Raw genomic sequence first — 211,863 nt, 5'->3', positions numbered from 1 at the left:
CTAGCTTTAAGGGTACTACTACCAGTAAAAAATTATAAGACTTTGTATTTTCATATTGATTATTGTATACATGATGTCATATGTTAATATTTAAAAATAATGCAGTATAATCTGAGCGATTAATTACTTAAGTGGCTTGACCCTGTCCCTGGAAGTCCTGACGTTCATGAGTGACGATAACCACTCACCATCAGGTGGGCCGTATGCTTGTCTGTATCCACGAGCAATAAAAACCAACATGGTAACAAGTAAAGTATTCAAAATAATTATCGACGTAAAATATCTCCACGAATAATGAAACGATTCCAATATACATCGTAGTCACTCGTGAAATTTAGTAGCGTTTCAGCATTTTAAAATGTATTTGAAGGTATGTTAAACAAGCTATTTAAGGCGCAGTGTGTTTGTCGTCTTATCGACTAAGTAGCTCAAGACGCGTTAGCGGGCGCTGGTGCGGGCGCGGGCACGGCTGGGCGGGGCTGCGGACCTGCGGCGCTCCGCTATCGGCACACCGAAACACACATTTTTCCCGCCGCAAACCTCGCGCCGAGGGTTAGCCGCGATCCGCAGGCCTCATTCGGGGGAAACGAGACAGAAGATGTGTTGCGTCTAGCTTGCACGTACATGCGCACAAATTAGACACGGCAGCGCGCCAATTTCAAATGCTTCGTGCTAATTCGAAACAAAATATAAATGAAATAAATTACTTTCTAAAGTAATGTCCTTTAATGTTTTTAAGTAAAACCTAAATAGTTCGTTATATTTTTCTCCTCAATATTTAATTTGGTTTTGTTTTATTTATTGGTTCGATTGTACTATGGAATTGAAAATTAAAAATAACACATTGTTGTTGTCTATGGGAGCTAGTAAACCATTAGTACCGGGTAAATCGTAACTTTGTTGAACCGTCTAAGCAAAACATATACATATATATTTTTTTTATATTGTAATTTGCGTTTGCGTTAGCTTCACAGCTGCGCTTATTAATGAAATACATAATAGGTATATATCTCTAGTGACTAGTAACATTTTTTAATAAAAAGGTACGTGTTATAATCTGTGCTCCTGACGACGTGTAAACACACTTGAATTACTCAATCGTTCATAAGCAGTCAAGACCCGAAAAAGTAATCAACAACCAAATAGAATCCCTTTTGCATTAATAATACCTATTATTAATTTAGTATGGAAAAATCACGATAGATTATTCTAAATATCAAGGTATGCTATGTTTAGTTGCTGGTACAATTATAATAAAAAAATAAAAATAACACATATATTTTTTATTACTTAGATGATTGGACGAGCTCACAGCCCACTTGGTGTTAAGTGGTTACTGGAGCCCATAGACATCTACAACGTAAATGCGCCACCCACCTTAAGATATAAGTTCTAAGGTCTCAGTATAGTGACAACAACTGCCCCACCCTTCAAGCCGAAACGCATTACTGCTTCACGGCAAAAATAGGCGGGGTGGAGGTACCTACCCGTGCGGACTCACAAGAGGTTCTACCACCAGTAATTACGCAAATTATAATTTTGCGGATTTGATTTTTATTACACGATGTTATTCCTTCACCGTGGAAGTCGTCATGAACATTTTCAAGTACGTATTTCATTAGAAAAATCGGTACCCGCCTGCGGGATTAGAACACCGTTGCATCGCTAGATACGAATGCACCGGACGTCTTATCTTTTAGGCCACGACGACTTCTAAACATATAATGAAATTTCTGCTTTTATTTTTCAACAACTCACTAAAATTGTAATGTAAATTAAGCATGTACTCTTTAAATTGTATTTATTATTAATTAGAGTTACAACATAACAAATCAATATCGACAGACTACATTAATTACACCACATTTACACTACTCTTTTATTTATGTTCAAAAAAAGAATGGAAATCATAAACACAAAGTTTTTTTTTATTATTCTCAAAAGATACGACTTTATATGCCCATACATTTTTAATTTAAAAACGACAAATAACACTGTGAATCACTCTAATGATTTGTTTATAAATATGTTTTTTTTTTGTTAATACAACTTGCTAATCATAAAGATTAGACACCTACGTATTCAAAACGATCCGACCACAATCCTCAGCGCTCTCCAGTCGGCAAGGTTGACCACAAACTGCTCGTTACTGTGTCCCGAAACTTACATGGCGTGTGGCCACAGTGCGGGCCATGCGGCGTACCCTCGGCTGCTCGGTTCCTCATATCAAAACAAAACCTTTGGCGATACGGACGAGCTAATCGTGCGGTCTGACAGTTTGCTGGTTTAATGCCAGACCGTACAAGTAACTCCAATCTACATAAACAAAATTACAATTACAATCTACAACAAAGTTAAATAGGAAAAAAATGTGTGGTATCGTAGGACACCGGATAGGAACGAAGTTCCTTATTATAAAAATATTAATTTTAAGTTCTATTCGAGGTATAAAGAAAATAATTATTCGGGTATAAAATATATTTTTTTACTTTTTTATTGATAAAAAAAACTACTTTACAAAGTTATCAACTTTATTTTATTCACAATGATTTATAAAAAATATATAATAATAATATACAAAGCAACAGATATTTATATGAATAATAATAACCGTCATCACCTAGACAATACATTACACACTGTATTGCCATCATACTAAGACTATACATAAATAATAAAAATCTTACGTTACGGACATTTTTTCCCGGTTAGGGTACCCACCCCTTCGCATCGTCCCATAAGGAACTTCGTTCCAAAAATGGTGTGTAGTATTGTGGTTTTCTTCATTTTTCATTCTTAAATTCAATTTCTCTTGTAATAGGGAATGCTTTATATAAGAGAAACGACTTAGCTCGCTTTGTCCTTTCCTTTCTCTCCAATGGTTCGCGAGACGCTCTGTCCATTTTCTCACTCTCGCTCTTCCTACATTTTTCGACTTTTCTCTCCAGCCGTAACAAATCTGTCGGGAGTTAAATTTTACTTTCAACGCGCTTAAAGAAGTTTCACTTCAAACACAACTGGTCATTTCTCGTTCGCGTATGCATAATTATTATGATGTTTACTTAAAAAAAGTCTTACATACAAAATTATTTCCGTATTCCACTACATGTGAAGGTGTGAATCATAAATTTTATAGACCAAGAAACAAAATTGTTTTACCCTTCTCATTGATATGACAAACATACCAATTTTAATGCTTACATTGAGAACGACAAAAAAGCCTTCAATAGACGTCCTTCCTAACGTAAATAATGATAACATGGCAAAATTTAAAGGAGACATTACCAAACAAACGGCGCAATTTAGAAAACTCAAGCACCAAGGCACACATACGGCGAACTCACGAACGACGTCACTGAATAAATAACTTGACACTTGTTCGCAAATAAACAATTTAAAACGTCAAGAATAGGGAAAGGGCACGACCCAACCCTTTTCCTTCGCCGACATTATGTTTTCTGACAACCAATTTTAGAGCTGTTTGCACTGTCGGCAAGTTTGCGTTACGTTTTTGTCCGGGTAATACACGAATCATTTCGATTAATAACGGTAAATCGATTTTAAGTTTTCATCACAAAATGAACTAAAAGATACTATAACACTTCCAAATAGAATTCATACCGAAAATACACAAAACACAAAAACAATTACCGCACTAATATTGCGGTTGCCTTTTTTTTTAACAAAAATATTATTGCTTTCAATTTTTAAAATGAAATGAATACAAACTCATATACGGTTTTCTATTCAGTTAACTTCATATGGTTTAATACGAGTTCTGTAGCGCATTCATAGCAGTTCTACGCTAAGCTAGTTATGATCGAGCTCGGGGGCGTGTTGCAGCTGCGTCTGAGGAACCAGAGAAAATAGTGATGTGACAATATTCGATTACTTGTATCGAGTATCGACAAAACATACCAAAATATTAAAGTAAAAAAAGGGTACAAAAGTAGAAGAAAATGAAACAAATATAAAAGTAGGTATAATGTTAAAAATAATATTAACTTCAGCATATACCTATTTTAGTGTACTACAGTATCACTGGCATTGGCTTACGCCCATTAGAAACGGTATCGATTAACCATCAGCTGGGCCGTATACTCGTTTTTATATCGAGGCAGTAAAATAAATAGAAATCTAAAATAGCATATCTGTTGATGATCTTCTTCTAAGAGCTGCAGAATTTTCTATAGTGATAACATAGTCTTTTGAAATGGGGATAATGCAAATGGTAACATTAAAATCCAACAAACTATGCAATCCATTATAAACGCCCGTAATCTTAATAGTTACCACAAAGTTGCTCAAAGTTTTAGAAAATACTATTTTCGATCTTGGACCATAATACCAAAATATTTCTAAATCCATTTTGACGTATTTGCGTAGTTACTGGTGAATTAATTTTGAGGTTTTTTTATTGCCGTAGACGAGCTCACGACCCATCTGGTGTTAAGTGTCTGCCCATAGACATCTAAAACATAAATGTCGCCACCCACCTTGAGATAATTATGAGTTCTAAGGTCTCAGTATAGTTACAACGGCTGCTCCACCCTTCAAACCGCATCACTGCTTCACGGCAGAAATAGGCAAGGCGATACCTACCCCTGCGGACTCACAAGAGGTCCTACCACCAGTAATTACGCAAATTATAATTTTGCGGGTTTGATTGCGGGCTTACATGGCTTACTAACTACTTACGTAGGTACTTCACTAGCGTGCCTATTATCGATACGAAACAATGAGGCGTTAACATCTCGACCTAATGTCTCATGGTAGGTGTCGGCATTTCTGTTGCAATATCTATTACTGTATTAAAGTAACACCAACTTAACAGTAATTACACTTGAAGTCATTAATAGCTTTTCGACATCGGCTCAGAACAATAAATTGCAAGGTCCACAAATGAATTGAATTTAGGCTGCTACACTAAAAACATCAATGATAATAAACTTTAGCACTGATCGATATTAATTAAAAACACACGGTGTGCATATAACGCCACACGCAAAAAGAAAACATCGATAAAATGAGCACAATCGCAACCCTTTTCCCTCCATATGCCGCGCTCGCAGCTCGCCCTTAAATTACAGAACTTCCCGCTCATAATAGAGAGATATGCCTTTAATATCTGCCGGATACAGACTCTGCCTTGTTTACTTTTTGCTTCTATTCTTATAGAACGTTATTAAGGTTAGCGAACGCGCTATGTAGGTGCGTCCCTATTGCAAATATTCATTAAATTTATTAATGGAAACCTTCAAGTTGAATTGTTTAAGATATATTAAGTCATCGTAAATAGACAAAAGAAAATGCCTTAATATTATCTATTTCTATATTAAACCGATAGCAAACCTACTTTTGATTCAATACAAACATATACCTATACGAAGCCGTCAGCGCAAAAGTGGCCTAACCTACAATTTTTCATAATCATGCTTATAATTATGTACATTGCAATTTATTTTAAGCATAATAAATTTTGATGCAAAACCGGCCTATCGGTTTCACCCATAGATAACAGATGGCTTTATAAACATTATTTTTGCGAGTATTCAAATTTATGAAAACTTAAACCTCAATGCACCATAATAACTATGGTAAACTTAGATTACTTACCACTTTTGCGATGACGGCCTCATATGTACTTGGCACTCAACAAAAAAACCAATATTGATCCTTAGCGGTAAATACTTGATGTACGCATCTATATGTCTAGATTGATGTACATACGTACCTACACAAAATTTGTAACAAAAACTAGATCGATATCGCCAATAAAATCAACCCTCACAATAAGGGTAGGTACGTAATTTCAATCACAATTGCGGCACGGTCCTGAAATACACCTGCTGACTGTGACTGTGAGACACGTGCCCGGCTAAGAGCCGTACTTAGCGTAAGTGACCCTCCCACCGAATCCCAACTGTGTCGTCGGAGACACTCCAATAGCCAGCAATTTCACGAGCCCCGGGCACCATCTGCGACCGACGCGCCAAAAAATAACATTCCCCAAAAATACATTTACGAAAGAAAGGGATATTAGTCTCAACGGAGCAATAATCGAAGCCAATCGGCCCACCGACCAGTCAGACATGACACTTTTTATATTTTATGCCGGCATTCCGGTGCGGTGATATCGTAAAAATACATTTTTATGAACATACGTGGACGCCTTCTGATTTCATAAATGTTTTTGATGATTGATTAGTCAGGGAGTTGAACAAAAACAGCTTGCTCGACTCGACAACTCGACATTGGTGATTAAGTTTTACTTTTTTGTAATTGCTTAGATGGATGGATGAGCTCACAGCCCACCTTGTGTTAAGTGGTAACTGGAGCCCATAGACATCTACAACGTAAATGCGCCACCCACCTTGAGATATAAGTTCTAAGGTCTCAGTATGGTTACAACGGCTGCCCCACCCTTCAAACCGAAACGCTTTACTGCTTCACGGCAGAAATAGACGAGGCGGTGGTACCTACTCGTGCGGACTCACAAGAGTCCCTAACACCAGTAAAATACCAGTTTACTGTTCTTTTTATAATAGTTTTCAATGGTTTCAAGAATTTTATTGGTAAAACTTTACTGAAGAGTAAGTTTGTATATCTTCTTCATTATTTAATTTAACTATACGCGACCATATTTTTATTACTATTCCACACATATGTGCATCACTTACTCGCCTTACCCAAACATATCGTAAGACTAAAAAAATAATAATGCGCACTACATCATTTCTATCGCGTCACGTTATTTAAACAATAATGAAAACTCAGATATATCGGTCGAATTTTGAATTAGTCTTGTAGATTGGATTTCACAAGAGGCGACAAGTCAGCAGGAGTGTCGCGTTTCTGTCACGAACATTTCGCGACACTTTAAACGCTTTACGACAAAATACACTGCGACATATTCTTTTTGCATTCAACTCTTATATATTGCGCAAACTTGGAATTTGTAGCTAGGAATTATAGTAATTAATTTTACGAATATTTAAACAATTAACTTCATTTCTTTGACTATATTATTATTATGAATACTTTTTTAAATAACAATTTAAACTAGTGGCAATACTAAATATACCTCGTGATTACAATTTATCTAAAATAAGGTATTTAGTTTTGTTGTTTATTTAAATGATGAGATGTTGTTTCGAAATAATATTTAAAAAAAAAACATAAGGTAAACATCGTTTTGTTAGTAGAAAAAGGCTGTATGTGCATAGAGCTGGTTCAATCAGATAGCAATGCGGTTACCTCCTTATCGTAGCCGCCACTGATCACAGCTCTAGTCCGATTCACGCAACAGCCAACCACCAGCAAAGCCAGCTAGTGCTATCGAATGCTATTAGTTCTAACGCTAACGGCAACCAAAGCACAAGTCGACGAGTCAGACACTTAACACACAATTGTAGCTCATTAAAGTTCTCGTCTGATCTTCCCCTCAGAGCATTGCAAGCTGCAACTCCGATCACATGCTTTTTAAGCTATTGCATAGCTTCTTTCACGGACCTTGAGCGCTGCAACTAATTCAAGAAATTCCGTAACGAAAATAACCTGACACCCCCACTACGCCTACTATGTAGCTCGCGTTCAACACATTCACACGTTGCGCTGGTGTAGTGTTTGTGAATAAGCGCGCGGCGTGACGTCGCACTGCATGAGTATCATGAAAAGTCTGCCCATCTCTCTCTCACGCGGTCTAGCTTATGAGTGTGAAGGGGACAGTTAATGTTTTGCTTTTGTTAATGTTTATAAATATAGCGTGGTCTTATTTTTATTATTGTTTTAATATTAAATTATTATTGTCTAATTGTAATTAATTGCATAAGTTGATAAAAAATGCTTTGCAATAGCTTTACCGCGGCAGTCCCCGACTGCCACACGTCTTTTTTTTTTATTGCTGAGATGGGTGGACGAGCTCACAGCCCACCTGGTGTTAAGTGGTTACTAGAGCCCATAGACATCTACAACGTAAATGCGACACCCACCTTGAGATATAAGTTCTAAGGTCTCAGTATAGTTACAACGACTGCCCCACCCTTCAAACCGAAACCCATTACTGCTTCACGGCAGAAACAGACGGGGTGGTGGTACCTACCGGTGCGGACTCACAAGAGGTCCTAAAAATTATAGATAGGTGATAGATAGTTCGTTTACAATGTTGGGCATATTAAACACGATTCGCATTTAAATGCAACTAAGTATCAATCCCTGCACAATGCTGCTTATAAAACAACGCGGGTTTATCTATCGTACTCTCAATAGAAAATTTCCTCTGTATTTTTTCAATACGCGTTCGAGATCATTTAACATTTTTATGTGTAATCTTGCTCGGTGGCGATAAGGCGAGGAGATTTTTGCGCGCCTCTCACTTTATTTTATCGGCTACGTTTTACTGCAATATCTAAACAGATTAAATCTAACAGCGGGGCGCCTAGGGGCTGTGTAAGCCGTTTATTGGCTTGTATTTTTGGTTTCGAAAGGATAGATCCGATCTAATCTTGATCTTCTGAACTTCGTATAAAAACCTTTCGTTGTGATGAATTCGAAAATTGAAGCTTGAAGGGTGGGGCAGCCATTATAACTATACTAAGACCTTAGAACTTATATCTCAAGGTGTCGGTGTCGGAACTCCCAAAAGAAAAACTGGAATTGTTTGAGACTGTACAAAAAGTACACAGGCGAACTTTATTCTGCTCGAAAATAACCCTCAACATTTATTAGTAATTCACCGACTAGTTGTACATATTAACAGAGCAGTATGTTATCATATTAAGGTCGCTAGAATATCATATCCGTTTAACAATGTGAAATTGCAAGGAAAAACAGAGCTGGAAAGATTTAGATAATAAAAAAACAAGCGAAACCCACCCCCACTACTTTGTAAAATCACAAAATTCACGACTAATTCTACTTCACGACATTCTAATGTATGTATATAATGGTCGACCCGAGTAATGAATCGTGAAAACACCGAGTTTTATAGCACGAATGAAACATCCATAAAGCTCTTTTTAAATTATGCAACATTTGTATGGAAATAAGAGCAACACCCTAGGCCTGCGCCTCCTTAAAAATACATCCGAAGTTATTTGTCGACTCGGTTTGTAATGTATTTTTGTTTTGATTGCTTTTTCGTTACGCTAACCCATAACTTCAGAATTATTTTCTATTTTTTCACCATGACGCAAATGACGTACTAGTGTTAGGTGCTCATCTGGGTGCGTCATTCGCGAAGCAGCTACTCTTGAGCTGTTAGGTCTCCTTCGGAGGCGCTCGGGTAGCTGTTAGCAAATCCCACCCCTTTTGGCTGAGCCTTTGCTCGCCCACCTGTCCTGGTGAAACTGGAAAGGCCTCCGGGCCACCAGTAATCCTTCAATCATAAAAATAAAAAAATCTGGATGCGTCTGTCCGCGTAAGAATTACCAACATCACGACCGCCATTCCTCGACATCGGTGGCGATATTGATGGTATAACGTCTATGGGATTTGACAACCTTTTAACAGCCGATGGATCATTGGCTCATCAAACCATCTAGTGCTATTGAAAAGTCCCTAAGATATGCACCATCCACCAATCCGAAGTCTCAATTATAAAGTAATGGTATAACTAATACACGTCTTTTACTGGTGATAGGGGATATGAGGGCCCGCACGGGTAGGTATGCACCATCGTCCTGCCTATTTTCTGCCGTGAAGCAATAATGCGTTTCGGTTTGAAGATTGAGACGGTCGTTATACTATTAAAACGGTGACTTAGAACTCGTTATTGAAGATGGGTGATGGCATTTACGTTGATAATGTGGCTATGGGTTCTGGTAACCACTGTGAGCTCGTCCAACAATCTAAGCAATAAATAAAAACAACGTTTAATAGATTATGGAACGGAGTATATTTCTTAGTTGTTGTAGTTGTCGTTTTCCTTAGTTTTCGACACTATATGCCTTCGTAGGGTGATGGAATTCTTCGGACATATTGCTCGTAAAGAGGGTCACAATCTAGAACAGCTGATGGTGACAGGCAAGGTAGATGGCAAACGTCCCAGAGGACGCAGTCCCACGAGATGGTCGGACCAAATACGATCTTCTCTGAACATCACTTCCACAATGCTCTTCATGAAGCTAAGGATCGCAGCGGTCGGAGGGAAATCGTACGGGAGAAACTGATGCAGCGTGGGAGTCACGACCCTCAGTAATAAGGAAAATGACGCGAGGAGGAGGTAGTTGTCGTTTTCGTTCTACATCATTTTCGTAGGTGCTGTGGTTATGTGTATTGTATTGTTATGTATTGTGTTTATGTATTATTATTATGTATTATTTATCAAAACAGTCATATCCCTTTCTTTCACCAAGCAGCCATGAACTTCGGTTTGAAGAGTCTAAGCCGATCGGGTAACTACAGAATACCCATTGGTCCAGGATCTCATTTTCTTATCTACTATAACAGAAACCTTTCAAAAGAGAAAAAACGCGATTCTTTTTATTAAAAATGGGTGTCCCTACATAGCACACGAAAAAAATGAAAACACATGAAAAAAAATTTTTCTAATAAATAGTTTAACTTTAAATACATATTGAGTCACTAGTGCAAGGTACAAATACCTAAATTCTGGGGCGTAAAACGAATCCGTCGCTCCGGTAACACACAACAAACGCAATCACTACTTCAAATATTTACCGATTATTTCGAAGCACTTCACTACTAGTACCTACGCGGAACGTAGATTATATTCGCATTGCACATAAAAAATAATCTATGGATTTTTTTTCATATTAACTGAACACAATATTGTAATCACAACAATTATTATTACGGTTTAATGTTAACATTATATTTCTTCCGACGTTTCGAATAATAAATATAGAATTAAATTGTAAAAAAATAAGATATGCTTAGTTGGCCTTAATTCGATTATGGTCAAAGTTTTCCCATAGACACAACCCACTGAGTATCTAGCTGGATCTTCTCAGTGGCTCGCGATTCCGATCCGTTGATAGATTCGGCGAAGCAATACTCACGCTAGGGCTGGTATTAACAAATTCACTCAGGTTGCGCCCTTGAGCTCACGTACCTCTCCATCCGTAGCTGAATTAGTGCCTTAGGCTACCAGCAAATAGGTAGGGAATAAAAATAAAAATTCCAAACTTGAATAAAAAAAAATCCAGTGTTGTTTTAAAACTTGTCACGGTAAAAGTTATCTGCACGACTTTTATGAAATCCAATAACACCAGTTTCCAACGTTTCAATTCGCCGTCTCCCGCCCAATTTAATAAAGTCAGTATTGAAAATTTACCAACCATTCTTCCAAGAATACAAGGTTAGCCTAGCTTGAATGACGACCTCACATAAACCGGTGCACTGACAAGCGAACGTGCACTCTTTTGCGATAAGCTGACAACTGCATTTGCAATGACTGAAGGAAGCATTGAATTGTTTTTTTTAACGGAACGCCATGCGTATCGATGTAATAAAATGGGGTCTGTTGGATGAGAAATATAATATGAACAACTTGTGTGCTTGTTTCATGAAAATCCTTATTACAGAGTCAAATTTAAATCAATCTAAAAACTAAAAAAATACGCTTTTATAGAAAATCCAACTAAAAAATAGAAAATAAATTTTAATAAAATTGAAAAAATGATTTTATTGTAAAAAAGCGTGAGGTGCTTTTCAGGATATTATCAAAATAACCCTTCTACTCGTATCTTTTTTTATTTATTGCTTAGATAGGTGGACGAGCTCACAGCCCACTTGGTGTTAAGTGGTTACTGGAGCCCATAGACATCTACAACATAAATGCGCCACCCACCTTGAGAAATAAGTTCTAAGTTCTCAAGTATAGTTACAACAGCTGCCTCACCCTTCAAACCGAAACGCATTACTGCTTCACGGCAGAAATAGGCATGGTGGTGGTACCTACCCGCGCGGACTCACAAGTGGTCCTACCGTAATATCTGTTCATAAAATATTTATAACTACTAATACCATGCACCCCACGTTTTAATTGATTTTCTATTTTTATTTGGATTTTCTATAGAAGCGTATTTTGTTAATTTTTTTAAACTATTAAATATTTTTCATTTTTTAATTGAATTTCAATTTTTTCAATTATATTTTTTGTATTGAATTGTCATCGGTCCTGTAATATAAGTATACCAAATTTCGGGTTAATCCGACGTTTTGAAGGGGGTCAAAATCATGTTCAAAGATCCCGTTATAAACATACATACATCTGAAGCTAATAAAAGCGTATTAAATCATACGAGTACACACGCCGCCTCGAAGGAGATGATGCGATAACCATGGATGACCCTGACCGCGATGGTGCGTTGCGGCCGTTGCAGCAGTTTCGCTACCCCCACAGCCAGGGACTGACCCCACAAATCAAAAGGTATAAGCCATATTCTGTCACCGATAAAAATTATAAGGCCGACCACTCATGTTAACCTAAAATCATGAAATTTGATAAGTAAAGGGAAAGTTTGAAAATTAGCTTTGACACAACAGGACTGTAATAGGCCGTCCCCTGAAAGTTATGTTTACGTCCGCGCGCCTAACTGGACTAATAAAATGACCATAGTCTATACAGCCTCATATCCGACCCAGGTATAGGGGCAATGCAAAGCCGCCGTTGCCCAAAACATGTCTTGTGGGATCCCCTGGATCTTTTCCCGCTACTTTTAGGCTCTTCAAGCACCAGTCACCGACCTCGTACTAAGCGAAGAGTTCGTTGTGCGAACTGACCCATAAACACAACCCACTAAGTTTCTCACTAGATCTTCTCAGTGGATCGCGATTCCGATCCGCTAGTAAATACTGCGAAGCACTGCTGCTAGGGCTGGTGTAAGCAAATTCTCTCAGGTTGAGTCCGTAAGCTCACCTACCCGTTCGCGCGTAATTGAAGTACTCCGTAACACTACCAGCGAATGGCTACGAAAAAAATGCATGTATTCTGAGTATGTGAATTCATGTGATGCATATAATAGGTCTTAGGTGGAACTTTACCCCATGATTTTCGAGCGAAGTAAACTGCCCCTTCCCAACCCAACCCGAGCCTGGCCCCAAGCTCAAAAGGAAAAACCTGACGCCGACGCCAAAATGCTACTTCGATACACTTTTTTTATTCCTATGCTGATAGCCTTGAGAGGCTATTTCAGCTTCGCCTTGCCGTGTAGGTGAACTCACGGGACTCAAGCCGGAGTGTTGCTAACACTGGCCCTAGCAAGAGCAGTGCCTCGCAGAATCTATCACCGGATCGGAAACGCGACCCACTGAGAAGATCCGGCGAGAAACTCAGTGGGTTGTGTCTATGGGTTAATTTACTCGTCGAGCCTTTCGTCGCAAGCGACGGGTTCGACGAGGACGGTGACCGATGCTTGAGGTACTCAAAAGCACCGTTAATGGATCGGGAGGATCCGTAATGACGTGCTTAGGGCGACGTCGGTTGTTTACCATTCGGTCCACAGGATCAGGTATGTAATTTCCGGCGGCCACGACAAGAAGGTTTTCGTGTCGTGCCGCCTTCTCAAAGTAGCACAATGATTCCGACTGTAAATACTTACTGATTGAGTCAAGCTCCAGGTCATCATGGAGATAACTTCGAAAGAAGATGTGCTATGAAAAGCGAAAAAAAAATGCGAAAGCCGTATTGTCGTTGCAGCCGCTAACTACTTATTGGACTTGTTTCATTCATGGAGGAGCTAGTTATCGTGGACAACCTAAAAACGTCCCTACGGATCCATCGGACTCACTAACGCTTTTGTTAAACACTTCAAGCTTTAAAGCGATAAACTCTGTTTAACACTTCAAGCCTTGAAGTGTTAAACAGAGTTTATCGCCGGATCTATTCAGTGAGTTGCGATACCGATGCAGTAGTAGATGTAGGTATTCGTGAAGCAGCTGCCATTGAGCTGTTAACATATCCCACCCCTTCTGGCTAAGCCCGAGCTCGCATATCTGACCTAGCGAAACTAGAAAGGCCTTTGGGCCACCAGCTACATTTTTAGGTTACATTGAATTTGGTGTTTTGTCGTCTTTGTGTAGATCACATCTTCAGTGAAGCTAGTAAGTACCTATATAGTAGGTAAAAAAAATGTAGATCGATATAAGTTTTTATTCAAATTCAATTCCTTTATTTCAATATTATTAAAACATACAATGAAATAAAAATAAAAACATGTTATCTCTACCACCGGTTCTAAAATAAAACCAAAACCGAGAAACAAACTCATATCGCTTGTTTTTTTTTACCATTACATAAATAATTATTTATTCGTAAACCATTACTCATTTCATATAAAAGGATTCTTTTAAAAACATATTTTTGAGCATTGCTATCGATAAGTGACATCTATGATTCTTTATTTGAACTGTGAACAACGAACAACGACAACATGAAGTTTTTAGTATAAATAAGAATAAATAGATGGCACTACATTTCTCAATCTCCCATCAGTTTTCTATTTTTTTTAATAAATATTTTTATGTTGGATTAAAATTTCGGTTTTTGTTGGGAAAAAAATCAATACAGTTTACAAGTTCAGGTCGTTCAGCGATAGTAAATCTTGCAAAAATGATTTCATAGATTTTGAGTTTAAGGAAAGTACGCTGTAATTCTAAATTAAATGAATAGCAAATTTTCGTTCGTTTTTCAGAGCAACATTAAAACACGTACAAATTTTTAGTATGCATAGCAAGCTGTTGCAGCAATTAGCATAATTAATTCAGATCCCGACAAATGATAACAATGATTTCCAGCTTACTAATTAAACAGTCTAGTTAACTAGAAGCCGAAAATTAATTAAGAAAACAATTTAACGAAAAAATCATAGAAAAATTCTTAGAGTTATTGCGAAAATGTTAAAGCCAAAGTCAATTTTATAATTTTTGTATTACTACTTACAAAAATAACATTTTATAAATAAAAAATATATTTATAATAAATTAATTTTGGTTTCAAGTCATATAAATAAACACTGAGCTTAATCAAACTTTACTGATAGCGGATTATTTACGGAAATAATATAATTATAAAGAATTTGGCTCTATGCATTGTATTCCTTTTGCCTATACAGGCTATACAAGAAACGTAATCAGCAAAAACACTATGAGGGAATCTAAATTATTGAGGTTAGCTTGTGTATGATGTGTCATTAAATATCCCAAGTTTTATTAGATCTCAAATGTTTTGGATTAAAACAAAGTTTAAAGTAGTAATATAAAATGTCAGTCGTTATAGAAACAACTCTAGGCGATATTACCGTTGACTTGTATCTAGATCAGCGTCCTGTAACATGTTTGAATTTTTTGAAACTATGCAAAATGAAATATTACAATTACAATTTGTTTCATTCGATAAGAAGCAGCTTTATCGCTCAAACTGGTGACCCCACCGGTGAAGGTTCAGGGGGAATGTCTATATTTGGAATTCTTGAAGGTCCAGACAAACGATTGTTTTCTGGTGAGAAAATGCCAAAAATTCGGCACACTGATGCTGGGTTATTGTCAATGGTTTGTACTGGAGACATGATGATTGGTTCACAGTTCTTTTTTACTCTCGCTCCTGACTTGGACTCGTTAGATGGGATACATTGTGTCATAGGAGAAGTCACAGAAGGACATGATGTACTAAGAAAACTCAATGATGTGATATGTGATGAGACTCATCGCCCTTATCGTGATGTCAGAATAACACACACTGTAGTGTTAGAGGATCCTTTTAATGATCCTCCAGGTCTAAGAGCTCCTTCGCGATCTCCTTCTCCTACTGCAGAAAGGTTGAAGGGTGGGAGAATAGCACCTGATGAGGAAATAGATGAAACTCAAGGCAAGAGCACAGCTGAAGTACAAGAGATTATTGAGGAAAAAGAGGCCAAAGCTAGAGCAACTATTCTTGAAATTATTGGTGATATTCCTGATGCTGACATTGCTCCTCCTGAAAATGTACTCTTTGTTTGCAAGCTAAATCCAGTCACAACAGATGACGATCTTGAAATCATATTTAGTCGATTTGGTAAAATAGTAAGTTGTGAAGTGATAAGAGATAAAAAGAGTGGTGATTCTTTGCAATATGCTTTTATTGAGTTTGCTGATAAAAAGTCATGTGAAGATGCCTATTTTAAAATGGATAATGTGCTTATTGATGACCGAAGAATACATGTTGACTTCTCCCAGTCTGTATCGAAAATAAAGTGGCTAGGAAAAGGTAGAGGGGTTAAGCTAATAAATGAATCGGAAGAAGAAGAAGGCTCTAAAAATAAATCTAGATATACTAGTAGAGAAAGAGATCATAGGAATGGTAGAGATTATAATCTTAAAAGGGAAAATTACGAACAAGAAAGAAATGAAAGGGAATGGTCAAAACGAAATAAAAATGAAAAAAATATTGATAAACATGGTCACGTTCAGAATCTGGCTGCAAGAGATCATAGGAAACACACAAGCCACAAAGATACACAAAGAAAAGATTCTGATAGATATGATAAAGATATACCAAAGGAAGATAAAAGACATAAAGAACATAGTGAAAGAAAGGACAATGTTACAGAGAGTAAGAGACTTAAGGAGCATGAAGTGTGTAGTAAGACTGAAAATCATAAAATTAAACATAGAGAAGCTAGTCGTAAACACCAAGATAGACACAACTCTGAGTATGCTGAAAATGATGAGAAAGAGAAAAGAAATAGTATAAAACATAGAGACTACCATACAAAAGAGCGTTCACATGACAATGAAAATTCTAAAAATAACGAAAAAAATTACAATGTAACACAGAAACATAAAGAACATACAAAGCATTCCCAGAAGTATATGGTTGATAAAAGTACAGAAAAAAAATTAAGTAGAAAAGATGATAAATCCAAATTGAAAAGAAAGTATGATAAGTCTCCAAAAAGAGAACACAAGAAACGAGATTCATCTTGTGACTTAGAGCCCAAAACACCATCACCTGTTACAAATAAAAAGAGTAGATCTGAAAAAAGAAAGAAACAAACAAAGAAAAGACAACATAAGAAACGCAAACAATCTACCTCTTCTTCTTCAGAAAGTGATTCCTCAGAAACAAGTTCATCTAGTACAGAGTCTAGTTCGTCCAGTGAAGATAACAGGAAAAGAAAGTCAAAAAAAAGAAAAAGAAGCTCCTCCTCTTCAAGCACTTCCAGTAGTAGTGATAGCAGTTCTTCTAGTAGCTCATCAAGCAGTACTTCCAGTTCAGATTCTGAAGCTGACAGGAAAAAAAGGAGAAAGAAGGCTATAAAAAAGAAGAGCAGATAGCATTGGTATAGTTAATTCTTTACAACTGTGAGATGATGTTTCAATGTTGATTTAGTGTGAATTCTTTGGAATTTTAAATTTAATTTTTTATTTAAATTAAATATTTTTAAGTTCAAAACTGTACAGTACGATTTGTTCACACTTCTTTACACTTAAAAGTAAAAAATAGGTGTATGTAGACAAAGTCCCCAAAGTAAAGGCCAAGTAGGGTACTACATGTTTTAAATCAAATTAATCATTCTAAAAACGCAATAAAGACTTCGTTCATAATTCATGAACTAAGTCTTTATTGCTGACACAATACAAATTGTTAAAATGTTATAGACTTGAATAACTTTATCTTAAATTATTGCATTGAATATTAATGTTATTGTGTAGAAATCACTAAAATTGCCTTGCCTAACTTTAAAAGAAATGTTAACTTTACTGTTTGAAGATTTTAGTTAGTTAAAGATACAGCATTCAATATTTTACTAAATAAATTGGTAGACATGAACAAAAATATATTATTCTAGTAACCGTTGTTTAAATGCCCACCTTTAAAAATGACTCAAAGCTTATTACATAGTACATTAATGTGTTTATGTGACTAAAGAAGTATTAAAATTACATGAAACCTAATACTTTAAGCAACGGCATATAATAGTGATCTAAAATTGTCATTTTAACACTATTCAAAATTAAAAACAAATATGAAAATCTGCTCAAGTAAATATGTATTGACCATAGGATCCTTGATCAAATATTTGACGATTGGCACTCTTTAGGGAATATGCTGGGACAGTACCGGCGACTGCGATTGCTGTGTATGAACTGTTGATAACTGTTGGATGGTTAAATTTGAGGGGATTGGGTTCTGTAGGTGATGAGGGGCTATTTAAAAACACTGCTTCATTATAATTATATTGCAGATAGTTTGACCACTTTTACACCATTATAAAATTATTATCTTTATATTTTTTATAAAACTATTACATGTTTCTCTTGCTGTGTCTAGATGAGAAGTATTGACTTTTTCTTACGAGAATACCATCATCTGTTTTTTAAAACATTTAAAATAATTCTAATATTCGAAATCTGTAATCATGTGTCAAATGTTGCTTGCCATTACATTTATATTTAAACTCCAACAATAAAAAACAAAAAAAAAACCTTTTAATTCTAAACTTTCTATATCTCATCGTGGCCGCCGGTAACTACATTCCCGATTCTGTGGACAGAATGGAAAACAGTCGACGTCGCCCAAAACACGTCATCTCGGATCCTCCCGATCCACTAACGGTGCTTCTAGGTACTTCAAGCATCGGTCCCCGTTCTCGTCGAACACGTCGCTTGCGACGAAGGGTTCGACGAGTAAATTAACTCTCAGACACAGCCCACTGAGTTTCTCGCCGGATCTTCTCAGTGGGTCGCATTTCCGATCCGGTGGTAGATTCTGCGAAGCACGACTCTTGCTAGGGATCGTGTTAGCATCGTCGTCAGGTTTGAGCCCCGTGAGCTCACCTACTAGTTACGGTTACGCTGGAATAGCTGCTCTAGGCTACCAGATTAGGTAGAAAAAAAAAAAACCTCATGCGCGCGAACATTCGTACAATGTACGAATATTTTCGCGCATGTGAGTGGCCGGCATAATGTTCGCAATTTGTACCGGAAAGGTTTTAGCTAAGAAGTCCAAAGAAAATTAACAGATTGTCAATATAAAATATTAAAATACATAGAACTACACCAAATTGCGTTTTGAAAACAAACTGTTTATTCAATGTCATCAACTAAAAAGTTGTAATTTTCGCATTTTCATGCCTCCAATTCTGCTACTGCTAAATTTTCAAATCTATATTGACAAGTTCTGCACTGAGTTCAACATACGTAGACATGTATATAAGAAAGTAATCAAAAACGTCGGCAGAGCCGAGCCCCTGCCTGAATGTAATGTTTTACCACCATCCTCAACCCGCAGAACCCTATGGTTATGGAGATATCCATGGTTAATGTTAGGTTAGAATAGCACTATTTAGTTAAACTCAGAGGGAGCTTCCCTCTCCTCCTCCAGTTTGAATTCGCATTATCTCTGGCGCTGTGGGAAGAGCAGCCCTTGCACCCTTGCGTGCCGAAGCACTGTCACTCATGCTCCGCTCCACAGCTTAGGCTTAAAGGTCCAATGGACTAACCTCAGCCGTTCCATCTCATTCCGCGCCTCTGCTTTTTTTTATACTATACATTATAAGGGTAGGACAGGCAAGACCAAGTAGTACTCTGATTCGGTTTTGGATATTTTTCCAATATTCATACCTATAATGAGAATAAAACACGAGCAAGTTCATTAAAGTTATATTTATTCTAATTTATAACGATATTTTATTACCTACAGTTATGGAGACGCTATAAAAAATACCGTCATTTCACGTTCCGTACTACAGTGGAAACGAAAATTCGTTATTTTTATTGTAAAAAGTCAATTTAAGTGCATAATACAGTAACAATTAGTATGTAGGTACATTAATTACACCGAATGTAATATGTGACTAATATCGAATATAGAAATAATAACGTATATTTGGGTAAACAAATGGATTAAAATGCACCTCTACCGTGAATGGAACGTGAAACCTTGATGTCTACCTTGACGATTTTTCCAATTTGTATGGAAACTTTAAAACATTATACTTATCTCGTAAACCGTAAGTTTCCGCAACTTGAAAATTTGCAAAATGCCTTCCTTATGAACTATATAACTTCCTTATGAACTCCTTATAAACTTATGAGTTAATGTTGAGTTGATGACTTAAAAAAAATTTTCATTCCTATTTTTCCTTACATTTGGTTACATGAGGCCGAGGATTTCAATCCTTCACATCTTTCCAAGCCTATAAGAAACATTCCCAACAGAGCTTTAGAATCCGGCCCGGTTTATGGTAAGCAGTCGCCGTCGCTGAAGTATATCAGTATATAAGGACTTTAATAAATAAATAATAGGTATGATGTTCGAAAATAAACAAATGCAATCCAATAAAGGATAAGAAGACTAGATAAAACACATTTAATACTTTAACTTGCAGTAGAAAATTTCCTTTAGTTCTTAAGCTAAGATATTGCATAGCATTATTTCATAGCATGCTGCTTTCATTTTAATACGATAACTTTTTTATGCTATAAGTTACTATGGTAGTGTTCAAAAATAGATTTGAAAAAATATTAAATACTTTTGATTTGGTTTTAGTGGATAGTTTTATATACATAGCTAAAACTAGACGTTAATATTTATTTATTTCAGTCTAAATTGTATGTATGTACGTCCGTGCAAGTTAATAGCCCAGGAATGATTGGCAAAATGAAAGGAAACCATAAAATATGACCGAGCTGTCCTATACCTAGGTAGCATCTTAGCTCGTTGCGTTGGAACCCCAGAACGTTCCATTAAGTCTTTTGTGTTGGTAAAGTGACTGAACGAGAAGATGGGCCTTGTTAAATGTCCTATTGTGTATTTCCAGTCACGGACGTACAGTCTGACTAACACGTAAAAATAAAATAATATAGATTTGTTAACGAATTTTAAATCTTAAAAGAAGTATACAAGGAGATTAAAATACACCGGATATTAAGAAAGTAATTTTATGATGTAATATACTATTGTGGCTTTTCGCAACCCACGGAGTTTTTTGCCCGATCTTCTCAGGTGTTTGCGATTCCGATCTGGTGGTAGATTCAGCGAAGCACTACACTTGCTAGGGCAGATGTTTGCAAAGTCGCTCAGACTGAGCCCCGCGAACTCGCCTACACATTCGGTGAAGCTAGTATAACCCTTGAGGCTCGTTAGAGTAGGTAGAAAAAAAAGCAGTTCATTTGCGCCTTTGTGAAAGATACAGGGTGAAACGTCACCATTCTAGAAACTACTAAAAGAATAATCTATGCATTAAAACGTAGGGTAAGGATACGCAAATGACTATCATTTAAAAAACAATATTATGTACTACAAAACTAAAGTAAAACACTTCGAGGACATTCGCGAGCTATTAAGCTGTGTAATGTATTAACATTATGTAGGTATGTGATGCATGTTAGATTGCTAGAATGAATAACATCAGTACAACTAAATGTTTCCATAGGTTTTTTTACGTATGGGAGCATCTGTCTTCCTGTTTTGATGCACAGGAATATTTCTAGTTTAATACAACATGATTTTCAAGTTTAATACAATATAATTCTTCAGAACAGGCGTAGTCATAACTCGTACGTCTCGTCCACTATCCCGTGACCATAGGCATCAAAATCAAAGAGGGACGCACTTTTCACAATATTTGAAGCACCGATCTTATCACTTACATTTTTTATTCTTTAATTATTAAATGGAACGAATTCTCGGCTCTTGGTATTTCGTGCGAATCATCGATTAGATACATCAAACAACCGGCAATCTGCGAAGTGTAGTCCAATTGGATTCACAAATACCATAAAACCAACCAACGCCACAATTTTCTAACAGAAATGTCGCTTATCGTGCCGTTGATGATGCTATTTTTAGGTAATCAACGTGGGTGGTTATTGCTAAAACAAATAAATTAAAGGCTTGGAAACAGCCGCTCAATCCGAGAAAGCAGATAGCTGGAAAATGTTTAATGTAATGTAATTAATAAGTACCGACGCCACTCCCGTCTCGACTCATTTTCCACTCAATAAGTCTTATTTTATTAAGGGCTTGTTTCGTTTTCGAGCAACAGACGTCAGCAGTGCAGGAACGAAGCAAGATACATAATGTTTTTTTATTAATTTTTCATAATTAAATTTGAGGTATTAATAAAAACCATATTCAAAATGCTACACGGCCCTCCTGGAGGACATAAGCATTATATGAAAGCCGCTGCTCATTTTGAGTCATGAGGTCGAAAATTAAATTGCATTGTATAACAGCTATACGTAGTAGTAGCTTTAGTAGTAGATAGATATAAAATTGTAACAGAACAACTTATCAAGTAAATAGGCAGTAGCTTGGTAGTGACCACTTGCCGTTGCCGACGTCCTTAAGGGACGGTGACCCCTCGCCATTAGGTACCTACATCTTATGCTCGTATGCCTACAATAGCAAAAGAAAAATACTTAATAGTCGAATTGTTCATACTTTTTAAACGATTTATGCAAATGCGATGAGATCGACCTTTGTATTTCTGAGCAATTTAGATCCCCTCTGGATTTTTTATTGAATAATTGGACCAAACAAATGTCTGCAATAAGACAAGTGCTTTTCTTGAATTTTACTGGCGATAACTAAAACAACATTTTGTGATTGTGAAGGATTTTTTTATTGATCAAACAGTTCATAGTATTTTGATGCAATAGTTTTAACCATATGATATATTTCGACAAGTTCGTCACTGTGTTGTACACTGCGCATGTCGCAAAATTATCGACACAAGCGATGGGTTTTCTCTCCAGCTTGGACTCCGCTAAACATCACTTGCTCCCTGCGTGCGGCCACATCACAAACGCATCCGGTGTTCCTCCTGAGACCACATTTTAAGAGATTTATTCATTTTATTTTACTGTCCATCGACTATTCTGACCGACCGTGACTATGTTATTATTTTCCCTAACCGCTATTACAGCGGTCCTTGCTGTCAGCGCAGTGCCGACGCCTTCGAACAACAAAGGTAAGACCTGTATTTTAATGCACACATTGATTCATTCTTATTTTTTCATTTAATATTAGATTCACTTACATCGAATAGCAGTTGGGATATACTCTTAATATCTACTACGAGCTGAATGTTCTTCATTATGGAAATGGATTTACCAATTTATGTATTTATACTTTGATGTCACTCAGAAGGTAGAATAGCGATATAATTGTGTGTAATTCGTGAAAACAGTGAATTGCAACTTGATTATCGGAAAAATCTATTATTAGTCCTAGTCGTCAAACTTAAACGCAGGTAGGTACCTATCGAAGCAATTTACCGCCTTTAAAAACTTAAAAAAAGCTTTATGTATTGTCGCTGCATATTCGTTTGAAGGCTGTTGCCTGGGGTGTTATGATTGTATTGTTGTGTTGCCGTATCGATCACGGGTGGGGGGTGGGTCGTTCTATATTTAGCAACAGGTGTCCCGAGCCCGGTCTGCGCCGATATGTCGCTGCGTAGTTAGTACTTTTACCGACCATCAACTCTGATATTTTACACAATGACTTATAAATAGATTGGGCAAATGCATTGATTTATTCGGAAAACGTATAACGTCTGTCTTTGGTCTCACCTTGCAATGCCATTGCTAGGGCCTAGCAACAAGGACTCGCCCCACGAATGCAAACCACGCATGCGTATTATAAAATTGAAAGGTGCAATTTAATACAATTCAAACAATACGGTTTGACATGGGTACCTATGACTAGTTTCTAGTCATATTGCAGGCACAAATAACTTGATTCCTACGTGTTGACTAGTACTTTTAGAGGAAATGTCTGTAACTTTTAATTACAATGTAAATTTTAATGGATTTACTAATTTTATTCAGGTTTTTTTTATTGCGTAGACGGGTGGATGAGCTCACCACAGGCAAGATCGTTCTTAAGTGATTACCGAAGTCCATAGACATAATGTGTGTGCCACCAACCTTTCAATCTGTTTGTATGACTGATTTGCAGCAAAAATATGCAGGTTGATGGTACCCGTATAGACTTATAATAGGCCGGACCATCAGTACCTACCTGTTGTTTCACCACCAGTATTTTTTTTCATATTTTGATAAACTAGAAATTCTATTTTTTAATACAACCTTACATTCAGATGGCAGTACCATCAGTGAACTGCCAGAAAATTGGGATCAAACAAAAGATGATAACCGATCTCTCTTCTTGAACAAGAGTGACAAAAACGATTTGGAACCTTACCCGCTTGCCCTCAGCGAAGAAGGTATTGTACAATAAAATTAATTAAAGCGAATATTCGATTAATAAGTTAATTCTATTTGAATCTAACAGATTAAGAAGATTAAACCACAGATTTCAGTGTAATTCAGTGTAATTCGGTAGGCAGCGGCTTGGATCTGCCCCTGGCATTGCTGAAGTCCATGGGCGACGGTAACCACTCATCATCAGGTGGGCCGTATGAGCATACGGCCCACCTGCCTACAAGGGCAATAAAAAAAATGTTTCGGCTATATTGCAGGAAATCAAGATGGCTATGACCAAACGGTTGACCAACGCTTCGACTCACCACAGTCCAATGGAGAACTCGATAATCTTATCATGAGGCCTGAACTTTATGGCGAACCACCGGCAATGGAAGGACTCGCTTCTGCATTCGACTTACAACGACGTAAGAGAGGAAGCGGCACAAAAGTAGGCGGGGCCGGTGCTGCCACTAAAGTCGTTACGAAATCTGGATCGGGCAAGAAAAACCTCAAGTAAGTACCGTTTCTGAGCCAGATGTACGTGTAAAAATGAGTACACAGTGTCCAAAAATAAGTCTAACTCACGTTATATTTTTAGGCCAGAAGATCAAGCCGCTCTGTCACCAATCGATTTAATGACTCAACATGAAGCTCAACGCCGTAAGCGTGGCAGCGGTACTAAGGTGGGCGGAGCTGCTGCTTCTGCCAAGACCGCCACAAAAAATTCCGGTGGAAATAAGAAGAACTTTAGGTCTTAATTAAAAACAAAACATGACTAAGGAGGCATGGTAAAGGAATACAAATAACTAAATTTATCGTTCGTATTTCCACAGGCCGATTTCAGAACGACGCAAACGAGACTCGGGTTTGAGCGCCGCTGACGTGCGAGCTCTGTTGAATCTTTGGGAAGCTCAGGAACGCCGAAAGCAAGAGTATGCAAACCAATTCGCCGCCGATAGATATTATGGTCGTGTAAATCCAGATGAGGAACAACCTGAAGTTGATGAAAATGGCGATTTGTGGTACAACGAGCCCGTCGTTATCGGGCCGCATGATCGCGACTACCCGCATCACTCCTACTTCTCCGAACAAAACCGAATGGCGCTTGCTCGTGGCTATCCTGACCTATATCAAGTCGGACCGAATGAGTTGGCGCAGAGGTACGAGGAAGCCCGTCGCAAGAGGCAATACGCTAACAAGATGAAACGATTCATGGTGGCCAAAAAGCGTTCGGACAACATGATGCACCAGAACAACTACCGCCCGCGCGACGACTTGTACACCCTTGCTGAGCTACTCCGCTCTGCACCACGAGTACAGGAACAAGATATTCCAGTGTACCGGCGACTGATACTTTAAACGGTCTCTCCAGATCTTGCGTTCATACGGAACAGCCTGTGCATACCCTGTCTCAATACTACATAAAGAATATTTCAATATGCCTTTCATTGCATAAAACTAGAACGACAAGGTAATCCACGGGCGTGTAATTTTCGCGTGAACGTGTAGAAGAGCGTTTAGTATGGGAGAGAGATTGTCGTGCATTTAATTCGCAGTCTGTAGCGGATACCTAACCAGTTAGTCATAGTTAAATAGCATATTAAAATATTTACAGTTACTAATATATTGTTTAAATTTACAATAGACAACGTATTTTTAATGGCCTAAATAGAAAAAAAATCGTAGTTAATATCTAAAAAAAAGCCATTCGAGTTACTTTTTATCCTTAATTTAAATGTATTGCGCGCAAAAGAGCTTTTTATGTTACATATTCATCATTTATCAATTATTATTGAAATTTAGATTTCTATATATCTGAATACACATTAATATCACATAACAATAAATTCAAAGTATTTCTTTAATCTTTTCGAATATCTAGTTTTACGACGAAGTGTAACTTCTGATTTTAATATCTTGTTAATGTATGTGTATATTATGGTAAACTTGCTGTATTAAATTTAGTATTATCTGTCTTAATATCTGTAGTTTGCTTTTGAAGTCCCAATTGGAAAAAAATCATCTAAGACTTTCTCCTGGTTTACCACATACTGCTTTCAAATATACGTTCCTCTACCTAAGAATACCTACATACAAATAATTGGAATAGTTTCCCAAAATAGTCATAATTATATACTAGTTACTCAAAATATGTGGAGTATAAGTTTTTTAATTCCTTAGGACATAGATTTATGGCTGGTGGAGATTATAATGCTAAGCATACAAGCTGGGGGTCTCGAACTGTGACAACGAAGGGAAGACAGTTACTTTCTTGCATTGAACGACTAAGATTAAATGTTTGTTCAACTGGCGAGCCAACATATTGGCCGAGTGACAAAAGGAAGGTACCAAACTTGTTAGATTTTTGTATCACAAAAGGCATCAATAATGCATGTATAGAGTGTACATCCAGTTTTGATCTCTCATCTGATCACTCCCCAGTCATAATAACGCTCAGTCGAAATATAGCCAGGAAAATGAAAACATGTAGACTGCATTCTTGCAGGACCGATTGGGATTACTTTCGTGTATTGGTATCTGGCTCTTTGGACATCAATCTACCTCTAAAAACAGAGGATGACATTGCGGATGGTGTTGAACATTTTAACTTTGTTGTACAACATTCTGCTTGGCAGGCGACACCCGCCCCACCAATTGTAAAACCATCGCAATGTTCTCTTTCAATCAAAACGTTGTTATCAGAAAAAAGGCGATTAAGAAAACGATGGCAAACTGCGAGGCATCCTGAACACAAAAAAATATTTAATTATAGTATTACAAAATTGAAAATACATTTGGCTCGTGAGAGAAACGAAAAAACAAATACATATATGCAAGAGCTGGATGCCACATCGAAAACAGACTATTCGCTATGGAAGGCTACCAAATACCTTAAACGTCCTATAAAACACCAACCTCCTCTACGGAAATCTGATGGAACTTGGGCCACTAGCGATCTAGACAAAGCTAAGGCCTTTGCTGAACACCTGGATAATGTATTTACACCAAATGCGATGGATAATTCGGCTATGCCTTCCAATGAATCGGAATTGAATGAGCATGTTATTGAGGTTCCTTTCAAAAAAATTAGTAAATCCGAAACAAGATCTGTCATAAAGAATCTTGACCCTAATAAATCACCAGGATATGATCTAATAACAGCAACTATTTTAAAAGAGTTACCTCAAGAGGGAATTACTTTCTTGACCCAATTATACAATGCTATTTTCAGACTTAAGTTTGTGCCTCACTTATGGAAGGTAGCTCAAATTAAGATGATACCTAAACCTGGAAAAAGTGGCGAGGACGTGAAATCTTATCGTCCTATCAGTTTGCTCCCTGTACCGTCCAAGGTCATGGTGACTCTGTTTCTCGCAAGATTGAATCCTATTATTGAAACGAAAAAACTAATCCCAGATCATCAGTTTGGCTTTAGACGGAAACATAGTACAATCGAACAAATTCACAGACTTGTTGAATATATTAATAGAGCTTTTGAGGGAAAAAAATACTGCACGGCTGCCTTCCTAGATATATCTCAGGCCTTCGATCGAGTTTGGCATGAAGGACTTTTACTCAAAATTAAAAAGAAGATCCCTTCCAACTTCTATTTTTTCATTGAATCTTATTTGAGTAGCCGATATTATTTTGTTAAACACGGCGATGAAATATCGCCTCTCCATTCAATTAATGCCGGTGTTCCCCAAGGCAGTGTCATTGGCCGCACTTTATATCTATTGTATACAGCTGATTTGCCCGAAACTGATGGTACGATAATGGGAACTTTTGCTGATGACACCGCAATAATGACCATGGACGATGATCCAAACGAAGCTTCTTATAAACTACAGAACAGCCTTAATAATATCAACACTTGGCTAAAAAAATGGCGCATCAAAGCGAATGAATCTAAGTCTGTACAAGTTACTTTCACCACTCGAAGACAAACTTGTCCTGCAGTCACCTTGAATAATATAGAGATCCCGCAATCTGAAAATGCAAAGTACTTAGGGATGTACCTGGATAGGAGACTGACTTGGAGAAAACATATATTCACCAAGCGTCTTGCGGTGGGTCAGCAAATACGTAAATTGTATTGGCTTCTTAATAGAAAGTCTCAACTGTCAGTTGAAAACAAGCTTTTACTATACAAATCTGTTATTAAACTCATTTGGTCATATGGCATCCAATTGTGGGGTACTGCGTCAAACTCAAATATTGAAATCCTTCAAAGATTTCAATCAAAAACGCTCAGGATGATAGTGAACGCACCATGGTATGTTACAAATGAAAGAATCCATTATGATCTTGCCATAAGAAAAGTCAAACATGAAGTAATCCATCGAGCTAAAGCATATTGTGTAAGATTGGAAGCCCATCCGAATAACCTTGCTAAGCATTTAATGGACAACCTAATGACTACAAGAAGACTCAGAAGAAGAGTGCCTCAAGATCTACTAGATCTACTGTAGATTAATTGACATGTCAATGGACATTGTGCATGCACCGCCGAAATTATTTTTATCAAAACTACGGTTGAATGTCTTACGACAGCTTACTGTATAGAATAAAAAAAAAAAAAAATTTTGTGGAGCTTCTCTGACCAATCCGTAATTGTCGGCTTAACATATTTTTAATGGTGTTTGGCATTTAAAAATTTTCAAATTAATTTTCCAACATAAAATAATGATTAGATAAATTAACATTGAATCACTTGTATGTAAAATATTGGCCTCTCCAACATATTATTCAGTGAATCTCCAAAAAAATAAGAATCCTCGTCTTACGAGATTCCAACTTTAACATAAACTCTTTATTATCCAACAAGCAACTTTAATTCTCCTACGAAATAATATTCGGCTTACGTACTCACAGACCGAATATGAAAATAGAATTAAAATAGTTAAATTTTAAAGAAATTGTTAAATTTTAGTAAATAGGCAAGGGTGTTTCTAGAAGATTCCCGTATTTTTTTTTCTTTTGTAGGACCTCAGCACTTACTGGTTTTCACGATTAGGAATTTATTAAAAAAAATTAATGAATTTAATGCGTCAGTTTCTGTATATGTCAGAAATGTAACATTGTTTCCTCAATTGATTTGTGCAATTTGGTATTAATTTTACATCTTAAGTTTAAATGTAAGTAATAATATGAATGACAGCCAGAAATTTATAGACAAAGATATTTCGTTGCGAAATAGCTACCTTCTGGAATCCCAGAGCTTGGAAGAAGATACAGACTTAAAGACAAAGTATAAAACATTTCTTTGGTTTCTAAATTACGGTAAAATATTTGTGACTCGCCTAACCAAAGATTTAATTATTTCTTTGGCTAGTTACGTTTACTCTGGTCAATTATTACCAAAACATATCACTGATTTGATGCACACTCAAAAAATATTACAAGCTGAACGTGAATTATTAACAGTCACATATAGCAGGTACAAATTCATAAAAGATATTTTCGTAATACAACAAATGAATATTAATCGCGCTCAATCTCTATAAGAATTTGTATAAATCGGCAATCAATATCTCGGGACAATAAGAGTCCAACAGATGAACGTACGCTGTTCTGATTTATTGAACAAATAATTGCCAATCTCTTGTTTCTAGTGAAAATACATGGGAGATTGATTTTTGTCCTTGGGAAAATATAATCCATAGTCCTAAATTCATTCCAGTGGATTCTAAAAATATGATAATCGATAATAATTATGAAAATTTCGTTGATAAGCTGGAAAAGCTAACCATAGGTATGTAACCAAACAAAGCTATCATCGATCACCCCGCCCAAAAGAAAGCACAATCTAGAGCTGCTGTATTTATAAAAAAGGATCAACTTGCAGAATCGTCGCTAGAAAACGAATTTTCGACCAACGAAATGTTCAATAAAAATGAAATAAAAGAAAACTCTTCTCTCAATGACAATCAAGAAATCTTGATCTTATCAGGTACTGAATTAAGGAAAATATTAAATCTACGGTGTTTTAAAGCATTGCGAAAGTAAATGCTGTAATATTAAAAATTAATGCAGAAACTCGTTTGTGAGAACGAATTAAAAACGAATTAAATTTCGAAAATTATAAAACCAATTGTAAATAAAAAATAAAATGTCAGGTAGTAGTAGTAAGTAGGACATCAAACAGATAATTTCTAAAACAATTAATCCAAAATTTATTATAATAGATTGTGTCGAGTATGTAGCTCTTTTTATTTATGTCATAAAAGTTTATGTTCATTTTTTTAAATTAATAAATACATGTTTTGATGTTCTGTTTATTTCTATGCATACGTACGCTATACTTTATTTTCCACCTTTTGTTGCTTACCTGGTAACTTCTCAGAAATATAATGCAAAAGGGGAGATAACTTTTGTTGGGCCTATTTTTCTCCGAGGGTCATGTTAAAAAACTTCTATCCACTATCTGTACCTTACCATAATTGTGCTATGAATGTATCGTACAAAACAATATTCTTTGTAGCGAAAAAGTAGCAGTTTGCCAAGCAGAGCCTTAGTCTTGTATGAAAACTGGGCTAAAATGAAAAATAACCGATGGAATAGAATGAACCGTTCACTTATTATAAATTGACTTAATATCCATGCATGCTTGCATTCACTTATCAAGAAAAGTTGCTTATCATAATTTAACCACTATGAATTGTTAATAAAATCCATTATGATGCATGATTTATATATATTTATGTATCTACACAGAAGCTTCAATGAGCTTATCTGGTGTTTTTTCATCACCCACCATTTCGCAAGCGTCGCAAAAGTCTCCAACACAAGCAGCAGATTCCTTATTACGCAGTGAATTGGATATGAAATTAAGAATAGCTCTAGAATTCCTACATAGAGATAATGAGTTTTTAATCGCTGCAGAGCTTGGTGATGATATATTACTGGATAAATATATAAAGTACGTACCTACAAACAATGATCTTATCAAGTTTCTGCAATATCGCGTAGTGTTACACAATGTTAAGCATTACTGCAATGAAAAACCATATTATTCATTCTTATATGAGTAGGTACACAGATTGTATTTTATTTAAGGCAAGGCGAAAACATTCAGCAAATGGATCATCTTGGAAGAAATGCGCTTCATTTGGCTGTGTGCTCTGACAACGAACATGCGATTACTTTACTTTTAGACGCTGGCGTAAATCCTAATCATAAGGATAACGTTGGGATGACGCCCCTTTCGCTTAGCCTTATGAAAAGGTAAAACAAATTGAAAGAAAATATTAGCACAAAAAACAATAATATGTAGATGCGATTTCAATTTTAATTTTTTCTAGTCCGTCTTTGAAAATTGCGATGCTGCTGTTTGATCATGGTGCAAAAATACTACCAAGAGTCGAGCCTACAGATACAGGACTTTTTCTTCGTTAGTATTAAAGTTTATTATGTCGACTATAGTTTTATACTTAGCAAAACCAGATGGGAAGTTAAGGTGATAGTGATCTCATACCAATCGGTATCTAGACTGTACAATAAGTGTACAAGTCTGTTTATCCATTCGCCTTTTAATGAAGAATTTTGTGGCTACTTGGGCACTGAAAGCAAGTGTTTTACTGTATTGACAGAGCGTCGTAGAAGAGATGATCGAAGTGCCACTACATGTTATATTCTATTTCCAGAGATAATTTTCTTATCATCGGACTCAGGAATTACTCCTTCCACCTGACTGCTTCCGGCCGCATTGATATACCACTCTTTAGGTTCCAATATGTTCATCCGAAGCGGGCAGAGGCTCTAGTAGGACTGGACTTTGCGGACTTCCATGGAAATCGCGAACCCTTCGTGGACCGTATTCACACATTTTCCCGCCACCGCCACCGCCACCGAAGCAGTTCATCCATACTACCTAGAACCACAGCGCTCATCCACAGTGCATCTCCAGAGATCTTTTATGCCACATATCGTTTATCATTGAAGTGAACTCCCCTCCACGGTATTTTACAAGCCATATGACATATACTTCTTCAAACGAGGCTTGCAGAGAGGTTTGCAGCAGCATACAGCGGTTTCGCTCTGCCCTTGGCATTGCTGACGTCCTTGAGTGACGGACGGCCAAACTCACCATCAGTGGGTGGATGGGTGGTATTCTCGTCTGCTTACATGGGACAAAAAAACGAGTCATGGTGGCTAACAGCTCGTCACTATTACTTTCAGAATTTTTAATGATGTGTGAACCATCAGAAGAAGATGAGAAAATAATAAGATTAATGATTGAAAAAGGCGCCTTGGTGAACGACCCTGAAGCACCAGGCAGACGACAAGCACTTCATTTCGCAGCCATGAGCAATAATTGTAAATTAATAAAGCTATTATTAAATTTAGGAGCAGATTTAAGTTTGACGAACCACAGAGACGAAACTCCCAAAGAAGTGGCAAATACATTTGGATGTAAAGAAGCTTTTCAGTGCTTAAAAGAATTGGACTGTGATTTTGTACGCGAATGTTTAGACACGTTGAACGAAATTGATGAAATTAGCTAACACTGTTTATTTGGTCATTAGACTCTAAGCTATTTAGTCGACGTTTTGTGTTCTTTTAAAAGCAATATAATACTTTAAAAGACTCGTTTTAATTAAAATATGTAAAATTAATCAACAGTGAAAGAGTTACTGTGAACTATAAAATTGTTTATGAACTGATTTATTAAGCTATTACCTAGTAGTAGATGATGCTGTTCTTATAAGTCATAGTCTAAAAGGACGTGGACGCTCCGAACTGCCTGTCTGCAGATGACCTAATTTGAAGATTTCAAACAAAAATGCGTAAAATAACTTACCTATATGCCATACTTACTTTTATATACATATAGGTAATTACAATCTTAACGCAACCATTTATTCATTCACTAAACTATTACGCATGGTACATACGTAAATACTACTTAATACATATGTACTTAAAAACTAGTCGCCCAATATTTTCGCCAACTCTCCCCTTAAATCTTATGCTGATTTTTGTGGTAGAGAGTGCTGTAAGCACGCACGGGTCCTTATCATCATTCTGCCTGTTTCTCTGGCAAAACTGTTTTTATCTATATATCATAGCTAAATCGTAAGTTATTCCAATGCCAATTTTGCAGCATTTACTTATATAGGCAGACTACCAAATGGCGCAAGAGTAATTTTTAAAGTATGGAAGGGTTGCGATTTCTTCAAAGACCCTACTGCATAACGATTTGACCTAGACCGCTGCGTTTTATGAGTGCAAGTACGACCAGAGGAAAATCTTTTTCCTAAGGAAGACCCCCGTTTTAGAAGCCAATTTAGCTTTACTTACTCCCTTAAACCGGCGAAATTAAAATTCGATAATGACTCAATATACTAACTGCATTAATTTTAAATATTGAAATTGAGGTGTCTTGAACCTTAATTTCATCTTTAAGGTGTGAGACCTCCACGGTCTCAAATATTAACTGCTTCGTACTTTAACATCATACCTACATATCAGAGAAACAACTCTAGGTTTTTAGTATTTCTAACCAAGAGATGAATGGATCTAGGAGCTCCCAGATATGGGGAGCGGTACATATGGCGCAGAACCGGACCGAGTGGAGAAGATTGACATACAGTCACGATCCTCAGCATTGAGGGAACGACCAAAAAGAAGGAGCTCCCAGATACAACTGTCTTCGCCTTCAATGTGACTCGCAGACGGTAAAAACTGTAAATAAACTGTAAGCTATAGCCAATCTGGAACAACACAGGCTCGAAATGTAGAAGATTTTATATAATGACTAGCTGACCCGGCAAACATTGTTTTGCCATATATAAGATTTCTAGGGAATTTCTAGGGTAGAAAAAAAAACTAACTTATTGTAAGTGTGTAAGGATGTGGTAAATGAGTGAAAGAGGTATGTAGTGCTGTGAACGATGAGGGAATATATAATAAAATAACAAAACCTCATTCAACCACATAATACCTCATTATAACAAAAAAAAAAGTCCAAATAAAAAATAAAATGTTAGGGGTGGACAACACTAATCACTTAGGGGTATGAAAAATAGATAGTAGCCGATTCTCAGGCTTACTGAATATGCATAAAAAATTTCATGAGAATCGGTCAAGCGGTTTCGGAGGAGTATGGGAACGAACATTGTGACACGAGAATTTTATATATTAGATGAGGATAAAAACAACCATTAAACAGGAAAATATATTTTAAAAAATGGTCATAACTAATATACCTACTAATCCGGGAGAAATAAACATCTCATTCTCAGAAAAAAACTTAAATAATTAATTAATTTGGCATATTATTCTTATTAATTAAATGCTATTTCTGTACTCAAAGTGTAAAAACCACAGTTTTTTTGTAAATCCTACCGATAGATCAATGTCAACAATGAGCTCGGCACATCTCTATCGAAATATGACATTTGTTCTACAGTTTCAAAGATGGCGGCCTTGTCGCAGTTGCTTTTTTCTGCCAAACAATACTGAAGAAATTGAGTTAACCAACTATTTTTACCAATTTATAAAGAAAACTTATTAGTTTGTAACACATAAGGCTTGTATAATCTTTCTAGTCATATTGATAATGTGATAATAAGTGTACCAATGGCTTCCAATAGTTCCAATGTGCAAGACTCGCCAGTTCATCAGCAGACGTTTGTGGAGGAGATTGATTACAGTGAAATACAGGAGCTTTCGGTAAATATTTGGACACAGATACGTTTTGACAAAATCAAAGTTTTTAATAGCATGTTCTGAGATTCTTAAAAATTCGACAGGTCGTAGGGAAAGGGGCCTTCGGTGTTGTCTGGAAGGGTGTATGGCGGAACAGATTTGTAGCGGTAAAGCACATAAATTCAGAGGCGGAGAAACGTGAATTTGCGATCGAGGTACGCCAGTTATCTCGCGTATGTCACCCAAACATTGTGCGATTGTACGGAGCGTGCACGCGGGGTGCTCACGTATGCCTCGTCATGGAGTATGCAGAAGGTGGCTCTCTCTATAATGTACTACACAACCGACCCAAACCCAAATACACAGCAGCACATGCAATGAGCTGGGCCCGCCAGTGCGCTGAGGTAATAATTTACTATTGATCATCAAAATACAAAAGCCAGTGTATTATATTAAGTATTATCTTAAATACAAAATTATTTTTAATTGTGCAATGGATTAAAAATACCATTGTTTTAGGGTGTAGCATACCTTCACTCCATGAAACCAAAACCATTAATACACAGGGATTTAAAACCACCCAATCTATTATTAGTGGGTGGAGGGCAACGCCTGAAGATTTGTGATTTTGGCACAGCAGCTGATAAGGCAACATACATGACGAATAATAAAGGCAGTGCTGCTTGGATGGCTCCTGAGGTTTGTATTCCAAAAACAGTGTAATGCAATAATAGAACTTTACTACTAAACTATATGTATAAACTAAACTTGACTATAAATAATTAAGATCATTATAATGACGATGAAAATGAAATAACTATTATTTTGTGTTTGTTACTTTTTCTGCTTCATTCAGTTTTATAATATTATTACCAGCATCTAATAGTATTTTAAAATTATAAGGACAAACATTATCTTTGAAAAAGAGTACGGAAAATAAAATCAATATTTACTTTTATAACTTTTTTATAAAAATAAAAGCCACAATGAAACTTAATTGCATGGATTATAAAAGGAAAAACTTTAAAGTACTAATAGTTATTGAAACCAAACCAAAATAACTTGAATTTCATTGTGTGTAATAAGATAAGGTGAAATTACAAATTACTCAGCAAATTGTTTAGCGTATAGAAATATTTTAAGCTTAGCTGAATTTAAAATTTAAATCATTATGCTTTTAAATATTATTTAACCACAATGCCTTATATTAGATAGAAGAAATAAATGAATAGGAAGATTATAATTCAAAGCTTTTAAAACATTACTGTTTAATGTTTTTCAGGTATTTGAAGGATCAACATACACAGAAAAATGTGATGTGTTCTCATGGGGGATAATACTGTGGGAGGTATTATCTAGGAGGAAACCATTTGAAGAAGGTGGTTCTGCATATAGAATAATGTGGGCGGTGCATACAGGTTTGATCTGTTATTTAAATTGTTATTTAGTGAAGATACAATAGTTGATCGTTGATTAGATATTATGGTAAAACTTACTAATTTTCATCCAATATGCTTATTATGACAAAAAAATTCGTGCTATTAAATTTTAAGAAATCTATTATGGTTGCGAACAAGTTTCGATTGACTGTGTGTTAAAAATTTCACACTTGCTTGATTATAAAGTGGATCAAACTGAGAATCACATCTCGAAGCGTACTGTCATAATTGGGTCACCTATCATAATTGGTTACTCTTGCTTATGGAAATGAAGAGTTCAGTGCTACTATCCTAACCTGCTACTAAGACCCTGTATTTATGTGTGTGTGTGAAAACAGGATAAACTTTAAGAAAAAAGATCTTAATGGAAAATCTCTACATCACAATAGAAATTGTGGTTAATAACCTAAGTGTAGAAAATAGGGATATGACCAAAAAATTTTTTCAAGACAAAAAAATTACTATTGTTGACTTGTGTGTATTTATCACAATCATTTTAATATTTAGGGTAATTGAATTAATAATATGCTGATGCCTGAATTTCAGTTACATAACTGTGAATTTTCAGGTCAAAGACCAAATCTAATAGAGGGATGCCCGGAGCCAATAGAGCAGCTGATGACACAATGTTGGCACAAAATACCAGCACAAAGACCAAGCATGGCCAAGGTATGTTTCATTTTAACTATTAATTGCTCTCAAGGTGCAACCTTTTGAACTGAGCAGTTTGGCTGTCTTTTAAATTTTACTTCATCAAATATTAAACAGTAAAGAGTCAGAATTCAGCTTTCACATGAAGCTATTTTATAAGTGAGACTATTATTTATAAAATCATGTATTACAGTTACGTTTGGATTGCATTTTACAAACATCTTACAAACAGAATTACCAAAACGAAAATGTAACTGAACTTTGTGCATGTGTCACAAAAAAAATCATGTTATGTGGCTACCAAAACCTATAGACATTACAATGTGAATGCTGCCATGCAGCTTGTGGTGTATATGTCTCAATTGAATGGCAGTTACACAAATTATAATTCTCGTGGGCTTACTTTTAAATGTCTATTTTTTTTTATATTCATCTACTAACATTTTAGGGTATTTATCAAACACTGATATACTTGAAACTTTTTTCAGGTAACGGAAATAATGTCAGCACTATGCGAGTTCTTTCCGGGTGCTGACACGCCGATAAACTACGACGACTGCGAGGTGGACGACTCAGAGTGTTCGGAGGATGAGTGTGGCTCTCGAGACAGCCTCGACACTGACACAGAACACGATATACTGTCTCAAGTACACATCCCCACTCAGTACCCCGACCATAGCACCTCCGACCCCGTACTCAGGAACATCGACACCCCGTTACAGCCGTCCAGACCGCGCAGCTACGTCGAGACGCAAGTGAGTAAGCTACAGAACATAATGGCCGCTGAGGCGCACCCCAAAACGACGGCACTATCGAAGGACGAGTCCGACGCCCATAACAGGGTCGGTGCCATTAGGATTCCTCAACACTTTAAAAAGTCTGAAGATTTTCTGGAAGCCGGAAGATCGCCGATCAGCATCAACAGGACATCGAGCTCGCCCGTGCCTTCAGAGAGGACCTACGTGCCAAGCGAGGGCAGCACACCCCAGGACTCGTTGCGAGTCATCAAAAGTCCTGTCGTCTTCAGCGAGAGTTCATCTCCGCGGAGACTCTCGCCCATCCCCAATTACAACATCGGAAACATTAATCCGCGACATATAGATACGGATCCTTATTGGAAGAGGGAGGTTGATAAACTGTCTCCGACCCGAAGTCCTTCGGTCATGAGTAACTCGAGCTTGCTCAGAAAGGAAGATTGCAACCAGAATTATTATGACAGATTGAGCGCCACCAACAGTCCAATGACACCAGTGAGAGAATACAATGGGAACGTAACGCAGAGACCGATCAATTCGAGCATACAAACGCCATTACATATAGACGTGGATCCTGTAAGTGCACCTGAACTGTTACAAAGTAGTTTTACGTAGCGGGGAGTAGCCGAAGGCCGTTCTGTTTTATTACGTTGTATTCAATATTTGAAAGTTCCATTTAAAATTTGACTTTTGCTCTATTACAGAACACGTGGGAAATCATCAATGCGCCTATACATTTTGATGATTATGTTGAAGTGAGGAATCATCCTGGTTTCGACAAATACTACATCGGCGGTGAGTACGATCAAAATATCCTAGCAACTAAACACAAAAAATTAAAAAAAAAATATTACCGTCTCTGAACTTATTCTGGTTTGTTTGCGTGCTTAAACAGATTTAATAAAAATAAAAATAATTGTAAATTGTATATAAAATTTTGTATTTATATAAATGAAAACGTTACGTATCTTAGACCTTTCTGTGGTGTTTCACAATACATCTGTGCTTAATACAAAAATAATATATCGAAGACAGTGAATCACTAGCACCGCGGTATAAATAGGTATGCACGTACAACGTAATGTGCTCCTCTTAAATGTTCAGATCATGAATACACTCGAATAATGTATGAGCTCTAAAATTATGTTTTGACTAACAAGTCTCATACAAGAGAAAACTTTTTTTTTTTTGCAATGTCATTGACATAACTCTTTTCTTGTAGCAGCCGAGATATACGACCCACGTAACGTGCACATTATATTATTAAATAGACTTTGCGAATTACGGCCGACAACGGTTTGCTTGCGTGCGTGCTGACTTATCAAGTAAAAATAACGAGTCGACACATTAATTTGTTGAAAACGAACATTTTTACTTGACCTAAAAGTTTTTCTAAAGTTCATCTAAAATTTTGAAATGTCATTACTAAACTGAAGGTTTTGAGATTCTCGGTTTCGTAGCCTCGTTTTATTTAATGGAGACTTGTGGTATAAAGATCAGTTGTTAATTAATTGGAATCTTGATACCTTAAATTTTTAGTTCAAGGAATAAAACTAATATTTCTAGCGAGTAACGCATGACGTCACTCGTGGCTAATCTACCACCCGAGCGCGTAAACTTATGATGTTTTTTTAATGTTAAATTTAATATGTTAAATTCAGGACGCTAATAATTAAAAGGCAGCTAAAAATTCTCAGTGTCCTGTTTTGACTGATCTTTACGGTTAACAATTCGTCATAGACAATTTATTTAATATATAGGTCAATTCTTACACAGACAACTTTTCACACGGGCAACGATTAACAAATAAGTTCGATGCGGTTGGTTCTAAAAATCTCATTTATAAACAATCATGCAATAGTCGGCATTAAAAAGTAAATAAATATCGAAAAAAGTCTCCACATAAAAATCATTGCTACTATGAATTTACCCAGAGCATCTCTGTCATTAAAATACAGGTATAAGATAACCAAGGTTAAATAAACAGAAGGTTCATGTATTTCCCTACAAAAACAAGACACGCAGTACTGTTTACTGATCTGATCTGTCGTCTAAACCAGTCAGAATGTATCATTGCATCGCATGAGTAATAGCATCGAAATAGCTTAGTCCTTTCGCCAGGACATTGCATCTGGTCTGAGTCACGTGCGTCATAGTTTATTCATCTTGTACGATCAAACGATAATGTCGTTTTATTAATATTTCAAATTTAAATTAGGAATAGAACGAAATTTGTTCAATTTAAAATCGTTTTCAAATGAGTGAAAACGTATTTCCATTTCTTGTTATATTTATGTATTAGCAAGAATGTTATTAGTGATTTTTTTGTATTTTGATTGTGAAAAAACTATCTGAAATGGAAAATTTATTTTGTGTCAAATTGACATTTAAGTTCAGTGGCTGAATTTTTGTTGAAGTGTTGTTTTGTGTAACATCCAAATACTAGGTCTTTGGTCTGGATAGTAATCACTTAAATATATATGGTTAATTCATGTTTGGTTCTGAAAATACTTGTTTTTTTCTGTGTCTCAATCTCAGTAGCCACAACACGGCACAAAGAATCCGCCTTGGATGAAATGTGTAAAATTATTTATGTATTTCTATCATAATTATTTGTCAGCAAAAATTCCTCAGCAAAACCTCATAATAGCTAAAGTAATTTAAAATATGGATGTGACGAAAATTTTACAGGTAAGTCTCCTGTAGTTAATTCTGACGAAATTAAGGACCGGTTTATACTACATATGAGTCGTCTATTATCAAAGGTGGCAATCTGTGCATTTGGACAAAAGTTTTTTATTGATATGTCAATACAGATTGATTTGAATATAATCGTCTCCTTTAAAGAATACGGTTCAAAACCTGCATTAAATAAAGGTTAATAGTTAACCTGTTATTTATCTAAGATGTCGTTCCGAAGAGTTTTGTGACTGCCAATGGAATACAAAGTCAATAATTCGTTTTTCTGATTTACCAATCATTGTCCAAAAGTCAGATTGCCGGCTTTGATAATAGTCAACTCATATCTACTTTAAATCTTATTTTTAAACAAGTATAATAAACAACATAAATTAGAGGAAAAATATCGTGCAGCATTAAAAAAATCTTTAAATATAAATATGTTTAAGAAACAAAATCAGCTAACTCTATTTCCGATATAAAATTTTATTTCGCTAAAGTAATTTACTGTACATAAGGATTTTGTGGAAGATTTCACGAAATAACTCTATATTCTGGTATCAGTTAAAAATCTCAGACAACAGTGTTTTTTAACAAACCAACCGCTCTGACTCATTTGTACAAAGATCCCAGATTATGGATGGCGAAAAATACTATTGTGTTTGGGTAATTGGTGATAAGAGTTTTTGTTCGCATTCCTTAACATTATCAATATGAAGATGACCTCATAATAAACAAAAAAATAGTAGAAAATTGACCTCGACGTAAAAGCCGAATACAACGTTTTAAAAGCAACAGGTCATTTGAAAACAGATATTAATGTATTTTCTTCCCTAAGTGAATCGCAAGGAAAACAATGTGCGCATCGTAAACATTGTAGAAATGCATAAAATAAATAGCTTGCGTGGGCGGAACATCACAAAATCGAAAACAAATTGTAATCACATCAGGTCGCCTAATTTATTTGAAATGTCACGAGTTTCTAATTACACACTGATAAATGTTTCATTTGTGAATCGGTCAAAGAATCACCGAATTATTTCAGCTCCCATACATATCGACTCTTTTTGTGTAACAAGAAACTTATACCTGCTCGTGAAACCCAGAATACCGGTTATTATCTTAACACATCTACATTATTTACTTTATTTACTCTCGAATGTTTAAATTTATTGCTGCAGTGTTTCCTATCATCAAATTTATTGTATGAATCATGTAGTCTTCCTCGATTGGTTGGTGGGGCCACTTTACGGTGAATTGCGTTTTATTGTCCCGAAAATAACCATTTAATTTTAAGTTCCCATTTTCTTGTACAATTTTGTAGAAAACATTCAAAACGTAATTCGATTATTCCAGTAATTCTACAAAGAGAATTAGTATTTATTTTGCGGAAAGCTGGTGATTTCTTTGAAATTGAACAGGATAAGTTTTAGTGCCTATTTCCTTTGTAGAGCTGTCAAAATGAAATATTATTTCGGTAAACAGTTTAGACGTTCTGTGAATTGAATTCATATATTTTATTCTGTCTTTATTTTTATTGAACGATTTTTTTCGTTAGTTATATACGGGTTAGTAACTGATGTAAATGATGTAATTTTTTTTATATTAACATTATAGGTTCTTGGTTAGTTCGATGGATAATATGGATTACGAATAGAATGGTTAATTCCGAGATGTTCAAATCGTTCTAATTGTGAAAACTTCAGGGTGATCCTTTTTTTTCCCTACCTATGCTGATAGCCTTGAAAGGCTATTTCAGCGTTGCCCTAGCGTGTAGGTGAGCACTCGGGGCTCAAGCCGGAGGTGTTGCTAATACTGGCCCTAATCAGAGCAGTGCTTCGCAGAATATACCGCCGGATCGGAAACGCGACCTACTGAGAAGATCCAGCGAGAAACTCAGTGAGCTGAATGGTTCTTGAAGGTTTTCTTTCGCAATAGAGCTAAGTCGAGATGGATACTGTCACGAATTTCGATTGTAACATTTGGAACATGCGACACGAGGCGATAGGATGGATACGAATCCTAGATATTCAAATAAAACCAAATAATTATAGTAAGGACTTCATACAATGCGATGTTAGCGAAAAATAACAAGCAAATGGACGTACGTAGTGGCCAATTAATCGAGTCTGGACAATCGAGAACAACTCGATTGTTATGTCAGGGAACGAGGTTAAATATTAACTACCGATTACGATAATATATCGATTGTTTTAATAATTTCGAACAAGCCAATCGCTAGTTTAAAGTTAAAACTTAACAAAACAGAATGAACAGCTCTAGTAACACTTGTTGTGGAGCTCTTGAAAAGTTATTGAACAAGTATGATGGAGATTTTATGATGTTTTCCGGATTTTGATGCTGTTCGTATATTGGTGTGCGAGTAACTAACCTACATATAAACGATCGCGGTGTATAGTGCGGTCCAGATCGGTCCAGATGCGGCCCAGGACGGTCCCGGAGTGAGTCACGCTTCTCGGAAGGGGCCGTGACTATTTTAAACTGTGTCCGCTTACCTTCTAGGAAACGGGTGGTGTGGGACCAACGACCGAACACAACGCCAAGCCGAAGTATTGTTAGATCACTAACGGTGTTACTTATTGCTTCATGAAACCATAAACCAGTCTATGATATGTGGTCACGTATGGGACCCTATGATACTTAATAAACCAAAGCCTTAAGAATAATTCCAAAAGCACTTAAATATATATCATATAAGTAGGTGACGTGATATTTTTTTGCTTTTGCGAAATACCCAAAAAAATACCTATGTATATAGAATGATTTAGCGTTTGCTCCAATTTTAATTCCTGGCAGAATTCATCGACTAAACTTGATGTTTGATCGTCTCGATAAATAGGTAGTGATCTTTCAGGAAGTTTATAGCAGCGACACATCTGGAAATAGTCGTAAAAGCGCGGCGTCGTCCAACGTCCGCTGGCGCAAGCAGATAGACTGATTCTATTCGTTTGCCGACCGCTTCCGGGTTTTAAAGAAAGAAAAAAACATCGTTTAAATATATCACGGAAAACAAGAAATGGTTAATTAATGCTCAAACGATTTTACAAGTGCCATTTTCGTTTCTCTTAGGTTGGATTTTAGAGAGTCCTCAGCAGAAGTCAGCGGCTTGGCTATGCCTCTAGCATTGTGATTATCGATTAGCGACAATGATTATTTATCAATATGTAAGCCATATACACGTCTCTGCAATGTCAATCATGAATATATTTAGAGAAAACAATGAGTCTCATAATACTTGCACGCAACCGTTAACAATCTTGCGTCATTTATATGAGTTAAATCAAAACTACATCTCTTATGTTATCCAAAATACTTCCTCGGCCCTGTCATTCTCCGCTGACTTATAATAAATAATTGAAATAAAAAAACTTTATTTCATTATTACGCCAGAAATTTTTCATGTAACACCAACAATACGAAGATTCGATACGATCATCAAAACGCATAGAACATGTTCCCATGAGACCTACATGCATAATAAGGTTAGAGAGACTGCTAAATTATCTTTGAGACAAATCAATTGATTTGCGCCCTGATGAGTCAGCGCAGACGTCAATGCGGTAAGAACAGTATCGCGGTAAAGTAAATAAGTCGTAATAATATTTTCATGGGTGCCGCCGTGGCGGGCTTCCCGCCGTTATGCGTTACTCAAATAAACAAATGTGTTGATTTTTATACAGTAAAGCCAAAGCCGGCTTTTTGAACGCTCGATCGGAACCAACCTCATCGATTCTCGCAACCTGCTATTGAAATATAAACGGGGTACACGTGATAATACACTGAATAGTTCATTAGTGAGTAAGAACGCAAAAAATATACCTATACCTTTACCTCTTCTTTCTAATACGATCTTACTATAACGTTGATTTAATTCGATTTAGATTGTACCGAGCATCCATCATATTAGGTGTTGTAGTTGAAAATCGTATTCAAAAGCATTGAAATAGAAAAGAAATGTCTATCTAAGTTAGTGTGGTCACATTAGGTCGTGCCTACGCGCGCAGAATATCAATATGGGCGGTTATTAAATTACATTAATTTAGTGATAAAAATCGCAATAATTATTTCAAACGCGGACATTACAACACAGCTAAAACCAGTGCCTTTCGAGTTTCGAAAAAAAAAAAATTCATTCACCTCTCATAATCCTCGAAAGCTAATTCGAGCGGGACTCATTTGTCCGTTGTCAACAAAAAGAAGCGCGTCGCGGGGCGTATGAATCAGCGCGGTACAATTAATCTAATTTAAGGTTATCGGGGAGGCATGGTACGGGTCTGACGACGCACAGTCTCGCGCGGCCGCACGCACTGCACTCTCGCCTCGATGCATCCACGCGTCCGCACTCACGCGCCCGTAAATGTCGCCGCACTAACGCGCCCGCAAATGTCGCCACACTAACGCGACTTACCTTGTGATGCACGTGCGTAACTCAAGGACGATTACAAAAATTATGTTAACGTGATTCTGTGAAATTATGCCGCAAACGGACTGTTCCGTTCAAGTTTCGTTTAAAGTGCAACAGGACTTTGATAAATTTCAAGTTTACGTTGACGTTTTCATGAGTGAGTTTCCCTGATAATGTTCTCGATAACTTAGATTTTGTTTGTCGAATGGTTGGTAGTTTTACTAAAATTCGTTTTGTATATCATCGCCAAGTTTGCCATCATGAGATGAATCATAATTATTCATAATCGTTAATTTTAAATTATTTCATCAAAGTAAATTCAAAATAAGATATACATTGAATATATTTAATTTTACCATGCTATGTATTGTAATTATTATTTTTATATATAAAGATAAAAACCATGAGATATGAAAGAATAGAAGTGATCAATTAACAGTTCAAGAATCGATTTAGAAATTGTAACGATAAAAATCAATTTATTAATCCTTCGATGTTACTATCTATTAGTTTGATATATGAAAGACATCATATTATTAAATTTTAAATTTTGAACTTAACAAATTAAATAAAAAATTATAAATTTAAAATTGAAATACAATTAAATTTTTTTTTTAATCATAAAAATATATTAATAAGAAAAAATATATCTTTAAGCTATTATAGTTTGTTAGAGACATGAATGTTAGAATTTTAAAATAATAAAATGAGATTTATCATGATAAAAATTGTAACCAAAAATCTAATTAAATTTGCCGTGAACAGAGTTTTGGGGTCCGACAAGTCCCCAACTCTCTCGTTTTTATGGACTCTTAACTTCATATAATTTAGAGTTATATTGCCCTATTTTCCCGGGACAGTTTTCTCTGAGTATTTTTGAATCAATCGTAACCAGAACACTATATAAACTTATTCAGACATAGAAGACTGGCAAACTTTTTTGTATAGGTTAAGAGAAACAGGCTAAGGATAGTAACAGAAAAAAGATGGTTAAGATATAGTTATAGGTCTTAGCGATGGGCCATGGCTTACCTCTGAAGCAAATAACAAAACTAAGCGAAAAATAAATTCAATAACCTGTATGAGCAGTCGCTCCAGCCCTTTTTCAGACCACCAATTTAAAAACAATTTCGTTAATCAACTCATTTTTTTGCAATAATGATTAAAATTCATGATTGACGCGTCAATGTAGTAGCACTATTGAATAATCTAAATATACAAATTATTATTCAAATCTTAAAGCAAAGATGTACTGTAAGATACTGTTACTACATACATGTATAATGATATAAAAGTTTTCATCTTAAGCTAATTTGTTTTAATTTGGTCTCCTAAAATTTATCATATTGATGAGAAATATTTCTAAGTGTAACTTCACTTTTTTCTAATTCCCTTCCCTTTAATGTAGAGATCTAATAATAAGACCCAATAACAAAAGAAGTTTAACTTCATGTTAAACAGCCTTCTTTGGTAACACCGAACGTCTCTGATATGTAAAAATTATAGTGAATCTAAAATTTTCATCTCAATAACATAGATTACGTGATACCGAATTGGATTACTTAAATTTTATTACTAATGATAAGTGACAGTGAAATAATCGCTGTCAAACAGTACTGCCAAAAGCTGTCGCGTACTCGCGTCGAGTGACGCTTTCGGCGCGGTGGTGAATCACGGCTAATTATTTTATGATCTGCCAGAGGAGACCGGGCTCTGTGAGACGATAGATGTAAACAATCAAATGGAACTATTATTAATACGTTTTATTGTTGATTACATAAATACGCAACGAGAATAGTACAGAATACCGGCACGTGTGCATCGGACCCACGTGGTCCGATACAATGGTTCCGTGCTTAAAATGAAGATGCAATAAAAATAATGAATGCCTATAACATTTTTGGGTGCTTTATGTTAAAATCGTATTGTTATTAGCAGTAGGCAGCGGCTTGGCTCTGCCCCTGGCATTGCTGAAGTCTATGGGCGACGGTAACCACTCACCATCAGGTGGGCCGTATGCTCGTCTGCCTACAAGGGCAATAAAAAAAAATCGCGTGTAAAATAATCATGAGTAAATCTAAAATCTCGGAAGTTTTCATCCGGTGATTGCAAAGTTAAACGTAAAGTAATTGCGCTACCATATACTTTTTCGCGGCTAGAGTGCATCTTTCACAATTTTCTCCGTAAAATAAAACGAAAATAGTATTTGTGTATACCGTGTCCCGCTGCGGCTAACTTCGACTAAAAAGACCTTTCTCACGATGTTCCACATATTGTTGACGTTTACGAGATTTTTTTTATTTTTTTTCGTATGGCAATAATTTCCATATAAAATATTATGTACCTGCAGCAGACAGACTATCCGAAATTATTTATAAAATATTAATATATTGACCTTTACACAGTTTACACAGATCGGTTGTTTTCGCTCATAAATCATGGTATTGTTCCGAAACATTCAAAGGAAATTGTTTTAATTTTATATTTTCTTTGTGCAATTACTAAAAAGGTAATAATAATTTCATGAAATAAAAAATTGGAATAGTTCCGTAAATATATCGTCTATCTCTTTTTTTGTCTTATACACGGAAACGGACAGTTAAATATTGTTTGTATTGTCGGTCGCGTCTGTTTACATATTCCTCTCCTTATCCTATCGGTCGAGTTGTTGCAAGATATAGTTTGGAGTTCTACGATCAGTCGCTTTCCTGACAGTAACGGTCCTTCATTAGCAAATTTCGATATACATTTAGGAATGGTAGTAATAGTAATGATTCGATAATTAAAATTTGAAGATCCTAAACTACTGATAAATAGCCTTGACTGCCTTTATAACGTAACGTATAACTGACACAGATGATGAATATTCTCTGATTATTTACTGAGTGATTAATATTTACCAAAGAACAAGAGGTTCTTTATGTGATTTTAATTAATCTGTGACTGTTACATATTACCTTTTTGTTCCAAAGGGTCTCGAAACCAAATGTAAGCGTCAAAGTAAAGATGCTTTGAAGTGGAAAATAAAGTTGTTTACACTATCTCGACAACAACGAAGTGTTATTGTTACCTGTTCCGTTTTCGTTTATTTCTTTTCTTTCATCCTTTTCCGCATTGGTCAGTACGAGCAGGATGGTCAGGAAAATGTTTTCAGTGACACTTTCTCTTCGACTTTTAACATATATTACGTAAATAAAATTTGCCCACTGAGTTTCTAGCCGGATCTTCTCAGTGGGTCGCGTTAGATTCTGCGAAGCACTGCTCTTGCTAGGGTCAGTGTAAACTCCGGTTTGAGCCCCTTGAGCTCACCTACACACATTAGGTTGAAGCTGAAATAGCCTCTCAAGGCTATCAGCATAGGTAGGAAAAAAAATGTAAATAAAAACTTCTAACCCATATCAATCAATCACTATGAAATGTAAATATATATTACTCGTGCGTCTCTTCAGTTATTTTTAACGATACATTGTCATTGTCATAACAAGGTTGTAACAGAAAAGCGGTTCGATAGTCGCGCCAATCCCTAAATTTCCTGTATTCTCGACATAAAAATACGTACATACATAAGAAAACAGTTTGTAAATAAGGTAGTGGTGAGACGTTTTGCAGACGGCGCCTGTAGTGATTCAGTCTGGAATACGATTGCCTTTATAGCTTCGGTGTGGTGGCTAGCAGCGGCCGGGACGTTGGCATCAGCATCGCTACATGACTAACCGCTCGCTCTAGATACAATCAAAATATGTGACAAGTTTATTTCTATTCGGAACAACACGTTCTGCCCTGCTCGATATATCCCGCTTCAAAGTTGAACATCTGCTTATTTTTTCAACGACATAAGTAGGTCGGGGCTCGTGTCTGCGTCACACAGCGTCCTGGCTAGTTCAGTTTTCAGTTTTACATTTACGCAAAGTCATTACGTTATTTTTTTCTACGATTGCCCTTCCTCAACAAAACTCTGAATTGAGTGCCGTTTAAATAATCCCCAGTTACCGTAATAACAGCAGTGCAACCTTGAATTTAAATTGTGACAACCATACAATGTTACGATGATTTATTTAAGTATTTGGTTTTCGTTTGGCTTTGATGAAACCAGTAGTGCCTACTTGATTAAGTGACTCTTCAAAACAGGCTCATTATAAAATTAGTATATTTAAAATATATTTATGTTCCATGACATTAACAGCAATATTTCCGAACGATTCTGTCTTCTCGCAACACCTCAACCAGATAAAACATAGCCTCAACCACACAGTAGCAACAAACAAAAAATACACCTTAATCGTTAACATTGTTCCGAGAAGCATCACCACGCAAAGATTTAATAATATTCTTAAGATATAAACCAACGTAAGATCACGCGGTCGACACACGTAGTGGATCAGAGGCTGGTGCCGCGCACCCGCGCTTGGCTAAAATACTCGTCTGACTCACTGCTCGCGATTTCACAACGCTAACTTTGCCAATAGCTTTTGTATTACTTCCTTTTGCCGCTGTAAATTTTATACTTATTTGATTATATGACAAACTAGTTGACCCGGCAGACTTCGTAGTGCCTCAATCGAGAAATAAAAGACCTAAACTTTTGTATAAAATAAACTTAAAACAAACAAAAGGAATGCGTCCGACGGAGAACACATCAAAGGGAAAACAAAATTGTTATTTTTAATTTATTCCGAGCATTTTCATATTTATCTAAATCTTTTAAACCTTCTCTGGACTTCCGCAAACAATTCAAGACCAAAATTAGCCAAATCGGTCCAGCCGTTCTCGAGTTTTAGCGAGACTAACGAACAGCAATTCATTTATTATAGATTAACAATGTCATCGCCTTCACTAGAATAAAGATTTTATTAACCAATACTCACCAGAAGTGAACTCACAACAAATAACTTTTCTCTTAAAAAGTATTAATCTTCTGAATGCCAAAATATCATTGACATACATTATAAAATTGATTATGTTAAGATAATCTAAGTACATAATTCATATGACCATAATAATTGAGGGTAATGTTAATTTAGAACATGGTTACGATATTGACATCATTAAACTTACGAAAATCACTTCCGACGTCTCAACACCCACGCTCCGTAGTAAAACTAAACTAAAACCACAAAATTCTTCTACTCTTCAAATGACTTGATGTTACACGTAAATTCTCTAGTGTAATCTATTAAACATATCTATTTATTGTGTAACCGCTTTGAAGTCTTTTCGAATTTCAAGCTGTACTAAATCTTCAAGAGTTCAAGGAGATACCAGAATTATCTCGCATCTGTTGCCGTGCATTTAATTGTTATCCCGCTGCTACCTATAGTCGTAAAGTGTTCACGTCCAGACATATTCTGTCCTATTAGTCATCCTCATTTCGCGTCCATCTTTAGCTAATTCTTTGATGTGATCTGTTTATAATCACCCATTTAGAACATTAATGGTGACTGGCCCAGTTCTAGTTTCTGTGCAGAAGTTGGCACGAAACTGTAAACTGCCCTCTTTACAAAAGGAGCTAAATATCCAAATAGCGCGCTATTATCTTTTTTGCATTCACGCTTTGTTAAGAACATGTTCTTTCATCTATAAATAATGAAAAGATTGATTGTTTGAAATAAAGAGCAGACAACATTTTGTGCAAACAAAATTCCCAGGATCTGAACTGAAACTCCAGTATGCACGAGCAATATTCCTATTAATTTTACTTACAATACCACCAAATAAACAAATAAGATAAATTTTCCAAATATAAACAGCGTATGATTCACTTTTCTTGTCCGCGGGCCGCTTCTGTATTCAAGTATAAAGATTATTATTGTCCTTATTATAGGTACTTTAAAATGATACGCAAGGACACCTATATTCGCTTCTAGTTATTTCCGGATCAAATAAATTCTCTACATTTAAATCTCATGGACATGTCACGTGACAAGTTGTCACTTTGTAGATACCGACATTAAAAATTCGGATATTCTGTGAACTTTTGGCACGAAGATAAATAAACGGTCTTCATTTCAAAACGTTTATATTATTATACTACGCCGTTAAACTACGAAATTATAAACCGACTGAATTTTTACTTATTGAAATTTACGCCGAATTTCTGGCTAGTGGAAACAAGGAAAACTTAGTTATTTAGGCTTCGTAAAAATTCTATTCGTTATGATCATATTTCAAAATTGCTGCCTTTATGTCTATAAATGAGTCGTCTATTATTATCAAAGGCGGCAATCTGTGCATTTGGACAAAAAAAAATTATTGATATGACAATACAGATTGATTTGAATATTATCGTCTCCTTCAAAGAATACGGTTCAAAACCTGCATTAAATAAAGGTTAATAGTTAACCTGTTATTTATCTAAGATGTCGTTCCGAAGGGTTTTGTGATTGCCAATGGAATACAAAGTCAATAATTCGTTTTTCTGATTTACCAATCATTGTCCAAAAGTCAGATTGCCGGCTTTGATAATAGTCGACTCAAATATAGAAGTTTTTTTATCCAATGGAGCTTATGGAGCTCTTGTTTAATAAGCACCGTCCTTTACAGTTGTTTTGTGTGAGATGTTATGAATATATTGACAGCGAGGTTTTGTAGATTTTTCGATTCCCTTTTTTTTTTATTTTGTCAAACTAAAGTTGTTCATTCTCGCATTACCGCTACAAAGTTTCCAGCGGTTGTCGTAACATTTCAACGTCTGAAAGCATTAACCGATTTCTGCCTGACTGTCATATAGCAGATCATAAATCGCTTCACTAATAGAATAAGTGTCGCCACTTGGACAGTTTCTGTGTGGTGTCACAGCTACACTGACGCAATGAAAGCGGTATGCAATACGATTTGAGTTTAGAGAAAATACATAAATACCATCTTAAGTCTAAACTTAAATAAATTTCTTGCTTCTCAACAAATAATCTTACTGGCCTTTGATTCTCGTGCAATTTCTGGCTAGTAATTTGCTTCGGGCAAAATTACTACCTAGTCGTCTGAATAATGATTTAGAAGGACTAAACAGGATCAGAAATTAGGGTGAATACAAAAAATATTCATTAAAAATTTAAAGTATTTTTTATCTTTTCAACGGTGATCCAAATGATAGCAATAGTGTTGCCAAGATCCGCTTCATCACACGTCATTTTTCTGATGTTAATCTAAACGACGTCATGTTTCTCGGTCGACACGTGGCTTGATTATCCAAATGTGACGTTAACTGAATATTGTTGACGCAAGGACTGTTTCTAACGTGTGATTTCTGCATTAATGAATTAATAATAATAATAAATTAGAAAATACTAAAGAATCGTAGTCATGCCTGGCTGACTTTCGCTAAGAACATTACATCCGCCCAAATTGAATTTTTTTGAAACACCCGGCTACAGCTTAAGAGACCTGACTTTGAATATCACTACCACCCGTGGTTGTCGCAAAATGCTTTACCGAAGAAATGGGTCGCAACCCTCTCTACCTATTATACCAGTACATTGCGATCGGTAACCCGTATTTACTATATGCCTCCACGGGTGTGTCTCATCATTTACTTATTTCTGTCACGAAACAGTAATGCGTTCCGTTTTGAAGAACATATGATCGACAATTTATATTTGGCCCAGTTCCTAAACGTAGTTGACGGCATCCATATTGTTCGGGCCACCTTTGGGCTCCAGTACAAACTTCATACCAGATGGCCTGTAAATTCTCTGTCCAAATGAATAATAATTTGGTTATTTTTTGATCGCTTCTTTGGTCTATCGGTCAGATTAGTGTCTCCAACTACAGAACTACGGAATTTCGAAACCAAACGGAATCATTATATTAAATAAACCTTCAACAGTGCAGTAACCGGATTCCGGAGGGACCAATTGTCATTTTAATTGTTTTAATTATTCAATTGATGAAAGGTTAAAATATGCTTATATTCGAGATATTCGTAACTGTGTTTGTAAGTACAAATGTCTGTATAAGTACAAACATGTGTCTCGCATGTGTTTCCGATACCAATAATAGAAAAAAAATCCAAAGTTGAATGTGCAACGTTTGGTTTGATCAATTCTATTAAATGCTTTATCCCAATAAACTTTTTTCAATAATAACATTAGAAATAGAGATAGCGGGTCTAAATACTTAAGATGATATTAACCAAAAGAAGACTTCCATATCAAAAATAAATTTCTACAAATTTACAAAACAGAAGTGCTGCATCGAATCGTACCATCGACTTTCTTTCACCATATTCTCCAATGAAATGCAATCGACTTTTTTCCGGAACCTAAATTTAAATTTTGAAAATTGTTGGCAGATTTACTAAACAACCAAAACTTAGTAAATGTAATTTTATCGAATCTGTAAGAACCATTGCTCCTGGTGACTAGCAATTATATCCTATATAAGAGGAGAGAAAGAACGAGAGATAGGAGAGTGGGAAAAGGCAGGGAGAGATTTTGTTTATGAAAGAAGGTTTACTGGTGGCCTAGGCCTTTCCAGTTTCACCAGGATAGGTGGGCGAGCACGGGCTCAGCCAGAAGGGTGGGGTTTACTGGCAACTAACTGAGCGCCTCCAAACGAAACCTAACAACTCAAGAGCAGCAGCTGCGCGAATGAATTTACTACCGGATCGGAATCGCGACCCGCTGAGAAAATCCGGCGAGAAACTCAGCGGACTGTTGTTTAGGTTAAGTTGCACGTCGAATTATTTGCGCAGTTCGACGAGTATGGTTACCGGGGTCCCTAAGCCTGCTCCTAATTCTAGAACTGAAGGCGCCTAATACAAAAGTTATTGGATCCGATGGATCCGTAAGGACGTGTCTAGGGCGTCGACGGTGACTGTCTCCTGCGTGATCAAGATTTGAGGAGTAGTCAGCGGCGGCAACGATAAGGCGATTATCATGACGCATAGCCTTATCGAAGTACCGTTCCGACGCTAACTTCATGCGTTTGCGGATCAATTCAACGCACAGGTCATGTAGGTCGATGTTCCTCACGAACCACGCAGTTAAGACGGCTAACCTGCAATAACTGAAAGTAGGAGTGTAACAAAGTAATGAAAATGTACTTCACTGAACACATTGCTATAATTTAATATTAATCCAGATACTACATCTCTTTTTAATAAACGCAGCGTCAAACAACTGTAATAAAGTAAAATCTTTCTGAGATTTTCTGTACTACAGGAACTCGTTAGTTTCTGCTAGTGTTGCCGTTTCCAATTTAAATATCGTGCTTCATCAAAATTCAGTCGTAAAATGGCCAGTGCTAGTCACGTTCGAGCAGATTGGATCCATCAACAGATCCACTCGAGCGTTTCCTTTACTACGCCATTTGCTCGTTAATTATCACCCTGACTTGTAATTAGTAGCTTCGTAATTTCTAAATATTGACCACAGAGAACATTTCCTGTAATAATATATATAATTAAAAAATATATGAAGGTACTAAAAATCTTATTGTGTTAGTGTGCTTAGTTGCAAATCCAGTTGTGCATGAACTAAATTAGTTTAATACATTGTTATGTTCATTATTCCAAACAATGTTTTCTCATTTAGAACGTTATACCTAACCTCTTAGGTCCAACTAAAACCAATAAAGGTTTGAACCTGTTTTGTCGAATAGGACTAGGCCAAGATGCTTGCTTAAGCAGTAAATAAATACATAATACATATCGGTCAAGGACATGTACCGATGCTCTTCATGCAATAATAATAACAAGCAAGATCGGAGTGCTTTGTCACCGAAAACCTTGAACTTTTTAAATTATTTATTATTTAATAATGGTTGGACAACAATATGGAATTATGTCATCTGATCGCATTCTGAATCCTTTACTAGTGCTCGTCTGTTCCTATTGAAATTATGGCGGTAGCTGTCATAGAAAACAAGATGTTTGACAGATGCCTGAATCTCGCTTACGACATTTTCAAGATAAGCTTGCATATTATTATATACAAGTTTCAAACAAAAACATTCGGACCGTCGGTCTACGGAGAAATATCATCGGTAGAAGATATTCTCTCTTCCTTGTAAAACCTTCCACAAAATGCCTTAATTGATTCATACTTTTATTTTCATCTCAAGTGAAAAAAATGTTTTACAGTTTATTTCGATTATAAATATAATTACGAATTATGGGCTCTCTTTTGGATCTGCGTAAGCTATACACTGAGTTGGCACGTTATGCCAGCAAAATTGTTTCCTAAGGGCACGTGTTAACACGCCCGATGACATGAAGACGTGTTTACTAATTAGTAGCAAGATTCGATTCATATTCCTGTTTAAAATGATAATGTATTTTTAAAGGGAAACTTGCGTCCAGTATCTTGCGTATGCTGTTTTACCTTTTACCACACTAAATTAAATTTCTTAACAAGGACTATTTTTATCAGATTGTTTTTTTTATACCTAAACGGAATCAAAATTACAAGAATTTTGAGGTAGGTAGCTTAATTTGGCTCCTAGTTTTCCATCATCCTTCTGCCTGGCGCTTGTTAATCATTCTTCTGAAATGATAAGCCTGGAATGAATAAATTAGGACAGTGGGGGGGGGGCGGATTCAAATTATTTCAAATTACAAATAAATTAAGAAAACAAATTTTACACGATTGGCTCCCATCAAACGATTACGCATCAAACTAAATATCACGTAATTTCCCTTATAAATCAATTTTTGTTCAGATAGATCTTTGCTCTGTTAATATCTTCTAAACATATATTATTAACAAAATGATTAATATCTCAACTGAAGTTGCCAACAGACGCAAGTGCATAAATCAACGGCTCTGTTTACGTTATTGTTTTCAATTCATTGTTTACGTCAAAACATTGCTACTGTTTGTTCGTCAATTTTAGCCACATATTTAATTTCAAATGACAAAACATGACAGACTAACCCATATTTTTGTTCAAGATCTGTTTTTTACGAATGTTTTCAGTCAAAAGTTTGTGTAATACGTATGCCGTGAAACATTTGTACATTACTGCAATCGTCTAGCAATGCACTTTACAAAAAAATGAAGCCCTAAGAATAAAATCAAATGAAAATCACTGTAAAACGATTATTTCACGTATAATTTAATTATTGCATTGTCTTTGACCAACCAAAAATTTACAGTTATTTTTACCATAGAAGCTCTCGCCACTCGTATTTCATGCGTTTCCGATCCGGTGGTAGATTCTGCGAAGCACTGCTCTTGCTAAGGCCAGTGTTAGCAACACTCCGGTTTGAGCCCCGTGAGTTCACCTACACGTTAGGGCGAAGCTGACATAGCCTCTCAATGCTATCAGCATAGGTAGGGAAAAAAGTATTTTATCTTCAACAAAAAGAACTACAATCGAAAAGTGTTTCAATAAAAACAATTAGTTTGATAGTCTATGAGTGATATGTGCATGGACGGATATCTGTAATGGCGGTGGCGGGTTCAACCGACGGCGGTGCCGAGTGCAAGAGGCATCGTCGTGGGCGCGGGTCGTCGACCGGCTGCACATAGAGCGGCGCGTGCGCCCTACCATCGAAAATGGCAGAAAACCTCACGAAGGGCGGCAGCACACGGTGTCCGCATTTAGCTCGGGCTGACGTCGCTGAGTCACCGCACCACGAATAGCGTCGGTTTGTTTGTTGCACCGCCCGCTCCCGGCTCTCCCGCCGATTATTTCGAGCGGACGGCGGCGTGCACAGCAGTGCTCGGCGCACTGTCTCAGCGAGAGGACGCGCCATGCCCCCTCTGCCCGCGCCCCCAGCGCGCTTCCGCCGCATCGACGCGTGTGACGCCACCACCGGCATCGTAACCACCATCAGGGACGCAGTCAGCTGTAGTTGGATATTTTATAGTGAGTGCCGTCGCGCAAGTTCAATCCGAGGATATGCAAGAAACTGTTGCCCTTCAACAACTCTTGCGTCAACAGCGTCGGCCGCCCTTCGCTTGTTTATGTTACTTCCTACCACTATCATACGCCATATTCTTAACAAAATATAAAACGAAGAAAATAAAATTTCAACTCAGTGTTTTCACGGGAAACTTACAGGAAACTAATATATTTGTTAAATATTACCTCAATCCATAACGTTTATCAATCAAGAAATTTATTAATAATAAAACATGTATTCAAAAATTGTTCCATAGTTGTTTGTCGGTTGTCGATCGTTAGTACAATAATCGTTTCTTGAAATGCATTGTTTGCAGCTGCCACAACATTATTTCTAGTGTTGCCCAACGTCGCCTTGTTTAGTTCGCTGCTGCCATCTATTCGCAGGGAAAAGAATCGAACGCCGAAATCCGAAATCTAGGTGAAGCGTCTGACATCAGCAAGTCGAGAGTAAATTTAACTCTTGACGTATTTAACCCTGCCGTACAACCGCGACCAATTCCTTTAAAAATCTTAAAACGTTTGAATTGTTTTCGAACTGTGGCTTAAGCGACATTCAAATTTATTTAAATTTGTCACTCGCCTAATTGAATGTATATGTTCTTTTTATTCTTTAAATTAGGCAAAATAAAAAAAAACGCTGTAGCCACCATTTTATCGGTTAAATGTGTTATTTAACTACTTTTTTTTAACAAGCAATTATTAATTCCATTTTTGTATATGTTACTATAAACTCAATTGCCTTGTAGTTTGATGTACGATGATCCATAAGTAATATTGAGTCTAGTCGAATAACGTGTTTGTGCCTTCAGAGAACTACGTAAATTGTTTGTTTGCCTACTTTATACAAATACGTGTGTAGCGTTATTTATAGATATGCACATAACAAATTGTGGCAATCAAAACTTTATATAGCTTTTTTAACATAATTTTGTTATGGTAACAACATTTTCATGATCTATGACAAAAGTTAACTTTTGTGCCTTGACATTGATTGAGAGATTATGAAGATACTTAAATATTATGTGTATTTGTCTTAAAAAGGTAATTTAATAGATTATTTTACAGCATCATGTTTTCTTATAATATTACTTGATAAATCAAATTGCGCATTTTTTTATAATGTATATAATCAATCACACGTGAATTTAATGTAATCTAGTTTACTGAATTACTTAAATGCCGTAATAAAGCTGATGTTTCGTCGATTGTATTTGTATTATCACGTAAATACACGCCATAAGGTTCACCTAGCATTGATAATACTGCGTAAAGTTTCCCTGTGTAGCGTCCAGCGTTTACGATCTATTGCTTGATCTTAGAACACAACATTACTTCCACGCAATCGCAGTATCATTTATAAATTAATATAGTTCAAACTAGAAATGATTTAACGGTATCTTTACTTAATTTTACAGGTAACAGCAGTAGCTCAACAGGTGGCGAGGGCGGCGCCCCGGCCTCCGAGCCAGACCCCGCGCTCGATTCAATGCACATGATGCTCGACCCGCACCTGCGGCCCATCTCGCCCGATCTCTCAAACGAAGAATCAAAGAGGATATTCGAGAAGCACAAACAATTAGCGCAGGAATACCTCAAGGTACAAGCACATTCTTAAAACTCTTAACTTCACTAGAAAATAAAATTCTAAATAGATTAATATTGCACACCATAAGCGAAGAATTTTTATTACTTTGCTATAGGTACGTTATTGGATGGAAGTTGTAAGTCAGTCAATCTATACCACGGAACACAACGACTTGGGTATTCGCTTTTGCCGTCACGTCGCGAGCTAAGCTTGAAGGAGTGGTAAACTCCGATATGATAACCTTTTTGCGAAGGTCAACTGCGTAAATTCCCACAAATTAATCCCTACCATAACGGATAGTTTCTAACAGATAGACTAAACTTTACTATAGTCTCCAACTTCTTCGAAAAAACCGTGCTATAAGAGGGTTCATCCTGGCCGCCGCAAATTACACGTCTGATGATCGAACGATATACTGTCGCCCTAAAGACGTAATTTCGGATTGTCCAGATCCAACATTCGGCACCGTTCTTATCGAACCCGTCGAATGCGACGAAAGGTTCGACAACCCGATCATCCTTACCCACAGACACAACTCATTGAGTTTCGCGCCGAATCTTCTCAGTGGATCGCGATTCCGATCCAGTGGTTGATTCAGCTAAGCACTGTCCTTGCTAGGGCTACCGTTAGCAAGTTCTCTCAAGTTGAGCCTCGTGAGCTCAACTACCAATCTAGGCCTAATTGGAATAGCCCCTTAGATTACCAACGATTAGGTAGGGAAAAAGAAAAAAGTGTCCATAGTACTCATCAACCTCTCAGCTGTAGATTTCTCCTCGGTACATAAATATGTCTAAGCTTTATCGAAAATCAATTCCCAAAACTTTTTCGCACAATTTTAAGAAAAACTAAGCGTGTCAGTTTTGTAAGTTTCTGATTATGTTATTTTATTACCAGACGGTAACTGCAATATCGGTAGCGAAATCTTCTATCAAATCTTCTTTTTTTTCTACCAATGCTGGTAACGTCAGCTTAACCGAGCGAGTGGGCGAGTTCACGGGGCTCTAACCTGACGTCGTTGCTAACACTAGCGCTAGCAAGAGCAGTGCTTCACAGAATCCACCACCCGATCGTAAACGCGATCCACTGAGAAGATCCGGCGAGAAACTCAGTGGGTTGTTTCTATGGGTTAGATCGCAGATCGAACTCCTCGAGTTCGTCGAAGACGATGACCGGTGCTTGAAGAGCCTAAAACCACCGAGAATGGACTATAAATGGGTTGACGCATACCTCTAAGTGGAATGAATGAAATATTTATCAATAATTTTTTGCAATTTCTAAAACTCTTTTAACTTATGACTCAATAAATTTCTTCCAGATCCAAACCGAATTAGCATATCTCAGTAATCACAAAACGGAACTCGAAGAGAAAATGGATGATGACGAATTACGGCAGAAGAGAGAAATGATACAATTAGAAAACGAAAAGGTATTTATTTTGTCTTATGTTACGAATATAATTTCTTTGCCGTAGTTAAATTTTCATGGTTTAAACTATAGAAAACTAAAAGTATGTAAACTAACATGGCAGATACTTCAATAAAACTTCTTTTTTTTTTCGTTCCGACTTCAAAACTGTTGACTCGTAAATGCTTGATTCGATTTAAATAAAACCTAGTATTTTCCATCCAATTATGATCTTCCAAGTAAAGTTTTATATACTCAAATTGTTAGTGAAACAACGAAAAAATCTGGTTTGAATGAAATAGATTATTGAGTTTCGTTAACATAGACAATAGAAAGATCCTTTTTGACTAAATATAGAAAAGTTCATACTATGTGACTATAGTGCCAAATATCTTGCAGAAATGATACTCACGTTAGTTGCTTTCACTTTCATTATTATTGGTCTTAAATAGCCAATAATGACTTTCTAAAAGATAGCAAAAAGTTAGTTCCCATTCGGACCACGCTCCTATATGAAGCAGTCAGCGCAGAAGTGGTCTAAGCTTAGTAATCTAGTTATAAGCTAATTAGCTAGTAAGCTAGTTAGTATAGAGATAATGAGGTTTGAATTTACTTTTACACTGATTCAGAGGAAAAAATAATACGCGCAAAAATAATGTTTACAAAGCCATCTGTTGTCTAGGAGTAAAACTATAGGGACTAAATTAAAATAGTTAGTCCCTATCCATAGGGATAGGGCGGTTTTGCATCAAAATTTATTATATATTTATATAAATAAATTGCAATATATAAGCACGAATATGATAACTTGTGGGTTAGGCCACTTTATATATACTTGTGAAAACAGACGTGGCGTTTTTACCGGTAGTAGGACCTCTTGTGAGTCCGCGCGGGTAGGTACCACCACCCCGCCTATTTCTGCCGTGAAGCAGTAATGCGTTTCGGTTTGAAGGGTGGAGCAGCCGTTGTAACTATACTTGAGACCTTAGAACTTATATCTCAAGGTGGGTGGCGCATTTACGTTGTAGATGTCTATGGGCTCCAGTAACCACTTAAAACCAGGTGGGCTGTGAGCTCGTCCACCTATCTAAGATATAAAAAAAAGTTTCATTAAATTCGCAATTGTCATTAGGAATGTGTTTTATTTACAGGAATCCTTAATAAAACTGTACTGCAGTCTAAACAAGCAGTTAGCGCGAGCGGAAAACGACAGTTGGCTTCATTCAGAAGAGATGCCCCACGAGTGACACGAGGCTCGCGGGGCCGCGCCCTTTGGGACCACGTCGTGACGTCACCGCGCGACCACAACGCACATTATTGCGTCACTATTGTACATAACAGAGGGAACAGTCTTGCCAGGAGTTGTTATTTTCGTTAAGTTCAGTGTTGCCAAAGATCCTTATTTTTGTGTATAACGAATGATCTAGATGCGTAGCTGTAATCTACGCACCGTGCATCCTCAAGTTACACAAAATGTAATAATTAAATCTGTTAATATTCGTTTTCTAAGTTATAGAAATATCTCCCGTGATTAGTATAATATTATTAGAACATAACCATGTTGTAGCGTCTAATGATAGTAATATTGGCAATATGCACTTGACTGAAAAGTTTATTTTTGACAACGGTTATCTTTTTATGTGTATATAAAAAGATTAAGCCAATAAAAAGTGGTAATCCCTAAAACTTACCTTTTTTTCAATCAGTAACTAACTTTTGGCACAGCACTGCACCTTTTAAAATGTTCTGTGCCCTTAGTGCTGTCACTGCCCACTCTAAAAACACAGACACATAATATGATGTTACATTAATAACATACTTTGTGTCAATATTATATTAAATTTTCTTGGAAATATTGGACCGGTGCTAATAAAATAATTGGAATGTTTTAAATTTTATACCAGAGTGGGGTTGTGTCATTGATCTCAACATACCAAACGGGCTATCACGTCTTCTCCTTGACTCAAAACTATTTTGGTTTTAAACCTGCATGTTAAACTTACTTATTTCTTCTATTATGAAAATGTCTTAACGATTTTCTATTGTTTTAAATTCTTACTAATATGACCACCGTATAATGGATTTTTGTATAAATATATACATATATATCGTCTTTACTTATTACGATTATGGAAAGCACGTTTTAGTGCTTTTTAACTTGGGATTGATTACTTTTGTGTGCCCATATTAAGCGAAATTAGTCATTTTGTTTTAATTTTTTTATATATATAGAATGACGTGTATGCATTTGTTTTGAATGTTTTAAGTGTAAGGTAGCTTGATAAGTACAAAGTTAATTGTAATAAATATTTTAAAGGAATTGTTTTTAATTTATAAATCTCGATAAGATCCTTTAAAACTAAAAAGTTCCCTTAAAGCTCGTCATGTAAATGAGCTCTGCTTTCAAGAACCACACAAATATAAAAAGATCCCAGACACAAAAGGAACATTGTAGTTATTAAATAAAAGAAAATCAATTTCAGTCCAAATATTTAATTTGTCAATAGTCAAAATCCTAAACATGTTAATTGGAATGGTGTATTTGTTGTTATAACTCATATATATATATATAAACACAAGTCATCATCAATTTGGCACTTTGACCATGAATTACATAAAAAAATCAAACTGAGATTCTAATCTTAAACAGATAAAATAAATGCTCTCTTTTCACATAACATTTTGTTGTAAATCGGACGAATCTTCGTAATAACAACTTATTTACAAATAGGATTACAAACTACAGACTATAAATAACACTGCTTAAAAGATTATGTAGTTCATTACAGCGATCTTATAGTAAACAAATTCCCATAATTCGGAAGACCTGTTTCCCAATTAATCAATCATAAACTAAGAGTTGTTAAGAATTCAAATAACTTTAAAAATTATATACACCCCTATTTTTTAATTAATACAAAAAATTTAACTGGTCTCTAAGTATCTTTAACTAATCATATTTGTGTAGTTAAAAAATAAAAAACACTAAGTCTCAAAACTGTCCACAAAAATACGTAATAACTGGTAAATGCTAAATAATTATTAAAAAAATCAATCAATGACCGATAGTAGGTACGTGCGGCGGGGTTTGGGTACCTACGGGGCGCTGCTCCATTGATAAATTCCGGGAAACGCAAGTCGAAGCCCACCAACCACCCCTTGTCCCTCTGCGCCCGCGCCGTGCCCCGACGCAACAACGACAAAAAACAGTGCTAAATTGTTATCGGAAGTGTGCGCATGCTTTTTTTCGTTGCAACAGTTGTTTGTTTAAGTTTTCCCTGACGCGATGGCTTATCAGTTCAGATCACGGGAGTATGTAGCTATGCTTCGTGCGTACTTTTTGAGTGGAGAAAACGCGAGTGCAGCTGTACGTATGTACAGGGAAGACACCCAAACGCTCGACAGCCAAATGTGCGAACCGTGGTAAATGCTTACCAGCGTTTACTAGATCACGGTTCATTCCACGCACGGTCACCTACGTACGTCAAGAACGAGGAAGACCGGCGTTGTCACAAAATCTGTACGACGATGTACTAGCGTATTTTGAAGAGGATCCCCGGCGGAGTACAAATGACGCTGATCGACGGCTTAACATCAGCCAGTCCTGTGTCTGGAAGATTATTAATAAGGCTCCATTACATCCATATCACTACAGGAAATCTCAAGAATTAACGCCCATGGACTTCTTTTTGTGGAGTGAAATTAAGAGACGTGTGCACAGAAGCGAGCGAATTAGGCTCGAATGATTAAAACAGCGCATATTGGACGCTATTCACGAAGTGAAAAGACAGAGAAGCGTACTTCTCTCGTTAAAAACAATTTAATGAAACGAGCCCGTCTGTGTATTAACAATAGTGGCGGACATTTCGAAGGACAATTGAAATACTTGTAAGTTTAGTAAATAATACCTATGTAAATAATTATTGTAAATAGCACCTGATTCTAACTTCATAAATATGCCAAAATTTCTCTTTTCTTTTAGTACAGAATACCTTATTTTATTGTTATATTTGTTTATTGTTTTCTAATCACATACGTATTTAATTAATTGTAAAAAGGTAATTTTGCCGGTCCTAAGCCCGGATGAATATGAAGGAGAGGTTAGAATTTAGAAAATTAAATAAAGTAGGTAACTACATCACATGTTCTTTTGTTTCATTTTATTGTCTAAGGCCATCTACGTCACAAGTGCGACAGTACGAATGCGAATGAGTAGGATGGAATACCATCAATGAAGTTCAATGAACTAATGAATGGATTGTAAAGTAATATGTCCATGATTTCAGTGAGATTTTTTACAATAAACAAATGATAATAACTTTGCCATTTAAAGGTATTATGAGATTTTTCCATCACATATATGATAATAATGTCTTCCCTAATATGTCCTTAAAATTTTTGTACTAGTTATAAAATAATGGTGTATATAAAATGAAATGGCAGTGGTCACTTTATTTCGCGTAACAAAACGAATAAGACGTACCCTGGATAACTATGTTTTTGCTGTCAGAACGATTAGCTTCGATGACTAAACAGTGCCTTATTTTAAAAGAATAAAATCCATTGAATAATTTCAACGAGACCATGCTAAATCTTCGAGCTACTCCTCAATGTCCTATGACTAATGTCTTGTGAAAACCGTCTTGAATAAATATTGGTAAACTTTAATAAAACGCAATTGATCAATATATAAACCTTAAATCGCTGGACGACACGTCATTTTACGTCCCAATACCAAAGAAACAATGCAATTGAAAACTTTCTATTAGTCATCATCGTAAAAAGAAATCTGAAAAATATATTTAAATAAAGTTAAATCTTCCTTTAACATACAGAGGGCGTGACGTCTTCATTCAATTATTATACACAATTTAATTTCGTTCGCTCTATGCAATGCTTTTATAGTCTATTAATCTAAAACGTGTCTGTGATGTATTATTGTTCAATTTGCAATAAATAACAATTATATTTAAATCCCTAATAAAAATTTCATTTACAACATTATAATAGTGATATGCTAGAAAATTTTGTTTTAAATAAAAAAAAATTTTATTTTGTTAAGTTATTAATTTATTTTTAGATATCGGGTAAGGAAGAGAAAAAAATTGTTACTGGGAAGCAAAATTCAGTTACAAAAAAAAACGTATCCAATTAATGCTGCGCAAAGAATATTTTTTCCGCATACATATATTAGGATAGTTATTATTAGAATATTCTCATTTCGAGCCCGGTGCAGACTGTTTAATAAAATTACAACAATAATAATTCGGCATCGAGAGGATCATAAGTGGGCCCTAATCGTTACGAAAACGTATAATCTACAGAAGTGAAATGACAAGACCCGTTGTTCGGGTCAATCCTAAGTTTTTGAAATGCAAAGGAATGAATTCGAATGGGACTAATCTAATATAATTCCACTATAAGAAAATTACAGGCAATTCCTTCGAGACCTACACAATAAGTATTTTAAAAATACACTAAAATATTATTAACACATGACTTAAGAATAACGTGAATGATTACAAATAACTAAGGCAACAGATAGGATGACTGTTGATTTATTATAGACGATCTATCAACGATGACAATATTCTTTCTCAACATTATATTATACTACAATGCTACCTGAATGTAAAGTACGCTTTAACTCAATTAAAACTTTAAAAAAAATACAAATCCAAAACTTTATGGAAGGTTCTTACAAAAAAATAATAATTTAGTGAAAGTATGTACAGCTTACACAGTGTGCCAAAAACGAAGACAAATAACGGATCGCAAACATTTTCAAAACCACAAAGAAAAGCGTTCGAAAAAACCTGTTTACTAATTTAATGTTTCTATTTAGAGCGCAAACTTTTTTCGACTACGACCCCTTCTGTGGATGAAAAGATTTAGCGAGGGCGTATTGTGAGCTGCTAAATCAACTGAAAAATTAAACAATAGCGACCTCTAACAACCTTCTGACGATCCCTACATGGTCGCGACCCCTAGCATAGATCATCATCGCAAAATAGAAATCATAACGTGGATATCGCCACATGTCTTAAGACGTTTGCCTACATTAGCCGCTAGGGGCGCTGTTCCAAATGCATATAAATTTAAGTTAACTTTTACGCTATCGATAACGTTAACAAACTCGCTTCTTTGGGTTTCATAATAAATCCAGAATTTCACAAGTTCAGATAATTTTCAAAATAATCCATTAGTAAAGTCAGATATGAAATAATGTTTCAAATTCGTTCAAAAGAGTAACCGTCTAATGAGCCTATTAGAACATCATTTTATATGAAAAATGGCTAGACCAGGGGAAATGTAACTTTTTTTTTTATCGAACGTGACAGACTATATACATATAATTTAAATGATAATTAACGAGAATACATATATACATTTTCATAAGAGTTCATATTGTATAAATATTTTGAATAGAAGCAAACATTCAAATAAAGCAAAATATTTATAAATGTCATCATTATATGTAATGATATGCTATTTCCAGTATTCTGCTGGAAACAATATCTTTCTTTCATTATGTTATCTACCAACATAATGAACAATAGATATTCTGCCAACGGTTTGAATATAATGTGCACTTCTTAACACATATCAAACTTACTTGCCATGGAGTGAAATCAACAAAAATATTTGTCTAGTTCCTAACTCTAATAAATTGTAAATAGAATAAAATTGCGGAGTGCCATATACATCCTTTTTGTAATCATAAATTTAATGACCTATCGTGTAAATACAACGACTCTACAGAATAATTTCAAATGAACATTACCTAAATACAACCTCTAGCTCATAAAAATATAGTTATAATAATAATGAATTATTACACAATTTATAAACATATATTTCTCTTCTTTATTACAATTACATTATTTCCGTGTATTCTATTCAGTTCTGGAAAAAAATAATTAAAATATTTCTAGAATACTACTTCTCTGACAACTAAAAAAATCAGCGAAAGGGGCAAAGATATGTGGGAATTTTATACAATATTATCTAATTATAATATTAAACTCGTTTTATTTCTACTGTGATGGAATAACTATAATTATTAATAGCCTTGATGTTTTAAAACAGGCTACAAACCGATTTTGTATTAATATGTTTTGGCTGATACCCTTCGGAAAGCCATAAAAGCGAACATTGAAAAAAAAAAACATATTGCTAACAAAAATTCAAATAGTAAAATATGAAATTTAATATAGGATTTTAAACTTGAAATATATTTTGTAAGGCCCTTCCTTTGTGTGTGCTATAAATATAATTTTTTATTTCTTTTAAGTAAGTCGCTATAGACACTGAATAGAATACACGAAAACATCAAACAAAACACACAATATCTACTTGAGCAACTTTCATTGTGATTTACAGCATAATAATATGTATTGTCAATGGTTCATAGGACCTCGTGTGTGTTATATTAAAATCTAGTAAATATAAATTTTATTTTAGGAATAAGATCTGATATAAAATAATGAAAGTATAGGAAGACTGGTATGGTCTATCGTTGTCAAACCTGAAATGTAAAAATAACAAAATAAAGACACGGCGCACTATAATATGGTTGTTACAGTATAGTTACAGCATACCTCGCGGGGTAGTCAACAGAGTGATGTTTCTAAGGTAAGTTTCTGATTTTAATAAAATAAATATTGAACGATGTTGACAATAATTAAATTATTACGCGTATCAGGTTACATTTTAATGAATTTAAGAGGCTACACTTCCTTAATAGTTTCTTGTAAAGCAACGCTATCATACGAGTTAATTACTCATCTATACTTGACAAATCAAAAAATTAAAATTTCTTTGTCATAGGTTTTTTTTTGCTGTTTTACAAGATCATAATATAACTATATTCATTTGTAATAGTTTAGTACAAAAGGCACTGCTTATTTAAGAAATCTAATCTAATCTAATTCAATTCTGGAGCACGTCATACAACATCACGATTTGTGCATATTTAATATGTTGCCAAATGTCACAAATAAACCGTTTGCGTAAACATTTATGCTCCAATTAGCATATAATCAGTTTTGATTGTTTATACTATTGTTCTTGGCTTAGGTAAGTAAATGCATTATGCCCAGTTCCGTTTCAGGCAGCGTTCGAAAACACCCTGTATATGACTTTTACTTTATTGTATCGATCGTTTCAACTAAATTACATGGCATCCTGACCTTGCACGGTGCGAGTGGGGACTAGCTGTTCTGGTTCCGCCTGGCCTGCCACTTGAAGTCGACCTGCATCAGCCACTGCTGTCCCCGGGACTTGTCGCAGGCCCGCAGCACCGGCTTCCACACGTCCGACGCGTCCGGCTTGTCGAGACACATGCCCGTGTTCGTGTGCTTTATTGTCCGCGTCTGCAGGCACACAAGTGAGGTCGGTCAGAGCGAGGGTTCTACAAGTTCTACCGTTGAGGGGTATAAAAGCGAATTCTACCGTGATTTTTGTTGTACATGGGTGGACGGCCCACCTGATGTTAAATGGTAACCGGAGCACATAGACGTCTACAACGTAAATGCCGCCACCCACCTCGAGATCTTAGTCAAGATCTGTTTTAACGGTATAACAGCTGCCCCACCGTTCAAACCGAAACGTATTACTGCTTCACGGCAAAAATAGGTGGGATAGTTGTGGTACTGCTGTCTATACTTTTACTTTTCTTTTCCAAAATCTTCTTTACTATAATAATTAAAAATCAACTGACACGCCTTTGCGCCTTGCTCTTTTTATCGTCTTCGCCATCTTCATTTTTCTCTGTCATCCTGTCTGTCATTCTCTTTTCCCTTACTTACCGTTTTCTCTTACTCATACCTTAACGTTCCATTTCACACTCATACGTTCCATTCTTACCAATGCTACATATATTAGTTAAAAACTGATTCAAACAGATCAAATTTACATAAATATATAAGTAGTTGAAGAAGAAACTTAGACTGGTACATTTTAAATTTGGCTTGCGCCTCAAGTTGTCTTTATATCTTTCATATATATTTCATACGACAAATGTCTAAGATATATTATATTATAGTATACCTTGGTGTCGTATATCCACTCCTGGTTGCCCCTCATGCCGTGACACCGGATCAGCTTGATGGGTCCACGCGGATGCGCCGCATCCAAACAGTTGTCGTCCGACATTACTTGCTTGCGTTTCGTGTAAGCAAACACCTATAAAAATAAAGTCTAGTATGAGCAAAGAACGATTTGAGTTTGTTGAGCTATTCATAAAATACATACAAATACGAATTTAAGGCCCAGTTCATTTTAAGGTACTTAAAGTAAGGTAAAAACGTAGTATCCTGACCACACTATTATTTTCTGACATGAAATTTTTTTTTGCAACGCAACTTGTGTGAGTTGTTTTATCTGTTAGTTTAGTTTCTCTTCAGAGTTTAAAAGTAAAAATCGTAATTTATTAAACTTTTAGCCATTGTGAAAATGTCAATGTAAGGAAAATTTAAATAAAATAGTCGGATGTGATCTTTCAGTTAGTTCCATTTCACTGAGAGGTTATCTCGTTTCCTCTCATCCAACGCACACTGCGTTGTTTCAAATCACCTTATTGAATTGAATTCTTTTTAATATCATTCAAATTTTTTACTGTTGGTAGGACCTCTTGTGAGTCCGCACGTGTAGGTACCACCACCCTGCCGATTTTCTGCCGTGAAGCAGTAATGCGTTTCGGTTTGAAGGGTGGGGCAGCCGTTGTAACTATACTGAGACCTTAGAACTTATATCTCAAGGTGGGTGGCGCATTTACGTTGTAGATGTGTATGGGCTCCAGTAACCACTTAACACCAGGTGAGCTGTGAGTTCGTCCACTCATCTAAGCAATAAAAAAAATTTGATTCCGTGATCAGTTTCATTTCACTTTTCATAAAACACACATTGCTTCCGTCTTTGAAACAATACATTTGGCTGTATGGGCTACGTTCCTTTTGCCTACATAAGTAAATACATATATAAATATAAAAAAGTTATAAATATAAAAAATAAATATAAAAAATTATGCAGTACGTTTTTGTGTAAAAATAAAACGTCAAGTGTTATTATATTTAGATGTTAACCTATAATTCAGATATTAAAAAAACTCAAAATGTACTCGATCATATTTACCTGGTTGCCTCCCATTCCGTGACAGTAGCCCATGCCGAGCGGCTGGCCAGCCTTGCCGCCGAGGGTGTCCAAACAGTTCGATGTTTCCGCGTTACGAATCTGAAAAATGATTAAAACACAACTATGTACTTCGAAGACACCCTTTATACTCGTAAGCAGTCAATAATTATTCGAAGCAAATATGTAACTAACACATGTGTTCGCTTTATGATTTTAACAACGGAGAAATAACATTATGGTGGTAACACAGATGGTGGTTTAGTAAGCACGAGTGGGTAGGTACCATCGCCAAGGTTTACGTTTGAATTTGAAAGGTAGGGCAGTACTTCATATATTATATACGATACAGTCTGAAACTTGAACCATTGGATGGCGGCTTCGGTGATCACTTAATTCGGGTGATTCCATTACACGTATGTGTAATTTGAGTTTCTTGGCATACTTTAGTAGAGCCCAATGAGTTTTTTGCCGGATCTTCTCAGTGGGTCGCGTTTCCGATCCGGTGGTAGACTATGCGAAGCACTGCTCTTGTTAAAACTAGTTAGCACATTCCGTCATGTCAAGCCCGTGGGCTCACCTACGCGTCCGGGCGTAGCTAGAATAGCCACTTCGGCTACCAGCGAACAGGTAGGGAACAAAATAGTGGAAATAGCTAAAACCATCCTCGTGACAAATGTTCTAGGAGAGAGCAGTTTGCTAATAAAATAAAACTAGATAATGACGGAGCTTTGCTCGTTTTTTTTTTTTATAAATTGTGTTTTTTAGAAATTATATTTAAATACGAGTTACATATTGATAAAATGATGAAATATGAATAATATTTTTCGATCTTACCGACAGAATAATAATAAAATATGAACTTGTCATTTAAAGAAAAAAATCTAAATTATCGATAAAGTTGATTATTGAAAATACGAATTTTCTGAAACTAAATCGTAGCTAGATCGATTTATCGCCCCTGAAATCCCCTGTATACTAAAATTTATGGAAATCGTTGGAGCCGTTTCCGAGATTCAGATTATATATTTATATACAAGAATTGCTCGTTTAAATATATAAGATAAGATAAGATTAAAGAAAAAACTACAGAATTATTTTACGGGCGAACACAACAATAAAGTTACACACTTCTAATTGAAGGATAGCAAAATATGTTAATATGTCACTGATTCCTCACCTCTCCAAGGTAATAGTACTCGAGAGGCATTTGACTCTCGGGGTAGATGTTCTCGAGGTACCACCTGAAGCTCTTGCACTTGAGACGTTCTCTTAAAGCTTTCCTCTCGCTGACGTCACCGACCGGGACGTTCAACGCACCTGCTCATCGCATCCAACTATTAGTGCGCTCCAATTAAATATTCCTTTTGGTAATTTCTAAGAAAATGCCCTAACCAATACTTTAATATTTAAAATTGTTATACACAATAAAATTATCATATGGTTTTCGGATCCAATTAATTAATTGCAGCAAAATATTTTTTTTATTATTTCAGTTTTAGAGGCTATATGTACCTACGTAATCAAACTCAACATTGCTTATTAATTTACGGTATATATCTTATGAAAATAATTCCAATATTTTATTTATTACAATTACATTATTTATGTTTATTTGTAAAACATATATCTGTTTATCAAAAACAACAAATAATAAAAACGATACAAAACACACTTTTCTACAATTGCATCAATGTTAGTGCGTAAGCAACGAACCCGATGTTATCCAATAACAATGAGAATGCAAATGTTATGTTAGCTCATGGTTGGATAATATTAACAATATTAGCTTTATATTTAACATGCGTTACGCTTTGTCGCAAGTTAAATGAGAATTATTAATATATTAGTTGTTAAATATAATAAATAAAATAGTATTGTTAGTCGCATTGAATTGTTTTTATTTTAAATCGTTTATTGCAAAAATAAATTGCAACGAATGATTAATAGATAAAAGTATATTTGCTAGCTTCTAGGGAGGCATAAAAATATTTTCTATAGGGACTGAGACGGACTGTGATTTCGATCGATTACTGAAATATAGCTAAGTGTTCTTATTGGTTTTTTTTCTTAAATAATTTTTGGTTATTGCAATCGTTTGTATGTATATGTATATCGACGCTTGAAAGGCAAACGCGACTAAGCGACAATGCGTCAACTTTACAGTAGACTAATTTAAAGTTGAAATACCTGAAAAAAAAACTATTTTAACGAATCTAGCTATAGGATGGAAATGATTTTAATAGACCTAGAAATATATATTTTTTTGCGCATCGAATATGGTTATTGCCTCATTATTTATGTATAAAGCAATGATTGTCGCTTAGTCACGTTTGTCTTTCAAGCGTCGATATATATAATAATAGTAACAGATTTTATTCTAATTTTTTATTTCACTTTCCTTTGAAAAAACAATCCGCCGATATTTCAGTAAACCGTTAGCGTTGCGTATGTTAATTAGACCTGGGTTAATATTGTAGTAGAAGTGTTTCCATTCATCGAGCCAGACTTCGGCGAGCCGAGCGTTGTTGTGGTTGACGACGCGGCCGGTCCCCCCGGGGAACGAGTAGGGCGTGGTCTTGCGGAACACGTGCCCCACGTGCGAGCACGGCGCTATCTCCAGCGTGCCCCCGCACATCCACACCTGCCCGGCCCCCCGCTCCCGTTATGCTGGGGCTACATTAGCGGGCCACGGCGAATATTCGTGTTATCGCGATGAGTGTGGCCGAGTAGATCGTTGCAACGCGTAGGATTCTTTTTTTTATTTTTTATTGCTTAAATGGGTAGACGAGCTTACAGCCTACCTGGTGTTAAGTGGTTACTGGAGCCCATAGACATCTACGACGTAAAGGCGCCACCCACCTTGAGATATCAGTTCTAAGGTCTTAGTATAGTTACAACGGCTGCCCCACCCGTCTAACCGAAACGCATTACTGCTACCCGTGCAGACTCACAAAAAGTCCTGCCACCGGTAATTACGCAAATTATAATTTATTTATTATTCGTGCGAAGACGATAGTTAGACTAGACGTAGGTGGGCTCACGGGGCTCAAACCTGATGTTGTTGCTAACACGATCCCTAACAAGAGCCGTGCTTCGCAGAATCTACCACCGGATCGGAAACGCGACCCACTGAGAAGATCCGGCGAGAAACTCAGTGGGCTGTGTCTGTTGTGGGTTAATTTACTCGCCGAACCCTTCGTCGCAAGCGACGGGTTGGACGAGAACGATGACCGAAACTGTCGGTAAACTGGCACGTATTAAAGGGATTTGTCGCGACAATATTCGCTTGGGTGGCTACACCTACGGCACTTCAGTGTCGTCCAGACTTTGATGCGGTATGAACGTGCTTGTTTTCTTGTACACCATGGAGTGAGTTTGTATTTAAATTACGTCTCTATCGCACAGCACACCACAACACAGCCCGGCACGATGTATCACGTCAACGCGACACAAATCTTAGCCCGTCGTAATGTAGACAAGAGCATTACGTATGCCCGCCCGTACACGATGTTTTTAGCGCGCCAACGCGACACGAATCTTCGCCCGCTAATGTAGCCCCAGCATTACACATACAGCCACTGACCGATCATCTCGTACGTGGAAACGCATTATCGAAACGAAATTTTCAACTTACTAAACAGTTTTCTTATTTTGTCACATTCTTATGTAACTGTACACTGAATTTTATGAGTATGGAAGTAAAACGAATTTAAAAAAAAACTTATTGGACATGAGCATAGTAGACCCACATTGTAACATCATGCACTTTTTTTTTTTTTTTTTTAACGCTGGGGAATCCATTTACGGATACCCGGTCGAGAGGGGTAATAGACCGGGTTATGTCGGACTCCGGCGCCTCCAGAGAAGAAGAGGGAGAAGAGGAAGACCAAAGTCCTCCTCTTCTTCCAATTCCTACCGGGAGACTACGCCTTGAGAAAGGCGCGCGAGGCGCTGCGCGGCGTCTACCACGCAGGAGTAACATCATGCACTAATATCTCGAATTGTGAATGTAGTATAATATAAGGCTTGACTCTTTCCGGTATTAAACTAAGGAGTGTTCTTGTATTTTAAACATAAAATTTCATGCGAAAAAATTAAAATTTAATATCATTTCCTTGTTTTTTTTAATTCTTAATTTTGAGCATAGGCTGACGCTAATGATGTCACTAAGATAGAAAAAATCGCGTCGCCTACTCCAATCAATACCAGTTAAATAATTCAATAAAACCGAGAAAATGATCGGCCAGTAACGTATGAGTTCAATTATGTCCATAAAAATAATACATAGCATTCCTCAAACAATTTATGGACACAATGATTTCAAGGAAAAAAGGTCAAAGCTAATGTTTTATTAATTTCAAGCGTATTAGTGAAAATTATAACACGGAAAAAATAATCGATCATTAATTAATTAAAATTAAACACAGATTAAACAGAGTTTGTAAATATCACAAATAAATTAGTATGAAACTAATTGTTAGTTATTAATTTTCTGCTCCGATAAAGAAATTAGTCAATACATTAAAATTCCATTAAGCCATGATAATTTAAACAGAGAGCTATGGCAACACCGTTTTGTGTGTGTGTGGTTGAATAGAAAGTGGCGTCATTTTTTTTTTTACTGTGCAATAAAATGTGATAAATGTTAATACTTGTTAACCAAAATATACAGATTAATATTTAAATTAATAACACTTTATGACTGTGGGTATCCCTCATTTTATTGTTAGACAACAACAAAAAATTAGTGATCATTTAGTATGCCATAGCTCGCCGTCTAAAAGGATTGCTGTGGTTAATATTTAAAAAAAATACACATAATTTGAACTCGCTCAAAACTCATTGCCTCTGCATTAGTGAGAAGCAGAAAAGAAAAGAAAGTATAAGAACGGAAAATTAATGTGAAACGAATAAAAGGAACAAAAACACATATCTTTTTATCAATATTATAGAAACACGTTTATAGAAATCTATATATGTATATGTTGCTGTTCGTTAGTCTCGCTAAACTCTAGAATGGCTGGACAGATTTGGCTAATTTTGGTCTTGAATTATTTGTGGAAGTCCAAAGAAGGTTTAAAAGGTAGATAAATGTGAAAATGCTCGGAATTAAATAAAAATAGGTAGGTCCCCCGTCGGAAGGATTCCTTTTGTTTGTTTTAAGTTTATTTTATACAAAAGTTTAGGTCTTTTATTTATCAATTGGGGCACTACGAAGTCTGCCGCGTCAGCTAGTTGAATAATAAATATATATTGAGCAAATACGAAAATGTGTACTACACACTTTTGAATCATTGCATTCGCTAACATCACTCTCATTGATTCAAAACGGTATACGCCGGTTCGATTCTAAATGGTCATCAATGCTCTTAAGCACCGGCAGTGTCAGGGGCAAAACAGAGCCGCTGCCTACCCCTAAGTAGATAAGAACAATTTGAAAAACAAAATCTTATAATACTAATAATAAAACATTGTTGATTCGGTTCTATGGGTGTTTTTCAGTTTTCCCCAGATAAAAATTCTTAGTGGAATCACAGCAAGATAATTTTGTTATTCAAAGTTTCGGCTTATCTTTTATAAAAGATGTTTATTTATCTTCACGCGGTATATTTTTTACTAATTTGAATAGCTCATTAGTTTTCACCTACATCTAATAATACTCTTGTAACGCTAGCTAACTAACTTGGCAATGATGTGTATATTTAATGACAATACTTGGTACCGTGGATCTGGGATAATGATGAAACAAGAATACGTGTAACGATATCCTTAAATACTAATCGAGCTAACACAACCGTATAGTTTAAGCTCTTTAGATCTGTCTAATCTTCAATAAAAAAAACGTGTTCTTTAGTTTTAAATACAATAAATTTCAATAGTACGCTGTCATTGAATTGTTCTTTTAATTCAATAAAAAAAATACTTTTTAAAGTAGTATGAAAAAACCAAACAAAACTAGAGAAACATAAAAATCATGAAAAGATTTAAGTCAGTAGTAACATAATTATGATGAAATCAAAGAATGAACAAAGAAATAATCGAATAAAAGCAGGCAAACAATAGTACAGACATGCAGACAGGATAAATGCAGCCGCAATGTTAACAAGCTAATCGTTAATGAACTCTCAAAAAACACTTTAAACACATGGTTAGTGTAATTCCCAAGCCACAACAAAACTTTATAAGTGTCTATGTTGCCAGTATTTAAGACAAAAATTAATATTGAATTTTATTCTTTTTTAAACACACACAAAGCTGACCGCGCTAGCTGAGATACGTGGGCGTTAAATGTTTTAATCGATTCTATCGTCAAAAAGCCGGCAACACAGACACGTTCGCATTCCAGTGTCGAACCTGGATTCATGGCGTAATAGAAATCTCCCCACTCGTCCATCCAGACTTCGGCGACGCGGGCCGCGTTGTGCAACACAACGTTCTGAACGCCGCCCGGGAACGAGTACGGGGACTTGTCGCGGAACACGTGGCCCACGTGCGAGCACGGCACGATCTCGAGCCGCCCGCCGCACTGCCACACCTTCGTGCACCCGATACAATTATAACGACCTCTAATAGCCACGACATAAGGTTGAAAAAAATTTACCCAACCCTATTCTCTAGACATAGTCTGGATTTTAACACATTCACTGCCGTGTAGGTCACCGGTGCCCTACGCGGCGCACTGAAGTAATTATGTCGATTTCTGTTACTAAGCGCCTGGTTTTTTTTTTTATTGCTTAGATGGGTGGACGAGCTCACAGCCCACCTGGTGTTAAGTGGTTACTGGAGCCCATAGACATCCACAACGTAAATGCGCCACCCACCTTGAGATACAAGTTCTAAGGTCTCGAGTATAGTTACAACTGGATTGCCTAACTTTGCCTTCTTTTGTTTGATAATGTATGTTTTAGTCTTTTAGGTCTCTTAGAAATAGATTCATTGTCAGTATCTTCGGATTCGTCTTTCCCAGTCTACTAGATACTCCGACGCCTTAGTAAGAAGAACAAAGAGAGAAATCGACATAGTTACTTCAGTGCGCCGCGTATTGCACCGGTGACCTACATGGCAGTCAACGTGTTAACCTTCATTTTGAAAACCCTCCAATCAATTCCAATCTTTATAATCCTGCGCGAAAACTTCACAGGTGGTCAGTCCTTAAACTATGCTACAATGTAGATATACATAATAATATAGAAACGACCCCGACCTAGTGCGATAAGGTCGTAAACAAATGTCTTCTTTGTAACCTTCTCTCGTAATTATAATGACCTTTATTCCCTTGTGATAGAGTTGTGGTGAACACCGCATTCGCACATAGTATTCCTGAACGGTAGTTACGTGCATTGAAATGTAAATTACATTTTTATTTCATTTACAAATTTTCCGCGTAAATATTTAATTAAGTGCCATATAATTTATTACGTTTATTGTGTTAGCTCAAAACACACATTTTACGATATTAAACACGTAGTAAACACAGTTATCAAGCGACAAATTTCGATGCACGTTACTCACTGTAAATAAATAATTTCATTAGATTGACACACAAGACAGTATGTCATTATTATAAACCTGCTTTTATAATTTACCCTAAAGCTCATCTCAAGGTTCTCGCCGCCCCAAATGTCCATGCCTTCGTCGTAAGAACCGATTTTATAGAAGTATTCCTTGTCGATGGCGAAGAGTCCGCCCGCCATGGTCGGGGTACGAAGTGGCGCTGTACGGTCCCCTCCGCGTCGTGACATCTCGCGTTCGGGAACGCGATACCTAGTATATGAGACAAGACATGACAACAATAGGACAAGACGTGGCTTCGGCCTTACGATCAGGAACAATGAAGACGTGGCTTCGGCCTTTAAAGCTATCAAAATTATCCAATTATTACCAAGAACAAGACCTGGCCTTTCCCATTAGAGATAACTTCAGTGCCCTACGCGGAGCACTGAAGTAAGTATGTCGATTTTTGTGACTAAGGCACCTGGATTGCCTAACTTTGCTTTCTTTTGAATTATTTTATGTTTTAGTTTTCTAGGTCTCTTAGAAAAAGATTCATTTTCAGTATCTTCGGATTCGTTTTTCCCAGAGTCTACTAGATATTCGGGAGGCCTTAGTAAGAAAAAATCGACATAATTACTTCAGTGCGCCGCGTAAGGCACCGGTGACCTAGATGGCAGTCAATGTGTTAAGACCATTGTGGTCTTCCTTATCAGAATAGGGACGAGGGGGTCATGACACCTCCTCCCCCCCCCCCTTAATTTGGATACCAAAATTAAAAACTTATGTTGGTATTACAGTTATCTGGTACCATCACTTAACACCAGAAAGGCCAGATGGGCTCTTTAAACCATCTAGTGGTATAAAAAATACTTAGAAGCCGAAGAGGTCGAAAGAATATAACAATTTATTGTTGTTTAAATGTAATTTTAAAGGCCATTAGTTAACGTTATCGGTGGCTGTAAAATAAATGAACACGGTAGTTAAATAGTTTCGCTATTATTGCATTTTAATTTCATTTTTTATTTACACGTCGATGGTCGGTGCATTTACATTAGCAAGCAATTAAAGTTTTAACTGCACTAAAATCCCGCAATATGTCCCCAGATATAGGTAGTATAACATTTGTATTTGTCTCCGCTTAAATTTTAAGTTTTGAATTTATTTCTCTAAATCTGTAAACGAGGACCCGCCTGGTATTAGGCGATTACTTTTTAACCCCGCCTTAATGTTAGACTAAGTTTACACATAACACATTTGTTTCAGGTTATTTAGAAATTAGCGTGATGGTAGGTTATTTGAGCCCATAATAATCACTTCAGGACTAAAGGACCAAGTATCATATAATATAAAAGTCGAATAAGTGCCATTCTACTTTTCAAACCATTTCGTCTCGGAAAAACGTTCAGGAAGATGGTCCCTCACTGGGCTCCTATTACTTCTTAGTATCAATTGTTTTCCTTCCTACAAATAGGTTTTACTTTACTTTACTGGTGATGGGACCTCTTGTGAGTCCGCGCGGGTAGGTACCACCACCCTGCCTATTTCTGCCGTGAAGCAGTAATGCGTTTCGGTTTGAAGGGTGGGGCAGCCGTTGTAACTATACGGAGACCTTAGAACTTATATCTCAAGGTGGGTGGCGCATTTACGTTGTAGATGTCTACGGGCTCCGGTAACTCCTTACACCAGGTGAGCCGTGAGCTCGTCCATCCATCTAAGCAATAAATATTTAAAAAAAAGTTTTAGTTGGCATATACGTTCTTAAATTACATTTATGAACGCATCCGACCAATAATGAATACGAGGAGGAGTTAAAAGGCCATTGTCAAAGAGTACACATTCAATAGTTTGTTATTAGCATTTCCTATGCTATAAATTATAAAAATTTAAAAAGTCATGCCGCCGGAACATACACCTTCATAACACATTATTAATCATTAGCATATAATATATAACAGTTTATTTTCGTCTGTTTATACAAGTAACGCGCCCACCTGAACAAATACTAAAATTACGAATTAACATAATTTCTAAAGAAACAATTATGTATAATATAATACGCGATGAGAAAATATATTTTCAATATTCAATATAATATTATTTTAATACGAATTTCAATATTTTTATGTAACTTTTAACAATATAAGCGCGTAAACGGCTATTGTTCTTATTCTGGAACTAATATTTGATAAATTCACTTTTTTTTTATTATAATGCAACAAATTAATAAATTTCTTGAATTTTTTTTTTTAAAGTTATAGTGTTTTGAATGATAAATAATCACTAGATAATAATCATTTGATAAACAACATACACCTAATACCCAATACCGGCCAACGACACAAAATCGTTTGTTTTTCGAATCCCGCCAAGGGAAGATATTTATATCATAAATATATGTCTTTTCCAGGGTTATTTGGTTGGATGTATATTAAATATATGTATGTGCATAATAAAAAATCTTACATTTATTTCCGTTATCTGGTACCTGTAAAACAAGTTCTTTACGAACTTAGCACGGGACCAATTAACGTGGCGTGATTATTAGTAAATATTTATTTATTTATCATTTATTTTCCAACAGAGTACTTTAATCTTAGGACTTTTAAAAGGTACTCACCATCTAAAGTTAAGTTTCCAGTTGAAGCCGCCCCACGTCATGTCGGAAGCCTGAATGTATTCGAATGTCGTATCCGATATAACGTCTATGATCGGACACACGACCGTCGCTCTGTCTTCCACGATGCGCGCCAGCAGTGGCTCCAACCACCCCTCTGTAATGCGACAACGTTTTAGATTTTTTATTTTTATTGCTTAGATGGGTGGACGAGCTCACAGCCCACCTGGTCAAGTGGTTACTGGAGCACATAGACATCTACAATGTAAATCACCTTGAGATATAAGTTCTAAGGTCTCAGTATAGTTAGATAAAACATTTTATTAAAACGTGTATGACAATGAATAATTATATTACATAAAACATTATCGTAAATGTGGACGCAACGTCGCTATTTGGTTGGCTGTTTTTTTTTATTTTCATACCTATTCAAGTGACCTCGAGGGGTTATTCTAGATACACCGAGCTAGTAGGAGAGCTCACGGGGCTCAAACCGGAGTGTTGCTAACACTAACCTAGCAACCTAACAAGAGCAACGCTTCACAGAATCTACCACCGCATCGGAAACGCGACCCACTGAGAAGATCCGACGAGAAACTCAGTGGGCTGTGTCTGAGGGTTAATTTACTCGTCGAGCTCTTCGTTGCTTGCGACGGGTTCGACGAGGACGGTGACCGGTGCTTGAGGTACCTAAAAGCACCGGTTAATGGATCAGGAGGACCCGTAATGACGTGTTTAGGGCGACGTAGACTGTTTACCATTCGGTCCACCGGATCGGGTATGTTGGTTGGCTGGGAGTAGTTGGAGTTAACTGTTTCTTTAATGTTACGCATGTTAACGGCTGTTTGGGACGGCGCTCGGGGGAACTCATGACTAAGCTTTCCCCAGTTTGACCCCCGCTTCCTACTATGGATACGGGTGACTATTGTCGCACAAAACATTCCGGCTCGAGCAGTCAAAGGACACGGAGCTCTCTGTTTTGGGAATTTATTGGAAAAGTCAGTCTTAATTACAGTCACTATGGAAGGCAATGATAATTATGCAGAGAATTACGTCAGCACCACTGATTATAAATATACAACAGCAGCAGCGCGGACGTCATCATTTTAAAAACACCATGGAACCAGACTCTCCGCCATATATTATTATATTAATTAGTTTGGTTTTCGAACAAATGTTAATTGACAGAACCATATTAAAGTGCGGTATTAAGGCGTATTGTGATTTGTGATCTCGTACAGATAAATACTAGCAATGTAACAATTTATGCCGCTAAGCATTCGTGCTTTCTGGTTTAAAGGGTGGACGAGAATTGATACTTTAATCATGTTTATGGCTTGACATGAACGACGGCATTCATTTTTCTGTCTATAGGCCCCGGTATCGCACACATAGACACAACAGGATGTACGAGAAACCGTTTGCCTATCGAAAAAAAAAAACCTAAGTAACAGCTAAATCCTGCGATCGAATTGTTCATGGCAATTATTATATCACCACATTTGTAAGATGATGGTGTAGTTGTCAATAACAGAGGTCACTATTACAAAGTAAATAAGCATATCGTTAAAAGATATTCGACTTTTTTAGAACTGACGATATTTTCAATGAGGTTTTGTTGGATTTTCATAGAAAGTATATGTATACGTAAATCCCTTTTATAACAAATAGATTAAATGCTAATATCGAGGGGTGGAAGACTATTTGGAGTATTTGGTATAAGCGACATTTTGCAACTTTACAGGAAAGTTTTTTAAACTTTAAATTTTGGACAAAATGCCATGACACAATAACCTCATCAGCTATTCGATTGGAGTATTGGAGTAAGCTTAATTGAAATTAAATTAAAAACATCGAACTGTTGATGTTAATACCAAATAAAACGCACTTTTAATTACAAAGATAAAAGTCGCGTATTAAGTGAAATGTCACTTAAACCAAATAGGCTGTCACCTCTCGTTATGACAGTTTCTGATGATAAGCCTAATGAATTGATATCTTATCTCCGTCTCCTCCCTTCGGATTTTATAAATGAACTAGCTGTACCCGTCCGCTTCGCTGGGCATTTAAAATTAACATTATTATTTCTCACCCCCACAAAGATTCTCATCATTAACGCCCCCGCAACTGGTGTACGGAGTCCAACACTCATATAGATATTAGCCTATACATTAAGTACATATATTTTCTACATGGATACCGAGTTTCAAGTCAATGGGATGCATGGTTCTGTAGGCTCAGTAGTTATAACGAAACATCCGTAAAAACCACTGTAGATTTATATATTAGTATAGATTATAAATCAATGTGTTGTTAGACGAATACTGCAACCATCGTTCACGGGTACCGGGATATTGTTTTGAATTTAGATGTTGTTTGGGACTGAGAAAAGGATAAGGTTTAGGACTCACTCTGTATTTCGTTGATGCACTATTTAATTTTCTCACTGACGAGAGTTCTATGTGCTGATTGATCAAGAAATCACAATTTTATTGTTTTTGCACCGGCACCATGTTTTTGTTTTTTTTTAAACACTTCGCGCCATTTTCATAAGCGCGTAGTTTTTCTTGTAGTGTCAACAGATGGCATGGATAGGGGATTGAGGAAGGAATAAGGAAAAGGAAGTCCCAACAGATATTGCGTCAACTAATCTTCTTCAATGGGACTATGATACTTCAGGATTGACAGAGCGCGGGATGATTCACGGAACATCTTACCTGCCCAGGAGAGAAGGCTATATAATCTCACCTGTACATTCACAATGTGCGTCCAAGAAGGTGATGACGTCACCGAGTACATGTTTGGCTCCGAGCAGACGAGCCCTGATGAGACCGGAACGTTTCTCTGTACGGAAGAGGCGAGTCGAAACGGGCAATGTCTTTATGTAATCTTCCAGCTTCTTTCCCAGGTGTTCTGTTAAAATAAAATATCGGTTAACAGTGTTTATAAGGTGTTTTTTTTTTATCGCTTAGTTGGGTGGACGAGCTCACAGCCCACCTGGTGTTAAGTGGTTACTGGAGCCCATAGACATTTACGAAGTAAATGCGCCACCCACCTTGAGATATAAGTTCTAAGGTCTCAAGTATAGTTACAACGGCTGCCCCACCCTTCAAACCGAAACGCAATACTGCTTCACGGCAGAAATAGGCAGGGTGGTGGTACCTACCCGCGCGGACTCACAAGAGGACCTGCCACCAGTGCCTAAAAATGGCCCCTGAGAATCTGTTTGTGGCGTAAAACAATATTCAGCCTTAGTACAGTATGAATGAATGAATCATTACAAAATTAACATTACCACGATTTCTTGTGACTTAAGTAAATAACTAATAATACCAATATTATTATTATTTTCTAACGATTCACTCATCACTTATTGTTCATCGATTGACCTATTCAATGCATGAAACTCTAAGAAAGCAGAAATAAATCAACGAACAAATGTGTTTAAGTTATAATTTTTTTGTTACTTATGACGACGCTTGCAGCTGAAAGTAAGTATTGTACTTTTTGACGAAGCATGTTGCTGATAACTTTATTTCTGTAATCTGACGAAGCATGTTGCGGATAATAACATGTACTTTTAGGTTAGGAATATTGTGTTCTTTTTTTTTTTAATAAATAAATTAATTATGAAAATTTTTAAATTAATAGATGACAGATGAGTCGACTATTATCAAAGCCGGCAATGTGACTTTTGGACAATTATTGGTAAATCAGAAAAACGAATTATTGACTTTGTATTCCATTGGCAGTCACAAAACTCTTCTGAATGACATCTTAGATAAATAACAGGTTAAGTAATAACCTTTATTTAATGCAGGTTTTGAACCGTATTCTTTGAAGGAGACGATTATATTCAAATCAATCTGTATTGACATATCAATAACATTTTTTTGTCCAAATGCACAGATTGCCACCTTTGATAATAGACGACTCAGATATCATATTCGTCACATAACTTCAATACTGTCTTGTTTAAATTTAAATAATCTTATCGGAATATAAGATACATTAATCATCATTTTATTATAGTTTGAATCGAATTAAAATAAAATAAAAACCAATACGGATAACCTTTATAAACTTTGGATATAACTATGAACATATATAGATATATTATATATGTTATCGATCTATTGAAACAGCTATTTTTATCAAACCAACTGTTAAGGTATTTTCATAAATTATCAATTGTTAACTGTAAACCAAACATTGGTAAAATAAACACAAGATAAAGTTTTCAAGACAATTAAAATTGTACTTAGCATGTTCATAACAAAGCGTGAATTTACGTAATTTGAGTAATTACATTTGGATGATTACATGATTGTACCTAATTTTAAAAACGATAAAAAGAAAATTTCTTGTATTTAAATACAAATTCACGTAAATTAAAGTAAGCTTCCTGTATTCAGTACTGATTTTAGTGTGACCACAAGTTAGCATTAATTAAAAGGTTTGTATTGAATTGGCAGATTTCTTTATCGTTGTGTTTTGTGCTGGTTTTCACAAAGTTTTTACGAATGATTTTTTAAAGGGAATCCACGTGAAAAGTCAGTTAATAAAGATTTAAAAATAAAGGTTTCGTTCCATATAGAATAAACAAAGTAAAAATATCAGTTCCGAGTAAAAACACCTTGAAAAAAAAAAAAACTAACAGTGTGCTTTGTGCGAGTTTCTTAATCTGCTCGATAGCGTTAAAGTTAACTCAAATTTGTATGCAATTGGAACAGCGCCCCTAGCGGTCAAGGTAGGCAAAGGTTCCAACTCCATACGAGTTAACTTTTACGCTATCGAGGACGTTAAAACACTCGCACTAAGCACACTGATAAGTTTTTTTTTCAAGGGGGTTTTTACTCGAAACTTATATTTTTACTTTGTTACTAAGCACAAAGATTCGTTTAATGTAATATAAAATCTCACCTTTTTCACTAGCGTCATCAACGAGAATAATTTCTTTGAGCAGAGCTTTCGGCGACCTGTTTATCGTGCTCCATATAGTTCTGATTAGAGTCGACCAGGCCTCGTTGTGGAACACTATAACTACGCTCGTCGTTGGCATCAACTCTGGATATTGCTTGTCCTTGCATCTGTTAACATTAACTCCATTATTTATTGCATTTGGAAGGCCTCGTATAAAAACCCACAAAATTAAGAATCATTTTGAGGTAAAAGGATTCTTAATTTTATGAGTTTTTATTTTAAATAATCATTATACACACTAATTAATGAATGGATTCTTAAAAATAGTGATAAAAATCCGTTAAATACGAGTATGTAAATAGCCACGAACATTTAAAACAAATAATCACGTTACGTTACACAAACATACATACCGTAGTAAGACAAATATCAGCGTTTACAAGCATTTATTTATTACTAGTGGTCCCGCAGTAGTCGAAATTCGACTATAATTAATTGGAATTGTAACTTTGTACACTAATATGATTGTATTTTATACTTCTATAATCATAAATTTCGCCAAGGCTACTCTATAAAAAAATATTAATAAAGACAAACAATATTTAATCTATTCTCAATTTGACCACAGACGTCAAGAACTAAAGTTTGACAATAAATAGTATGCATGCGTGTGTGCGTCAAATACATGGTATGTAGTGTGTGTAATGTTTTCTTTATTGATTAAATGTATATTTTATGCATTATTTTAAAAAAATATTATCATTGTGCACTTCTTCTCTATATTCTCTATAAGGGTGGAAAATTTCATACTCCTCCGTCCGCCCGATTTTCCTAAAAAGGGATACAAAGTTTTTGCTTCACGTATTAATATATAGATACTTCAAATCACGAGTCTCCGAGCTACACTAACTAATAGAAAACAGTTATAAATTTTTATTGATCCCCCATTTCCTACTAATGTATTGGAACGGAACATTGAGTAGCAGCTACTTTTGCTTATTTTGACCTTTGCCTTCATCAAGTACCAGGCAACAGTGATTCCGTTCACATTATTCCACATAATAAACTGTGTAAATTTTTCGGAAAAATATATTGCATGAAACAAGATTCTATGATATTATAAATAAAAGAAAAGATGATTTTATTGTAAAAAAAGCGTGGGGTGCATGGTATCAGTAGTCATTAAAATTTTGAGTAGAATTATTTTGGATTAAAAAAAGGATTATTTTGATAATATCCTGAAAAGCACCCCACGTTTTGTTACAATAAAATCATTTTTTCTTACACTATTTTTAATTCATATTTATTACAATTGATTTTCTATTTTTTAGTTGGATTTTCTGTAAGAGCGTATTTTGTTAGTTTTTTTTAAACTATTATTTATTGTTCATTTTTTTGTTTAATTTAAAAATTTTCAATTTTATTTTTTTCCATTTTTTTTTATATTAATACGTCATTGGTCCTTAACAAGTATACCAAATTTCGAGTTAATCCGACGTTTTGAAGGGGGTCAAAATCATGTTCAAAGATTCCGTTACAAACATACATACGTCTGAAGCTAATAAAAGCGTATTAAAATAGCAAAAAATTATACATGGACGGCCTGTATCAGACTACACCTAACTACTCAGAATGGTATCTGATATTTTTTCTTCGAAACAACAAAGGACAATGCTCGATTTGTATATACATAGCTGTCTAGATACTGTCGTCCGATAACCACGGTAATTTCCAATTTGTCAATATTCTATAATCGTTTGTTAGTGTTGAAATTCGGATATGCTTTGCTATCACTTTGTCGCTAATTTTAAGGAAACGCACCTCTTTGTTGAAGTCCGATAGGAATATCGTATTAAGATAATATACCGAAGACGTTAACTATATTTATCTATACTAATATTATAAAGAGGAAAGATTTGTTTGTATTGAATAGGCTCCGAAACTACTGAACCGATTTGAAAAATTCTTTCATTGTTTGGAAGCTACACTATTCCCGAGTAATAGTAGTAATAGTATATAATCTTTTTTGAAAAAATGTAAAAAAAAAACCTAAAAATTTTTCTTTACATTGCGTGCCCTGCGAAAACTATTGATGATAGAATAAATTAATGTACTACGACTCTGTAGAACACATTATTATTTACAAAAAGTGTCGCGACAGCTTAAGTCTAACTATTATAGTTATGCCACAATAACTGTTCTTTTATTTAAAAAAAATAAAACAACGTCAAATATCGTTGAATTTTTTGTTAAAAACCCGAGCGGAGCCGGGTCGCTAGTTGTTTATAAACCTCTATCTTTTTTTTGCCCTTGCAGGCAGACGAGCATACGGCCCACCTGATGGTGAGTGGTTACCGTTGCCCATGGACTTCAGCAATGCCAGGGGCAGAGCCAAGCCGCTGCCTACCGCTAAACTAGCTATCTAACAAATAGTAGGTATATAAATAAAATAGTTATTTCACATTATACGTAAACGGTATATATCTATTTATTGTATGTATATATTTTCTATAATAATGTATTGTCAATGGTACACCGCAACATACCTACTATATTTTTATATTTTCCAGAATTTCTCTAAATGAAACGGTTGTCTGGAAAAGATCGCTTTTAGCGAGAAGACCGCCTATTGTACAGATCTATGTGCCTGTTGACTGTTTTTTGAATGTAAATTGTGTTTTGGTGTGCAATAAAGTGTATTCTCTCTAAATTATGAACAATTTTTCAAAGTCGATATCTACCAATTTTTTATTTGATCCGAACATTGGTCTCAAATAAATTATCAAACCGAATACATAAACTTTGTTCTAAAAACTTAAATTGTACTTTATGTAATTTTTATATATTTGTTCTATATATAGGCCAATCTATATTATTAACGTTACAGCTTCAGTGTTGTTTGTTTCTCTTTGCGCCGAGCATAAAGCGGCCCGCGTGTCCAATAACCGTAACATATTTTTATGACGCTTTCTAATGATTTATGCTAAAGACATTTTACATGGACATCATGATTATATATGACCGTTTTATGAGCTATTTTTTACGTGAACCGTTTCCATGTGGAACAAATAGTTTTAAATTTATAAGAATCACTACATAGTATAAAACAAAATCGCTTTCTCTGTCCCTATATCCCATGTATAGCTTAAATCTTTAAAACTACGCAACGGATTTTGATGCAGTTTTATTTAATAGATAGAGTGATTGAAGAGGAAGGTTTATATGTATAATAACATCCATTAAATAGTGAAAAAAACAATAATAATAACAGTTTCCGAAGCGAAGCAAGGCTGGTTGCTAGTAATATTTATAAATTTACCGCGTCAAAATTAAACTTGCATATTATTATCGGGATGTGAAAGGCTATTTGGTTTAAGCGATATTTTTTCACATTACATGAGAGTCATTTAAAGTTTATAATTAGGAAAAAATATCATAACAAAAAAACTTCTTCAGCTAAGATCGAATTGTTGATACTCATTTCGAATAAAACGGACCTTTAATTAATAAAATAAATGTAGCGTATTAAGCGAAGTGTCCTTTAAGCCAAATAAAACTTTCACCAGTAGATATACACTACCAAGTGAAGATGATAACTGAGAAAATAGCATTACAACCAAACGACTGCGACGAATCAGTACCTTAAGCAATGGACGTCTCATACACATAAACCAAACAAGGTTTCCTCCTATTCGCGATGACGAAATATAACTGACTTAAAAAATACAGATCTTCATACGAAAGCTGTTGTCATTTAGTTTTTATCAGCTTTTCTTACAACGATGAGATAGAACCGCTAAACTTTTTATAGCATAGTAAACGAATCAGTGCAGAGATATTTTACAAAGCCCGAACGTTGCAATTTAAAAATTATTTTGACAGGAATGAACGAATGAATTGGATCCAAAACTTTATTATCATGAATGCCAATCATTTAATTGTTGCAGTAACAAGCAGCTTCGCCCTAATGAACTTGTACTAAATTTTTCCAGTTTCTCTGTAAGTTATGCAAGCCGTATTACAATGTATTTGCAGTTAGTTGGCAGTGAACTGTTGGCAATATCTTTTAAATCTTAACTACAGGGTTGACTTGGTTGGTAATTTGCCAGCAGAGAATCATAACGATATTTGAAAATAACAATTTGAATAAGAACATACCAAAGTGGAAAAAACTTCAAATTTTGTTATAGAAAGTAAAGCGCCGTTATCTATTAGCACCATTTAAAATAAGAGAGTGCAAGTTTGTTTGCAAAGCTATTTTATTAACGTATATGGACAGATGACTGTGGTATCGGCCTAGAATAGCATCACCCCCCTTGTAACGTAAAAGGTAATGACCGGAGAATGAGCATCAGCGTTGTTTGGATATCATCATCATTCTCCTGCTCTTCTCCCAGTCACCTGGGGTCGGCGCAACATATTTTTCTCCTTCCATACTCCTCTATCATATACCATTTTTTCGCTCACTCCTCTCTTACACATATCGTCTTTCACACAATCCATCCATTTCTTCTTAGGTCTACCCCTTCCTCTATATCCTTCCACATTCATAGTTAACCCTCTCTTACCAACCTCATTTTCATTTCGTCTCATCACATACAATCCATAGCATCCCAAACGCGCACTTCTCAACTTCTCTCTCTCTCTCGTTCTTTGGATATCATAATAGCGTATTGCGAACGCCAACCGGCATTTACTGGTGCAAGTGCAAAAGTTTTTTTTTATGTAAACACATTTTTCAATTCAATTGCAGGTGTCAATTACTTTGTTATGAATAATGAACTTATAAATCGATTTTATTGTTATAATTTCAAGTAAAACATTGATTAACCTAAACTTGGATTAGCTGAGAATATTAAAACTTTAAAGTAAGAACTTTTTGAAGTCGGAGACTTCGCTTTATTCACGTCTTGTTTGTTTCCTTATATTTCGATGCCTCCAATGAACACTACGCTAACTCCAAATTCGTAGGTTTACAGGAGGAGCGTTTAAACGAAAAAAGTTTGTTAAATTCTTTATTATTGCAGATATATTCATGGTTTTTTTGTGTAATTAGCTGATTTACTCTTGCTTCGAACCCCATCAATAATGATTAATTGTAATACTTTTAACATAGTGAAGCGATTTGCGTGAAAAATGAAAATTTAAATTTTTTGAGTTATAGTGTTCATTGGAGGCATCGATTTATACGTTACTAGGACCCTTGTTACATTTCGCGGTGAATACTACCAATTGACATAACCCATTAAGTTTTTCGCCGAACTTCTTAGCGAAACACTACTCTTGCTAGGGCTAATGTTAGGTTGAACTGAGTATGTTCAGCTACGAGTACTTCGAGGCTACCGGCGATTAGGAAGGGAAAAAAGCTGCGACTACTGATAATCCCTAAGTTTTTGTTGAAGCCACTCCTCATATTATCATATGATGATGATAAAGTGACGACGACCTTACAAAGTTTGTGTCAATGATTGTGGGAATTTGTCTACTCTCAGATACACCAATTTCCATTTTCCTCTGTGAATATTGAGCTTACGATTTTTAGTGCTTTCAAAGCGAACTAGCGTATGGATAACCTTAAGGTAAGGTATATAATAATATCACTGCAAGTTAATAACAATAAAATCGTGATAATTTTTTGCTAATACAAAACAAATTAAAAAAACTTTGAAAATAACAACTAGTGCATTTCACTATAAAAAGATTGGAATAAATTTACATTTAAAAACTATTATCGCATCTTGTATTTTAGTTCTAGACGTTACGATTACCTATTGAGCGCGATTTCACTTTCACCAAATCTTATAACAGATGTCTACGGTTGACATAATGCACGTGAACACTGTTCGAATGTAAAAAAATATTCGAATTTGTTATTTTTATTATTGATTTGTAATAAGAGCTGCAGTTTTATAAATTTTCTTGATGATTGTGAGTTTTTTAGGAGCTGGAATATTAGGGGTGTGTCTAACTGATGTGGATGGAATGTGTTACGGACAGTCCGTGAATAAGTGGAGTTTGCAACTTAAGGAAACTATTACTTGCTTTACTAAGTGCCGCAATCAGAGAGATAATAATGATGATAAGATGTCATTATGCTATACAACAAGCCACTTCAAATTCGTTTAGTGAGGCATGTAACATAAAAATAAGGTGGAAGCTTTATTTCAAACCCTAATGCAACCCAGACCCAGTACAAGGCGTAAATGATATCTCGTAAAGAATTGTGATTCCCTACCTATTCGCTGGTAACTTAAATGGCTATTCCAACTACGTGCGGATGGGCAGATAAGCTCACGGGCTCAACCTGAAATAATTTGCTTACACTAGCCCTAGGAAGAGCAGTGCTACACTGAATTTCTCACCGGATCGGAATCGCGACCCACTGAGAAGATCCGGCGAGAAAATTGGTGGGTTGTGTTTATGGGTTGAGTATTGTGAATCAACGCAACTATTACAAGTAAAAGGAACGAGTTCTGTTCTAATGGCGGGTGAGCGTCCGTGGATCAAATTTCCAAGCGATCTGACAGACGAAAACCATATTCGACATTTGAAAAAAAAGTTCTTATGACGTTAAAAGTAGCTAGAGTCCCGATCCAAATATGACAGTAATACTCTTCACGAGACCAGCGTGCTTAGTGCGAGTTTTTATACTTCTTGATCGCATAAAGGTTAACTTCCCTTCGTTTGCCGCTAGGGGCGCTGTTCCAACTTCACACAAATTTGAGTTAACTTTTACGCGATCGAGAAGTTAAAAAATTGGCACTAAGCACAGAGAACTGTTTTGTAGAATGGCCGATCGCTCGACCCGTTTGTTTTACATACCGAAGAGGCGGTGTGGGGAATCTAGACTTGGAAGAACTCCCGCCTTCCGACAAAAGCTTCCCTATATCATTATGGCGGAGCCTACAGTCGCTTTTTGCCTATCATGAAAGTTTGTCGCACGAGTAAAACCAAACCTGTCGCTGCCAAGTGGGTGCGTAAATAGAGTATTTCAATAATTACATAACATTAAGTATATTATTTGTGCAAAATGCAATTCAATGTAATCACCTTATCAAAGTAGCGTCGATCATCAGTAAATTCAATTATCTCTTAAGTCGATTATAAAATTATTAGTAAAACGATTTGATAACGCAATTAATCCCTTATCATTGTTAATTTTAATAATTATCATTCAGTGCTAATATGATTTAGGTACTGTTTACTGCGTTACTGCCAATATAAAAAAAGTGTCTTGGAGACAATGTTTTTCTCCCAATCGTAAGAGTTATAATTGGCAATTATTGCATCGTAAAATTAAATATTATTGAAAATTAAGGGAGCCCCGAACGCACCATTAAAATTTTTCTAAATATATCGAATACACCATTTTCTTAAAAGTTTTCGTGCGCTACCTTTCACACATTGTTCTATGCGAGCAAGATAGTTTAAATCGCCAACGAGAACTCTATAAAGTTTCAACTCAATCGGATAACGTGTCAACACGTGGAACACAAATAAACAATGGTTATTTTTAGTAAATAAATATAAGTAAATCATCAGGCTTCGTATTGAATGCGGGAGTCATTGAAAAGGCCACGTGTCGTATACCTATTTCATTATTATTTTTATATCACCTACTAATAAGATGCAAAAAAATATATTCAATTACATGTTTTTCTAGAACCCCCCCTCGAAACCACAATTATTCAACATTCTATATATCATATGAACCGAATCAATGTCACTTACTTTTCGAATCTGACGTCGGTCAGTGACCTGTTGAGTGAGATCATATCGCTGGCCAAAAGATTGAATTGGTTCTCTTGGAATTTATCTAACATCAACTTCTCCTGCTCAATCGGAATGTTCACAGCCTTACCTGAAAATGGAAAATACATCAATACAGCTGAAACATTAAATTAGATTTAATATTGTTCCTAATGTAAATTTATTTACTGGTTAAAGCCCATTATCATTTATCAAGATGGTACGGTACAAAAAAAACATGTTTTACCTCACTGGCGTACAAATATTTACATATTCATAAATGTAGCTAAAGGAAAAGGTACGTTTTAAATGGGATTAGGATTTAAGTGCTATATGCTTATCGACAAACACCGCTGGTATGCAATCGCTCCATCAAACAGTTCACGCGGAATTCGATTTTTTTTTAATCAACTTTGACGCGGTAACATCCGCGCACGCACGATGAATGGAAATTCACAAAACAATACACGTAGACTTGCACTATTGTTTTTGCAATCAACGGCGAACATCATTCAATAGTCAATGTTGTGGGAAAGTTTGTGCGTAATCACATCGCTCAAATCTTCTATTGCGAATGCAGAGTCGTTGCTAGTACCGATATTGAACATCAGCAGCTATTACGATATGATATTAAGAGATGCCTTCATTTGAAAGTTTAAATGAAGCTATTACTTGGAGTTAGAGAAAGGCCAACGTACAATTTACATTTTAACACAACGCTGTTAATTATGCACCAGCTCGAGTCGGTAAAAATTGTAATATTTACCTTGATTTGATTCCTTATCTAAGCGTTTCGACGATATTGGTCGTTCTAGGTTTAATTTATTACATTTTTATTATGTCTTTTAATTATTTATTACAATCTGATCGTTGAGGTAGGCAGCGGTTTGACTTTGCCCCTGGCATTGCTGACCTCCATGAGCGACGGTAACCACTCACCACCAGGTGGGCCATTCGTGTAGGCAGACGAGCAATAAAATAAATTGATGTAGGCTTATACAGATATCCCAATTCAAGAAATGTATTTCTTCCGTTTAATCAATCTGAGACATATAGTGAAAAGTAGTCTGCAGTTTCTGTGACTTTCCTTTCATTTTGGTGCAATAATTAAGTTCCGTTAAATTATAACTACAATTATTTCTCTTTACAAATATTGTAGATGAAGTTTTCTATGTACATACGTTATTTAGTATACAATCAAGTAAACTTTGCTCTAGTTTAATTATTGTTGGGAGCTCGCCCCAAAGTTTATTAAACGAAAATTAGGCGTTTGGAAAAATTACGGCCTGCAGGTACATGAAGGAGTAGATCTATGGTCCTCTTCGGGAAGACGGGAAACATAACACAAGCCGTAATAATAAATAACGTATATTAAATAACATACTTTTTGGCGGCATATATATAAACTTCATACGCTGTGATCTTTAAACGGCGCGATTGTATAGTAATTAGCACCCCTGATTGCTGGTTCAACCTCGACGGGGCAACGCAAAGCCGCCGTCGCCGCGTCGCCCGAAATATGTCTTGTCGGATCCCCCGGATTCACTCCCGATGCTTTTAGGCATCTCAAGCCCGGTCACCGTCCTCGTCGAACTCGTCAATAACGACGAAGAGTTCGACCAGCGAACTAACCCAGAGACACAGCCCACTGAGGTTCTCGTCGGATCTTCTCAGTGGGTCACGATTCCGATCCGGTGGTAGATTCTGTAAAGCACTGCTCTTGTTAGGGTTAGTGTTAGCAAATTCTTTCAGGTTGAACCCGTGAGCTCTCCTACCCGTCCGAACGTAGCTGGAATAGCCTTTTTAGCTACCAGCGAATAGGTAGGGAACAAAGCACTTCTATAGTACTCAAGGACGAGATTTAAAATTAAAGCATTTAGAGCTATGAAATATATCAGAATATTTCTAAGCTCAAATGCCAATACCTACTATATATCTGCCTACGTCCGTCTAGTCACTATCTGCGTAATGACGAATTCTAAATTAATAACCTTCGCATCCGTGCAGTTTTTCTCTTTTTTGCTTGCGTAGAAGTCAGACTTGGCTACAATCCACCTGAGAGTAAGTGGAATCACGGTCAACGAGATCGCAAACCTATAAAAGGTTTATCTCGTGCTCTGAAAAAATAATACGCGTGGAACAAAAATCCTTACCAGCACTGGAAAAAAAGGTTTTTCGAGTAGTTTTAGCGACATCTTTTGTATCTTTTACCTAAAAAATCGGCACCCTGGCCATCCAAATGATAATGGTGACTCGGAATCAAAAATATTTCTATTTGAATCCGAGTGAAAGATATTGCGTTTAGAAAGCATTGTTACATAACAGTGAGCGGCAAAAAGTGACACGTCCTTCTTCTAGTCAGGTGAAGGTGAAGACAATCTGGACGGTCTACGTGTCGTAGTGATTCGCGGCGATTCTCAAGACCATCGGTCTTGCAGCTGACACAGGAGCTCAGAAGAATAAATTTCGATTAGTAATTACACAGTGCTGTCGTATCGGAAGCACTATGACAGCGCCTATGGCTGGGGGTGGACGGAAGCAATTTTATTGGATATGGACTCGGTCAATAAATGAATAAGCCATGAAAAAGCAGAAGGGGTGGGATTTGCTAGCAGTGGCCCGAATGCCTCCGAAGGAGACCCAAGAGCTCATGGACAACTGCTTGCAAATGCATCAACTACCGCATAGAAATCGCGTCTCGCTGAGAAGACGCGGCGTAAAAGTCAGTGGGCTGATGAATTAGATGTCACGTCGATCTCTTCAAAGAGTCGAACCCTCTTTGAAGAGTCCGACGCGTACGGTCACCCTATGCCTGCTTCTAGTACTAGAGCTGCAGGCGTCTAACAACAGTGTTAATGGATCGGATGAATCCATATGGATGTGTGTAGGGCGTCAATGATGACTGGCTCCTGAACAAGCTGGAATTAGGGAGTACTAATCCTCTGTACTCAGGAAGTAATCCTCTGTACTGCGGACCACTAACTGCAGATTGGAAACGGTACACCAGTACAATGGTAAGTGACCAGGCCTCAAGTTTGGAGTAGAGTACACCAATACAAAACATTAAAATACACAAAAAGTACAATGGGCGGTCTTATTGCTACTGAACTAGTCAGTAAACTTTTTTATTGATTTAATTTTCAAATTTAATAAGTTCATTTGAAAGATTTTAAAGTTGATAATTTTTTGAGTCAGTTGGTTATGATGCTGAATCTCTATATTATGCAATACACCCAACTCTTGTACACTAATTGAGACTAATTGTTCGCAATAGGTCAAATAGGTGCATATCATAGTTACAGAGTGCTAGAGACACAATATTTTAAGTGGCGTGATAGACGAGTATGTGTGTATCTTGCTTAAATTCAACCTAAAGGTACTACACAATATTTTATGTGGCATAATAGACGAGTATGTGTGTATTTTGCTTAAATTCAACCTAAAGGTACTACACAATATTTTATGTGGCATGATAGACGAGTATGTGTGTATCTTGCTTAAATTCAACCTAAAGGTACTACAGACGACACAATTTGGGTTTCGATAAAGATGGTCACTCCAATACTTCGAAACTATTTGTGAGTGATCAACCGTCGCTCATACTCGACATCAGCAATGCGAATGCTAACGGTAATAACGTTGGGGTGCTTAGGATTCTAGGAAAGTATTTTTTCCTTTAAGTTGTTTAAGATGACCCATTTATGTTATTAAAAGCGCACCAATGGCTACCGGAATAAAGTTCAGAACAGAATGTTTATAATGCAATATTTTTGAGCTAAAAGATAAGATGTTCTGTGTACATGTAAACAAGGGATGGTACTATGACAGAATTAAAATCCTTGAAATTAAAAATGGTGATTAGTCAAATGATAATGATGAACTATTATTTATTAAGGTTAAGGTCAAAAAAATATTTACAACTTTGATGTAAGCCAGTTTAGATAGTCATTACAAGTGGAGGGGAATTAATTAATATTACATTTGTATTAGTTGGTTTGTACCCTAATTTTGGGTCTTACTATTGCATTAAAACTGATACTGATCACCTATTGGTAGTATCAATAGGTGTAGGGATCCTAAGCCAAAAGGAAAAACTAAATGACTTTGATTTAGTCTTGTCCATATTCACAGCATGTTAGACAGAGATTATTGCATATTAAATCTTCTTCTTCTTTCTTTCGTATTACTCTGCTGGGGTGTAGGGTTTGAAATAAATTCTTCTATTTGCATCGATCCACTGTTTGTGAATAAATGCCTATGTCAGATTTTAAAAAGCTTTTGGCCTGAGACAACTACTAACAATAAATTGTGGAGGATCACCAAGCAGACAGCAATAGAGGAAGATCCGTACGCGGAATTACCACTGGATTGGCCACACATTAAGAAAGCACATACCCACCTATCCAAGAGAGCACTGACCAAGAAAGTATCTGGCTAAAGGAACAGAGGCTGTCCCAAACCAACTTGCATATTAAATGGTACAAAAAAATATACCAATAAATGGAATTAAATGGATTAAATGGAAATGGAGTTAATAAAAATATTTTAAAAATATATTTTACAAGACTATATGAGACTCTTTGAGATATAGTATATTTTTATGATATACCAAATGGAATATTTTTCTCATTTAAATACTGCTGAAAAAGCTAAGCAGTCCTGAGCACAACATTATGAATCTAATATTGAAAAAATAATATGATATATCACCTTGAAAACTTACATCACAATAACTTTATTGCTAATTCAGTAACCCAGAAAATTGTCTATTTTTCACATTTTCATTATCTGCATAAGTTTTATAACTTGAAAATTAACATTATTACAAAACAAGTCAATTAAATTTGATAAAAATTACTCAAGCTGAACTACTTACCCATTTCACCAGGTGATTCTCCCTGGGGTATCACAGAAGGTGCTCGCTGCCACCTTTTGAGTCTTGACCTTGGATATGGAGATAATAAAACCCCATCATCCTCAACCTCTTGGCCCAATACATTCTCTTCTAAATTTGTATCATCATCACCTACATCCTGTTGAAGTGCTGCAGCAATTGCTGCTTTTTTCCCTTTGTATGCCTCCTTCTAATAACAATATTCATATTTATTTACAAAGAATAATAATTACATTCAATACATCAATTAAATAAGATCTATGAAGAAACTTTAAAACTAAAGATCAGAAAGTAAACTTCTAGCTATTAGGCAGCTCCTAATTTGTCTTACTCTTTATAGTTTGAAATATCTTGCATAAATATATTTGGTAAGTTTTAGAAGTAGGTACCATACTTTGTTTGTCACTGAATAATTAAGTTTAGAATCAGAAAATGAAGTTAGCCTCTTTCAGTTTCCACACAAGCATATTAATTTGCCTCTGTTAATAATTATTTTAACAGTTAACCGTATTCTACTTCTTAATCTAAAGTTTCATAAATGTTAGGACTACTTTAATTCGATTAATGGAAATTTATTATGAATCAGAACACTTATGTTATTCTCTTAACTGGAGATGATCCTTTGTAAATGTAATTAATAAAAAAATTATTCGTATTTCAATATGCTTTCACCACTTTCTGTGATTTTAGTCAGAAATTCGTAAAGATTCTTACATGCATAATTATGTGCGTTTTATCGATATTTTATTTTTAATTACCCCAATTGAAATTTCACTAGTAACAGTCTTCTGATTACATCCGTCGCCGAAGCAGTCCGAATACATAGCCAGCAGCATAACGTCCACCAGTAACCAAGCCAAGGACGTCAGCAGGATAATACGACACGTGTGAATCCTTATTTTACTTCGGAACATTTTAACGAATACACCACGGGTCACTGGCTTCTGACAATTTCAATCCAACCCAATGATACGATTACGATTGCTCCTGTAATACGCGATTTCGATTATTAATTAACTCAATGTGTAACAAATTTCTGCAGCAGTCCAATGCACTAGCATATTAAGCGATAGATTCTTCAATTAAAACAAAATAAATACATTTTAAAATATATCAACATAATAAGTAGGTTTCCGGATCTTGATGGAGAATTGTGTAGTTTCTTGGAATACTGACCGGGCCACGTACATTAATAATTTACTCACAATTTATCACGATTCACTTAAAAGGCACCTTTACATTAATTAAACATTTACAAATATTTTAAATGAGGCTTTAAAATGCGATAGATAAAACTATTAGCTCGCGGCAACCGCGAACTGCAATTAAATAAATTGCTGAGACAAAGCGACGACATTCAGCCTTCGCATGTCTTTTGTTGTGTATAATCTATGCAATTCTGTATCCATAGATTATACACTTAATATATTTGAGATCTGTATCTGTAATACGGCTCACCGAATTTGGCTCCTCTTTTTTTGATTTTCAGATTTTTTAAAGTCTTGATTATTTGTTCATCGTTTGCTCGTTAATGTTCGAATGTAAAAAATTTTTGTTCGTCTTTTATTGATTTATAATTAATTAAACACATGATCACCCTTAAGTTGGCCTCTCTTACTAGATATCTTTATTTTTATCGCTCAGATTAATTAATTTTGATCAATTATCGTTTGTTCGACAACTATTGGTGATTGTTCGATCATAAAAACAATTAAATTTCCAACTATTAATTATTTTATATCTAGCAAACCATAACCTCATGCCTTCATTGCGCATGCGCCGGTTTTGTCAGTCAGCTGGCAATGGCCGTATGTATTTACCAATGAAGTAGGAAACCTATGGAAATGAAACGTCAACCAAAATTTCGTGCCACTGTGACGTCATCTGGCCACAAAACATGGCGGCTTTAGTGCTGTACAAAAGATTTCAATGTTATCAGGTTTTATCGATAAACGTTCTTGGCTCATTTTATTTTAAATATTGTTGAGTATTATTTATTTGTAGAACTTATACTTTAATGGGAAGTAAATAGGTATATTGTTATGTGCAAATATGATATGATTTAGATGGGTGAAATCTAAGACAAGTTCGTCCTTCGAATTTGCCAAGTAAACGATATGATGATTTTTAAAAGTTGCTACACTGATTTTATAAAGTTGTCGTTTGTCGCAAAACATAAAGATATGGCGTAGTTCAAAGCCATCAGCCCATTTCTAGCATGCTAAATGTTATCGTATTTTGAGTACGTGTTTTTCTTAGACTATAACAATCTATTTTAATTGTTTTGCTGACTCTAAAGTCCGTAACATACTACCGCAGCGCACCCCAAGGAAGGTGCGCCGCACCATTTGAATCACTTTCGCTTGAGAGTGATTCAAATTTTAAACTTATCAAGGGACCGCGTGAAAAAAAAAACACCTACAGAACATTTATTCATTAATTACAAACGTCATTCCTTGTGACTTCCTCTCTAAAATCACTTAATTATTAAATATTTAACAAATTTACAATAGTGTTTTACTCACTGCGGAATAAAACTATTTTATTTAAATAGTTCCGAAGAGATTTTGTCGGTAGCCTTTTTCCCGAAATATCTAAACAGAATGTCTAAATATGTTTTGATGACATATTTTAAAGTGGTATTTATGATTATTGTCATGATCAATAGATTCCGACCGAAAAATGGATTTTTCGGATGAGGGCTCCATAATGAATTTAAATACATATATATTTTAGGGCATCGACTTTCTTGAGATCCTATAAAATACGTTTTAATTATTATTTTTGTATGTTTTAAGCATGATAAATTATGAAATTTTATATAATCAATCATATTAAATCGATATCAAAGTCAATAAATAATGTACAACCCAAAACAGACGGCCGAACTGACGTGACAATGACATTTGGCGCGCTAAACATGGCGGATTTTCGGCCTCATTAGACGGAGACGGAGATATTTACGTATATTCATGTTTCATTTTATGTACGCACGGAAATACTGTTATATTGTTTTCCTGCGAGTTAAAGTGCTGAGTAAGAACGAGATAGATATATGTTTATGTATGTGCCTTCAAAATGGGTGCTATTTATATAAGCAATTGTACGTATAGAACAATATGTCGTGTCCCTACTATATAGGTCTATGGTATTTACTAGCGTTTTGTTAACAAGTGCGTTTATACTGTCTAATTACTTCTTATGTAGATAAAAAAATATTGAAAACTTCAACAAACTTCAACCATACTTGTACAAAATAATGTCAGTGAAGACGGCCAATTAGTCGTTAAAGTACGATTGGCGCGGTTTTAATAAATTCAGCTATTTTTAATGATATTGGAAACCCTTTTCGTACCACCTCTTCACTTTTGCGGAACTTTGCGTCATACCCCTTGACATACCTCTAGCTGATAAGGCAAATCAATCACCACGACTATGGAATATAAACAGGCTGCCTCATTCTGTGCGTGTTAATGGAAAGCTGTCGACGTCGCCCCAAACACGTCATTTCGGATCTTCCCGATCCACTAACGGTGCTTTTAGGCACCTCAAGCACCGGTCATCGTTCTCGTCGAACCCGTCGCTTGCGACGAATTGCTCGACGAGTAAATTAACCCTCAGACACAACCCACGAGTTTCTCGCCGGATCTTCTCAGTGGGTCGCGTTTCCGATCCGGTGGTAGATTCTGCGAAGCACGGCTCTTGCTAGGGTTCGTGTTAGTAACGTCCTCAGGTTTGAGCCCCGTGAGCTCACCTACTAGTTAAGGTTCCGCTGAAATAGCCTCTCAAGGCTATCAGATTAGGAAGGGAAAAAAAAGCGTGATAGTGCTTCTCTGGATGTCTTCACAAGGACATGGAAATATGTATATATATGTATATTTATATGTATATTTACAAGTTATTATATGTTAAGTTTTTCAAGTGTACATAATTCAAAGAATAAACATTTTAAGTTCAGTACTTACGTACATTAATAAAATACCTACTTTTTACTGGTATCTATTGTTATCAAAATTCAATTATAAGTTCTTGACTTGACCACGATTATGTGACCCCCTTCTGGCGCCAAATCTGGATTCAACCAAGGCAAAGGAGACCCAACAACTCAAGAGTAGCTGCTTCCCGAATTAATCTACTTCCGAAAAAGTTGCAATTGCCATTAAATATTTGGCCGTATATAAGTATGCCGTATGTAAGTAATACAATGTTAATGTTTTTTTTATGAATTAGGTTATTTTAACGATAATAGTTTCGTGGTTATCGTTTATTCACCCAGAAGATTTGCGAATTGTGTAACTGTAACTATTACATTTATTTTACTTACTTTGCTAATTGTTTTCAACTATTGGGTATAAAAATAAAGAAATAAAATTGAAGTATTTGAAATATACTACTCTATTAACTCAATTTCTTCAATCAAATCATCAAATCATCTTCAACAATCATGCATGATGCACTATTCTAGAAATATTTTATTAGCCTCTTCGTGGTGAAATTAATTTGTTGAGAGTATCGACAGTATGGCAAAATACAAACAAAAATAAAATACAATAAAGCTTCTACCTATACAAACTAATACATATGATTGTTTCTCTTTACCAATGAAAGCTAAACTTAAACGCATAAAACTTTAAGACCGATGTGTCTGTGTCAGAAGAAGTCAGAACTTAATTTAGAGTACTATCGACTACACAAAAACGAGTAAGTATGGAGTAAGTAGCTTACATACCTACATACTCGTAGTGGTGTTCACTCCTCGCGTTCCCGCCAAAAAGTCCTCATAAATATTTATTTTTTTAAGTGATTTTATGACCTGGTAACTAAGACCTTTAAGTCATGTCTTATTTTAATTTATATTCATAATTTTATGAAAAATGAAAATATGGAGTGAAATGAAATGAAAATAATTAATTTGAGACATTAATCAACTGGGATTAAATTAAATGAAATGAGATGATATGGAATGAAATATAATCTCAGTAAAATGGTGGTCATTTACTGAGACTTTTTCGGTGGACTTTTTGGAAGATCCCGAGAAGTTACGTTCGGTGACTTTGTTTCATTTTCCCACATTTGTGCACTTTCACAGATACTAAACAGTTAATAAACCACCGTTATTACACATTTAAATCTGAAGAAACACTAACTAGACAAAATAAAACAAATAACACAACTTCACTCATCGCGTTCCCGCCAAAAAGTCCCCATTAATAATACACTAAATAAGTACCATAGATTAGATTATACATTTAATAAGTACTGTAGATAGATACCTACCAAACAACCATAGATTATACACATAATTTATTTGAGAATTGAGACAAACAACAAAAATAACGAAAATGTCCTAAATTGATTGATGTTCGGAATAAAATAATTTTGTTTAATTGTGTGGTGTATGCGATTTGTTCTATTAAACAACAGTATTGCTAGCTTACCTAACAAAAACCATCTGAGATGCTAGTAAAGTTTTCGACAGTGTGAAGACATCAGTTTTGCGTGTATAACAATGTATTAAGTGAGCATAAGTGTATATATTCTTTAATACCGTATATTTATTACTCACTTTAGTCTGCGAATCTTTTACATTTGTTTACATATTAACACACTTTTGACATCATGAACAGAAACAAGAATAGTGCCAAAATGTCTGGCAGAGCAGACGAAATGGAATTGACAACTTATAGCAGAATGAATGGAGACAAGCCTCCTGATATTAAGGAGAATGTAAAGGAAAACTCTTGGGTAGCTGGTGTGCAAATGTTTGTTTCATTTTTGCTTGCCGGATTTGGTATGGTGGCAGCCAGCCTTCTTTTAGATGTTGTCCAACACTGGGACGTATTTTCAAAAGTGTCCGAAGTATACATACTCGTACCGGCCTTATTAGGTCTCAAAGGTAATTTAGAAATGACATTAGCTTCAAGACTTTCAACACATGCACATTTAGGTCACTTAGAAACGAGTCTAGGATCCTTAGTTGTTGGTAACCTCTGCTTGATTCAATGTCAGGCAGTTCTAGTAGGGTTTTTAGCTGCAATGGCAGCTGTGGCAATGGGGTGGATACCAGAAGGCGAGTTTGATATTCATCATGCTTTATTGTTGTGTGCCTCCAGTGTCTTAACTGCATCGTCTGCAAGTTTAGTCCTTGGTTTGATTATGATTGGTGTGATAGTCATTTCCAAACGTATAAACATAAATCCAGACAATATTGCTACACCAATAGCTGCCAGTTTGGGAGACCTGACAACTTTAGCACTATTGTCCTTTGTAGCATCTTTGTTGTATAAGTCTATTGGTACGAGTGTAGTATTACCATCGATAATTATAATAATGGGTGCTTCTATTGTACCTGTTTGTGGTTATGTGGCATGGAAAAATAAGTTTACACAGCAAGCTTTAGATGAAGGATGGGTGCCTGTTGTATCAGCTATGGTAATAAGCAGTATTGGTGGTCTTATATTAGATCACACAGTGTCTGTCTATAAAGGAATAGCAGTATATCAATTAGTGATCAATGGAATTGGTGGTAATATGGTAGCTGTACATGCTTCAAGATTATCAACAACACTGCACACTGGACAAAAAGAAGACTCTGTTATAAGCAGCACAACTAAACTTCTTCTTTTGATGGTAGTACCTGGACAATTAATCTTTATTTACACTATAGAGTACCTAAGAGCTGGCCATACCTCAACAACATTAATCTTCATTTTTATTTATATGTCTGCTGCTTTGCTCCAAGTGTTTCTTTTATTGGCTATAAGTCATTACATGGTTGTCTGGATGTGGAAATTGGGTATGGATCCTGATAACTCAGCCATACCATACTTGACAGCACTAGGAGATTTACTTGGTACTGCACTTTTAGGTATCGCTTTTAGTATATTGTATGCTATAGGAGATAAAGATAGTGATTTGGGTGATTAATTTATCTTTAATTAATAGTATCTTATAATAAGACTGTTTTATCTATTGTGAAAAGATATTTCTTGTGACATGTGATTGACATTACTTAAAACATTAATCTTACGAATCTACTTAAGTAAAACTACAATCTATCTACAGGGAAATTCTAGTACATAATATTGGTGCTATAGTTCCATAATGTGGTATACAAAAATAAATTTATTTCATTATCTTAGGATTAATATATTTTTGTAAACTTTCAATAAATATATTGTTAAGTTTGTGTATTTCGTTTAAATTTTCTTCAGTGGCAAAATCATTCCTGAACCTAACTATAATCCAGCTCTGCTTATCTTCATTCTAATTTAACAGAAAGTAACCATTAACTTCTATACATAAAAATTGAAGATTTAAAAATTTACAGCTATGGATGTTCATAAGAATACTTGCAATTGAAACTGCTAGTGGGGATGACATTATTATAGCTAGGTGTGATTTGCTTTTTACAAATAAGGCCATTAGCTAATACAAAGAAATGTAAACTTATGAGAGATGCTGTATATTAAAATCATTTTATTGCCTCAGTGTATTAAAAAAACAATTTGTGCTTAAAGTTTTCATAGAATGTTCTATTTGATGTTGTCGAATTATTTAGTAATGGCATTTTTAAGCTTTCATTCATAGCTATATTCTGGCACTACATGCTAGTGTTATTTTATTGTTATATTTGTTAGTGGTATGTTGGGGTTTAGGCAACTAAAACCCACGACTGAACTTCAGTTGAGACAGAACTCAACAGATTTTTGGTAGACAACAGCTTGGTGTTGCCCCTGGCGTTGCTGACGTCTATGAGCGACGGTAACCACTCACCATCAGGTGGGCACACGTCATTATTACGGATCCTCCTGATCCATTAACGGTGCTTTTAGGCACCACAAGCACCGGTCACCGTCCTCGTCGAACCCGTCGGTTGCGACGAAGGGCTCGACGAGCGAATTAACCCATAGATGCAGCCCACTGAGTTTCTCGCCGGATATTCTCAGTGAGTCGCGTTTCCGATCCGGTGGTAGATTCTGCAAAGCACTGCTCTTGCTAGGGTCAGTGTTAGCATCTCTCCAGTTTGAGCTCCGTGAGCTTACCTACAAACGTTAGGGTGAAGCGGAAATAGCCTCTCAAGGCTACCAGCACAGGTAGGAAAAAAAAAACAGGTGGGCTATATGCTTGTCTGCCTAAAGTGCATAAAAAAAAGCATAGAGGATGTACAGAGAGGAGTGCTCCTCTCAGTGATACTACTCTCTCATTACAATGGTAGAGCATAGTTCATCTCCAAAATTAAACAGTAAATAGTTACAGTTTAGCATCTTTAGTTCCTAAGTGATAATCATGTTCGTTAGGTACCAGCTAGTCAATTTTATTATTGTTATTCTTGTCTATTTCTGTATCAAAATTGTTTATTAGGATTCCAGCAAGAATAATGTTGAATGGTAAAATTATAATAACATGTACTAAATAAACCTGGAGAAATTATCTTACCATTTTTGAAATGATTAGAATTTTTATTACCATTGCAATTCTGATCAATATTGTCATAGAGAATGTCTCGAAATCAGATCAAACAGAACTGCAACACATACTTTCAGCAGATGGGCATTCTTAGACTTTAAAACTAATAGGAGTGGTGACAATGAAAACACTGGAAAATATTTTTTTATGTTTATTATTTAAATTACTTTACTTCACGTAACCTCCTGACAGCAGATCTGCATGATGAGGCAGCAGTAGTGGAGAATACCCAAGCTCCTCCTGCTACAGTCCTCTTGCATCGCTTACAAGACCAGATGCCGACACAAGAACGTTTCATAGCATCCTGGAAAAATAATGCATGACATCAAGACTTATTTCTTTATTTTTGTTTACATTGCATTTATAAGAATGCACTTTATTTTATTTTATATTTACTGTAATTCAGAAATATAATTAACTAAACATAGACCTCAGAATATTTGTTAGCAGTATATTTTTTTTATTATTTCTTGCCCTTGCAGTAGAACGAGCATAGGGCCCACCGGATGGTGAGTGGTTAACGTCGCCCATAGACTTCAGCAATGCCAGGGGTAGAGATAAGCCTGTGCCTGCCGTTAAGAAATCTCCACAAGCCTCGTTTGAAGAAGGATATGTCATAGTGCTCGGGAAACACAGTGGAGAGGAGCTCATTCCAAAGCAAATGCAATTTTGCCTGCCACCCTTGTACAGGGGCCATGCTCTACTCTTCCCTATATTGTTCCAATTTTAGTATATGTACTGCCGAAGCAAGTACATATTATAATACCAATACAATTAGAAGAGAAAGTTATCACTGATGCTACCAATGTCTATTAACTAAAAATGAATGTTATGATGTTTGTCCTATATGCACTTCTAAAGCATTCAATTTAAACTTCATATAATTGATATTGGCACTTTAGGATAATATTTTGTCTTAGTACCAAGAAGATACAACAGGTAGCATTAGAGTTATTTCAAGAAATCCATGTTATACTAATAAAATCAATAGCAGGTAAATTCGTTTTACTAATATTTGTACTGTATATTTTTATGCTCCTCATCAATTAATTCATGTTTATACTTAGTAGTACTGATCTTAGCAGGTTGATGAGAAATGTGCATGAAAAGTATTGTAGCAAATAGGTGTATAAACAATCTTCACAAAATAGCACAACACGGTTGAGATTACTTGCACTTTTCTTCCAACAAAAACAACTGATTTAATTAGCGAGCTCCCTAGCGACTTCTACCACTATCATTGAATTAACCTCAACATTTTATAAATATGGTTCCTTACAAGATTTATTTCTTTTTTTTTATTACTTGGATCTTAAGATTTAAAAGGTAAACATTTAATATAAATTGTTCTTGACCAATCTAAACAGATTCTTGATTACTTAGTGACTAATTAAATTAGTAACTTAGACCAAAAAAACGATACTAACCTTACCACAAAATGAGCAAGTATACTTTGCGTGTTGGGTTACTTCCATCTTTTTGACCATTTTACGTAGAGAGGCACCGTAACGTGTGCCATATTTGCCAGTAATTCCAACCTTTTTGGTACGTTTGGCCTGAAAAGCATTAAAGTTTTAACTTTTCCAAACACCGAACAGCAACCCCGACTACAACAGAACTACGTAAAATAACCATAATTTTAATATTAATTTACCACATACACTTAACTTAAGTATTTTATATACATGAGGACTGAAAGATTACTGAAATATTTTAAAATTTAATTCTCACCATTTTGGTAAACCTCTCCGATACAAAAGTTGACAGAGAAAAGAAAAACAGTTGTGACTTTGACGGCAAATGAATTTGTCAACAATTTATATTTTTGTTTTATTTGTCTTTGAGATAGGCAAAAGAAGCAACGCCCATACTACCAAATTATTAGTTTAAAGGCTAAAATCGATATCGTTAATTAGTGAGAGTTAACTAAAATTTCAACTAAATTATAAGAGCCCGACAAGCTTATTTTATTTTTTTATTGCCTAGGTGGATGGATGAGCTCAGCGAGCTGCCCACCTGATGTTAAGTGGTTACCGGAGCCCATAGACATCTACAATGTAAATGCCGCCGCCATCTTGAGTTAAGTTTTTTAAGTAATTATAGAGTAAAACATCATTTTAGTTATAGTTCGTATAGTTAAAAAAAAAAAATTGTTGTGAAGACATACTTCCTAACCGAGATTTTATCTTAATTTACATTTTTACATTTCATCACATCTCAGAATACAGAAAAAAAAAATATGTATTCTGTGCATCACATATACCACACAGTATAAGTTTCAAAATTACAAAATCGGAGAGAAAGCAGTTTTACAGCGCAAAATAAGATATTCTGTGAAAGGTCTTCCTGTTATTGTTAACCTTTAAAATAGTTATGATTTCTATTCTATAATTTTGCTTTACTCCAATATCTCTATTAGTTTTTTTTTCACCCATTTGTTAAACTCGTTCATTTTAATTTAAAAGAAAAAAATGTCTGACATCCAGATGTCATCAAATGTCAATCAAAACAATTGTCAAGTTTATCAACTCAACGACCTACAGATTGCAGAAGGTCGATCTCACGGTTTCCAAAAAACCGTCCCGCTCATCTGGACGGAATAGTTTTAGTAAAAAATATTGATAATGTTGCGAACAATTGTGTTACGGAATCAAATCTTAAGCGATGGTCTTAAGAAAGCTATACGGTCGAACATTACGAGGTGCATTAGTACAGAACTGGCAAAAAGGAAAGTTACGAATAAGTAAGTTTTTTCGAAATTAAATAATTTGATAGTATATTAATTAGACATTACGTATAATTAGTTATATTTCAAAATTAAGTGTATGTTACAATGTTTTGTAAACTATCCTAAATTGGCGCTGTAATTCGTAGTAGTTGCATAACCCACAACGTCAGTCGCTGCTCTTCACCTTGGCAGTTGTCATGGTTTTGCGATTAGTATGTACCGGCAATCACACGTGTCCGATGGTTGAAACTCAGAATTTGTGATTTAAAAAAATATCATATAAGTCTAATTCAATAATGTTTCAAGCATCAACAATTTGGCGAGCACAATCAATTTATCCATGATTCAGTGACATTCGATACATTTTATTATTTTTATTTGTAACTGATTAAATGTTAGGTGTGATCTGTTGTATCATTTATAATATATATATATATTTTAACAGCAAGTTAATAAAATCTGAAAATAAGTATAAAAACCATATTTGGATCACATTAACTAACCCAAAATTCTGATCTACCCTTAAGATCGTTTACTCTGATTAAAACAAGATAAATTTAAGAAATATACTTTTTTATGATATTTTAAAATTATAAATAAAAATAAAAATCAAAGTAAAGTAATTTCTATTTGCTACATATTGTAGTAAATTTTGACCAAAATAATTAAAATTAATTTAACAGACATAATAGAACATTCATTTATAATCTATGTTGAATATCCTATCTTTCTACTGAGTAGCTGTCTTTAAACTTTGAGGACTATAAAGTTAATATCATAACACCGTTCCAAGATTTTCTATACTTTAATAACATCAGTGATATAAAAATGTTAATTACTAACAAATCACTGCTCAAACACAGTGCTTAAAAGAAGCATGATTACTTATCTTTATGTGAATGGGATCATAGATACTTTACTTTAGTATACAATTTTTACCATTGGATGACTGATAATTCCTTGTCATTAACTTGTACAAAACTAGATTATTTTTTAAGAACATGACCTGATTTTAAGTATCACTGTATCTGATGATTTATTTTTATTTTTTATTGCCATAGCAGGCAATCGAACATACGGCCCACCTGATTGAAAGTGGCTACTGTAGCTCATGGGCATCAACAATGCTAGGGGTAGAGCCAAGCTGCTGCCTACTGCTAAATCTGATCTGTGATTGTCCAAAATATTTAAATGAATTCAATACTTTATTGAATCATAAATTTAGCCTACAGTAGTCAACAGATTTGATGTCAGTCCTTATTAGAAATGATAGTCTGAGGTTTGCTAGTAATCATCTTAGGAATTAATGGCAGTTTGATTGATGCTTACACTATACAACATTTGAGTCTTTAAAAAAAAAAAAACATTAAGTGATATTTAATTCATCTATGCAAACTATACATTTTAAATCTAGTAGTTCGGAATGGAGGTCATTAAAATGTATATTATATTTGTCATGGTTTTCCTTTTGCGGTCTAGACACAATAAAGAACTATTCTAATACATACTAAAATTACATATAAGAGTAACTATCATATTTTTATCATTCTCAGATTGTTAGAACATGCACAGAACCAGACAGTTCTATCTACACCACAATGGACTGTTCAGATGAGGTATTATTCGAGTCTACCATCACATATAAAGGTCAACCTTCCAGCTCTTTCGCCAACCATGGAGAGTGGTTCAATTGTAAGCTGGGAAAAAAAGGAAGGGGACAAACTTAGTGAAGGTATAGCTTGGAAACATGGTTATTAATAGGCTATTTTAGTGAATTTATTTTCTTTGTATAAAAATTAACAGTAAAGAGAATTCGATCTTTAATTTTGTAATTAATAACAAACAGGGCGTGAATAACTATACAAATATACTTGATCTATCTTAATTTTCAGGAAAAGTTCCTTTATACCTATACACAATTACACTAATTGTGTGCTACTGTTTCACTTACATTAAATGTGGTATATTAATATGGAAGTAGTTAAGATGTAATTGCACCAAAATATTCCATTAAAATTTGTTCACAACTTTTTGCATTTTGTTGAAAAGTATGTCAAAATCTATTCCAAAAACAAAGACAGGTGGCAAAACGGCAAGACTTATAATTCCTGATAGAATAAAAAAAATGAAAATGATTTTTATCAATAGCATTTGCGAACTGTCTTTTCTTTTACAATGGGAGAGTACAAATATTGAACTCTAAATGATAAAATGTATGCTTGGTTGGAAAAAGAAGAGAATATGTTGTTCGTGTTTTTCAGTGACCTGTATACAAACAATTACTGTTTTTTTTTATATAAAATTGTGTATTCATTTGGATTAATTTATTTGTTGTTCTACTTTATAGGCGATCTTCTGTGCGAGATTGAAACTGACAAAGCAACTATGGGCTTTGAGACACCTGAAGAAGGTTACCTGGCCAAAATATTGATTCCGGCCGGTACAAAGGGAGTGCCTGTCGGGAAATTATTGTGCATTATTGTTGGAGATCAGAATGATGTTGCGGCATTCAAAGATTTCAAAGATGACTGTGAGTATTGTGCATGACTTTTTAATAAATGCATGCAGCATGATATAGTTTCTGAAGTCACACAAAAATAACTGCATGAAGTTTTAATAAGTTAAAATGATTTTAAAATGCAGTACCAGATTATTATAATAATTATTGCTTTTATAAGCGAGTATGTGGCCTAAGTGATGGTAAGTAATCAGCATCAGTCATGGATATCAGCAATGATAGAAACACAGCCGCTACTAGCTGAATTAATTTGATACTTTTATTGCAATACTGATGAAGATCGGTCACATTGAACTTTGATTATCACTAATTGTAGAAAATCATATCAATATCTTGATACTACTCTCGCTCTTCTGTTGTGAGTTGATTCTATTATATTGTAGCATATTTACTATTCTGATGTGTTAACTATGCTATACTATATAAGCATTCTGAAGTTTTCAAGAAATCTGACAAGTGGTTTTTGTGTGAAAGTATGAACATTTTGCATATTTAATGGTGATAGGATAGTAGCTTGTTATTTTAATTATTAATAATTTGATTTTCTCCTAATGCTTAATTGTTAACAATATGTTAATTTGTCTATGGATATTAATCTACAGCATCACCTGCAACACCTCAAAAACCGGCTAGTCAAGATAAAGGTAATTACTAAAAAATATTTTGCTTACTTTATTTTCCTGTATTTGTCAGGATGATACATGTGTATGTGGTATCGATAATTGTTTCTGACCCGAAAAAATATTATTAATGTTTCTAATGTTCCATGCAAGGTATAAATTAAAAGTACATTTTGGGTTGCTGTAGCTACCATAGAACAGTACTGTAGCTATTCAACAAAAACCTGATCACGCTAACAAAATTCTCGTGATACGTCGATATTAATTATGTTTAATTTTGGTAAACACAATGAAGGATCAGTAAAATTCGGACAATCACTCTAAGGAGTGATAACATTCGTTCGGTGGAAGATCGTCCATTCGTCAGTCCCAATATTATGCTTATTATTGGCTGACAATTATATTAACTTGTTTTTTATTGGTGGTAGGTCCTCTTGTGAGTCCGCACGGGTAGGTACCACTGCCCTGCCTATTTCTGCCGTGAAGCAGTAATGCGTTTCGGTTTGAAGAGTGGGGCAGGCATTGTAACTATACTGAGACCTTAGAACTCATATCTCAAGGTGGCTGGCGGCATTACGTTGTAGATATCTATAGACACCAGTAACCATTTTACATCAGGTTTGCTGTGAGCTCGTCCACCCATCTAAGCAATAAAAAAAAGACAACAATTTGTGCTTAACATAATAATTTAATATTGTACTATGTTTTCTTAAAGCCGTACCCGTATGTGTAGAACACGTTTCACAAAAAAAAAAAAAACAATTTAGTATTAAGGTAGCCAGTAAAATATTATAAGTAACCTGCAAACAGTTTCACACATTTTCAAGTTTGCTTATATCATTTTTATTATATAAAATTATCACATACATATATGTACATACATATTCATTAGTCAAATGTTAATTACTCAGCTTAAAGTGATAAGAACTGATAGAAAATTAAAACTGTCACTTCTATCCCAGAGGCTGGGTTTTCATAAATATGTGATATCAGTTTCTACAGGCATAGAATATTTATGTCACCTACTTTACCGCTGAACTCCCAAATTCTTACACTAATATGTCCTATCTCAAGAACTGGTTGAGCAGGTTGCAAAACCCCACCAGCTATCACTATCCTTTGAAGTTGTGATGTGCTCTGGTTCGTATAACAAAACATTCTATGAGTGCATTTCAGACTTCAATCATGTCTCAAAATGGGTAGCGTTTTAGGCTGTAATGACTACTGGATACAGATACTGCTTAACATCAGCGGTGGGTCGTGAATCTTTATATATATATACTAGCCGTACTTTACATTACAAACTACAACATACATTTAAAATTAACATCATTATTTATTGTCATTATTATTAGGGAGTCCAAAATCATATAAATATTAGCCTATCCATTAAGTACATGGATACCAAGTTTCAAGTCAATCGGGTGCATGGTTCAGTAGTTAAAGACCACTGTAGATTTATATATTTGTATAGATTTCTTCTGTGCGTGTGTTAGTCACTGAACTCCACCTAAACGGGCTGGACCGATTTGAGTGATTTTTTTTTGTATGCGTTTGGGTGGCACCCTGCATGGTTTAGATTCACGAATCAGCCCAGCAGAGGGCGCTTCAGTCGGTATCTAGGTTATTTGTCTTTCCTATAAATGATTTATATAACAAAACAACGTTTGCCGGGTTAGCTAGTTTTTTTATATTAACCAATACAAATACCTTATTTGGAATTTATGATTACAAAATTTTAACGAAGATTTCGATGTTGAGTGATCAATTTATACTTGCGTATTGTGTATCCATTCCAACCCTATCTGTTGCTTGTATAAATATTTTACAGAGATAAACTTTATTTGGCTATAGTTTTAGAAGCATTTAGATAGATATTCATGACCGGAATTTTAAATTAGATCAAGCCTAGATAATTCATGTCCCTCACAACATATTAAGGGCTTATTCTTTTTTATTTAACATTTCAAATTAATTCAAAATTAGTTATCGAATTGGAAATTAATTTCCTCCAAGCAAAACGATAGTGGATAATTATAAATAACGTTTCTTAATAAAACATTCATTAAATAAAAATGAATGGCAGTACACATACCTACTATATATTTAACATGATTTATTTATGCATAATATTTTTTATGGATAACTCGCAGGTGCCAACATGCACTTTTTATTGCATACATAATATTTATTATACTTATTTATTTATTAGATATTACACTTCATGTAAAATTTACATTGGCGGGCTTAATGCCTAAGGCATTCTCTACCAGTCAACCAAAGGTAGTACAGAGTAAATAGTGGTAAATACTTATATGGCTCGTGATTACATATTTTGCTGTGAAATACTAACATACGGAAAACAATTTTTGGTTGGAAGGGCAATTTATCCCTAATTAATCTGTAATACGAATCAATATGATGAACTTACTTCTTTATGGTATAATATAAATATAATAAATATAATATAAATATTTACTAACAATCACCCCACGATAACTGGTCCCGTGATAAGTTCGTAAAGAACTTGTGTTACAGGTACCAGATAACGGAAATAAATGTAATATTTTTATTATACACATACATATATTTAATATACATCCATAACCCTAGAAAAGACATTTATATTTATCATACAAATATCTTCCCTTGGCGGGATTCGAACCCGCGACCCCCTTGTGTAGTGACCATGTCACTTACCACTACACCAGACGGCCGTTATACGGACGGTGTACGTCAATATTATTTTTTTGCTTATATGGGTGGACGATCTCACAGCCCACCTGGTGTTTAAGTGGTTACTGGAGCCTATAGACATCTACAACGCAAATACGCCACCCGCCATGATATATTAGTTCTAAGGTCTCAACTATAGTTACAACGGCTGCCCCATCCTTCAAACCGAAACGCATTACTGCTTCACGGCAGAAATAGCCAGAGCGGTGGTACCTACCCGCGCGGACTCACAAATGGTCCTACCACCAGTAATTACGCAAATTATAATTTTGCGGGTTTGATTTTTATTTACACGATGTTATTCCTTCACCGTGGTAGTCAATCGGTGAACATTTGTTGCGTACGTATTTTAATAGAAAAATTGGTACCCGCCTGTGGGATTCGAACACCGGTGCATCGCTCAACACGAATGCACCGGGCGTCTTATCCATTAGGCCACGACGATTTCTTAATATTTAGTTAGTTTATTTATATACGAGTATACAAATTTCTCATGTTTTTCTGTACCATACAGCGGCTGCCGCACCCGCCCCCGTTGCAGCAGCACCCGCAGCCCCCGTCCCCTCCCCCGCTCCGGCCGCCCCACGTCCCAGCCCTGCGGCTGCCCCCGCCGAACCTGCTTCGTCGGGCAGGGTATACGCCAGCCCTATGGCTAGGAGACTGGCTGAGATCAAAAACATCAGATTAGGAGGTGAGATTTTTTATTTTCCATACGCTTTTATTAGCTTCAGTCGTATGTATGTATGTTTGTAACGGAATCTTTGAACATGATTTTGACCCCCTTCAAAACGACGGATTAACTCGAAATTTGGTATACTTATTAAGGACCGATGACAATACAATATCAAATAAAAACATGGAAAAACAAAATTTTGAAAAAATTGAATTCAACTGAAAAATGAACAATAAATATTCGTTTAAAAAAACTAACAAAATACGCTTTTATAGAAAATCCAACTAAAAAATGCAAAATAAATTTTAATAAATTTGAATTAAAAATAGTGTTATAGGATATTATCAAAATAACCCTACTACTCATATCTGTTCATAAAATATTTATAACTACTTATACCATGCACCCCACGCCTTTTTACAATAAAATCATTTTTTCATACACTATTTTTAATTCAAAAATAATTTTTTTTTCCGTTTTTAGTTGGATTTTCTATAAAAGCTTATTTTGTTAGTTTTTTAAACTATTATTTTTATTGCTTAGATGGGTGGAGGAGCTCACAGCCCACCTGATTGTTAAGTTACCGGAGCCCATAGACATCTACGACGTAAGTGCGCCACCCACCCTGAGATATAAGTTCTAAGGTCTCAAGTATACTTACAACGGATGCCCCGCCCTTCAAACCGAAACGCATTACTGCTTCACGGCAGAAATTAGCAGGACGGTGGTACCTACCCTTGCGGACTCACAAGAGGTCCTACCGCCACTTAATAATTTTAGTCTTCTTACTTAACTGAAAAATGTTATGCATTAGCTTGAAACTATGAGAAAATCCGAACTTTGTAATATACAGTTTATTACAAAGTTGTTCTATTTCCCCAAATTTTTACGATTAATGAAATCCCTTAAAGTCTTTATTTATGAAAAATTGCTCGTACAAATAAGTATTAAAATTTTTGATGGATAAATACTCTAACGCCATCCCTACAAGGTCTAAGACGACCGCTCCTGTGACGAAAACGGCAATGAATGAAATACTTTAATAACTTTTAACCGTTCGAAACCGTTCGTTCGAAATCGACACCAATAAAATAATGTATTATATGGAAAAGTAATACTTATATATTAGGTCAGCACAAGGACCAGTATCCATATCTATTTAACCCCGTTGTTGTTATAGAAAAAGATAAACGGATAAAATTTTCAAGTACATACATACAACGCATTTATTTTCATGGTGATGGATTTTTTAAAGTATTTTATCCTTTCAATTTCGTAATAGTTCTATACCGAGCCCTCTGGATGGTGTATTGTCATTAAACGAAAAGGTATTTCGTTATATTGACAAAGGCACGTAATAAGTTACAATAAATGAAAGAAACTGGGAAAAAGTTTACTTTAATTTGCAAACCAAATATACCATCTTCAGGGCAAGGTACGGGTCTATACGGGTCATTGAAGAGCGGTGACCTGTCAGGAGCGGCAGCGGCAGGACCAGCGGCTCCGGCCTCCGCCCCCTCCGCACCAGCCCCCGCCCCAGCCCCCGGCGCCACCTTTGTGGACCTGCCGCTGTCCGGCATGAGGGAGACCATCGCCAAGAGGCTGACGGCCGCTAAACAAAGCATCCCGCACTACCAGCTCAGTGTCACCGTCAACGTCGAGAAAACCCTCGCCATGAGGAAGCTGGTTAACGAGAGGCTAGCCAGTGAAAAGGCTGATGTTAAGGTAAGCTACTCATCATCATCCTGCTGCCCTTCTCCCAGTCACCTGGGGTCGGCGCAACATGTTTTCTCCTTCCATACTCCACTCCTCTCTTACACATATCATCTTTCATGCAATCCGTCAATTTCTTCTTAGGTCTACCTCTACCTCTATATCCTTCCACATTCATAGTTAACACTCTCTTAACAACCTCATTTTCATTTCGTCTCATCACATGTCCATACCATCCCAAACGCGCACTTTCTCAACTTCTCTGTCACAGGTGCCACTTTCAGACTTCCTCTAACATGTTAGCAGTAATGCGTTTCGGTTTAAAGGGTGGGGCAGCCGTTGTAACTATACTGAGACCCTTAGAACTTATATCTCAAGGTGGGTGGCGCATTTACGTTGTAGATGTCTATGGGCTCCAGTAACCACTTAACACCAAGTGGGCTGTGAGCTCGTCCACCCATCTAAGCAATAAAAAAATTAAAAGTTATTTGAGGTAAGGTAAATTTATTGAGGTAAACTACTACTAACCGATTAACGATATTCAATAAAAAATTGTGGGCTCTTTGGACGCGTTAAATGCCAGAGCCTATTATACTGATAAGGTTAGAATGCTAACGTAAATGACGCCGCTATCTTGTGACGTCAGGTATGATGTAAACGTCAGGTATGATATGAATCATAGTTTAGGATATTAGCTATTTTCAGAGGCGACAGTAAGTCTGGAGTCTGGACCTTAGTTGCAATATATTGCTGTGCCGATACAACGCGGTGTCGCTACTGTCGTAATTATCAACATCAAAATATCGAAAATAAGATTTGGATCATATAAGTAGTTACAGCAACGTGTCAATTTCTAAAGGAATCCACCTTTTTAATCTAATGCTCAATAATAAAAAGATTTCATGTATATATTTATAATATTTAAAATGAAACAGCGAACAGAAATTTACTCTTACCTACGTCATATGCAAAAAATAAACTATGACAATTACGATTACCGCTGAATATGGGCAAGATGGCGTCAGAGATTGCACAGATAGCTAATTTTCAAACCGCGATAGTAGCGACACTACGGTTTTAAAATAAACTAAACGACAACAGTGCTCTGGTATCAATTAAACCGGAAAAAAGGTTACCGATCCCGATAAACCGGACCACTGCATAGTACAAACATCACGTCGGACTATGTCATTAAAAATGATAATTTTAAGGTTTCAGTGAACGACTTCATCATTAAAGCCGTGGCGGCTGCCTGCAAGCGCGTGCCTACAGTCAACTCACATTGGATGGAGTCTTTCATAAGACAGTAAGTTTGAGATATTAATAATTGATTAAAACTGTTTTGTGTAGTACGCTTTCAAAGGTATTACAGCTCTCATGGTGTTGCCAGTCATAAAAACTAAAAGCATTGTAGCGCACAATCTCGAAGTTTTGGAAGTGTCTCACGTATATTGCTGAGGCACGACCCTGTCTTCAATAAAGGCGTCATTCTATTACAAATAATTTATAAATTTTAGAAATAAAGGATAATAATAATAATAATAAAATAATAATAAATAATAATACAAGAATAAAATAAAAATAAGAATAATAATAAAGGATTTAAATAGTACAAGATATTATGTTTCTTAGTTATTGTTTACCTTTTAAATCTTTATTATCAAAACTATGCACACATTTCACTATGTGTCTTTTCATACGAAGCGAATTATTAAAGGATTTAAATGACGTACCTACCTAAGCTTTAACGTTAAATGATGTATCATCTAATCATGATATTGAAACCGACTTTTCTTTGAAATAATTTTTTTTTGTCTATCATCAGATTCTCCAACGTAGACGTGAGTGTGGCCGTGGCGACTCCGACCGGCCTCATCACGCCGATCCTGCACAACGCTGACTCCCGGGGCATCATCGACCTCTCGAAGAACATGAAGCAATTGGCGCAGAAAGCCAAGGACGGTAAACTTCAACCTCAAGAGTACCAGGGCGGTACTGTCACGGTATCGAACCTAGGAATGTACGGTATGTATTCTTTATCTACGTTTAGCTGTGTAAACATATGACATCTCGTTTTGGATGGAGTTTTAACAATAATAAAAATAATTGAGAATAACTCACACACGCTCAGCGTGGTATGGTCATGTGATGCGTAGAGAGAAGATGCATGTGACTGACTAGGAGATGTATGGAAATGCTAGTGCAAGGTAGAGGGGGAAGAGGTCGACCGAAGAAGACATGGATGGAGTGTGTGAATGACGATATGAGAGAGAGAGGAGTGAGTATTGAGATGACGGCTGATCGAAGAGAATGGAAGAGAAAAATCAGCTGTGCCGACCCCACCTAGTGAGATAAGGTGGAGAAAAAGAAGAAGAGAAGTCACACACGGTCGTCTGGCCCCAATTTAGGGTTCCTTGTGTTATGGGTACCAGTGATTGATTTAGATACGTTCGTATATATACATATATTATAGATAGTAAACACTCAGACAAAAAGCAAACATTACCTGTTCACCGCACAATGTTTGCCCGATATGGGAATCGAACAACAGTTAAGCAACAGTTAAGGGCGCTAACCATCCGACTCAGTCGATTATTATTATTATATTATTGAAGTGTTATTGATTCGATGAAAACAGGCAGAGGTGACAAAAACAAATGACAATAACGTGTTATATACCCTAACTTTATGTAATATTCCGATATGCAATAGGAATTTTACCACATATATACATTGGCGTACGTGACTGTCGTGAACGCTGAGACAGCATTGCAACACACTAGAAACGGTGCATTGACGTAAATGGCACATTGACGCACATGAGTGCGGGGACGCCGATTCAGCACCTTTACCTCATGGAGCTTCGAAGCCAGCCACGGGGCCCGCACTTCTGAACTCACATCGTCGGAAGACAGACCAGTAGCATTAATTAAGTTTAAGTTTCATTGTAATCTTTTTAATTTTAATAAACTTTAGATTCATTTTCGGTTTTCTTTAAGACCTTAGGCTGCGACCTCCGTAATTAACGAAAGTGTTTGTTGTCGACAGGTATTACGATGTTCAACGCCATCATCAATCCCCCCCAGTCGTTCATTATAGCTTGCGGCGGCGTACAAGAACTGGTCATTCCAGACCAAAGTGAACCAAACGGGTATGTTGTTTGTTAGCTATCAGCATGACCACCAGCCAAATAGACTCAACAGCGTGCCTGTCATCAGGTCAAATCCCAACTATAATTTCCGCGTCTGAATACGTCGTGTTGGAGCCCCCGTACCGCAGCACCGTAAGCTTCCATTAGCGTTCCAATTTGTGTGTACAGCCATTAAAAACTACTAATAATCAGAGGTCGGCTAGAGTCGTTCTCTCCGGACAAAAGGTGTCGGTTTGTGACTATAATGACTACTGTGGTTTTATTTATTTATTGCGTATATGGGTTGACGATCTCACAGCCCACCTAATGTTAAGTGATTAAGGGAGCCCATAGACATCTCTAAAACGTAAATGTCGCCTCCCACCTTGAGATATGAGTTCTAAGGTCTCAGTATAGTTATAGTGTCTTTTATACGTGTTCATTTATTAGGATATTCATGACGAGAAAGCCAAATTTTTTTCCACCGAATTTACGATTCAACTTATATTAACTTAATATCTATCAATCCACACTATAAGAGCGAAAGAGATAGAATACGTTTTAAATTTCACTTCTACCGTTGTGTTTTGCAACGGAAATGACACTCGATAAGCGACACTACCAAAAGTAAAACTGATATCAGCTATAGGATTATATAACTATAGGATTTAGTTTTGCAAGCGAACGATGTTTCACTACCGCTTTATTATTTTATTTATTTATTTATGTAATATGTACACACAGAAAAGAAGACATAGTACAGAGTAATAGGAAAATTATGTACAAAGGCACTGCTTATTTCTTTAAGAAATCTCTTCTAGCAGACCTGCGAGAGGATTATGATAATAATAATTAAAAGCGATGAGTGTGTGTAGAAGAGCTAAAATAACAAATACAACATGAGAATTGCATAATTTTTTTGTTTATTCCAGCTTCCGAACAGCCAAGTTCGTCACGTTCACAGCGTCGGCCGACCACAGGGTGGTGGACGGAGCGATCGGCGCTCAATGGATGAAAGTATTCAAGGAGAACCTCGAAGATCCCGCCAACATCATTTTATAAATAGAGAAACGGTCCTACCTCAATTCAGCTTAACGAAAGGATGTCGCGAAAACGTATACACATAGACGAACATTTCTAATTCCGATATTAAAAAAAAAAAAAAAAAACTGACATTTTAAGGTTAAGTGTTTTGAAACGGTATTAATTTATTTTTAACAACAAGTTGTATTTTTTTATTATAGTCGCTTTTACCGGTATCCGTATTAAAAAAGGGAGAAAAAAAGTAAAATTTATTGTAACCTGTCAAGAGATGGCCTCGTGTGTTTTTGGCTCCTTTGGATGTCCTGTATCACCGTAAGACGGGGACACAGAACATACATTTTTTTTTCATCACAATATTATTAGTACAATTTTCGCATTTTATTTCGATCACAAATAAAAAGTTTAGTTTTGCTCGTTCAAAGGACCAAAGTAGTTAATCGAAATAAGAAAAAGCTTAACTTTAAGCTTTGATAAACAGTTTGATCGTCGCGGTTTTCTTAATATTTAATTTATATATTTATTCTGTGGTTACGCTTTTAATGAGTGAGCTTTTGCTGAAAGCGCGTATTTAATAAAACTATAATTGTGATTTATGAGAAACGACCGAAAAAAAATCTCGTGACGAAATATACATTTTTACGCATTTTATTATAATAATTTAAAAAGAAGTAGGGTTCGGAATGTAGATCTACATATTTATTGTAATTTACTGTAAATATGTAATAATAATTCGTTACAGCTGTGACGTCAGTATGGAAACTAATGTATGCATTGAAACGAAACGAAGCATTATTTTGTTTTGTTAAAAATTTTGTAATGTTACTTTGTAACGTTTTGATGATGCTAGATTATTTATGAACGTTAGTGAAATATATTTTACTTACAGACGAGTTTGTTTTATTTTTTGGATTTCATTAAAATTAATATAAAGTTTTACTTTCACACCAGTTGGTGTTTTTGTCAATTTCTACTGTCATGAAATTCGCCTGATTGGAATTGGACTAATGCTGAAATTAGCTCGAAGTTTAGAGTTAAGTTTAAAAAGGATAAAAACAGTATCAATCTTTTGTGTTAGTTGTGTTCTGATTTCCAGAGTAAAAAATATAAACAAACCAAAAATTTGAAAAACTATAATTATGTACCTACATACATATTAAATATACAAACAAAATTAGTAATACCTATGGAAACATAATATGGCAATGACATTAAAAAATGGCTAGTCAAAAACTTTTTTCACACAGACGACAATTCAATACAATTCTAAAATTTACTCTGTCTGTTAAGCGGAATATTAATATTCCCTAATGAATGTATTTCTTAAACTATTAGATCATTCAGGTCGTGCCCTTGCGTGTAAAAAATTCGTGAAAAAATGAAACACGATCTATTAAGCTTCAAATTGGCAATTCATGTCAAGGTCTGACGTATGTCACGCTTAATCACAAATGAATAACAATAAAAGGTATTTATGTAATAACAATCTAGAAAGTAGAATTTCTCACGGTGTGTAGCTTTTTATCATTTCAGATGTTGATGGGGCGGAAATGGCTCTAATTTATTACCACTAATTTATTTGCAATTTAAGTACCTACTAACTCAATAGTACAGAGGTAATTCTAAATATAATTTTTCAAATGAGTATGTTCCTAAGATGTTTATGTTTGTTTTGCGTCCGACGTCGAATCTAATTGGTATGGCATTCACCGTTTCAAGACATCACGTTTATCATGTAGACAGTAACACGTTGATTGATTGACAGGCTTCGGGGAAATCACATGTCTATCATGAATCCATTTTCCATGTATGTTAAAGGCCACAAAGGTAGGTTTGGTACGTACTTCATAGTGTAATAAAACAAAACATATAATATTTATTTCCGCAATTGATTAGTGGTCGAACATGTTGTGCACGTCCCATCCGGCTATGGAATGAGCTCCCCTCCACGGTGTTTCCCGAGCGCTATGACATGTCCTTCAAACGAGGCTTGCGGAGAGTATTAAGCGGTAGGCAGCGGCTTGGCTCTGCCCATAGCATTGCTGAAGTCTATTGGTGACGGTAACCACTTACCATCATGTGGGCCGTATGCTTGTCTGCCTACAAGGACAATAAAAAAAATCTGGTACTGATCGTAAGTCTGACGCGTAAGGATAGTACTTATCTCAATGCATAATTAAAAATATATTAAAATTGCCCCGCGATCTTATCCGGGTTAAATTTAAAATTTAGAACGAATGAAACACATTGCCTTTTTCCGAGATAAGGAGTTGCTGGTGTCCTTTGTGTTTTAGTACGTTCACTGATAGTAAGTGAAATCACCAAACAGCGAACAACTATAATATATAATAAGCTAAGCTAATATCGGGCGTTTCTCACGTTATTTACTAGGCTAGAAATTATCTTTTTCTTACATTTTGTATAAGTCAATTCAACTATTTATTAACTATTTAATAACTTTAAAATTTATAACATTAGTAGTATAAATTAATTTTATTATTGCTTAAGAAGACTTTCTGTGATTCGAACGGAAATAAAGTTTAGTAACAACAATCTTAAAGTACTTGCGTCCCCCTGAATAAGCCACTAATGGTTAGTTCATCACGAGTAATCTACTTTTGCTGCGGATGAACGTAGAGGATAACAGTCTAACCCATAGACACAGCCTACAGAGTTTCTCGCCGGATCTTCTCAGTGGGTCGCGATTCCGATCCGGCGGTAGCTTCTGCGAAGCACTGCTTTTCCTAGGGCTAGTATTATCGAATTCTCAAGCTAAGTTGAGCCCGTGAGCTGACCTACTCGTCTGCGCGAAGCTAGAATAGAGCATCTTAGGCTACTAGCAAATATGTAAAGAAAAAAAACAACAGTCCAGTATTAAATGTCTATGGCAGTTCGTAGATACGTGAGCACCGTCACGCAACTAGAGACGAAAATCTCATCACCATAGTGTAAACCGTTTGTTTACTCTTCAAATCTATCAATGTTTCTCAGCAGGAATTAGCACGCAATTAATACGTTGTACTACCTGTCAAGTTCACCTGAATTCAGATTAAAAAAACCAATAGGTATATACCTACATATATCGCAGAGATTACTGTAAAGCTTATGTAATTTTTTTGACATACATATACTGTTTCTTTTAGATGACCGAAATGTCAACTGAATGGGAATCGGAGTCAGAGATCAAGAAACCCGTAAAGGATGTGCCGGTAGTTCAAGATCAAGGTCTTTTCAAACACGATACTGGTGACACTTACGACGGATACTTTGAAGCGAAAAAGAAAGATCGAAGTGTTAAGATGCATGGTATTGAATACGTTCGTTTTATTCTGAACAATATTCTTATTTTGACGAAGCCAACCGAGAGAGCATCCCATTTGATGGCAATTTTCACCGATAATACGATGCGATGGTGATACGACCGACCGTGGCTTACCTTAAAATAGCTTCTTTTGATGACAGGAATTATCTACTACTAAGATAAAATGTGATATTGCTAACGGCTAACGGAGCTTTCAAGGCGAAACGAAGGCTCTGCAACGTCAGCCGTCTCGGTACAGCGGGCCGCTGCTGGTGTCCTGGGCTACTTCGCTGGGCCAAAACCATCCTGTTGGGTCGAGACGCGATACACCGCCAACCGGACGCTTTTATGAGGCTACTCCTTCGGAGTGCGTTAGAGTGCTGGTAGCACGCCGCGCTGCCTCAACCCTCTCAGGTTGCCCCGTGGCCTTGACCGGGGAGTGGCCACCGCCTACAGGAGCAGGGACGTATCCTCGTATTGTCTTCTGTCTTGAACCTCTGGCGCGGAGAGGAAAGAGCTCAACCTTTCTCGTTCCGCCGTCTCCTACTGCGAGATGGTGGACTCGCAGAAGTCGAGCATCGCCTTAGAAGGCGATCTTAGAAGATGCTATCGCGAGATTCGAGTCTCCGTGCTCAAATCACTCCCTCGCCGTGTCGATTCGCAAGACGACCTGCTTGTTTCTGCCACGAAGTAATATAAAGTAATATAATATAATAAAGTAATCATACGTGCAACCATGAAAGATCGTTTCCATCTATTTTTAAAGTAGCAGGTATATGCCGATTGTTTATTGGCTTGTTGCTGTTTAAGTACTCCGAATATGGACAAACAACAATGAAACTTAACAGATCACATGATGTCATTATAAGAACATATGTAACTAGATTGACGTATAACCAATTACTATTCGTGCCGATTAACATAATACAATGCTCAGTGCTAAAAGATTACAATGATCGATTAGAATTATACTTCACATATTTCAATTAGACGGCATCCATTGTCCTTTCAAAGCACTAGTAGCCATGAACTGTTATTACTCTTCTTTGTTTTTAAATGACAAATATATAAACTTATGCACCTACGCTGACATACTAAGCGGACGATGCTTTTTGAAATTTAATCATTTGTTTTAAATAATTATACATGGAAGTATATATTTTTTACGTATAATCGCAAGTTCATAGCCTTCCTGAGATCTTACGTCATGACATCACTGTTTTGGGTAATAGGTACCTCTCAATTTCACAGTGTAATGGGCCGTGTATAGAGACACCCATTCAAACAATCGTCACGTTCTAATTGCTTAAATGCATTGTTCTTGTTACGCATTTGTCTCTTTGTTTTACAAATACATCCAATCGATTGCATAATTACCTTTTAAGGACCAGGAGTGTACATTACGGCTGAAGGGGACAGCTACAAGGGCGTTTGGGAGAACGATCGTCTAGGAGCAAACGATGAAGTAATAATACATTTTTCTGATGACGCGAGGTACGAAGGTCAATTGAAAGATTGGAGTTTCTGGGGTCCTGGAAAGTATTACTATCCGGATGGAAGTGTTGTTCGTTGTGATTTTAACGACAACTGTCCAGTTGGGAATATGGTATTAAGTGATCCAAACGGACATGTCTGGCTTGGGAAAGCGGAGCTAGGCTGTGGATGGTTCGGGCCAGTGAATCATTTTTATGAGATGTTGGAGAAAACACGGGACGTGTCTCGTAAGCACGTTCCAAAGATGAAAGAGGATTCCGTTAAAGCCCAGTTGCAGAAACCTATAAAAGCTGAACAATAATGATTTTAATAGTATCTCCAGATATTTACAGATGTTTTAAAAATTTGAAATAAATTTAATTCGAAAGACTGGGAACTGTTTTAATAATGAACGTGGATACAATCAGTTTGAACCTGTAAGTAATTTAGTATCATTAAATTATTACTCGATGACAGGTTGTATTATCGACACATAAAGTATACGTCATAACAATTAGTGTACACAAGCAATGAGTTGACACTTAAACTGGGGGAATGTTCAGTGGGTTGTGAAACGGGGCGCTAACAGCCGTTACTCTTGAGGTACACACTCGGAACCACACTTCACCATTTGAACCCACTCACAGTCAAGTGCTCAGACACAATCGCTTGCGACATATTTAGGTGTGACTCCGTAGGTTTTGGTAATAGCTACCTTCATTGCAAATGGGCTTTCGTGTGTGGTGACACACTTTCTTTTTATTATCTATAGTAAAAATGTTTAATCAGTATCTTAAACTATTAAAATTTTAAGCGTTCAACATTGCTAGAATTTTCTCCAATATCTAATATAATGGGTTCTAGAAACGCAATGATATATAATTCATATATGTCACTAATAAAATAATTAACCAATGGAGCAAATTGGTGATATAAAAATAAACCTGAATACCTAGACTCAGAATGATCCATAAGTGAATTTATTTACCTACCTATCAAAGGTTCAAGATCTCCGAACTTATCTGAACTTATATGAAGCTATCTATTATTATTTTTTCCAAATGACTTTAAAATGGAGGGAGTTATCGATTCAAGGTACCGGCTTTTTTTTCGTTTCTCAGCTAGGCAATATTTTCAGTCACCATAAAGGGAAGCGGTAGACTGCTTGCCGCCTACATTCAGATAAATAAGTATAGGCTTTAGGTATAAAGCAACTAACAGATCATTCTGTTATTTTGGCCTCGAATTTACACCCACATACTACGTCCAATTAACGAAGACCTCTGCGAACGTGGGCGCGTTTCTTCCTTTCATAAGTTCATAGATTAATTAAGGAGGCCGTGCGAATCTTGTTAAAATGGCTAGATTAGTACATTTTTGCAGCAGCAAAGGAGCGGCCTGCTGCGTGACCTGACGCCATGTATCTTGTGAATGGTGTAATGCAGTAATTATTAATGAGCGTCCCTCCACGCTCATTTAGGTGAAGGACAACTTAGTGATAACGTTTTGCGTTTATATTGTCTAAGATTGTGGTAATTCGTTGATCTTAGTTGATCCGTAAAATACTTTAGTAGGTACTGTATACAATTCATAAATCCATTATTGAATTTATAATAAATTACGGAATCTATGATAATGTAGATTAAAATGATGTAGACGAAATAATCAGTGTAACCAGACTTAATGCAAATCAAAATAAAATGACGATATTATAATGATCGAATTTCTCTAAGCGATTCGTGTAGTCTTTAAATAATACAACAGTAAAGTAAATATCGATCACAAAGTTATCATTTTAAAATCAATTTCAATTTGGACAAAGGCAAAAAAGCTCATTACTAATTATGTCCTTCTCACTTTCTTCATTTATCTGCTATTTTTTGTTTAGTAACTATTGTAGAGTTTTGGTGTTATTACTTTAGTGTTGTCAAAGTATCTTTGAGAAATAGACAGTGTTTTTTAATCTGTCAATAATAACATAAAAATAAATAATAGTTTAAAAAAAAACTAACAAAATACGCTTTTATAGAAAATCCAATTAAAAAATAGACAATAAAATTATTGTTTCTTACACTATTTTTAATTCAAATTTATTTTCTATTTTTTAGTTAGTTTTTTTAAACTAATACTTATTTTTCATTTTTTAGCTGATTTTCAATTTCTTCAATATTTTTTTTTAATCTTAAATTGTCATCGGTCCTTAATAAGTATCTAATTTCGAGTTACTCCGAAGTTTTGAAAGGGGGTCAAAATCATATTCAAAGATTTCGTTACATACTAACATACATACGTCCGAAGCTCATAAAAGCGTATTAATAAGGAAAATGTATTATGTAATGCATAAAAATAAACCTAACCCTCTAAGTCTAATCGTGGCAAGTATAATTTTATTGCCCTTTTACGTAGGGGAGCTTATGGCCCACCTGCTGGTGAGTAGTGGCTACCGTCGCTAATGGACATCAGCAAGTGGACAGTAGCACAGCCGCTGCCCACCGCTATGTTTGTTACAAAAGTATTATTCGTAGATTAATTCATTTCATTAATGCACTATTTATGTGAGAAAAAGGGAGTGGCTATTGAAAACGCCTGTTAATAATTTTCATAAATAATCAAGGACTCTACTGCTCTATTAATAATGTTTGAAAACATTTATGAGTGTTTTGGAAATGTATTATACTGAAATTTGTTTTCTAATTATTGCATGATCACTGGTTGTTTAGTAGTAGGTGGTGCGTGGGTGGCGGTTACGTTATGATGTCTATTGGGTCCTTTAACTACTTCTCAGGTAAGCCGTGAGCTTTGTCTGCCTGACCCCGGCAATGAAAAAGGGAACCAACAACTCCTTCTCCTGTGATTTGGGCCGTGTTAAATTTATTTATATGAAGAGGTGAAGTAGTCATCCCATAAATAATACCAAATTTTGGCATAAAATAAAACCGCCTTCAACAGATTATAATGTGAATATCAATAATGTAATCGAAGTTGAATATACATTATTGAGGATAATTCAAAAGTTATTGTTCAGATCTTAATAAAATTTAATTAGGACTACATCAAAAGCACTAACTATCAAATAAATAAAAAGAATCATCAAAATCGGTTCACTTATAAAAAAGTTCTGAAGTTACACACGCACAGATAAAAATACTGTCGAATTGAGAAAATCCTGCATTTTTAGAGTCCATTTTAAAAAAATCATCTCTTGGTTGTCGGACATAGGCATGACAAAGCGAGAACAAGTAGTATCGAATATCGGGCATCCATAAATCCAATTAAAATCACCGCATGTTCGTCGGCAACTGCAAAGAGTATAATTCCATATTAACATCTAGTGCTTCGTTTTTAGACATCAATTCGCCAAACAAATGAACGTGCGTTTCTCGCGGCTCATACCGAAGTTGAATGAGTGTTTGATGAGCGTTCACTCGGCGTGGACTGTAGAGGTGCGGCAGATGTCGAGCTGTGAAGACGTAGGGAGGCGCGGGCCAGCGCGCCCGAACTCGCCGCGGTCTCCTTATCGCTATCACCTTATCAACCCTTATCACAGGCCCATCGCGAAACCGATCGCGCAGCACTCGTTTCACACACGTGCGAACATTTCGGAGCGGATGTGAATTTACTGAGTTTTGATCATGTACGATTATACGTTGTGTAAATTGTTAGTGTTTTCAGTTATTATAATATACACGTGCGGTCAAGGTGAGTGGGTCCTCGATAAATTTTCGTTGTGTTTACTCTGAAAACGACTTGATAATAGATAACGAGCGGTCGCGCGTTGTTCTTATAAGAAATTGTATGGAGCAACATTTTTTTTAAAACTTGCATCAAATATTCTAATTTTTAGTAAAAATGTTCATAATGAATCTTTCGAAGTTTTGTGAAAATTTTGTACCAGTAAAAATTATGCCATTGTGTTTTCACAAAAATCAGTGATTCACGAATTCGAATAACACAAGCAAAAATAACCTTATCTGTTCATAAAAGTAAATGTAACTTCAAAAGAACAGATAATGCAGTCAGTTCAAACAGAAATAACCGAATAGACGCTGAACCCACCTGTTACGGGCATTACTTTTCCGAAATAGAATATATCTACACGATATATGCCTGACAGATTTATTTATACATTTCAATGGGAAATTCTTTCTATAACATCGAGTTTTCTAATTAACATATTATGCGACGTGAGGTATATTGTACAACGATTACTAGAATATCCAGCTAAATATATATTACCTTATGAGACCCGTAGAGGACTGAATTATGAGTCATCGCTGTTATTACTCAACAAAATATATGTACTTATGATAAAGAAGAGGTTGCGGCAGTAGTACTCATGCCATTCTAGGCTTTTGGTAAGTAGTAAAGTGGAATGGAATAGTAAAATAAGGTGAAAATTGACTTTTGATTACGTCATAATTCTGGTCTAGTATTTAGGTCGGTTAGGTAAATTTTCTACTACGGTACAAGATCGGTCCTAGAGTCAGTAACTTTGTTATTTGAAGTCCAGGAGTGCTTATTATTGTCCCTTTTTTCCTAACTATGCTGATAGCCTTGAGAGACTATTTAAGCTTCGCCTTGACGTGTTGGTGAGCTCACGGGGCTCAAACCGGAGTGTTGCTAACACTGGCCCTAGCAAGAGCAGTGCTTGGCAGAATCTACCATCGGATCAGAAACGCAACCCACTGAGAAGATCAGGCGAGAAACTCAGTGGGCTGTGTCTATGGATTAATTTACTCGTCGAGCCCTTCGTCGCAAGCGACGGGTTCGGCGAGGACGGTGACCGGTGCTTGAGGTATCTAAAAGCACCTCATTGTTCAGAATGTTCCTGGTATATTTATATCTATATTCCGGTATAGCACCGGTAAAACTTGTAGCTTGATGTTGTTGAATGTGCATCGTTTTTATTATTGGAGACATGGTTATTTACCGATTAGTGAGTTTTCACTTTTATTGAACGTATAAAGCTACGCTTACTAAGGTCGTCGGTTGAAATTTGACGGTAATCTGATGTTTTTTTGAATGTGGTCGCACTTAAACATTTTATTGTAATATTAATTACTTGTGACTTATAATACTCACCCAAGGAAATTGGTTGAAGTGATTCACTTCGTAGGTGATATCATTTTTTATAAATATATAAAAAGCATTAATATGTAACTTTTGATACGTGTAAACCTTGGAGACATGAGATTGAAATCTCGACTATTAATATTGAAACCGAAACGCTTGACTGTTGCAGCAGAAAGACCCAGAATGATAGTGCCCGCGGGCGTGGTCTCACAACACGTTCTATAATCAACGATAATAATTTAATTTATGTATAATAAAGTACCTATTCAAGAAATTTTGTGTACCGCATATGTCTTGCATTTAATCTTAATCGATGCCCGCCGATGAAAATCGCCCACAGTATATTTGCGTAGAAATCTCAGGTTTGGTTTTTTTTATTGCTTAGATGGGTGGACGAGCTCACAGCCCACCTGGTGTGTGAAGCTCATAGACATCTACAACGTAATGCGCCACCCACCTTGAGATATAAGTTCTAAGGTCTCAGTATAGTTACAACGGCTGCCTCACCCTTCAAACCGAAACGCATTACTGCTTCACGGCAGAAATAGGCGGGTTGGTTGTACCTACCGGTGCGGACTCAAGAGGTCCTACCACCAGTAATGTGCCTGCCTCTACGGAAAAAATTACGCATGATTTTATTTTGCGCTTTAACTTCTTTTTTTGCGAATTCGTAATTTTTTTATGTATTAATAAATAACTAGAGGTCCCGCAGTAGTCGAAATTCGACTATAATTAATTGGAATTGGAAAGTTTGTATACTATTAATGATTGTATTTTATTCTTCTATAATCACAAATTCCGGGCTACACTATAAAAAATATTAATAAAGACAGAAAATATTTAATCTATTCTCAATTTGACCACAGACGTCAAGAACAAAAGTTTGACAATAAATGCATGCGTGTGTGCGTCAAATACATGGTATGTAGTGTGTGTAATGTTTTCTTTACTGATTTAATGTATGTTTAAGCATAATTTAAAAAAAAAGTTAGCATTGTGCACTTCTTCTCTATATTCTCTATAAGTGTGGAAAATTTCATACTCCTCCGTCCGCGTAATTTTCGTAAAAAGGGATACAAAGTTTTTGCTTCACGTATTAATATATAGATTGTGTTAATAATAATTAATAAATATTAAGTACATTATTCGAAATTAAATTTATCGATTCCCTAAAAATAAATTCAAAACATACAAAAGTTACGTAGGTATCAAGCTTTCGTTTCATAATTACAATACAAAAATATATAGTTTCGATACTCACATATTAATATAAAGATATATCTAGAGCGAAACTAGACACACTAACATAATATCATAAAACGTTTTGTCAAAACAATCGTATGCCGATTAATTATTGTATCGGTTCTGTTTGTACGGTTATCGCTGGATCGATTTGCTGTAACGCTGTGTTAGATGAACATTGAGCACGTGCCGGTTATACTCATGCTTAGGGTTGTCACTGCTGATGCATTTGAAAGTATTGTTTAAGCACTTAGGCATAACTAGTGTGATGTTTTGGAGGGAAAAAAATATTAGTTGTTGCTATATCTGTACGATAAGGTTACTCTCTCTCTCTCTTCCCAGCTATTTATCCCACATGGTGGTGGGGTCAGCTTTCCTGACTTTACTCCTCCACTTCGCTCTGTCTTCGACATTCTCGTCAGCAACATTGCATTCTCTCTTGTCCTTCAGCACTACGTCCCTCCACCTTGTCTTGGGTCTGCCTCTAGGTCTCCGACCGGGGAGGTCGAGCAGTAGCGCCAAATTTCCGACGTAGTCAGGTGGCTTCCTTTTCACGTGACCATACCATCTCAGCCTACTCTCCTGCATCTTGTCGGCGATGTCCCGTACACCTAGACTTCCACGCACGTACTCGTTGCGGATTTTATCGAGCCTAGTCACGCCGCACATCCACCTCAGCATTTTCATTTCAGCAACTTGAATGGTATGTACGTTCCTTTTGGTTGCTGCCCATGTTTCGCTGCCATACATAAGAACAGGCCTACGATACGGTTATATGTACGATAAGGTTACGTGTGAACTTTTAAAAGCAAGTAGTAGCAACCAAGAAGTTTATAAACTAATAGTTTATTTATTAAATAGTACAAAAGGATTACAAAAAATCGGCAAAGTGTAAAATAGTAAATTGTTTTCATGTAAAAATTCCGCTATTCTTGGTATTCCCTTTTGTGTGCAATATCCGCTTGATGATTTCAATTTTGATCATAAACTACCTATATGAGATATCAACATCTCTGATAATTGAAATGTTGATGTATAATCGAAAAGCTTATGACATTCGTTATATTGGATTTATCAGACATTTACCGATATGATTTATGTACTGCATTATATTAACGATGCACAAACATTGCAACCCTATTTCAAACTCTATTTGTAGTGAGATTATAAGTAAGAGTGCCCGTAATCTCACATACGCCCACATAATTTGTGTCAACACGGTATTAACTCTACGCTTCCTATTGAAACTGTTTTGGTGGTCCATTTTCGTATACACGTATGGCTGGCTTTTGATGTAATCGTGAGGCAGTACATGTACTCAGACGTTTGCATCCAAACAACCGAATTCGGTTTCCATTTATAAATTGAATCGTGCGTGTTTTCATTTTGTGTTTTTTACTATCACAAGCAATTTGATTAGGTTTTGTTGGTCATATACATAATTTTATTTTTTCTTATTATAACAATAAAAAAAATGATTTAATTTGTATCTTTGTATACAAATATACCATTGCAACCACACTCTACGTACATATGATTAAAAAAAAGCAATAAATGGTAAAAGCGGTCGGTATGGTATTGTGTACTTACTTCACAATTGGACAATTAGTGGAATAAATTCGACACAATAAAAGTAAATAAAAGTTCGATAAGAGTACACTTATATTCTATTCCAATTACGAAGTCCTATGAGACAGATATTATTATTATGGTATTGTGTGTGAATTAATTGTATAATGATTTAGATTGATTGTGTATTTTTTAAATGATATTTTCGACCATGAAGAAAAAATGATTATTATTTCAAATTATGCGAAACGTGAAGAGTTACGTTCTAAATAGTGTCAAAAGGGACTTCGCAATTGGAATAGAGTTTATGTTTCCAAATCATTTGTTGTTTATTTGTTTCAAGTTTTAATAGAATTCCAATACTAAATTCGATGTGTCCATAGTTTGTAGTAGGTTTTTTTTTTATTGCTTATATGAGTGGACGTGCTCACAGCCCACCTGGTGTTAAGTGGTTACTGGAGCCCATAGACATCCACAACGTAAATGCGCCACCCACCTTGAGATATAAGTTTTAAGGTCTCAAGTATAGTTACAACGGCTGCCCCACCCTTTAAGCCGAAACGCATTAGTGCTTCACGGCAGAAATAGGCAGAGTGGTGGTACCCACCCGCACGGACTCACAAGAGGCCCTACCACCAGTGACAGTTGTGTTTAGAAAAACTTTTCGTTTATACAAATGATTTCGATGCCCGAATTAAAATTAGTCTATATGAAAAATCTAAATGTGAATTTCTTCCGTTCCCAAAACTACCCGATCATCAGCCCAAGGTTTCATGCAATGCAAATAAAATATAATAATTATCTACGCTATTAGATATTGCATTTGTGCAATTTCCGAAAAAAAAACAGTCGGTTGACCCGTCTATCAAGCGAATGCGTCCGCTTAGTCGAAGATCATATCTTTTTATTTTTCTTATTAGAATTCCCATAGTATATTATAAAACTAGCGGAAACTATTGAGAGAAATAATAAAAAATGCGCTATTTAAAATAAAACTTTTATGAGAGCGAAAATGTCACAGATGATATCATAATATGTATATAAATCTTATGCTGAATCCTAAAAAAACAAAACACGATCATTGACCCTATTTCGTGCAAGCACCTGCCATTGTTAATTAATTCACCTCATTTTGTATTCACGGATTGACAAATTAGGTAGGAGCCTTTTTGACTATGAGCTGTATGACATAACCAAACAAAGATTAATAATTCCCGTTATACATTGAATATTTATTTATTAATGTGCACGTATCGGATGCAGGAAAATTATAAAGTGGAAATAGTCGCACTATTATACTCGTAGAGTAACCAATTTAATAAATTGTAAACTGATTTTGTACTTAGTCTGGCCATAAATACTGTTACATTTAAAAATAAACAAAATATTACATTTGAATTTGGAATCTGTCATTTTTATATGATTGCTCATTGAGTTTTCTCATTTTGGCGCCAATACATTGTACAATATTTTGCGATATTAAAATGGAGTGGGGTGATAAAGAGAACCGAATCGCTGTGATTGCATTACACAAAGTAGGTATGGAGCCAAATGCATTTTTTAACTCTCCATACGCTTGGTATTAGTAAAATCTTTGTGTACCGGGCTATTAATAGGTGCAATGAGACCTCCTCTGTTTGTGACAGAAAAAGATCTGGCCGTCCACGTAGTGTTCGTACGAAAAATGTGGTCAAAGCAGTAAGGGAAAGAATTCGAAGAAATCCTGTCCGAAAGCAAAAGATTTTATTTCGGGAGATGAAGATAGCACCTAGAACCATGTCGCGTATTTTAAAAGATGACTTAGGACTTGCAGCCTATAAGAGACGTACTGGTCATTTCTTAACTGATAATTTAAAAGAGAATAGGGTGGTAAAATCGAAACAACTACTGAAGCGGTACGCAAAGGGAGGTCATAGAAATTTTTTGTTTACGGATGAGATTTTTTTTACAATTGAGCAAAATTTTAACAAACAAAATGACCGTATTTATGCTCAAAACTCTAAGGAAGCTTCCCAATTAGTCGACAGAGTGCAACGTGGGCACTATCCGACTTCAGTGATGGTTTGGTGGGGTATTAGCTATGAAGGAGTGACTGAGCCATACTTTTGTGAAAAAGGTATCAAAACATCGGCACAAGTATATCAAGATACCATTCTTGAGAAGCAGTGAAGCCCCTTAACAACACCATGTTCAATAATCAAGAATGGTCCTTCCAGCAAGACTCGGCGCCAGGTTATAAAGCTCGGTCTACGCAGTCTTGGTTGGAAACGAACGTTTCGGACTTCACCAGAGTTGAAGACTGGCCGTCGTCTAGTCCCGATCTTAATCCGCTGGATTATGATTTATGGTCAGTTTTAGAGAGTACGGCTTGCTCTAAACGCCATTATAATTTGGAGTCCCTAAAACAACCTGTACGATTGGCAGTGATAAATTTTCTCATGGAAAGAGTGCGTGCTTCTATTGATAACTGGCCTCAACGTTTAAATGACTGTATTGCAGCCAATGGAGACCACTTCGAATAAGCTTTTTATACTTTAAATTGTTTTATATTTATGTAGTACTAACACACTGTAAAAGTAATAAATGTTATTTGCAATAGCCTTTTTTTTTCCTTTGACTCAGTATTTATGGCAAAACTAGGTATTTACCAGGTCCTAATTTATGTCTTATTGTTAGAGGTATGGAAATCATATGAGCAATCTCATTAGATTTAAATAATATTATATTTCTTATTTTGCATTTCATATCAAAATTACAATTAATATGCATTTTTTTGTGTATTTTTGAATTCAATTAAACTGTTTTATTTCGGCCAATGTAGTGTCATGTACCTAACCAAACAGGTTTGCATCATTTTATAACAAATAGAAAAAAAACTAAATAAATGATTATTCCATTTTGTATCTTACAAAAAAGTCCGCATTGTTGACAAATTTATGAAGAAAATTAGAAATTTTAAAACATATTATTTGTACTCTCTATCTATAAATGAATTGCTGTTCGTTAGTCTCGTAAAACTCGAAACGGCTAATTTTGGTCTTGAATTATTCGTGGAAGTCCAGAGAAGGTTTAAAAGGTGAATAAATATGAAAATGCTCGGAATTATATAAAAATAACAATTTTGTTTTTCCTTCAATGTGTCCCCCGTCGGACGGATTCTTTTTGTTTTAAGTTTATTTTACACATAAGTTTAGGTCTTTTATTTATCTATTGAGACAAAACGAAGTCTGCCGAGTCAGCTAGTAGTTAATACATTATTTTTTGTTAATCCAGTTCAAGAAAAACTGCTCAACAAGCTAGTGTGCATCGAGCATGAAGAGTGCGGTGCGTGTTTGTCGGCTGCTTCGCACTGTCGATGGTGTGCAGACCCTTACTTCAGTCACGCTGCTCCCAGGTGCAACGACGACGAAAGGTTTGACGTTTTGGATTGTTTAAAAAAAGCGCGGCAACGTGTTCCGGTGTTCTAACTCCGCAAGCACCAATAACTCGAATGACAAACGTATCTGACACATTATGTTCACGAATGACCTACATACACGATGACGGAATAAGATCGTCTAGTAAAAATTGGACCCAAAAAATTGAATTAATTAATTATAATTTACGTAACTACGTGGTGATAGGGTTTGTTGTGAGCCCGCACGGAACAATCGTTAATGTAGTTGAGATTTAGACCTCAGTAGGCTTATTGCGAGTTTTTTAACGTTCTCGATAGCGTAAAAGTTAACTCAAATTTGTATGCAGTTGGAACAGCGCCCGTAGCGGCAAACGTAGAACGTTCCATCTCCATACAAATTTAAGTTAAAAGAAAATCGAACATTTAAAGGTTGATGTCAAATGTTGTAATTTACGCTTGTTCCGTGGCTATATCGTTTTGTGTTGTATCTATAATATAAATAACTTATTTTATGGATAGAAAATGACCGAATATAAAAGCATCCAGTCCCAGAATTCTATTGTTCTATGACTTTTTAAGTTGTTTAGCTTCGTGTGCATTTAGCGATATTCTAAATTGGCGATAACTTTGTTAGTATAATTAATTAAATAAATAAACCGGTTCCGACCGATTTTTTAATCCTTTTTTATTTAATAGAATGATTAAAACACTGTTTTATTGTGGCATTATAACAGAAAATTGTTAATAGGGTTTTAGTTGTGAATATTCAGGAATAAGCATTCATAAGGTCACATCGCTCGCAAATCCTATTTATACCTAGCTAATTTGTTGAATTGGCATTCATTAAAAAACATGTTTAATTATATATATTTTTAGAAAATGTAGACCGCTTTAAGAAAATAATTTTAATATTTTTCTAAACATTCAGTGTTTTTATGTAATTTTAATAATTAATATAAAATGTCATCGCTTTTCAAGATGGTGACATTATTAGTAGCACAGCGAAGGTGGAATAGTTTTCGACCCTTAACATGTTACTCCTTTTATCAAAGCCAGCCGTTCATTTAACAAATTATTTTAATTTTTTCTACGAATCAAGCAGGTACATCATCTCTAAAAGTCAATTGTTCTACACTCATTGATACACAAGTCTTAAAAAGAGTGATTACCTTCATACTTTGAGTTGAAACTATGAAAGTGTTTTGAGGATAACGAAAAAATCATAACAAAACTGACATTTGTGTTGTACACAGAGTATATAAAAATATAGAGTTAAAGTATCTGCTTGAATAAAGCCGATGATGACGTAATTACGAGACAAACAAAGGTTAAAGGTTGGTTAAATATATTAGTTATTAAAGATATGTTTTTTGTAATCAGCTAGCCTATTTCTCGAAATGTAATTTGTAATAAAAAAAATACTCAATGCCCATTGTGAATGACGCTGATTAACGTACCACAAGTTTTATTTTCAAAGTACATTGATCTTCATGGTTTCTTGTTCGTGGTGTGTTAGTGAATTTGTTTTTGTCGCGTATTAATCTTGCTCATACTTATAAGTTATGGTAAAATCCGATCTCTGTCCTGATTAATGATTAGTTTGATAATTACCTTCACATCAATTGAGAAAACTGTAAACATAGTGGAAAGCATACGCGAACCTGCTTACTATCTTTGGACTTGTAAAATACATTAAATCTGTCTAAATTTATTTTATCATTTGTTTTTGGGAATCTCTATAAGTTAGATATTTGATGTACTGTGTGTATCTTACTAACTTATGTAATTTTTTTTATACAAAACCGATAAAAACAATCGTATTTTTCTATGTTTTTGAGTAATAAAAGCTCAACGAACTTTGAACGAATGCTGTCAATTAAAAGATCACAAACGAATTCAATTGTCTTCCAGACTTACGTAAAGATTATTCAATCTCTATAATTTTCCGTCGCCCGCTCTGTTATTTGGAAGAGCGACACCCAATTAGAAAAGAAACCCGTCGTTATCATAATAATAGAACAAGCATACAATTTGTACAGTAATAGCTGCAAGGTAAACTAAGTACAAAGTTGTATTCTTGTAAACCTTTGATGCACATTCTTCGATGCGGTTCCCACGTTCGCTGACCGAGATGAGTTCGGATGTGGCTCACTAATCAAGAGATCGCCGTTTGATTGATTATTGATTGTGGCCGCGTCGGTCCACGTCGGGTGAATGCTTTTCAATAGGCTTACTCCAACGAAGACGTGCCGAGTTCGGTAATTTCGACATCGCAATAGAATAATGTAATTTCTGTGCTTGTTTTATTTTCTGACAGCTATGTGGACAATCTGATTTACAACGACTTGGGAGGTAATGTAGGGGCCTGAGAATCAAGGAATTTTATGAATGATAATTGTTTTAAATAGGTTTGTTTTAATTTTCATGACATGTTCTTCTTCAAACGAGGCTTGCGGGGAGTACTTTATGGCATGCAGCGGCTTGGCTCTGCCCCTGGCATTGCTGACGTCCATGAGCGACGGTGACCACTCACCATCAGGTGGGCCGTATTCTCGTCTGCCCACAATAGCAATAAAAAAATTAAAAATAATATTTACAATTTATTTTTACAAACGATTTTTGGGCCTTCTTTCCTCTTTCTCTTGACTTTTGGGATTTAAAGTAAGCCCTTCGTACATTTTCCTGAACAATCTACATTGCTTTGTCATTTTTTTAAACTCTAATGTTTAGATCTTTTTTAATGTCCTCTCTAGGTTACAGCGGGTCGATTTTATTATTTATTACCATAATTTGTTTTCATCACCGCTACGAGTATTCTTCGTTGTGTTGGATATATGAACAGTGATTAATTAGTTTGTCTTCAGCTTTCGCAATTTATAATGCTTCTTGGATGTACTCGTCGCAAATTCTATTTTGTAGCCACTCGGTTTAATATATTATTATTTATTATATTATTATTTATATAAAAAGGTGCGAAAATGAAAATGGCTTCATTAAATTGCATATACTTCAAAAAAACGCTGCTCTTTATTTATTTTTATCTATCGGAAGCTTGTAATTGTATTTCATTGGTACTGAAATCTTAATGCTTTGAACTTTTAGTGATTTTAGTAATTGAGATTAAAATTCTTAGCTTTTCTCTACAGTTTGGTGTCTACGGGATGCAGTCAAGCTATGATACAACGACCAGAGAAACCTATATGGGTTGTGGCCGAGAATAGTTCCTTACAAGACATGCAACCGGACAGTGAAGAGTCCGTAGTACAGATCCAGCCTCAAAGGATCAAATTATCGTTGAAACCACGTACGTGTTTATGTGTTTTTTTTTAATTTAATATTTTCCTATATAAATCTATTATCTCATTAATTGGAATTCTGAACTGCGCGTGCAACTGAATGATGAACTTTAGATGTGGATTTCATCCACTTCTGATTGTAATATCATTGTCAAATTTGGTAACTTTATTCATGATAACATGATAACAACACAATAATATTGTATGGTCGTTATGGCCCGATTATGAACTTGGAATTGAATAACAGAACTGCTCTTCTACAAATAAACTCATCGAGATAGAGCCGTGGTCGGGGAACTGGGGTAAATTACCCCAAATGGGGTAAAATGAAATTTTGGGGGGTAAAAATGAAACTTTTGTGAGTAAAAAGTATATATTGAAGCGAAACTTCTTTAAAATCGTTGTGATTTCAAACTCGATGAAACGAAATGAAACGAAACGAAAAAATAATTTTTTTTTTTCAAAATTATCGTGGTGGCTATAATATGGAAGATGCTAAAAAGAAGCGATTTGGTTTTTTTTTTGTTTTTCGCCATAATATCAACTTACACAAAATTATTTTGGGGTAATAATTAAAAAAGTTCCCCGACCGCTGAGATAGAGCCTATTCAATTTATGTTAACGAGTCCATTTGCAATGCGCATTATTTACTTTGAAACAATGTTTTTTTTTTTAAATTATAATTATATAATTATAAAGTCTGTATTAAGCTTATAAATATATGTTAGGATTGTAGATAATCAAGAATTCATAAAGTTCCAGTCCAAATCCGCGTGGCTCAGAGTTACCAAACTTGATTTTAATTTATCTTCTTTGGTACCAATACTTTATTGGTACTGTGAGTATTTACAAATTATGTACTTAAGAAAATACGCACTATTATCTTTAGATAGTTTTGAAATTATTATTCAACTTTCAGGTGAAACAAAAAAAATTAAGTTCGTATACCGGCCAGCGAAGAATTACCCTCTAGATCTCTACTACCTGATGGACTTGACCTGGTCAATGAAGGACGACAAGGAAACACTGGTTTCCTTAAGGGATGACTTGCCTATTCTGTTAAAGAATTTAACTGACAATTTTAGGTACGTATTTTGTGACTCTGGATGCTTCAAAAGAAATTTGTATAGACAGTTTAAATAGGTTATAAAATAATAATCAACAAATATTGGTTTGAAGAATCAATTTCACTAGTAGTCCTACGCGAACAATAAAAACGATAACTATTCCAAGACTCGCAATTGATAAATCGAATTATGAATTAAATTGTAAAATTGTGCATCACATCTTCGTACCGACAGATAAATGTTGTAATTAGTCAAAAACAAACCACGTTTTGTTCAAATAGGTAATTATTTGTATTATTTAGGCTCGGTTTTGGTAGTTTTGCTGATAAACCAATCATGCCATTCATCAACGTGGATGATAGAAGAAAATCAAACCCATGTGCTGTTGAGGAAGAAGCTTGCGAGGCAACATACAGCTACAAACACCATTTATCTCTTACTAATGAGGTGAATAAATTCAATCAACTCTAATTTCTTTTTTTTTTTTTCTACCTTTGCTGATAGCCTTGAGAGGCTATTTCAGCTTCACCCTAACGTTTGTAGGTGAGCTCATGGGGCTCAAACCGGAGAGATGCTAACACTGACCCTAGCAAAAGCAGTGCTTCGTAGAATCTACCACCGGATCAGAAACGCGACCCACTGAGAAGATCCGGCGAGAAACTCAGTGGGCTGTGTCTGTGGGTTAATTCGCTCGTCGAGCCCTTCGTCGCAAGCGACGGGTTCGACGAAGACTGTGAACGATGCTTGTGGTGCCTAAAAGCACCATTAATGGAAAAGTTTGATGTTGAATTAATGAGAATATTTTATGAGCGAAAATTCTGTATATAAAACTGCAGTACCTTTGAGAACGTAATGTGAATTATCGTTTTTTTAATTGTTGTCTTCAAATTTAAATCATTTGGATCATTTGAATAATCTACTGTGATTTGTCACAGTCGCCAGAAAACATCGGAAATTCCGCTTCCTGCCGTATTGTTGTTAATCACAATCTCATAGATCGACAGTCGTAAGTTATTTGAATGATTAATTATGCATATTTTTAGGTAAGCGATTTTATCAAGAAAGTAAACACGAGTTCAGTGACTGCAAATCTGGATAACGCCGAGGCCCAATTAGATGCCCTCATGCAGGTCTTGACTTGCGGCGAGAAGATCGGATGGTCGACGAAAAGCAGAAAGATCGTAATTCTCTCTTCAGATGGACTGTTGCATATTGCTGGCGACGGAAGGATAGGTTGGAACAACAAATTATTCATCTTATTACTTAATTATTATACGTATCTCCGCTTAAATAACACCATAACTAATCTACATGTGATTTTTATACATTTCCAGGGGGAGCAGCATTAAAGAACGATGAAAATTGCCATCTGGATGACAACGGCTACTATAACAAGGCGGACACCTACGATTATCCATCTATTGCTCAAATCTTTAGATTACTTGATAAGTATAAGGTTAGTTTAACACAATTAAATTGTCTTTTTACGCAGTATGCTATGATCCACTCTGTAAACTTTATTGTGTACTCAGCTTAATCAGTTTGGTTAACTATTTTCTTTTTAGGTTAACGTTATATTTGCTGTAACCGAAAGTGTTAAGGATCATTACGATAGTCTACACGAACTTTTAAAAGATTTCACGTACGTAGCTAAATTGGAAAGTGACAGTTCCAACATTCTAAAGCTCGTCAAAACGGGATACGAAGACATCGTCAGCGTTGTCGATTTTGAGGACAATGCAAGCTCGGGCCCGGCTAAGGTTCGGTACTTCTCTGATTGTGGAGTGAAAGGAGGGTCGCTTGTCGAGACGACGCGATGTACCGGAGTCGAATACGGCATGACCCTCAATTACGAGGCGCACATCACTCTCGATGCTTGTTCGGAATTTAAAACTGTAAGTAATTAAATTCGGAGTTTAAAACTGTAAGTAATTAAATTCCGAAAGTGGCTAATTACGAAGGGAAAACGAAGGTTAATTCCATAGTTTTTGTTCGCAGTCGAGTCAGACGATTCGCATTTCCGAAAGTCAACTTGGACAGGACTCGCTCACTCTCGATGTGGAATTACAATGTGGATGCAAATGCGAAGGCGATTCGCAGAAAGATCTGTCCCTGACGTGCCCAGTCAATTCTCACCTCGTGTGCGGTGTTTGTCAGTGTAATAAAGGCTGGTACGTATTACGTAGATACGACGACTATTAAACTTACAAGATAGTAACTTCTGTTTATACTAAGCTAGCGGCCCGCTCCGGATCCGCTCGGGATTCAACAAAAATTTTAAAGATGTTTCGAACGTTGTTTTATTTTTTAAAATAAAAGAACACTCATTGCGACATAACTATAATAGTTTGACATATGCTCTCGCGACACTTTTTGTAAATAATGTGTTCTACAAAGTTGTAGTACATAATTTTATTCTTTCATCTATAGCTTTCGCAGGGCACGCGATGTAAAGAATAGTTTATGCAATTTATTTACACCTTGGGTTACATTATTGGACTTTTAGTGAAGATCGCTTATTTTTTCAAAAAAGATTATCCAGTGAAAGAAAAACAAGCTTCCAAACAGTTAAAGAATTTTTCAAATCGGTTCAGTAGTTTCGGAGCCTATTCAATACAAATAAACAAACAAATCTTCCTCTTTATAATATTAGTATAGATTAGTATAGACATTGACTAACTTTCTTTTGGAAAGTAAATATTGTAAACCATCAGCATTGTGGTTTTTTTTAAATCTGACATTTCATTCGCAAGAGGTTTTATAGTTATTACAGAAAATATAATCGAATTTGGATACTGTTTTAAGTCTATTAATATGAATTTTATGTTTTAGGTCCGGACCAGACTGTGACTGTTCAATAAGCGACGAGGAAGCATCTGCGGAACTAATGGCTCAATGTCGAGAGCCGAACTCGACGCGGACTCTCGCCTGTTCCGGCGCCGGAGACTGCATCTGCGGGAGGTGCGACTGCGACCGTGGCTACAACGGAAAATATTGCCAGTGCAAGTCGTGTGAAACTAGTCCGTTAGTAACGAAACGCTTTCTTATTATTTTTTGGAACATTGCGACTCTTTGTTATTTTTTTTGAAACTTTAAGCCGGCTTTTGACTATGGGATGTAATATATATCACATTTTGAGCTAGATATTACATCCCGCGATTGCTGTTCCACTGTTGGCACTGTAAGATATATAAAATTCAACACAGTCATGTCCTCATGTCATCAGTCAGTCAGTCTGCAGACGAACGTCACCATTTAAACTGTGGACGAGGCAGGAGGAGGTGCGGTGAAATATACTTCTTCAAAATATCTTTTATTTGCTCGAAAAAAATATTTATAGTTTGGGATGTAATATATATTATAGCTGTGTGAACGGTCTCGTACAAAGTGCATGACGAGCAGTAAAATATTATATCTCAAGATATTTGTTATACTAGCCGTACTCGTCCGCTACACTGGGCATTTAAAATTAACATTATTATTTATTGTCATTATTATTAGGGAGTCCAACACTCATATAGGTAAGTATTAGCCTATCCATTAAGTACATGTATTTTCTACATGGATACCAAGTTTCAAGTCAATCGGATGCATGGTTCAGTAGTTATAACGGAACATCCGTAAAAACCACTGTAGATTTATATATTAGAATAGATTATATATTATATTATATACCATAGTCAAAAGCCGGCTTTACTGTCACATACCTAGAGTGGGGCCTATTGAATTACGTAAAGCTATCTAGCTCGTTTTTAAAAGAAGTACTTTATATAAATATTTTTACTGCCGCAGTACGTAATTAAGACCACCTTGTATCGAGTGATTACTCGAACACATAAACAATACAATCTCAAAGCCGCTATTTAGTTTGAGATCTTAGTCTTAACTTCGATACCCTTAAATTAATTATAATGTCTTCATAAAACTAGTTAATATAGTTATCACTTATATTTAGTTGAATCTGAAACCTGTTGTTTTGCTCTCTTAATTACATAAAGCCAATATAACGTAGACATCACCTAAACTTTTGGTACGGTACATATAAATATCTCTCGTTTTCCACGTAGTCTTATTTTCAGGTTGACATTTATAGAAACGATGACAACGAATATTTTTGGAAACTTACAATTAGTGAAGGAATGAACTATTTCCGTTGCAACCATTTTAGTCTGTAGCCAGAGTTTATTGACCTTAAATGAAGACATCGGAAAATATATTGCGTTCCGTTAGTTTATTAATGAAGATTATAAGAATGCGGAAACGCAAACATAAAATTTTGTAGCAGAATTATAATAATCATGAAGATTTAGTTTGAAGCATTTTGTTTATCTTGTAATAACACCAACTGCTATTTTAGGTTTTATTGAGCGTTACTGGATAGGTTTGTTTCGGAACTGTTTATTTTGTTTATAATTTCGGTCACAGAGACACATTACTGTACTACTTAAATTAAAACAAACATATACTTTCCTTAACTGCATATATAACGCATCCTGAAATAAACTGCAGGTGCGTGATGTTCGTTTTCGATGGTCGACATTTTTTCTTTAATGTTCAGTAAATATAATATATCTTTATGTTCATCGTCAAGATAGACGTATCTACATATCTATAGAGCCAACCCACAGAGTTTCTCGCCGGATGTTCTCAACGGTTCGCCGTTCCAATTCGGTGGTAAATTCAGCAAAACACTGCTCTTGCTAGATCTAGTATTAAGTTCAGTATCAAGCTGAACCCGTAAGCTCACCTACCCGTCCGCGCGTAGCTGGAATAATCATGTAGGCTACCAACGATTCGCTGGGGAAATAAATATGAACGCACCAAAAAATTTAAATTATACTTTCTGAAATTCCTAAATTGTTTTTTTTTATTACTTAGATCGGTGGACGAACTCAAGGCCCACCTGGTGTTAATTGTTTACCGGAACCCATAGACATCTACAACGTAAATGCCGCCACCCACCTTGAGAAATGAGTTCTAGGTCTCAATATAGTTACAACGGCTGCCTCACCCTTCAAATCGAAACGCATCACTGCTTCACGGCAGAAATAGGCGGAGTGGTGGTACCTACCCGTGCGGACTCACAAGAGGTCCTACCACCAGTATAATATTTAGCTAGCTTCTTTAGAAACGTTTTAATATTATATTAACATGACTCGCACTAATAGGGAATCAACAATAAAGTAATCATTTCCTATAATATTAATGTATTTTAAATAATACAATTGTCTTGTATTCTTTCAGAGAAAACGGTATCGAATGTGGCGGTGTGGGTCGCGGCGTGTGTGTTTGTGGACAATGTGCGTGTGTCGACGGCTGGGGCGGACCTTCCTGTGACTGCACCACCGTATTGGATTCGTGTATTGCACCGGGAGACGAAAAACTTTGTTCCGGACATGGAGACTGTGTTTGTGGTAAATTAAGATCTAATTTGCCACGTACCATTTGTCACCATCAGTTGGACCGTATTCCTGTCGTCTGCCTGCAAAGGCAATAAAAAAAATAGCACAATTTTATTCTCAGATGATGTTTACGCCATACGTTGTTCAGTACAATTAGTGACAGGAAAGGTCAATTGTGGAGATGATACCGTTACTATGGATATGTTAAGAGAATATAGTGCAGAAATGAATTGGCCAGGATCGCGTATGTATAACTCTGGTGACGTAGCTATCATAGAACACAAGATATTTGACAGATGCCTGAATCTCGCTAACGACATATTCAAAGATACGCTCGCGTATATACAAGTTCCGAACAACAAACAACATTCGGGCCTTCAGTGTACTGAACAATTTCACCCACTCGTTGGAAGATCTTCCCTATATTATATTACTTGTTGTAGTTGATACTACCTGATTTTTTAGCATCTTTCATATTATAGCCCCCATGATAATTTTGAAAAGAAAACAATAACTAAAAATGTAATTTAAACATAATCTATTCAATTTATTTCTATGGACTTATTTTTTCGTTTCGTTTCATTTTGTTTCATCGAGTTTGAAATTACAACGATTCTAAAGAAGTTTCACTTCAATATATACTTTTTACTCACAAAAGTTTGAATTTTACCCTCCAAAATTTCATTATACCCTATTTGGGGTAGGAATTTACCTCGGTTCCCCGACCGCTGGCTATAGACAGTTTTTTTTATACGGTAGATAGGGGCTGTGAACTATACGAAAAGGTCAAAACGTAAAAATCTCCAAAAGTGCACATAGCAGATTTTGGTTTGGCAACGACGATATACTTTTATCGTAATAATAAACTTCCTTGACCTCAAAAGACGCTATTTAGTCCGAATTTGTTTCTAAATGAGTCTAGGATTTTTAATGAAAATAGCCTGTCAATGTAGCTATTAATCGTAAGGTATACGAATCCCGATCTGGCTTGGAGTTTTTGTGTTAACTATTAAAATTTCCAGGTCAGTGTCAGTGTTCCGCCTCTGATCAGAGCAGCGGCTCCGTATACTCAGGCACGTTTTGCGAGACATGTGCAACCTGTGAGAATCCGCTATGCGCAAACGCGGAACCCTGCGTTTCTTGTCATCTCAACAGCAGTTGTACGGATATATGTACGATTGGCAGCGTCAACTACACAGTCCATGACAGAATGAGCGAAACTGGTAAGTTTAAGTGTTTATTAAATTACGATTAGACTATTCGCAATTTAATTATACCTATTATGATCTTGTTGCTTTTGTTAGGGCTATCAAATTATTGACCAAAGTACCTATTAGTATGTACAAAAGTTACTGTATTTATTTACGCATTAAATTTTCTATATTAATAAAATAATGAAGATGATAATGATATGATAAGAATGAGACAGAAGAAGAAGTGACCAAGAACGAAAAATAGGGAACTAATTAAAAAAAAAAATTATAGGTTCGGTAGTTTAAACGATACTCGGTTAATTTGTACGGATCTGAATGTTTTTTTTTATTGCTTAGATGGGCGGACGAGCTCACAGCCCACCTGGTATTAAAAGGTTACTGGAGCCCATAGATATCTACGACGTAAATGCCCCACCTGCCTTGTGATATAAGTTCTAAGGTCTCAAGCAAAGTTACAACGGCTGCCCCACCCTTCAAACCGAAACGCATTTCTGCTTCACCGCAGAAATAGGCAGGTGGTACCTATCCGCACGGACTCACAAGAGGTCCTACCACCAGTAATTACGCAACTTATAATTTTGCGGGTTTGATTTTTATTACACGATGCTATTTTCCTTCGCCGTGGAAGTCAACCGTGAACATTTGTTAAGTAGGTATTTCATTAGAAATATTGGTGGGTCCGACAGCGGGATTCGAACACCGGTGCATTGCTACATACGAATGCACCGGGCGTCTTATCCTTTAGGCCACGACGACTTCAACTATTACTAGGGTGACAGTTAAGGAAAGTGGTTGCGTATCTTTCGACCTACTCACCAAAATCTCAGCTATTTTATAATGTATACGTACGCATAGGTGTTGTGTCACTGTATAGCGTTAATTTCACTTTTCTTTAGTTTCGTTTCATTATAAAGTTCCTAATAAAGCTACTAAAAGCGTAATAATAACAGGAAAGCGCCATTATGAAGAGAATCTGGGATAATTGCTATGGTACTTGGTTTGTGGTTAGTTCGAAAGTGAATGTTAACGCTAAAATATATGTAAGAAAAACAGCAAGCGGTTTTTAGTTTAACTATAAAATCCACAGCTTATTTGATGAACTGTGAAATTTAATTTTATGAAACTATACCGGCTTGTGGTTTTTGTTATCTATAATTTGTCCAGGCGTGGCCCGCTTCCTTACTTACTAAGTATAGTCATATTACTATAGATATAGATAATGATATTATAGATAAAATAAAAAGTATGGTTCGAAACCAAATTGGCGAGCATATTATTATATAAATAGAAAAAGAAAGTTAGATACTCATAGAGAAAAGTGTATACGAGAACAATTTAACGTAGGAAAGATAACTGTAGTATACAAAGAAACAAATTTTATTAAACTCTAGTTTTTGTGTTATGTGTGAAATTCATTAAATTAGAACATTTAATTAAATGATGATAAACATTTTAAGCAAAAATGTATGTTTTTGCAATCTTAACTAACTAAATATCTTAACTAAAATTTTATCTTTTTGTTTTTCAGGGTCCGTAAGCGCGGAAGATATCACCTGTATCCTTCGCATAGAGGAGAACTCACTTGAATGCGAATACAAATACACTTACAACGCGGTCAGACAGTCCATAGTCGCCATGGAGATTGCGCTCCGTTCTAAAGACTGCTTCCAGCCGACCAGCGCAAAGATCATGACCAGCGCTTTCGTCATCATAGCCTGCGTGATAGCGGCAGGGCTTCTAATTATCTTAGCCATAAAGAGCGCTCAGATCGTTTCAGACAGGCGAGCATACGCGAAATTCGTTAAAGAAGCACAGGAGAGTCGAAAGAATATGCAAGAACTGAACCCGTTGTATAAATCTCCTATAACAGAGTTTAAGCTGCCGGATTCGTTCCCTAGAGATAAGAATGATTAAGTGCATTACTGAGGGGTTGGCTTATTGATGAAGTTTTTTTTTTATTGCCTAGATGTGTGGACGAGCTCACAGCCCACCTGGTGTTAAGTGGTTACTGGAGCCCATAGACATCTAAAACGTAAATACGCCACACACCTTGAGATATAAGTTCCAAGGTCTCAGTATAGTTACAACGGCTGCCCCACCCTAACTACAATTAACGTAGCTTCGAACATTTATTGAATTTATGAAAGTATTATTGTACTGGTGTTTGTTGCGAGTGATTCTTCTTCCTTTTATGCATGACAATTGGCTTCTTGGAAGGCCGTTGTTACCCGTATTGAGTTTAAAAGAAAATACATACATTAGTATTATTGTACTAGTAGACACATTTTTGTTATATAAACAATGATGTGGAGTGAAGTGAGATGAAGTTAGTTTTAGGACTGTAATCAATTCTGATAAAATTAAATTAAACGAGATGAGATGGAATGAAATAAAGGCTCAGTAAAACTGTAGTTATTTCTCGAGACATCAGTGACTTTTTTGAAAGAGCACGAGAAGTCATGTCCAGCGGCGGTTATTTCATTTTATCACATTTGTGCAATTTCATAAGAGCTGAGCTGTTAACTACCATTATTACATGTTTAGGCCTAAAGAAACACTAAATTAACAAAATAAAATAATTCACACAGCTTCACTCCACACGTTCCCGCTTAAGAGCCCCCTTATATTCACAAAGGTTATCGTTAGGAATTCTTAAAAAGCACAGATTATAAAAACCACAGATAATTCACTTTTTTCCAGTGAAACAGTTTAAGCAAAAAGTAGTCTCTTTAGTTTGAGTATAACAAAATATAGTATTGACGTTAAAATCTACATTCTTAGCTGATGAATAATTTGCTTTTTGTAACTAATCAATTTTATAAGTTTATAAGTTTTACATGATGTAAGTATACTGATACCAAAAAATATAATTAAGTTTTTTTGTTACTTGTGCTATGGTTATTATTTAAATATTTATGGTAACGCAAAGAGAATACAGAGTAATAGGAAATCTAAGTACAAAAGCAATACTTATTTCTATGAAATCTCCTTAGGAGAGCCGTGGCAAGAATAACAATTTGATGAGTGTAGAAGAGTTAAAATTATACTAATGCCAATATATAAACTTATATTTTCATGTATATCAACACGTTTACCAAATATCTATTGAATATTAGATTAAAATCGTATATTAATTCCATGAAAGTGTACAACAGTGATTGCTGTTGAGTGAATTCCTTGCAGTGTTGAATTTACATTCGAGTCACTAGGGCCTAGTGCTAAGGACTGCGAAATTTTCAAGGAAGACAAAATTATTGGTCTGAGGAAAAACAATTCTGCATCATCTAATCGGTTTGAGAGGTATCATCGCAATGAAGACACAAAGTAAGAGAAGAAGAGCACTAAACTTTTATATCTTAGGCGCGATGTTATTTTAGATTTTATTTACGATCTTATATTTTACTTTGAATGAGCATTAAAAAAACAGCTATTGTATTTTTTTTTGTCATAATTTCTTAGATTGTACTTTATTTTTCCTATAAGAGAAAAAAAAACTAGTCGTCTTTTCCGTACTTAATTTCAAAAAAAACAACCAGGGTCTAAATTACAATGTAAATTGAATATATATTTACCATTACATTTTAACTAATATTAATCCCTTGTTAACTATGGTATTGTTATACTAAAACATATGTAGGGTACTTTTATAAGATTTAAGTAGGTTATTTAATAAATAAAATAAAACGCAAAACAACACTCTTTAAATTTTATTAGCATTTAAAACAATTACGTGTTTTTAATTCTTATAAAATAAAAAACGATAATTATTAAAAATGCTACGTTAAAAATGTTCATCTCGAAAACCCGAACTAAAAGTAAAAATACATTTAACTTATTAGTTAGCACAAATACGAAAGGAGGTAACTTAATTTCACAGAAGAACTTGAAACGACTCACTATTTTTAATTTGATATTTGATTTTTTTTATAATTTTATTTTTAGTAGATTTCTGAGACACTTCAGAATTCTGTAGTCATCGAGTGTAACATTTTAAATAAAAAATCAAAATTCCATTCACATTTTATAGTTAACTAAAATGATTCATTACGCAGAGCCGTCGTGTCGGCAAATCGTTTCTCTTCTTCGAAGATCTTATTACGAATTATTCTAGTATATACAATAAAACAAAATCCTTTTTGAGCAAATACAAGTAACACCCTCTCCCGTTCCAAATTTAAAAATAAATCCAATCTCTAAGTACAAGTACATGTTACATGTGATGATGTTTACATACAAAAGCAATCATTAAACAGATCACAGTAGTCCAATGGTAAACAGCCATATGAAATAAACATGACACATGGCATTTAAAAAAAATATATATATAATGTGGTGACGTTACATTTTTCGACATGGCAATGCTTGTCCATAGACCATTATGGTTGCAGGTTTTCTTTTGCGAATCTCAATTTTAAACTTAGTTTTTCAATGTAAATAAATATAATTCTAATAGAAACTTTAAATATAATCTCATTAATGTATAATTTAATTTCAAAATTTCATTAATGTCGAAGCAACGTAGAAAAAAATTGGCTTTTAATAACAAATATTTTGAAACTTTAAATGCATTTGTATCTGAAGAATGTTGCCATGTGAATTTGAGGAGGTCTATTACAAAAAGAACATATTCTAAGTTATGTGACTCCTATAAATTCCTTAAGATCTACGTAGCGCAAGTTCGACGTCAAGTTATCTGGCTCAAACAAAAGCTTGTGAAGAAATTTTACCGCGCATTGAATTGTAACGGTCGAAAAAACATTCAAATATAATTCTACTAATAACTAACTGGAAATCAGTTAGTATCATAATAAATATATTTCATAAAGCAATTATGAATAGTTGTTAAACGTTTTTCAATATTTTTGATGGACCAACGAGCGTATCTTGATAATTGGTTCCCGGAACCCATGGACAGCGGGAATTCCGTCATCCCCGTTGAGAAATAAAGTCGAAATTAGATTGTAATCATATTTCGACAGAGTTTCAATTCGATCAATTATCAATTATCTTGCTTCATAATCGAAGCCTTCAAGAATTGGTAAAAATTGTCCGACTTAAACCCATTTTTAGAAGTTAAGTTAATATCTACAAAGTTGTGAACGACAAAAAATACTGTTTATATGGGATACGTAACGTAAACGTCTCATGAAAACACGTAAATTTCCTAACAATGCATTTAAGTACTAAAAATAATGCTAATCGCACGACGGTTAAAAATGGACATTAAATTTTTTTTATCGTCATTACATTTTTGTTTGACGCACATTAACAATACTTTATAGCTAAATTGCGGGATAATTCATTCTTAAGTTTGATTGTCATAATAAAATACGAACGCAAATTATTTTATTTATTATAGTCGTTTCTGACGTAAATAAATGTTTAGGTAAATAAATAAAAAATACGTTAGTCCTTTAGATGATTGATAAGAGAAAAACAATTATTTAATGAATTATATTTTATTCGTATTTTGCGTTGCGTATCAGTATAGTAATTTTTGTTTTGTTACAAAATTAAATCTCTTATTTATTTGTTTTAATTTAAAAATTCTATTTTAACTATCAACGTCATTATTTGTTTTTATTGTAACGGTATACTTTTGACAAATTAAAATACACCTTAATAAAACATATAAACTCCAATTTATATACGAGAAACATATTCCAAGATCCATACTGTATAATCAAAACGTTTGAAAACCTATTTAGCACCATGAACTATTTTGAATGACAAGAATAAATTCAGATTTTTTTCAACACAACTTAATAATTTTTTTTTTTTTATTGCCCATGTAGGTAGACAAGCATACGGCCCACCTGATGGCGAGTGGTTACCGTTGCCCATGGACTTCAGCAATACCAGGTGCAGAGCCAAGCCGCTGCCTACCGTTAAGTACTCTTAGTAATCATAACGTACCCTGTAAATATTCAAACCTGGCGGTCGTGTCTTGCTGGGGGCAGCAGTGACATAGGCCTGGAGTCCGTTTTCATGTCTATTTTTGGTGCTGAGGATGGTGTCTCTATACGCGCGTTAGGGGCCACAGGGACCGCGTCCGGCACCAGACCGCGTATCAGCTCTGATATACACGGCCAAGGTACTATCCTGTAATGTAATTAATGAGGTTTTATTTTATTTTATTTTTTATTGCTTAGATGGGTGGAAGAGCTCACAGCCCACCTGGTGTTAAGTGGTTACTGGAGCCCATAGACATATACAGTGTAAATGCGCCACCCACCTTGAGATATAAGTTCTAAGGTCTCGAGTATAGTTACAACAGCCGTGCCCCACTCTTCAAACCGAAACACATTACTGCTTCACGGCAGAAATAGGCAGGGTAGTGGTACCTACCCGCGCGGACTCACAAGAGGTCCTACCACCAGTAAAGAATAAGTACGGGTATATTGCCTTAGTTTAATAGATCGTGGGTATGAGACTTGATACACTGTTCAACGTATTGTAATTTAAAAAAAATTAAAAAAAATACTGTATACAAGTTAGAAAGGCGATCATCCATAGTTTGTATGGGTCTCGATCCCGCACCTCCCTACTACCACGAATCACTACATAGTATAAAACTGTATAAAACAAAGTTGCTTTCTCTGTCCCTATATCCCTATGTATGCCTAAATCTTTAAAACTACGCAACGGATTTTGATGCGGTTTTTTTTTAATAGATAGAGTGATTGAAGAGGAAGGTTTATATGTATAATAACATCCATTAAATAGTGGAGAAATCAATAATAAATTATAGTTTCCAAAGCGAAGCGAGGGCGGGTCGCTAGTATATTTATATTTATCTTATACCTTTAAACAAGCAATTCTTGTATATTAATATATATAAAATCTGAATCTCGGAAACGGCTCCAACGATTTTTATAAAATTTAGTATACAAGTAATTTCGGGGGCGATAAATGGATCTAGTTACGATTTATTTTCAGAAAATGTTGTTTTATTCGTGTTTTCAATAATCAACTCTTCCCGACATCTATTGGCGAATAAGAATACTATTTTTCTTAATTGAGGGCAACTAACCGCTTTAAATACACAACAAGATGGGGTTATAAAAAAAAAACCGGTCATCATCTAGTTATGTTAAATTCATACAAAATCAAATCGATCCACCCCCGTTTTGGTTCTGTGGCCCTCGCTATTATCAAGCCGTGTAGAATGTTTTGAGTTTATTAAGATATGGTTTTCATCATTAACCCGTATCGATATAGGCTACTCAGAGAAAACTTTATACAAAAACGATGTGAAGAACATTAGGGCTGTGGCCAATATGCTCCGGTAACCGATTAACTCCTGGTTCGTTCACCCATATATACACTTAAAAAAACATGGGTGTATTTTTCAACCTCGCGAAGACTATAAACTTTTTAAACTAACTAGAGGTCCCGCAGTAGTCGAAATTCGACTATAATTAATTGGAATTGTAAGTTTGTACACTATTATGATTGTATTTTATACTTCTATAATCACAAATTTCGCCAAGACTATACTATAAAAAATATTAACAAAGACAAACAATATTCAATCTATTCTCAATTTGACTACAGACGTCAAGAACAAAAGTTTGACAATAATAAATAGTATGCATGCGTGTGTGCGTCAAATACATCGTATGTGGTGTGTGTAATGTTTTCTTTATTGATTTGAAGTATCCTTTATGCATTATTTTAAAAAAATATTAGCATTGTGCACTTCTTCTCTATATTCTCTACAAGTGTGGAAAATTTAATACTCCTCCGTCCGTGCAATTTTCGTAAAAAGGGGTTTTTGCTTCACGTATTAATATATAGATATGCAAATTCTATGCAATCTTCGCGTCGGAATTTTTTTAATGGCGTTGTTCGGTGACATCTACCTTCATAAATAAACCACACATCTGTTTCCCGAAAATGTACGTTAAATACGATGTCAAATATTTAGATTTCTTGTTGGTTTATACGAAAAATTTTTAACTTAGTGTTTTTTTTTTTAGACTGCGTTTGTTTTCAAGGATTTTAGATAATGTGATTAATGAGCATCATTAAAATTTTATAATTAATTTTGTGTAAAACGTGAAGTTTCACCTAAACAGAATCGTTGGCTATACATTTGTATAATATTCTTAGTTCCGTTTCTAACAGGTACTCAAAATAGGTACCTATTTAATTTGGCTTTCACATTAAATTTTATTTGGCTTTCATTTAACTACAAAGCCTTTAACATTGAACCAAATAAATGAACATAAGATATTAAAGAAGACGATATTTAAATGTATATTAAATGGAAATGTATGTACGACCGTCTGGTGTAGTGGTAAGTGACATACATGGTCACTACACAAGGGGGTCGCGGGTTCGAATCCCGCCAAGGGAAGATATTTGTATGATAAATATTAATGTCTTTTCCAGGGTTATGGATGTATATTAAATTTATGTATGTGTATAATAAAAATCTTACATTTATTTCCGTTATCTGGTACCTGTAACACAAGCTCTTTACGTGGCGTGATTGTTAGTAAATATTTATTTATTTATATATTTGAATATAGTGAACCTTATATAAAATACTAAGAAACAAGTGAATGTAAAAATTAAAAATTAACAAATTAATAAGTGAATGGTCGTTAAAAATTGTAAATACGTTTTTGGTATCGATTATTCTATGCAAAATAACAATAGTAACTATTATTACGAAAATAACTCTTTACTTTGGTATTAACCAAATTACTTGATATTATTGACTAAAATCTTAAGACTTATTGTCAGTAGACCTATAATTAACTTGTTCCATTAGCGGTTTTGTGGTACACCACAAAAAAAAATACAGCTAAAATATTTGAAGCGTTTGTCGACAAGTAGGAAGAACAAAAAAAACGGTCCTTAAAAGCCATTTTGTTTTCACTTGACCACGAGATCTCAAAAGCGGGTCAAATATTAAAAGAATTTAGAACGTAACTTGAGGTTAATGTGAAGCGATTACAAAATGCTCCCACGGTTCGTTCTTTTTAGTTGATGTCTTGTTGCGAACGGGAATGCCATGCCGTCGGTAGACCGAGTTTGAGCTTAGTGTTAATGATTAAACTTTTATTATTATTATTATTAATTTATTTATGTACACACAAAAAAGAAGACATAGTACAGAGTAATAGGAAAATTATGTACAAAGGTACTGCTTATTTCTTTAAGAAATCTCATCCAGCAGACCTGCGAGAGGATTATGAGAATAATAATTAAAAGTGATGAGTGTGTGTAGAACAGCTAAAATAACAAATACAACATGAGAATTATAGTAATGCACATTTATGCAGAATTATAGTAATGCACTTTATGTGAGCCGAAATTACTTCGTTCACGTATTGCGTTGTGAAATAATATAGATAATTAAAATCAGATAGCTTTTCGAACAAAGCAGCGTTAAAGGTAATGTTATTTTAATTATTTATTTTTTAAATAATATTTCGTTTTCCGTATAACCGATCATTCAGGCTTCAGAAATGTAAATAAATTCAAACCTATTCTACTACTACATCAAAACCTTATAATGAAATAAACATTTGGTTAATCTAGAAGCTGACTAAGTAAGAATGAGATATTTGTTTTAAAAGATGGAATCGCGTTCAGGAATATATTATAGTCTTTTAAAACAATAATTGATTTCTGCGAGTAACATAAAAACTATATAATTATATATAAATACGATTTCTTCGTAATTACTAGAACCCACTGAGCCATAACGTGAACGCTGCTTGATAAGTGATGCAGATACACTAAATATCTTTACAAATATTAACTCCGATCGGGCAACGCAACTGTATCCCGGCAGACCAACTTTTAACAGCTGACCATTATCCCTACTTTATAGCCTTAAAAATAAGACTTATGCAATCCTATATGAAATTCTATTGTTGTTTATTAATTATATTAATACTAGTGAAAACCGGCCCTTTCATCAAAATCGGTCCATCGTTTTGAAGTCTACAGGGAATATATATACACACAGCCATCGTCTTTTATATACATATAAACTAGCCGTACTCGCCGCTTCGCTGGGCATTTAAAGTTAATATTATTATTTATTGCCATTATTATTAGGGAGTCCAACACTCATACAAATATTAGCCTATCCATTAAGTACATGTATTTTCTACATGGATACCAAGTTTCAAGTCAATCGGATGCATGGTTTAGTAGTTATAACGGAACATCCGTAAAAACCACTGTAGATTATATATCTATATATTAATACGTGAAGCAAAAACTTTGTATCCTTTTTACGAAAATTGCGCGGACGGAGGAGTATGAAATTTTCCACACTTATAGAGAATATAGAGAAGAAGTGCACAATGCTAATATCTTTTTAAAATAATGCATGAAAGATACATTAAATCAATAAAGAAAACATTACACACATTACATACCATATATTTGACGCACACACGCATGCATACTATTTATTGTCAAACTTTTGTTCTTGACGTCTGTTGTCAAATTGAGATTAAGTATTGTTTGTCTTTGTTAATATTTTTTATATGTAGCCTTGGCGAAATTTGTGATTATAGAAGTATAAAATACAATCATAATAGTGTACAAACTTACAATTCCAATTAATTATAGTCGAATTTCGACTACTGCGGGACCTCTAGTCAGTATAGATAGATAATACAACAAAGAGCATTAAGAAAATGCTAATGTCAAATAGAAAAACAAAATTGTATGTGGAAATCATATTCTAAGGTAAGTTAAGTGACCGACGGTTCTCAAATATAGCTCGGGTACAAGTAACAGACTTACCATTTGAAAGGTAGTAACACCCGAAAGAAACCTGGTATTAGAGCGAAAGGCTCACTGGTGCGTATCGCGAGCACAACACGATCCGCCACCTCGTTCGAATTCAGCTGTGGCACGAACCTGTAATGAAAAAAATATAATTAATTTAAATAATTTTGTATGTTGTCTCCTATATGTCCGTACGTATGTACATATCGAGGGGTGAAAGGCTATTTATTTTAAGCGACATTTGTCTCTGTAATTAAAGGTTTTATTTGGTATTAATATCGATAATTCGATGTTTTTAATTGAACTTCAATTTAGTTAACTCCATGATTTTTTTTCCAAATTTGAAACTTTAAATGGCTCTTCTGTAAAGATGCAAAAATGCCGCTTAAACCAAACAGTCTTTCACTACTCGATATAATAAACGAAAATTTTAATATTTTTTTCAAGGATTATGCCGGCTGTACACGCTTGTCTGTCTCGTTTTCTCGCGTGCCTCTCGTCCGCTCTCGTCGTGCAGAGACTCGACAAGAGACCACGCCATCTACACACTCGTTGTATCAATTGAACTTCTGGACACACTCTTTGTATCAATTGAACTTCGGAAGCCCACTGAGTTTCTCGCCAGGTCTTCTCAGTGGGTCGCGTTTCCGATCCGGTGGTAGATTCTGCGAAGCACTGCTCTTGCTAGGACCAGTGTTAGCAACACTTCCTTCCGGTTTGAACCCCGTGAGCTAATCTACACGTCAAGGCGAAGCTGAAATAGCCTCTCAAGGCTATCAGCATAGGTAGAAAAAAAAGAACTTTGGATACCCGTTTGACATCACGGTTAGGTAGATATGACCGTGGTTCCGTGACCCATACGACTCTAAAAAAATCATATTCATCATCAACGACATACTCCTTGGTAAGAAAAAAAATACTGGCAGGCTTACATATAATTTGTGAAAAAAATCTTCGATTCTCTTTTGTTTTTTTCTGAATGTAGTCATTTGTTTACTTCGTGTCGGAACGTGTTCTCGAAAATGGAGAAAAACGAAGTGCGAGCCGTTATTAAATACCTACCTATGTTTAAAAAAGTTAATAACGCAAGATATTCATTGCGATTTGGAGGCAACATTAGGAGAGTCTGCTCCGCCGTATTCTACTGTCGCAATTATTCCAGTGGCTTCTCAATTAGGAGTAGGGAGCGAGTAGGGAGAACGAGCACGGAAGACGAACATCGTTGCGGCCGTCTATCGACGTTAGTCACCCAAGAAAATGTTGCGAAAGTCGAGAAAATTGTATTGAGCGATGAGCGAAGAGTTACCATACGATACTTAATAAAAGAAACGGGCATTTCATATGAAAGTATTCAATCTATATTGAAACATTCTTTGAATTTGAGAAAAGTCTCCGCAAGATAGGTGCCGAGAATGTTAACCGACAGTCTGAAACAAAATCGACTTTCGAAGACATTGTAGGACAAATTTTAAGAAAATTCTGAAAACTTTTTATCTCGTTTCGTAACAATGGACGAAACATGGCTCCATCATTTTGATCCCAAAACAAAACAGCAATCTTCACAATGGAAACGACCATCATCACCGCCCCCGAAGAAGTTTCGTGTCGTGGCATCGGCTAGCAAGGTTATGGCCTCAATATTTTGGGACTCAGAAGGGATATTGTTGATTGATTACCTGGAGCGTGGAACCACTATTACAGGCCAATATTATGCAGCTTTAATTTCCAAGTTTAGGAATGCCATCAAAGAAAAAAGGAGAGGAAAACTTCGAAGGGGCTTGCTGTTTCATCACGACAACGCACCCGCGCACAGGTCGGCAGTTGCAATGGCTGCCATTCAGCAACCTGGCTTCGAATTTGTTGACCACTCCCCTTATTCACCAGATCTGGCGCCTATCGATTTTTATCTGTTCCCCAAATTAAAAGAATACTTAAGGGGAAACAAGTACGAAGGCGATAACGAGGTAATGGATGCCGTGGAGAGCTTTTTGCAGGACCAAGACAATTTTTTTTTTTAATGGGATTGAAGCCTTGTAAAAGCGCTGGACTCGGTGTGAAGAGAGACTTTTTTTTATTGCTTAGATGGGTGGACGAACTCACAGCCCACCTGGTGTTAAGTGGTTACTGGGACCCATGGACATCTACAACGTAAATGCGCCACCCATCTTGAGATATAAGTTCTAAGATCTCAGTATAGTTACAACGGCTGCCCCACCCTTAAACCGAAACGCATTACTGCCTCACGGCAGAAATTGGCAGCGCGGTGGTACCTACCCGTGCGGACACACAAGAGGTCCTACCACCAGATTCGGAGACTGTAGAAAAATAATTTATTAAGTTATCAATGTCGTGATCAAGTTATCAAAACGTGAGTCCACGTATTTTTATTACATACGAGCTATTAAAAGATTCAAAGCGTATTAAAGAAAATAAAGTTTCAATTTTAAAATAATAGTGTCTGATTTTTCAAGTGGTCTGAGTAGTAATTGCGCATCGTAATAATATAATTTATACCTAACTTTGATATAGACGAAAGTGTGAACGTGATATTTAATACATCACACAGCACACATAAACAATTTAATTGGATAATAAAAATTAAATTTTTAATGACAGACATAAATGTTGACCTTCCGATATTAAAGGCTAAGGTTGATATACTATGTTAGCATTAGATGGGATAATAAATTCCCAGAATACCTAGAGGTGTTACGTGATTAACAGGTCTATTGGGATAACGTGAAACGTCACCTCTGAGTCTAAGGTATAAGGTTGAAATTTTCATATTGTATTGAATAGTAATTGCCGTTGAAAACTGGCACGAACGAATGCTGCGTGGCAGAATTAAGCAGGACGTTATTACCTACCGTTTGCGCTCACAATACCCAATCGCCAATACCCAATAACCAATACCCAATACCCAATACCCCAATACCCAATCGCGTGCACAATACGTTTGAGAAGTTGGGTTGTTTAGGCCACGTACTTGTAAATAAGTTTTTTACAGGTATTACTGGGTATTTTTTTGACGTAGCAATAATTGAAACCGATACACACCTTGAGTTAACCTCTTCAAACATGCCCGTCGATCGAATGAAGTACGGACATATCAGCGAAGTCTTCACACCCTTAACGCCTTTCGTCTCTAGCTCGACCCTGAGAGCCTCGTCGAAGCCGCAGGCAGCAGCTTTTGACGAACAGTAGTCGACCAGCTTGGCAACACCCACGTGTCCGGCCATTGAAGCGATGGTCACTATATGACCATCATTTTGACTGATCATGGTTGGCAGGAAGGCTTTCACCGTCTAATCAATGAAATGATTCAGTTACATATTGAGATGATAATAATAAAACATACTAATGCAACAGTTACTATCATTAGCAGAAATCATGAGAAAATTATTATTCTATTGTTCATTAAGAATAACGGATTTGATTCATTTAATTTTCATTCTATTATAAATTTCAATTGTAAAGTAGCATGTTAAACTTAAAAACATGAACAAAGCAATGTTATTTATTAAGATTTTAGTTACAACGAATTTGATACGTTAATTATTATGAGAACTACGAAAACAAAAACCATAAAACTTATACATAGTAACCAAAAAATGTAAGTGCACGTGTATGAGAACCATTTCGAAAGAGTTTTTTATTAGTCACATGCGATAGATCGTAGCTGTTGAGTTCATCATATTGTATTCAACGGAATCGAAAGAAACCGCTCCCAGGTTTTATGTTCTTCTAGCAACGTGTGAATTAAATTTAATATAATTTATTTTATTGCACATGACACACTCATTTAATATCAGAGAATTCTACCACCGGTTTCGAGAAAAACTGAGAAGAACGGGCGAAAGAAATTAAATATGCAATTTCGAAAAGGGCACATCTCTGAAAATGTAAAATGGGCAGAGCAAAAGGGGGTTTGTTTTTTTTAAACACTAACTAAATTTAGAGACAATTTAAGTATGTCAATAAATTTCAACTACAGAAAGAGTATTGATGTAATTCTGTGGGACTGTTCTGAAAGTGTACTATAATTTCAAGGAAAACAAAATATTTCGTAGTGAAATATAATCATTATGAGACTCTTTGCCGAACCCGTCGCTTCCGACGAAGGGCTCGGCGAATAAATTAACCCACAGGCACAGCCCACTGAGTTTCTTGCCGGATCTTATCAGTGGGCCGCGTTTCCGATCCGGTGGTAGATTCTGCGAAGCACTGCTTTTGCTAGGGCCAGTGCTAGCAACACCTGCGGTCTGAGCCCCGAGGGCTCTCGCTAGGGTAACGTTGATATAGCCTCTCAAGGCTATCAGCATAATTAAAAAAAAAGAGACGTAAGTGATGTAGTCACGTAAGTTTTTATATGACCTTTTAGATACATAGTTAAAATTCAGTCTTAATGATATTTTCCTATGCTGTGTTAAATAATCCAAAACAAAATGTCTTACCCAGAAATGTGCAAGAATGTTGACATCGAAAGTCCTTTGAATGAGGTGGTCTGGAGTCTCCAGGAGGTAGTGTCCTGAGACGACGCCTGCATTATTGATAAGTAGGTTTACCTGAAAAAAGAAAAACAATTTAATTATTGTATTAGATGCTTAGAACCCACTATGGACTTACAGTCCCAAAATCGTAATATGCTAAAATTCTATTACTTAATACATACTATTGCACAAGATTTTACGGGATTGTATCGCTCTATACGAGTAAAACGCAGCATCTTTTTTTTTATTGCTCATGTAGGTGGACGAGCTCACGGCTCACCTGATGTTAAGTGGTCACCGGAGCCCATAGACATCTACAACGTAAATATCGCCACGTATCTTGACACATTAATACTAAGGTCTCAGTTTTTACAGTACTACTACGGCTACTCATTCTTCAAACCGAAACGCATTACTGCTTCACGGCAGAAATAGGCAGCAAGGTGGTGATACCCACCCGTGCGGACTCAAAAGACGTCCTACCACCAGTAAAATCTTTATCTTTAAGGTTAGAGCGATTTCAGAAAATCAGATGCATTTATCTCATCTTAAGCCCCTAATTTCAAAACGTATAATGTTTAAAAGACGTTTTGAAAGCATAAAATTAATTATTATTGACGCAATTATTGCTGTATTCAATCTTAGAGTCAGTGAACTTTCGTGGTTGTAGCTTGCGAAGTGATTTTTCCAAAATCGCAAAATAAATAGCCTTGGCTTCAACCTGTTTTTTTTTTTTACTTTTCAAACAAAAACTTCAACATCACCAAACTGCTCATCTATACTTATACATATAAAAATGAATTGCTGTTCATTAGTCTCGCTAAAACTCGAGAACGGCTAGACGGATTTGGCTAATTTTGGTCTTGAATTATTTGTGGAAGTCCAGAGAAGGTTTAAAAGGTAGATAAATATGAAAATGCTTGGAATTAAATAAAAATAAAAAATTTTGTTTTTCTTATGAAGTGTCCCCCGTCGGACGGATTCCTTATGTTTGTTTTAAGTTTATTTTATACAAAAGTTTAGGTCTTTTATTTATCGATTGAGGCACTACGAAGTCTGCTGAGTCAGTTAGTGCTGAATAAATATAATATTTTGATGCGTTTATTTTAAATTCGTATTTGAGCAGCGACAATATGATGTGATGTTTAATACGGAAACGTTGAACAAAGGCGGTGCGGATATTTGACGAACAATCCAGTCTTTAAAAAAAAAAAAAACTGTACGTTTGCCTTGTCTGAAGACATTTATTGTGTTGCCACATTTAACGCGTGTCCTGAAGCATACTGTAATTGAAACACAAAATACGTTCATACGTTAATTTTGTGATATAGACGTACTATTCGGTTAAAATTTGTAGTGCTGACTAAAGTAATTTGATACTTAATTCAACCTTACTGGTGATAGGACCTCTTGTGAGTCCGCACGGGTAGGTACCATCACCCTGGCTATTTCTGCCGTGAAACATAAATGCGTTTCGGTTTGAAGGGTGGGGCAGCCGTTGTAACTATACTGAGACCTTAGAACTTATATCTCAAGATGGATGGCGCATTTTTGTCGTAGATGTTTATGGGGTCCAGTAACCACTTAACACCAGGTGGGCTGTGAGCTCGTCCACACATCTAAGAAATAAAATAAAATAAAAAAACAAAAATAAATTTACCTTCCCAACCTGCTCTTCAACTTTTTTAGCGACACGGTAGATGTCTTCCCTGCTGGCGAGATCTACTACGTAGCCGTAGCATTTACCACCGACGCCTTTTACAAGCTTCACTGTATCTTCCAAACCTAAAACAATAATTGAAGTAAATACAAATCAGATCTGGTAAAAGTGCTCATTCGCCCAGCAGGACAAAACAGAAACTGAAAGCGACTGATTTTGATATTATAATAACAATAACATGTATATTTTTTATATAATCCAGCGATTTACAGAAGAAGTCCATAAACACATCGAACCGCCTGCGGGAAATGTTACGAATATATCCCGTGATCAGGCAAAGTTTTGTATCTGTGGTTAATCATTTACCAAGAGGTGAGCCTTAAGTTTGTTTCCCCATCAATGACAAATATATCTCATCGGACTTGGTACTCTGACATTATTTACGTAATACTAAATAGTAAATACTGAAGACAAAAAATGAAACTTAATAAGAATGACCTTTAGAAATAACCACTAATAATGCACGTTATCTAATGAAGTTTAAGTACATGTATTCAAGCCGATTGAAGACGGCCTCATTATAAATATAATAGTACAGTGTGATTCTTTATAATGTGCACATATCGAAATGAGGGAATCTATTCTTAATTTTATCGAGGGAAAAATATTAAAAAAATGCTAAGTAAATATGTTTTATTTTTTATTTTTTATGGAATTTTTAAATTGTTTGTTCACTACTGTGACTCCGGTGTAAACAAAGCGGTGTAACTTTTGAACTAAATGATCTATCGCGGTTAAACAAATTTCATAATGATTGGAAGTGTTTAGGCGTCCTCATAAAATGAAAAAAGTGGGAGAAAGCCTCCACTCAATTGAAAATAAACATGTTTTTTTTAGCATAAATCTGTTATTTCTTCATCAATTTTTACAACAATCCTAAAATTTCTCAAAAAGACGCACCCTTTACCTACTTTTTTATTACTTAATGTTATTGCACATCGTATTAGCTACCCATTAGTAAAATTTTCATGTTTATAACTCAAATATACGATTTTCTATAAAATGAAGCATAGATTCCCTCATTTCGATATGTGCACATTATAAGGAATCATACTGTATAATGCTGAATGTGTCGCATAATCGTTTCGCGACAAAAACGAGAGAGACGTTCATTACCAACACCAATGACAAAAAATATATACATTTCGTAGATTTGTTTTATTAAGCGCGCTGTTACTTCATTGTTCGTCAATACCGTGCGAATTTCTAAAATAAACAGTGATCACTAAAGGCTTCGTCAAACAGAACGCGTAATTAGCGCGCGTCAGAGCGCTACGCTATGACGCCGGGATGTGTTGTACTACTACGGTAACCTACCGTCAAACAGAGCGCCAGCGCTATAACTATAGCGCTACAGCACATCCCGGCGTCATAGCGCGGCGTTAGTTTAGCGCTCTGACGCGCGCTAAGTACTCGTTCTGTTTGACGAAGGCTTAATACCACGACAGGACGTGACGTCTTACCTATAAATTCATAAACACGTTCAATAAAATGAAAACTCTAATTATATGCAACTACCTACTTTTCTCGGGTCATTTCCAACTAGCGCAGGTTTAACACATTTGAAAAATTTACTAGACAGTTTTGCAACAACGGAATAAATCAAGGCTACAATTTTTCTGATTTCCATACTAACTGCTAATAAAGAGTACTGATTGATCTTTGAAATATGTAAATGAAATAATGGAAATATTGTTGCCAAGTTACCGTTGCTACCAACGGAAAATAGTGATAGTCAAGGATCCTAAAAATCAACATTACTTGAGTACTGATACCGCGAAGCATTCTCTTTTGAAAGGCTAGGTAGCAGATATGAATTGATATTTGATTTGGAATTGGATTTTTCGATAGGCTAACCTAATCTAAACTTGATCTCATGTAAAAAAAACATTGCACGGTTGACGCTCAAATCTCCCAGACAGGTAACATTTTTTTCTAATACAATACGTACTAAATATACGTTCACGAATCTCTTCCACGATGAAGGAATAACATCGTGTAATAAAATTGAAGTCTGCAAAAACGTTAATTTGCGTAATAACTGCCGTCTTGTGAGCACGAGTAGGTTCCACCATACTGACTGTTTCTATTGTATTCTATTCTATTGTATTTCGATTTGAACACCGAAAGCCATGTGGTAAAAAGTATAGAACTCATGATCTCAAAATAGGTCACGTAGTAATGTCTATACATCCCGGTGACTATGTGCACGCTCACCCATCCAAGCAATAATAAAATTGCTTTTATAAAATTTAACTAGATGATGAGGTTTTTTTTTAGAACGCCATCTTGTGTCTTTAAAGCGGTTAGTTGCCCTCAATTAAGAAAAATAGTATTATTATTCGCCAATAGATGTCGGGAAGAGTTGATTATTGAAAACACGAATAAAACAACTTTTTTTTTTTTTTACCTACCTAAGCTGATAGCCCTAGTGGCTATTTCAGCGTAACCCTAACTTTAGTAGGTGAGCTCACGGGGCTCAAACCTGATGACGTTGCTAACACGAACCCTAGCAAGAGCCGTGCTTCGCAGAATCTACCACCGGATCGGAAACGCGACCCACTGAGAAGATCCGGCGAGAAACTCAGTGGGCTGTGTCTGAGAGTTAATTTACTCGTCGAGCCCTTCGTCGCAAGCGACGGGCTCGGCGAGAACGGTGACCGGTGCTTGAAGTACCTAAAAGCACCGTTAGTGGATCGGGAGGATCCGAGATGACGTGTTTTGGGCGACGTCGACTGCTTTCCATTCTGTCCGCAGGATCGGGAATATAGTTACCGGCGGCCACGATGAGAGGGTTCTCGTGTCGTGCCGCTTTATCGAAGTGGCGCATCGACGCCGACTGTATATACTTACTGATGGAATAAAACAACATTTTCTTAAAATAAATCGTAGCTAGATCGATTTATCGCCCTCGAAATCCCCTGTATACTAAATTTTATGAAAATCGTTGGAGCCGTTTCCGAGATTCAGATTATATATATATTAGTATTTATTAATATACAAGAATTGCTCGTTTAATGGTATACGATAAGATAAGATAAAATTGCTTTTATAAAATTATAATATAGGTACGTACAAATTCCTTGCATGTGTTGTGTTGCTCTTGGCCGATTACTCTTGAACGAACGCGTTACGTTTCATCGAACACAACATTCGTTTATTACGCAAACTTTAGATTCTCGTTTGCCTTGAAAATATGTTACAGTTTCTCTAAATATTATCGTACGGAATTTTGAGTCGCATTGATGTTTAAAAAAATTTCTGCGTTTTCATATTTAGCTGTATCAATTACGGTACTGGCATTGTCAAGTAATTTTTTTCGAAGAATGATAAATCTAAAACGAACGATTTTTTTGGCACAAAATAAAATAACAGGACTTCCCCCTATAAGCTACACATGATCCAGTTGGATCCTTTACTTCCGTGGACGGCGGACCGGCGCTTATCAAATTAATAGTCTGAAGAAATTGGATATCAAATTTCGATTAATTGATTAATTGTGAAACTATTTAAAACTTTGTTACATTCAGAACGTTAACTTTCACAAAGAATCGTTGTTCAAATAAATCCTTCAGTTCTAGAAACGGCTGAATCGGTAGGACCGGTATTTAAAAAAAACAAGAAAAAGGCTGATAGTTTATTTGGATCTAAATATGAAAGTGTGATGGAGTAGCCGCTTTAAATAGAATATAAATACGTGGTAATTTTAAACTTCGCATAATTTAAAAAATATTTTATCATCGAGTCTTTAGAAGTGACGATATTGTAATTGCTTTCGTGCTTATTACTGCACACAAAAGACAAAAGTTTAATAAAAAACGACCTTGCTAGCTAAACAGGTACTAGAAATTAACGAGAAGAATTGTCTTACAAATATAATTTAACCTTTATGTATATAATATTTGCTTTGTGCATTGAAATGTGGATGAATTTTGCGCATAGACTATGTAAATTTTATGTCTCGCTCGAACGATTTTCAGTATTATCGTGTCAAAGGATAACCAATCGATGTCCGCTATCCGCGCGATTCCAATGCAATTTATTTAACACTAATAATAGAAAAGCCTTGCATGCGTTTGCTTTCGAAACACTAGAAGCGTTTTTGATTTGTTCTCGGAAAATCGAAAGCAATTACGCGTTCACATTAGAAGCGTGGTAACTAATATTGAGTGGATAAAATTTAAGGCATAATATGCTTTAAGGTTTACCAGTCTGTTAATAGATCAACGTAAAGCAGCCATTATGAATAAATACAACAGTGATAACTAAATCACAATAAACTAAAAACTAAAAATCAAGATTAAAATTTTGAGTTAACTAGCTATATCCGCTCGCTTCGTTAGGCATTTAAAATTAACATTATTATTTCTCACCCCCACAAAGATTCTCATCATTAAAGCCCCCGCAACTGGTGTAGGGAGTCCAACACTCATAAAAATATTAGCCTATCCATGAACTACATGTATTTTTTACGTGGATACCAAGTTTCAAGTCAATCGGATGCATAGTTCAGTAGTTATAACGGAACATCCGTAAAAACCACTGTAGATTTATATATTAGTATAGAAGTATAGATATTTGAGCTATAAAGTCTCATTTTAGCACATGAATAAAAATTAAATTACGAACCTGATAGATTTTTTGCTCGGGAAGCAAAAGGCCCGGATTTGAAATTAAATATGTATTTTATTAATGATATAAATTATTATTTGTGTTCATATTTTTTTCCTTTTGGCTTCTACAATGGCAAAAAAAGAAACTTTTTTTTTAAATACTCATAGATTGCTATCAATTTGTTCAAGTTCAGTTATCATACACTACAAACAAACAATTTTTTTTCGTTAATCAGGTAGTGTTGTGTTGAGTTCCTTACGTTTCCTGTTTTTTAAACAGACGGAATATAAAATCTATACTTTCAATTATGACGCAAATGGGACAGTCACTTTAGTCTTTGGTTGGGTGGTTGACTCGGCGGATCGTCATGCAGTTTTAAGCTTGACAACCAAACAAAGCGCAGAGGTCATTCACTTAAACAATTCAAAGAGCTCAAACAATGAAAGACCCCAAGACATACTGTGCGACCTAGACCTAAATCCCACATAAACAATAGCTAGACTAGATGTATTATACTAGGCGATTAGAACTTGTACTCCACATAACAACAGTATGAACAGAACTTTCGTGAGTATTCGGTAATGCAAACCCGTTTTCCCCATTCAAGATCATCTAAAAGTTCTGGTTTAATAATGTGTCGTAAATTTTAATCCCAGAATTCTTTCTTCCTCAGAATCTCTTTGGTATCTTAAACTAGAGGTAATGCCTCGTTCGATAGTGAATAAAGAGCGTGTGTTGTAACAATACTCATTGTCAAGAAAGTTCAAAATTGCAATATCCACCACTCTAGATCAGCCTTTTCCAAAGTGGGCGATAACAACTCCTTGTGGGGACCCAGAAAAAAATATTTATTCTCAAAGTGGACAGTAGACAAATAAGTTTGGGAACTCCTAGGTCTAGATGAATTCTTGTCAAAGACAAAATTAATTGGTCACTGTTGGTTCGTCGCTCGCAAAATTCATTAGTCATTTATAACAATATACAATCCGATCTTCTACCCGGAGTTTTTCATCATGGTTTTGTCGGGAGACCTTAAGCTTTCAAATAAACAAGATGTCGTTAAACAGCCTATATAAATTTTAAAGATGGGAATAATTGTGTATAATGAAATTTAAATACATATAATTTTTAAGAATTATATTTTTCTCCGACTAAAATTTATAATATCCGATCCTCTTTGAGTTTTTGTTACAACTTATATTTGGGTATTTCGTAAGCCAGCAAAGGTGGTTTTCACGGTTCTGTTAACTTGCATGTTTTGTCGTTTTCCTAGTTCAAAGAAGAGAAATATCCTAAATCTAAATAATAATAATTCAGTTAAAAACTGCAGAATGCAGTCTATACGAGAGAGAAAATGATAAGTCATGGTTGACTAAGTTTTATGAGATTAACTCAATCAAGATTTTGTGACAAGTAATTCGAAATCCATGAGAATATTTTTATGGGTCACTTTCTTTTTTAAGAAATGAGAAAATGAATGTTGCAGTATGGAGAAAATATGAAGTCACGTCTATAAACGAAGTTAGTTCATAGAAAGTAATTCAACTTGTAATCGTGTGAATGTAAGTAGTATGCGAATTGGTTTTTATTGGCATCACCACGTGTTGATTTTAAACAAAAGAAATAAATAGATATTAAATTAATCAACTAACAGTATTTAATATTGAAAATTAAGATAAAAAAATTCAAAGTTTTACAATTTCGAATCCCATTTTTACTAGCATAGCCGAGCCGTCGTGGTCTAAGGGATAAGACGTCGCTGCTTTCGTGTTGAGCGAGGCACCTGTGTTCGAGTCCCAGGCGGGTACCAATTTGTCTAATGAAATACGTACTCAAAAAATGTTCACGATTGATGATGATATAATTTGTGTAATTACTGGTGGTAGGACCTCTTGTGAGTCCGCGCGGGTAGGTACCATCACCCTGCCTGTTTCTGCTGTGAAGCAGTAATGCGTTTCGGTTTGAAGGGTGGGGCAGCCGTTGTAAATATACTTGAGACCTTTGAACTTATATCTCGAGGTGGGTGATGCATTTACGTCGTAGATATCTGTGGGCTCCAGTAACCACTTAACACCAGGTTGGCTGTGACCTCGTCCACCCATCAAAGCAATAAAAAAACCAACTTACTATTTTAGTTTAACGTGTTTTTAAATAGCTCACGTTGGCAGTCGTTTTTTATATATACGATTGTCAGAAAGCCATGAGCACGATGTAAGTCTTAATAATCATGGGTAACCACGACCTATCACATGAGAAGAACTCACTATACAGATGGAACACGTTTAACTATGTTTTCTTTGCTAGACAATTTCAGGATAAAAAACAGTGTAACTCTTTTACGTTGAAATAAAAAAAAATCTACTTCAAAGTATTACTATTTTGCGGCCGAAAAAGATTGTGCTATTAAAGTTATAACACAACAACATGCATATTCTGTTCATTGTGGGTTTAGTGATGGTAAAGTCTTTAATGGACGGTATGTAAGAAGATATGCGTGATGAGTATGTGAATGGAAAAATGTCGTATGATACCTAGCCTGAATAGTAAAAGAGGAAGGACATGCTGCGCCGATCCCACATAGTAGAATAAGGGCAAGAAGAAGAAGTTGGTTTAATGATAAACTAATCAAATCATATCAGTGGCTAAACGTTCATTGCTGGATATCTTCTTCTTTGTCGTTTCCTCATTACTGAGGGTCGTGACCACCTTGGTCCAGTTTTTGCACCAGCTTCCTCCAATGTTGCCTGCATTCGGCCTGCTTAATGGCGCCCGGGACGCTGGTGTTTGTGGCCTCCTTGACAATGTCCGTCCACCTGGTTGGCAATCTTCCTCGTCTTCTCTTTCCTTCCACGTGACCTACAACTATTAATTTTTCCAAGTTCTCAGGATTTTGTCGGGCCACGTGTCCGAAGTTTATAGGCTTGCTGTATAAGGGCTCTACTCGAATTTCCCCCGTTTTGAAAAACAGGAGCACTCGGCCAAGAAAGAAATTGACATAATAAGGGAACACTTTATAAAACTTGGATACGTCATATCATCAATCATGGCTTAAGAGAGCGTGGTGTTCGTTCATGCGATCCGCACCCACGTAGACTAACTATAGTATTTGTAGCGTTCCTGTGAAATCCTTTTAAAGCCAACTTTTAACACAAGAAATAAGTCATAAGCCATTCTAAAACTTTTATCGTGCTGTCAATCCTTTATTTATCTACGACAGCTTTCTCTCACTCACATGTGAATAGCAAAATTTTGATGTACTTGAAAATGTTACTTGTTTGCTACACAACACTTACTTTCTAGATAAGTCAACAAAGCGACTTTATTTTCTTTGCGCCGTTAAGTGTGCGTAGAAAATGAATGTGAATACAAATTCAAGTATTTCTAATTAAGTGTGTAAGTACCGGTGCAATGGCTCTACTCCCTAAAATATTGTAAGTAATCGTTCTGGCGATTACAGAATTGATAATAAAATGCCGATGTCCAATTATATGGTCACCAGGTAAACCAAAAGAGCATATTCTAGAAAAAAAATTTTTTTTTAATTTTATAACTAAAATTGAGTTTGGGAATTTGCTATAGGACACGAAAAGACTAATCTTAAATATTGATACAGAGTTAAGTAGTTATGTTTGTTTTATTGAGATAATAGTAATTAGTCAAACTGTCATAATAAGCTTCGAGAGCTTTGTACTATACTGCACAGAAAGCAAATAAACCTTAAGTTAATTAACTGAACATTAATCATCAATTCTCTAGACCTAGTAATTTACGCTAAGATATTCTTGATTCCTATTAATGTGTAATTGTTGTCGCTTCCCCAGATATTGGCTTTAGATCAATTCTTTAAAGAAATTTTATGACATCTTATATTTAAAACCAATTACAATTAGAAAACTATAATAATGTTGCTTATCATTTTTATCCATCGATCCATTCACAACAGCTTGTTTTAAATTTGAATTGGTTAAAATCACATTGAAACAACTGTATTTCATGAATAGACGACAACAGGATTTATTAATGAAGTTGACTGACTATACAGATGTTTGAGCTGTAGTTGACACAAATGATTCAACGATATTCAATAACTATCATGTTTCAAAAGATATTTTATTTTCACAGTAGTCAGCCTGATTAAACTAAAAATCATCCTTTTAAAACTCTGATACCATAAAGTCTTGTAAAGTTTCTTAACATTTTCCGAAATGAGCACCCCCTTAAAGGGACTAAGGCAAGGAAGGAAATTTTATCAACAATTTTCCCGGACCTGCATGTTAAAATTTTTGTTCTAGAAATATGAATCTCATCAAAAAGCAAAAGCCTGGTAAGTTTTGAAGAATAATGTATGAAAGTATGAGTACTTGGGCACGTAACGAGTAGAGGCATAAAACGATGCGCAGAAAGCTATCCTATTGAATTGACAAATGTAAAATTTATAATTAAACGGCTGTAGCATGTTCAATTAATTAGAAATTGTTGATTAAATAATAAATAATTAATAGAATAACCATTAAAGAAAATTTACGATTACCTATCGATAAAAAAATTTATCGCTGTAACAACGAAATCTAGATTATTCTTGATTCGAAATTTAAATTAAAAATTTAATTTACAGGAAAATGTAAATAAAAATCATTTATCTCACAGAAAGCGGAATGATACAAAAAAAAACACGCGTGATCGTACGAGAGGTCTGATTAGTGTCTGGCTTGGGCATGGGACCGCTAGCTTTTTTTTTGTGAAAGAAGGATGACTGGTGACCCCGTGGCCGTCCCAGATTCACCAGGACAACTGGGCGAGCAAAGGCTTAGCACGGAGGATGCTAGCAATTAATAATTCTTTCCTTTAATCATGGTAACAGTTTCTTCTTTTCCTACCCTTTCCTTGTTGGTAAGTGGTAGGAACGCATTGTAGGCCCCCCTCGGAAGGATTCACAGTCTTACCTATTTCAACCGGTAGGTGCCATCCATGCTTTCCATGAAGAGAAAGACAGACGTTGTACCAAAGGAATTGTAACTTCAGCGTTCTGACTTAAGGTGATTGGAGACATTCGCTTTGTATTGTCTACGAGTTCGGTAACAATCTATCGCCAGATGGACTTGAGCGATTACTATTATTTTCATTTTTATCGATATTGCTATTTACGATTTGATTGGGTACTACTTGGAATACGTTCGGCATGGAAGGAAGATATTGTTTCGTCATTTGCAGAGTTGGTATGTGGAGAGCCCCTTCGATTACCTGGTGTCACCTCATGGAAGATTCGAGCGCCAATTGAAGTGCCTAACGTCGTTTTTCTTGTTAATATTATATACTGTACAGATCCAAAGCATTATAAGTATTTATGAAATATGTAGTGTGCTTGACTTATTTATTTTGAGTGGGAGTTTCCCGCTATTGCAAGAAATAAATAATAAACTACAAGACAATAGCAATTGGGTCTACTTAAATTCAAAACTACAATTCAATATAACCATTATTCTGTTGTTTTTTTTTTTAATTTGCTTTAATTTAGTTTTTCTCACACTGTTTTTCAATAGTTACAAAATGCATGTAATGACATTTTTATTACTTCATTCTTGTATATTTAACAAATAAACTCTTTAACCTATTTAATATAAATTAATCGTTTCATCAATCTCAGGTAATTAACTTAATAGTGTTATTTTGTTTTAATTCCAACAAAATGGCCTCATGATTGATATCATTTAACCTAATTACACTATAAATTTGAAATTAGTTATTGTTTTGAACTGAATTATTTATTAACTGAACATTTTCTTCGACTCTTATTATTTATATGTATATGTTTAGATTATTATCACATAAATATTTTAACCCATAAAAATCTCCCTCATTTCTTCAGCAAAGCTAGATTTTAAAATCAACTATCAGCCGCGTGGAAATACAAAAAATAAATTTCTCCAATGTAAGAACTAACTTCAAATCAGTCAAAGTGTTGCAACATCAAACTTGGCAAATACACGTAAACAACAAAAAAAATTAGTTACAAGACCAGCAAGTGAATCGCAAGGTCGTTTTATTCCGCTTCGCTCCATCGAGCATGTTTGGCTGTGTTCGTAATGATTAATTGTAACTTTGGTGTTGGAATTAATTCACATAAAGGCACCAAAGAGGCTTTAAAAAAAACGGCAAAAAAAAACATGGAGGAAGGCAGCGACCGCCCAAGAACGAAGACGAAGGAAGAAAGAAGAAAAGAAGAGAAGAGAAGACGGAAGACGAGAAGATGAAGATAAAGAAAAAGGAAAGTCCTACCCACCACTACCTCAAGCCTGCAGTAGACCAGCCTGCAGCGCATCACCCCTGCCTCATTAGGTAGGGAGATTTAGCCCGGGCAGAGGGGTTTCCCCGAGGCCCGCTCCGTGCCCCCGCAAGGGGATAGACGACCCTCCGTCTCTGGAGTAGAAATACCCTTAAAGGATACCGGCTATGGAGTTTATGATCTGCATCACACACCTATTAGGAGAAAATATTGACGAGCGTTGCAGTTGGCTCGAACATAGAAAACACAATCTTTACACGCACACACAATACTACACACAATCTTTTTTAAGGTTCTATATAAGCACAATTTTACACAACATCCCACGAAATTTTCAATTCGTTCATACATTTAAAAAACATCCTAGCCATATTATTTATTTTCCCTTATTGCTTAAAACTTATAACAGAGAGTTGGAGATTAAAAATACAGGATAAAAACCTAAGGTCGGTATTTTGTTTCGAAAGTTCGGATTGGGGGCTGTTTTTGCAACCGGTTTTTCAATAAATGTGTTCCATAAAATAAAATTTAAAATAGACATATTGAATTTAAATAAGCAAGCGAGATCTTAAAGCGAGAATAAAATTATTATACTATGACAACTGATCTTCTTACCAGTCTGAATACTGTATTAAAATCATTTTGCGGTAAATTATTGGGATGCATTATTTAACTTGATAATATCCAGTGAAAAGGATGGTAGTATGGAAGTAATGGCGGATAAACATTTATCCATTAAATACGACCTTAAGGCCACGAACGAATACGAATGAGAATGCTAATTTGAATCTTTGCGTACTAAAATTTTAATAGAGATTTGTAATCAATTTCAATACAATACATAAAGGAACTTGTTCGAGAAGTTTCCATATCTGCAATTAGAGTCGTCATAAATCAAGTTTCTTTGGAGGTTAATAAAATAATGTAATAAAAAATGTTCGTTTTAACGAACATCCTTTAATTAATGTTTTTTCTAAACTTACCTGCTTGGTCATAATTTAAAACTTTAACCTTGCTTAGCTACCTTGTTGTATTCAATAAAAGTGCCTTGCATTACCTACTTTTAACTTTTGGAAATGGTCGTTTTTTTTTGTTCGGTTTTTGAACTCACGAATATGCGAGAAACGAAGTATTTTATGTTGTAGCGAATCGCGTTAATGCCACTTAACGGGATATTTTATAATCGCTTTAAAAGTACAGTTTTTGATGATTCTGTAAGATGTCTATATGTTTGAAATCTATTCTCTCGTCGTCGCCTCTAGTAAGGTATTACGACAAAATTAAGATAATTAATTACTTAGGACGATTATAAATAAGATCCTTGAAGAACTAACATTTAAATTATCATATTAAAACCATTGGTAAGATAAATAAATATTATCGACATAAACAACTACAAGTATACATTTTTAAACCGCTCATTTAGTTCTCATATTTCATTGTTATATCAGGAAAACAAATATAATTTTAATTTAATTTTAAATTTATTATGAAATTATTATAACCAATTATTTCAAATTCAGTACTTCCGTACATATGACAATTTTGACCAATTAATAGATATTTATTTAATGCAAAAAAAAAAATACATCAGTTAATAGTCATCATAGTAAACAGTGGTAGAGCCTAATACCGAAGCAGTCATGTCTTCTGGTTTGAGGGGCAGGACAAGCATTGTGTAACTATGGTATCGACAGTGACTTTAACCTCAAGACTCAAAGCGGTGACTCTATTCGCGTTCCAATCATATCTATGGACTCTGATGACCACCTAACACCATGTGGATCGTGAGCTCGTACTCGCAATAAAAAAAGTAGCATTCGTTTCTGCTCTTCATTTGCTATTTTCAAATATTACATTATATTAAAACATGTAAGTTAAATTACATTACAGACAATATAATTATTACAACATGTAAGTTATATTACATTACAGACATTCTAAATCAATCCATAGAACAACTGCTTGAATTTATAAATTGAAATCAACTAAATTTATTTAGTACTTTCATTTAACTATTACAGAAGCGGCGTACAGTTAAAATTAGATATGCCGTCTTGGCAATAAATAAAACTAAGACAATTCAAATGAAGCAACCACATTATTTTAAAATAGAATAGCTAACAGACTAATATTTTCGTAACAAAACGAGCATTGCTCCGCGGTTTGATTTAATTTAATAAGAAAATGTACCTACCCAATATTTTTTATTTGTATTACATGCCCAATAGTCCGTATTATACTTATGTATATAAACACAAACTTACGTACAAACGTATGCACAATTCCGTGTTTACAAAGAAGTATGAGAAAGGCATCGGCGCTAGTCGGCATTGTTAAAATTTTAAGCACACAATTCACATTTCAAACTTTGTAGTCAACGCGCGAATACTTAATTTTCCCAGCATTGTAATATGGTATAGTAATCCGTACCTTAGCGCAAATATTGTAAAATATTGGTAATACTGATTTGTGAACATAAATAAAGCGTTGCGCTATCGGCTTTGACCTTAGACCGTGGTGATGACACGCGGACCTTTCGAAAGTTATTTTAAGTGTAAATATTTTACAATTTTAAATGAGATACCCGAGAGACTGCAGAATCTGTTTTATTTTTAATACGCTTTTATTAGCTTCGGACGTATGTATGTATGTTAGTATGTAACGGAATCTTTGAATATGATTTTGATCCACTTTCAAAACGTCGGATTAACTCGAAATTTGGCATACTTATTAAAGACCGATAACAATTCAAACTAGAATTCAAACTATTCAACTAGACATTCAACTATTCAAAATAGAAAATAATTTTTAATAATTATGAATTAAAAATAGTGTAAGAAAAAATTATTTTATTGTAAAAAAGCGTCTAGTTTTTTAATTGGATTTTCTATAAAAGCGTATTTTTTTTAGTTTTTTACACTATTATTTATTATTTAACACGTTTCAGAAGGAGTGGAAAGGAGTCGAAAGTTTTGTGTGCCTGTAAAATAGAACATCTATCTAACATAAACTAGGTCCCCTAAGTGTTTCAAGTCTCTATCTACCGTATACCGGTTTGGGGACCGGTGAGGCAGACCCAAGAAGTCAACGTGATAGCTGTTTTACACGTGTCTTGTATAAGAACTGCCGGGTGACGTATAGCACCCTGACCCAGGCTGGTTCCAAATCAACGGGGTATCGGGGGGGACAAACTGGCGACTCTGTCTAGGCGGGCTTCTGATAGCCTCCGCTTGAGAGGACCGGGAATTGTGGCGCCGAAGACGGATGGTTCAATTATAAAAGCACAATAAATTATAAATAGCAAAAAATATATCATAATAATTCAATCGGTTTGAATAACTACATACTATTATAAGGTATACATAGATCAATGCGAGCTTGTCGAATCTTTTTTGTTTTGTTTTTATGATGTGATTTGATTCATAACTTCGCACGTCAAGTTAATGTTCAAATGCAAGAAAATTGCTTATTTTTTGTACGGTCTCCATAATTAATTAATTACCTTAAGATCTTAATTTTTTTGCCAATAACATATAAAATAAATATCTATATATTAATACGTGAAGCAAAAACTGTGCATCCCTGTTTACGAAAATTGCGCGGACAGAGGAGTATGAAATTTCCCACACTTTAGAAAATATAGAGAAGGAATGCACAATGCTAATATTTTTTAAAATAATGCATAAAAAATACATTAAACCAATAAAGAAAACATTACGCACACTAACATGTATTTTACATACACACGCATACCTACTATTTTGTTTATTGTTAAAAGTCTGAGGTCAAGTTGAGAATAGATTAATATTTTTTTTCTTTCATATTATTTGTCTATGGTGTAGCGAAATCTGTGATTATAGAAGTAAAAGTGTCTTTGACAATAGAACCATAATAATGTTCAAACTTATAATTTAAATTAATAATTATAGTCGAGTTTCGACTACCGAGCGACCGCTAGTTTTAACAAAAACACTAAATAATTATTTCCTTCCTATTGGTCATGTGCAACAATTCCTTTTCTAATCTGACTTAAGACTGTATTAAAGATCAAAGGTTTCAAACGAAAATTTATGATTGTCGACCACCTCAACAGCTAACCTAATCACAAATCTACCTGGGTTCCTTGATTACAACCCTACATGCTTCTACTGGGAAGCAGTAACTCAATTCGATTTATAGATACAGAACGGACAGACATTATACTATATAATTGAGACTTGACGTCTTGACTGCGGTTACCAATTAGCACCGTGGGCCGTGAGCAAGTTCACCCGTCTACCTAATAAGTAATAGAAATAGTCTAATTAATGGCAACTAGATAGATGATATTATAAAGAAATCAATTCAATGATATAGAATCATTACTTTTCTTTTATTGCTTAGGTGCTTGGACGAGCTCACGGCTTACCTGGTGTTAAGTGGTTACCGGAGCCCATAGATATCTATAACGTAAATGCTCCACCCACCTTGAGACTTGAATTCTAAGGTCTCACTTTTAACAGTACAACAGATGTCCCGCCTTTCAAACCGAAACGTATTACTGCTTCACGGCAGAAATAGGCAGGGTGATGGTACCTGCCCATGCGGACTCACAAGACGTCCTACCGCCAGTAAGCAAACGGACAAATAATAAATTAAATTATAAGAAAGGTGCCTACTACTTAAATTGCTAGCGGCACTGACGGTCGCCAACCGTGAACAAAAAGGCAGTGGCCTCAAACCGAGATACTCAAACTCATTATACAGTGCTATGAGATGATTGATAACTATTAAAATATATCTCTGTCCGTATTATATTACTCCAAAAAATTTCTAAAAGTTTTTGACTCTTATTTGAAAGCGGTTTTAAAAAAAATACTAGCATCGAAACCGCTGCTTGAAACAACGATAAAATAAACGATAAAATAATACCTATGGACAGTGAATTTCATTGTTATTACTACAATAAAATTTTAAACATTTAGATTTCTTTATAGATAGAGTGATTAAATCATTTCTGCTGCAGTTATGATATAAGTTTTATTCGTTTTTAAGATCCAATCAATGTTTTCAATAGATTGCAGGTCGTTGACAATGGTTATTTTAATTAACGCCAAGGTCAACAGTACTAGTTTTTGTTTTATTATTATTAACTTACATGTAATGAACATGTTTTCCTATGAAAAGTGCAAAATAATGAGGAATAACAAACTTTTGAAAGAGACATTGAAACCAGCGTTATACAGTTAAACATATGTATTGTAAATTTTGTAATATCATTATTCATTGCTTGGCTATTTGTTTTATTAGATCTCGACACAACCGACATCATTTATTGATTGTAAAATAAATATTATTATTAAAATATTATATTAAATTATAACTATAGATTCTTCGAACCTTCCAACGGTTGAATACTCAAGACGAAATAATTTTTCTTACCTTGCTTATTGATATCCCACAGGACAATGGTGCAGCCGAGTCGCGCTAGCCTCAAGGCTATAAGACTGCCCAAGCCTCCGCCGCCTCCAGTAACAACCGCCACGCCTCCTTTGAGATCTCTCTTAGGATACCCAACTATAGTCCTGTATATCGCTTGTATAACATATCCCACACCGACGATGACAAACACTATAACGTCTATAATTGATTGCACGACGGTATATTTGTCCCTCATACACTCCGGGATCTCCCGCGTGAGAGGCCCCGGTCTCATCCCGTTTATATACTCTTGGGTTTGTTCAGACATTTTTTGTTTATTTGTGATACTTGCTTATGTTTCTGGTTACTTTACATCACTTTATACACACCGGATTCGAATGGACCTTTTTTGTCGTGTACCTGGAAATAATGAAAAAGTACATTAGTAACAAAACATACATGTGTATATATTCAAAGAGTGTGATAGGAACATTCTATAATGATCGCAATTAACGTGTAATTTAAGAATAAATATTCCGTTACAGAAGTTGAGATTAAAATATCTATAAGTATGAAAGTATGAAATATAATAAATACACTGTGGTAAACAATTAAACAGATGTCTTTTCTTTTATCACACGTCTGTTAACTGTACAACATGGGAGTGCCAGACAGACTCGTGCTCATCATACGAGACTTCTTGTCGAACCGTTTGTTTCGATATCGAGTAGAGGGAACTCGCTCTCGCCCCCGTCATCTGACCGCCGGAGTCCCGCAAGGCTCCGCGCTCTCCCCGTTATTATTTAGTTTGTATATCAATGATATACCCCGGTCTCCGGAGACCCATCTAGCGCTCTTCGCCGATGACACGGCTATCTACTACTCGTGTAGGAAGATGTCGTTGCTGCATCGGCAACTCCAGATCGCAGTAGCAGTAGACAGTGGTTCCGGAAGTGCGGAATCGACATCAACCCCACGAAAAGCACAGCAGTGCTCTTCAAAAGGGGTCGCCCTCCGAATACCACTTCGAGCATCCCACTCCCTAATAGGCGCGCAAACACCTCCGCCGTTAGCCCCGTCACTCTCTTTGGCCAGCCCATACCGTGGGCCTCGCAGGTCAAATACCTAGGCGTCACCCTCGACAGAGGGATGACATTCCGTCCCCATATTAAAACGGTACGCGACCGTGCCGCCTTCATATTAGGACGTCTCTACCCTATGCTTTGCAAGCGAAGCAAACTGTCCCTCCGTAATAAGGTAACTCTCTACAAAACTTGCATACGCCCCGTCATGACGTATTCAAGCGTAGTGTTCGCTCACGCAGCCCGCACCAACTTGAAGCCCCTTCAGGTTATTCAATCCCGATTCTGCAGGATAGCCGTCGGAGCACCATGGTTCCTGAGGAACGTGGATCTCCACGATGACCTGGAGCTCGACTCTGTCAGTAAGTATCTACAGTCGGCATCATTGCGCCATTTCGAGAAGGCGGCACGACATGAGAACCCTCTTGTCGTGGCCGCTGGAAACTACATACCCGATCCTGTAGACCGAATGGTAAACAGTCGACGTCGCCCAAAGCACGTCATTACGGATCCTCCCGATCCATTAACGGTGCTTTTAGGCACCACAAGCACCGGTCACCGTCCTCGTCGAACCCGTCGCTTGCGACGAAGGGCTCGACGAGCGAATTAACCCTAGACACAGCCCACTGAGTTTCTCGCTGGATCTTCTCAGTGGGTCGCGTTTCCGATCCGGTGGTAGATTCTGCGAAGCACTGCTCTTGCTAGGGTCAGTGTTAGCAACTCTCCGGTTTGAGCCCCGTGAGCTCACCTACACACGTTAGGGTGAAGCTGAAATAGCCTCTCAAGGCTATCAGCATAGGTAGGGAAAAAAAAAAAAAGTCTGTATTACTTAAAGAATGGGATTTTCATTATTTAGAACATTTACAATGTAGTTAGATACTCATATTCTCCATTAATCCTCCATAATTTAAATTTCAAAGTTCTAGGTCCGTTTGCTTATAGTGTATCGACACTATCTCAAAGTCTATTTCAAAGACCATAGCATGTGTTGCGCGGTGAGCGGTTTTGTAATTTAAAAAAATATCTTTATTTTAATTTTAATACACACTGAATTTTTTTATCCTTTACAAGAATCTGATGTTAGAGTTAGGATGTTGTAAGCTTGAAAATTTATTTGGAGCTGCTGAGTTTCAAGGAAAAAGAAAATATACACGAAGAGTATTTACTATGCAATTAATAAATGAGTCATTCAGACTATGAACCTAACATATTTAGAATCTCGAAACAAAACAATTAGTAAATGATAATAATATAGTAAATAGGGCATTACTAATGTGAAAGGAATACATATTAACTAATGTTCTAATTACAAATTAAGATTTGATGTAAGATAAACAATGACAAAACAACATGAACATATTGCAAAAAAAAATTAAGGTCACAATTGCCAAGATCATCTCTGTTATTTTTTTGTGAATATTTTTTTTATTGCTTAGATGGGTGGACGAGCTCACAGCCCACCTGGTGTTAAGTGGTTACTGGAGCCCATAGACATCTACAACGTAAATGCGTTACCCACCTTGAGATATAGGTTCTAAAATCTCAGTATAGTTACAGCGGCTGCCCCACCCTTCAAACCGAAATGCATTACAGCTTCACGGCAGAAATAGGCAGGGTGGTGGTACCTACCCGCGCGGACTCACAGGAGGTCCTACCACGAGTAATACGTACGTAATTTTGTTACTGAATCTCTCCTTAAGGGCTGGACCGTTTTCGTTTAATTTTATTGTATACGTTTTTATATGTTAATAAATAGATCGTTTTAAGATTTTTACATATAAAATTATAGCATCGCACCAACGAACTTTGAGCTAGAATTGTCTTTTGATACGTAAATTTGTGGAGAGAATTTTCATTACGAATGCAACGTTGCAAATCAATTGAATCTGATAATTTTCTTTGCAAACTCTTACAGAAGTTTCAGAGTGACAATGTATTATTTTGGTAATAAAACCAGATAATATCACATGAACTGGTAATGTAGGTCTGGGACCTTGGATGATATTGTTCTATTTTACTAATTTACGCTGTACGAGCTGATGAAACTACGCACCTTGAAACATGAAGTGGATGTACAACAATCATATCACCTGCCATTAACGGACTCAATATATATCACAACTCAACAACGCAGTCCTCTTGAGACAAGAGGTCGAAATCTGAATTGTATTGATCAATCATTCAAACCGAAATGCATTAGTTTTCCAATTCATTTGCCCATCAAAGACCTATTAAACAATTAGGTAAGAAGAAAATCATTACTACAAGCTAATAAAAAGAAGAAGTAACTAGAGGAGATCAGGACTAAAACTAGAAGAAAAAAAAGTATTCTTTTGTCTTCGAGCAGAATGTAGCACCTCAAAGAAATTGTTTATAATTGTAACAGATAAATTATAGCGGGTTCGGTCTTTCTATTTCACGCATCCACTCGTGAATCCATGGATGTTGTAATAGCTAGATGGCGGCGACTGCAACCATTGCACAAACCAAACTCGTGTACTCCCGCCTTATATTGTGAAGGTCGATACAATATAATATGTACTTAGTTCGAACATGGTTACAGAGAATTCGATCCAACAAAATAAAACAAAATATAATAGTTTAAAAAAACTTAAGAACACGCTTTATATAAAATTCCACTAAAAAATAGAAAATAAATTTTAATGAATTTAAATTGAAAATAGTGTAAAAAAAAGCGTGTTTTTAGTTTTTTTAAACTATTATATATTATATTCATTCTTTAGTTATATTTTCTATAAAAACGTATTTTTAAAACTATTAAGTACTTTAACATCAATTCCTACCTTATCGACTATAGATAAAAATTATATAAATTGGCAAAAATCTTATTTTGCAAATTGAATAATGGAATAATCTTATCGAATTAGTGTATTGTCATCGGTCCTCGATAAATCTATAAAGTTTGAATGAAATATGGCCGTTTAAAGTAGATCAAAATCGCGTCTAAAGGAGTCAGTTACAAACATACAAACATACATACAAGTGAAGCTAATATAAAGCATGTAAAAATGCCTTACGACCAATTTGTCTTTTCCAGTACAGATGATGCAGTTTTATATATGTTTCGTACACTAATTCGTTTCATCACGAATTGGGATGCAATGAAAAAGCACTGTAACTAGGTACATATATTATTTTCCAAAGTAATGTACATACCGTTCATTCAATTTTATGATTATTTAACACGGCAGAAAATCAACTGAAGCTGATTCCTTTAAAGGCCCCACGTTTGATTACCACACGACCCTGTCTGCAATGTTAGCATATAATATAAGCGAAGCTAATTACAAACGTCTCTGAAGGAGAACAAGAACCGCAAATAGCTTTGTGGTGTAATTATTGTTGCTGCTCACCTTTTACGGACAAGGCGAGTGCTATAATTGTCGCTTAGAGAAATATCGACTGTCAGATGTAATCAAAATAATACTACGAAGTCTGGATTTTGATCGTGTATGCCTCTAAGAGACTACGAAAATTTGTAAAACGTTGAAATATCCGGCTATGGAATAAGCTCCCCTCCACGGTGTTTCCCGAGCGCTATGACATGTCCTTCTTCAAACAAGGCTTGTGGAGAGTATTAAGCGGTAGGCAGCGGCTTGGCTCTGCCCCTGGTATTGCTGAAGTCCATGGGCGACGGTAACCACTCACCATCAGGTGGTATGCTTGTCTGCCTGCAACGGGCAATAAAAAAAATGTCTGAAATTGTAATATTATTTTTCTTTCCCAATGCAGGTTAGGCGTCGGTATCGCCTTGTAGCGGTAGTTAACCTTGAAGATAATAAAGTAACTCGAGCTAACGACATTTTCAAAATAAATTTAAAATATTCATTTGCCGAACAACTGTTTGGATATTGTGGAAAATCTTCATCGTATTGTATCCCAAAGTCATAAATGAAATCACAACTTTCCCGTTCGGACGATTTGAGAAGTTAATTTCATGCCTCTGATGTCGAGATTTATGATTTACTACTACTAGCTGTATAACGCGATTTCAGCTGCGTCAAATTTTCTATTTTGGCCACAGCGTAAAGTTATTTATTTTCGAATCATCATATAAAAAGTTTATCTAATTTTTTTTTATTGCTTAGATAGGTGGACGAGCTCACAGCCCACCTGGTGTTAAGTGGTTACTGGAGCCCATAGACATCTACAACGTAAATGCGCCACCCACCTTGAGATATAAGTTCTAAGATCTCAGTATAGCTACAACGGCTGCCCCACCCTTCAAATCGAAACGCATTACTGCTTCACGGCAGAAATAGGCAGGGTGGTGGTACCTACCCGCGCGGACTCACAACCATCCGTAAAAATGTAGTAAAGCAGACATTGGCTTAATAATCGGAGTCACACCGCCTAATTGCATCTTAGGCGGTGTGACTCCGATTAGAGTGAACTTAAATTAAATTTTCTGGAGGTAAACAGGCTGAGTATTCCAGAAACCAACAGATGTTTAAAAAAAAGGATTTCGATAATATTAACCAAAACTGTGATAAAATATATATAATATTAATTGACTAGACCAGCGTTCAAATACTCAAGTTACAAATGTACATACATAGGTACCAGACATCGATTTACAAACGATTCTCATAATCAAGAAAAAAAAAAACAAAACCGCATAATTAATAACAATTTAACTTGGACATAACAGAGCTTGGAGTACCTACAGTTAGCCAGTGGATAAGTGCATGCTCACGCACGTGCGCACGTGCCAATGAAAACATATTATAATATCTAAATCTAATACCAATAAATATATTTAAAAATTAGTTTCTACTTTTACCTTTTTTTGGTTTAAATAAAGCACCAATGTGTTGCTCCGTAAAAACAAAGAAATGACATTTATTTAGTTCCCTAATTCTAAACAAAATTTATTTTCACAGAACTCTACTTCACTCAACGCTTTATTTTTTACACTTTCTTTACATTTTATACGCAATTATTCGTATTTACTGATTGCATTATTTTTGATTGCCGTAGACGAGCATACGGCCTACTTGATGGCGAGTGACTCACGGACGCAGGCAGAGCCATGCTGCTGCCTACCTTTTAATAGTGAGTAGTAATTGAGTGGATCATTCGAGAGCCGGAAATATCTCTGGAAACTGGGCGAATTCTGGATGAACACTGTGGTTAAAGGTATCCTGAATAGAGTATTGCGTTGGCGGATGATGCGATCATAACATAAGGAGACGGAATGACCGCATAAAAACACAATTAAGGCATAAAAATCGTGTCGTGTCCCTTTTCTAAATTACATCGTGATAGTAATGAGGTTTTTTAAAGACTCCTGAAATTTAGTTATATCATTGTCTAGAGATAATTTTAAAAGGAGCATTATTATTTTGTTCACATTGTGCAGTATTTCGAACACTTTACAATCTTTTGAGATCGGGAAAATTGTGTTTTTAAACACAAGAATTAATTACCAAGAACGTGATACTAATCACATAATACACTCGATGGAAACAGAATAAGGATAAAATATACGTGGTATGTAAGCTAAAAAAACTAGAAGGAAGTCAAAATAACCTTCAAGTACCTACTGGGTCGATGATTGACATATTGTCCGAATATACGTTAGATTTATTTTTTACTGCAGTTTTTATAAATCTACGTTACAATCAGTCGATTATCGTTTTAAAAGGCATAGAAATATCGACTTTTTTCCAACTGGCAAAAAATACACGTACTTATAAATTCATTTTATTGTATACGACAGCTTGATCGCTTAAAAAAATTATTGTGTGAATTTTAATACCTTAGTTATTTCTAAAATATATTATTTTCAAGTTCGTTGTACGCAAATTTATTTGTGTGTATTATTATTTGTTTTCTTTTGATTTTCCGTAAGTGCTTTAAAATTTCAAATTAGGGGGATTTCAGATCAGACCTTATATTAATTTATCATACTTTTATATGCATATTCGGTTAGTAGTCTATTCAGGTATTTACCAGAAGGTGCTTGGAGCGATCAGAAATAGATTAATCTTTACAAAAAAAAAACGATATTATCCAAAAAATGGATCCTGTTAGACTTGGGAGTGGAAAACCGTTTATCTGATTCGATAAAAAGAGATCGGATTTATGGAGAAAAACGAAAGTAGTTACTTTAAGTAATTTATTAAGATTCGTTAGATCAAAGTTTTTATACCATATCTATTTTTTTTTAATATTTGTCTATTTAATTTCAGATATCTACCTAAGATCGAGCTACCCCTTTATTATAAGCTTTAAAAACTATTCGAAAAGTAGATGAAATATTCGTCTGATAAATTGATATCAAATTGCAGTATGTTAGGTTATATAAATAACGCTATGATGCCAGGCGATGGAATTCCCAGACACCCTTTCACCCATTAAAGGAAACTCTTAAAGCTAGTTAGTAACTTGAACTAAATAGAAATATGGTGTTAATCTGTGATTTCTACATAAAAGCCTTTTAAGATTATGTTGTTATTTGATGACTCCAAAAAAAACACATGTTATTTAAAATCTTCTCTGCCTGTTTTCCCAAACATATGTATGTACATCTAAATTGCTTAACCGATTCTATCAGAACTTTTATTGGCAGTTTCTTAAATTACTCAAAATCGAGTTTTATGCCTTGTATTTTCTGCATAAAATTTAACAAAAACGTGAAGAAATAAAAGTCAGTTACCTTCGACTTTAAAATGCGAAGGGTCTTTGGTCTAACTAGCTGGTAAGAAGAACTACATCTGCGAAGAAAAATTTTTAGAGAATAAAAAAAATGGATTGTTCCAAAAATGTAGCATACCTAGTGGTAAGAGCAGCAATCAGGTTATAGACATTTGTAACAATATGGCTTGCTGTCAAATATAGACACCATAAAAACATTGTTTTTAATACAATGGTACTGCTAAAGCTAATTTCAAAATCACCTTTTAAATTTAGAAGTGCTGGTAGAATTTCCATCAATGGTACTGAGTTTTTTTCAAATAGAAAATCAAATCAGAATTAAGTTTTTTTTTTGTTGCTTAGATGGATTAGACGAGCTCACAGCCCACCTGGTGTTAAATGGTTACTGGAGCCCATAGACATCTACGACGTAAATGCGCCACCCACCTTGAGATATAAGTTTTAAGGTCTCAAGTATAGTTACAACGGCTGCCCCGCCCTTCAAACCGAAACGCATTACTGCTTCACGGCAGAAATAGGCGGGGTGGTTGTACCTACCCGCGCGAATTCACAAGAGGTCCTACCTCCAGTAAAAAAGTATATCTTGTTAAAGAATATCGCGAATTCGATCTCTTATTTGTCTTAGTGTGTCGTTGGCCTAAGCCAAGACCGGTTAGGGTGGGCGGTTTGATGTCTTTAATTTTGACCATCATCATTCCATTCAGAGAAAAATCCGCTTTAAAATAACGGTATACAGAAACTGTTAATAAATGTAATGATTTAACTCTTACCAAAAAACGCCATGTTCAGTTTTGGCTTGGAATGTATTTGAAATGTTTGCCCTAGTAATCATTGAACTTTTTGTGTTGAAATATATTCTAATGACGTCTTTCTGAACGAAAACTAGTACGTAGGCCACTTTTTGCAGTGACATAATTTAAACGTTTTACTAAGCGTAAAAATGAAAGTAGAAACACATTTTATTCTGTATTTATTATATATTATTCTCACCTAATAAATTTTAGTTTTAACGGAACTTTCTCTACACAAAATTAAGCACTCAAATAACTTTGTTCTGTAATCTATAGTAATTGGACTGGGTAGCGAGTGTATCAAGAATGCATGTTAAGTGACTACTTCTGCGCTACTTCTAAGCGCATTGTCGCCAGCTGATGTTCTACAATTATTTGTCATGGAAGTTAAATTTGCATAGATACAAAACTCATGTTTGACAAAATCGGTCCTATAAAAACAGCACACTGACCATTCATAGATCTTACATGGCACTATGACGCATGATGCACGCTGTATTATTGCAGTCGTGTTCAGAATTGATTATAGACGGCACATAGGCAGAGATCGTTACAATATTCTTTATTTGCAATCAAAACGAACTAGTGTCTGTTGTGTCTATGTCTATTAAGTAATTTTGTATTTAAAGGATTTTTCATCTGTCAAATGTATAAACAACATTACCAGGCAAATATTAAATTAATTTTACGAAAAGTACGCGAATTCCTTTAAAACAAAATAATAACTGAGACCGGTAAAAGAGCAAGCAATATACTTCGTCCGCTATTTCTTAGGTGTCATTTATGTGATAATTACGTATAACAAGTCGGCCATTCAGTTAGTTGTCAACACATTTCACCTTTTAAGCCACCTTTCTTTCGATCTGTTCGTTCTTGTTCACGAGGTTTTGCGTAGATTGGCAACAGTCCCCGAAATAAAAAAAGCGTGGTGATTGATGGGCATCATTGAATTGCAACTCATAATTGACAATATTTACAATAAATAAATTATGTGGCACATCGACACGTGCCACTGTTTTCCACGCTGAAAATTTAGGAATAAAGGCAAAGGGAAGGAAGATCTTCCACCGAGCGAGTGATATTGCTCGGAAGACCAACGTTCCGAATATTGTTGTTCGGAACTTTTATTAATATAAGCTTATTTCGAAAATGCATTTAGTGAGATTCAGGCATCAGTCAAAAAATAGCTTGTGTAGATGGCAACCGCCACAAAAATGCTCTTTCTTCGATCTGCTTTCTCAAATGCGCCAAAAGAATCCTTATAAAGACTTATTCTGAGCCCCGTGAGCTCGCCACCAGTCAAGGTGAAGCCAGAATAGCCCCTTGAGGCAAAAAAGTAAGTTCATTATTTGAAGATAGATATTTTAACGGACAGATACTGGTTTTTAAATCCATTCCACAAATTATAAACCATGAGCAATTTTTTTCAACCTTTTTTGCTTTTTAATTACCTTTTAAAAAATACTCGTTTCATGCTAGCGAGGTTTTTTTGCTGATTATTAATAAATCAAAGGATTAGAGTCCATCTTCTCGTTGATACGTAAATTGTTTTATTTTGTTCGACTTATATAACATAATATAAAACCCAGACCACAAAATTAAATATTGTTGACGTTGACGTCATTTACAAACAAAGATACAATACTAATATTATGTTTAGTTGAACAAATGTAGTTGACTCTAAATTACTGCCTTTTTTTAATCTGTTTCTCTTTTTATGTTAAATCTGTTTGTTCGAACATGATCAACAAATATCAAACAAATTTGATGAAATTTTAGGCAGTTTGCTAGTTATTTAAAACCTAGGCAATTCAAATTTATTCTTTCTATCAAATTTCAAGCCATTACATGTTTCTTATTTGATAAATTATAATTTTAAAAAGCTTGTCATTTTGAAACCACCTTTGTTACGGTCCCACAATAACTTTCGACTCGCTGCCACTCAACATACATGACATTAATAATTCACAGACCATGACAGCATACAAGACCACACTGTCAAAAAAAATGAGTTAACAACTCAATTGCAACATTAAGGTGTGTAACGATAGCAGAAAATACGCTATATGTGATAATAAATTGGCAAAGGTCACAGTAAATTCAAGTTGGGAAGATGCAAGAAAAGGAGCAAAAACAATTTTCAATAGGTAATGGTAGACTTAACATTGTTATTTGTATTTTGACATTCAACAAGTGTGTCATACTGAGATCTAAGTTGAAATAAATGATTTTGAATTTGAATTTTGAATTTAATGTTCTATCATTGGTATGGTAACATTGGCGTAAAAAATCAGGTAGTTTTAAATGGAACTTAACAAACGTCTTCTTTCCTTCAACAAAATTATGAGTTTATAAACTTGTGATAACGCACTCCTCTGTGGTATCAAATGAAACATCCTTGAAAATAACTTTAAAAAAATACATTTAAATTTAGTACTATCTGTACCTACTATTCTCTGTTTAGTCCGAGCAACATACAATGGTAATATAAAAATTATTATTTTTTCATTAATTTTAAAACAATCTTAAGTCTGTATAAATAGGCAAAGACAAAAGATTCAGCACCTTTTTCTTCATTTTGTCAACTATATTTATTTTTTACCATTCTTAGACTTGACGAGGTTTGGTGCTATAAAATTTGTAAACAGTTATCACCTTTACAAACAGACATGGTAATAATAAAAGATAAGAGAAGATGCACTACGTAAATTGAATTTAAATCTTCAGGTATCAATGACCATTGTGGACGAACACTAGTGTTTATAAATTGCTTCTTTCAACGCTATCACACCAGACACAAGAACGACAGAACTGTCTTAACAATTAGTAAAGTGCTCGCCTTCTCCTTTTATTCCCGCGCTTCCAAAATTTACGTTTCCAAGCGACTGTGCTTCGTTTCGTATCCCACTGAATGATAAACGTTGATCGAGATGTATATTGTGTATGTATGTGATGTATGATGTGTATTTACACGACGGTACATTAGAAACTGTTGGCTATTTCAAATTGCTTTTAGTCCGTAATTCCAGTAAAAAAAATCAAAAACAATAAATTCATATTTACATTTTTCTGATGATAGAACGTATTATAAGCCTCCAAAAATACACGGACAGAATCATATAACCGACCCGAAGTTCTATAATCCTGCCTATTGCTGCCATAAAGCAGCGACGTTATACTACATATTTAAAAAATTGAGAATACTATCTCATATCTCATAGGGATGTGTCTATGGGCTTCGGTAGCCAGTTAACAACACGATAGTGGATGAAATTTCGCACAGAGTTTATATATAACCTAGATTGAATGGAATACTTTTGTTTTGGTCAATGACATGACCGGGCAACGATGAGTACGTCTGTTCTGCTTTCGTTCTTTTTTTTATTATTTATTTATTATAATTAATTAATTAGGGCGGATGATAACATCTAAACGAAAAAAGTGAAATACACAAATAAATATAATAAAGTATAAGTAATAACACTTCTTCCCTTATTTGTACAACATTAATAAATTATGTTTTTGTATTAATAAAGAAATATTAAAGTTAGAATGCTTTTCTTATACGTTAAGTAGAAATTCATTCCAGCATTCGTACAGGTATATTGGTACAAGGGTCTATCATGTTATTAACGCATTTTATTCAATGTCACGGTCACAATTTTTCCCGCCGCCACTTTGTAAGTCACAAACTAACCAGTTATGCCAAATACACCGTTGTTCGATGAGATTTCATCGTTTTTTTTTTTTCGCGTCCGCTTTCGCCGCTGCTTTCACCATAATACGATGCCTGGATTACACTTCGAAAAATTATTCCATTAAATACTTTCGAACGTGTCCGAATTTAGCGTTGCTAAGTGTAATACGATATTCAAAGAACTACTTTTATCGTTATGGTTTTGTAATTCGAATACAAAATTATTTATCTCAAAAAAATATGTTCTTGTTTTATTTACTTCTTCGGATCGTATATAACTAGGTATATATTCGGTATCTTTTAGAGCTTGGGGCCAGTAAATACGGCCTAGGTAACAGTTCCATACATTTATTTATTACACTTCGTGTAATACTTACATTGGCGAATTTAATGTCTAAGGCATTCTCTACCAGTCAACTAAAGTTAGTACAGAGTAAATAATGGTAGATGCATCTTTAAGCATTCATAGTATTTTAAAAACATCATATCAATGAAAGATAATACTAACACTAGTTATAAAGCTGTTCTAAAGCTGGCGCGTATTTTTAGACGGTTTCTGAAAAAAAAATACACACTCTGTTTAGACGTAACCTTGAACTGTCTTGTATATTTTATCTGATGACATTAAAGTATATTGTTACTTGTCATATAAACATTTAATATAAAATGATAGATCCAAGGCGATTGATCAGACGTGTACTACCTACTAGGAGACCGGGCGGCCTTCTCGACCGTTTCCAAACTCTATTACGTAACTACAATAGAGAGACAGAACAGAATACCTGTAACATTACAAACCACATTTCCCGTGGTTTTGTATTTATGTTCTTTGAACTTGTATCTAAGGTGCATGATTTACATTTAAGTAGTGAATTTTATTGTTACCTATGTATGTTGTAGTACATATGTTGTGTACAGAATGAAATTTAGTCTTAGTAAATTTTTAATCGGCCATTAACCATGAACCCTCCCCAGACGTAATGTATGTGTTACCTTATTATAGTATATCAACCACCGTATCATGTTAGTATTTTTTTATTATTAGCTACACACTAAACTATTGGAGGCTTTCCGAACGACGAATTTTCAAAAACAAATCAATTTATCATAAGAACATAAATGTCTTGTTGTCTCTGCCATAGATAGATAAATTGAAATAAAAAAATCTGACAGTAATTTTTCAAAACCTTTTCTATTTTCCTATCCAACTTCCTAGTAAGTACTCCATCGTGAAACTAAGATGAGTTTCAATATATACCTTTCAGGATTTATTATTTCCGTGAAAGGAAGATTGTGTTAACCCTTTTCAGTCACAAACAAGCCTCTCCCTACCAAAAACCTGTTAGATATTTAGATAATATTTAGATTGTCTCATTAAAAAGGGCCTAAAAAATTTCATTTGCAAATATAGTTGAGACTAGCTGACCCGGCAGACTTCGTAGTGCCTCAATCGATAAATAAAATACCTAAACTTTTGTATAAAATAAACTTAAAACAAACTAAAGGAATCCGAATTCGTCCGACGGGGGACACATAAAAGGAAAATAAAATTGTTGTTCTTATTTAATTCCGAGCATTTTCTTAATTATCTACCTTTTAAACCATCTCTGAGCTTCCACAAATAATTCAAGACCAAAATTAGCCAAATCGATCCAGCCGTTCACGAGTTTTAGCGAGACTAACGAACAGCAATTCATTTATATATATATAGATAGATAGATATATAGATAGATATATAGATGATAGCATGTTACTCAGAAAAATATGTCGGCATATTGATGAAATAAATTTTAAAGATATAAATCACTAAGTATATATTAATATATCTAGAATAATTATCTAGGGATTAATTTTGCTCAAGGCTCAAACATACGTAAAAACAAAATTTACGTCTTAATAACATCAGTGGCGTCATACACGTCAAAAAACTTTTACGTTAAACGTCGTTCTTCTTAGACTTCATTATTGTTGAATTTGAAAAAAAAAACAAAAATAACATTAGTAGAGAGTCATCATGAAAAATTACAATTAGCTTATAAATTTATTCTGCTTATTTTTAAACTTAGTGAATTGCACTTTAAGATCTTTCATATCAAAATATTTTGAATAATAAATATAGATTTATTAACATAATAATTATGTTTTTGTAATTACACAAAATAAATATATGAATGAATTTACATAGAAAATAAACAATTATACATATTTTAATTGGATATAATTACGTGTACCTACAAGGTCATTTAATGTTTTTCCCATAGCTGAGAAAGATAACAAACAATCAAAATTAAAACTGGATGTTACCACTTCCAAATACGTACTTTTTTTTTTTTTACGCTGGGGAATCCATTTACGTACGTAATAAATACGTACCTACCTAGGTATTAACCACTGGTTCTTAGTTCAAGATCGAAAAGTTTGTTCGTGTGATGTTTCGTAATCGTAATAGAACCGGCGGCGACACGCTCATGTACTTGTAGGCACTCCGGAAGGACGGACAAGTGCTTACCATTACGACATGCCTTTATGGTGCCGTCACGCGAACTAAGGTTGTCTATTATTAAGGCACTGTCAATCGCGATTTAAAACGCGTTTTGCTGAACATTAAGTTCAAAATCGCTCATCATATTTAATTGTGCGCGAAGGACACTGCACCCGGCCCGGACGGCGTCCATGGTCGGGTTTGGGGCTTGGCTCTTGGTGCCCTGGGGGACCGACTCTTGAGGCTTTACAACTCCTGCCTCGAGTCGGGACGGTTTCCTTCATCGTGGAGGACGGGCAGACTCGTGCTGTTGAGAAAGGAGGGGCGCCCGGCGGATACCGCCGCCGGGTACCGTCCCATCGTGTTGCTGGATGAGGTGGGCAAGCTGCTGGAACGTATTCTGGCAGCCCGCATCATCCAGCATCTGGCCGGGGTGGGACCCGATCTGTCGGCGGAACAGTATGGCTTCCGAGAGGGCCGCTCAACCGTAGACGCGATCCTTCGCGTGCGGGCCCTCTCGGAGGAGGCCGTCTCCAGGGGCGGGGTGGCCCTGGCGGTATCACTCGATATCGCCAATGCGTTCAACACCCTGCCCTGGTCCGTGATAGGGGGGGCGCTGGAAAGACACGGAGTGCCCCCCTACCTTCGCCGGCTGGTGGGTTCCTACTTAGAGGACAGATCGGTCACGTGTACCGGACATGATGGGATCGTGCACCGATTCCCGGTCGTACGCGGTGTTCCACAGGGGTCGGTGCTCGGCCCTCTTCTGTGGAATATCGGGTATGACTGGGTGCTAAGAGGTGCCCTCCTCCCGGGCCTGAGTGTAATCTGCTACGCAGACGACACGTTGGTCGTGGCCCGGGGGGGGAGTTTTGCTGAGTCTGCCCGTCTTGCTACCGTTGGGGTGGCGCATGTCGTCGGCAAAATCAGGAGATTGGGCCTCGACGTGGCACTCAGTAAATCCGAGGCCATGTGGTTCCACAGGCCCCGGAGAGTGCCACCTATCGATGCTCAAATCGTGGTTGGAGGCGTCCGTATTGGGGTCGGGGTGCAGTTGAAGTACCTCGGCCTCATTCTAGACAGTCGTTGGACCTTCCGTGCTCACTTTCAGAATCTGGTCCCTCGTTTGTTGGGGGTGGCCGGCGCGTTAAGCCGGCTTCTGCCCAACGTCGGGGGGCCTGACCAGGTGACGCGCCGTCTCTATACAGGGGTGGTGCGGTCAATGGCCCTATACGGGGCGCCCGTGTGGGGCCAGTCCCTGGCCGTGGGGGTAGCAAAGTTGCTGCAACGGCCGCAACGCACCATCGCGGTCAGGGTCATCCGCGGCTATCGCACCATCTCCTTCGAGGCGGCGTGTGTACTGGCTGGGACGCCGCCTTGGGTTCTGGAAGCGGAGGCGCTCGCCGCTGACTATCAGTGGCGGGCTGACTTTCGTGCCCGGGGCGTGGCGCGCCCCAGCCCCAGTGTGGTCAGAGCGCGGAGGGCCCAATCTCGGCGGTCCGTGCTGGAATCATGGTCCAGGCGGCTGGCCGATCCTTCGGCTGGTCGTAGGACCGTCGAGGCGATTCGCCCAGTCCTTGTGGACTGGGCGAATCGTGACAGAGGACGCCTCACTTTCCGGCTCACGCAGGTGCTCACTGGACATGGTTGCTTCGGTGAGTTCCTGCACCGGATCAGAGCCGAGCCGACGACAGAGTGCCACCATTGTGGTTGCGACTTGGACACGGCAGAGCACACGCTCGTTGCCTGCCCCGCATGGGAGGGGTGGCGCCGTGTCCTCGTCGCAAAAATAGGAAACGACTTGTCGTTGCCGAGTGTTGTGGCATCGATGCTCGGCGACGACGAGTCGTGGAAGGCGATGCTCGACTTCTGCGAGTGCACCATCTCGCAGAAGGAGGCGGCGGGGCGCGTGAGAGACGCGCAAGCCCGCCGCCGTCGAGCGGGGGCCAGGGAGGCGGATATCGCCCAAGCCCTGGCCCTCTAAGTGTTTCGGGTCCCCTTTACACGTCGGTCTGGGGACCGGCAAAGGGGGCCTAAGAAGACGACGTGCAAGCTGCTCTGCACGCGTTTTACGCAAGAGCATCCGGGTGATGGAAGGCCGGCTATCCTCGACCCACGCTGGTTTTGACCCAGCGGGGTATTCCGTAGGATAACCCATTCTAACCGGCGCCATCTAGGCGGGCTCCGGATAGCCTGCCGACCGAGAGGGCTGGTGGTCGTGGCGCCGACGACCACCGGTCCGGCGTCCCGAGGGGGAGGGTGATGGGAGAGATGTGCTCCGCACTAAACGCTTCACTTTCCCCCCTTTGCCTTTTCATGGGTTCTGTCTCATGCGAGGTTCGGACGCGGGTTGTTGAGCGACAGGAGGTTTTAGTCAGTTCGACTCCGACATGCCCCGCCCTTCATCCCCAGGGGAGGGCGGAAGTCCGGCGATTTCCTCCTGACCAAAAAAAAAAAAAAATCATATTTAATTTGAAGGAAATTAGTATTAAATTAATTTAAACTAAAAACAAATCGATTAGTTATAAATGTCAACTAATTGGTCTATTGATTAAAGTGTCAGTGTCACTGAAAATCTACAACGGCCGTCTGGTGTAGTGGTAAGTGACATGGTCACTACACAAGGGGGTCGCGGGTTCGAATCCCGCCAAGGGAAGATATTTGTATGATAAATATAAATGTCTTTTTCAGGATTATGGATGTATATTAAATATATGTAAGTGTATAATAAAAATCTTACATTTATTTCCGTTATCTGGTACCTGTAACATAAGTTCTTTACGAACTTATCATGGGAACAGTTAATGTGGCGTGCTTGTTAGTAAATATGTACATATATGTATGTAATATATATGTATGTGAAAAAAAAAGTGAAACAATAGTATAACTTCGTAGTTTTTAATGTAAATTTTATCAAAACAGTATAATTTACGTAATTCGATTTGTTTCACGTTCATTTTGAGAATAGACGGCGCCTTAAGTAAGGCAATAGACCTTACTTACAAAGTAAGTGAGTAAGGCTGTTGTTAAGGTAAACTAGATCCGCGTAGATCATAAATGGATTGATGTTAAAGTGAACAGCATAAATCAAATGCTATCTAAGGTTATTTATTCCGTTTGGAATCATTTTTTGCAAACGAAATTGGTAATGCACGTTAAGATGTCGGTAACAATAACATTCATATATTTTTTTTAAATTATATATCAACAATTAAACTTTTTTCCAAGTGAGCTTACGAACCGCTGTAGTTAATTGGCTAACGGAATCCAGAGGTATCACAACGAAAATGCCGTCGTCACCAATCTTGAGGAATGAGAATAAAGTACAAATTCTATTGTAGTCTTTCCTACCTTTCAGACTGAAACGCATGGCTGCTTTGCGGCAGAAATAGGCAGGACCACGATACTTACCGCTGCGAGTTTTCAATAGGGAATGCCATAACTTAAAAATTTGGTACGTTTGATTTTTATTACACAATGCCGTTCCTTCGGTTTGGAAATCGTTCGTGAACATCTTTTAAGTACATAATATTCACTGGAAAACTTCGTACCGGTTCACCAGCCTGAACCGTGCTAGTGAGCATAGTCGCATCGCTTGATACGAATACACCGGTCGTCTTACTTAAACTGAACATACCAAACATAACAAAGAAATAAAAGATATTTTTTTGATGTTAGTGGGTAATAATAATACTCTAATTTGACGCCTTTCTACGATTATTTTCCATAAGTATGTCCATAACGGCAGTAAACGTCGATAAATAAATGATCAACCCAATTTGAATGTAGGTATGTTTGCTAAATAGCAAAAACTCTTTTAACGGATGCAAAGTAATTTATGTATTGTGACCATGGCCGCGTGGGCATCCTCCAAATGCAGTTTTATAAAATACCCAATAAATTCTATTAAATTCGTATAAATGATGCACACGTTCCTTTAAAATAATTTCCGTCAATTAGAGGCCAATCGTAGCTTAATAAAAAATGAAACCTAACAAGTTATTTAGGTAATGAGGTCACGGTGTTTAGTGCAGTTTAGTAGTGATTCGTCAAAAATAATTGCCCTGCTGTTAATATTTATAATTTTATGTTCGGTTGTATCTTCTACTTTCTGTCATTCATTAACAATAATTCAATAGTTGAGTTTAAAAACTAGGTACTGTATAATATTTATAGGAAAACATTTAAGAAATTATGGGCTCCTTGAGGATTTCTGTGTTCCGTATTAGCAAAATTAAATTATGCAAAATTGAATAGAAATTATGCAAATGGCGAAACCATCTCGTTTCAAATCGATTTAAACACGAACCTGACCTTCGTTTTTAATTTGATATATATATGCAAATTGCATTTTGCAATTGCATAAATAAAAAATGACCTTCATCATTTGAAGTTAAAACATTTTTAATAAAACTGGAGATTTCACAACAGCCTGTTTGTGACGGCCTCAGTCAATTCTAAGCAAAATGTAAGAAAGTTGGTAAGCCGTGAAGATAATTTAAAGTCAATTCAAAATAACCTATACAACTAATAAAATCAATACGTTGAAAGTAGAACTAATCATAAATTATTATTATTATTTTTCTGAGATTTGTGTCCTTGACATGAACATATTCTTATGAAAACACACAGGAAGTAACCTAAACGTTGAATACGAAATAACGTTATTATTTTGTTAACGCACCATTGCACCAAACACGTGTGTTAATAATTCAAACATTATTTATCTAACAGATTCAGCTGAATAATTAGTTACATGAAGCCTTAGAAGTACGTCTAACTTAAGAACACAGAACCACGATCGCCTTGAAATACTTTCGAGCCATGTGAAGTATGCGAAAACGTTTACCTAACATAAAATCAACAAACATCTACTTACCAAAAAAATATATTATTTTGTTGATAAACGACCTTTATACACATTCACTTGTATAGATAGGCACAATACTATTTTGATAATATTTAATATTTATGGCGAAAATGCTATTGCACTTTTTTTGGTTTATTTATATTATTTTATCGCGGTAGTGTATAAGTATAATAATTTAGTTGTTTTGGCGCCGGCCGGTGTCGGCGCGCAACTCCGCAGATCGACTGAGCAGTGAACGATGTTAGATGGTTCACCTCTGCGCGCGCATTGAGTTGCAACCCTTGAGCTAACTGACCGACCTTCGTCGGCCTAGGGTGACTTCTTTGTGTGTCAAAACATACCTAATGTGACACATAAGTAGTAAATGATTATTTGACAGTAAGAATGTCCCGCTTTTTGTCTTTTTTTTACTGGATGCTATTCAATTACGTTTGATTATGCAAAATAAGAAAAAGGGCGGTATAGAATCGCACGGGATACGTTCATCCCGTGCGTTCATCATCAGATTCCTTTTTTTTAGTCTTTATAGGCAGACGGGCGTACGGCTCATCTGACGGTGAGTGGTTAGCGTCGCCCATGGACTTTAGCAATGCCAGGGGCAGAGCAAAGCCGCTGCCTACAGTTGAACTCTCCACAAGCCTCGTTTGAAAAAGGACATGTCGTAGCGCTTGGAAAACATCGTGGGAGCAAATTCCAAAGCCGGATGGTACGTGGCAAAAAAGATCTCTGAACACGCACAGTGGATGAGCGCTGTGGCTCCAGGATTTCTGGAGAAAATCTACGCCGTTGCCGTGTTTACGAACTATGAGATTTTAATCAGAGATGACTATAGGTGTAATAAGTAGTGCCTAGTGTAATAAGTAGGACTTGTAGTTATGTAGTCTCTCTAAATTCACTTCGGGAGCAGTTCCACTAAAATCATGATGAAAAAATATAGCAGACCACTAATATTTAATTTTAAAAAGTTTTTGAATATTTCGTAGTTACTATGAACCAAAAGGAAGGAAAACTTCATGAAAATTTACAAATTAATACTAAATATTTGTAGATTTTCAGAGGCTATCAAACTTTTGGTCTATTCCAAAAAGGGGAATGTCCACTCTCTCAAATATTACTATAAAAATGGACTGATTCAAATTCTTAAATGTAGGTATTGAATATCTAAAAAATATATTGAAATTGACGCTTATATACTTAAAATGTTTACTTAATATGTAAAAAGTTATGATGCTGGCAATATTTTTCCCGCAAAAATCAAAAACCTTGTTTTTTCAATAGAGTTACTTTTTTTAAACTACATAATGTAAACTGTAGTGGCGCTTATTTCGAAGAAAGTAATAATTATTATTTATTTATATAATTATAATTTTAATTTATGACAAAATTAAGGCACTAAGTATTTTTTCTCTAATCTATTGTCCGCTTTGGGCCTGAAATGGGCATTCCCCTTTGCAGGCAAAAGTTTTATAGCATCTAATGCATAAAATAATAATCTTTCACACGTGGACTCGGTATTAAGGGTAAAACAGTTGTTATAATTTGGTATTTGTAATGACAATACTCTGATGGGTCGTGACATCTTCTCTCCATATAGAATCAATACAACTTTAATATAAGTCATAATCCATTTAAATACAAATAAAACTTTGTACATATGTTTCATATCTATACATTTCCCAACCATTAATTTATTACCTATATTATGATGAGAATTGGTACAGTTGCTGTTAGCAATGCAGGGAAGGTTTCTGTTATAGTACCATCAAATGAAATAAATAGTTTTTCACACAATTACTCATTGTCTCAGGTAAATAGCAAATAATTCATGAAAAACATGAATAGCACTCACATATTAAATTGTCATAAACGTAATTATTATTGAAGTCATACATGCCATTGCTGCTTTTCGATTGTATTTTGGATTTGATTGATCTATAATGTATCTTTATACTATCTCAGCTGTTCCGCTTGGAGCAAGAATAACAATGAAAACTTATATTCGTTTTAAGAAAACAATATAGCGACAACCCGGGAATCGCATTGTTTAAAATTCATTACAATACCTTCAATAAGTATCAACATTTCAACAGCTAACACATCATTTTTATACAATTCAAGACACGTCAAATACGAAAAAAACACGCTATCTTCGATTTCCGAGAGCCGTACGTAGATTGTAGTATTGTAGATATAATTTTCACAATTATAACTGTTTAATTTCGCGTTCACTATTTTCTTCTATATTATCTTTAAATATACAAATGAATTGTTGTTCGTTAGTGTCGTTAAAACTCTAGAACGGCTGGACCGGTTTGACTAATTTTGGTCTTGAATTATTTGCGGAAGTCCAGAGAAGGTTTAAAAGGTAAATAAATATGAAGATGCTTGGAATTAAATAAAAGTAACAATTTTGTTTTTCCTTTGATGTGTCCTCCGTCAGACGGATTCCTTTTCTTTGTTTTATTTTATACAAAAGTTTAGGTATTTTATTTATCGATTGAGGCACTACGAAGTCTGCCGGGTCAGCTAGTCATTAATATTTTTTGTTACAGTAATTGGTATTGGCATGCTCCATTTCATATGTCATTAGTCTCCGAGTAAGTAGTTGTATCCGACGGACAGGCCAACTTGTGTTTTGAAAATCAATCGTGAACTTGTTAAGAAGTACTTGTTAAGTACGTATTTCATTAGAAAAATTGGCACTTGCCTGCGAGATTCGAACACCGTTACATCGCTAGATACGAATGCACCGGACGTCTTATCCTTTAGACCACGACGATTGAGTTTTAAGTCTTAGTTTTATAGCACAACAGCTGCCTCATCCTTAGAAACCGGAACCGCCCTACCACCAGTAATAGTATGTAATTCAGATTACCGACACGTAGTAATTATTCATGTCTTGATACTTAGGCCTCCCCCGTGGCTCAGGCGTGTCAATAAACTGTTTCTATCTAACAACAACAAAAAAAATTTGCAAACCCAATCCAACTCAACTCAAAAGAATCGAAAAACTAAGTCAATCTATTATTTTAGTTTTTTCTAATGGTTTACTTACAACATATTAGCCAAATTATAAGTACATACCTAATTGTAACTTTTTTAACTGCGCATGATCGTTAAACGAATTAATAGTCCATTTGGTAAGGTGGATGGATACCTGACCATCATATCACAACGTGAATGCCACCATCCAACTTGAAACATGAGTTCTAAGTTCCAGTTTATAGTACAGAGCTTAGTCTCAAGTATAAGGTATAGGATGAGGCTGAGGTATAGGACGAGTCTGTCCCACCCTCCAAACTTGGGGCGGCGTGGTAGGTCGCGTTCCCCCGACCGCTCCGGGGGAAGGTGTAACGCGGCGCTATCAATCGGGCTCTTGGCCCGTCGACCGAGGGAACCGGCGCGGCGGTCGTGTTGCTGGCGGCCGCCGGTCCGGCGTCTGGGGGACGGCGGGATGGATGTAATGTGCTCTGCGTAAACCCTGTCCCGCCGTCTCAATAGCTCCGACTGGGTTCCCACCCGGTCCGGGGTAGTGCGCCGTGCGGGTGAGGATCCGGCGATTTTCTCCTGTGGAAAAAAAAAAAAAACCCTCCAAACTGAAACGCGTTCTACTTCGCGGCAGAAAATACAGTAGTAACCTTAGCCATTCTCTACCTAAATGTTATTTCTTTGTCACTATAACTTAACACGTTCACTGCGGAACAGGCCCAAATCAGCCTGCCGCGGAATTTCACCTGGTGCGGACGAAGAAAACTATGTCCCTCTCGCTGGTGCGGAACGATTATCTCAGGTGTTTGTAAAGGTACGACAAAGACAAATATATATTTGAGATTGTGGTCAAAAGTATAGGTGTTCCCTATAAAAACATGACGGCAGGCCTTTATCGGCCTATCACGCACTGACGGTAAAAAATATCAACTCGGTGCGGGAGGAGGCCTATTGTGGCCCGCCGTCCCAACAGGCTGTTGGAGGCCCGATACCGCACAGAGCGCCCGCCTCGCCAGTTAGTGTTGGGCAAGCTATCGGAACTGACTTACGTCACGTTTTTTTTATTCCTTAAAATTAAAGGCACGATGTCAGGCAACAAAAGAAATATAAATATTTTGGAAAATAAATTTATTTTAACAAATCACACAAGTTCGGAGTTAAAATTTACAAATAATGCACTCCAGAAGGATATAAATATAATTCAATAATTTATTCCGGAAAAGGTGAAAATGGCCCTGAAAAAAATCATAGTAAAGCCACCGTACTGAAACTAATTCAAGGACTGGAAAACAAATGCCGTGTAGTAATTGCTGATAATTTTTATTCTTCAATAGAATTGGCTGAACAACTTCTATCTCTCAAAACCCGTTATTGCGGTACCCTAAGATCAAATCGAAGAGGGCTACCTAAGAATATAGTGTCACTTAAATTGAAAAAGGGTGAAATCAGAGGATCTATGAACAAAAATGGCGTTAAAGTTATGAAATGGGTTGACAAAAGGCAACTTCTGATGCTATCTACTCTCAAAGAGGACAAAGATGAGCTTGTCAATACAGGCAGAAAAAATAGGAAGACATACGAAGATATAAAAAAGCCTACATGTGTCTTAACATATAATAACAAAATAAAAGATGTTGACTTCAGCGACCAAATGTCTGCATATTATTTATTCTATATTAAAAAGAGGGCTCAAATGGTTCAGAAAAGTGGGTATGGAATATTTGTTTGGCATGGCGTTGGTAAACGCTTGGATTATATACAACATGAAAAATGAGAAGAAGGTTTCAAAGAAAGAATTTACAGAAGCATTAATACAATTAATTACTGGAAAAAATATATGCCCTGATAGTAAGTATAACGACGTGCAACATAACTGTAACCATCTTTAGACCTATGTTGAAGGTGATTCCTTCTGTTTCGTGTTGACGACGTTCTACCTCTGCAACAGGTAACTATTGTCATTATTTTTTACACATTACGAGTGCTTAGGTGGCTGTGCATGGTCTTCGAGCATGAGCTTTGGTTTGACTCCGTTTATTTTTCTGCGAGCAATGTATGGCGTTTATTGCACTACTCCTTGTATTAAGGTATGTTATGACACTCTGTTTACTTACTCAATAACACATGAGTTGTTGTTTCGGGTCAGAAGGCTGCATTTAACATGAAAATAACGCTTCAAGTCTACTATATTATAAGGCCCTGTATTATATGTTTTTTTTTTTTATGTTTCTTTCTTTTTTTTTTTTAATAAATAAATAAATAAATATATACTAACAATCACGCCACGTTAACTGGTCCCGTGATAAGTTCGTAAAGAACTTGTGTTACAGGTACCAGATAACGGAAATAAATGTAAGATTTTTATTATACACATACATATATTTAATATACATCCATAACCCTGGAAAAGACATTTATATTTATCATAAAAATATCTTCCCTTGGCGGGATTCGAACCCGCGATCCCCTTGTGTAGTGAGCATGTCACTTACCACTACACCAGACACCGTTATGTACATATTTTGTTTTCACAAGCTTAACAAATAGAGTGGTCTGAAAATTGCAGAAAACAAAGTTGTATCACCTTATCTTGTAGCATGTTGTGTTTAATTTTACCCATCAAAGTGTGCACTTTGACAACGCATGGTGATGAGATTTGACTATTTCAAGACCTATGTCAACTTTTTCATTTTATTTGAGAATCTATTTAATACACAGAGAGCCCTGTAGTCAAATTCATAAGGTAAATGAATCACAGAATTTAAAAAATCATTTCAGGAAATCAAGTAACACCTACGGCCGATCATATCCTTGAGATGAGCGGTAAATGGCGAAATTGTGTAGGGTGCTATGAAAAACTGCGGGAAACCATGAAGAGTTCCGAGGTGAAAAAGAAAGTAAAAAAAATTAAAACATACTGATGTGCAAGCAAAATCTTTGTGCGAAATGTTTTAAAGACAGCCATTAATAAATAATTAAATAAACAATTTTTATTTCTTTACTTTAATTCTGTTTTATTTTCGATATCCCCTTATTTTTGTCTTTCCCATCACTACTAAAAATACTTTCTAGTGCGGTTCTGGTCGATATCGACCCGCCACTTTCCCCGGTTTATTTCTCATTTTCTGTTCGGCAGATCCCGGGGCGAATCAAATCTAAAGAAGTTGGGTTCAAGGTTTTTCCAACAGTCCAAAAACTGTTCACCTACATTATGTTTTCGCAAAGTTATAGTAATTTAATCTAACCTTGTGCTGACGTGTCGAAAAAGACCTACCACGCACTGGCGGAAAAATCATTGGGGGCACAATTTGGCCCGCCGCCGCACCAGACAAAGGTTTAAGATTTTACTTGCCGCAGCGAACGTGTTAAAGAAACGGTTCGATCTGTGGATCGACATAAAAAAAAAGTTCATTTGTACGACTAGAAAGTAGGTCGTGTGTGATCGGAAACACGCGGTGATGTGTCAGCAATCGTGAGATATAATTAGCTAATCATCGACTTCGCATTTTCTTTTCGTTACATGTAAACATTAGCTGGTTATCTACTAGACTATTTTACTTTACAAAAATATGTGTCATTATCAATCTGAGTTAGATATTCACCTGAGTTAGATATTTTTACTTGTAGGTTGGTTACGTTTAGAAAAATGTTCAAGGGCATCCTCCACTTTATTAATAGGTAGGTTAATGTAATTGTTTAATGTATTATATTGTGAATAATTTTTTTTTCCTTACATTATTCGTTAGATTAGTTTTTGTTATTGTGTTGTTTTGTCATAATTGTAAGGAACATTGTTATACAAATTCAGCACTATATGTCTTGTTTTGTCGTGCGCACATAACTTATGTTGCAAGCCAGATTTTGTTTCTTTTTATTTGTGTTTTTTATGTATCTTTAGCTTGTGATGTGTATTGTGAGCCTAATAAAATAAATAAATAAATAAATCTCCTAAGAAAAACATAATAGCTGAAAATGGGTGAAATGTAGGTAATATCTTTATTATTAAGCTAATTAATGTGAAAATATATTTTGTTTGTTTTGCTTGAAAGAAGATTTCACGTCGAAACAAAGCAACACGTTGAAATTATAATTTTTAACTGATAATTTTATGTTAGGAGAGTGAAATTTATTCCCATAGGAAACTAAGTACATTGACACTTTTCCGATGAAGTCGCACGCGTAACTGCTAGTAACATAAATTATCTAGATTAAATTAGTTCATTTTTCGGTAATTTGATAAAGTAGCTATTAGTTTGAATTTGAGAACGTTAATATTTGATATTCAGATATTCGAGAAAGTTTCTCTTATACATATAATAGGTGTATTATCTAGGAAAGTATCTCGTAATTAGAATGAAATGTTCAAAATGACGTGACAGATGTCTTGTCATAAATAAAAGGCTTAATACACTTGGCTGAATTTAGTCGACTGAATTCAGTGAAGTGTAATAGCATTAAGTAAGTTAGTCTACTGAATTCAGTAGCAAGGATGGTTTCTGACTGACTAAATCATATAGAAGCCTAATTAGAAACGCATTTACGAAGGTGTAATCGCATTTAGTTACTTAATGATTTCAGTTGTCCCATAGCTCTTCGTGAGTAAGGGCGTGTTAATTTGTTTTTTACTTCCGAATAAATAGTATTAATTTCGGTCACCTTTATTTAATGTGCCAGACATTTATAAATAGCCCGACATGTTTCAGGGATAATTTTTGTCAGCAGGGGTTGGAATATTAAAGAACTAAATTTTAAATCTGAATACGAATTTCCTGTTGCAAGAAATCTTAATGTTACAACCAATATTTCTTTAGGACTTATACTATCGTAGGATTAGATATGTAACAGTTAAATAATATAGATATATAATAGACTATCGTAGTATCGTATACTGCTTTTGAAAAAATGGTGTCACGGCTTAATATTAGGTCACACGATCTCGAATCCATTCGTAGATAATTTCTGAAGTCTGCCCGTTCTAAATCACTAATAATGTTCATATTTGCTAACATTCCGCGCAGCAATAAATATTTCTTCACCGATATTCTTGTTTTTATAATTTTTTATTTTGAGAAATAGAAACAAAACACAGAAACAAAAAAAAAACAAAAAAATTTATTGTTGTTTAACAATACTGGGGCTATCCTCGTACACACACGACACGTCCAACTTCGTCGCGCTTAAACTAACAATTGATTCAGTAACTGAATTTAGAATAGTGTAATCAGAAGCTTCTAAATTTGCCATAACATAACTCGCTTTTAAAATCAGTTTTTGGAAGAGGTTATTCATAATTATTTATTTTTAAGGTAGTTTTTTAACAGTTTTCGTCTGATAGCAAATTTAACAATTGTTTTATTTTCAATATATTTTTCTAACAGGCACGGAGGTTTCATAGTTTGCCTTAGCGCACGACACCTCAATTCATAGCCTTAATGGAATCCTTCACATATTCTAAGCTTGTACAGAGGGTGCCAAAGAAATAAACAAACCATAGATAATACATATTATATAGACAGGAACAACAACAACAAACACTCACACACATACAGTAAAAACTTTACGCTCGCGCTAGGACTGGTAAAAATAACGATGCTATGCAACAAATGAATAAGTAATAAAAAAAGGAAAAAAATAATATTTATTTCATTTCAGATTAAATTCAGATTACAGTCAAATGTTGACACGAATGCGAATAAAAGTCGCTTTAAAAGTTGACGACCTGTAAATTTAGACCTTGTGCCAAGAAGTAAATATTACCAAGGCTTATATCTACAGACAGGCATGTGAAATATTTAATTACCTATTTTTGTAAAAAGTGGTCGGCAGCATCCATGTTTTAATGTTAAAATATTTTTACATTTAAAATTTTCTTATAATGTAGAACTCATTACTCCATTTTTTTTTATATTACAAATAATCATACTAATAATCATTCGAATTCATTTTAACATTATTAAAGTTATGTCATAGCAATATCGGCTAGATCCAACACAAAATTGTAATAATTTTTAAGGAGAAACATACATTCATAATTAAAATTACAAGAGGAGCGCCATCTGCTGCGTCTGTTCAGAATTAAATACCAAAATCCAATCACATCTTAATACCTTAACTCGCAAATAGAGGGCGTTACGCATAGAAACATTTTTTTCAAATAATTCCTTTTGATTTCAATGTAAATAACTATTTATTTTTGCAGTGCCATATAAAGAAATACAAGTCATGCAAGATGGGTAATCATGTCCAGTGAGTTTCTCGCCGGATCTCAGTAGGTCGCGTTTCCGATCCGGTGATAGATTCTGCGAAGCACTGCTCTCAACGTCGTTAGGTTATCCGGTCACCGTCCTCGTCGAACCCGTCGCTTGCGACGAAGGGCTCGACGAGCGAATTAACCCATAGACACAGCCCACTGAGTTTCTCGCCGGATCTTCTCAGTGGGTCGCGTTTCCGATCCGGTTGTAGATATTGCGAAGCACTGCTCTTGCTAGGGTCAGTGTTAGCAACACTCCAATTTGAGCCCCGTGAGCTCACCTACACACGTTAGGGCGAAGCTGAAATAGCCTCTCAAGCCTATCAGCATAGGTAGGAAAAAAAGGTAATATTAATAAGCTTAATCAAAAACGAGTAACGGCACCGGTAATCATAAATTTCCAATTGGTCGAAAACTACTCACCGTAATATTTACTATGAGTATTTAATTTATTTTAAAGCAAAACATCAGAGTTAATTTAAATTAGACATGCTCCGCAGTCACATGATTTTATATTATAGTTCCCAAAAAATGAAACACGTTGTATTTTCCCGGTATTAAGAATTCCTTGTATCGCTTTCTCTTTGATAAACTAGCAGTAGATTTATAGAGCTGTTAGGACGTAAAATCACCAAACAGCAATCACGTACTCATATAAACATACGTACCTACTTGCTGTTTCATGGGTCTTATCATTTATGATTATTAAATGTATCATAACTGACATTTCATTCAAAGCCGTTATCATTTTTACGTTATTGAATATGAAACATGCGAATATATACATATTATAATTATAATATGTTTGGACACTTCTGATTTTTTTAGTACCACTCTATGTTGAAAAATAAAAGGAAGCGGACACACATTTGAATGACTTGAGAGAACTGAATATCCTCTTTTTGTTATTTGGATCAAAAATCTTCAATATAAGTTACAATCTTCTTCGACTGTTGATTTTAATTTTTTCTGCGAGTTCCGAAAGACTACAGTGTTACTGGATGTCGTATAGTAAACATCTGCTGTCAATTGTCACGAGGGAACTTATTTATGCCTGAAGATAAAGATTTTGTGGGTAGTTTCGTATTCTTAACCATCAAAAGTTTTTGAGACTTATATTTTGCAGTTCGAACAAACGAACCCTACGATCCATCTCATCAAATGTTTTTACCGTCACTCTTTTTTATTTGCAATACTATAGACGCAGCTAAGTCTACTACTTACCTACCCCACCTACAAGTTAAGTTTTTTTGGAACGAAGTTCCTTATCGCGCGTTGTGAAAGGGGGTTAAAGACGGAAAAAATTCTTACGAAAAGTTGTTATTGAATCTGATAGATCCGTAAGGACGTGTCTAAGGCATCGACGGTGACTGGCTTCTGCGTGATCAGGACTCGGGGAGTAGTCAGCCGTGGCAACGATAACGCGATTATCATGGCGCACAGCCTTGTTGAAGTACCAACGCTGACTTCATGTGTTTCCGGATGGATTCGATGCCCAGGTCGTCGTAACGTTCCTCACGAACTCCGACGGCTAACCTTCAAAAACGGGGTTGTAGGGATTGGAGGGTGTCTATGTGTGTGCGGGCCGTGTAAACGAACACCACACTCGCGTTAGCCATGACAAGTTAAGTTTCTTAATTTACTTCCGTTAATACTATTTTTAAGGACAGTATCGTACTTGGT

The 211,863-nt window shown here is 35.8% G+C and overlaps 10 protein-coding genes, 3 long non-coding RNA genes and 1 pseudogene across 52 annotated transcripts; 9 read left to right on the top strand and 5 right to left on the bottom strand.

Annotated features, from left to right (window-relative positions):
- The first annotated feature begins 15,064 nt into the window (after nt 1-15,064).
- LOC101743700 (peptidyl-prolyl cis-trans isomerase sig-7) lies at nt 15,065-17,795 on the top strand. The gene has a single exon (XM_004931681.4). It carries the CDS (start codon nt 15,226-15,228, stop codon nt 17,275-17,277), a length of 2,052 nt encoding a protein of 683 aa, XP_004931738.1. The 5' UTR covers nt 15,065-15,225; the 3' UTR covers nt 17,278-17,795.
- A 4,866-nt stretch (nt 17,796-22,661) lies between these two features.
- Nucleotides 22,662-26,136, top strand: K5 (putative neuropeptide precursor protein). The gene is given in 5 exon segments (NM_001160190.1): nt 22,662-22,919; nt 24,051-24,176; nt 24,432-24,669; nt 24,755-24,907; nt 24,990-26,136. Coding segments are annotated over 5 exon segments (1,119 nt in total). The 5' UTR covers nt 22,662-22,843; the 3' UTR covers nt 25,516-26,136.
- Nucleotides 26,137-26,360: 224 nt separating this feature from the next.
- On the top strand, nt 26,361-32,745 carry LOC101743852 (uncharacterized). 28 transcript variants are annotated; one of them, XR_005246016.2, is made up of 7 exons: nt 26,361-29,294; nt 29,840-29,911; nt 30,005-30,109; nt 30,874-31,078; nt 31,216-31,383; nt 31,461-31,549; nt 32,338-32,745. It is a non-coding gene; the product is annotated as an uncharacterized LOC101743852 (long non-coding RNA). The 28 variants fall into 28 exon arrangements; XR_009976759.1 differs by having other exon boundaries at nt 26,361-29,407; XR_009976754.1 differs by having other exon boundaries at nt 26,361-29,596.
- Nucleotides 32,746-34,536: 1,791 nt separating this feature from the next.
- Nucleotides 34,537-61,915, top strand: LOC101744000 (mitogen-activated protein kinase kinase kinase 7). 3 transcript variants are annotated; one of them, XM_004931683.5, is made up of 10 exons: nt 34,537-34,833; nt 34,914-35,213; nt 35,329-35,508; nt 36,092-36,227; nt 36,817-36,917; nt 37,388-38,230; nt 38,359-38,449; nt 58,022-58,203; nt 59,507-59,617; nt 60,747-61,915. In XM_004931683.5, exons 1-10 carry the CDS (start codon nt 34,741-34,743, stop codon nt 60,840-60,842), a joined length of 2,133 nt encoding a protein of 710 aa, XP_004931740.1. In that variant the 5' UTR covers nt 34,537-34,740; the 3' UTR covers nt 60,843-61,915. The 3 variants fall into 3 exon arrangements, 2 of the variants coding, with proteins under 2 accessions (XP_004931740.1, XP_021207294.1); XM_021351619.3 differs by having other exon boundaries at nt 34,548-34,833; nt 37,388-37,654; XR_009976744.1 differs by lacking the exons at nt 59,507-59,617; nt 60,747-61,915 and having other exon boundaries at nt 34,555-34,833; nt 38,359-40,345; nt 58,022-58,149.
- Nucleotides 61,916-62,072: 157 nt separating this feature from the next.
- On the bottom strand, nt 62,073-98,806 carry LOC101744145 (polypeptide N-acetylgalactosaminyltransferase 5). Of its 5 annotated transcripts, none has more exons than XM_012695189.4 (14): nt 98,504-98,806; nt 98,162-98,390; nt 97,386-97,593; nt 92,492-92,621; nt 84,761-84,927; nt 82,586-82,750; nt 79,841-79,994; nt 77,316-77,493; nt 76,084-76,264; nt 70,907-71,046; nt 69,730-69,828; nt 68,647-68,781; nt 67,788-67,970; nt 62,073-67,123 (listed from the first exon to the last, which is right to left on the bottom strand). In XM_012695189.4, exons 2-13 carry the CDS (start codon nt 98,315-98,317, stop codon nt 67,809-67,811), a joined length of 1,875 nt encoding a protein of 624 aa, XP_012550643.1. In that variant the 5' UTR covers nt 98,318-98,390; nt 98,504-98,806; the 3' UTR covers nt 62,073-67,123; nt 67,788-67,808. The 5 variants fall into 5 exon arrangements, with proteins under 5 accessions (XP_012550643.1, XP_012550644.1, XP_004931741.1 ...); XM_012695190.4 differs by having other exon boundaries at nt 98,592-98,804; XM_004931684.5 differs by having other exon boundaries at nt 98,609-98,796.
- A 3,872-nt stretch (nt 98,807-102,678) lies between these two features.
- Nucleotides 102,679-104,592, top strand: LOC101744286 (solute carrier family 41 member 1). The gene is made up of 2 exons (XM_021351660.3): nt 102,679-102,921; nt 103,031-104,592. Exon 2 carries the CDS (start codon nt 103,050-103,052, stop codon nt 104,328-104,330), a length of 1,281 nt encoding a protein of 426 aa, XP_021207335.1. The 5' UTR covers nt 102,679-102,921; nt 103,031-103,049; the 3' UTR covers nt 104,331-104,592.
- Nucleotides 104,593-106,012: 1,420 nt separating this feature from the next.
- On the bottom strand, nt 106,013-107,624 carry RpL37A (ribosomal protein L37A). The gene is made up of 3 exons (NM_001043784.1): nt 107,604-107,624; nt 107,300-107,428; nt 106,013-106,176 (listed from the first exon to the last, which is right to left on the bottom strand). Exons 1-3 carry the CDS (start codon nt 107,604-107,606, stop codon nt 106,036-106,038), a joined length of 273 nt encoding a protein of 90 aa, NP_001037249.1. The 5' UTR covers nt 107,607-107,624; the 3' UTR covers nt 106,013-106,035.
- LOC119631211 (U6 spliceosomal RNA) lies at nt 106,528-106,626 on the bottom strand (annotated as a pseudogene).
- Nucleotides 107,625-108,125: 501 nt separating the features above from the next.
- Nucleotides 108,126-121,921, top strand: LOC101744429 (dihydrolipoyllysine-residue acetyltransferase component of pyruvate dehydrogenase complex, mitochondrial). Of its 4 annotated transcripts, none has more exons than XM_038019127.2 (10): nt 108,382-108,615; nt 110,154-110,332; nt 110,948-111,130; nt 111,721-111,762; nt 114,989-115,165; nt 116,625-116,872; nt 118,072-118,166; nt 118,686-118,885; nt 119,909-120,011; nt 120,923-121,921. In XM_038019127.2, the coding sequence occupies exons 1-10, from the start codon at nt 108,497-108,499 to the stop codon at nt 121,050-121,052; spliced, it is 1,476 nt and encodes a 491-aa protein (XP_037875055.1). In that variant the 5' UTR covers nt 108,382-108,496; the 3' UTR covers nt 121,053-121,921. The 4 variants fall into 4 exon arrangements, with proteins under 4 accessions (XP_037875056.1, XP_037875055.1, XP_021207401.2 ...); XM_021351726.3 differs by having other exon boundaries at nt 116,577-116,872; XM_038019128.2 differs by lacking the exon at nt 111,721-111,762 and having other exon boundaries at nt 108,126-108,615.
- Nucleotides 121,922-122,421: 500 nt separating this feature from the next.
- LOC101744577 (uncharacterized) lies at nt 122,422-126,196 on the top strand. 4 transcript variants are annotated; one of them, XM_062674468.1, is made up of 4 exons: nt 123,066-123,156; nt 124,023-124,096; nt 124,175-124,337; nt 125,718-126,196. In XM_062674468.1, the coding sequence occupies exons 3-4, from the start codon at nt 124,175-124,177 to the stop codon at nt 126,125-126,127; spliced, it is 573 nt and encodes a 190-aa protein (XP_062530452.1). In that variant the 5' UTR covers nt 123,066-123,156; nt 124,023-124,096; the 3' UTR covers nt 126,128-126,196. The 4 variants fall into 4 exon arrangements, with proteins under 4 accessions (XP_062530448.1, XP_062530445.1, XP_062530452.1 ...); XM_062674464.1 differs by lacking the exons at nt 123,066-123,156; nt 124,023-124,096 and adding an exon at nt 122,422-122,499; XM_062674461.1 differs by lacking the exons at nt 123,066-123,156; nt 124,023-124,096 and adding an exon at nt 122,479-122,647.
- A 2,629-nt stretch (nt 126,197-128,825) lies between these two features.
- LOC134201444 (uncharacterized) lies at nt 128,826-130,938 on the bottom strand. Its single transcript, XR_009976738.1, has 3 exons — nt 130,888-130,938; nt 129,199-129,541; nt 128,826-129,104 (listed from the first exon to the last, which is right to left on the bottom strand). It is a non-coding gene; the product is annotated as an uncharacterized LOC134201444 (long non-coding RNA).
- LOC101744815 (integrin beta-nu) lies at nt 129,424-150,951 on the top strand. Its single transcript, NM_001309600.1, is given in 13 exon segments — nt 129,424-129,504; nt 136,963-137,101; nt 140,233-140,390; nt 141,302-141,467; nt 141,752-141,896; nt 142,493-142,682; nt 142,784-142,905; nt 143,015-143,344; nt 143,448-143,620; nt 144,282-144,473; nt 146,694-146,863; nt 147,874-148,074; nt 149,594-150,951. Coding segments are annotated over 13 exon segments (2,439 nt in total). The 5' UTR covers nt 129,424-129,437; the 3' UTR covers nt 149,980-150,951.
- Nucleotides 150,952-151,757: 806 nt separating this feature from the next.
- LOC101745050 (estradiol 17-beta-dehydrogenase 11) lies at nt 151,758-201,251 on the bottom strand. The gene is made up of 7 exons (XM_004931689.5): nt 200,952-201,251; nt 181,361-181,759; nt 164,980-165,104; nt 163,284-163,394; nt 161,887-162,134; nt 158,845-158,961; nt 151,758-154,167 (listed from the first exon to the last, which is right to left on the bottom strand). The coding sequence occupies exons 2-7, from the start codon at nt 181,665-181,667 to the stop codon at nt 153,993-153,995; spliced, it is 1,083 nt and encodes a 360-aa protein (XP_004931746.1). The 5' UTR covers nt 181,668-181,759; nt 200,952-201,251; the 3' UTR covers nt 151,758-153,992.
- Nucleotides 201,252-205,032: 3,781 nt separating this feature from the next.
- LOC105842403 (uncharacterized) lies at nt 205,033-206,931 on the top strand. Its single transcript, XR_009976732.1, has 2 exons — nt 205,033-205,878; nt 206,709-206,931. It is a non-coding gene; the product is annotated as an uncharacterized LOC105842403 (long non-coding RNA).
- The last annotated feature ends 4,932 nt before the right edge of the window (nt 206,932-211,863 follow it).

The sequence above is a fragment of the Bombyx mori genome, chromosome 3 (genome assembly GCF_030269925.1).
Source record: "Bombyx mori chromosome 3, ASM3026992v2".
Lineage (NCBI taxonomy): Eukaryota > Metazoa > Arthropoda > Insecta > Lepidoptera > Bombycidae > Bombyx > Bombyx mori.
Note: the sequence above shows the minus strand (reverse complement) of the source record. Positions and strands in the feature narration are given on the sequence as shown.

Bases quoted from the DNA above. Each gene is read 5' to 3' on its own strand.
- LOC101743700 (XM_004931681.4), top strand. From the start codon at position 15,226: ATGTCAGTCGTTATAGAAACAACTCTAGGCGATATTACCGTTGACTTG.
- LOC101744000 (XM_004931683.5), top strand. From the start codon at position 34,741: ATGGCTTCCAATAGTTCCAATGTGCAAGACTCGCCAGTTCATCAGCAG. The intron at 34,834-34,913 runs GTAAATATTTGG...AAAATTCGACAG, and splicing joins GTGAAATACAGGAGCTTTCG to GTCGTAGGGAAAGGGGCCTT. The intron at 35,214-35,328 runs GTAATAATTTAC...CCATTGTTTTAG, and splicing joins GGGCCCGCCAGTGCGCTGAG to GGTGTAGCATACCTTCACTC.
- LOC101744145 (XM_012695189.4), bottom strand. From the start codon at position 98,317: ATGTTCCGAAGTAAAATAAGGATTCACACGTGTCGTATTATCCTGCTG. The intron at 76,265-77,315 runs GTAAATTATAAA...GGGTGCACGAAG, and splicing joins ACCTTGAGATGAGCTTTAGG to GTGTGGCAGTGCGGCGGGCG. The intron at 69,829-70,906 runs GTGAGGAATCAG...ATCATTTTTCAG, and splicing joins AGTACTATTACCTTGGAGAG to ATTCGTAACGCGGAAACATC.
- LOC101744286 (XM_021351660.3), top strand. From the start codon at position 103,050: ATGTCTGGCAGAGCAGACGAAATGGAATTGACAACTTATAGCAGAATG.
- RpL37A (NM_001043784.1), bottom strand. The intron at 106,177-107,299 runs GTTAGTATCGTT...TTATTTTTCCAG, and splicing joins CTTGCTCATTTTGTGGTAAG to GATGCTATGAAACGTTCTTG.
- LOC101744429 (XM_021351726.3), top strand. From the start codon at position 108,497: ATGTTGCGAACAATTGTGTTACGGAATCAAATCTTAAGCGATGGTCTT. The intron at 118,167-118,685 runs GTAAGTTTGAGA...GTCTATCATCAG, and splicing joins ATGGAGTCTTTCATAAGACA to ATTCTCCAACGTAGACGTGA. The intron at 120,012-120,922 runs GTATGTTGTTTG...TGTTTATTCCAG, and splicing joins GACCAAAGTGAACCAAACGG to CTTCCGAACAGCCAAGTTCG.
- LOC101744577 (XM_062674464.1), top strand. From the start codon at position 124,175: ATGACCGAAATGTCAACTGAATGGGAATCGGAGTCAGAGATCAAGAAA. The intron at 124,338-125,717 runs GTATTGAATACG...TTACCTTTTAAG, and splicing joins TCGAAGTGTTAAGATGCATG to GACCAGGAGTGTACATTACG.
- LOC101745050 (XM_004931689.5), bottom strand. From the start codon at position 181,667: ATGTCTGAACAAACCCAAGAGTATATAAACGGGATGAGACCGGGGCCT. The intron at 163,395-164,979 runs GTAAATTTATTT...TTCTTTTTTCAG, and splicing joins TTGAAGAGCAGGTTGGGAAG to GTAAACCTACTTATCAATAA. The intron at 154,168-158,844 runs GTAAGTCTGTTA...ATTACATTACAG, and splicing joins GTGTTACTACCTTTCAAATG to GATAGTACCTTGGCCGTGTA.